Source organism: Amblyomma maculatum, chromosome 1, assembly GCF_055883805.1.
Source record: "Amblyomma maculatum isolate TAMU_Amacu chromosome 1, ASM5588380v1, whole genome shotgun sequence".
Lineage (NCBI taxonomy): Eukaryota > Metazoa > Arthropoda > Arachnida > Ixodida > Ixodidae > Amblyomma > Amblyomma maculatum.
Window position 1 is genome coordinate 177,063,921 of NC_139344.1, and position 278,021 is coordinate 177,341,941.

The 278,021-nt window shown below is 44.7% G+C and overlaps 3 protein-coding genes and 2 pseudogenes across 5 annotated transcripts; 3 read left to right on the forward strand and 2 right to left on the reverse strand.

The window, feature by feature from the left end:
• Nucleotides 1-31,668: 31,668 nt before the first annotated feature.
• LOC146204963 (uncharacterized) lies at nt 31,669-225,374 on the forward strand (annotated as a pseudogene).
• Nucleotides 52,228-84,279, forward strand: INPP5E (Inositol-3-phosphate synthase). Its single transcript, XM_084589644.1, has 12 exons — nt 52,228-52,298; nt 52,688-53,367; nt 57,541-57,661; nt 62,933-63,030; nt 63,183-63,307; nt 63,473-63,592; nt 63,712-63,816; nt 64,712-64,879; nt 65,675-65,787; nt 65,876-66,012; nt 69,234-69,280; nt 77,199-84,279. Exons 2-12 carry the CDS (start codon nt 52,724-52,726, stop codon nt 77,270-77,272), a joined length of 1,752 nt encoding a protein of 583 aa, XP_084445770.1. The 5' UTR covers nt 52,228-52,298; nt 52,688-52,723; the 3' UTR covers nt 77,273-84,279.
• dbo (Kelch-like protein diablo) lies at nt 94,731-129,198 on the reverse strand. Its single transcript, XM_084589645.1, has 9 exons — nt 128,477-129,198; nt 124,721-124,993; nt 122,083-122,241; nt 119,423-119,633; nt 116,648-116,831; nt 114,002-114,145; nt 106,497-106,630; nt 99,964-100,172; nt 94,731-95,652 (listed from the first exon to the last, which is right to left on the reverse strand). Exons 1-9 carry the CDS (start codon nt 128,753-128,755, stop codon nt 95,461-95,463), a joined length of 1,785 nt encoding a protein of 594 aa, XP_084445771.1. The 5' UTR covers nt 128,756-129,198; the 3' UTR covers nt 94,731-95,460.
• On the forward strand, nt 129,387-221,291 carry alpha-Spec (alpha spectrin). Of its 3 annotated transcripts, none has more exons than XM_084589646.1 (48): nt 129,387-129,496; nt 136,994-137,277; nt 138,391-138,516; nt 141,432-141,572; nt 142,315-142,398; nt 142,511-142,615; nt 143,465-143,556; nt 143,646-143,790; nt 143,952-144,068; nt 144,760-144,933; nt 145,022-145,123; nt 145,441-145,689; nt 146,506-146,583; nt 146,710-146,865; nt 147,832-147,974; nt 149,097-149,271; nt 150,928-150,996; nt 152,790-153,033; nt 155,407-155,597; nt 157,597-157,746; nt 159,765-159,857; nt 161,276-161,410; nt 162,157-162,417; nt 164,681-164,872; nt 170,232-170,468; nt 171,845-172,026; nt 172,861-172,960; nt 173,842-173,883; nt 177,518-177,666; nt 179,010-179,199; nt 179,527-179,630; nt 180,379-180,541; nt 183,671-183,940; nt 184,138-184,451; nt 187,598-187,826; nt 189,392-189,538; nt 191,486-191,744; nt 194,023-194,099; nt 197,032-197,168; nt 198,444-198,516; nt 200,338-200,634; nt 206,547-206,659; nt 206,755-206,772; nt 211,541-211,595; nt 211,656-211,852; nt 212,188-212,241; nt 219,980-220,274; nt 220,711-221,291. In XM_084589646.1, the coding sequence occupies exons 2-48, from the start codon at nt 137,035-137,037 to the stop codon at nt 220,837-220,839; spliced, it is 7,296 nt and encodes a 2,431-aa protein (XP_084445772.1). In that variant the 5' UTR covers nt 129,387-129,496; nt 136,994-137,034; the 3' UTR covers nt 220,840-221,291. The 3 variants fall into 3 exon arrangements, with proteins under 3 accessions (XP_084445772.1, XP_084445774.1, XP_084445773.1); XM_084589647.1 differs by lacking the exon at nt 129,387-129,496 and adding an exon at nt 130,735-130,866; XM_084589648.1 differs by lacking the exon at nt 173,842-173,883.
• A 41,422-nt stretch (nt 225,375-266,796) lies between the features above and the next one.
• Nucleotides 266,797-267,775, reverse strand: LOC146204967 (uncharacterized; annotated as a pseudogene).
• Nucleotides 267,776-278,021: the final 10,246 nt, after the last annotated feature.

Below are 278,021 nucleotides of genomic sequence, written 5' to 3' on the forward strand. Positions count from 1 at the left end.
TTTATGCCTCGATAATATGGAAACTCGCTGTCTGGACAATGGACAGGGGAAGAATGCACGCGCCCCGCTTGGGCCCATGTATTTTTGTCTCGTTAATATGGGCAGTGCTTGAAAAAAAAAAAAAAAAAAGCAGATGAGTCCGAACGCAAGTTAAAGAAGGGCGCGCCGCCCGCGAACCTACGCGACAGCCGATACGGCGGGACGCCTGAACGAGTCCTGTGGGGTTGCAAAGAACCAAAGCGGGCGTGTCGCCGTTCTAAGGGAGGGGGAGCGCAAGAGCGGAGAAGAACGTACACAGCAAACGGAGGGTCAGCGTAAGAAAGAACCCGAAAGCGGGAAACCAGGAGATTTCTGGGTGCAGCGGAAGTGCCGCCGCAGTCGGGAAAACAGCAACATGTGGTTGCAATAAATTCTGCTGAACGTGAACAGAGAGGCCGGTAAAAGCGCAAGAAAGAAATGACAAGAAGAAAGACAAGTGCCTACAGTGGCGGTGGGAACTGAAGTTTTCTTTCCCAAAGCGCAATGAAGCCGTTAACGCTTTTCAGTGAGACTTAAGACACACTCACAAAGTAGAGCGACAAAAGAAAGGCGACGTACGAACACGCAACCGGGACCGAGCGTCCCGTCCCGGACGCGCTTCCCTCTCATGCTCCTGGTTTTCGTCCCTGTTGCGCTGCCGAACTGCCAAACTACGCACACTGGGCGGTCCGTATGTCGGCTTCGCTTTGAGTGAACATGCGGCCTTGACAAGGTCTGAGCTCTTCGTAGTCGGCTAGCCGTCGTTCTAAACTATACTTCAGCTTGCAGGTTTGTTTTATGGGAACACATAAAAACGGCGCCAAGAAGATGGGATGTTCGATAACCCTCTGCATAGCAGCTTGCCAACTTGACTCCCTTGCTTCCTTACAGAAACAGTACAAGGCAAAAAAAAAAAAAAAGAAAGAATCAGAAGAACGGAAAGTCAGAAAGGTTAACTAGGCAAAAAGTGAACAGCATCAGGAGCCTGTAACCCTCAACTTGAGTCTGGCTTCTGGCATGGCGGGAGTTAAACGCAAAAGAATAGAGCTGAACGCAGGCGCGAAGAAATCTGTGAATATAAGCGGCAAAAGCCATCTCAGTTAACCCAAGCTGCGAGGTTCTAGCATCGACAGCACAGCTGTTTCCTCGCCTCAGGAGAATCTCAAGCAGCTACTTAGCGCCTACTTTGCTCAGTGAAGAGGCCATTTTGGAAGTGGCGGTGAGTAGAGAATCAGACGCTGATTCATCGGCCAGTGAGGAGTTCGTGCTCGAAAGTTCGACCAACACAAAGCCCAACATCGCGGGTGTCATGGTAAGCGAGTCGCTCCAGACTGTACTACAATTTTTCGAAGACAACAATGGCAAGGATAATGCACTCAAAATTGCCGGTGTTCTGTGAAATTTTGAGTCCAGTGCGCACCGTTATGTATAAAAGCAGTCGTTAATTACAATTCTCTTTTCTCAATAAAACCCTTTTTGTATTTATTCATGACTCGTTATTATGGATGACTCGCTTTATGGACAATTTTGGTCGGAAACCAAAGTGTACATATTAACGAGGCACGACTGTAGTCGGCACCGCGGTGTCCACTAATGCATTGATGGTAGTACAAACGTCTAAAATACAAGGAATGTCCAAAGAAACGTTTTTGACTTCCCCACGCGATGGTACCAGCAGCTTTCGGTCCGGTCGAAGCCGCGACGATGGGATGTCTTCAACGCAGCGACTATACCAGCGGCCTCATCCCCGAAGGTCGCTGGTTTCAGTTTTTCCGACGAGGGCTAGGTGAGCGGCCCTGCTCCTCTCGCATGGAACCGTGAGTGGACGGGGAAGAGCGTCTGGGTAACGGGGAGCGGTACTTACGCTGCGAACGGGATGAAGAACGCTGCTCTGCCAGGTACTCTTCATTAAATCGGGGTCGTTGGCCAAACCGGGGAGGAGGCGAGTCGATGCGCAAGCCGTGAAGCCCAAGTCGTCGATACGAACAATCACGATATAGATTATCTGGTTCTCCGCAGTGGAAGCGGAGCGGATGGCGGTCAGGCGAGCGCCAAATATTGGTTTTGCGTCAGGCAGAGAATGATCGTCGAAATACTGCACTGGTTGCGCCGAGGGCAGCGGAACTGTTGGTGGGGCGAGAATAGGCGGCGGCGAAGGGGGAGCCTGAAGGCTGCAGAGATTATGCATATGTGGGACGGGTACGTGTCGGTCCCGGCAGCGATGGTGGCCGCGTATCGACAGGCGAAAAAGGGCTATTGAACGCCTGTCGCGCCTCCTCAAGCACGATAGCAAAAACGGAAGCTGGCAATGGCTGCAAGAGGTTGCAGACCCTGCTCAGTTCTTCGCGCACGACGCTACGAATCAGTTCGCGCCAGAAGTCAGGATGCCGCTCAGAAGATGCTAAACGATTCCGTGATTGTGCCAGTATACAAAGGTCAGCCATGAGTAACGGCAAGTTGTCGTAGGACCCTTTCTACTGTTGTAGCCTGAGCGAGAAATCCATTGACAGTCGACGGCTGATCGTGCACAAGGCCTGCGAACAGCTGCTCTTTCACGCCACGCATTAAGTGCCTAACCTTTTTGTCTTCAGCCATGGCAGGATCGGCTCGCTTGGAGCGGAGCGTCATGCCTTCCAAGTATGCCTAAAACCTCTCATTCGACATCATCTGAAAGCGAGAGTGCAAGACACGTTCTGCATGTTCGCGGCGATCTGCGCTGGTGTAAGCTACAAGCAGTTGACGGAATTCACGCCACAATATGTTAAAACCTACTCTCGGTTCTCGAACCAATAAGAGCGCCATCCTCGAGGCTGAAGTAGACATTCCTTAGTTTGGCAACATCGTCCCGTTGACATGTTCAAACTGAAGGAACCAGCCCACCACATCCTCAAAGAGGTTCCCGTGAAAAGATTTCGGTACCTGAGTGTGGGAGTGCCGTTTAGGCGTATAGTGGGTTGTCGGTGAGGAGCGACAGAGAGAGAGACCACTTACTCGCACGAGTGACGGACAACAAGTACCCTCTAATCACGTCAAGCCAATCACATACTACATACACATAGAGGGCACTGTCATCCAGGCCCGAGGTGGGAGGTTATTTAGCGGCCTCTCAATTTCCTCTCCTCGAGGAACAATTGTCACTGCATCACACTACAAGTTCAAGCGTCTTGGCGCTACCACTGCATGGCCACTACGTGTCCGGTACGCGCCAGTATCTCCACTTGGACGAGGACAGTCTTGATCAGCTTGCTGTGTGAGTGGAGTTGCTGCCGATGTGAAGACCACTAGATCCTTGCGGTTTCGCTGCAGACCAGGGCCTTCATTGTCAGCTTCCACAATGTACAAACGTGGACGTTGACCAGGACTGAGCCCTGTAGCACGACGCCTCTCTGAGGGCACCTATACCCTGTTTTCCGGCAGCAGAAGAGGTATCTCTCAAGCTGCATGTCTTCAATTGAAGGCTCGGGCCTGCTGCCCCTTATAGGCCTTGCTCCTCACTCTCACCCGGTCAGGTGATGGCGGTCTGAAGTCTTCCATACCTTGTGCTCTTGGAAGGCGAGCTCTAAACCGACGTCCAAACAGCTGAGCGGGACTGTATCCCAAGACACCCGGAGTATCCCTTGTAACTCAGGAGTGCGACAAATAGGTCTTTTGACTTCACTAGAAGGTCCTTGAAAGTCCGCACAGCGCACTCCGCTTCCCCATTGGACTGCGGGAACCTAGGGCTACTCGTTTTATGCTCGAAACCATAATCGCGCGCAAACTGAGAGAACTCCCTGGACGCAAATTGAGGTCCATTGTCCGCCCTTACAATAAGCAGAATGACTATACAGTCCATTCTGTTACAGTGAAACAGGTCAGCTCCAACCTCTTCTCGTGGTCTAGCTGGGAGAGAGGAGGAGGTAAGAGGCTCGGCTGATTCTATCCTTATCTTGGCACACTGTTCACAGCGACCAACTACGTTTTGATGTCTGTCGAAATGTCAGCGCACCACACGGAGTCACGCAACTGATTTGCACACTTGTTCACTCCCTGGTGCACGAGGCAGAAAATCATTGGCTTTAATTATGCAGGTATTAGCAATCTTGATCCCGTAAGCAGAGCTCCCTGGCAAATGCACAGTTCTCCCTTTACCACCCAATACTGGGTCATGTGGAGTGGAAGCTAATGCTTTGCCGGCCATCCATTCTCACAGTAACTTTTTAGGAGACTACATTCTCCGTCTGCTTCTTGTGCCGCCTGAATGTCCCTTATCAGGATTGGAAAGCTTTCCGATGCTGCCTCCATTGCCGATATTGTAAATGAACTACGCAGATCCAGGTTCTTCTCACTGGATATAGTGTTGGCTGGACTTCTAGAGAGTGTCAGCAACTGATTTGCACACTTGTTCACTCCCTGGTGCACGAGGCAGAAAATCATTGGCTTTAATTATGCAGGTATTAGCAATCTTGATCCCGTAAGCAGAGCTCCCTGGCAAATGCACAGTTCTCCCTTTACCACCCAATACTGGGTCATGTGGAGTGGAAGCTAATGCTTTGCCGGCCATCCATTCTCACAGTAACTTTTTAGGAGACTACATTCTCCGTCTGCTTCTTGTGCCGCCTGAATGTCCCTTATCAGGATTGGAAAGCTTTCCGATGCTGCCTCCATTGCCGATATTGTAAATGAACTACGCAGATCCAGGTTCTTCTCACTGGATATAGTGTTGGCTGGACCTCTAGAGAGTGTCAGCCGTGGCTAGGAGTTTGCCTGGAACGTACAACATTCGGAATTGGTACTGCATCAGCTTAAGCCGAAGACGCTGGATTCGAGGAGGAAGCGCGTCTATCTCCATATTGCCAAAAAGTGATACTAAAGGCTGATAATCTGTCTCTACGTTGAGTTGCAAGCCACAGGCAAATTCATCGAAGCGGCGAATAGCTCATACGATTGTCAGCGCTTTCTTTTATCAGTTTGGTTGCAGCGCATCTCTGTTGAGGTCATTGCCCTGAACGCGAACGTGATGGCACAACTCTCTCCTGAAAGTTGATCTTGAAGGAGAACGGCACCCAGTTCAAAAGAGCTCGCATCTGCAGAGACCGTAGTAGGGTACGACGGATGGTATTTCGCCAAACAGCAGTATTAAGCAAGTAGGTCCTTCAGCTGCTGGAAAGCTGCTACCCGTTCAGGTTCCCAGACCCAGGCGTTATTCTTGGCTAGAAGTGTTCGAAGAGTGGATGTGACTTCTGAGATATGCGGCACGAAGCGCGCCACATGATTGACCATTCCCAGTAATGTTTGCACTCCCGCTTCATCATCGGGTGGTTTCATCGCCTGAACAGCCTTTATCTAGCTTGGGTCTGGCTTCACTCCGTCAGCTGATACTCTGACGCCCAGAAAGCTGACCTCTGTTACCCCAAACACACACTTGTCCCTGTTCAAGGTGATGCCGGCATTTGACAATCAAGAGAAGACTTGCTTTAACCGCACATAATGCTCCTTACGAGTGCTTCCAAAGAGCAGGATGTCTCTATCATGTTGACACATCCTTCTTGCCCTTTCAGGATGCGAACCATTTGCTTCTGGAAGTATTCAGGCCCAGACGTGATATCAAAGGGCAAGCGACGAAAGCATATCGGCCAAAAGGAGTTATAAATGTGGTCAGTTCCTGACATGACTTAGCCAGCTTCACTTGGTGGAATGTATCCAATCTCGAAAATATTCTTGCGTCTCCTAGGAGTCCCAATACTTGATCCACCGTTGGAAGTATATGACGCTACAGAAGGACGTACTGGTTGAGCTTAGTAAGGTCAACGCACAGGCGGTATCCACCTGTAGCCTTGGGAACGACGACTATTCCCGCACACCATGGCGTTGGATTGTCAACTCGACGGATGATAACTTGTTACTCAAGTTTGTCAATCTCCTTCCACACTCCCTCCCTTAGAGGAACGGGAACGCGACGAGGCACACTCAACGAAAACGAGATCACTACAGGTAGCAGCCTGATAGTGTACCCGTCTGTCAAGATACCGGTACCAGTGAAGACTTCTGCAAAGCCTGGCTTAGCAGCAGAGTCCAAGGACTTGACCACCTGAAGGCTCATGATAGGAAAATCCAACAAAGGAGTGCACAGAGGCTGCACAGGGTACACACGCTGTTTAAAGATTTCCCGTTCCGCAAGAGCTCTGCAAAAATGAACCAAAAACAGTAAGTGGCTGTCTGCCCGGTCCGTGAAGTACATTGTCAACTTTGTCTAAACGATAAGGTAATGTCGGAAAGTTATCTGGGATGGCAGCCACTTCCGCGCCGGAATCAACCTTAAAAGACGCTGTGTAGTTGTTTACAGTATACTTAACGTACTTAGCTCTTTCTTCGGCATAGACTGCACTCAGGCACAATGGTTTAAGAATCGAGTAAAACAGCGCTAGGGGAGACTGGCTTCTTTTTTTCTGCGCAATCTACTCACATCAGGGAAGTGTCCCACTTTGGCAGAAATTGCAATGGGACTTGCGTGCACGCGACCGCAGAAGAAACACGTATCAGTTTGTCTTCAGGTCTGCGAGACGCCCGGCTTCGTTCTCCGGCTTCAGACATAGGTGGAAAGCTAGGCTTGTTCCCATGCTGCTTACGTCTGACGCCGAACTTGGCAGCATCCGAATTCACACCTGTCGATGCCCACTTTATCGAAGCACGTTCCTTGTCCGCGTCTTCTGCTTGCCGTGCTTGCACCGATGCCTCTTTGATCGAGAGCTTCACGTTGCGCGCGAGCTTGTCCGAGAGGTGTGCGTTCGTCAGGCCTACAACGAAGCGATAACTGACAAGACGCTCTTCGACCGTAGTTGTAATGCTTTGCAAGACGCATCGTAAAATGCGTAGACGTTCTCTCCTGGCTGCTTTCTCGCGACGATGAAACTTGGTGGACTAGTATACTTTGTTCACTGGGTGTACGAAATAGCCCGTAAAGTGACCTACGAACGAAATAGCCCGTAAAGTGACCTACGACGTCAGTATAGATGGATCCTAAGTAAGACAGAATGAATACAAGAGATACCGCGCATCGGGGCCCATGTAATAAAGCAGCAGGCGTACTTTGACATATTCAGGCGCCGCTGAAATGGCAGAAGCGAAGACGTAGTCTTCATACTGGGCTAGCCAAGAGTACCAAGATTCCGCGTCGAAGTCGAAGACCTCATGCTGGCGCAGAGCAACGCCGCGTCACTCCTGGTCGCTCGATTCTGTAGATGCCGCGTCCGTGTTGCCGGAGCCTCCCTTGCTGTTCATGGCGGAAGTCGCTGCTAGGGGCTGGAGCTACGCTGCTTCACAACGCTGTTACACCGATCCCACTTCTCACACCATGTGGAATTCCGTTTAGGCCTAGTGGGTTGTCGGGGAGTAGCGACACAGAGGGAAGACTTACTCACACGAGTGACGAACAACAATTACCCTTTAATCACACCAAAACAAGCCCATCCAACATACACATAAAGGACACTGTCGTCCAAGCCTGAGGTGGGAGTTCCTTTAGCGACCTCTACACTGAGGGGCCTGCAAGGTGTAGTTGCAGGCTGGTGCGACGCCGGTGGCTTAATTGTTGAGTAGAAGCCCTGGATGTCATGGCTGCGGCTAATGACTGAAGCTCTGGAGACAGTCCCTGGAGTCGTCAACTGGAGCGATGCACCGGAGTGTCAAATGACACAGGACTGGCGTGACGTCTTCCAGATGAAGACTCTTGCATAGGCGACCGTTTTAACCAGTGCCTCCATCATGAATATTACATACTCGATGACTCGGGACACCAAGGAGAGCTTTTATGACAGGGGGTCAGCCCAGACACAATGAGAGCAACTAGCACAGACGATGATGATGATAATGACCTTAGTCAAAATGGCACATTGCCAAGGAGGGAAATTGGCGAGGGTACAATGTAGACACCAAATATATATTGTCAAGGACTGGTGTATTTAGATAAATATGGGTGTTTTAACTAGGATTTGGAAAAATAAAAAGGAAAAGAAAAAATATGAAGTCTCACCTAGCATATACGCTAGGTGAGACTTCATTGTTTTGTTTTCCTCTGCCTGAAGAAATTATGTAACCATGAATAGAATCGTACATTGGTTTCAAGGCATATCCCGTGACGCTTGCCCCGAAGGAGAAAACTAGAATGGTGAGAAGAAGGCCTAATCTAGAAAAGGAGTCGCTAAGTAAATTTTATGGATAGATGCGAACCGCCGGCAGAAGAGGAAAAAATCATCTATGGATTCAATTTCTTTACAAGACTCACAAAGGTTAGTGACGGATAGACCCGAACGACATATACAGATTTAATTTCTGTAATCTGCAGCGCAAGATAGTCATATATAGACACTGCACATTGCCTTGAACTACACACGCGTCCACGCCAAGGCCATTTCAGGTGTTGGTAATCCGGTGCAGAAAAAACATGCTCGTGACTCAGATAATGGAGACGTTGGAAACGTGCTGAAGTTAAGGAAACGGTATTAGGTATGGTACGGAAAAGAGGCTCACCAAGGGCGGACTTTGGTAAAAAAATTAGCTGGGGTTTATTTTTAGTTAAACTCGGTAGGTTTCGTAAGCAAAGCTGACGTAGCTTCTCTTTCCGTTCTTTCTTCTTCTTTTTCTTCTTCTGCGGCTCGGCTTGGCTACCGACCGGGTTTGCACGATGGCTTGAAGAGGGGCCCCATCTGCAGTCGCTCTTGTTGCTATGGCAACGACGCGCCATCTGCGGTGCGGCGTGGCTACCGGCCGGGTTTACGCGATGGGCTGAAACCTCGCGTAGTATCAATGCCACAGTGGCCACGAATCCAGTGAAAACGCGCAACTGTAGTGTGAGGAGGAATAAAAAAGAATAAAGGGAACGGCAAAGCAGAGTGTCCCTCGAATTTTCGAGCGCTGCCAATACGAATAGGTTGTCAGAAAGGAAAATAACCTTAGAGGTATTGCTAGGAATCTTTGGCAAGGACAACTCAATGGCCAGAAACTCAGCAGCAAAAAAAGACGTATATAGTCAGGGACTCGAAGTGAATAACTCCAGTCGAGAGCCCGGGAGTATATGCCAATAGCTGCTTTTTCTTTCTGTTGGAAGACATCTTTAAATATGGCAACATGGCTAGGAATATTCTCTAGACACTCCTCTGTAAGGCCATTTAATACATTGGCAGACAAATTCTTAGCATTCGCTGCGAGGGTGCCATCAATAAAGATTATAGTATCAGGCCGCCGGTGATTAACTTGTATTAAATAATTTATTGATACGGAAAGTTTCGACCGCAGGGAATTAGCAAACACAACCTTAGGGAGCTTATGCCTAGGCCAAATATTGTCAAAGAAGTATGACGGGATCGAAGTAAATATGAGGTTAGCCAATCCAGGGACAGGCTCCAATTAAGACCTTAAAAATCTTCGCCCAGTGAGAAGCTGAAACCGCAAATGTAGATTAGGTATCCGAGCTTCCAAGTACATCACAGCATTGGCCACTGATTTGGGCAGACTGTCCTTGTTTGCGCGCTGTTTTTATCCCCATTCTTCATGCACCAACTATCCTGCCAAAATGCTCTCTCGGACATCTTTGTCATTCCAGGAAGCTGTGCACCACTTTTAAGCTTCACAGCAGCATCGAACCTGAGGCTTGTCCAAATCACATACCAAGTTGAGGACCATGCAGCTGACAAGTTGATCGTGGAAACATTCCCCAACTTGTTCAGTGGAGTTGGACAACTCCGACAAAGCAAATTCACCTATTTGTAGACAGCACTATCCCACCTGTTGCGCAACCACACAGGCATATCCCGTTTGCCTTACGTGACGCCACAGAAAAACAACTTGAACGCCTCCTGCTAGAATACATCATTGAGCCAGCCATGGGATCTACACCGTGCGTGTACCCTGTGGTTATCGTGCCTAAACCACATCAGCCTGATGAAATCCGAAATTGCATTGACATGCTAGTTGTGAACACCGCCATTCAACGGGAACGATATTTGTGCCCAGCAGTAGATGACATCATTGTTGCTTAAATAGAGCAACGGTATTCTCCACTTTTGACCTGAAGAATGGATATCATCAGTTGAAACTTGATACTGCTTCGAGATAGCTCACAACGTTCTCTACACATGTTGGCTTCTTTCGCTACAAACGCCTAAACTTTGGCATCAGCATTGCAGCCTAAATCTTTCAGCACACTATCCGTCAAGTGCTTAATGGCATTCCCAATTCCTGAATGTTACTGATAACATTCTTGTCTTTGGTCAAGCAAATCAGAAGCATGACGTACCCATGGAAGCAGTTCTGCAGCGACTCCAAGAAGCTGGATTGACACTCAATGAAAAGAAGTGCCACTTTCATCAACGAGAGCTGAACTTCGGACTCAATTTTTCAGCTGATGGCTTCGACCTGATCCTAATAAAATTACAACCTTCCTACCAATCAAAACACCAGTCTCCGCAAAAAGTGGAGAGCTTGCCAGGAATGATCAGCTCCTCGGGCATATTTCTAAAAACACCTACTTACCTCACGCAACCTTACGTGAACTGACATTGAAGGATGTCGCATGGGAATGGACCGGACGACAGCAGAATGATTTTGAGAGCTTAGAGCAAGTCATATGTCCGACACCTCCACCCTTGCTTACTTTGACCAACCCAAACAGACAGAAATGGTTGTAGATGCAAGTCCACATGGACTGTGATATCCTCACAAAAGTGTCAGGGAACACATTGTAGTGATAGCTTATGCAAGTAAATCACTTACACCAGTGTAAACGCTACTCCCAAACAGAGCGAGAGATGCCCTCAGCTGTGTGGGCTATGATGATGATGATGAAAATGTTTATTGAAAGCCACATTGACTTAGATTAGGGGAAGGGCTATGGAACATTTTCGTCTTTATCTTTGTGGAGTTCACTTCCTTTTGCTGACTGATCACAAGCCATTACCTAGTGAACATACTGGGAAATCCGAGATTATCCCCATCCGCCTATATTGAGCGCCTAGATCTACGCATTCAGCAGTACAAGTTTGACGTACAGCACCATCGCAGGAAAGTAACAACCCTTCCGATTACCTTTCCATACATCCAGTTTCTGAGAGGAAACTATATGCCCGCATCGACAAATTTCCAAATGAGTATGTTAGCTTTCTTGAGCGCCACAGCATTTCAAAGACCTTCTCGGTTCAAGAAGTCGCTGATTAAATTAAAGCAGACCCAACAGCTACAGCTACTTATAAGAACTATTCAGCCCCCCCCCCCCCCCCCCCCCCACTCAATAGCTGGACATCAGCTAAACTGAAGCCATTTGCGTCGATAAAGGCGCAACTGACAACACCTGAAGGCATCGTCCTTCGAGGAACACGTCTAGTCCTTCCCACAAGCCTGCAAAAGCAAGCAGTGCTGCTCGCTCACAAAGATAATCAAGGAATCGTCAAAACAAAACAAATAATGAGAGAGAAGGTATGGTTTCTAGGCATGGACAACCTTTTAAATACTTTGATCAAAAGCTGCCTACCATGCCAAACAGCTGTTCCCTAAGCTAAGCAAGAACCACTTGCCATCACTGAACCACCCAATGGTACCTGGGAAGAGGTGTCAGTTGACGTTTATTGTCCTTTCCCAGTTGGAAATATGCTAGAGATTTCGGCACATGGGATCAACCAAGATACTTTGTTGGGCGAGTTGGTACTTATTCGTTATTAATATAAACAGCGCGAACACGAAGACAAAGGACAAGATACAAAAAAGCCACAGTACAAGCGCTGACTCACAACTAAGCCTAAGCCCTTTACTCCAAGGCCCAGAAAAAAACAAACATGAAGAAAACGAAACAGTCACGTGAAACAACCCCTGGGTTCACCTGCTGCAAAAAAAAAATTACTTAAAAAAAATCACTTAAAAAAGACACCTCTTTGCTTGAAAGAGCAAGAGAAGTCTTGCTGACACACTTATTGTCCGTTGAAATAAAATATAATTCCACTATCTCTCTCGTTATCTTCTCTTTGTGGCGATATAAAATCCTAACACTGTCAAACTTAGCAGTGCACTTCTTCTCTTTCTTCATTAGTTCACATGACTGGCAATGTGATACCAGAAACGTTTTGTCCTTTCCACTTTCCAAGTTGTTCCGGTGTTCCTGTAGTCTCTTATTAATACACCGTCCTGTTTGTCCTATATAACTGGCTCCACAAGAGAGTGGAAGCCTATACACAACACCTGTCTTGCATCCAACATATGGGTTTCTATGTTTCACCCCACATTCTTGCTTCTTCGCTTCTCTTTCCCTTTGAATAGCTGGGCAGATCCTCTTCATCTTGAGCGGGGCGGTCAACGCGACGTCAACATTATACCTCTTGCCTACATTTTTGAGGCCATGCGAAATTCTGTGCACATACGGTACCACTGCAACCTTCCTCTTCCTCTCACCCATGCTGGGCAGGGATTTCAGTCTGTGCGTTCTTTTAAGGCTCTTCAGTACCCGGCAACTGGCCTCAATAATAACTGACTCCCGATAACCGGCCTTTGCAATTCTTGTCACTTGTCTTTCAAAACTCTTTCCCATGCCGTGGTAACAAGATTTCTTCAACGCATTTAATAAGCATGTGTTGATCATCCCATTCTTCACTAATTTGGAATGTCCCGAATTGGAGCTCAGCAAAGGCTTCATCGATCTCGGGTTGTATTCCCAACAAACATGATCATCACCGAATTGAATCAATAGATCTAAATACTGTAACCGATCGTCCACTGGTTCATCAACAGTAAATTCCAGCCCGGATCCACACTCAGTAAAAACATCCATAATGTCCTTCATTCGTTGATTGAATCCTTCACGGTCTGTGAATACTAAAAAGTCGTCCACATATCTGAAGGTGGAATAATGTAAGCCCTCCAAGTTATCCTTCAGGTGTCTGTCCACGTACATTAAGAAGATGTCACTCAAGACCGGTGCAACACTCGACCCAATGCATACTCCAGCCTTCTGCGTATACAGCTTGTTCTTCCAGCCTATGAAGGTGGACTCCAGGTAGAACCTCAAAAGTTCAAGGAAACTTTCAACACTTACACCTGAGGCGTCAATGAAGTCACATTCATTATTGCCTTCTGTAATGCACATTTGTACATGCTTAAGGAGGCAGTCATGGGGGAGGCTATAATACAAATCCTTGACATCCATGCTGAAGCCGACACATTTTCTTGGGTTGTGTTCTTTGAGGAATACAACAAGGGCTTCAGAGGTAGATAGCCTTAGGGGGTCTGATAAAGTCAACGAGGAAAGGTGTTTCTGCAAATATTTGGACACCAGGTGCTGCCACGTGCTCTTCTCAGGTACGATGGCTCTGAATGGAACATCTCGTTTATGGGTTTTTGCCGAAAAGAATACTTCCAAATGTAATTGCTTGCATTGTTTCACCTGTTCACGTATCCGTTCAAGCCCAAGATCATCTAGTAGAGCCATAGCCCTCTCTTTTATCATGGTCGCTTTCATAGGAAACCTTTTGAAATTCTTCTCAACAGCAGCCTCGGCTTTTTCTTGAAACTGATTCTCAGAAAAAATTGTAAAATACCCTTCTTTATCTGATAGTATAATTCTGAGGTCTTTCAAGCAAAGAGGTGTCTTTTTTAAGTGATTTTTTTTAAGTAATTTTTTTATGCAGCAGGTGAACCCAGGGGTTGTTTCACGTGACTATTTCGTTTTCTTCATGTTTGTTTTTTCTGGGCCTTGGAGTAAAGGGCTTAGGCTTAGTTGTGAGTCAGTGCTTGTACTGTGGCTTTTTTGTATCTTGTCCTTTGTCTTCGTGTTCGCGCTGTTTATATCAATAATGAACATGGGATCAAGCCTTTATGGCCTCAAGCTAATGGTGAAGCTGGACGGTTCATGAGAGCATTGAAGAAGCAAACAGTAAAAATATTGGGTTTAACAATTCATGAATCAGGAACTGGAACGTAATGGCTGTCTCAGGCTAAAAACAGGCGTTACAGACTCTTGGTCTAATCAGACGCATTGCTCCAAAAACGGGTGGCGCTCGCAAAGATGTTGCAAGACAGTTGGTGCGGGCAGTTGTGCAACCGCACCTTGTTTCTCAAGCCCAATTCTGGCATTTAACAAGGGCGCAATGAGATCGCATTGAAGCTATAAACCGAGAGGCAATGAGGATCTTCACCTGCCTCCCCCGCATCACACCAATGGTGGCACTCCAAGAAAACGCTCAGCTAAACACAATAGATGAACGGGTGAGGCCCACCCTCTCTCACGCAACGTGCGTTCTGAGAGCTTATGCTTCCTCGCATTCACTTCTACCACCGCTACTGCCAGTTCTTCCTCCTTAGCGTTTTGTACAGTTGAGCGATAACAAGCGAACTGATTTACGACGGCCTAAAACACAGGAAACGGCGTCGTCACTTCGCGAGCGAATTATGGAACAAGACGCCCGCTTACCACAATTTTCGTCGACGCGAGCATCGAAGCCTGTGAAGTGACAACTGCAGTTCACTGTCCCAGCAAGACTTCACTGAACAGGACATCAAAGTTCAAATTACCGGAACCTCCATCTTCTTTTTGTGCGGAACTGCTTGCAGTGCAAGAGGCGATTCGCTCTGTGACCGTAATTCCCAAGCCTGCCACGGCCCGTATTGTCATACGCACTGATGCTCTCCAAGTGACTAAGCTACTTATACGCGTTAGTGGTAGCACAGAAATCTGCCAAAACATACACAGTCTAGCGGCATGCATACCACAGCCAATTCGTATCGAATGGACTCCGCTCGACCTTTTAAGCGCTCAAAGCCAGGCGGATTCTGCGACCCGCCTTTCACCTTCAACCTCGACATCGCCGAACCTTATAAAATTTGACAATGCTGCCCTACTTTTGACAAGAAAGGAACACCTCCGACGCCGTACACGTGCTCTGATACCTCCGTGTACGGTAAGCCTCCCCCGCGGTCTAACCCGTGCAGAGGAGATGACGCTTCGGAGGATTAGAGTTGGGGTGGCCCTATTACAGGCAGTGATAAGAAAGTGGCCTCAATTTCAACATTGTTATCCACACCCTGGGTGCCCCATCTGCAAATCCAGAAATCCAGAAATACAGAAGCTGGCGTCCATCCCTTGCTTTGCCCAGCACTCAAGCCAACGCGGATCCGGCATCTGGTGGCAGCTGGCCTCTCCCCCCATAATCAGTAGTCATATGCAGCTTGGACGCAGGGACCACATCATCATACACTCCTCGACTTCATTGCATCAGCCAACCTTTATTCATTAATCTGACCACACCTTTCATCCTTCATAGCATTTTTATACCCTAAGGTAATAAACATCGCAAAAACAAAAAGCCTGTTCACACGAGTCAGCTACAGAAAACTGATCGGAAATTAGAACTCGACACTTTTCCGATGCCCTGCAGGTCTGCAAAACACATGACAACAGGAAGATCCCCCATGAGCGACTGTTCAGTAGACCAATGAGAAATCTTCTGCCCCGCTACACAGGAGCTCCTTCAGAAACAAAAGACGTAACAGGGTTGGAAGCAACCGGGCTCAGGAAAAAGGGTGCAGTAAATGTCACGCAGATGCACACAGATATACTCAACCTCATCGCTTCTTTATAGGTCAGAGAGTATTGTGCAAGCAAGAAAAGCATGACAAGTTCACTACGTACTATGATCCAAACAATTACACTATTGTCAGTGCTCATAGATCACAAATCAAGGCACGCAACTCAACTCACCTTAACTCAAACCAGCCAGAACCCCACAACCACTTGACTATGATGACATACATCCACCACTTAGGCTGGATAGCCGTACCTCAGTGCCACATCCTGCACCACCTGCTTTGCACCAGAGTTCAGTGGATCGACACGACCCAGAGAGAAACAGGAAGCCTCAGAGTCACCTTTCTGACTTCTTGACCTGACTCTGTGACTGTCGAGCTGCTTTCTGTTTAGTTTTTCTAATTGTGTGTTCATCCAACTTTCCCCAAGGGGGTAATGTATAGTGTCCATATGTAGGCAAATATAAATGTCCTGTTGGCAACTATGGACAGAAAAAAAAAACATTGCGCCCTAACCGAAAAGTCCGTATCACTGAAATTTCGCCCAATCAATCAATCCAACCCTATCCGAACCCACAGCAATACCACAGAGGTGACCCAAGGAGCAAGTCCATGCAACGTCCCTTTCGACGAAGACAGACTCTGGGACGGGCGCATTGCTTCCACTGTTTTCATCAGCCGGCCCCACCTCTTCTTATAGCGAGGTGTTTCTATCTACGTAGTTAGTCACCGCATCGCTAATCTGGGCCTGGCGTCCGGATTCATCATCCGCCAAGAGCTCTTGCCGACGCTTGCGTTCTGGACTCGCATGATCCGGCTGTGCAGCGGCATGTGCCGGAACGAGTTCTTCCAGCCGGCGAAGCTGTTGCTGCCGCCCTTGTCTTTGAAACAGGGCACGTTCTGCACTATTTACTCGCAGATCTGTGACGGCGGGAGGCGTTTCTCGGTGCGCTTTTGATGGCATGCGTAATCAGGTTCGCGTAGTACATGTTTCCCCAGGAGCTGCGACGCGATGAATTCTTTTTCAGGCTCTCCTGTGGACCCGCCTTCTCATCGCCATAATTGCTGGGCCGGGGGAGCGACAAAGTGTTGGAGCAGGCACGCGTATGCGACTCGAAGCCTGACCCGCCATCAGCCAGCCGGTCCATGGCGTGTGTCAGCGATCACGTCTGCCGTAAGCCGAGATGATCCGCGCCATAATCGATTGAGCACAGCGGCTACCCGTAGGCAGCCAACAAAACGTGCACTATTCCTTTTCCCAAGCATTTCACTCAAAAGCCGAGCCCCAGGCAGGGGAAATTTTGTCACCATTCGAAAACCGGTGAGTACCCGGCGGTGTCCTTGCGGTTTCTCTACCACAAGGATGTCGCTTTAAAACGTCGGACAGAAGAACTTTAGTATCAGTTAAATGAACGGGATTCATCATCAGATGGTGGACCTAAATTGACGCGCTCCGTATGGGCTCCCACCACGAAGCTGATCAGATGCAATCCGTCGAGTTTGCTATCAACAGAAACATCTCCGCGGTAACGTTTGGTTTGTTTAGTTTGTTAGGTTTAACATCACAAAGCGACTCAGGCTATGAGAGACGCAGTAGTGGAGGGCTCCAAAAATTTTGACCCCTGGGGTTCTTTAGCGTGCACTGATATCGCACAGCACATGGGCGCCTCCATCGAAAAGCGGCAGCCGAGTCCGGTATTTCATCCCGCATCCTTGGGCACAGTATAGTCTAACGCCGCACTACTGCACCACACCGGCGGGGTATCTCCGGCAAGACGCACGACAACCGCAGCCATCATAGGCCCTCAATACCAGTTTCCCTCTCCAAATCCCAGTTTACACGCAAACATTTACGGCTGAATTGCTTGCAATCAGATGAGTCTGGGGGGTCTGAGACCCCTCACCAGCATTTAAGAGAAATCTGAGACCCTTCCGCGCTCGAATATTGTATAAGGAATGCATGAATACAAAGCAGGCTGCCATCTTTTTTCTTGTCAGAGGTTATCAGAACATTTGTTTTCTGAACCGGAAATTTCTATTTTAATAAGGAGCCATTAATATATTTGCTAAAACTCGAGAAAGAGAAAAATCACTTCTTCCCTAAATTTGTATAAAACGATGTGCGAGGCAGGCCACCATGTCGCTTTCTCTCTCCCTCTTTATTTTTCTTTCCAGCTGTGCTCGAACGTCCCTGGAAGGAAAGTTCCTATTTGCGAAGTAGAAAAAAAAGTCCCCATGCGAGGACTGTGTTGCCAGTGGTGAGCTGCAATGATGTATGCTACAACGCTTCCACCTGTCTGTTTGGAAGTGACCGAACATCCAACAGATGCGGGACGTTCATAACAAGAACAAAAAAAAAATAATGGCAGTGGTAACCCAGTGAAAGCGCACCATCCTCACCTTATTTCCAGCGAAAATGCGAGCTCACTATCGGCTTTATTAAACTGGAAGCTTGGACAGATGCACTAAGGCCCGTTCACATTTGCGACTCGCCGAGGTCGGGCGACTGTTCTGGTCGAAAAGCGACTGTCACAAATGGTCGCATTGGTCGAAAAGCGACAGTCGCAGGCCGTTTGACCGATTTTCGCTCGATTTTCCAGCTTTGTGACTGCTGGTCGAAAACCGTTAAATCAATCAGCGGCTCAGTTGACGAAAACGTAAGTTAGCTTTACTCTATCTGGTGATGAGTCAAGGTAGACAAGACGTAGAAAGCGACCCGCAAGTCGCATTTGCAAGTGTGATCATCGGTCGCGCTGCGCGGCCATCTGGTCGTATGCGACAACCGGTCGCGCGCCTTTCGCGAATCGCAAGTGTGAATAGGGTGACAATGGTCAGCGACCGGTTAAGCCCTGCCTTCCCCAATACAGCATCTCCATCACCACCAGAAGTGCAGCAAAGACTGTGCACCATCATCAGAAAAAGGGTCGAACCTCGTCACCGAAATGTCTTCTAGGTAGTTCTAGAAGCCTTCTGTTTTGGGCGGTTTTCCAAGGCTATCACGTTTCGAGACGCTTGTACCTTTCTCAGCGGGTAATATTACCGAGCTGATTAGACCTCTCTCCATGACTGCTGAACGAGCTGCAGGGATCGGATCCACGCAACGTAAAGAGCCAAATGGCTTTTTCACCATGCTTTTTCGCAGTGCATGTAAAAATTTCAGGCGCCCAGAGGACCTAGGCTCCAAATGAGGATTACATTTGTGTCAAAGCCAAGAAAAAATGGAACAAAAAGTGCATTTGTTGCGATCTGAATTCCGGAAGAATTCACTTTTAGGTCAAATTATTGGAGGTTGTTTTTTTCCTAGTGGTTGCTTTTTCAGGGGCCTTTTCTTCCGGTGACGCTTTTGCCGGAGCCGTAACTTCTGGGGACGTTTTTACCTACACCCGGGATTCTCGGATTTGGCTTTTTGTTGTTGTTTTTTTGCAAGATACTGCGAATAAGACTCACGAAACGCCATAACTTGACGTTTGATTGGATGTAAAAGATAAAAAACAATGGACCTTTTTTATTATGTCTTGACCTAAATTCATAAAACTAGTACACGGGCTTCAAGCTGAAAAAAAAAAAATGTCATTCAAATGCTTGCAGAACTCTATACATTGAAAGTAATTTAAAGGGGAAAAAAAGCCCACATTCGATAATTTTTCGATGAAGGTCCACGATACGCTCAATAATTATACTTGCCGAAAACGTTTCTTGTACAAAGTGTTTAAAGATTCGTCCAATGTAGCCATTTGATTTTCGGCAAAGGTACGGCGGACTTCGATACAGGACCATGGCTAAAGTCACGTTAAAGTCCTCATTCCAGTTGCTACGCGTCATGAAGCCAGCCTTCGCGGCCCTCGATCAGAGGCGCTAAGTAGGGTTCACCCATTCTAACATAGTTGCATTCCCACAATAGAGCAGGAATATATCTGTAAAGGAACATTAGAATCCCTTAAATAAATTCCCTCTGCGCCATAACTAGTCGGGAAAACAATCCCATAGAGCATTAATGTACAGTTTGTTCACAGCACGTGTATATTCTACCAAGTCGTCCGTGACCACTGTCAAGGCCAAGGTCACGTGATCTGTTGGTCGCCATGTGACTTTAGGGCGTAGTCATGTAGGCCCCAAGTTGGCCGTGACCACTGCCAAGGTCACGTGAGGTGACGCCAGTGTCACGTGTGGGCAAAAAGTGCATAAGCATGCAGGCGTGGCGCGCGCTCCTCCTCGAGCTGTGCTCGCTGCCCGATTCCTGTCACTGCTCTCCGCACGTGGTACTTTGTACAAGCCTTGCGCTTGAGTTTTGAATAAGGTGGCGCCGCCTCGTGACGGGCAAGAAAAACCAGGCTGGGTAGTACAACGGCGGCTTTGCATATGCTGTAGCGCGTATCTTGCAGGATTTCTACGTCGATTCGCGCTTCTTTCTGCCTCTTCGTGAGCGAGGAAAGACTCGTCATATATCATGGACATCATTGTGAGCCGACAGTAGCCTAACATTAACAGAAGGAGCGCTTCGCTGCCTTCTGGCGAAGTGTTCAAAGCATATGCGGCATCCATCTTGCCGTGTACCCCTCCGTCTCGAACCCCTCTATATTGCCGCTTGCTGCGTAGGGTGCCACGGACAGATTTGCTCTCTTTCATAGCCGCACGAAACGGCGATATGGTGTGATCGGTACGGGCGATCAGGTGCATGCATACTCTGGTTCAAAAGAATACGCCTTTCGCCCTACGGTGGCCGCTTCGCCGGCTCAAAGCAGAAATATAATGAGAGTACAGTCAGCTATATTTATTTGTGATCGCGAAAGAAACCGTCCGTTATGCTACTGTTTTCGGCAGCAGCACAAGTATAAAAACTGCACGTACGTCAAGCAACGAAAGGGGAAGACAGCCATTCACTTTCAAGATCCAAACACAATAGACGGCACTTGGCGCAGATTTATAGTTACTAAGCACCTGACAATAGCATTTTGATCATTATGCGCTGCGTGTTCTTGAGCTGACAATGCGCTGACAATGCGCTTAGTTGACGCTGCGCCAACTGGCAAAAGCTCTGGCTCGAGAGCTGCCAGCACATAAGTTAAAGGCGATTGGCAGCTGAGCAGTGGAACGAAGTCAGCGTGCTTTAACTGATATCTGTGCCTTACGACGAACACCGAAACTCCTGCCGTGGCATAATTCGAACGTTTCTGCAGTCCCAGCTTCAGCTTTCTGTGTGACTTTCCGGTACGTGTACTCTATTTCCAAGCCTTACGAGCGCGACTTATCATTTAAACGGGGCATAAAAAGCAGAACCAGTGCAGGATCAACTTACAAGTTCAGGCACAAGCTTGCATTGGTACGTAGGTACCTATCCGAAAGACTGTGGCTCAGAAGGGTTATTTACGCTGCATATCCATGTGGCTTAAAGGCCCACTGTCCACCCTCCGGTCGAAAATATTTTCTTCCCCGGTGACTGTGAGAATTCGCCCCCAGAACGCAAGGCCGAAAAATGGTTTTGAAAAGAGTAACTAATAGCGCAGTTACAGCCACCGCAATCACCCGATTCTGTCGTGCTTCTCTCTTTCCGTTCCCTCGCAAAGGTTTTTCACTCTCCTGCCCGAGATCGTCTAGCCTCCGCAAAACAAATTCCCCTTCCTCCTCCGCGTGTCACTCCGCGTGCGCGAAAAAAAAAAAAAAAAAGAAGAAAGAAACGAGCGAGGGAGCGCGGGCCGCTGGATTCAGTCTGGCCGTGGCGAGCGAAAAGCGCGCAGCGAGCGGTAGACACCCATCCTTCACCCTCAGACAGCGAGACGGACCAATGACGTCGTTGTCGACAAATACGTCATAGCTGCGGCTCGAAGGGCCAGCGCAGGGAACGGGAAAGCTGGCTTCCCGAAGGAAAGCAGGAGAGAGCTTTGGTTTGTATTTTCGTTGCTTTGCGGCGCGTGTGTCACTGCAGCATTTTGCACAGACTATCTCCGGTACCTGATCGAAACACTGGGCTCCTTCGCTTAAAAGGTCCTTCCCTGGACAGTGGCCCTTTAAGCTAGTTGCATGTAAAGCTGCTCCACAAATTCGAGCGACAAACGATCGCCTGGCTATATCAACTGGCAACGCGCCGAGGCTTCGTCTCCAATTACTGCACGTCGTATAATGCCTGACGTTGGTTTATTTATTGCCTTTTTCACATCGTGACAACCCTGGAAACATATTCAGCGCCTTCGATTTTTTGTAATTCGTATATAACACAATTTAAAGCCGTGGATCCATACCGACTGCATGCATTCGGATGCAGACGCCAGGGATTTGTACAACCCAGCATACGTCTAGACGGCGCTTTTTAGCACAGTTTTCTAGGGTGCCTCGATGTTTCCCTCGCGCCGCCGTTCAGTGTGATGACAGCACCGCGGCGGCGCCGCCATTTTGGTTTTAAGGGCTGCAGGGACGAGCGTAGCAGGGACGGCCGCACGAAGAGCCGCTTAAAACAAAATGAAGCCGCGTCAGGGTAGCGGCGGCGCGATAAGCTACAAAGCGTGTCATCACTGTCGTGACGCTGGGGCTACGTCGACCCGGCCTTCACTTGGTAGCGTGCAGAGACTCGGGGTTGAAGAAGGACTGAATCTTCGAAGTTGGTAAAATATGTACAAGCAGGTTTACTGGCACTTTGAGAAAACGTATTTACAAGAATATTTACATGAAAAAGAAGGGTACATCAGCAAAATGACAAGCGTTAAGAGTTCATAGCGAGAAGCGACTGGATGAGCCGTTTACCCAGGGCCCAGAGCGACATTTCGTGCTCTGCAGCGTCCTTAAAACCCCCTATGTCCAGCCCCTCTCTGAAGATGCTGACCAACCAAATCCAGGGCACGCCCCTCAGGTATCGGCATCCAATCGAACACATCACTGCACTGATGGTCTGAAGCACTGACTGGTCCGGCATTCATTCGTTGGGCGTGATCACTTGTTGGCGGGAAAAGCTTGGGAACGGCGAGGAGAGGAGGTACATTTCTATTCTTCAGCAAAGAAACCACAGGCTGGTTCTGACAAGTGGTTTTACTTCTCAGAAACCCGAGTGCACGTGGCGCCGCATCCGCTCCCAGCATTGTCCGTTTTCGACAATTGCAAATCTTTCCTGCATTCCTGGGAAATCACTTAATGGCTGTATGCGTCATGCTCCTTTCTTGTCCTGCACGTCAGCGGACATGTCACTCTGTCGTCTCCTTTGGAAAGTAGGCATTCCTCACTGGACGATAGGGCTTATCGACTGGAAGGGTGAACAAAAGAAAGAAAGCACTTCCTGCATTTCCCGCAGGGGGACGTTTCTTGGTGTTTTTCCAGACGTTCTCTTGGCAGGGTCAATTTGGCATTTGCAGAGTGTCCACAAAGCAAAACAGGCTTACAAAACAGGATTCCTGGAAACAGGCTCACTTAGAGCCATTGGACCATCACCACATATTCACAGCACTTTTCCATGCCCACAGGCGAACAATAGAGCGCGCAAATGCGGATGCTTGGTCGTAACAGCCTCCTCCCCCGCCAGAAGAGTCTCGGAGGGCAGCAGTCCCAGCTGCTGCATGAAGAGACGACTTAATGGCCTGCACGTGAACGCTTGAAGCTCGCTGTTGCTTGTCGCGTTGTCTTGATTGTTGTAGGCCAAATTGCTCGAGCTGTCTGAAACTCAACCACATGTCGAAGCAAGCACTCGGCTCCCGTCTGAAGAGACCAGGTTAAAAGAAAACTGCCATTGTTGTTCGAGAAAAGCCCACTCTCAAGACGTTCAGGACCCACGTATTCCTAGAAAACCAAACGTGCTGCTTTACATAGCCACACATATACAAGCGCACGAAAAAAAAAAAAAACCTGATTATCAATTTGGATACATGGTGAGGAACATCTCGGACCGCTTAGAAAGAGCGGCTAAGCGCGTCCGCATTCCCATTTAACTTCCCCTTTTTGTATCTTATTTCAAAATTGTACTGCTGTAAAATCAAGCTCCACCTAAGAAGGCGACTGTTCTTCGATGTCGCAGTTTGCAGCCAAGCCAGGGGACAATGGTCCGTCTCTACGGTGAATTTGGCCCCTCCAAGATAGCACTGCAATTTTTGAATGGCCCATACAATGCAAGCGCACTCTTTCTCTGACGCGCAATAAGCCCTCTCTCTAGAACTCAGTTTTCTGCTCAGGTAGAGCACGGGGTGCTCATTACCGTCGTCATCTCTCTGGGAGAGAACAGCACCTAGCCCTCGATCACTGGCATCACACTGGACCGTGAATTCTCGGTCATAGTCTGGAGCTCGCAATACCGGACGGCTAATCAGCACAGCCTTCAGGTTTACGAAGGAGGCTTCCTTTTGTTCGTCCCAGACTACATTTGTCGGTTCTGTCTTGCGGAGAGCGTCGGTCAGAGGGCTAGCCAAAGATGAATAGTGAGGGATGTAGTGGTTGTAGTATCCCGTCAGCCCTAAGAATGCCCGAATTTCCGTCTTCGTGCTCGGCCGCGGGTAGTCTGCTACCGCAGAAATCTTAATCTCGCTGGGTTTCCTGAAACCTTGACCTACATTGTGACCCAAGTAGTCCACGGTCGCCCTTGCCAGGCAATATTTCTCGGCCTTTACGGTTAGTCCAGCTTGACGCAAAAGGCTCAGTACAGCTCTTAGATGTACCATATGGTCCGCCCATGAGTCGGAAAAAACCGCAATGTCGTCTAAATAAGGCACCGCGAATGTTTCACACCCCTTTAAAACCCTATCCATGAGTCGGGAAAAACAAAATGGAGCATTTTTGAGCCCGAAACTCATCATTGTTGGCTGGTAGCTGCCCGTCGGAGTGACGAAAGCCGCGTATCTGCTGGCGCGTTCAGTGAGCGGTACTTGCCAGTATCCTCGAGTAAGGTCCAGCGTAGTCACATATGCCGCTCTACTGACCTGTTCTACTCTCTCCTCAATATTCGGAATAGGATACACTTGATCCCTGGTGAGAGAATTTAGCTTTCGGTAGTCTACCACAGGCCTAGGGTCTTTACCTGGAGCTTCTACTAAGATCATAGGCGAAGCATAATCGCTTTCCGAGGGTTTTATTACTCCCAATTCCAGCATGCGAGTTACTTCCCTATCCAGAATTTCTCTTTGCCTTGGAGAAAATCGGTAGCACCTTGATCGCACTGGCACGTCTGAAGTCAGCTCAATATCGTGCTCAGTCAAATCAGTTCTGCCTGGCCTGTCCACGAAGCAGGCCTCAAACTCTGTTATTATCTCGCCCAGATCGGACAGCTGGGATTTCTTTAGTTCTCCTCTCTGCTCCGTCTTTTTGAGAAGCTCCTGAGCGTTGCTTCCTTTTCCGCTGAGGCAAATCAAGTTGTCCCCCATCTCCTCGGGAAGGTTTAACGTTAGATTTACCACGGCTTCCCTCTGCACATAAGGCTTCATAAGATTGCAATGATAAATGCGCACTTCTTTACGCCTACCGGGAATTTTCACTGCGTAGTTAGTGTTAGAAAGCTTTGCAACGACTTCAGCCGGTCCTTCCCACTGTACTTCGAGCTTATTCTGCCTTGAACTTCTCAGCAACATCACCTGGTCCCCGATACAAAACGTCCTTTGACGGGCTGTCTTATCATAGTACACCTTGGAACGAGCCTGGGCTGACTTCATGCTGGCCTCAACGAGTTCCTTAGTGTTATGTAAGCGATTCAAGAGGTTCAGAATGAATTCTACTACTGTTGGGTCTTCTCCGCGCCCCTCCCAGGCTTCGCGCACCATTCGCAAAGGTGAGCGCAGTGAGCTTCCGTGCACCAACTCGGCTGGGCTAAATCCAGTGGATTCGTGCGGCACTGACCGCAAAGCGAAAAGCGCTGCAGGCAGGCAGGTATCCCATTCGCGCTTGTTTTCATAGCACAGTCCCCTCAGGACTCGTTTGAGAACAGAGTGCCATCTTTCTACGCTGTTGCTCTGCGGATGATGGATCGAGCTATGCACTACCTTAATGCCGCATCGCTCAAGAAATGAGGTGGTGAGGACACTCGTGAAAACGCTACCCTGATCACTTTGGACCTCAAAAGGGAATCCAACTCGTGCAAACACTGACAGCAGCGAATCCACTACACTCTCGGACGTCACCTCGCGCAGCGGAACAGCCTCTGGAAACTTTGTGGCTGGGCATAACATAGTGAGGATATAACGGTACCCTGACTCTGTCACAGGAAGTGGCCCAACTACATCTATTACTAACCGGTGAAACGGCTCGGTAATGATTGGTACTAACACCATCGGAGCTTTCCACTTATCTTGCGCCTTTCCAACCCGCTGGCACGTGTCGCATGATCGTACAAAATTTTCCGTGTCCTTAAAACATCCAGGCCAATAGTATTCTTGCAACAGCCTCTGCTTTGTTTTCCTTATTCCAAGGTGACATGACCACGAGCTGCCATGGGAAAGTCGCAGTAAGTCTCCGCGGTACTTTTGGGGAACGACTAATTGGTCCCGCTCTACTCCGCGCTTATCCTTGAATAAGCGATACAGCACTCCCTTTCTCATCTCAAAAGAAATGTTCTTTGCTGTCTTAGTGGCGCGGTGGCGCTCTCTTATCTCCTGTATCTTGGGATCATTGGCTTGCTCCATAGCTAAGTCCTCTCGAGTTCCACTTAAAAGTCTCGTGAGATTACTAGACCCTGGCGGCAAGAGGTTACTCTCAAGAACGTCCTCATTCCGCGTCTCATCAAGCTCACTTTCAAGACTTATCTGAGATGCCTCGCTCTCAAAGTTTTCTGACCTGCTATCTTCCGCATCTACCACTGTTTTAGCTGCCGTTTCCTCCGCTGTGGATTCTTCTGGAATGAGCAGTGTAGCTAGTTCTCGCGCCTTTGAACGTGTTAAGGCTTGCACAACTCTGTATCCGAAAAGGATGCCCCTCTTTCGCAGTAGCATGTCCGATTTGTTGGAGAACAAATACGGATAGCACTTGGGAAGCTTTCCTGAAACGGCAGCCTCGATTGTCAACTTGCCGAAAGGGCCCTCGATGATCACGTTCGCGATTGGCAAGCACACACTCTGTTCCTCCACTACCTGGCGGATCCACGCACACTGTCCTGTATAGTCGGAGGGCGACACATACGCCGGATGGACAACATCCATCGTTGCGGCCGAATCGCGCAGTACCTTGCAAGGCTTCCCGTTGACTACTAGGTCATGCAGGTAGGGTTCTAAAAGCTGCATATTTTCATCGCAGTCACTGACATACGAGAAAGCAATCTTTTCTTTCCGGCAGTTGACGGCAATGTGACCCTGCTCATTACACCTAAAGCATGTGAGCGGCTTCCTAGCCTCAAGCTTATTCTTTGTGTTCTGCGCGTTGGTCACTTCCCCCCTTTTCTCACTGCCGTCCTTTCTAGGGAGTTTGCCTGAAGAAACCTTCATTTCTTCGTTTCCAACTCTAGCAAAGTGCTTTTCCTGACGGTTATTCACACTGAACTTGGGATTGCGGGGCCTATCCACTGCTGGGTTACTGAATTGTCGGCGCGAAGCATACTCCTCAATAAGTTCGGCAGCTTCAGTTGCCGACTTAATTTCGCCTCGGTCCTGTAACCAATTTCTTTCTTTTTCTGGGAGGCAGTTATAAAACTGCTCCAAAAGAATTCGCTCGACTACAGCGTCCCTATCACTGTAGGAATCAGTGCTCTTTAGCCACTCGCCCAAATTAACTCTTAAATTGTACAGGAATTCAGGGTAACTCTCGTCCCTGGACTTAGTAGCGTTCCGAAAACGTTGTCTGAACGCCTCGGCGCTAAGCCTATACTTTCTCAGAAGGCAAGCTTTGACCTTCTCGTAGTTGTCCGCGTCCTCCTTGCTTAGCCGCGCGACAACCTCCGCTGCCTCGCAGGGCAGAACCGTCAATAATCTCTGAGACCAAGTGTCTCGCTGGAAGGACAGTTTTTCGCAAGTTCGCTCAAAGTTAGCCAAATACAGACCGATATCCCCTAATATCACATATGGCTGCATGTACTTTGACATCTTGAAATCTGCCTCCTTGTTGAGAAGAGGTACCGCTAGCTGGGGAGAATTGCCCGACCTCTTGCTCAACTCTAGTTCTAATTTCCGGAGCTCAATTTCTTGGTCCAGCTTTTTTTCTTCTCTTTCACGCTTCTTTTCCTCTTTTTCCCACTCACGTTCGCGCTCCTTTTCCTCTTTTTCCCGCTCCTTTTCCTCTTTTTCCCGCTCTTTCTGCTGTCTGAGCTGCTCCTTTTTTTGACCGATGAGGTTCCATGCTTCACTGAGCTCCTCATCATCGGTTCCCAGATCAGTGATTGCCTTTATAATCAAGGGTTTTCGTGCCAAACCACTTGTATCAATTCCCAATTCCTCACACAACAGCAACAGGTCCGGTTTCTGCAGCTTTTGTAGGTCCATGATCGCTCCGAGTGTCGGCTACTTCCAAAACAACTGTGCAAACTACCAAACCTAAAGGCGTTTCCACACTCTCTTTACCAGTTCTAAAATCTAACCCTGTTCTAGAACCTGGTCCACATCAGAAGAAAAGCCAAGCACTCACCCACACATGCGATCGATGTTCCGAGCTGCTTTCTTGTTGGCCGATTGTTGCTCCTGCTTGTTGCTTGAGATGCCACCTCCGATCACAAGATGTTGTGGCTTGTAGATTCTGATCCACCTCGAATCACCAGATGTTGTAGCTTGTAGATCCAGATCCCAACGCTGGTCACCAGTGTTGGGGCTTTACCCCACCGCTGCCACCAGTTGTCGTGACGCTGGGGCTACGTCGACCCGGCCTTCACTTGGTAGCGTGCAGAGACTCGGGGTTGAAGAAGGACTGAATCTTCGAAGTTGGTAAAATATGTACAAGCAGGTTTACTGGCACTTTGAGAAAACGTATTTACAAGAATATTTACATGAAAAAGAAGGGTACATCAGCAAAATGACAAGCGTTAAGAGTTCATAGCGAGAAGCGACTGGATGAGCCGTTTACCCAGGGCCCAGAGCGACATTTCGTGCTCTGCAGCGTCCTTAAAACCCCCTATGTCCAGCCCCTCTCTGAAGATGCTGACCAACCAAATCCAGGGCACGCCCCTCAGGTATCGGCATCCAATCGAACACATCACTGCACTGATGGTCTGAAGCACTGACTGGTCCGGCATTCATTCGTTGGGCGTGATCACTTGTTGGCGGGAAAAGCTTGGGAACGGCGAGGAGAGGAGGTACATTTCTATTCTTCAGCAAAGAAACCACAGGCTGGTTCTGACAAGTGGTTTTACTTCTCAGAAACCCGAGTGCACGTGGCGCCGCATCCGCTCCCAGCATTGTCCGTTTTCGACAATTGCAAATCTTTCCTGCATTCCTGGGAAATCACTTAATGGCTGTATGCGTCATGCTCCTTTCTTGTCCTGCACGTCAGCGGACATGTCACTCTGTCGTCTCCTTTGGAAAGTAGGCATTCCTCACTGGACGATAGGGCTTATCGACTGGAAGGGTGAACAAAAGAAAGAAAGCACTTCCTGCATTTCCCGCAGGGGGACGTTTCTTGGTGTTTTTCCAGACGTTCTCTTGGCAGGGTCAATTTGGCATTTGCAGAGTGTCCACAAAGCAAAACAGGCTTACAAAACAGGATTCCTGGAAACAGGCTCACTTAGAGCCATTGGACCATCACCACATATTCACAGCACTTTTCCATGCCCACAGGCGAACAATAGAGCGCGCAAATGCGGATGCTTGGTCGTAACATCACCCTGAACGGTTGCGTGCGGGCAACATCGAGGCACACTAGTTTTCATGGCGCCCTATGGGCAGCGCCAGACGTCTATGAAAGACGATTAGTGAGCGCAAAAAGACACTTTTTTTTTTCTCTCTCTAATAAAGTCGAAAATGACTTTTGGGCATTACATATGCCAAGAGTAATTCTAGTAAGTAAAACAAAAACTAATTAGACCAAGACCAAGGCTTTCGACTGCTGTCAAGCCAAGCAGTTTTATCAGTGAAAAGAAAATTGCTCTTTCATTCTCGTCCTCAAAGCCCCCCCCCCCCCCCCCCCATGCGCGCTTCTCCTCGCTAACAGCTCGCGGAAAGAACGCAGGTCTTATCAGTATAGATCTGATAAGGGCTCTTTTAAAGCACATTTCAATGTGGGCTCCAATGAAATTGAAAGGGGACCAGCGAGAAGAGAGAACGTTGAAATAAAATATTTTTAAACGCTTTGTTCCGCATTTTAGTGCGAAAAGTCTGGACCCAGGCCCAGGTAGTGGAGAGGAGGTGCGGGATATACGGTGGCTGTCACGGAAAGAACGTAAAAATAAAAATAACGCGACTCAGTGAAGAGCAAGTCAAAGTTCCTCAACGGTTTTTCAGCAAATTTGACTGAATAAACTTAAATGATAAATGAAATGCAAGGATTCCTACAAGAAAATAATAATAGAAGATAAGTACCGTAATGGTAACGCATTCATCTCTCCCGTATTTTGTTTTAACTCTTCGCCACCAAGCTTCCCATCTCGAGCAAGCGGAATAAGCTTTTGCCTAGTAAAGCCTCCTGCTCGTTGAACTCTTTGCGCCATATTTTTATCATGTGTCGTATGAATCAGTTCTCCAGTGCAATTATACTTGGCAAAACCTATCCAACGACTTGTAGCTATTGCATGTGTTTTAATATTTATTCGCAATTATCTAATTAGCAGTAATTAATTAGGACCTAAATTAGCCCAGTGCAATAATACTCGGCATATGCTATCTAAATACATATGACTCGATAATGCCGCATAAAATCCAAAGTTCATAAGCAGTTAATTAATTTACTAGGTTTTATTAAGACCTGCAATTAATGCAGTGCTATTATACTCGACATAATCGACGCAAATATGGAATACTAGCGTTGCTACGGCTTCACTCAAAGGTTTGACACTGATATTGAGATGCGACTTTTGCACTGAGTAGAGTGAAAAACTCCGCTTACTCGGATATCGTCGAAATCTTTAAAAATCCGGGTGGTTCAAATCTATTCTAAGACGTCCGGTATGGCCCACCTGATAGCCCACGGCATTACAACAGAACTTAAAAATCCTTTAGGAACTTGAAACACACTGGCAACGCCCGCGAACAGCGCTTCCAAGCGCTTGGCAGGCCACTTCCTGCCCCCCTCAAGATGGCCGCCGCAGGCTTTACCCCAGCCCATTGGTCGGTATAGGGGACTCCGCTCCAGCAGTTTTTTTTATAACCTCTTTGGACACGATACTGACGATACACGGATATAATGAACTAGATTAGGGGTTAGTGGTTCGGGGTGCAGTGTTCGAGGGAAGGCGGCGCGCTGAGGCCGTTCGCGCCAACTCCGAATAATGGCGCTTACACAGCCTTCGCCTGCCTTCAGATGCCAACCACGAAAATCGCTGGGCTCTCAAAGAAGCGGAATTTGAGGCTTGCACGGTGGCATGGCAGCAATGCCGCGCTCTAAAACACGAGGTGCAGAGACTAGTACAGGCCAGGCTTGTTGCCCACAACCTCCGACTCATACAGTCCGTAAGAGCTTAAGGGCAGACTGCCGCGCAAAAATTCTGTATGTTGGCTGGTTGAACAGACGTCAACCACCACCAGTCCAGCTCACGGATATACAAACAGGCCAGCCGGACACCGAAGTGAAGGCATACCTCACTCAGTTCTTCGCCCGTATGTACGCCTCCGCGGACACGAATGCTAGTGAGGCCTCCACAAGCCTCCCATCCACGAGTAATCCGGTGGAGCAGAGCACACCTAGCGAGACACGGCCACACTGGGCCTTCTCTTCGCGCACTGTCGATCATGTCATGCCTCGTCTCAGCAACAAGGCGGAGCTACCTAGCTCAGAACGCGTGCGAACGTACCTCGCATGGGTTCCGTATTTTTCAGCGCCTGACTTTCATATTTCGCCTCGGATACTCACCCATTTTTGCGAGCAAACCCGTGAAGGTGTAAGGATTTACCTGACACCTTATTTGCCTTCATCCGACCGACCGCCGGTTGACAAGGACCTCATCTTTGACCCGCCACGAAGCAACCGAGCTAAGCCTAACGCTTGGCGTGGCACCGCTTCGTCCGCAGCGCAGAGCTACGTCTCACGCCGCCTCTGCGGCCGCTGAGCCATCGCCGCAGCTGCTGTAGCCTCGAAGACGTCGACATGGAGAACCAAGTCGACGGTACGCCCATCACTCCAGAAAAATTTGACGACGACCCCCGCTGGACCCGAATTGTTAAGGCCCAGTGTTCGGCCTACCCTAGAGGAGACGCCACTCCTCAAAGCGGCCCCCTCAAGTCCGCCATAGCGCCCCCGCTATCACTGAAGACTCCCAGGTTGCGTCACCATGTCCCCCTGCCTCGATATCCACAGGAAGACTACAAGATCGTGTTCCGCCCCGGCGGCGGCCTCGACCTCCGCACCACTACCAATGGGACCCTCCTGACCTCACTTTGTGCCATCGCCAAAGTTGACTATGCCACCACCCGTGCCAAGGATCGCGTACGTATCAACCCATACAACAACTCATTTACTGTCAGTTCACCCTCAGACCAACGCACCCGGTTATATGTCCGAACCTCTGAGTTGCGTCTCGCAACCAATTCGTACCCCCTGCGCCCTTATGCTGCCGCTCCTGACAACGCTCTCCGCGGCGTAATCTACATCGCCGTGGACAAATAGAGCCAAGAGGAGATCATAGCAGACCTTCAAGCTATGAACCCAGCAACACTTACGCCACTGTCGATGCAAGACAGATGGGACGTACGCGGTCCATCCTTATCACCTTCGTCGGCACAAAAGAACTACCCCGCACCGTGGTATTCAACTGCAGCCTTTTTATCTGCCACCCTTTCCGCCGCAAGGCCGAAGCCTGCACCAATCGTTGGAGCTATGGCCATCGCTCCGACGTATGCACCCAGCCCAGGTCCGGACGCTGCACTCGCTGCGGAGCCGTGCACGAGATTCGGGAGCCCCCAGACTGCACACCTAAATGCATCTTGTGCCAAGGCACACATGTCACGGGGTCCCGCCCGTGTAGACTTCGCTACACGCGGACCGGTCCCTCTCCAACCAACTCCAACCTTAAGCCAACGTCATCCACCCCACCGCTATCAAAACTCTTCACCGAAGACTCCCGCCCATCTAGACTCCGCCAGCGGTCCAACTCCCGGACCCGCCAAGAACGCAGCCCCCGCCGCCGCTCCGTCCCTTTCCGCCACTGCCGAGCCAAGACACCCCATCGACTTCTTTCCAGGTGAGTCGGCCTTTCAGCCTTCCACCCCCGACCCCGAAAAAGAAGAGCTCAAAACTCAAGTCGCTGTCCAAAACAGGGAGATTACCCTGCTAAAACAACAGCTGCAGGCGTTGTTGGGGCACCCTCAACTTCCCACCCCTTCTCCACAATGCCCCCCACCACCTGTCACTCCAAAGCCCCCGCCGCTCCTTTCCGCCCCCATGACCATCTCCTCCAATTCTTCTTCCCGCGCCACCTCCCCTTCCCGCAGCCCTCCACAAAAGAGACGATCCACCAACAAGTCCACATCCACCCCGGAGGTGGAGGCCGTCATCCGCCACACAGCCTCGTTTCTTGACGCCCATGAGCAACGCCTCATGGCCGCAATTTCTGCCCTGCGTACCGACACGAAGAAATGGATGGAGCAAATTAACGAACGCATAGCCAGAATTGAGGCCCGCCAGAGTGCCCACGAAGCCGAACTTGCCCAGACGACCCTAATGGTGTCATCCCTCCTCCCCTCCTCCTCATATCCCAATCCCCCTGCACCAGCAGGGGCACCCAGGCCTCGTGATGGCCAGACACCCCTCACGCCTTAATTTCTGGCAGTGGAACTGCCGTGGTTTCCGCGGAAAGCGGAACGCGCTGCAGCTCCACCTCCAGAACATCCCTCCATCCGACCTTCCCGCTTTAATCGCCCTCCAAGAAAATTTCTCCCCAGTTAAGCTGCGCGACTTCACTGCTTTCCATCCTCCTTCCGCATCCCCCCCGAACATCGCCACTCTGGTTCACCGCAACTACACGGCGATAGAGCATCCTCTCGACGTTCCAGAGTGCACGCACCTTTTCCTAGAACTCCTCCCCCGGCGGCGACAGGATGCCAGTCTCAATGTTCTTAATGCCTACAGCCCTCCTCGCACACCTTCAGCTTCTCTCCTCCTCCTTCTACGCAAAGCCCTTTCTCGCGCACATCGCAACGCGCTCCCCATTCTTGGGGATTTCAATGCACATCACATCAGCTGGGGTTACCCCAGGAACTGTAGGAAAGGTCTCGCGCTGTGGACATTCGTCCAGAACGAACAGTTATCCGTCCTTAATGATTTTTCTGACCCATCCCGCATCGGCTCCAGCGTCCAACGCAACACTAATCCGGACCTTTCCATCTGCAAAAACGTCTTAGACGCAGCGTGGGCAAACACCTGGGTCTTTCTTGGCAGCGACCACTATATCCTGTCCATCTCTTTCTCTCTTCCTACCCTATCCTCCCGCCAGCGTCTGAGCCAGGTAGTCGACTGGGATCGGTTCCGCCAGTCACGGCAACATGCCCCCACCTCCATCTCAGACCTTTCTCAATGGACTGCCACCTTGCTCAAAGATGTTTCATCCGCCACCTCTACCGTCCCTACCCCTCCTCACTCCTCCACGGCTAACAGCCGCCTCCTTCACCTATGGGAGGCGCATCATTCCCTGCACCGCCGCTGTCTTTCACAAAAACACAACCGTTCACTACGCCTCCGCCTTGCCCGCCTGGGTATAGAAATTGAGGAGCACTGCTCATTCCTCACCAGGCAGCAGTGGGGCCAGACCTGCGACCGCATGGCCGGTAACCTCGGGCTGAGGGATACGTCGGCGCTCCTACGTGTCCTCCTTGACCCGTCGCATGCCAAGGCCACGCAACGCAGGGGTGTGACGCGCCTCCTACAATCTTCACTGCTATCCGATTCCGATTTCATTCTTCCACTCCGAGATCGCTATCTCTGCACTTCCCCTCCGTCCTCCCTCCCTTCCTACATCGGCACCATTAATTCTGCGCTCGATGCAGATATCACTTTGGGGGAGGTTTGTGCGGCGCTACATAAGCTCTGCACCAGTTCTGCACCAGGAGCAGACCGAATTTCTAACAAGGCCCTCCGTAACCTGGACACATCATCCCTAGAGGCCATTATGGACCTCTTTAACAAACATTGGCACGAAGGCACTCTGTCTTCTGAGTAGACCCACGCTAAGGTAACCTTCGTCCCTAAGCCTGGCAAACCCATAGACAGAGGTGGGCAACCTCATAAGGTCGACCTCAACCTCAAAATGACCTCAACCTCACGGAGTGAGGTGAGGTCGGTGACAGCTTGAAATTTTTTGAGTGAGGTCACGAAATTGGACCTCAACCTCACGCGTGAGGTTGAGGTTGAGTGAGGTCGTCATTGCGTGAGGTCAAAATTGTGAGGTCCAGGCTTTTTGCTGTTGCCGCGGCTTACTTCGAATAGCGCCCCTTTTGACGCGGAGTTCGAGCGTACTGCCGCGGTGTGCCTGCCGACTCATGGTGTTCGGTTACCCCCCATTTGGACGACCGGATGCAGCAGCCCCTGCTCAGCTTTCGGTATTCCACCGTAATGTCCGCAGCCCGAGGACGCTTCCTTCTGGTCTTCTTGGAAGGAGATATTTTTTTTTTACTTCACGAACTCCTCGTGCCCCCCGCCCGCCACCCCCGTTTCCTCTGACTTGTTTGTGCCGATGCTTGCCGCCGGCTCGAACACCCAAGAGCCAAGAGCGCGCAAAGCACATAACTCACAGTGATCCGTGGTGCCACTGCCTTTGGTGTGTATTGGCGACAGTTCGCCATTCCCCGCATGCTCAAAACCAGGTGCCTGCATGGAGACGGACCGCGAAGGGAGGAGCGCGTGCACAGGAGGGAGCGCGGTCCTTCCGGGCTGCTTGCTCGCCTCCTTTCTGTTGTTCTTGTCTTTATTTTACGTTTATGTGCTGTAACTATACGACACTAACAGGGAAACGGTTTCTCTAGATTCACCTACGGTGCACGCGGCGAAGCAGCTTCGGAGACACCACCATGCGATTTATTAGTTCAGTCTTCAAAGGAAAACAAGTGAATACCACAAAGAAGCTCGTCTCAGACTTGTCGGCGAAATGGTAACCAGTATTCTGTTCGGACGTACAAATGTTTGTTTGTTTATTTATTTATTTTAGGCAAGTGGGAGTTGGACATTTTGCTCGGCCGAAATTTGACGGGTGAGCCGATGTTCGCGGCAGCAAAGTGGCTCACGTTTAACCCTCTTTCCTAGTAGTTCCGACCTCTGTAATCTTTTAATGTAAGCGTGATGCTCGAAGAAGCAATTTCGCCAATTCTTGCAATACGCCACGGGATCACAGAATTATAGACGAACACCTAGGAGTGGCCGGTTGGGACCTCATAGCATAAACAGCATTCCTCTTCGAAATTTTCTGAACTTACATTTGTTTACTCGGCGTTGGCCGAGTTTTATGACTATTTGGTGTGTTGCTGTCTTTTCCTCTTTTGTTTGTTTTGTTGGGGATTAAGTCTTTAGGACAAGTCGTTTCATGAGGGGCTGTCATGGAAAATTCGTGTCCCATTAATATGACATCCGTTAATACGGACGACCAGAATTATGGACAGCTTTTCTGGGGGCGGAACTTTTTCAATGTATTTATGCCTCGTTAATATAGAAACTCGCTGTCTGAACAATGGACAGGGAAAGAATGCACACGGCCCACTCGGCCCATTTATTTTTGTCTCGTTAATATGGACATCGTTTGAAAAAAGCCGGGGAGTCCGAACGCAAGTTAAAGAAGGGTGCGCAGGCCGGGAACCTATGCGACAGCCGATACGGTCAGATGCCTGAACGAGTCCTGTGGAGTTGGAAAGAACCAAAGCGGGCTTGTCGTCATTTTAAAGGGGGAAGGGGGGGGGGGGGGGGGGGGGCGCCAGAGCGGAAAGGAAGGGAGGAGGAGGAGAAAAGGAGGGCGGAAGGCAGGGATCGAACACAGCAAACCGAGGGTCAGCTAACTAAGAAAGACCCCGAAAGGAGGCAACCGGGAGATTTCTGGGTGCAGCGGCAGCGCCGCAGTGAGAGGCCGCAGTCGGAAAACAGCAACGTGTTTGCAATAAATTCTGCTGAACGTGAACAGAGAAGCCGGTAAAAACGTAAGAAAGAAATAATAGGAAGAAAGACAAGCGCCAAAAGGGGGGGGGGGGGGGGGGGGACAAGTTTTTCTATCCCAGAACACAAAGTGTGTTCCATGAAGCCGTTAACGCTTTTCGGTCAGGGTTAAGGCACACTCACGAAGTAGACAGACAAAAGAAAGGCCGGCGAGCACGCAACCAGGACCGGGCGTCCCGTCCTGGACGCCCTTCCTTCTCATGCTCCTGGTTTTCGTCATTGTTGCGCTGCCGAACTGCCACATCTTGCACCCCGGGCGGTCCGCATGTCGGCTTCGCCTTGAGTCAACGATGCGGCCTTGACAAGGTCCGAGCTCTTCGTAGTCGGCTGGCAGTCGTTCTAAACTGTACTTCAGCTTGCAGTGTTTGTTTCATAGGAACACATACAAACGACACAGGAAAGGGCTGTTCGATAGCCCTCTGTATAGTAGCCTGCCAACTTGACTCCCTCGCTTCCTTACAGAAACAGGACAAGGCAAAAAAGAGAGAATCAGAAGAACGGAATGTCAGGGAAGTTAACTAGGCAAAAAGAGTAAAAAATCAGGAGCCTGTAACCCTCAACTTTATTCTGACTTTTGGCATGGCGGGAGTTAAACGCAACAAAAGAACGGAGCTGAACTTAGGCGCGAAGCGGGAAATCTGTGAATACAAGCGGCAAAAGCCATCTCAGTCAATCCAAGCCGCGAGGGACTGGACCCAAGTTCAACTAGAGCGCAGCCTCGCCAGGTCCACGGTAGCATCTATACTACAGGACTCCGATAAATGGCTCAACGTCGGCATCACAGCGTAAGCCACAATAGACAGCGCCCAGCACAGTTCGAAGAAATGGAGTCAGCCTTGTTAATGTTATTCGGCAATGCGCGCGAATGGTGCTGTCGTGAGCGATGAAATGATTCAAGAGAAGACGCGCTGCCTCGGCAACAGGTTTTACCTGTGATGACTTACGGAATCTTTGTTCAGTAAAACAAGGTGATGTTTACTGAGAAATATTATTCTATGTTCTGTCTAGGGATTACTGACTTCAGCTACTCAAGAGGATGGTTGACAAGGTTTAAGAACAGACATGACGTTTCGGGTCGACGGATTCGTGGAGAAGGGGGTAGCATCAACAGCTCGGCTGATTTTAATTACAAATTTAATTAATACAGCAGCCATTAATTATAAATGTTATCTCAATTGCATACTTTTTGTTTTTATTCATGACTTGTTATTATGGATGACTCGCTGTATGGACAGTTTTGGTCGGAAACCAAAGCGTCCATACTAACGAGGCACGACTGCATTCCTATTTTTTTTCCTAATTTAATGTATTCGGTCACAAGACAATGTATAGTGTATTTAAAAAAAGCTTGGCAATCATCAATTTTGTTTTAGAATTAAGAAAAAGAGCATATCGTCATTGTTGTCATCGTCACTAGGGTTAACAGCATTTGTCTTTTCAGTATATAGGAAGAACTGGCTTGTTTTATTTCTAAGACTAATCTTATTCACGCGGGTCGGATGGGATAAACTCTTTGTATCACCTTATGGGCCTATGCGTAGTAACGTGGTACCCATGTAGGCCTTAGAATGAAACCGACCACAAAAGGGTAGGCGAGGAGGGGGAGAGGATTGCCACTTTAGTGCAGAGTTGGACATGTAGTCCCTGAAGTTTTTCTGCTTTTATCCGGGATATTAATTGTTGTATAAAATTAAGAGCAAAATACAGTCTTCATACGACGAAATTCTGGCTAGCCTATATATCTCAGGATTACCAAGAAATGTATATTTGCCTTAAGTTACGGTTTAATTTAATCATTCTTTTTTTTTTTTTGAGGTCGAGCGCCCGACCTCAACCTCACATTTTGAATTTGAGGTGAGGTTGAGCGAGGTCACCAGTGGTCACCTGAAAAGTGAGGTGAGGTCGCCTGGGGGACCTCAACCTCAATTTATGAGGTTGAGGTTGAGTGAGGTGGCCAAATATTTTTTGAGTTTGAGGAGAGGTCGAGGTTTTTGAGGTCAAATGCCCACCTCTGCCCATAGACATTCAAAATCTCCATCCTATTCCCTCACCTCTTGTCTCGGTAAGCTCTTTGAGCACGTCGTTCTAGACCGCTTGCAGAGCTTCCTCGAGGACAACCATCTTTTCCCCGATTTGATGTTCGGCTTTCGCCATCCCTCTCTACACAGGATGTCATGCTCCAGCTCTCCGAAGAGGTCCTTCACCCTCTTCACGCCAAGCGCACTCGCGCGATCATGGCACTGGACTTGAAGAAAGCATTTGACAATGTCTTCCATACCGCCATCCTAGACGCCCTTTCTACCCTTAACGTGGGTTCCCGGATCCATGGTTACATCAAGGCTTTCCTTGCCCATCGCACGGCTGAGATCTCATTCGGCACCCTCTCCTCTCCCGCTTTCCCTCTTGGAAATTGAGGTACCCCCCGGGGATCTGTTTTCTCTCCCCTTCTCTTCAACATCACCCTTTTCCCTATGGCACGTGCTCTAGCTACCATTCCTAACCTTTCCCATGCTTTCTACGCTAATGATATCACCCTCTGGGTGACTACTGGCAATCTTGGAGAGATGGAAGCCGCACTCCAGGCGGGCGCTAAAACGGTCGCCGATTATGCTCGCACGGTCGGGCTAGCTTGTTCCCCGTCCAAGTCGGAGCTCCTGCTCCTCCTGGCTCGAGGCATAGTTCCAACCTCATCTCCTAACCTTAACGTCACTATCGACGGACATTCCATCCCTTCTGTCTCTTGCATCCGTATTCTCGGTCTCTTTCTCCAATCCAATGGCAAACACACTACTGACCTTTCCCGCCTTACTACCACCGTCCAGCAGACGGTACGGCTGATCCGACGGGTCGCTAACCGACACTATGGCATGCGCGAGCACGACCTCCGCCGTCTTGTTCAGGCCTTTCTGCTAAGGCGCCTTGTCTACTCCCTTCCCTACCTCTTTCTGTCTCGTGCCGAGGAAGACAAGGTCAACTGTCTCATCCGCCAAACCTATAAGTCGGCTCTCGGGCTTCCCACTTCCACCCCCACTTCTCGTCTACTGGCGATGGGCGTCCACAATACTCTTTCAGAACTTGTGGAGGCCCATCGCGTGGCACAACTCGATCGTTTATCTCGCACCACCCCTGGCAGAGCTCTTCATACTTCCCTTCGCTTGATCCCTGTCTGTGTCAGCCATCCCTTGCCCAGCTCCCTCTTCTCCATGCTCACTGTCAAGCCCCTTCCCAAGAACATGCACCCTGAGCATCATGCCGCTCGCCGATCTGCCCGCGCCTCCAACCTCTGGTGCCAGTACGGTACACGGTCTGACGCCGTGTATGTTGATGCGGCACCCTACCTCTCGCATCCCGCCTATGCCCTGGCCACTGTTTCTAATACACAAACCCCCCTCTCCGTCGCCACTATCCATGCTCTCATTTCCACTGCCGCAGAGGAAGCAGCCATCGCCGTCGCCATTGCCTGCACACCAGCCCTTTTCATATTTAGCGACTCTAGGACCGCAGTCCACAACTTTGCAAAGGGTAGAATCTCTTCCCCTGCGCTCAATATCCTTAAGCACTCCTCCCCCCCTTCCCGATCTATCCAACTCTTTTGGGTTCCGGCTCACGCGGGGCACCCTGGAAATGAGGCGGCAAATTCTATCGCTCGCGAGATGACCGACCGAGCTGGCCCCCTCCACCCCGGGATGGACACGCGTGACTCCCTCCTCACCTTCCATGACATCACCCTCCACTACCGCAACTCCCGATTATCCCTCCCTCCCCCTCACAAGTCCCTATCTAAAATTGAACAGAATACGTGGCACCATTTACAGGCCCACACTTTCCTCTCCCCTGCGCGCCTTGCCCTTATTTACCCCGGTGCCTTCTCGCCCCAATGCACGCTTTGCAGCTCTCCCCGAGCAGACTATGCTCACATTCTTTGCTCTTGTCCAGCGCACTTTCCCCCCGTCTCCTGGCAAATAAATAGCCCGCAGCTGTGGGAGGCTGCTTTGGCCAGCTCGGAGCCGCATATTCAACAGCGGCTTACGACCTGGGCAGCGGAAGTCGCCACTAGGCTTGACCTGGAGGCCACGACCAGCAGCCGGAAGGCCACCCACGGAACGGCAGCAACATAATTTAGTTATTTTTTTTTTGGTCTTCATTGAATAAAGTTTGTACCACCACCACCTCAGCAACAAAACAGCCACCAGACCGGACGGCGTGCCAGCTCGCTTAGTGATGTCTCAGCGCGGACTCAAGGGTGCAGCTTGCTGTCTTGCTGGCTGACATCATCAACGGGGCCCCCATTCCAGAAGACTGCTGTCGGGACCGAGTTGCGCTTATTCGAAAGCGAGGAGGTGCCGCTCACAATCTTCAGGAATACCGACCCCTCGCTGTCACGAGCATGCCCCGTATGTTCGAACGGGTAGTGAAGGAGTGGCTAAGGGGATGGGCGGAAACGAACAGTTTTCTAACAGAGCCCCAGGGCGGGGTTCGCTCCGGACACAGGCTGGATCAACGACAGTTTGCGCTGACACAGTGAGCGGAGAAAGTGGCGCTCCCTGCTCTGTTGCTTCTTGTATGTGGAGAAAGCGTATGACAGTATGCTACATATGCCCTCTTTGAGCGTCTTGAGGCCGTGGGAATGCCTGGTACAGTGCTGGATGCTCTTCAGAGATTGTATGCACGGAACTTGGTGACAGCACAATTCGGATCCGCGGAGCCAGACGATTGCATCAGTGTAACCAAAGGACTTCGACAGGGTTGTCCACTCTCGCCACTCCTGTATATACTGTATGTGGCCGGTCTCGAGCGAGCGCTCATCGAGTCAGCTATTGGCATCAGTCTGAAGTACACCACTGATGGGCTGGACGAAAGCCGCCGCTTACCAGGTCTAGCATTTACCGATATTTCGTGCTGAGGGCGAAGTGTCGAAGCGACCGACAAACCTTGCTGAACAGGACATCTGCTACAAACAGATTACCAGTCTCGGTCTTTGGTTCAGCGCCAAAAAAGTCGGCCGTTGTCCAACTAGCAGGCACAAGTGAGGGCGAAGCTGACCTGACTCTTGGCGGAGTGATTCTGTGAGTGTGCACCGAATATAGGTATCTCGGTGTGCTGCTCTGCACATGCATCTAGGCATCTACAGCCTGCATGAACGCAACCTCCGACAGACCGCCATCCGGGCCCAGTGCATCCTCCGACGCTGAAGCCTTTGTGGCTGCAATCGTTTCCACATGGTGCGGGAATAAGTTGATGCATGTGCCTGCATTGACATTCGCGAATGCTGTGATCTGTATCTCGTCTGGCACGTGCGACTGGTTGGAGCGTCGACAGCGCGATGTTGGCCATGTTGCGATTGAATGTCATGGCCGAGTCGCAAACGAGGCGGTGCAAGGAGATGGGCTGGGCGTGCTTCGAGGCCCGAAAGGCCGCTACCAAATTGGCATATCCCGCCCACCTCCGTTTTATTCATTGCGACAGGTGGGCGCGTCGTAAATTCGAATATATGGCTGCAAGGTACATTCGCACTCCCTGGACACACCGGATCTACCACCTGGACAGGAAATAGGTTTTTTTCCGAGAGCCTGTTGTAGCAGAATCTGCCTCAATCTGAACAGCTGAGGTGCGGTGTCGAGTGGCTTCAGCTGAAGAAGCCATCTGGCTCGCAGCCGCCAAGGACGAACCCACCCTGACATATTACGTGCAGCACAAAGAAGGCATCAACCCCATCGTGTGGCACGACAACACCGTCGGCAGCAGCCTCCTCTTTGAGGCACGGGCAGGTGTCCTCCGGACCCTGGAATACTGCAGCAGGTGTGACTCGGCAGTGCAGTACGTGATGTGTAGGGTGAGAGGCTAAGATCGGGAAATGATGGAACACATTGTAAAACAGAGAACTAGCCTCTCTACGCCGCTACTGGAGGACGCTACGCATACCGCAGTTGCTGGGCTTTTGCCCTTGCACGGCGGCGACCCGGCCGCGCTACCGCAGGAGGCAGGGGATGTTTTTTGCAACTGCCTACCTGAATAAGAAAAGAAAAAGATGAGGCTCGCGAACGGCGGTGCATCACAACAAATGCTTTTTATTAACTTTTTTCTTGTTAGTCAGGCGATAGTCACGATAAAACATGCTAAATATTACGGTCTAGCGCACATAGCCGCCTGTCATACCTGCGCCATCCGGCCCCTTCGCACATAAAGAAAACAAACGACAAAATACATCACGATCAGCTAGGCCCCGTCGCACATAAACCAAACACGCACCGAACAAATCCTCATTGCGGCTATCACTGGTGAGTTACAGGCTTTGTGCAAACTCCAGTAGGTACTCTTCTTCATGCACATATCCTTTAGATGCATACATACCTGTAACGAAATGTTTTTTTGCACAGTCGAGTGTACGCAGCCGGTTGCTAAGGTCGCCCATTCCCATCTTGACGCTTGGTGCCCCTAATTCAAGTTTTCACGTTGTTAGTCGCGGCTCGCCGAAGGGAACCTGAAAAACCGCGTCTTGCATCCCAGTATGCCTCGAAAGTGGCAACCGTATGCGACAGATGTGGTTGGCATCACTTTCCCAAGCCTGTGACGATCACCTCGCCGCCGGCCCCCGTGCACTGGCGGCGGCGAGAAACGCCGTCGACGCCGTTCAATGTGTTTTCAGCAGTCGCCGCATGGGACTTCGCGCATGCGCAGAAAACTCGCGCAAAAGGCGGATTCAACTAAGGTTAGCCAGAGTTAAACCACATCTAACTTTTGTTTATGATTTCCTTACTGTGTTTTTGTTTCTTTTTTTTTTTTTTTTCATTTTCCCCTTTGGCCTGTGCACCAGCTCTGGTGCTGACTCGCTTCAAAGGGTATGGTCGGTCCCGAGCAGCAGCAGCATCACCATCATCCACGCGCTCGCTCACTCGCTCATAGCAGCTCAACGAATATAGTTGGATCAGGCAGGTATATTCTTAAAGTTATTTGGGCTGCCTGATGTATATCCTTATACTAAATATTTATGGAAGAAAGGCAAACAGTTACTGTCCTCTTGTCAAGCCCAAGATGTTGCATATGGTGTTTAGGTAGCTGGCATTTGAATACGTTCGCTGCACATCAAATAGGCACGTGAAGTCTTGTTTGGACGGACTCTCGTGGGCTTTACACAGTCCTACTAAGCAAAAGAAGTTTTGCCCACTTTAGTTTTGCACTATTTTCGCTGCTTCATCATTTGACAAGAAAGGGCATGCGCGTAAGCATGTAAACACGGACCACCTTCTTGCTGATCGCTTATCTGTGTACACTACACTTAACAACTTTCGAATGAATTAATATTTGCTTCACAAGCGTTATCACGCCGCAGATGCTGGTGGCATATAGTTCTCCAACACTGAAACATCCTGTAAATAATTTTTCTAGCCCAGCGATGATGCAGTATACATATCTTTTGAGAAATTCAAAAGCCTATCCGGCCGCAGTTTTTTGTTGTTGTTTTTGTGTATGTGCGTGTGCGTCTTTCTGGTCTTTTTTTAATCATCGGAAACACTAATATAGGGGAAAACAACAAATACAAAGAAGAGCACGTGTGGATACGTGTTGTCAAAATACGCCACTTCACTATCGCGCAGTAACAGCGAAGGTTTGCTGACGCACAACCTGGTTCTTTTCCTCATCTCAAAGGCTTCAATGATTTCACGTGTCAGCTGCACCGGGTGTTTGCACAAAATGTCGCTAAAATGGAATAAAGGTGAACATGATTGGCATTCATGGCAATGGTCTGTTAAGTTCGAGGAACGGGCAGATACCAGGGAGCGGTTATGTTCACAGAGACGTATGTTAATGCAACGTCCCGTTTGGCCAACATACACTTGACCACAGGCAAAGGGAATTTTATAAACCACCCCCTGACAACAAGGAACATACTCCCGGTCATGTTTTATCCTGCACACCTGTTTTGGATTTAAAGCGTTACTGGTCTTGTTATCAACGATAGAACAAATCTTTCTAAGCTTATTTGGGGCCGAAAAAACAACTCGAACGCCGAACCTGTGGGCCACATTCTTAAGGTTATGCGACAATCGGTGTATATAGGGAATAACCGCTATCTTCTGCCTTTCACAATCTTTCTGAGTAGACGGCAAGCTCTTGAGCCTTTTGATTAATTTATTGCATCCAAGAGTGATCACCTCATCCGGATAACCTGCCTCTTTTAGCCTCCGTACTTGATCATGGAAGCTCCGATCCACCCTGCGTGTGCAGGATCTAGATAACGCCGATGACAAAGATACAACAATCCCGCCTTTAACGGTTTTTGAATGCTTAGATACATAGTTAAGTAAAGGTTTGTCAGTCCGCGGCGAATATTTCCAGCATAAATGATCTTTCTCTATATACAGACATAAATCTAAAAATTTTATTTGATCATCAACCGGGACTTCATTGGTGAACTGTAAACCACAACCGTTCGCTTTGAACACATCCATCACTTCTACCATACGCCTCGGAAAATGCATTTTATCAACAAATACTAAAAAATCATTCACGTATCTGAAAATGCGTGATGTTGTCTCACCTAAGTCATTTTGAATGGCTCTATCGATAAAGGAAAGGAAAATATCGCTAAGTACAGGACACGTATACTTTCTGGTCACGTATACTGCCATGTAATGAAAAATTTTTTAATCGGTGTGTTTCGACCACTAAACAGTGCTCGGCTCTTGATGGTTCTGCTTTAACGAGAGAAGTTTCAGCTTCATCTAATTTATAATACCTTGAACAATTGAAGCTAATGCTTCGAAGTCATAGACCCTTGTCACTCAGGTTTAGGAGAGCATTTATTGCTCCTTAAGGGGTGTTTACGTCGGCAATATAATTAATGCTCCGAGCAAGGTTAACAAAATGATAGGCAGTTGCATGTGTAAAGTGATTCTGGAGAAGGATGTGAATAATCATTGGACTGCCAAATGATCCCATGCAAGTGCTCCGCAGGGATTGCGTTCAAACGCCAAGTATTTCCAATTGTCTCAGTGGGAGTGCAACATATATATGGAAGGAGTGCACATTGAAGGCGCAAATTGCACCGTAAGTCGCCGAAAATTGCAGATATGCCGTTTGTGATTGAGCTACATTTTTAGAAGAGATAAATATTAAAAGACTACGTATGCGTGCATATCATCAACGGCCAGCAAGTGCTCATACAACGTGGTGCGAGCCCTCTCTTTCGCAGAAAGTGTACAGTACCAATTCCTTTAGGAATGCCAAATATAACGACATAACTCCAGAGCATCCCAATCTAGGATCTCCCAATGACGCTGCAGTGGCCGGTACTATAGCCAGGAGCAAATCAATAGTCCCTCCGCCGAGGTTTGCTCATTTTGTAATTTGTGGGTTGCAGAGCTCAACAGCAATATGAAATCGAAATACATGGCCCGAGAAGTCGACGAGAAGACGCGAAGGCGATCTTGCGGGAAGAGGTCGTAGGTGCGTCGACGTGCTAGGTGCAAACATTTGCATACAATCAGTATCACACTCTTAGCGACGGCATTCTTTGTTTGTCTCCATAGTCGCAACTCTGTCGCACTCCCTAGCTCTGTCCAGACAGCTCTGCTACGCTTGTGTATCGAATGGCTCGCTCTCTGTGTTATAAAAGGTTCTTCGAACCTATGCGTTCTGGACAATTCTCACTTGCTCTCTTTTCCTGGCGCCGTCTGAGCCCCGTTTTTGTGTGTGCCGTTTAAAAGACTACGAGTGCGGCGGCGGCGTGAGAACTCCGTGTGTGTGTACATATATGACTGGTCCCGCGAGCTGTGCCGCCACCCTAACCACGCGGCTACACCAAAGAAGTGATGGGGACGTGATGGGTCATCATTCCCTCACATAATCCGCCCTTTACTGAACAGCTACCTTACCTTGTTAATTAGAAAACGTCCTCGACAGCGCATTTACACCAGGTCAGAGCGTGGTCGAGCCGTAGCGGCGCGGTCGAGGAGGAGCCAGCGGTGCCAACACAAAGTGAATGATGATCATAAATGTCATGATGAGTCATAATTGTTATTATTTGTATTTATTGCCTCTAGAACGTCGATTAGAACCTCAATTAATTATTAACTACCACCATCGATCACCATAACAATTAAAAACCACAATGGGGCAAGGCATCAAGCGCGGCGTGCGAGATGCGGCTCCATTTTCTTGCCCATGGCAACATGGCCACGCGGCTTCACCTCCGCCTATTGGTAAGTATAGGCGATCTTCGCTCCAGAAGTTTTTTCCTCCTTGGCCCCGACCACCCACTGCCGCCATAATTTATTGCTGTCCATAATTGCCAACAGAACATTTACATTTGTCTTCATGAGGACACAACAGCCTCCAGCTGATTGAATCGATCTGCAGCACTGCAACCTGTTGCAGCCGCTGTAACTGACTGGCCGCCCCTGATGCTACTAGTGGATCGGTACGGCGCCTGCCCGCTGGCTGACAAGCTCACTAGCAGGTGATGGGTCGTCTGCAAAAAGGTCAACGGCCACCTTCCTCACAGCTTGGGCCTCGACCTGGAACCCCTGACAATCTAGTCCCTGTGCCAAGAACCTTGTGTATATAGCTCCCCCAATTGCTGCATATACCTATATTTACGTCGCCGCAGTGCCTCTTCAGCGGCAGGTACAGTATTTGTCAAAAGTGCAGAGCCCAGGGGATCTGCTTCTGAGCCGCTTCGTGACTTGTAATGCATGTCCAGTGTTCCGAATCTCTCGATGGTTAGAAAAATTTTTGTCCTACCCTCTCCAATGGGAAGCACCTCCCCTAACGCTAGATTAGCGCCGCTATTTGGCTCAAAAGCAGACCCCGCGGGCTCTACACTTTTGACAAAGGCTGTACGTCCACGCGTGTAAGCGCATAAACGTATAAACGTGCCTGCGTGGCCTAGAGGTACGTGAATACGAGGGTATCTGGCAGGCTGATTCTGAAATACTTGCGTCTCCTTAGCCTGAGTGGCTTTAATTGGTACGTAAAACCCCACAAACTATCTGTTATCACCCTTTCACAGGAAAGACCCAAATTGGTAGCTCCTGCCAAGCGTAATGTCAGGCAACAGTATATTTCTTGTCAGTGCGTGGCCATGTCAGCTTCAAGAAGCCTCCTACCAGTGCCGGAATTGTGATTTTTCGCTCATGGATTTGCGGTGAATAGATCTTTATGGTATCGCGTTAAACCTAAATATAAATGTAAGACACCCATAAGGTGCAGTCAGTTATGCTCGCAATCTGCGGCATACGCTGCCGGAGAATGCAGTTTGTCTCTGGAACAAGCATTCATATGCCGCCGGCTTTCATATCAGTGGGAGTATTCGTGGCTTCTAATCTGACATCTAAGCTCAGCAATCAGCTTTAGTCCTGTTTTCATGAGATTTTCGGACCGTTGCACCATCTGTGTAGCTTACAGGTTGTTCTGCTGCTGCACGGAGGGCAGTCGTCAATTTGATAGTACCTTTTTATTCCGGTTTTCCCCAAGGCTGCGTTCAGGTGGGATGCCCACTCTGCCTGACTCCAGTGGATGTAGCCCCTTGGTCATCCCCTTTACACGGGCTTCCACTAGAGGAGCTGTCGCGGTTGCACTCATTCATGGTCAGGGGAAGAACGCGGCCTACATTGAAGTTTGGAGCTAGGCTGCTGCCTTTTCAGCTCATTCAGTCGGGTCCTGATCAACTCGCGAAGGTTGGCCGGAGTGTTGCACAAAAGTGGGTCCACTATCCCGCTTGGGTTTTGCTTGCTTATATGGTGAAGCAACTGCACGTTCTCGTCAAAATTGTCCTCTGTATTCAGCTTATGCACAATGTTCTTGAACTGTTGCTGGATTGCCTTCTGCTCGTGCTCGTCGTTGCCCTTATTTAGAGTCACCAGAGGCGCCCTTGATGGCAGATATGTCAGCAGTGTTTTGGGCGTGCATATTTAGCATCTCGGTTGTCGTATTCATAAGGGATGACTCCTCTTGTCCAGGCACCATTTCAGCGTACGTCAACAGTTCGTGACCCTTGAGGACAGCCAGCTTGTAGATGATGGTGCGCCCTGCCCGCAGGGGTGTGTTCGAGGCCCGCCCCTCCCAGAAGGAACCAGGGTATGCCTTCAGGAACAAATGCAGATCGAGGAGGACCACGTCCAGGCTCAGCTTATCTACGCATTCCTCAAGCAAGAACAGCATCTTCTGCAGGCACTTAACGATTTTCTCGATGTGCCTTTCGGACGTCTGGGTGCTCATGCTGCCTAGGCAGTTGTGTAGGTGCCTTATCAATGCGTCGAGTACGCTGGTAGGGTTTCCTTTGCGGATGATGAGCTGAAGGATTTCTCTGATGGAGCGCCCCATCCGACGTTGCTGGCGGAGCTCGATGAAGTGCTTGTCTAGCGGCACCATCAGCAACTGGAACAGCAGTTCCTGCAGGATGCCGCTGCTCACCTCTTGCCCCAAGGGACGGCCATCAAACACCTTGAGAAGCAAATCGGCCATTTGCCGGTAAACCTTGATCACGTCTGCTTTGGCAACATGGTCGTGGGTGACGTGCTTGTTGCGCAGTAGCTGGTACTGCACTGCCAGCACGCTCACCAGCTGGTCGGCAGAGTCCAGGAGCGCCGAGCCCCCATGAATGTCCAACAGGCCGTCCACCCGAGCTAGGCCTTCGAGCACGAAGGGTATCCCCTGTGATGTCAGCTGAAAAATGAGGATGCCCAGGGAATGTTCATCAGGCTAAAGCGGGTGAACTTGATGGCTTGTCAGGCTGGTACTGTTTACCAGTCTCTCAAAAAATAAATCGGCGTCTTCAATCGGGTTGGCGCACTCTGATGAAGCCGAGGTAGCCTGCTCCATCGTGTTCTTTAACTCCGAGCATGGAGTCACATCCAAAGACAGCGGGGGGATCAGACTTCCTTCTTTTTCTTCTTCCTCGCCTCTGTACACATGACACATACCCACAGTGGGGGATTGGCCAGGTAGAGTAATGTATTACATGATCCCTACTTAAACTGTATAATATGCATCACGAATTATGAATTAGTGTTGTTAAAAAACAAAAATTGGGGAAAAATGTTGAGGCGGGAGACGGTATTATATTGACCAAAGGAAATAAAAAAAGCAAATAAAAGTTTTAAGTAAAATCAAGACTGAGAAGCACTAACAAACGAATCTTCCTGTCGCAATATTACAGCTAAGGAGTAACTCACACACCGGTGTTAGAGCATACTCTTGGACAGTTGCACCAAAGAAGAGGAGAACAGCAAATGGTGAACAGCTGTCCTAAGCGAGCAAGAAGAATCTCCAAATAATTTCTTCTCTGATGGCCACACCTTCGACGAGAAGAAGCATTGCATCTTCGAGGGGAGAAGATGCAATGCTCTGTAGTTTCCACGTCATCGCATGACGCACCAGGATTCAACGGCGTAAGTTCACAATGACATAAATAAAGGCATGAGGCATCGAATTCTGCAACATAAGAGCGTCACAAAAACTTCACATATCCGTAAACTGCAATACCGCACATTACAATGAAAATTTAAATGATCAAAGTTCGCAGTTGCAAGGAGCAACTGCAGAATATGGAACCTTTCAAAACGGGACATAGCAAAATTATGTTCGGTACATCGTTGGCAACAGGCCTATTGATAATTGAATTCGCTGAGAAATCAGCCATTGTGTATGAACTAATGCCGTATAATGCCCCCACTGTAAACGTGCTTCTTGTAGATGCAAAGGAAGGTAAAAAAACATAAGGTATTGCCTCGAAAGACGCGTGTTCTAGGTTTGCAGCGCTCATAAGAATATCAGGCAGTAAGAATATGTGACTGTATAATAGGGAACTTTCTCAAGAGTCAAAAATATTGCAAGCAGTGCTTAGAGCACTTAAAGTCTGGCTCCATCGGAGTGGGGTCTCTAGTGGTTCGAGCACAGGTGGAAAGGGAAATAAAGAGGGAGAGACAAAGCAGCTGGTGCCCTGCCTCTCATGTCGTTTTAGAAAAATTCAAGGGGAGAAATCATTTTTCTCCTCGTCAAATTTTAGAAAATATGTTACTTCTGAGAAATTGCCGGAACAACAGAAAAGGAATGTTCTGACAACCACTGACAAGAAAGAAGATGGATGCATGCTTTGTATTCATGCAATCCTTATGCAATATTCGAGCGCAGAGGGGTCTCAGACCCCTCTTAAATGCTGGCGCTCAGTCCCCCCAGACTCCCCTGACTTTAAGCCCTAGTTTCGTGCCCCGTTGTTCCTTGCTGTTTTGTCACAAACTGATGATTCTGCAGCTCAGTGCGAAGCGATGCAGCAATTATTCCTCCAGTTGTAGAGGCAACCGCTTACTTACATATCTTATAGGTAGTTGATTTGTTTCTGCAAAGAATAAAGAAATGATTCAAAGCGTCAAGCGGGGAGACATATTGGTTTGTTTCCGCGTGTAATGGAGGAGGAAGAGAAAACTTTATTGAGGAGAAGGAGGAGGAGGTAAACTTTATTTAAAGAAGAGGTCGTAGGCGCGTGGGTGGGTTGACGTTCCCGTCCCCGCGGTGGGCTCCTCTTCTAGGCCGGACGCCAGGTGACCGACCGACGATGTCGTTCGGCGACCTCTTCAGCCCGCTTCGTGACTCGGAGTTGAACCTCCGGGTCGGAGCTGAGCAGCGCGGCCTCCCACTGAGATTGGGTAGAGAGCTGCAGACTCTGTGATGGCTTGTCTTGATTACATGAGTATAGGACGTGTGGTGTGTCTGCCTTTTGATGTCCACAGAGAGAACAGACAGGGCTGAACTGCTCTGGGAACCATATGGAGTACATGTACGGATTAAAGAAAGTGTCTGTTTGAAGCTGCCGCCAGGTGACTTGTTGTGTTTTACTTAGAGATCGATGTGATTCTGGGAAGATTTGTCTTTCTTTCTTGAAGTGGGTAGTACTTTCTTTGTAGGTTGTCATCCGCTCCCTGGCCGACCTGAGCTCAGGGCAGCGCACCTCCCGGTTAACTACGAATCCTCGGGCAAATTGGTGCGCTGCCTCGTTCCCAGGATGGTCCGAATGGGCAGGGACCCAGATCAATGTGATAAGGCGGGTATGGGAGATTTTTTGTAAGATTTTGATGGCTGCGGAGTGGGCCCTTCCTTTTGTAAAATTTCGAATTGCGGTTTTAGAGTCCCTAAGGATTTATTTGGCAGTGGTGGAGGTAATGGCTAAAGCTATGGCAGCCTCTTCGGCCTCCTCCGGAAATTTTGTATCTTGTATCGAAAAACCACGCATGCAACAAAATTCAATTTTCCCGCTGCGGCACTAAACGCTAATGGAAGTTTGCAGCAAGAGAAAGAACAAACAATATTAACCTGACATATTACCTTATGTTTAAATATTTTGTAGTATAATACATTTTGTGGGCGTACTTGTGGTGCTGTATACGTTAAATACTACATTGTTCCTTCTTGTGAATGAAGACCTTGTGAAGACCGTCAGCAGTCAGTTGTAAGAGGCCGTAGCCCCGTAGTTCTATCGCAAGCTGCATCGCGTTTGTTTTGCTATTCGCGTGAATGAACTGTTTTGTCTCATATTTTCGGCGTTCCGTGTCGCTATTTTACTGCACGGATAAGCTGTGGCTGCTTAAAGGGTAAGTTTAATGCCTCCTACTACGTTAGCGTTCACGCACATTCTGGTACCGGATCGTTTCGTTCGGCACAGTGCACTTGGTGCTGGGTTGTGTTTCGTGACTGGTCTGCGCACGAATTTTACTGGGCTGTTTTGCCATCGCATTAAATTGGGACCGAAGGTTTAGTAAGGTGAATCTGTAAACTGTACGTTCCACCCCGTAAAGAAGGGACTGTATTGCGCTAATTTACGTGCTTTGTTTTTTCGTGGTTTTGTGTGCCTTGACTGTAGTTGCGGTTTCCAAATGTAATTCACCTTAATCGTTGCATGGAAAGAACATTTCGCTTCACTTCTCCGACTGTATTATCTTATCTGTTACTGGTATTCACAACATGGGTTCATTTTCTACAGATATGTAAATACAGCTGGAAGCCCCCGGACACCATTATGGATCGATCCCAACCAGTCAGCAAAGAAGATGGCCCTTCCAAACGTCCGTCCCGTCTGACGTACCGAAAGGAACGGATTAAAGGGGGCACGAAAAAGAGTCAGAGCCTTCCTGTTATAAAAACACCACTTGAGGACCTTCGTCTAGTACATAACAACTCTGTAACAACTTCTCTGATGCATGGCAGTGCCACTTCGTCATCAGATGACGAGGCCTTCGAACTTGCTCCGAGCTCCTTTGTACAAAAGGAGAACCTTTCCGAAGGACCTTCGCAGGCACCAAATTTAAGGCCCAGGGTGGAACTGGTTCGACTTTCTAGTCTTGTAAAGTGTCCATCATCCACCAGCTTGAACCGACCTCTCAGTTTTGCAACTGAACAACTTTTGCGGCAGACGAGCTGTGTAAGCACAGGGAGTCTCAAGTCCCTTAGTGATGGAACTAATGGTAGTTACGGAAATAAACCTCATCAGCTACCTGCCGCAGAAAAACCGGAATCGCCCGGAACACGTTGTGTTACTGAGGTGAAGAAACTGCATCATTCATGGACTGTCTCAGGTGTGGCCGACTTTCAGGACAGTGTTGACTTTACTCCGGACCAAACGAGCATTCTTCCTAAGATCTCAACTAAGGATGCTCGACTCAGGTCTGTGGGTTTTGTGCTGTTTTGTGCAGCTAACTTCTGCTTGTATATTCAGTGCAGCATGGTTTGTTTTGTTCAAAATGTGAATGCAGCATTATTATTTTTGCCTTAAGTTCTGCACATTTCAGGATAATGCATAATGTATCATTTTAGTTCTGGTCCGCAGCTTCATTACAGTAATGGTGATACTGCTGCAAGCATGTGAGTATATGTGCTGTCTCATGTGCCTTTGTGAGCACAGGCAGTGTGCAGGTTTTTCATTCAAGACGGCAGAAAGTAGGTATTTCATTTTGGAGGAAGCAGGGTTCAGAGGGTCAAATGAGTTTTAGTGCAGCCATTTATTGTGTATCTATGAAACTACTGTTTTTGCCTCTTTTTTTATCCATAGTTTTCACTGTTAATTTTTTTTAGGGTGACTATCTCTCATTCTTCCAATATTTATACCGGAATAATGAAAAGCCATGACACTTTGTGTTAGAGGCTTAGCCAGGGGGAAGGCTTATAGGACTTCAGCCCACTATGAAATTGTTTCGTACTGTCATGCACTGCAGAGCAAAACAACCGTGGTTCTGAAAATCAATCTGGACTTTGTCTACAATCTTGTTCACGTTCAAAAAGACATTTCGACGGGAATAAAAACACGAAAGGTGCATTGAGCTTTATAAAGTCGTACATCGCACCATACAAACGAGACAAGCCGCACAATCACACAAACTGACAAAGCACACAGCAAGGTCTGATGCGTGAAGGAAGAAAAAAAAATGGGAGCGTGATGCCACATGCGCAACCTCCGCAGGCCAGCCTCCTCTGATGCCGCTGCCTTCTCTCTCTCGTGGCCTTTGTTCGCACTGAATCTCGGTGTTTTTAGTGACTATGCATGCTCCGGTGGCAAGCCTGTCGAAGTGGTCTGCTGAAAGTCCACGACTGTTTGTAACACTTCATTCAGTTCCTTAGTGTGCAAATGCTGCATTGTAATCAGTGTTATAGATACACTGGATAGAACTGCAGGTAGCTGTTTTATGTACAGGTCCCTAACATGAATTGGATGCTTAGGAAACTAGCTGTGATGCATTTTCAGTTCTGAATTTGCTAATTAAACGATTTTTACCTGAAACAATGCATACACAGGATATTCGATGCAACGAAAACTCTGGTTGTTGTTATTATTCTATGAAGTCCTTGCATCCCAGCATGCAGTATTTATGGTGCAGTTGAGAGGTGACAGATTCGTCACAGCTCTATACGGAGGAGACCGCGCAGCAACGTCAGCCCCCTCCCCCCCTCCCTTGGAGAAATTTCTGGCTTCACTGTTGCTTTGCGTTTCACCAGTTTTTGCTGTTAAAATGTTGCACAAGCTGGTTACATATTTCTTTAATACTCCATTATGTATTTACCATTAGCCGCTGTCGACAGTAGCATGTCTGACGTTGCATTAAAGTCGTCTCGATTCCAAATAGTATGTTTCTGATGGAGTAAATTGCATATAACTTAGTTCATTAGCTTGAAACTGAAAGTTTCAAAGTGAGACATCAAAAATGTTGAGACAGGCTCTGGTCTACTACTGCAGTTTAAGCCTTTCTGCTTTCCTGCTTGTGATACAAAACACTCATTAAAAGATAACATGCTAGATATCGTTGTGTCAGCACACTTTTGATTCAAGGCTGATTTGATTAATAGCTGCATTTCAGAAGCATATTGACTACATAAGCTCATACTTCATGGCTTTGACAATGTGACCAAGCACACAATTGTATTTATATCATGTTACTTGTATTCTGAGGCTTGAAAGCCTCTGTACACAATTATTAATATATTATTCGTTAGAATCATTCAGAAATTCATAGGGACATAAAAATGGTGTGAAGAAATGAATGAATGAATGAATGAATGAATGAATGAATGAATGAATGAATGAATGAATGAATGAAGAGTTCTTGGTACATGATATTTGCAGCATTGCAGAGAGATAATTGCTTGGGTTTCAGTAATAGTACGGGCTATTCTATTTCTCTTCTATTTTCTCGTATTTACCTTACAGCTCTGTTACTTTTGTATGAAACTTTTTTTTATATATGAGTCTTTCTGATGTTTCTTTTCTGTTGTATATTGCGAGTTTTCATTATGTTTGTATTATTTCATTGTTACATTTTTGTTGACACGCTTGCTGTGTACGCCATGCCTTGCAACGGTTTCCTGGACTTAGTCAAGCTGCTCTAGCAGCTTTTATCCAGGAAACCTTCCAGCGAAACTGGAAAATAAACAAACTGAACTGAACTGAATTCTGTGCTAACTGATCCAGACTGTCTGCTCAACCGTCATAAATTTCCTTTTAAAACATTGGGGCCTATTGTGTTATCCTGAAGGACATTATCCTAACTAGTCTTTATCAAAAAAGTTTTTGGCCCGTAGCCGCCATCTTAATCTCAATGTTAGCAAAACCTACTTACACTCACACAAGAAAAAAAGCAAAAAAAAAACAAAAACATTTTGACATTAGATGCCAAACTTTTTTTATACTTATAAAAGGCACTGCACTTTCATAGGTATCAATTTAAACTAATCTCTCCTATTTTTGTTTAAATATCAACCATTGAAGAGAGACAAAAAGATAAATTTTTGAAAACTTTACCAAACTATGTTTTCATGGACATTCAGCTATTTCTCTTAAGTTTTTCAGAGGGCAAACAAGCCTATAAATATATTCCAGAAATAACCACCCTGAGATAATTTGCAAAAAATTTCTAAATTTGAAAAAATTAGCTTTTTAAGGCATAATCCACGGTCAGTTTTGTGTTGAAGTGGTCGTAGTGAAAATATGAAGGATGCTAATTTGCACTAACATTCAGTGCCATTTATTTCTGGAAGTTTAATTAGGGTATTTCTTGTTTTAATTGCTGAAATAATTTTGCAAGTTGAGTCTGCATGCAACTGCAGTGTTGCTCAATGCTTGCTCTTAACTGCAGCACACTTCTCGCTGGCTGCAAATGTACACAGTACCATAACTCCACTGCTTTAATAGTGATGTGCTAGGCCTGGGCGCTGCCAACTTTGACAGCACAGGAATCTGCTAAAGGGCATGGACACATACAAAAAAAAGAAGCGGCCACATGGCAGGAGGATCAGGATACCACTTAATATAACTAGACGTGCAAAGCAAGACTGCTGCAGGGACTGTTCTCAGCCGACAGCTGTGAGAATGGCGGTGAAATGCTGGTGGCGCTTTTGGTCTGAACTGGAGCAGGAAGGCTAGTGCAACGAAAACAGTATGAAGTTGCCCACTGGCCGGAAAGCGCATTATGCAGTCTGAGAAGTTGGAATAAAAACTGCTCTAAGATAGCTGCCATGTTGCATCTCAGGGAAACTGAGTCAGACCTTTCAGCAACAAATTATAAGGAGCATCCAACTAGAGCACAGTACAGCGGTGCTTATGTGTCTCCTTCATGTCGGCTCCAGCGTCCATTGTAGTCAAGAGCAAGCATGGAGCAATGCCATGGTTGCATGCATGGAGTCAATTTAAAATATTATTTTCTCGCTCAAAACAAAAAGTGCTCTGATTAAACTTTCAAAAGTAAATGGCACTTAATAGTACTGTGCAAATTAGCATATTTCATATTTTTGCTATGACTGCTTCATTATACAGCTGACCATGAATTGCGCCTCAAAAAGCTAATTTTCTCAAATTTCGAATTTTTTGTGGACGCACCATACGTTTGTTAGTCTCCAGAATATTTTTATAGGCTTTCTTGCCTTCTGAAAGACTTACAGACATAGATGAATTGACTACTATGAGAATATAAAGTTTGATAAAAAGTTTCAAATTCATCATTTTGTACTTTCCTCTATGGTTTACAGTTGAACAAAAATAAGACAGTTAGTTTAAATTGCTGCATATAAAAGTATAGTGCATTTTATATGTCTGAAAAAGGTTTGGTAGTTATACGTAAAAAAATGTTTGTGTGACTAGGTTTTGCTACTATTGCAAACTTAAGATTGCAACCATGGGCATAAATTTCTTTTGACAAAAACAAGTCGGAATAATGTTCGCCGTTGTGACATAGTAAACCGTAATTTTTTAGAAAGAAATGGAACATAGTTGAGCGTACAGCCTGGATCAGTTGAATGACCCTGTATCAAGCATTGAAGGGCCTGAACTCTTTTGTGTTGATGCGTTTTCAGGAGCTACTTGGTTGGGAATGTGAGTGGAAAAGGTTCTCTTCTTGGGGAAGAGGAACTGAACCGTTACTTTCCAAACAGAAAGGTCAACATATTTGTGGCAACATGGAACATGAATGGATTGGTAAGCAAGATATTTATGTGTAATCTGTTATGTTTCGACAACTGTACTTGTGTTGAACACTTCAGTTCAGTAGTGCGCATAATGTCAAGAGAAGTAATTCAGCTGAGTGATTCATTAGTTTGCATAGATAAAATCAAGTGTAATACTATGGATTAAAGAAAGAGACGTAAAATTGAAAGAAAAAAAAGCTGGAATGACAATCAGCTAAGTGTGCATCTCAAGCGTTTTTTTTTTTTTTTCTTTTTAACCGCTGGCTTTATTTTCGGTGTTCAGTCCATGCCTATGCACATCAGGCATAGGTGTGATTTGTACAACTGTACCATACCTACTGCAGCCAGGCAGCTTGCAGTTGCCGTGTTTGTGTATCAGTTTGGTGTTCATGGTATGGATACAGCATGCAGACATGAAAGACATAGATAGTTCCTGCATTGTAAATAGCTACAAGACGAATCAGATATCTATCATCAGTAGGCACTGTTTTTCTAGAGGTGGGCTGCAACTGCCTGATTTTGTGGCCTTACACTAGTATTATTTCCATCATTGTTCATCATCTCAGAAAGCACTCTCAGCACAGACGGCTCTTGAATGGATAATCTGAGTGAAAATAAAAATGGACTCCCCCAAGCTTGCTTCTTGGAAATGTACTTGCAAAAACCTTCACTAATTTAAAGATATTTAAGCATAAACATTTAAAATATTTGCAGCATTTCAGCTGCAGAAATGAAGACCCTTTCTTAAGTAACCCAGTGTTTGTCTTGTGATAGCCTCAAATGCTTTTGTGCCGTTACACCTTGCCAGCAGTGCTTTCAGAGCTAGCAGTCTGAATGCAGGAAGTGAAAATAGGTTTCTATACTTTCAAATGTACTGTGCTTTTGTGCACAGCTAGTCCTTTGTTGCTGTGCTGTCCAAGTTGCATTTGTGAACGGTGTTTCTTAGTGGCACATGTTGTGCGGTGTTCTTTGTACAAGCTTGCTTTGTGAAGCATGGGCATTGGTAGGTAAGCATGGCCAATTGCTGTTGCTTCCAGTCCCTCTTAGTCATACATTGGGAACCTCTTTTTTTGTTGTTGTTAATTTAATCTTGTTTAGAAATCTCAGTAGCTGGTGCTTTCGCTTTAGTTGGTGCATTGCATGTTCATAGAAAAAGGAAAGAAAGAAGAATTAAAAAGAAGCCCGTCATCTTTTGCAGCAAAGTGACTTCATTTTTCTCTCCTCGCGAACGTGGCTGCTTGCTTGCTTTGCTAGTTTGATAGCTGTGTGTTAGGCACTGACAAGGAAATTGGAGGTTTGAAGGGTAATGAAAAAGGGATCTGACCTGCGTATCTTCTTCATTGTGTGTGGTGACAGCACAGGCATGCAACTGGTTGTGTTCTGTGGCTGGTTGGGGAACTGTTTGGAGTCGTGCCACAGAAGAGCAGTCATTTCAGGTGTTGTCGCCATGTGCACTAGTTGAACAAAAAAATGACTAAAAAATGTTTTCCAGACTTTTTGCCTTCCAGTAGAGGTCATCTGATGAGAAGAGAGGAGTCGCTGGAGAAAGATTTGATGTTGGGAAAGGTTGAGGTTCACCGGAGAAGGAGTAGGCAGCGAACGCGATGGTTAGTTGGCATCCTTGAGGCGCTGCAGATGAAGTTATGTGATGTTAGGAAGATAGTGAGAGACCGGAAGGCGTGGCGTAATATGGTCCATAGGGTCACGAAGAGTCGGACACGACTGAACGAATGAACTGAACTGAGAGCAAATACGTGGCAGTGATAATGATGTTACGCAGCACCCTCTTTTCACATTGGCCTTCATGACCAGGCCTCTGTTTATCACATGGCCACAGATGGCACACTGTCCAGAGTGGCAATTCCATGCCTACTTGGGTAATATTTTCAGTGGCTGTCAAGCAGACGCTGGAATTTCGGTTTCAGCATATTACACAGTTGTAGCCTTGAGTGGTGCTATGTATCTGTGTAGTTATCATTTTATAAGTGTATCTGTATGACAGCTGTACATCATTATCGACAATGTTTCAAATCTGTTTGAGTGCTAGCTTTCAATGGAATGAATACTTGAAACGCCAGTGCACTCTGGTGTAGAGGGTGAAGTCAGCGAGAAAACACTCGAGCTTGAGAGGAGGTATAGATGCGGTGTAGCAACAAGCAGCTAACCTTATTCTTGGAGACATCTTTGCAAGAGACGTGGACATATGTGCATTAAAACCAAAGGCTCTGGCATATTGCATTTCACATTTCACAAGCACATGCTGAGCCTAATTCTTAATCTCGAAGAAAAACAGTCTGACACAACTCAGGATTGTTTTGTTTTTCAATTTTACAGGCTTCAAATCAAATTCAAGCTTCATTTAGTCTTATTTTTATTTTTTGGGGAGCAACAACAGTTGTGTCAAAGAATTGAGATGTGCAATAGCAATCTTTAAAATGATGCAACAGGTGCCTAGACCCTTTTGACAAATTTGGATGTGCAGTATTCGTGAATTCTATCATCAATGCATAGGCTAGTTAGAGCTATCTAAATGCTGGTCTTCATTCTGTCTGTTGTCTAATGCTTTCTGTCAAACAATTGTATTTGTATTTGCACTCATCTCTGTTCATACTTTGATGTAAATGAAGCTCATGAAGAAAAGTAGTACTGTCATCAACATGAACAGATGCAACAAGTGGAGCAGTGGCGAGCCTCATTTTTGTTTGGTTTTCTTTTTACGTAGGCCATAGGTGGGATGGAGAACTGTTGATAGTAGGTACGAGTATCATAATACCATGGATATATTTCTGCACTTAGCTGCATTTTGATTACATTTACTAAATGGAGATTACCTTATAAGCAAAATAAATTTCTGGCTGATATTGCATTCATCTTCCAATGTCTCGCTATTTCAGTGTGGACAACTTCACGGAAAGTGTTGCTTAAAGGCACGTTCAACCGTTCAACATGTTCTACCCATTTGCTTAGGAAATCGGTACATTGCAGGCAGTACCTTTTTATAATACTGCAAAACAAATTTGCTACTTTTAAATACAAGCCATTGATTTCTTTACAGGCTGACTTGAATGGAATTTTGTATGTTGTGAAATAATTAGCCCCTACAAATGTAATTTGAGGAAATGCCTAGCTCAGAATAGGCAGAAGGTTAAGTGGGTGGATGGGATTGGGAAGTTTGAGAGGCTCAAGTGGATGCAGCTAGCACAGGAATTGTTATTTGGAGGGTATATGGGAGAGGCCTTTGCTCTGCAGTGGATATAGTCCAGCTGATGATGATGATGATGAATTGCCAATTATAACCGTAACAGAGTTCAGGTTTTTCCTCAATGCATCGGAGAAGTGCAGAGAAATGTTTGGTGACGTCATTATTGCTGGATTTTCAAATTTTCACTAGCATCGCCCACATGCGACCATGCATTGTCGAATGCTGTCAGACAACGCTTCACGAGACATTCCTTCGGTGGCATTGGTTTTCTTCCTTCAAGCAACCGTTTCTTCACTGAAAGCTTAGCACTGCTATACATGATGTCATCACTGTGGCCCCTGCTCGGTGCTATGCTCTTTGGAGAAGTCTGAACATCTTTGCTACTTTGTTCGGCAATTACATTGCCAGTTTAAATGCTAGCATAAAGATACTTCACGCTCTTAACCAGCACGTTTCATGCATTCATCCCCTTTAAGCTCTTTGAATTCTAAAAGCTCTTCAGCTGCCCTTTTAATGGTTTCTTTTTTTTTTTTTTTTTTTTTTTTTTTGTAGGTAGTACAGCAGGTATGAGGTGTAGTTAGCAGCAAGCAGATCAATTAAGGTGAAATGAGGGTGCTCGTTATAATACATGAAGGAAAGAAGCCAACAGTCGGCGAGGCCAAGGAAAGCGTTGTGGATGGTACTTTGTCTTTTTTTTTTTAATGTTTACCTGGATAATCACAGAAATTAGTAATGTAATCTGTTTAGGGGAAAGATATATAAACACAAAGTAGAAGAAAAAACAACGTGCCGATAGTGGGAACCAAACCCACAACCTCCGAATATCGCGTCCGGTGCTCTTCCAACTGAGCTACATCGGCCGCTGTCCCCCCTGCTACTTGCTTGGGTATTTATGTTGTCTATATACGAACCTTGAGAGTGTTCACCAGCGCCACCCTCAGCCATAGCGGCGGACGTGGAACGTCCTTTGTTACAGCAGCTTTTATATAGACCAACAAACAAAGGGGGCGCTCGCGGCGCCGCAGATGACTGGGGGTGAAAAGTAGGGTTAGCGCCCATAGGAATACATGGAACCAAAGATTTCAAAGCAGTTTTCTCATTTCAGAGGGCACATATGATGTCATTATTTAGCACAGAGCAACCATGAACATCCTAGAACAGATTGTGAAAGTTTGAAATCTCATTACTGAGTCGAAGTATTTTTAAAACATCGCGAAACATACGGGGGTGCGAGTTGGGATGGCGACCCATAAAACACAAGTAAACACAACTTACCGCAACATTTTTCTCGTTTCGCAGGGCAACAAGGCACAAGAAAAAAAGTTCCTTGTTACTCATAAGACGTCACTTGGTAGGAAAGCAGTGTTGTACTACAGTTTGATTCTGTCATTGCTGGCAAGATTCACTTGGCTTGTTGTCAGGACATCAGTCGTCCTTAATAAAAGATTTGTTATTTAAGTGTCTAACTACTGCCATTATGCTGTTCCTTTTGGCTACTGTGGTTCATGTGTTGCCTTTGTGAGCATGTGTCTCAAACTGCAATTCTTTAAAAGGTTTAAAAATCTCTCAGCCCTTTATCATTTTGCTCATATATGTATGTCTGAATCAAAACATGATGAGTGGCAAATTTTCGCTTTTTGCATTGACTGTTGTGAACGGTCAAGTTGGCACATGTGCATGGCAATAGCACGAGTGCATTCCATAGGGCATGAACTTAGTTTATTGTTGGTCTTTCTTTGCTTCCATCATTTTGTATTAATCGAGCATGGTGTATTATGTCACTCATGCTGTGTTTCATCTCCTCCTGGATCACATGTTCTGCATTCATGACTTAGTCTTTGTCATGGCTTTCAGTTCAAATGCTGGAACACAGGGATATGCATGCAATTTCAAAGGGTAGTCATGATTGGTACCCAGTTGTGTTGTTATACAATCAGATTCATACATGTCCATTTAATCACTTGCAGCATTAGATGCATTGTTGGCCAGTGATGTCTTGGTTTGCCTTGAAGCGTGTGCTTCTTAATTGCCTCATTTGTGCTTCGTATTGGTATTCACCAGTGTTGTTCTTACCTTTAGGCATCCCCTGCCAGCCTAGATGACTTGCTGCTCCCTAAAACAATAGACTACGTTCCAGACGTTTATGCTATTGGCGTGCAAGAAGCCATGAGTGACAAGTAGGTTTCTTTAGCGCTCTCAAAATTGTGCTTGTGTATTTTTTTTTTTTTTGCTTGTGTCTACTTGGGAGCATCTCCCTCTGTACAGTGGTGGTTCTTCTTCCTGCAGTTTCAGGGTGTCTGTGGTGGCTCTTCTTTTCTCTCTTTCTTAGAAAGGAGTGGGAAACTAGACTTCAGTTCACTCTGGGCCCTTCGCATGTTCTCTTCTACTCTGTCTCTTTGGGTGTCTTGAACCTCTCCATCTTTTTGCGTCGAGATCTGATATGGTTTTGCTCAGGTAATCTCTGGTTGCATGTGGCATCTGTGTTGTGGCTTGGATGTGATGCTTTTGTGTGCACGTAAATAAGCCTTGTTCACTCTGCATTTGTTTTGCTTAACTGTATTTGATGCAAGCTTTCATCTCTTTCCTGCATTTATATGTCATGGCAATCGTTTCTTTCAGCTGCTGAAGAAGCCACATATGCTACTCGCCCTGTTTCTTCTGTGAAGACAAAGGGAGCTGTAGCCATTGCGTTCCAGTTTTTTGGATCATCAATGTTGTTTATAAACTCCCATCTTGCAGGTGTCGTTTCTTTCGTTGTTTGAACGCCTAATTTACATAAGCAAAATTTTATGCAAATTGGTGGTACTGTTGCCAAAATTTTGACATTGTCTTCTTTTCAATGATCTCTTTCCTTTTAGCTCATGAAAAAAAGGTCAAGGAGCGTATTCAGGACTATGAGAAGATCTGCCATCAGATTGACTTGCCAAAGCAAGCGCAAGTGAAGTTGCAGTACCAGAGCAAAGGTGAGACTTTTTTATTTGAAACTTTACTGCAGCATATTTATGCATGATGAATATAGCTTTAGGTGCTCTGTGGTGATGCTTGCAAAGTAACTTTATGCAAAGACTGAGACACAGGGAAGCAATGTTATTTTATTACCTCAGGCTTACGGTCAATTAGGCTATGTTGTGTGTAAATGCTGTGTCAAGTGGAAGTATTTTTTTCTATACATAATAAAACCTCGTAGTTTTTCAAAGCAGGAAGTTACTTCAAAGCTGAAGTTCCTTGTGGCCTGGAAGGACATTGTAACATTTAATGTTCAAAAGTATAGTAATTTGAATGCTCAAATGCAGTCTGCATCCATTTATTGGATGCAGACTTGGAAAAAAGTTAGTTTTTTCTTGGCTTCTATGCTGCAGAAACTTCTGTGGGAAGGTGTATTCTTCATTATGCAAGCCATTGTACCAGAAAATGGAAGCATTAATTGTAGGCATCAAATTGGGTGCATTGGTGCCCCTGATTTTGTTGCAATTACTGGATGCTCTTTATTCTGCCGGCCATAAGAAAAGTATTGTATTTGCAAAAATGTTTTCTATGGTCAGTGTATGAGTTATATGAACACATTTTCATTCTGGTAACATTCAAGTGCCGATGTGTTTCATAAGTAAGTAAAATATGTTCTAGTACCGTTTTTGTAGTGAATGTATGGCTGTTTGTTAAGAGCAGAGTTTATTTTCTTTTAGTAGTAATAATAATAATAATACTTTACTTTGAGTACTTTTGGTATAAGTATATGCTGTGTTAGTGCACTTGCAGCCTAGTGTTTTCATTTTTTTTTTTAGCTAATTGGTTGGTCTCCTCACACCTTGAAGGTAGCATCTAAGTGGAAACAAATACCATTCTTCTTATTTATTTCAGATGTGACTGCAAGATTTGACCATGTGTTTTGGTGTGGTGACCTTAACTTTCGCCTCATGAATGAACGTTCCACTGTTGTTAATTTGCTAAAGGATCATGTTGGAGACAAAGAAACCACTTATGATAATCTCCTGAAGTATGATCAGCTAAGAAGTGCCATGCTGGATGGTCTGTATGCTTAGTTCTTAATTATCTTTTTCAATTGTTATGTCCTTGTTTACCTTATATCCTCTCTAAATGCAATCAAAAGTTTGGACTGTTGGAATTAAAGTAAATCCCTCTTGCCTAGGTGATCCCATGAATGCACGCGCGCGCACGCACGCACGCACGCGCACACACACGCACACGCGTGCACACACACACACACAAAACTTTTGTAGCTGTAGGTCCAACAGTTTTTCCCGTACTGTAGGTCCAACAGTTTTTCCCATATGAGTTTTCTACAGTTCATTATCAAAAACAGTGCACACTTAGATGCTAATACAAAGAACAAGATGGAAGCTCCACCAGCAGTTGTCGTGTCTCCCTTTAAGTGTGTCTTTGACTATGAACCTACACCGATTTGCTCAAACCTCTGCTCCCTTCTATGGACCTCTATGTCTTCAGAACATGCAAAGTGCTTTTCTTTTTTTACTCATGTTTAGCTGGCAGGCTGTGCAGATATAATCAAAATTACAATTTCATTGTTAAGAACAAGAAATTTGGGCACTACGGAACTGCTGGGAGTAGAAATCTCACTAAATAAAGCAGCCAGATTGCACAGCTACTTAAAGCACACTTTTTCTACCACAGTTCATGAAAAACGGACTGTATAGGAGCACAGTGCGTACTCTGACTTCCAGCCGCACATAGGCCATGGAAGCAATGCGTTATTTAAAAATCTTGAAATTTAGAAATGTGTATTATGATATATGTGGGGTTTGACAAGGGTGTAGACCTTTCATGTTTCTTCCTTATTTTCAGGTCAGGCATTTTTTGGCTTCCAAGAAGGAAAAATCAAATTTGGCCCTACCTACAAGTTTGAAGTAGGCACAAGTCAATTTGATGGTGTAAAGCTCAGGGTGCCGTCATATACGGTAATAATATGTTTTGCTACTAATGGTGCAGTGTCACCATAAAAGCTTACCCAACACACTTTCTAAGGAGCCTATCCCTTTCATGCAGGATCGCATTCTATTTAGGAGCAAAAGAAAAGGCCACATACAGTGCATCCACTATGACTCAATTTCCATGATGCAAACTTCTGACCACCGGCCAGTTTACGGATTGTATGAAACAGTGATTCGGCCTGGAAGAGATAAGTGAGTCCTGTTTCCTTGTCACAGTGCCAAAGTGATGCAGACTTACCTGATTGTTGTTTTGCTTTTGTGCCCTGTCAAGTGTAATTTTTGAAGTTAGTGTTACACAATTTCTTGTCATATGTGGACAGGCACAGTGTGTGTTTTTTCTTTAATCTGAAGCTGTTAATCCTTCGAGTGTCGAACATTTTTGAAAAATTTTACCCTCAGTGTCAAGTTTTTGTTGCTTATTTTAAACAAACAAAATTGTGAAAGTCTGGAATAATAGCCGAAAAATGTATAGGGAGAGTAATTACACCCCATGAGTGTCATTAAGTCGAGAGAGCAGCAACAAAGATAAAAATCGGCTTTCATGGTCCTTTGTTAGCATACCAACAAAGATAGAGATCAACTTTCGCGTTTTCGTTGCGTTTGCGCGGAGAAAATGAAACCGCGAGAGCGAGTCGCCGCAGACCACGCATAGCACCGAAGGCCACAATCAGTTTCTTCTTTTTATTTTTTTGCTGCCAGATCGTACTGTAAACAAATTTGCTTTGCATGCAAGTCCTAGAAGGTCGGGCCTCCACTAGTATCCCAGCAAACTCCGTGCGTCTGTTGCAATGCGCATTCATATGAAGTTTCTGTGCCATCTTCTACGAGCACATTGTCCCCAGCAATAGTGGGCATGCGGCACCTTGCTGCCGGGTGCCAGCACACTGGCAGCCACCCAAACCAGAAGGCCCGACAGGGTGTCTAGCAACTGGAAAAACCGGGAATTGTCAGAGAAATTTCATGCACCGGGAAAAATGAGGGAAATGTCAGGGAAACCATAAAAAATTTCGCCAAGTCAGGGAAAATGGCACAATATATTCTGCAATGCATTTTCATTTTAAACTGGCGCACAGGAAGTATGCTATTCATGCCGTTTTTTTTTTTTTTTCTGTTTCTCCTGAGTGCGCATCGTGACCGCGCCGCATGGCGACGCACGATATATTTCTTTGACACCAGCACATGGCTGAGCTGCCACAGTAAAAGAATCAATATGCATGTGAGTTGGGTACTCAATAAAATATGCGGAGCGCTGCATGGGAGTAGTACGCAACAAAAAGTAGGAATAATCGCGCCGGCAGCAGCCAGCGCGAAAGCGATCAGCGAGCTGAGCTACAGCTGAGGTACCTTGTGACACTTCAGCGGTTGACCGCTCACGTCTTCGCGATCTCACCGCAGGTTCTGCTCTTCGTGCGAGCGGCGGCCACGGCAGCGAACGCAAAACAGCAAAAATGACGCTCCGATCACGCCAGCTAATGGGAGACGCGGAACGGCGCACTTGAAAAGTGCCGCATGGGAGCTAATCAGAGATCATAAACGGCATTCGGAAAACTGGCGCGCACAGCCAGTCCGCTTGAGCGAAGCCATTTTGAGATAGCGCAAATTGCGCACAAAGAAAACAGTTTTAAACCAAGTGTGGGAATTTCGAACACAATTCCTCTTTTCGGAAGGCATTTCATGGCTGCCGTGACGTTTTCAAAGCCGATTTTATCGCATTCCCTGACTGAATTTAGCGTTAATAATTTTAGTGCGGATGCTTGAAAGAATAAACGTTCCGAAAATGAGTTTTTCTCAAATCGAGTTTTGACCATTTTAGACTGTTCCAAAACTCGCGTCTTCCTTTAATTAATGCTACGGCTGTTATCTTCAAGAATTTGCTCTCCCTCGAAACCGGGCGTGACCTAGGCTGCCTTGCATCGAGGCACCCTATATACCCGAATTTTGACCGATCAAAATCGCCGTTTTTTGATACAGGGCCTATAGAAAATTTCACAATTGGTGGTATCAAAGACCTTTGCTGAGGCTGGCATCACTGCGCTTTTAATTTTCAGTAAACTTGTGACGACGTTTTTATTTGTCATTAACACTAATAACAGCCTTTCACCATTGTAAACTGCAGAATATGATTAATAAATAGCTTTTTGTTGGGAATTATTTGTCTATGCTCATTATCAGCAGCAGCTACATTTTTGAGCCTCTTCACTTGTCAGAGAATTTGACCTGAAATAATCAGGAAAAACCTGGAAAAGTCAGGGATTTTGAAAATTGTGGTTTTCTAGACACCCTGCCCGAAGGCCGGCGATGGCGGAAGGGTCACATGACCAAATATGGCAGCACTCATGCTCTCGCGTTGCAAAGTGTTTATTGTTCAAGTACATCAACAGGTGCACTAACATTTCACATTATGAAGTACATAATCGTGGGACAATTTTTCACGTTAATTACAAATATCTCGGCTTATCCTTTGAAGCCATCGCACCAAGCATCACAAAATCTCTGAGGTTCCTGTCTACAGTAGAGCCATATGGAATCACAATGCTGGAAAACACTTTTACCACTCTATTAATTTTGAAGCATATGTAGAGCCAGCATTAATTTTTTTAGCCTCCGGTGGCTGAGTGGTTAGAGTGCTCGACTGCTAACCCCTGGGACACAGTTTCGGTCCTTGCTGCAGCTGCTACATTTTGATAGAGGTGAAACACTAACATGTACTGCATTATGTTAGATAGATAGATAGATAGATAATGTTTAAAAAATGTTAAAAATTTCCAGGTGGTCGAAATTTCTGGAGCTCTCCGTTGCTCTGTCCCTTCATAGCTAATGTCATTTCGGGATATTAAACCCTATAGAACTAAACCAACTCTAACGTTCAGGCCCTTTTGATTCAAATATGAGCTTTAGGTCATCTAGTTCTAATGTTCTCAAAGTTGTTTCTTTTGGAAGTTGTGCCACAAAGTAGCGGGCTCTTATAATTGAATAGAGTAAAAGACACACCATTATGGACAGATAGAGAGAGAGATGAAAGCAAGCAGGATCCCCCCCCCCCCCCCCCCCAAAAAAAAAAAAAGAATGGCAGCGAGTGCGTCAAGGTTTGTGTATAAGTAGCTGTGTCCATGGGGCAGCTGTGGCAGCTAAGTGGTTATTTAAGGCATATTTGAGTGCCGCTCATGATTGCAAGGTGGTGGCAAGCTAGTAACGCAATAAATTCATGGGCTGCAAATTCTGCTTCGCAAGCAATGTGGGTTACAGGTTTTTGTTATAGTCTTGCACCAGACAAATGTTGCTGATGTGCCCATAATGCCATATCTTAGCTTCCACTCTGTCTAGAAAGGTGTACTGAGTATGAATTCTATGTTTGTGGCAAGATGCTTGAGCTGTGGCTCCAGATTCTGATTGTCTTCATTTTTTTATTGCAGCACACGGCTGTCAGCCGGCTTATTCAACAGAGACGTTTATCTAGAAGGTATGAGGACTTCACCTCTTTTTCTTTTTGCTTTAGAGGAAGCACTTTCTGTAGTGTAATTGGTTTACTATGTAATGACAGTTCTAAGCATATGAGTTATTAATGCGACAGTGTTAAAGGGACGGACAGTCTACTGCCAGAGACGAGTGTAAGGATGTTTGCATATTCTGGTAGATCTCACCACCTGGTAGCAGTAACGAAGGCAGAACTCGTGGTTTAGAAAGGAATTTATATCTTGAATTGGTCAAGGCAGTCGGGTTTTAGTAAAGCCCCTCTACCTTCGGAAAGTAGCGAAAATGTGAGATCTTTGCCACCTTCTCTCTTGCCTGGCGTCTTCCACCTCGCTCTCCTACGCTTCCCCCCTCAAAAAGAAAGGGGAGCCGGGTTTTCTGCTCTCTCGTTGGCTGCCAGGCACCAGGTGGCCCATTCACGTGGCCGCCGCGTCACAATACGTCACTAAGAGGGGCAAAAACTTGTTTTGCTTGCTTATTATTTTTGTGTGGTCGCCATTATACTGCCTCATGCGGTTTCCTGTGGCTAGCGCCCGTATAGTCTTGTGTACGTGATGCCGTGCTGCAGCGCTTTTCAGTACTCATGGAAGCCAGAAAAATGATTCACTTTATTTTGCATTCCTTGAGGGAAAAGCGATGAGCTGTGTACTAAACAATGGCTGCAAAAGGTAGGCAGGAAAGATTGCCGCAACGAAAAAGACTATTTTGTGTGAGGCACTATGTGTCTTCATGTTTTCTGCACCTACACGGAGCGTTCGCCAAATTTAAGGGAGCAAGTTGTTTCTGTCTTGTTGCACTTCTTTTCGTTTCTTATGTGACGAAAATAACTGCGTAGCCATTTTCAGAAAATTTGGTCTCCACAGTAGATCAGGAGGGGTGTTGAGAACAAACTCAGATGAACTAGCTTGCAATCAGCTCTAGCAAAGCTACACATTTTTGTCGTTCGTAACACTAATGCCAATCTTAATTTTCTTTTTTTCCGGCCTCCACTATTTTTTATGGAAGTGACCTTTCCGCGGAAAATCTTTGTACATGGCATGCAGTAGTACCAAAAGCTTTCATAGTTACATTTGAAAGCTATCTTGAGCGACGTGCATAAGTTTCAGTATTTGGCCTGTTGCTTTAATGTTTAGACAATCGCCATGGGGATATACAAACAGGTGCTTCAAATTTTTTTTTTTCTTTTTACTTTGACGCCGCCAACATTTGCTTCACTGATAATTTCCAGTGTGGTGTACTTGCCGCCTCAATCGCAAGCAGAATTATAAAATTTGTTACTTTCATTGGTTGGGAATTCGGATTGAAGTAAAAGTCATGTCACCCGTGATGATTTCTTTAAGTGGCACACTAAAGCTCTATTTTACTGCCAACCAATTTGAACCAATAATACTCCGAAAATGTGGAAGAAAGAAGCTGAAACCGAACGCAATCCCAATCTTATTGCCATATGGGCCATTGACAGCCTCCTATGAAAGGATGCGAAGCTCGCACACATTTGTCGCTAACTTAGAAATGATCCATGCAAATAATAATATAGTGGCTGCAGCCTAAATTGGATAAAAGCATGGATGCATCATATCATGCAGAATTTGTAAACATATTTGTGAAAGTTGAGTTTTGTAAATCTGTATGAAGTTATATTATTTTGCCTCTAGTGTGCATCACCTGTAAATACCTGCAAGTTTCTTGTAGCTACCTATACGTTTGTTAGTATCTGTACTGGTATCACTATGCTTCTGTAAAAACCATTACATATGTCTATATCCACATACATAGTTAAATGTTCTAGTGCACTCCCATGTTTTTTATGATCGAAGGCAAAATTTGTGGTTTCTACGTGGACGCCACAGAAAGCCTGAATCCCACAAATTAGACTGAAATGTATTGAAAATGTTCATGTAATAAGTATTCTCTTACGCTTTGTTTTCAGATCTCTTTATTCCTTTATGGGTTCTCGGCATTGTCCTCCAAATGTGCAACAGTGTTTATCGGCACTTTCTTTTCTATTTGGAATTGGGTGTTTTCTATATTTTCGCATGCGCCACATCTTACGACCTTCAAGGAAAACCACTATTGTGCCATGGAAATAAGGCGCTGTTTCGCCCGAGTCACATTGCTGACCAACTATCTTTAAGAAGAAACAAAAGTTACTTTTTTAGGCATACATTACTTCTGATTAGCCGTCGTAGGAGCTTTGGTCCATCCTTTTCTTACAGATCGCGAGCTGGAAATGAAACCACGCGATACTCAACGCTTTTGCTTCGTAGATTAGCCAGATAGTTTGTCAGAATCAGCCTGTTACCGTTCGCACATAGATTCATAACATTTCTGAAATAGCCGTCGGCAATCATTCATTGCCCTCTGTCTGATGTCCAGGGCTGATGTCAGCATAATTTCTTGCTAAATTTTTTTGTCCCTTCAGAAGGCTTTAGAGTACCTGAGCAGGATGCTGAAGTGCAAACTTTGCTTGCCATTTTGAGCTTGTCTTCTTTTTTGGTTCCTTGTTGTTACGAGAAATGCGTGCCACTACAACGCAAACGTGACATTTACAAGTTCATTATAATACAGTCGAACCCGGATATATCGAACTCGAAGGGGGTCGCGAAATAGTTTGATAAATCGATAATTCTATATACAGAAATCTGCTTGTGACGGCACTAACGAGGTGAAAAAACGATACCGTTTTTGTTGCGTAATCAACCCCCTCGCATAATGAACGCACCCTCCACTTTTGCACCCGAGAATTTCAAAGAAAAAAAAAAGCATTAAGGCCATCTCGCTTACATGCAAGCGATTGAGCGATCTCAGCGATGAGAGGGGCAGCAACAGAGCAAAAAATTTCCAACTTGCTAGAACTGCGTTCCTCTCGCCGCTCGAGCCAGCCACCGCGGTAGCTCAAAACAAGGTTTCTGTGTCACCGCGGCAGAAATTGCCAGCGTTTTCGCTTGCGCGTTGATGGCGCGCGCCACTCTGTTTTGGTCGTCTCATCCGCAGCTCATTTCGTGGCAGCGTGTCAAGATGCTGCGCAGCGATAACGTCATGGCGTGTTTATCTTTTGATAGCTCCTGCGGTGGCGGGGAGCGAACTTGGCAGACTGCCCGTGAAGGCTTGATTTCACAAGCCTGGTTCGATTTATCACACCGCGCTTGAGGCGCATAGTCCACTGCCACAAAATCATTGGAAAGCGTGATAGCAGCAAATGCTGTTTGAAGCGGAAAATGCTAAAAGCTAGTGTCATGATCGCAGCTGACCGCGCACTTTCGTTGATTCATACATGCAAGGGTAAACAACTCCCGCAAAAAAAAAAAAAAGCCGCTTCTTAACATTCGCAGTCGCCATATCTTACGCCACGCTGCGCGTACAGCACGATTAAGAATGGACGACTCGCAGAAAAAAAAGAGAGGGAGAGAGAGACATCTGCCGCTTCTTAACGTCCGCAGGCACCATAACCATGTCAGCCGCCGTGCGCAGCAAGTCCGACGTTCTGTCTGAAGACTGCCTGAGTTGGCTTGGTGCATGCATAGTGCGTGCTACTGTGAACGAAGGCCCTGAGAAGGGAAGGAGAGAGATAGCTCGGCAAAAGAATGGGCACACCCTTGTGCTTCGCTCTATCGTGTTTTTCCCTTCTCGTTCCCACCGATTCTATCTGGTTCATTCGCGCACATGGCTTGCAAACGTCACGTGTTGGCGCGCAAGAAACGATAACCGCAGATGCACGCGCCTTTGGGGAATGGGCTCGGCACTGCCCTAGACCAGCCGTCGCCTAACTGTCCCCTCTCATTCCTTCCGCGCGTGGCTTGAAAACGTCACGCGGCAAACGGCCAAGGGTGATGCGATCCTCTTTGGGGAAGGCACACTTTCCAGTGCGTGGTGCGGAGCTCAATATATGACGCGGCTTTCCTATACTTTTACATAGGATTTTCAAGGGGATATTCCGTGAGTTTGATATAACCAAAATTCGATATATCCGGGTTCGACTGTACTTGTGCATAGCAGTTTTTAAAACATATTCAAACATCATTGCGCTTAAAAAAAAAACGACGTAGAAAACGTTACGAGAGACAGGAGCGTTAACTATTGACTGAACTTAAGCGCAACAATGTTTGAACATGTCAGTCACCAACTAGTCCAACTAGAAACCCTCTTGATTTTTAAAACAACTCTTTAAAAAGCCAGCCCAAAAAGTCCCCACCATTGACCCTCCCGTGGCGCCACTCGCGCACAAGCAGGTTCAGCGTGTCGTGTGCAGCGCGTCTGGCGAGGGGAGAGTGAAATCTGAGGAGAACTGAGGAGGAAAGCAGCCGAAGAGAGGAGAGTGTCGCTACTTTCAGGATCAAGGCGCTTTAGGCTTTAGTGGATGGTGGCGCCATGCTGTGTTCTTCCGCTGCGGTGAACATGGCAGCCGTCTGAAGTGGACATACTACAGTTCATGACTGTGTATTAGCATCATGCAGTCAGTTATTTATGTTTATGTCAACTTTAGACAGCCTACTTTTCTCTTTGAATAAATTACAGCTACTTTTATTCACTAATCTAGCTTGATTAACGTTTAAAATGCTTTAATAGAAAAATTGGACAACGCTACTGTACCAGACAAAACACAGAACAGTTGTAGGCATCTGTGGTAGGTATTGCCGGGTTCAGTCAGTTTATATATATTTTTTTGCTATATTTAAAACTGTCTTAGTACTCGCAGTTATATATTTAGCAAAATTTATGCGTCTTAGTTAACTTCAAGCTTCGTAAACGACGCGGTAGTGGTGTCCATAGAGTTTCATAGATTTACTGTGATAACAGTAGATTGTGTGCACAATGTCGCGGCTTGCAGACGCCGTATACCATTGAGAAAACAAGGCTACCATATGGAAAAATTTAGTCTCAAAACTAACTGTGTTTCTGAGATCTTAGCTGGGTATTCGTTAATTTGGGAATTTGTTTAAAGGCCCCATTTGTCAGAACGTTTGGTCATTTTGGCGCTGTCGGCGTTATGAGCGAAAAATGATGCACATGCCTGTGGCAGATGGTAGTTTTCAGGTGGCCTGGCCAAACACTGATTGGTTGGCGGGTTGTGAGGTGGGAGGGTTAGGTCGGAATCAAACCCACCTGTACCCTTGTATCTTGAGTCATACATGCTGCCCCAGTGCTGTGCAGGCGCATTCGTAGAGCTTGATGAAAGCACTAACCTTTTTGTCATTTACAACACTCATTCTATGTTTTCTATGTTGTACTACAATATTTCACCCAAAAATAAATTCTAAGTGCTCCAAATAAATATACAGACAGTGTAATATTCATAGGCAGAGTATGCTAGTCTAGAACTTTCGGGCTTGCTATCCAGAAATTTTGTTTTGGGCTTATCATCTTGCTCGTAGAAAGGCACCACAGGAATGGGTTTGTTTTGGTGTAATTTTGAAATTTGCTTTAACCAGGACTGTCTCAGATTTACTGTATAAGCTCGCATTTATTTTATTAACCAGTAATTAGACCATGACGCATCCTAAACATTAGGAGAAGGTGCCTAGTATGTCATTAAAAAAAAAAAGAGCAGCAAATTTATTAGGCATTAAGATTGTCTTGATTTTGGGCCATGCTTCTTCATAAATATTAGAAGCATTTACAGACTCATAGCTCATTTTGTTGTCTTGCTAGGCTTTCCACAAGCAAGTGACGTGAAGAACATATAAACAGTTATAAAACAACAACCTGTGAAGATATCACTGTGAAACTTTTTAGCTTACTGTTTGGTGCTGTTTCAAGCCACTGTGCCTAATTTCATTACTCGAAGTCGAAAAATAGAAAGTTGCCCTTTAATTCTTCATTGCCCCATTAATCATTTGCCACAAGTGAAAATAAGGTTGTTTTTGATTTCTCTGGGAGAAATGTTGTCGAGTGCCATTAGTTTGACTATGGTAGGGCCTTGAAAATAATTTTCGCTGGGAACTTGAGCATGTCACATTGGATGGTACCTTGTGCTGTGATTGACTGGTAATGTTGGTAATGAAAGATTAAGATGTTTGTGTATGTCAAGGGCATTTACACACCAACGGTAGGTGGAAGTATGCAAAGAATTTTGTTGGTTATGAAAGCTTCTTACTGTATATATACTCATGTAGGGGCCACACTTTTTTTTACCATGGTTTTGACAAGGTGGGGCTCTTACATGAGTAAGGCATATGGCTATCACAGAAACATTGTAATATTGCTGCAACTGTCCTAAAGAATGATGCAGACGTTGCTAAATGACTGTACTCAATTTGTTGGACCCGTTGCCGCTTTCACTCTTTCCACGACTAGACCATTTTCAACTATCGAATTTCAACTATCTGGTTAGATATTCCCATCAATTTAAGGCTTCTAATAGTGGTGTCACACAACAACCATGCACCCAAAACCTGCAAACTTTTTGCAGTAATGCCCTCTTTAAGCTGTCCAGTTGGTGCCCTGTCTTGAACATCGCTGCCATCTACTCTGAGTATCAATGCCAGAATTCTGCTTTTAGATGGTCAATTAATGCCAGCATCAAGTGGCTGCAGCAGCAACTGTGGCTAAGTGCATGCAAGTTTTGGCGAGTTGGGCCTTTATGCAGTGTGTAATACAGCCTCGAAAACAGTTGAGAACAAACATAGCTTTCCATTGCAGCAGGCCACCCGGTCAGTTCACCATATCGTTTTGAATCAGTCTAAAATAAGTCCGTTGCATATGCAACCTTTATTGTTGACAGGAACAATTATTTCTTCAGTGAACCGGTCCTGGGGCAGAGTCTTGGGGCCTTTGGACGACCATGTACGGTGATAGGCCTCACTCTCTGCCATCAGCAGTGATGCACAGCATCACAATGCATCTCTACCTCTCTGTACCTACCATACGTTCAGAAACGGTTTTTCGTTTTTGAAATCAACTGTGGTATTCTCTTGTGAATCGAATAGGACAGGCATCCGGTTCTCATTCCCTGTTTGGGACAGGTCGTAGCCTTGCTCCCTTCCAAGCCTGTTCACAAAACGGTGAAACTTTGGCAGTTTAGTCTCATGCTCACTGGGCAGTTTTAGCACAACATTGTTATGCGCTGAACAGAGACCTTGTTTTGGTTCATAAATCTGTGATAGATAGATGGGTTTATTGAGAGGAAAGGCAGAGTGGTTGGCCGGAATGATTAAAATCTGGCCTGCTGCTCTGCACTGGGGAAGGGGAGAAGAAAGAGGATCATAATGGGGACGATGTGGGACAAGGCATATGAAAATATATACAGGCACATCAACTTGCGTTACAAGCATGAGTCAAGTCAAATCTGTGGGGCCAGCACCTGCTCTATAGCATGCACATAAAGCTGTGATGGAAGACATTTCAAAAGGGTTCAAAGTATGATATATGATTCTGTATTTAGTCACACTGACGAGTAGCCCTGCTCGTAAGTTTATTGAAACCACTCTCTCATTTAGTCACAGTTTTTCTGTTGTGTAGTCTTTGGAAGCTGAAAGTAAAGCCATCCAGCTTTTTCACTCTTGTTCACTGGAAAAATTATTCAGGGTAGCTGCAGTGCTGCTCATTCATGAGAAGGCGTGCCTTTGTCTGCAGCCTGCAAACTTGGTTCACATGACCACAGATAGCATTTTTTGACCCACTGACCAGCAGGTAAAGCACTCCGATGCTCCATTCTTTAAAGCACAAAGTAATTTCTTTTTATTGTTTTGTTTTCTGTTTTTAGTTTTTTTGTTATGGCAGCATAAATTCCAGACTACTTGATTGATACAACCCTCACTACGAAAAATGATCTGTGTTCATGTCAAATTAGTGTACATCTGCCGCATTAAAAAATATTTATGTGCAAAGCTGTAAACCACTTTTCTGTGTTTTTGTGTCATAGAATGCTGAAGTGCCTTATGAGTCTTTTTTCTTTCCCTGCCTTGCAGCTGTACGGAGGCGGGCTGCTGCACTAGAAATTCGTCAGAGCCTTAAGGCCAGTCAAGTGTGTGCTGTAATGTGAATGCTTCCATGGCCACACAAGGGATGCATTTTGTTCTTTTGTACACCACTATGTGCAATGTGTAATTTTGCCCCACAAATAGAAACTGTTGTTTCGCACTGACATCAAAGAATGCAAAGGTCTGCTAGGAGCTAGTTAGCACACTTCTAGGTATATAAATGGAGCTATACTCCGTTTCATACATCAGGTGCAACGCAGCAAAAGCTACGCAAGTAGTGTGCAAGAAACAAAAAAGGCGTATCACTACGCACTCGTTTTGTGGCCGAGTGGTTTCTGCGGAAACGGGCTCTATTCCGAGCATACACGTTTGCAATAACTTGCTTCGCTTGCCTGGAGATCTTCACAGTGCGGATCGTATAGAAAAAATCCACTTCGAAGAGGCAGTCGAGGTGACTGCGTTACGCAGCGTGGAGGACACAGCTGGCAGGGTTGCAGGGCAGCGGAAACGCGACACGAAAGAAAATGACAAACAAAACATACAAATTCACCGAATCCTATCCTTTCTTCTTAAAAAAGGTGCTTTTTATGAAGTTGATGGCAAATGTAAGATGTATTAAGCTTGCAGAGAAAGCAACTATTACTTCCTCTCGTAACGAGCAGGCACTATTTTTCATCGTGGAAGCGGGGAGTGCAAACAAGAGCTCTAGCTTTGGCAGTGTTGCACTTTATGTGTGAAACGGAGTATAGGTGGTCATCTAAGCTTTTACTACTGAGTCAGACCTCTCTGTTTCTCTCTCTCTTTTGCAGTTGCATACATATGCACATCATTGCCTGTATTTTATGTGATTTGTCATATGTACTTGCTCTTACTGATGACATATTTGCACAAGGCTGCTGTGTATACATTTGTTTTGGAACTGTATGTCTGCTTGTGCATTCAAGATGAGGCTGTAGCTATACAAGCAGTAAGAAAGTAAACAAAGCATGCCACACTGGTCTAACTCTACTCACGTGCACTCTAGTAGTTATTAGGAACTGTTGTGTACTCATGTGCTACCTTAGCTTTAATTTGGTTGCATGTAAATTCACTACATTCCTGAATTCCACTGGACAACGCACAATTGCAACTGGAGTATAGTAGTACTTTGCTTTGTTTGTTTTGTTTAGGTTGTGTTATTTTAGTGAAGCTTTCCTTGCTGTCTTACCAACTCGAAAAGAAGAAAAGAAGATTGGAAGATGGTTTCAGCTGGTTTGGTAATGTTTTAAACTGCTAGCTGCTGCTGCTTTGTGTGGTCACATAATTCCTGCATTGTTGGAATGTAGGCATTTGAAGTAAAGGCGCTGCTTAAAACTTGTGTGTGATCATATTTGCACAAGTCATAAAAATTCCCGATTAAGCAAATGTGCAGTTTGCTGCAAGGCTGCAGTGATAACACAATGTTTTCATTGACATGAGAAGGGAGTGATGGGCAAGGCATTATCACGTAATAATTACTTTTGACGAAGTATTAAGCAACTGACTGCTTTCTTTTTGGGTATGATGTTTGAAGCAACATGATTTGTACCTAAATCAGTTAAAGTACACATAAGGGTCATGTTGTTAATGGCATATTGTATTATTTGTCAAATCATTATTATTTATTATATGGCGTATTTTATTATTTATCAAATATGCCAAAACTTGTGTATCACATTGTTTGTCAAAGCAGACTGTTGGAATTGCTGCTGTTCAAATGGCATATGTATATCAAACTATGATACCTTTGCTTTTAAGTCTTTAATCCAGCCTGTATGTGATGAAGTTGGTGTGAATAAGAAATCAGTCTGCCATTCTGATCCTGATTTTGCATCACAGTTGCTCAATAATGCTGTCCAGTTATTAGCTGGTAACAATTTATTATTCCTAGTTCCTTGTTAATTGTTAGTGCTAGCTAAAGTATGCTGCGTTTCACACATCAAGTGACAATTACCTCACTGTCATGCGCCTTTCTATGGAGTATGTACAAGTTTTAAAATTGCTATTAATTACTGCCTTAAATGCGTTTGCAATAACCTAAACTAATTTGTCATTTCAGGAGGGAATTACAGACACCTGGTAGTTCTAGTGCTTTCATAAGTGAGAAGCATTTTTCAGTATCACTTGCTTCAATAAAAAGTCAGGCTGCATTCAAGAGGAGCAGAATTATTGCAGTACAGAGATAGTCATTAAAATTGCCACGCAGGCTTGGCTGTAGGGTTGTGGTCATGTCAGCGCAAAAGAGACAAAAATCTGAGGAAAGAGAAGATGACACGTGCGCTGTCTCAACAACTGAATGTTTATTAGAAAATACAGGAACTACATATACAGTGAAAACACGTGAAACCAAAAACAAAACATCAAGGATTACGCTGCAATGAAAGGCACTTATCAATGAGGGCTATCTCGTTTCCCTGTAACGCAATGGACGGTTTCGCCACACACGTCTGGGTTCTTAGCAATGCAGTAAGCTTCAATAATTTCGCTGCCTCTCTATGCAAGTCAGGCAGGCAAGAGCCATCTTTAAGATCTTTGCATTCACGGCAGTGCTGCACGAGGTTAGAAGAAGTGAAGAAGTGGATTATTTTCATATCAAAGGAATTTTCGTGCTCTTTCAGTCTGATGTTTATGCACCCCTACCCATTTGACCATAATATATCTTTCCGCATGCCAAAGGAACCCTGTACTTGACGCCTTTTTTGCAGTCTGTGAACTTGTCTGCATTTGACACAGAACACTGACTGTCTCTTCTGGACGAGGCTGGCTTCAGCTTCTTATGCACTGCATGCAGCACACACTTTTCCAACTTTATGGTCGGCAGAGAACACTACCAGCACGTTGTGCCGTGCTGCAAACTTCTTCAGATGATGCGAGACACCGTAGATACGTTATGCCTGCGACCTTCTTTCGAACCTCATCCTGATGTCCTTGTCCTTTGTCTATTTTTTTTTACACTATTCCACAATATGAACTACTGTCAAATTATGGTCATGAGTAGATGACACCTTCAAGCTTGAGAACTCGGGAAAATGAATGGTTTCAGAGGGACTGACAAAAATGTGTTGAAATAGTGAATGGCTCCGGAAAAAAGATTGCCAACAACAGTTTTCATCAAAGCGTACTTATTTAGGAAAGACTTGTCAATGTTTTCTTTGGAGATTAACACTGTGCAGCAACAACCATTTTTCACAGTTCCATCAAATGCTTTGATGCATTAACACTGTCCTGAATGTTGAAGCAGAACTAGTACAGATTGCTATGGTCTTCTGCAGCCACCTTCAGAATATAGTAGAAGTGGTGCTTCATCGCATGTGAGGAGGCTCCCTCATACCATCAGTGAACAGCACATGGCAAGCATGCATTTTTGTTGCACTGGGAGAGAAAGAACTATGCGGGCAGATGTGACAAAAGCGTGCAGTGATGCCAAAATAACGAGAAATGTTTCTGGGTCAGTGCAGTGCAGCCAAGTTGGACTGGGTGTCAGATGCATGGTGAATAGTTACTGTCGCCATGGGCTTGCAATGAAGCTAAAGACTGAAACAGTGCAGTTGGACTGTTTTTCATCTAGCACTGCGGCTCTCCGATTGTAATCACATGAGCCCGTAACATGAAATTTAGGCATGCATAGGACAGTTTTCGACAGTTTCTTATGTGTGTGGCATACTTCAGCACTGCCCCTCATTGGTTGGATATCCGAATTATTCGGTGCGAGTCCAGCAGTGTTCATATTGATGAAAATCCAACATCATAGACATAAGTGGATATTGGCAGAGGCAGCTCGAGTTGTTCAGATTATTTGGATTTCCAAATTAACGGAGTTCTATTGTCAGTGCTTTGCTATTCAAATTCGCCAGTTTGCAGCTGGTGCATTGCTCAATGCGTTCTGTGCGAGTAAGGGTATTTCTTGCAACCAAGGCTTAATGCAGGAAATGCTGAACTCGACTTGCAGAAAATTTTAAGTGGAATTCATCAACTGCCATGACTAGCTAAGCTAGTGGTAATGTCAGATGAGCCTAATGTTATACTTTGGGGTATTTTGATGCAAGAGAACATGTAAAATGATGACTGGTGCAGTTACTGGCAATACATGCTTTCTATGATATATGCTCAGTGTGGAATGCACAGATTAACATTGTATTGTCAATAGAGCAAGCATAGCGAGTGCACTGGTTGGCTGTGCTTTAATTTGTTGTTTGGCATCAAAAATAACAATTTTCATTTGGTAACCATGCAGATATGCCTCATGAGCACTAGAATATCCATACTGCCTGCTAAACACGAGGTAAAAATGCTTGGCATATTCAGAAAATTTCTGATGCATTCAGGATGATGTGAATTCCTTTCTGCTCTGTTTTTATGTAACTCACCAATGCACATAACAGTGGCCTCCCATTTAATTCAATTCCACATAATTTTATAAAGTTTTGTTTCCCTTAAAGTTCCTATGCACTGAAAGTCTATCTCAGTGAATACCAATTTTCAAAGCACACTTTCATCTCATTCTGCCATTTTAGTGCAAAATATGTCCAACCTGCATGCATGCTGTGAATTTCTGAAATATTTGACTTTTTGTCAGCTGCAGCTAACTTTAGGCTGCATTTATATTTAGGGGGATGTTCACTTCCAGTAGCTTGAAAAAAGTGATCATGCTTTATTTGTCACTTGAAGATCATTACTGTATTTACTCCAATCTAAGCTGACGTCACTTGCAAGTAAAAAAAAAAAACTAAACTGCAATTGCAGTTCAGCAGAAAAGACCAACCAAAAATGGGATCAGTGTATTTACAGGGTCATGTTAATACTCATCATGAGCCCTGCTGAATGTTCACTGTTGCCGCTGGATATTTCTCTCCCACATTCCGCATCCCTCAGCACATCAGCTTCAGTGCCATCCAGCTCTGCTACCTTGGCTTTTGCAGCATGATTATAGCTCTTTTGAAGCCTAGAATGCTGCTTTATTGCAGCACAGCAGAACAGGTGCTCTCTTCAACAACTGCAGGCTCTCATTGCTTGCAGCCATCACTTAGCTGAGCAAAGCACGCTACTTATTGTATCAACGGTGCACTGAAAGATAGTGTAGCAGTGACATCGGCAGAGTCGCATCCTCAAAATAAGCAGACAGATTTGGTTTTTGCAAAAGGCATTGTCTTAAAATTTGAGCACTTTATAACTGCACTTTTATGCAGAACAGAAGTGTGTCCAATGGCTTCATTGCAACAGGTGGCATAATGACATTCTGCTACCACACATGAATCAAAAAGGACATATTGCCTTTTTTTTTTTTTTCTAGTAATTGGTAGCACAGCTAGTGAAACTGATTGAAAGTAAACAGCTATGCTACCAGTAAGAATAGCAGATGTATCTTTTTTTTTTTATTGGAACTAAGTAATTGGTGAAAGGCTTGTCAAAGCACTTGTACTGTCATCTGTGTGTCTTCTTTTGTGTACCCATTTCTTTGTGCTGCCCCTTTTTATGATGAATAAACGACTATCCTGCACTAATTAGTGAAAAGCTGTCCTTGCACATCCATCATGAAAAAAAAAATAGCAGGCAATGATTTCTTTGTGAGCACCACCACCAAGCTGTGAAATGTATTGCTAGCCTCACGTACAGTTGATCAAGACTAGAGCAAACTGTAGAAAAATTGCTTTGTAAAATGTTCAAAAACAAGAATGTTGCGAGTTTTCAAATGCGAAATCATTGTTAGGCTTACAAAGTAAATATTCATAGGAGGTGCTCAGGCCTTTCAGGAAAGTCTCAGTTCTTGCTGCCTTAGTGAGTGCTGGTGTTTCATATTCATGCACAGGATGCTTAACAACATATTACAGTCAAAACTCGATTTAACGAAAGTCCCGATTTAACGAAGATATCGTAATTCCCCCTCGGATGCCCATAGGATCCAATGCTTTGAAATACTGTGAACTTGAAATAACGAAATCAGTTCCGTGATCTGTCCTGATTTAATTATCTTTTTTCGAAAAATGAAGGTGGAAAGCGGCTATTTTTGGTCTACTTTATAGGAAGCTCCCCCAAAATTTATTGATTGCAAGCCCACGGTAACAGTGCGGGGCACCTTCTTCCCGCTTTTTTTCAAATTGCGCAGCGCAAAACAAGAGTTGTACTGTACAGCTGAATTCACCAGATGGTGAGCAGTAAAACTAAAGTCTCGTATCACATTCCAAGGGACGATGTTGCTGTTGGGCACTTTTTTGTGGCATGCTTCGTGTGGTTCGTTCGCCATTGTGCTTCTGTGGACATTTTCCCGTGCCTTTGAGTGCATGCTTCTCTCAAGCTCAGCTTGTTAGGCCTACAGTGCTATACGTAGCACTTCAGACCTACGAGAAAATGGTGCGGTCATTGCTCACAAAGCGTGCACAGGCAAAGATTACCGACTTCTTTGCTGGAAAATAAATTTGTAGTCCTCTCGGGCTCTTCTCGATGAGTAACAATTTTCGTTTCTTGTGCGCTAGTGCCGCCGCTCATTTTTGCTGGCCACATTTCATTTTGGGAGCATTAAGGCTTCACAAGTATGACGCCATGGTAGCTTTATGGGTGGCGCCGCACCTTATAATCAAATATACCAAATTATAGGACTGAGAAGTACCTCACTCAATTTAACGAAACTCCCAATTTAACGAAATAATTCATGGCTCCCCTCAACTTCGTTAAATTGAGTTTCAATGTACTTGAAATGAGAGGAATTAGCATCCATTTGCAAAGAGACAGTTCAGAAGGTGAAATGCCCTCTGCCTAATTCATTTACTTCAATTTTTTTAATTTCTCTGATAAAATTGCTTGTGTTGTGTGGTTGCCTGCACCTGTGCTGATGTCACTAAAACTCTCTGATCAAGATTTAGATTTGCTGACTCAAAACTGGTTTGCTTATGCATGGCATTTGTGCTGCGATTCCCATTAATAGTGTAAAACTGCTCTAAATGGATGTGTAAGCAGCCACATAAACAAATGTGTCATTCTACTAAGCATATGTTGCCCATTACTCTGTGCAGCATGTATTCCTGTAATGCAGTCATTAAAAGAAAAGTTGGTGTGATGTCTTGTTCTGTACTGCAGCTGAACAAACACTTATTGTTCAGTCGTTGAAGTACCCCTCACCAAACAAAGAGTAAAGGCAAGGACAAACCATGCTGACCAGTTTAGTTCCATTAACCAATAAGAAAATTGGCACAGTGTAACAGTTTTGTGTAGTCGAAAAAAGTGCAACTTCATGTTGAGCAGTGTAGATGGAAGAGTTGTCTGTGCATAGTGGGGAATGCTAAAAATGTTCAGCAGATTACACCTCCTGCAAAGTTATTGTGCCAAGGTGGTTTGAGTTGCATCAGTGAAAGTGAAGGAGCAAACATTAGCAGGTTTATTTGTATGAGGGGCCACCAGAGCATGCTAATGTGAAAGTGCACAACTAGGCTGTGGTCAGCAGAAGCAAACACTCTGAACTTGCAAGCGGAACAGTACCTAGCTAGTGTTTATGAAACTCTAATAATTAGTGCAAAATGAAACCTTATTTGCATGGCATCATCGGTATTGCATGTGGTCCCATGACTAGATGATCCCACGAAGTGATCCCACACATGATCACATACACACCCACTTAACAGTCTCTGTGTGCACTAAATATAAGCCATCACTGGACATGGAATCGCTTCCTCTTGCCAGTAGCTTGCAGGTGAGCTGCTGGCATAGTGACTTAGAAAGTCACTTTCTCTGACTCTTTCAAACGGGCACGTTGCAGCTGTACTAACCAGTGAACTATTGTCTTTTGATGAAAATATTTTGACTTTTAAACATATTGATCACTGTAGTCTGTGCTTCTGCAGGCATGAACCATTGAACTGCCACTTTCATCTGGGAAAGTGCTGTGTAATATGGGGGGGGGGGAGGCGTGGCCATTAAAAGGTGCACATTGGAAGATCATCAGCTGACATTTGCCCTTATTTCCAATGCAGAGCTGAACCTAGTTGTCACTGTAGCTTTCATCATGCGAGCTGTACCAAGAAGAAAAACATTGGAGATAATGAAACTGCTTTCTGTGAAGTGTGTTTTAGGGCCTATTACACAATTAAGATTTCCAATGCAAGAGAATCCTCAGTGCAACAGCAAAATGCTAATTGTACGAATGGATAGCACTATTCAGATGGAAAAAAAATTAGTTTACAAGCCTCCTGTGTTTTCATGCTGCTGTGAATGCAAACTTTGTTGCCAGCTCAGGTTTTCACCATTGGCTGTGCAACACTAGCTGTGTCAATACAACTACATGTATTGCAGTCAAAGTGCATTTTATATGTAGAGGTCAGAGTTTTAGGCATTAAAAATACATGCTTTAGGTGCCAAAAGTAGGCAGTTTAATGTACATTTTATGCACTGAACAGAGAAAAATGGGCACCATAGACATTATCACAAGTGCACATGACGTCAAATCTGAACATCGGCGAGGAATATCTGCCGCAAAGTAAAAAATAATGCAACGAGGACGATTTGGTTTGATTTCGTTTTGTAGAATTTAAAATTGCTAAGCGACTCGATCAGGATATAAGGGACACCGTAGTGGAGGGCTGCAGAATTTAGACCACTTAGCGTTCTTTAACATTCACATCGCACAACACAAGGGTACCTCTCTTTTTCCCTCCATCAAAAAGCGGCTGCCGCAGCCTGTCCTAGTGTTCAACACGCAAGCACCCTAACCACTGAGCCATCACACCAGTTAGCATGATTTGGGGTCTCAAGAAAGGCGCGCAAATGTAACCTTAGAAGCAGTTTTTTTAATGCTGTCTGCCTATGTATAATACAATTCACACAGCACATCAAGGAAAGGTCACTTTCTGTCGCAAGAAAACTGGAAGTAGTGTTACCAACAATTTTAAAACACTTTTGGCGCACCTGGAAAGAAAGAATAAAATGTTAATACAGCTGTCAAAAACCCTTAGGGTGCTTAATTAAAGGTGAGAGATTCTATGTTTAGCTCCAGATCGAATTGCACTGTTTGGCTACAAAAGTAAAAACAAACAATGAATGCTTAAATAGAAGGCTATGTATTTTAAAATTATTACAGATGTGGTCAATTTAAAGTATTTTAGGTGAAGCTTAACGTCTTCACTCATTCATATAGGCACTAAATTTATTGTAGACATGCACGATGCTTCAACATAGTAAATCGTTTAAATATGCCAACAGTACTTTGTAGTTAGTAGCTGCAAGTGTCTGGAGCTACACCTCTTCTAATGGTGCTTGATATTAGAAGGGTTGGGAAGCCAGAAATACCAGTCACGAAGAAAAAAAAGAACGAGAGAGGTTCAACACTGCTGAACCGAATTTCGAGCAAAAGCTTTGGATTTGAACCACCGAGTGCGTTACATCGAACACAACCAATGTACGATTGAACGCATCAACATGCACCGGGGTTCTGTGCAGAACCCACTGTCATTGCTTCCATGCCCTGCACGTGCGATGCCGGCACGCTTTCCCGCTCCACTCAGTCAGCTCTCCGCGGCGGTACGCAGTGCAGCAGGAACTACCCTCCTCCTCTCCGTGCCGGTGCGCGCATCTGCTGGGATGCTGCTTCTTGCCTCCTCCTCTCTGTCGGGAGCACCATATGTACCTGATGAATCACAGAGTGAACCACATGACACAACTGGCGTGAGTAATGGTCGGTGCTGCGGCGTAGGTGACTGCAAAGCGCGCGCGCAGCTGTGGCGGCGGTGCGCCTCCCATTAGAAGTCATTTCCAAGCATCATCTGACCTTCAGCTCTACATGCAAGAAGTGGAGCTTCACTCCAATATATTTTCTCGGAGCCGCAGTGCTGCTTTACGCTGAATGTGCCAGTGAAAACTAAATAGTTCTGCATGGGCCTACGTACATCATCTGAGGGTTCATGATATATAAACACCATCCATCCAGAAATCACCACATATTCCTGTCTTTTTATAATGCTCCCAAGAAAACTGAAATTGGCTCAGAAGTTTGCAAGGTTTTCTTGGAGGTTGTCTGAGAGGGCAGCTTGAGCCCTGTTGAGTAAAGCTCGTGTCACCTGGGATACTGTTCGTGACAGTCAAGGCCCGAAAGGTGGCAGATGCATTCATCGGCTTCCAGCCACGTTCCCCATTGTGTGGTAACAGGCTCCAGTGGGAAAGGCCTTACAACTGTTCATTAAATGAGCACACATGAGAAGGCACTTTCAGAAACACACCTTTGACTGAATTGCAGTAAGTTGAAATCCTCAAAGGGCCGGCCCATAAAAAGCGATTTAATAAAATTATAAAACAATTATAAAACCAAGATCCGTATAACTCGTGCTATGGTCTTTCCAGTTGTGATGTATGGATGCGAGAGTTGGACTGTGAAAAAGGCTGACCGCCGAAGAATTGACGCGTTTGAATTATGGTGCTGGCGAAGACTCTTGAGAGTTCCTTGGACTGCCAGAAGATCAAATCAGTCGATATTGTCGACCATAAACCCTGACTGCTCATTGAAGGGTCAAATTTTAAAGTTAAAGCTCAGCTACTTTGGTCATCTGATGAGAAGAGAGGAGTCTCTGGAGAAAGATTTGATGTTGGGAAAGGTTGAGGGTCGCCGGAGAAGGGGTAGGCAGCGAACGCGTTGGCTAGATGGCATCCTCGAGGCACTGCAGATGAAGTTATGTGATGTTAGGAAGATAGTGAGAGACCGGAAAGCGTGGCGTGACATGGTCCATAGGGTCACGAAGAGTCGGACACGACTGAACGACTAAACTGAACTGATAGCAATAGGTATCCCACCAATCTTCTCTGCAACACCAAAGTTTTTAAGCTAGCTTTATTAGCACTAAACATTTGGGCGATTGAAACTGATGCCTTTTTTTGTAAGGAATTAAAAAAAAAAGCATGCATGTTTGTTACACAATATAAAAGAAAATTAAGGGTGAGTTAATAGTGAAATTTTTGAATATGAATTGAATGCAAATATGGAGAAAATCATTTTAAGAAAATTAAAGGTGGTGAACATTATTTGTTCATTTCATAATTCACATGGGGAATCCTGAAATAGTAAATTCACAGAATTCACCATTTTCTTAACATGAACATACATATACTATGGTGAGGTAGCTCAAAAGTAAAGAAAAATATGCCTCTGCCCGTACCAAACATGAACATACAGGCCAACACCCTTTTCGTGCAACCCTTAAAAGTTTTATTTGCTCCACATAATGCAGCACAACTTTTGCACACCACTCCATGGCTGGTCACATGTTTCGCAGGGAAAATAAAGTGGAGCATGATGGGGTTCTTGACGGACAGCATTAGCTGAGAATACTACTAAAATTCAAGCAGAATTTGAGAATTTCAAGGATACACGGGAAACAATCAAGGAGGGCAAGAAATCTCTTTTGGATCACTGATTATGAATCAATTGGCTCTTGCTCGGCTCCGATTTCTCTTTCTAAAGCACCCAAGTCAGACACGCTACTCCTAAGCCATGCATGCACATTCATACACCTTTGTTAAATCAAGGCTTCATATCTGTGTCGTGTGGTCTTTTACATCATGTGGTAGGATTGTATATGACTGTATGCTAATGCATATCTATGACTTGAAACCAAAGTGAAGTGCAAGTGCACCTAATACACCTTTAGCCTCACCATGCTAGTTGGCCATCATTTATTTTCAGAGGTAAACCAGTTCGACCCAGTCTTTTCAAAGAGTTTTAGGAGTGCATCAAAATTTAAGGAGGTTGAAGGGCACTTGAAACACTTTTTTGAAAAATGAGAGTATTCAAAGATTTCAAGGGCCTCTGTGGAACCCCTGTTAATGAATTGGGCAGAAATTAAGCTTCTGTATGGTTGTATTTTCACTCCCAGGTCTAGGGTGAGCTACGCCTCATAAGAATGAATGCTTCATTCTCATGACGGTATTGGCGTATTAATTGAAGTGCAAGGTAAAGACAACTGTGTACAGTTTGAACCAACTTATAATTTGTGGTAGAAATGAAAACAGATGTAACATACTATACAGTACATGTGGATGCTGACAATGAATCGCACACAAAAATTATGGGGGACACTTAAACTCTGGCTTTAATGGTATGATGCAATAGCATATGCTACTACCCCACATATAAAGCCCCGCTTTAACCAAGCTGTATGAATGCGCCTACATGGCCTAGGGGTGATGTGAATTCAAATGTCCTGGCAGCCTGCTTCTAACGTCACTCTATCATACGAAAAGAAAGGCCACAGTTGGCAGCTCCCACCAAACGTTACGTCAGGCAACCCTATGGCCAGTCACTGCTTGGCCATGTCAGCTGCCAGCTACCGCCTGCCAGCGCCATGCTCGTGATTTTTCGCTCACAGTGCCGACGTCGGATTTTCGGTGAGGGAGGCCTTTAACGCTATCGAATTAAAATGGACATCTACAAAACTCTGGTAACAGCAAGCGCACAGGTGCCAGAAACTTGCATGCAGATCCAAGGGTGTTTGCTGCAGGTACGAAATGCCAAAACCTTACCAGCTGTCGCCTTCCAGGCAAAGGACTAGAATGCACACACACATGTAACCCCCCCGAAACACACCCAAAAAAAACAAAACATAATGCAATTTGGCATTAGCAAGACCATAGCTGCTTGTAGCAGGCAAGAAAAAAAAGATTAGGCCACCGGTGAATGGTCAAACCCAATCCCTAGCCTTGGCCTGTGAGCAGGAAATTTGTGCCATAGAAGTAACGAAGTAGTTTCCGCATTCGAGACATTAAAGTAATATTAGGAGCAAATGAAGGATGCTATGGCAAGCTTGCATTATCTGGAGTGCGGTCTTGGCTCATGCTTGCAACACGCAAGGGCTGAAAACAATTACGTATCAACCACCACCTCTTCTTCAAAGTGGGGCAAATACAGTCAGACCAAGTGGCATGGCCTGCCTCCCCTTCAAACCAAAGCCTGTGTTTCTTGTTATGGTAGGCTGAGGAGGACCATAAATATTAATTGAACCAAAGCACATAATGCAGTTTTTCTGTTTGTGCAAAAGGTCATCTGTTTCACTGATTCTGCACTGTTACCCGCACTGCAGAGACACCATCAGTTTCCTCACAAGCACAAGTAAAATTTTGGAGCTAAAGTAGCTATGCTAGCTTGAGGTGCTTCACCAAATCTATACCACTAGGATGCTCCTGGCCAAGAGATGGTTGGCCTCTGTGCCGCATGGCCCCTTTCACACTGCATTAACGTGGGCATTTCCAGATCATATGATTTAGATTGGCTTTGGCATCACAATTTTTCCATTTGTCTGAACAGAGTCCTTCCAAATATGAGCAACATAATTGGGAATTTGGATAGTTATTAGTTTATGCCGTGCTTTGGCCTGGCGTTTGGAGAGCGTTTTCTCTGCAGGGGGGAATCTGCGTCTGGCAAACCTGTAATGCTGTAGGATTACACTGTGTTTCCATGGTCATCACTATAATAGAACAAGACAAAACTGCCAACATTATATGCGTACATATATCCTGAGCATTTTTACAGGACCTCCTTTGCACCTGTACAAATCTTCTGGAGGTAGAACCACACCGCACACCCCGGAGCAACAGTTATGGTACCATCAGCATACTACCTCTGACAAGAAAAGGCAGTGCCCTGATAAGAAAGCAATATTGCAGGGACCCTGTCATGGTGCTTCAGTAGTTTCAGTGCTTGACTACTGAGCTGGGGGGCTCCGGTTTAATCCCGGCTGTGGTGACCATGCTTCAGTGGAGGCGGAACTCTAGGCACCAGTGCACATTAAAGAACTCCATGTGGTTGGAAATATCCGGAGCCTGCCACTATCTGTAATAGCCGGAGTTGCTTTGTGACATTAAACTCCATAATCTAAGCTAAACCAAAATGTCGTAGGAATAAAATTGGTAAATTCTGTACGTAAAAACTTCACAATTGAAAGTGATAGGCTTTGCACTTGAAAGCGTTCTCTGAACATTCTGCATAATGCCAAAAAGCTTTAGCTGCTCAGCCCTAACGCACCCCCACTTAACAGATTCAAAATGTGTATGCACATCAAGATGGCAACTGCCATTAATTCCAATGCATATGCTGTGAGACAAAAACAGACAGCACTGTAGAAGGGCTCTGGCTTGAGAAAAAAAACTTAGCTGAGATGACAGTGATGATGTGCACATATTGTGTAAAAACAGCAAGCAGGCCAACCTTATGTTGTGCCAGTCCACACACTAACTAGTCGAACCCGAATATATCGAACTCGAAGCGGATCGCGAAATAGCTCGATATATCGATAATTCGATATACAGAAATCGGCTTGTGATGGCACTTACGATGCGAAAAAACGATACCGTATTTGTCGCGTAATAAACCCACTTGCATAATGAACCCACCCTCCACTTTTGCACCGAAAATGTGAAAAAAAAAAAAAAATGCGTTAAGGCCAGCTCGCTCACATGCAAGCGATTGAGCGATCTCAGCGATGAGCGGCAGCGACAGAGCGAAAAATTTCAAACTTGTTTGAACTGCGTCCCTCTCGCTGCTCGAGCCACCGCGGCAGCTCAAAACAAGGTTTGTGTCACTGCGGCAGAAATTGCGAGCATTTTCGCTTGCATATCGATGGCGCGTGTCACTCCGTTTCGGTCGTCTCATCCACAGCTCATTTCTTGGCAGCGTGCCAAGATGCTGCGCAGCGATAACTCCGGGGCGCGTATATCTTTTGATAGCTCCTGCGGTGGCGGGGAGCGAACTTGGCAGCGTGCCCGTGATGACTTGATTGCACAAGCCTGGTTCGATTTATCACGCCGCGCTTGAGGCAGGCGTCATGATCGCAGCAGCTGACCGCGTGCTTTCGTTGATTCGTATATGCGAGGATAAACGACTCCCGCCAAAAAAAAAAAAAAAATCCTGCCGCTTCTTAACGTCTGAACAGCACAACGATAAGAAAGGATGACTCGCAAAAAAAAAAAAAAAAGAGAGAGAGAGAGAGAGCTGCCTCTTTTTAACGTCTGCAAGCGCCATAGCCACGTCAGCCGCCGCCCATGCGCAGAGGGTTCGCAACACACGCTGGAGAAAGCGTCCTACGTCTGTCTGAAAACTGGCTGAGCTGGCTTCGCATGCGTAGTGCGTGCTGAAGGAGAGAGATAGCTCGGCAAAAAGATGAGCACACCCACGCACATGGCTTGCAAACGTCATGTGTTGGCGCGCGGGAAACGATAACTGCAGATGCGCGGGGGGGAATGGGTGCGGCGCTGCCCAGACCAACCGTCGCCGAACTGTCCCCTCTCATTCCTTCCCCGCGTGGCTTGAAAACGTCACGAGGCAAACGGCCAAGGGTGATGCGATCGTCTTTGGGGAAGGCACACTTTCCAGTGCGTGGTGCGGAGTTCGATATATTGAACGACCGGTGAAATTAAGTTCGATATATGACGCGGCTTTCCTATACTTTTACATGGGATTTTCAAGGGGATATTCCGTGAGTTCGATATATCCAAAATTCGATATATCCGTGTTCGATATAACCAGGTTCGACTGCTTCTGAATACAATGAATGAATGCCATGCAGGAGGTTATAACTGATGATATTGATGGCATAAAAGTACTTCAAACGACAGCTTTTGTTGAAAAAATACTTCTGTTTCAAGGAGTTCTGTTCCTGCCGAGTCTCCATGGCAGGACTATGCTTGCAGAAAATAGATATGCTGTGCTCTGGCAAAAATCTCGGCACACAAAGGGACAGGGAAAGGCAATGCCCTGATAAAAAGTAATATTGCAGGGACCCTGTCATGGTGCTTCAGTAGTTTCAGTGCTTGACTACTGAGCTGGGAGGCTCTGGTTTAATCCCGGCTGTGGTGACCATGCTTCAGTGGAGGCGGAACTCTAGGCACCAGTGCACATTAAAGAACTCCATGTGGTTGGAAATCTCCGGAGCCTGCCACTATCTGTAATAGCCGGAGTTGCTTTACAACATTAAACTCCATAATCTAAGCTAAACCAGAATGTCGTAAGAATAAAATTGGTAAATTCTGTACGTAAAAACTACAGTTGAAAGTGATAGGCTTTGCACTTGAAAGCGTTCTCTGAACATTCTGCATAATGCACTGCAGAAGGGCTCTGGCTTGAGAAAAAAAACTTAGCTGAGATGACAGTGATGATGTGCACATATTGTGTAAAAACAGCAAGCAGGCCAACTTTATGTTGTGCCAGTCCACACACTAAATACTTCTGAATACAATGGATGAATGCCATGCAGGAGATTATAAGGAGGCTTGATGGCATAAAGTACTTCAAACGGCAGTTTTTGTTGGAAAAGTACTTCTGCTTTAAGGAGTTCTTTTCCTGCTGAGTCTCCATGGCAGGACTATGCTTGCAGAAAATAGATATGCTGTGCTCTGGTAAAAATCTCGGCACACAAAATGACCAAGGTTTTCTGCCAAAATGAACACACAACCCTATAAAATGTTATTACATAGCCACAAGTGTTTGAAACAATAGTTCTTTTTATGAGAAGCACTTTCAACTGAATGACTATATTCATTACTTGTTAAAAATGTGAGCAGCTACAAAGCCCTCGCATTACTCATGGCACAGGCAAACACGATAGGTCTAATGTTTTTACACAGTTAGCCATAAAACCATTATCCTGTGCTTGTTTATGAAAACAAAATGTTCTGCACATTACAGCACTCTACACAAGGATCTTCTTAAATTTGTCTTTCTTTTGTATAATGCACAAAGTTAAGCTCATTCTCTGTTCCATTTTTATTCTGATTGAGCAAGATGTTTTTGGGCTAGATTTCCTGTTGAAGGCCACTGGATTACACAGAGCGTTAATGCAGAAAGCACAGTCACATTTAAGAATTTTGGATCCACACTCCATCAGTACCAACAGCATTGCTGTAGTGAGTGCTTAAGACGGCTTGTCATGTGACGGCACAAAACTGTGCAAATCTAGTTGCAAATATCACCAAAGCTGGTGCAACCCTCACGGTAAAGCACAATTACAAAATACTGGTTCCTTGTGAACCGCAACTGGATATTGGTGTCCAAGTGGGTTGTAGTCTTCATAGAACCTTGGGCAGTTTACGTAGAAACCTTGAGTTGTTTACGTGCAATAAGACCACTTTCAAGCAACTCATGAATTCGTAATTAACAAGTAGTTCGCCCAAGATAAGATCAATATAGTTACTCATAAAACTGCCAACACTACTGACCTTGACATTATATCATTACCACCATCAGCTCAGCCAAGTCAACCAAGATGTGACCCAGATATACTTCCAACTTCGCGCACTTCACAGCTTACTATTTTCAACCATACCAGCTTGATGTAAATGTACAAATGTTCCACTAATACCGGGACACAGAGAGAAAGAAAACTGGTTAAATAATCAAGCCATCATACAGCAGAGCTTGTGAAGGTTCTCTACCCTGCACATCTTTACCGAAAAAGATGTTCAGCTTTTAAGCTTCTCTAGAGAATCATACACACAACACCAAGTCATATTGCACGCACACATTCCTTATACTATACTTCCCCTGCATCTCTTTCATGATTATGCACCAATGCATATCCCCAGCTATTTAAAATAAAGGGCACGACCCCACAGTTTTAAGCACGCAGAATATTACCAGTCATCAGTCTGGTTACAAGTGAACCAAATGGTTAATCTCAGGCTATTTTTAAAATGCATGTGGATAATATGTGTCGCACAACAGACAACATTTTAATATATTACAGCAGTGAGAAAAAGAAGCATGGGGCATTGCTTTCCTGGATTGATTAGACAGCAATATGTAGTTATGAAACAATTACGAACATTAGGGTTTTGAAAAATTCAGTCACTTGAAAGTGGCAACACAAGGGTGGTTTCCATGTCTGACCAACAATGCAGAGGTGGTACCACTGCATATACAATGCACTTCATGAAGATAAAATCAGAAAGTTTTGCAGTGTTGTAAATCTTTATTTGCGTCGTGTCCTTTTTTTCTTTAAATAAGGGATTAAGATTGCATTCTGACCTCCTCACAAAGTGGCAATGCCTGTCAATACCTAAGAATCTGGGCTCCAGGTAAAGGCAAATATGCAGCAGTAGAGTACACACCAGGCCTTCAAAGTTTTCTCACTTGAGCTAATGTCAACTGCTGATGCACAATTCTTCATCATTGAGGTGCTTGGGTTGGAAAAAGAAAATCCTTCCAAGATCTTCGAGTCCATGAATGCACAAGTTACAAATGGGTTTTAGCCCATAAAAAAATGTCCATGTTTCACCAGTAGTGTGCTTCATGCTGGGGAAGTCTTACAACACCGACTCCACCTCCCAGACGCCTGTAGTTCATGCTTCCACAGAGTTTCCACTGGTTCTGTTCTGGATCATAGACCTCAATGGTCTTCAGGTAAGTGGTGCCATCAAATCCTCCAACGGCGTAAAGAAGTCCGTTCACTACTGCCAGCCCCACCTGCAAAGGCAATGCTTTTTTCAATCATGCTGCAGATTTTCAATGACAAACAGAGGCCTGTGCATTCACTTTAGTGCATGTATATCATGCATATATGGTTGCACATAAATACATGCAATGTCACAATAAACAAAATGTTAGGCATAGCTGCCAACCATTCTTTTTTTTTTTTTAGATTTGGAAGGACCTGAAAAGTGATATGAATAACATAACATTCCAATAAATCTGTGAACTTCAAAAAATTCTATTTTCTGTGAAAAATTAGCATGAATAACTGCACATTCCACTAGATCCCACTATACTCACTCGCAAAAGATGTTAGCTTATAATTGCACTCATGCTTCTGTGATGTCTGTACACACTTGTCTGCACCTCATCTCAGGTAACCAACAACAGAAGTATGACTCTGCCACGTGACATGCTGTGAACCACACTATGAGCCAGTTCTGCACAGGCATACTGCAATGCATGTATCTCACCACCTGATGTGTGCTGCATATGGTGGGGGATATGAAAACAGTGTCCATTGCACTGGGCAATGACAGTGGCAAACAGCAAGGTAGGGAACCCATCAGAGGGCAGGCTTCTTTACAGCCCCCCACAGCCCCCTTTGTTCGCCTTTCCCACCCCACCCCTCACCATATGTAATGGCATCATATCATCGTGACTGTGCGCACCAGGTTCGTGTGTTTTTTAATATGAGCTTGCAGGCTACCTCGATGGGAGAGGAAGGCGTGCCGTTAACTCGAGTGGCAACTAGTACAAAAACTTCCAAGACTAGCCTAGCCAAGCCAATCCATCCAGCTGAGCCAGTTTGAATTCAAGATGCCACTTTTCATGGCAGCAAAGAGTCAGCTATGGCGGTGATCCTCGCCCATGTCTACTTAACTTTTGGACTTTGTGTCGAGTCCACAATACTGACTGCAATAATGCACACCATCTTATGAGGCACGTAACAGTCCTCATTGAGTCTGAAATTTTGTAAAAGTTCGAATTAGTGGAGTCCAAAAAATTGGTTGGCTCCATATTTCGAAATCACATCCAAGTGACATATTTTAAAACGTGTGAACAGATTATGCACGGCTAAAGGTCTTGTTAAACCACAATAGACTACAAAATGTGGTACATTGTACCCCATGTTTCACTAAACTAAGCTCGCCATGTGTTGCTTCACACTATGAATGACTGGGAAATGTGCTTCCCCGCTGCAAATACTGCTTCTGAATCACAACTGCTTGAAGAGCTCTGTACACCTGCAGTCAAACTTTCGAGAAGGACAACAACAGCAAAAAATTTAGACTGCATAGCTGTCTTTACATACAGCTTGAAGTGGATATATGCATCATGACACTGAGAGAATTAAACTGTGCACCATTAATTCTCAAATGAACCATCCTAGATGCAAAGAAATTGAATTTCAGTACCAAAGTCACATCCATAGACTAACGATAGTGGTTGCACTATCAGCAACAAATGAAAAGTGAACAAGACAACAAACAGTAAAACAAGGTCTTAGTCAGGGCAATACTAGTGTAGGTTAGTTTAATTTGGCAGGTACAAAGGCTCACCTTTAGTAATGCTAATCAATCTCGTTTGTATTTCCTTTCCAGGAGCTATTATATCTGTGTTTGTGCATTCGAATTTAAGTTTTCTTGTTAACATTTCGTTTATTGAGGACATATATATATACAGACAGTCGAACCCGGATGTATCGAACTTGAAAAGAATTGCAAAATAGTTCGATATATTGATAATTCGATATACAGAAATTGGCTTGAGACGCCACTTGCGATCGTGAAAAATGATACCACATTTGTCCTGTAATCAACCCACTCGCACAATGAACCCACCCTCCACTTTTGCTGCTGAGAATTTGACACACACAGAAAAAATTACAAGGGTTCAACGCTGCTGAACCAAATAGCGAAAGCATTAGCTGCGGGTGAACGAGTGTTCTTCTCTTTTTCTTCTTCCTCAGCCCACATATAAAGCCCCGCTGATATGACTTGCCTTAGTGGCCTATAGGGGTAACGTGAATGCCAGGGTCCTAGCAGGCTGATTCTGACATAACCGTCTCATGTGAAACAAGAGACTCAAGCTGGCAGCTCCTGCCAGCTTGGGGTCGTTTACGGGGGTCGTCTAAAGGTAAAAAATCAATGGTGGTCACCGCCGTTCCACGCTGAAGGCTCAAACTGCGAGCAGTATTGCTTTCGCAATAAAAAGCGTTAGTCAGCGGCGCATCCCTCCATTTTGGCTGTCGCATTCATAGCTCATTTATCAGCAGCGCACTAAGGTGCTGCGCAGCGATAATGTTACGGCGTGTTTATCTTTTGACTATACTTTTGATGTTAGCTCTTGCAGTGGCGGGAAGCGAACTTGGCAGAGTGCCCGTGATGGCTTGAGTGCACAAGCCTTGTTCCATTTATCACGCCGCGCTTGGGGCGGGCAGAGTCCACTACCACAAAATCATTGGAAAGTGTGATAGCTGCAAATGCCGTTTGAAGTGAACACTGCTAAAAGCCGGTGTCATGATCACAGCTGACTGCGTGCTTTCGTTGATTTATAGAAGCAAGAATGGACGACTCGGAAAAAAAAAAAAAAAAAAAAAAAAAAAAAAAAAAAAAAAAATCTGCCGCTTTTTAATGTCTGCAGCCATAGCTTACACTACGCCACACATTCAGCACGACGACAAGGATGGACAACTCTCGCAAAAGAAAAAAATACAAATTTGCCGCCTCTTAACGTTTGCAGCCGCCACAACTTACGCTATGCCGCACATTCAGCATGACAAGGATGGTCAACTCGCAAAAAAAAAAAATCTGCTGCTTCGTAATGTCTGCAGCCGCCATAGCTTACGCTACACTGCATGTTCAGCACGACGACACAAGACTCGTATTGCACCGTCACCTGCCGTGCACAAAGGGTTCACAACACACCGAAGCGATGGCCTTGTGGTAGACCATCCGCCTCGCATTCAGGAGGTACCAGGTTAAATCCCTGGTGCCGCCGGGCACCCACTGGTTTTCAATAGGTACAAGCGTTCCTCTGTCCTGGCGTTCGGCTCTTCTGGGGTGAAATGCTTGGGAAAGGGGTCACAGCCTGAATAGTTGCGCCGATGGGACAGTGATTCATTCCGCCATCGGACAACCATAAGTCGGCCTCGCGCGGCTGAAACCCATATGTGGCCCTTTTTTTCTTTACATCATGAGGGTCATCATCTTATCGACATCACTTGATCATCAACATCTCATCATCAATCTCAACTGAATCTTGAACCACCTTTGCAGGCTGACGTGTTCGAAACTGATTGTGCCCCGGAGGGCGTAGCGGTGTTAGCGGAGCTTCTTCCAAGCTCACCCCCTGAAGAAGCTGGGCGCCAGGCCCGGGGTCTGCTTGTACCCATGTTTACCGATGGGCGTCCGGCGGTGGGTTTCGAACCAACCACCTCCCGCAGCCGAGACGAACCATAGAGACCATGCTGGAGGAAGCATTCGACGTCTGCCACAGGCCAAGCTGGCTTGTCGGCGCATGCGTAGTGCGTGCTGCTGCGAAAGAAGACCAGGAAAGAGAAAGGAAGGGGAGAGAGAAAGTTTGGCAGAAGAATGGACACACCCTTGCGCTTCGCTCTATCGCGTTGTTCCCCCTCTCTCGAACACCACAGCTGCATTGGCTGTGTCTGCTCCGTACTGGCCATTGACAAACCGGTTCCCTCTCGTTCCTTCAAGCACATGGCTTGCAAACATCACGTACTGGAGTGCGGCAAATGATCACCGCAGATGTGCGCCTTTGGGGAAAGGGTGCTGCACTGCACTAGGCCAGCCGTCGCCGAATTGCTCTCTCTCATTCCTTCTGCACGTGGCCACGTGGCTAGAAAACGGCCGAGGGTGATTCGAGCGTCTCTGGGGAAGGCGCACCTTCCAGTGCGTGGTGAAGAGCTCAATATATCGAACAACCAGTGAAATTGGAGTTTTCCTGTACTTTTACTTTCCTATATACTTTTATACTTTTCCTATACTTTTACATGGGATTTTCAAGGGGATATTCCGTGAGTGCAATATAACCGAAATTCGAGTTATCCGGGTTCGACTGCATATGTATATGTGTATATATAAGTACCACAGTGAAGGCAGCTACAAATTCCTAATCAGTCATTATTTATTATCACTATGCAATGGAGCCATGTTGTGGAAACCATGAAACACAGCCAAGGTAGTGCAGCAACCCTCACAGCGAGGTAATAGCACATAACCAATGGTATGCGAAATAAGTGAACAAGAAGAGTCTTTCCAGCGTGTCAGAAAACCAACTAACCCCAGAGCGCCGCGAGGTCATGGCGACTATTGGCTGCCACTGGTTCAGCTGTGGGTTGTAGCGTTCTGCACTGCTGAGCTCTGTAGTGTCATCCCGGCCTCCAACAGCATAGATCATGTTGCTATATACAGCAGAGCCCAGGTGCTTGCGCCTAGTGCCCATAGATGCCACAGAACCCCAGCGGTTGGTCCGTGGGTCATACCGCTCCACTGAAACAAAGGCAAAGATCAAATTGAGACGACTGCAGTAGACATACAAGCAATGGTACATCATCACGGTGCTTGCACTCTGGCCCTAAAAACAGCCAGGTAAGAAATGTGGGTACAACAACGCATTTATTACCACGATCCTCCATGTCTTGAATTTGTGAAATGCAGTAAAATGATAGGTTACTAAGAAGAGTGCAAATATACAAAGTGCTTGTCAAAAATGAACAAGTTTTCACTTTAAATGCAGCCACTATATTACATTACATCACGGTAAAACAAATGTGCCTATAAAACCACACCAGTACCCGCTAAAATGAATGAGGCCAAATAATAGCAATACCAAGGAATGCACAAACGTTCCAAGTGAAGTAAGAAATTCGCATTTTAAAATGCTAAGCACTATGCAAGAAAACCTGCCAAAAATGGCACATCATCTTTTCTTGTTCACTCTAATACTATAGTAGTAGTGGCAGATGTAATACATACAGTCCAGCCCACTTATAATGAACTTGATCGTCAAGCGGCATTTGTTCATTGTATCCAAAGTTCGTAGTAAGTGGACCACCTATAATACGGGCAAAAAGAGCGAGCAAGACGAAAGTTAACTTTATTTTTGCAAAAAGTCCGTGATGCATGTCTGCTTCTTCAAAGCTAATCGCATCACTGCCATTTCTAATTTTTCCAGCGCGGTAATATGTTCATTGCTAAGGCCTCTGCTGCACATGAGTTCCTTAAGCGACGCGATGTAACCGATCGCGGTTGAAGCGTTCACAGCAACCGGCGGTAGAGCAGCATCCTCGTCATCGTCCTCGTCGGTCTCTGGCCAGTCAGGAAGGGCTCGCACTTCACGCACAATAGCTTTGTCAGTGCATGGCTCCGCAATGTCGGCGTCGTCATCAGCAGAAACGAAATCATCCTAGGCAACGTCAGGTCCGGCCAGCTGCGTGTCAACAACGCGTTGCCACAAGTCCTCGTGCGACCGGCCTTCCGCTGGGTGATCTATGGCGTCCTCGGTGCCTGGGCCCATAAAACCCGCCTTGCGGAAGCAATTTGCTATGCACTCCGCAGTGAGTTCCATTCACGCCGCTTTCAACATCTCCACGGCGGCAAGCAAGCTGATGCGAATTGGCATGGCAGCATCAATGGCGATCAACAAGCGTTGGATGACGCGCCGCCGGTAGCACACCTTGAACGCATGAATGATGCCCATGTCCAGCGGCTGAATTTTGCAGGTTGCATTGGGAAGCAAGAAGAGCACTGCCACCGCACTCAAGGAAGGCTGCACAAGGTGCACCGCACAGTTATCCAGCACGAGCAGGACCTGCCTGTTTTTTCGTGCCATGTCGCGGTCGAACTCGACAAGCCACTCGGCAAATAAGTCACGACTCATCCAGGATTTTGTATTGTTCCTGTAGCGTACGGGCACGTAGCTTCCAAAGCATCGCGGCTTACGTGCCTTGCCAATGACAAAAGGCAGCCGCCGGTCACTGCCGTCCATATTGACCCACAGAAGAACGGTTATGCGCAACTTGCTGTTCTTCCCTCCTGCACACTTGTCGCCTTTCAAGGCATGCGTTTTAGATGGCAACATCTGATAAAACAACGCAGTCTCGTCGGCATTGTAAACGTCCCGTGGAGCATAGCTCGTGATTGTTGGGAGCTTGTCGGAAAGCCACGCATCGACGTCCTCGTTGTTCACAGACGCGGCCTCGCCGACGACCGCTTTGAAAACAATTCCGTGGCGAGCCTTAAATCGGTGGAGCCATCCATTGCCTGGGCTGAAATCGGGAAAGTCCAAAAGGAAGGCGAAGTCTTTAGCCTTGGAGAGCATCAGCGGTCCACTGATCGGAACGTTGCGAGACTGGGCGTCGGCGAACCACTTTAGCAGTGCGTCCTCAACGTCCGCGTAAGTCACCTTCCGAAGGCGCTTTCTAGTCGTCGGATCGGCATTCACGGTAGCACCAAGAATCTTTTCCTTGCCCTTAGCAATGGTTGAAATGGTCGATTTTGACAGTCCGTACTTCTTGACCAGTTCGCAGTTTTTTGCACTTTGAGCAAGTTCATTAACAATGGCCATCTTCGTTGCGATGTCGACAGCTTTCCTTTTAGCACCTGAAAAGGTCGGCGTACAGTCCTCCATTGCACCAGGCACAAGTCAAGCCCTTGGGCTCGCGCGTTGAGGCAGCCTTCAACTCCCCGATCTGGGAAAGGCACGGATGTGGCAACGATGTCAACGCACCGCCATCGCACAGAAAGAATCGATGGCGCAATGCCCTCAGCGCGGGGTGGCAATGGAGCAACAAATGGAGAACCGGTTTGAGCCGGTAGAGAGGCGCCTGACTTTCCGGATTGGCTGACGCAGATTACGTGGATGCATCACAGCGATGCGGGCGGCGCCACTTTCTCTTTCGTCACCACGTGTGCGCGCTTTTTCGTTTTAATTTTTCAATGCGAATGTGCGCAAAATTCGCCTGCCGCGGGTTCGCAGTCGAGCGAAACCACGCCAAACACCGCCGGCTCGGTCAACTACGGGGGCCCGACAGCTTTGCGTTCGCTCTAACCGAGTGTTGAGGCCACAACAGCTTGTTCTATGTGAGACACTGTGCCATTGCCCCAATATATATTTTGACGGTAGCACCGCCCTCGTTCATACTAAGCAAGCGTTCATTATATCTGCGGCTGTTATATGTGGGCTGGACTGTACCGGTGTTTTTTTTAAAACTGTTTTAAGATCGTTGTTTTAAATCCTGTGAGAGATGCGTCAGTACGGTATGTGAATGTAGATATATAGCAAGACAGACATTATGTATGTGAAAGAGCTCAGTGATTAAGCAATCAACTAAAATTAATGAATCAACTTTTTTACTTCTGATTTTAGAGGCCTCCCTTAAATTAAGAAATTGAACGCCATTAACATAAAAGCTGAGTCCAAAAAAACACTTTTTAGTTTTCAAAGTTGGCTCCCCACAATGCACATTTTTAAAATGGCTTGGCTTATGGGCATAACATTCCAAAACGACTCAGGCTATGAGAGACTGCGCACTGGAGGACTTCGCAAATTTCAACCGGAGTTCCTCGACGTGCACTGACATCATACACCACAAAAGGGCCTTTCTTTTCACCTCCATCGAAAAGCTGCCACGTGGCTTGGATCTGATCCCCCATCTTTGGTTCAGCAGTCAGCACCCAAACCACTGAGCCACTGCAGCGGGGCATATTTAAAATGGCATTGCTCACATTTCCAACACAGCAAATACAGAAGCCATTTGTCTATTTTATGCCCAGCGACGAATTTCGAAATAGCGTATATTTCAGAATACCGAACATATTTTATTTCTTCTTCAATAATTTTGGAACATCAGTATTACGAATTTGGCTAAAATTAACAGCGCCGCAGCTTGCAACTCTCGCGTGAAACAGAAATCGCCGTTTCTGTGTGTAGGGTCCTTGGGCTATAGCTATCATCATCAGCACATCTAGTACCAGCTTCTAGCGCCACCACGAAGCTATGGTTTATTACGCAGTAGCCAGCAAGCCTAGCCGCCTGCGTTTTTTTCTTGTGCGTCATACGCGGGTCGGTTGTTTGTGCGTTAGAGCGTGCTGGAAGTTGCTTTTTTTTTTATGCCGCGGATTATCTTATTGCGAAGTTTGTGCATATTAACCAGCGAAGTGCCAAGAAGATATGAATGCAGCCGCTTTCACTGCAAGAAATCGACACAGGGAAAAAGGGATTCGGCCTCTACAGATAGGTAGCATTGCCCCATCGACCGCCGCAAACATTTTGAAAGACCGGACAAGATTTTCAAACTTCAGGGAGCATTGAAGATGAGGTCATATCGAACTCTTGTTTTTTTTTTGCACATGAAGAAAGTCTGTACTTTCATCGCTTGGTGCAACACGCATGCGACGAGGTTTTCCGCAAAGTGGAAGGTGTATGTGCTGTAGTGGTGTAATGTCATGCACGGTCGTGTTTGCTGCACGCGGCAGAAGAAAATAATTGATTTCTTCAAATAAATCAGCTTTGGAGTTAGTACAACATTTTCATCTGAGGTTTTGCTTGTCTACACACGTGCCCACTGCCAAGGTACCGTCGTGCGCAAAAGTCGGGACACCACGGCTTCGGCGGCCGGAGCAGCTGCAGGGACGCATTGCGTCGCTGCTATCTCGCGCGGATCGCTCGTTTCGAGAGTGCCCGGTGTGACGCAGGACTTTCCCTCGCTTTCAGGCGGGCGCTTATCATGCCACACTAGAAGTTTGTCAGTCATGATAAGCGCCATACCGAGAGCGAGGGAAACTCTTGCGTCACAACGGGTACTCTTGCAGCGACGCCCTGCAGCTGCTCCGGCCGTTGAAGCAGTGGTCTCCCCACCACTTTTGCGCACGATAGTACGTCATTTGCATACCTAGGTTTGACCACTGGCTTATAATCGCAGATTTTTCATTACAACAATATTTCAAAATAACGAATGATTTTTTGCGGTCCCGCGGGATTCATTATATCGAGATTTGACTGTATTTGGTTCGTATTTGAATTTGATACAAAACTTTCTGACCATTTGAAAGTTTCCAAATATTCCGCAGCGATCAATACTGACCGTGCCAACTTTCATAAATTCTACCATGCTGAAATCACAATATAAGGGCAACTGTACAAAAGTGTCCTCTTTGACTTCTTATTGTCCATTTGTCGTGTGGACCGATGATATTTGAATGCTGTTAGACTTAGTCAGGTAGGCTTTCCCACATATGATGTAATGAGAACAAGATGGGACGACCATCCGCTTCATAGATTCATACCATCATAATGTAGAAGTGCAAGGTAATCCTTTCATAATGTATTAAGAATACATTCTTTAAGTCCACACCTATGGCACTCCTCGTCCACAACTTTTCTAGTGCAAGCTCCGTCATCTCGTTTTGGTTGACTTTTTGGGTCAGTAGCCCACTTGCAGAATTTTGCATGGAGCTAACAAAGAGGAGAGCCGAGTTACGGCGTCGCCAGCATGAAGAGAAAGCAACTGTGTAAAAATCCCGCCTGGAGCATTGTGCACTGTAAACTGTACACCTTGCACGTGTGCTGAACTGCAAGCATGAGCATGACAACAGCAGGCAGGCCAAGCCTGGTCACATAGTTTCAGTTTCTGAGCTTTGACGCGAGTCCGCAACAGCGGAGGCTATCAGCAGTGCATTTGCCAGCTTCTGAAATCAGCTAAGTGTCACTTTCCGAAGCTGACCGGCTATTGCATGGCTGGCCATTTCTTTTCCTTTTTAGAAGCAGTATACCCATCGAAAGGCAGTGTGCGTTCCCTTGCTTACATTGGCACTGTTTAAGCATGCTAGAACTGCCCTATCTATCATTTACTGTTTGCAGTTTGTGTGATAGAACCTCCTCACAAGGCTTCACTGCAGTTGTGGCAGTTTTATACCTCTTTTTGGAGGCAGGATATTACAAAGATGGGTTCCCAACATGTTCGATGCTAATAGTACCACAATTTCCAAATGCAGCTGAATATGCAAGGCAAATAACGAACCCAGTGTCATTCTAAAACTGCGGATTGTGTCACCTATTTGACAGAATCACACGCATTAAATTTGGCTCAGGATGCAAAACAGCCAAGTTTTGCCACACACTACAACCATCACACTAACATCTTCATTAGCTGAATACTGCAAGCCACAAATCAATAACTGCACACATCAAAAATTCTGCCGCTGTTAGTTTTCATGCACGCTTCACATGCAGCAAACCTGCAACAATGGCTCTCACAAGTCTGCTATGTATTGATCATCCTGTGCAGTGAATGCTGCCATTACAATAAACAACACTACAGTTCCTTGAGCAACTAAACTGTCACAATGTACTACAGTAAAAGCTCATTATTTATTAATTCGAACTCAAGGAACCAGGTGCAAAAATATGACTCATCGAATGACCCCTAAATTAGCTGACAAAAACAATTAGCATCACACCAAATTTATTTAGTGAAAGACTGGGCAATTGTCATCTAGTTTTTAGTTTAAATTTTTATCAATGCTTTATTGCCTGCCCACTTTCTGCTGTTCGGAGCATTGAAGCGGAACTGGTTGAAAAAGGCAAGGGCCCATGTTGGCCTAATTCTCGAAGATAAGGTCTGCTGCATTTCAATTATTGTGATTTTAATGCAGCAATCCAAAGAAATGCACAAAACATGTGCATATGCCACACACAGCACACTGATCAAAGTGAAGTAGAACACTGTGATCATGCATAAGAACATAAACCTCAGAATGTTCACTTCACATGCTAGAGTTTCCAGATATACATTATTATAACGTAAATCTTACCTGTGTTAAGTGGAGAGGTGCCATCGGAGCCTCCCATAGCATAAAGGTAACTTCCCAACACAGCTACAGCTACCCCAAGCCTTTTTGTGCTCATAGGTGCAACTTTAGCCCATCGATTTGTCTGTGGGTCATACCTGCAACCATTTCACAGCACATTTGTAAAATCACTCACTACTGTGCACAACATAAACCAAAAGTAAGATGGTGAAGCAAAAAAGACAAAAAGAGCACAGAAACAAATGCATGGAACCTCAAACCGTGTCAAGCTAATGAGTGTGTGATGCATTTCAGTGTATTTGATACTCAATTATTGTGAGCAATGCCACAGGTGACAATGGATAAGAGCTATATGGAAAGCCTAAAGGTTTCGATGACTGGTGCAGTGACAATGTGAAAGTGGACTTTCGTTAAGGAAACATTTCTGATTTGCAGTGAGTAGTTTTCAATGATTTTGCCATCTTTTGCTTAATTATGCAAAGGGCAACAACCAATCTGCATCTGTAAAATGTGCAGCAAAAAATTCCAGGAGCACCGTGGAATCTACACGGCAGAAATGCAAAAGCCTAAGCACTGCTGGTGCACAAGGTGCATTCTGTTTGCTCTCATTATCAACTAAATGCACCATCATTATCATTGCTAATGCCATCATTGTCATTATCACTAATTGCAGCTTCACTGTCATCACTACTATCATCCACACAGTAGAAAAGGAGAATTATGACATGCGTTTCAGGATCCCGGCTGTGGTGCAGTTGGTTAAAACGCTCGGCTGGGAATCCAAGGTATGGAGATTCAATTTCCGGTGGAGACAATTTATTTATTTTTAACTATCTTCCTCACTATAGACAAAGAGAATTATTATGTACGTTTCGGTTGATGACGTTATTTGATTGACAGCTACAGTGGAACAGGACGCTGGATGCCATGAGCATGAGGCATTAAAGGCTTTCGCCTTAATACGTGACAATAATCCACTGACATGGCGAGTGGTCAAGGCTCACAGACAGTGTTTGTCTCTCTACAGATATATATCTAACCCCACCAATTAAAAAAAATTCTATTAAGCCATGGGACAAAGAGAAATTAGACAATTTTAGACTTTCATAATGTATAGATTAGCTGGTGAAAACTGTTGTACCAGCAATAGCCAGCACCAGCCAAAACGCTGACATAATCAGCATGTTTCAGATTAAAAAAAAGTGCTATTAGTCAAAGCTTGTTTCTTCAGTGCATACTTTTTCTTATGCAGGAATGCATATCACACAGGCATAGCTACAGCCAGTGTTAATAATTTTGTCTAAAATGAAACTTGCCTGGCACAGAAACACCAGAACAAAAAGCAGTCAGGCTTGTAGCAACAAAAAGCTAGCTAAAACGATAACTGTGTGGGCAAACAATACCTATAAAAGTCATACTGGTGTGAGGAACCAAGTAATAACTGGGCACAAAATATTACTTTTACTTCGCATCAGCTGAGCTTTGTTATGTTCGAGAACATAATCTGTTTTTAAGGTCTTGTGTCAGAGTGTTGTTTTCTTATCATGGCCTCAACTCTGCACCAAACTAGCCCAGCTACATGTTGTTATAGAGTTTTTTCCCATCTTTGCACTTCCACCAATACTCTATGTGCTCCTCGCCTACACATATTACAATGAGAGTACAGTAAAAGCTCATTAATTCAGTATTCAAGAGACCAGGAAGAATCTTTGAATTAACTGAAAGTTCAAATTATCGAACATTTCTAAAAAAAAAAACTGTCGAAAGCTATTTGCATCATAGAAATTTCATCTAACGCCAAGAATATGGCTGTCCACAAATATGAACTCAAAACTAAGCGACAACAACAATTTTTCACTGTTTTGTCAAGTTCTCTGCTTCACGCACACTGTTTGGAATGTTGAAGAACTGATCCAAAATCATAAGTGCCCGCCTTTTTCACAGTGCGACGCAATAGCAGTGGTGCCTCTTCACAAACCGTCCCACCGCGTTTTGAGGAAGCTTCACCACATACAGTCGCATTTTGAGAATACTTCACCACACAGACTGTGCTGTGAGGTGAAGCATCCTCACACTGCAAAGGTTCAGTGCACTCGAAGAGCAATAAAAGCATGTGGATGCAATACGTGTAGGTGTTAAAACAGCAAGATGCCATCTAAAAATAAAACTGAACGATCAGTGGCGCGCAAAGCAATGTTCGAAGCGGCGCGACTAATGGCACCTGCAGGATGGCATGAATTTAAGAGAACGAAACAAACCATGCTGCTGGGCTACATTTCGGCAATGGGGAAATTACGAACGTCACGCTTGCCATTCACACTTAACAGTGATGCTGGCACCACCACGCTGTCTTCTCCAGAAACAGCCCACTGGTGATAAGCGCCGCCGAAGCACTGACTGCTGGACTGTGATACCGGGAGATGCGAACTATGTGGTCGCAAAAAGCGGGAATGAATGCTCATGCCATCCAGTAAAAGAAAAAGGTAAGTGTTATGTTGCCAAAGAACAAGAAACTACAAAGGCTGTCAATTTTCAAGCTACATAATCTAAAAGATGGAGGTGTTTGTGCCCAGCGATCACTTCATGTGACAAGGCTTATTCTGGTTCCATATCATTATGCTCACAACTGAGGCCTGTTCTACAACATTTTGTATGCTATTAAGAAATCCTCTGCGTCACCGTGGAACACACTATACTCCGTTTCATACATCAGGTGCAACGCAGCGAAAGCTACGCAAGTAGTCCGCAAGAAAAAAAAAAGGAGGCGTATCACTACGTGCTCGTTTCGTGGCCGAGTGGTTTTTGCGGAAACGGGCTCTATTCCGAGCATACACGTTTGCAATAACTTGCTTCGCATGCCTAGACATCTTCGCAGTGCGGATCTTATAGAAAAAAATGCGCACCGAAGAACCATTTTTTCAAAAACAGTTGCGCAGCGCGGAGGGCACAGCCAGCGCCATCTAGTGGCACAGCTGGCAAGGTTGCAGGGCAGCGAAAACGCGACACGAAGGAAAACGACATAAAAAACATACAAATTCACCGAATCCGATCTTTTCTCCCTAAAAAAGGTGCTCTTTATGAAGTTGATGGCAAATGTAAGATGTATTAAGCTTGCAGACAAAACAACTATTATTTCCTCTCGTCAAGAGCAGCCACTATTTTTCATCGCGGATGCGGAGAGCACAAAAAAGAGCTGTAGATTTGGCAGTGTTGCACTTGATGTATGAAACGGAGTATAGCATGCACAATTCTGAAACAGAACTGAAGCCCAGCAAAAGACAACGGTTCAGCTAGAGGTGCAACATCTCCTGTGTTTTGTTTCCGATTAAACATTTTATGCTGGTCATAATCATTGTACTGCACAAATCATAGCAGTGCAGAATATTGCACAATTCTGTTGGTTTCCAAGTTACGTAGGCATTAACGGCAACGAGAGAGCAGACATGTGCACTGCTCAAGCTCACAGAAACAAAATTGAGAAATTAAACTTGCCATATAAGGACTGCACAGAGTTAATTCAGCCCAAACGAAAGGACAAATGGCAGTCTATGTGTAGTAACCAAGAAAGCAATAAATTGCACCTTGTAAAGCCCATAATAGCAGAATGGAAAACAAGCCCTCATCAAGAATGCTTCATGGAAGTGACAGTATGCCATCTCCGTATTGGACGCACACATCTCACACACAACTTTTTTACTAATGAAACACGATAAGCTTACTTGTGAAGAATGCAGAGAGGTTCTTACAGTCAACCACATCCTAATTACATGTCCAAAACTCTAGCCACTACTGAGAAAGCGTTTCACTATATTCTATAATCATAGCATCCCATTCCATCCCAGCTTATTTTTAGGAGGAAGAGCAATAGCACGCCTTCTATACAAATTGTAGATTTTTAACACACCCGTTTTCCAATTTTTTTCACAAAACACATTTTAACCTAGCTTTTGGCGCATGATAGCCTTAGTTGTTTATGAGCCACAAAACCTAACACAGCACAGGAGACTGCACTACCTGTGTAATTTTGTTAGGAATTTAGTTATACTGCGTTTAAGCATGGCTATATATAAATGATGGTTAAATTCAAGGAGAACTATGCTGCAGCCAGTCTCCATATTAATTACAACGGCGAACTGTCCACGTGTTGCCGTTTGACTGCACGCTACAGAAATGAGAGGCATCATACCTTATAAACCTTTTGAATGAATGAATAAAGTATTTCTATAAAATATGTAGTGTTAAATTTGAGATAAGGAAGAAAGTTACAAACGGCAACTTGACTGGTTCTTGACCCATCTCGTGTCAGAAGCCCCAATGTGCACTGGCATGACTGATGTGACAAAAGAAAAATAAGAACAGAAAAGGAACAAAATATATATGCTCTGAAACATAGTAGGTAATTGAGCTGACAAGGAAGAAAACATTCTTATACAATGTGTACACAAAAATTTGAAGAGAAAATTAGTTCTAAAGGATGCAGTTTAAGAGGAGCTGGAATATCTAAAATATCTGCATTTAGAACAGTGTTTTGTAACTTGCATATAGCATTTGCACCACGGATATTGACAAGCAAAACATTCTGGAGAAGAGTGAATACTGGCCCCTCCTCAATTTGTTTTTTTCTTCTTTGCATGAAACCTTTATAACACTAAAACATATTTAAGATGCAAATTTCCGGTTTCCATCTTAGTGCCACCTAGAATCTTATTAGGAACACAACACCACCCTTCAAAAGAACTTCCTTTAAAAAAAAGACAGACTTGCTTTACCATGCTTGTCATGTATGAAAAATGCGCAAACATAACTGGGGGCCCCAAGACTCGTGTATGCACTCCACTTCGTTAAAACAGGGCTTAAAAGTGGGAAGGTTAAAATCAAATTTTGTTAACACCAGCCAGAGATCAATACAAGGCCATGTAAACCATGCTTCATTAGGTGTGGTTTGTAGCGTTTAACATCCCAAAGCGACTTAGGCTATGAGACACCTCATTAGGCTATCTCATTGTCAAGTTGCTTTTTTTTTTTTTTAGCTTTTGGAGAATGAATGGTGAAAGTAAAATAGCACCAAAGTGCCCATCTCTAATATGAAGCCGATCATTCTGCATGTTTGGCATTTACAAAGTGCTGCAGGAGGTAACAACAGCAGAAGTCTGAAGGTCTTCCTTCAGACTTCCTGAAGAAGGCACGGCGTGCGGTGTGTGTGTCGCTGCTTCGATGCAACAACACATGATGTGGCCAGCAATCAATGCCACCTACGCTTCAACAACAGAAGTTTGCATTTCTTTAGAGGGGCCAAAAATTGTTTGCAGGAAAAAGACTAAGCTTGGGGACTCCTACTCTTCTGGACATGCATGCAGCACATGGGCATCTTGCTCTCTGCCTCCAACGAAAAGCGGATGCTGCAATGGCACTCATTTTGGAACAAGGTTCTTTTCATAAGGTTCTGCTGGCGAGTGCTGTAATCATGGCACACATGGGAATGTTGGATGCAATGTCACAATTTTGTTTGTACAGCACAAACTTTCTTTTATCAATGAAAAAAAAAAATGAGATATACTATATTAAAGAAATCTAGTTGGACAGATCCGAATGGGACGGTATTAGTAATGGTGCTCAACATTTCTCTTATGGCAAATTTAATATGGCTCAACGCTATAGCCAAACGGGTAGTTGGTGGAACATATTGAATGGAAAACAGTGCAGGAGACAAACACGCTCGTCCTGTGGTTCTTTGCTTTGGTGTTTGTCTCCTGCACTGTTTTCCATTCAATATGGCTATCCACAGCGCTCTCCTAATCTGTGAAGGAGCAAGATTTCTAGGCAGTCTAGGGACTGCACCATCACAGCCCAATCAGAACCAAAGATCTAAACCTAAACAGTCTGAGATACAGCACTTTGTTTTTGTGGAGCAAGAAAACTATTCACACAAGCGGTAAAAGCAACATTTATAAGGTTGGCACAAGCGAATTGATTAAGCAGGCAAAATGCAGGTGCATAGTGACTACTACATATAACATTTAACCATATACCCTAGGTTCCGCATTGGTATACAGTCGAACCCGGTTATATCGAACCCGGATATATCGAATTTTGGTTATATCGAACTCACGAAATATCCCCTTGAAGATCCCATGTAAAAGTATAGGAAAGCCGCGTCATATATCGAACTCAATTTCACCGGTCGTTCGATATATCGAACTCCGCACCCCGCACTGGAAAGTGTGTCTTCCCCAAAGACGATCGCATTACCCTTGGCCGTTTGCCGCGTGACGTTTTCAAGCCACGCACGGAAGGAATGAGAGGCGACGGCTGGTCTTTGCAGCGCCGCACCCATTCCCCAAAGGCGCGCGCATCTGCAGTTGTCGTTTCCCGCGCGCCAACACATGACGTTTGCAAGCCATGTGCGTGGGTGTGCCCATTCTTTTGCTGAGCTATGCAACGCATGCGCCAAGCCAGCTCAGCCCGTTTTCAGCAGACGTCGGACGCTTTCTCCAGCGTGTGTTGCAAACCCTCTGCGTGCGGCAGCGCGGCGGCAGACGTGGCTATGGCGCCTGCGGATGTTAAAAAGTGGCAGCTCTGTTTTTTTTTTTTCTTTTTTTTTTCTTTTTTTTTTTTGCGAGAGTCATCCTTTCTTATCATTGTGCTGTATGTATGTGCGGCGTAGTGTAAGATATGGCGGCTGCGGATGTTAAGAAACAGCAGTTTTTTTTTTTTTTTTTGCGGAGATGTTCATTTTATTATTATTATTTTTTTTTAATCGTTTATCCTTGCATGTATGAATCAGCGAAAGCACGCGGTCAGCTGCTGCGATCAAGACGCCCGCCCCAAGCGCGGCGTGATAAATCGAACCAGGCTTGTGCAATCAAGCCATCACGGGCACTCTGCTAAGTTCGCTCCCCGCCATCGCAGGAGCTATCAAAAGATAAACGCGCCCTGACGTTATCGCTGCGCAGCATCTTGGCACGCTGCCAATGAGCTGTGGATGAGACGACCAAAACGGACCGGACCGACGTGCGCAATCGAGATGCAAGCGAAAATGCTCGCGATTTCTGCCGCCGTGGCGACACAGAAACCTTGTTTTGAGCTGCCGCGGTGGCTCGAGCGGTGAGAGGGACGCAGTTCCAACAAATTTGAAAATTTTCGCTCTGTCGCTGCCACTTGTCGCTGAGATCACCCAGTCGCTTGCATGTGAGCGAGCTGGCCTTAACGCATTTTCTTTTTTTCAAATTCTCGGGCGCAAAAGTGGAGGGTGGGTTCATTATGCGAGTGGGTTGATTACGCGACAAATATGGTATCGTTTTTTCTCATCGTAAGTGCCGTCACAAGCCGATTTTTGTATATCGAATTATCGATATATCAAACTATTTCGCGATCCCCTTCGAGTTCGATATATCCGGGTTCGACTGTAATACACCTTGCATTTTTTTAAGCTCAAAGAAAGGAAAAACTGGGACAGTGATGAAGTTTCACAGGAATATGTATAATCAGCAAATATTTAAGCAGCATACCTTTCAACAAAGTTGAGGCACGACACGCCATCTTGGCCTCCCACTGCATATAGGTAACCATCAAGTACAGCCACTCCAACACTTGTGCGGCAAGAACTTGTTGGGGCAACATCACTTGACCACTGGTTTGTTTGAGGATCATACCTACATGAAGGCCAAAATCAAGGATTTTGCAATTACAGTAGAAAATACTCATAGATATGCATGCCATAATGCAAGACATGAAGAATATGTGAGCGAAAATGTTGTAATTGAATGCATTATTACTCAGACAATTGATGAACATCTACTGCATTTTTCCTCTTCTGCTGGCATAGGCAAGGTTGCAGCCAGTACAAATTTTGTCAAGCAGTACTATTACATCTGGTGATGAGCTTATCTTATCACATGTTCCCTTTGTTTCTATTCACAGTCCTTGATACTAGACGGCAACAAATGTGGCTGCCTGCTTGTTGTGGATAAATGGAAGTGCGCAGAAACAAGGTTTCAACTTCCTTCTTAAAAAAGCACTGTGGAACCCTATTCAGAGACTGAGATTGTTTCAAGTCACAAGTCAGACAGCAGTGACTCTACTGATGGAGTAGCAATCTTCGCTGCTGCCTACAAAGCAATAAATGACATCAATAGCGTTGCAGGTTAAAGCATTTAACATTTCTTTGGCAAGGAGGTAATCGATGCAATTCTCAGCAAGTTGCTTTGTCATTCATTCATGCAGGCCTCAAAGGACAACAACCAATTAATTGTACATGCTTATTGTACTGGTTAATATCACAACATAACACACTAGCTTGTAGCCTCTTGCAGGTTTCAGATTAATAACATGGAAGCAAAGTGCCACAGCCACTGCCCTATTTATGCTCTCCTAACTCATAAGACTAGTACAAAAGTTCAGTCTTCACTAGTTAACTTTTAACAAAACTTTTACCGTAGCTGTGGTAAAAAAAGACATTTCAAACACTATGTTTAAGAGTATAGGCACCAAATTTTGGTGCATTTTTCTTTTTATTAATAATGCATAAGACATTTCTCTACATGGCTCACCATATGATCTTGGCCTACGACCACTAAATAATTATAATTGTATTTTTCTTCATCATCAGTTTCAGTTTTAGCAACCGAGAGATGGCTGTGATGTCGCAACCAAGTCTAGGCCACACGCGGCATGAAAAAACAGCAATATGCAGTAGAACTTCTTTGATATGTTTCCGGTTCATACAATTTCCCGTTTCATGCACTCAAAATCGTGGGCAGTAAAATATCTCCAATAAAAGTACGCTATTTTTCTTCTGGTTAATAAGTTTCCAGGTAACACAATTTCCAGGTTACTATGTTCGAAATTTTGACAAACTGTAGTCGTATATAATACATTTTGCGATCAGCTGGATATGCGCTAATGAGCGCTCGCGAGATGAAAACTTATCAGCGGCACTCGCCTGCCACAGTTGCTTTCCTGCAGTGCCTAGATGCAAAGAAGAAAAGCATGAAAGAAAGCCAATAAGCCAACATACGTGGCGACAGTTTCCGCGGGAACATGGCTCCAAAAGGAGCAACGCAGTGGCTCCTTTGCGGTGCTTTAGGGGCATAGGAATGAGCCATTTGATAATTAAACTATTCGCTTCCATATGAGCGGGCCGGGTCTGGTGGACGCAGCATTAGCAAAAAACACGGCTAAGCCTGCGCAATGGCTTCCCCACATGTCATTGGTGTATGAGGGTGAATCATCCGGACACAACCAAGGAAGCGATCCCAGTTCATCACTACCTTCTAGAACCATACCTGTTACTAAATCTCTTCTGCGCTTATGACAATGCAAATATGGACTGAATTTTGCAAAAGCTAAAGAAAGAGCTTGCATACTGGGTGTCTATAAATGCTAATCTACACTTTTATGCAGCGAAAGCCTTACTTCTAAATGCTATTGTACCAAATTCTGCAGTTAAATTTTTCAAAATCAGGCAGTTCAGATCGTACATTTTCCCGGATACTAATACGCTTTTTATGCCGCATTTTAAAAAAACATATCAACGAGGTTTTACTGTAATAGCTGGCTTATCACTTTTGGCGATTTCTGTTCTTGAGGCAGGCTGGCTTTAGAGTTGCAGTGAATTCAAATTACAGCGGACTGATTATATTGCTTTTTATTTTCATCCCGCACGTGACGTAGACTTGATTTTGACATCACAACCATCACTCGGCTGTTGAAACTGAACCCGAAACAGCTCAGAAAAGAAATTCAATTATAAATTATGCAGCGGTCGTAGTCTAATGTCACATGGTGATCCATGTACAGTAATGTCTAAGGCATCATTACGAAGAATAAATCACGAACCCAAAAATTAGGTGTCTATACTCCTTCAAGAGTGCCAATACTGTATCAAGGTCACTATGAGCACCTTGCTACACTGCATAACACAGACTATAGTTAAAGAAAAACTTTCCTGTTACAACCAAGAAAGAAAAACAGCAAAATTTAGTGTTTATAACTCCTTACACAAGCTCAACAACACAGTCAACAATTGTGCACTATCTGGCATAGACACAAGGCAAAAGAAAGTTTCAGACTTTTCTTTTTTGCATTCTTCCTTTTTTTTGTGACAAAAAAGGAACACAAAAATAAATTCATAGAATCAAAATGCAAACTCTAACCGTTCAATGCTGTTCAGATAAGACTGGCCATCATGACCACCAACAGCATACAGCAAGTCATTTAGCACTGCTACGCCAACACCACATCGACGCTTGCTCATGGGAGCCACCATGCGCCACTCATTGGCTTGAGGATCGTAGCGCTCCACGCTAGCAATAGCGTCCCCACTGCACCATCCACCCACTGAAAGAGGAGAAACATTCCAACTTTAGGTTGAGAGCACGTTTTAGTTTTTGAATGAGGACTTTCAAGTGCCATGCTTCAACAAACTGGGCTGCTTTCAGCTCTGCTCTGTCTAAACTGACACTGAAAACACCCCTTCTGACATTATAGTTGACGATTGAAAATTCAGACACCCCATTTTTCTTACATGCTTGATTATTAGGACTTTTTCATGGTACCATGACATGCTCCATATAACTAACATATATGAGCTACCTAAATTTCAGACGCATCGTGACTGATTACTCATTTTTTGGATTTCATTGGCATTCGCCGCGGCACCATTGCCAATAACCAAGCATCCATATAACATGTATTGTGGAACGCCATTAATCCAGGCTTCAAGGAGGCAAATTTGATTATACAAAGTAAATTTTAAGCTAGAAATACTGAGCCCTGTACACAGTGCGATGCAGTAGCTGCACATAAGGCCCCACCAAGTTTTGAGGACGCTTGACTGCATGGCAGATGAGGACTCTGCAGTGAAGCATCCTCAAAATGCCGCAGTTCAGCGAACCGCAGTGGCAGTTTCTCTTTCACATCTGGACTTCCTGCAAAGTGCTGATGGCAGTGCAGTCATGAAAGGCTGGGCCCGTATTCCGAGTTTGCAACGTTACTGAAGTGACGCTATCTCACGTGACCTTGAGTCATCTGATTGGTCAAAACGCCGGAACCCGGTGCTGCCACTACGGAACCGGAAGAGGTGTCAACATCATGTTTCGGTGTTTCCACCAATAAGCTGACTCGAGGTCGGGGAGATAGTGACACTTTCAATAATGACGCAAACTCGGAGTACGGGCCCTGGTTGCCGCCCGTTAAACATTGCGCGGCGAGACCGTCAAGCATCAGACTGGTCTAGTGACCCTCTCCTCCACCATAGTGGTAAACATTCATTGACTATATGTCCCTGCTAGTTACATCTACAAAAAAGCGGTCATGTGGAAGCACGAGATGAAATGCAGTAACAGCTACAGTATTGCTATACATCTAGTCCAGAGGTGCGAGGGCTGCTTCAGGTTTCCTTGCCACTTGCCCCCCTTCCTCCCCTCTATTGATGCTTAGAATCCCTCGCTGAAACTTCAATATCTTGCTAGTGCTGATGAATTTTCTCAATGTGCTGTCAATTTGCTTCTCGAGAAATGGTTGGACACAATATGGCAGCTGTAGAGTGGTGCATAGTGTACTAATTTGAAATGTCGTCTTACGCTGTAAGCCTCATTTTATCAGTTTTTCCCTCGGAAGGCACTACACATGCTGTGTATAGCCGACATTAAAAGCATCACTGCAAACATAAAAGGCCGAGAAGTCTCCCATTAACAACTACTGCTGTAAAAAAACGATTTGAGAATAATCAACAACTATCATAATAAAAACAAAACTAAACCTTAACGAGTATAAATATTGCAAGCGAAAATCACCACATCTACAGTAAAATCTCGGTGATACCAATCCGGCTGATACAAATTTCGGGATGATATGAATTCGCGAAATTCCCCGGCCAGAGTGCATTGTGTACAATGTGCAAAATTTCAGATGGTCCGAACACTCTCCCGCGCCACAACGGATGATACAAACATGCGAACTGCGACTGCAACCTTGAGCACTACACATCGTTGACTCCGCGATCGCCAGCCGCGCTGTATGTACGTATCACGAGCAGTTTGCGGTGATGCGTGGTCCGCACCTCGCCGACGTTACGATTTTCAGTTGAGCTCACGCCGTGAAAAGCTTTCAGCGGCGTCTGCACGACAAACCGCAGACGTCGCAACCACTGTAGCTGGCGGCGGCGTACGCAGCGGGTTCGCACAGACCGGACATCGCTGGCTCCGCGATCGCGATCCACGAGCAGTTTGCGGCGCCGTGCGGCCCGCATGTCGCCATCTCCAGTCATGCTGTACGCGCCGCGAGAAGTATGTGGAGGCGGGCGGATCGCCGGCATCACGATTGTTTTCTACGCCACGAAAGGTTTGCAGCGGCACGCGGCCGTGAATAGTAGTCAGCAGCACACGCGGCGCCGGGCGCGCACGGGTTGCACATCATAGACTTCGCGACCACCAGTAGCGCTGTACGCATCGTGAGCAGTCTGCGGTACCGCGTGGCTGGCACGTCGCCATCTCTTGTCATGCTGTACGTGCCGCGAGACATCCGCAATCGCCTGTCGCGCTGTGACCACGCGATCGTAATAAACCTTCTCGGACCATGCTTCTGCACACTTATTTTTGTTCGTTTTTATGATACGAATTTTTGAATAATACGAATTTTTTCGAGACCCCGTGAGATTCGTATCACTGAGGTTCTACAGTATCACCTCAATTCACATAATGGTTCTAATGCAAGCATTGATAAAATAAGAAAGCAGGCTTAAAATACAAATTAGTGACCTGAATGCATGTGCCCTATGTTACTGAAACTAGTATAAAACAAAGATGACAGTACACAGAGTTCTTCAAGAGAATGTATTACAGAGAACATCACGTACAATGCAGATGACAAGATAAAGAAGCTGAAGATATGTCACGAAGGCAAAATTAAAAAAAAAGCGTTGCACTCACCTGCAAAGAGGACTTCACCTCTACGTACAGGTTTCCTAGGTCTAGTGCGTGGACCCTGCATAAGTGGCCTTTCCTGGGGCAGCAATAGGTAATTCTTTGCCTCATCCACCAAATCACGACACACTTCATCACTCTTTATCAGAAGGTCTGAGCCCACAGTGCCCACAAGAAACTTTGGGCTCAAGAGTGGGAGCCGAACATGCTGGAGCACCTGCATGAATTCAGAGCTTCTTGAAGAATAGTTTCAAGCAACATTCCGTTGTCAAATGTATTACGTCAAGGCAGAAGGTACCCACAAGGCCATGTCTTGCACTCTGCACTAAAGAGGAAGGCAATCAGCGTTTAACTCACAATGAAAATGATTCAGGATCGAGCGTGTTCCACATTAGTACACAGGCAAAGTGAGTATACATGAAATGTACTTGCTTCTGAGAAGTTATCAACTTATTTATCAATGACCACGAGTGAAAAAGCAGTACAAGGAAGGAAGGGAGGAGGATAAGACAAGCATACATAAATTATGCAGGTAAATAAAACACAAAAAGAAAGCAGATATGATCCGTTTTAAAGGATGTCAGTTGCATAGCAAACTGAGAAAACTAAAAAAAAAATCCAAAAACATAAAATGCACAATTTGATCATTTACGAAAGCTGGGCCCATTGAATTTAAGGCACTTGGCTCTCCCATCCCCCTCAACATTATGGCTCATGAGACGGAGCTTTTCAAGGCGGAAGCTTTACTCGGCTCATGCATGGCGTGTACAGAAAGTGTGACCACTGAGTGGCAGCAAAAATAAACGTGGTTTTGTATTCAAATTGTGACGTAACCATTTGTTATGCAGCATTTTGAGTGGTGTCATACCACTTCACTTCCCTTAGCATCCATATACAAGTCAAGTTGAAGGCTAGTTCGCGACAGGGATTCGAACCGCTGGCATAAGTGCCCCCATTTGTACGTTGTTAAATGTAGATGACCACCAAGAGGAGAGAGAAATAATGCACCTCTCCTTTCCTCAAGAAAACAAAACCAACTAAAGATACTTTATACCTAGCCAAACTTTATGGCAGTCTTTCAAGGCTAAACCGCCAAGCAAAACCATACCAAAACATGCCGAACACTGCTTTTGCACGTTTGCATGTCTCAATTGGTAGAAGTGGAGCTAAATCCCTGCTAAATTTTTTCACGTTGTTGCTATGGAAAGCAAAATAACTTGACATTAGATACTAGATATCTTCATTCTACTAAATAAAACTTAAACCAGCGAAATGTTGAGGGTTGTGAGAAATGTAACAATCTTATGTGTCACTGAACATGGATGACGTTTGGGTTTCAAGCTTTGGTTTTATGGCGTTTAGCACCCCGAAGTAATTCGAGCTATAGGGAATGCCAAAGTGGAAGGCTCCAGATAACCTTGACCACTTGGGGTTCTTTAACGTGCAATGACATTGCACAGTTCACAGGCGCCTTGCATTTTGCCTCCATAGAAACAAAGCTGCTACACAGGCCAGGGGGGGTGTTTTGGTGTTCACCCCTAGAAATTTTCTGAGCACTGCATCCCCCCAACTTTTTGGTCTTTCCCCCTTCACCCCCCCCCCCCCCTTTTTTTTTATCAGCGGCATATAACACCTCATAAACAATATTTTTGGCGATACCACTGCAGCTGTAGGCCAGGTTAAAACTCTGGTTCCCGAGCTCAGTAGTCAAGCACCCTAAACACTGAGCCACCATGGCAGGGCTGGATGACAATTTATACGACCCTCTTGTTATTTGTTATTATAACAAGCACAAATGCCAATGCTGTACATACTTGCGACATGGTTAAAAGTAATAACCTCTCACAATTATTTAGCCTACTAACACAACAGCTAGTATTCCGTTATTTCTACAAAGAAGGGTGAGGTAGAAACCATCACAAAAAGCAAGAATAATGACAAGTTCTAGTTTGCAACTAATCTAAGGTTGTAAACAAACTTAGTAAAGCTAAAGAATATATGTTACCCCTGCTTGCACAAAGGCTGGCCAGTTTAAAGATACCTCATATAAAAGCTCTTCCTGTGAATCAAAAGCGAAAATCAGCTATACTCCCAGAGGTCCATTTTTGTGACAGGTTTTCCCACAAGGAAAGGTCTAGTTGGAGAATGAAGATACATCCAGCCTATTTATTCACTGCACCTTGAAGGAAAACAAGTAAGAATAAAAACTGCATTGCAACCTGATGAGGCTGCCTGCACAAATCATGGCCTCAACTCATCAAGGCAGCATTCATATTAGCCAGTAAGTGAATGGTGGAGTTTCCAGCTATGGCATACAATGATACTGAGGCCATTTATCCTACAAAAAGTCTGCTACACAGCTATCACTTTAATAAACACAGTACTGAAAAGTCTTTTGGTACTTACGAGGCCCTGTTTGATAATTATTGCCACTGTCCACAATATATTATTTCCTTAGAGATGTTAATGAAATGTTGACAAAAACAACAAATGCTTTCGCAGTGTTTGCATCTAATCATCAGTTAAAAGCAGAAACATGTGGCTCCCTGTACCATTACTAAAACGTTAATTCATCAACTTTAAAAAATTGTGCCACAAAAGGAGCGTAAGCTAACTGATCATTTTTGAAAAGTTGAAGATAAACAATGGAACGCTTGTGGCCTCACCTGTCCAAGGTTCTGCCTCCTTTCTGTAACATTGTATTTCACCCAAGACATAACAGCTGAAAAAACTTGTTCTTCACTTCGGACGTTCAGTTCATCGCTAGATATTATGTCCACCAACTGATTGACAGGTAGGAGCAAGAATTCTTCACTTTCCATCACCTGCACAACAAAACAAGGTGCCAATAGCAATGATATATACGAGAGATCAACAGCATATTTTTGTTTTTTAAAAGAGCATGAGTAAAAGTATTTAATGCATGGATGCTTTTCTTCTCTAACATAGTTTAACAAAACACTTAATTGGAATAGTCGATAATACATTTTTTTCTAGAAAAGTAATTCAGCACTATGCTTTCTCTTTATATCAGCACACAGGCAGGCATGAGAGGATGGGCAATGTGTCAGTGGATTCGCCTGAAGAAGGGCAGCACTGAATTGCCATTTCAAAAAACGTATGTTTCTGCAACATGTAAGCAGCTTTAAGCTGGGAGGGCTGGTACCGATTCATGCTGGAAGCAAGTGCTAAAGGACAGGAATACAAATGAAACAAAGATAGCAAGTGGCATGCAGATCACCTCAACTCAAAGAGTAACCTATTTTAGGTACTAGCGCGATTTTATGAATACCTTTTCACAAAAAGTTTGGCAGCTAACGCCACAGCAAACATTCTACTCCTAGAAAAATGACTTTGCAGAACTGAAGAGTTAAAGCTCCTGCTTGCAACTGCCTAAGACCGAAAACAAGTTGCACAATAAGTCATGGAAATGCCAGCAGAAAGGACTTAATCACTAACTGGCCTAAGAGCTAACTTTATTACAGAAAGGACGCACAGGAACAGCCCAGAAATGAGAAAAAAAGAGCCCTCCTCCTTGTGCATGGCTAAACAAAATGATCCCATATCTGACCACCTACTCAAGGCATATTAGCTATATTATCTAATCCACCTTGTGTGGATGAGAGGGTTCACCTTGTTTACAATGATGAACCCCCCCTTTTTTCCCCTCGCCTTTTAATATTATTATTATCGCTGTATGCGACCTTGTGTGATGCTTGCGAGATGCAGCATATCTTGCCCGTTGTTTTGTGTGTGAGTGCGTGCGTGTGTGTTCCTGTCTCTCAGCACTTTTTCTGAATATGAAACCTGAACAACCATGCAGCACACCAAGTTATAGCACTAACTATAGATATAAATCAAAATTGTACCAGATGAAAATTATGGCAACTATACACATCCAGCCTGGAGTTTTTCTTAACACTGAAAGTAAAGTTACAGCAGGCTAAAAAAAAAAACTGCTGCTAGGTTGGCTGGTTTTAATCAAAAGAAAATACATTACAGTGAATTTTTAAGACAAGAATAATTATATAGAGAAGGTAGAATGAGCACTTCTTACCCCTCCCTTCTTTTGTTTATATGAATGAGTTAAAGAAAGGGTATTGTAATGTTTCCATTACTGCAGATTACTGCTACAGGGCTACTGACCAAGTTCGCTGTATGCGAATGCTTGCATAACCCTGGCTTTCTTCAGGCAAATTAAGAGAGGGGTGATGAATTCTATCAAATGGTTCGACAACTCTAGTATAACTGAACAGTGAAATTGATGAATAAGCATTTGATAAGAGCAGAGGTACCAAGACACGGACCTTTACATTTCTCCTTATTTTTCACAGGAAAAAACTTTGAATAGTACTGTTATACAATTCTGATGCAGTTTCATTCTCACTCATGCTGAAGGGATTAAATTCCTTCCCATTTGACACTTTCAGGAGTGAAAGACATTCAATATAGGTAGCATACTAGGGCTGTAACAATGTAGGCTGAATTAGACGCTCTTGCGAGTTTTGCATGTAACACTACAATTCCTGCAACAATGCATAAGCATAGCATAAAAGCAAGCTCCTGTAATCTATAATATGGGAGTCTGTAAAGAAAAACATTATAGTAAAATTTCAAATAGTTTTAACCTGCTTAATATAAACATTGGCATTAGAACCTTTTGAATGCAGTGGTTGTTTCAGGCTTGAAAGTTTCAAAAATAACCTATTAGATTTGAGGCCCAACATCAGTGAACTGTGTTTGGCTGCTTCTTGAGAGTGGAAGTAAACACTGTACAGACAAGACATTACTGAATTAAACAGATACAAATGTCAGCCTCATGCTGGCATACAAATTTGTGAAACCTGGTGTTGCTATACTTGTACTCAGAGCTTTTCCAAAGTAGCCTGCATAAACATTGTGAGTATTGCCAAGAACGAAATATGGGCAGGGAACGATAAGATCAGCATAATACGATGAATGATGCCACTTGAAAAGCAATTTCAAGTGCAATTTCTTGTTTCATTTCTCTGTTGAGAAACTAGCCTACTATTTTTCAATCTTAATTTATGCTTATGCTAGATGACTGTCACATGACGTGCTGAAGTGGTCAAGTACAAAACTCCTGTTAGAACAGTTGACCAAATTTTAATCTCAAGTGAAAAAGTAACTACCCTCTCATAAAAAAGATATTAAGAAGCTTATATTAGGCTTCTCCCATGAAGGCCTTTTACAAAGACTAAGTTCACACACAGACTTCAAAAACTACAAATTCCGCTGACAGAGTGCGCAACAATATCACGAATGGGAAACTACAAGACATGCCTCTTGAAAATTGTGCTGTGTAAACTTGTCAGCTATGCGCAGGAGCTCCCGGCACGAATGAGTATCAGCAAAGGCACGGATGCCAAGGCAGTTGGTTGGATCAAGCTGCCTTTTGAGAAACTCGCAGCAGACATCTTGAATCTCTGCCATTTGCAAGAGGCATGCAGCAGGCAGCAGCATTTGTACATTGCTCTCTTCCACCACAATATGTGATGTATAAGCGAAGTCCATGAGCAGTTCCATCGCATGCTCATCTATGTCTCGTATTGTCACCTAGAAAAAAAAAAGACATAAATCCAGGGGAATAAGTTTATCGCTCAATACTGCAGAAAGAATTAAAGTAATGCATTTTTTCATATGTTACGTTGGTTAAACCATGCATTAACTACTCGTAAGGTTCACTCTAACATCATACGGCTACTCAAGCTTCTTTTGGTAGGCAACTGAAATCTCACTTGCAGAAACAGCACGCCGGTGCCACTGCAGAATGCATAGTAAGCAAAATGAATGGTAAAAGACCAACTATTTTGTTGTAACATAACACAATAGCAATAACAAATAATGTAAAGTGAGATAGCTGAATAAAAGTGAGCAAAGAACAGAGAACAACAACATGAATACAACTGCTACATTCATATCACTTCTCTCCTTCCCTCATTTGTTTGGTTGCCACAGTATCCACACCCAGTTTAGATAAAAGTTAACAGTACTGGCAGCCAAGCTTTTTATTTAAAGAGTATTCACCTATAGCATATATTCTTCAAGAATAACATGAAGAGGCAACACCACAAAACTGCACAGGTCATATAAAAGTTTTAGGTTTTTGCATCTTGCATCAACTTGAGAGCACTTAAAAAAGTCATTTATGCGATAGGCCTGAAAAACTTCGAGGTCGCCTAAGCTTTGCCTTAAGAGTGAAACATGAGAGCGCCTTTTCATTTTCTTTCACTGTACGCCACTGCAGTACTCATACACATGCTACTATGTTGCAAAAACCACAATGCATTTCCTAGGCCCTCCTCTAACACACTTGGACCAGCAAGCCTTTGTGGCCTATGTGTACATTCTGGTCTATGTGTCCATTGTGTATAGTGTATGTGTGCGTTGTGCAGAGCATTGTGTACGCAATGCTGAAATAAAATTCTGATTCTGCTTGTTCAGCACACAGAGGGCCTGGGTTCGATGCCCAACACCGGCAATTTCAGCATTTTATTTTATTGAATAATTTATTTTCGGAAGTATCCAAGCTTGACTTCATTTGACCCTTCTCTAAATTTCATTTTCAAAATCTCGAAGCATGATTTCCAATGGACGCTGGACACTGCCAGATTTTCTGTGGCATGAGCATTTTAACGCTTTGTGAAAAAACACATTCAATACACACACTTCTCTTCTTCAAGTAATGAATGAAGAAATTTGCCAGGATTAATAATTTAAGCTTTGCAAAAAAATGCAGCTCTGCTAGTGTTTGTGGTGTTAACTTTTTAAGAGCTATTAAACCAGTCAGCATCAGTGTTCATCTATGACCCGAGTATTGTCTACGCCGAAAACTGGAAGCATTGTGTGCCTCAAGGAATTACATCAGAATATCAAGACACTTTTATGAATGATAGTGAGATAACTGATGCCTTCATATATTACAGAATGGCTGCAGATTGAACAGGTTGATTCTTATGAATTGATGTTAATGCCATTGTCAAAATAGGTAAAGACAAAAAAGCTTCTGCATTTAGACACTAAGGAATACCCTACAAATGAAGTCTTAAACAAAGGGCAGTTTTTCCTTCACTGAATCTGTAGTATTAGAATACTATTATTCTTTTGCAATACTGGCAGATTTACAATTGGACTTTATCTTTCCTGAAAGCACCAGGAGTCTTTTTGCACAAAAATCAGCATCATGCTGTCACACAAACAATGTGTAGAATACTTCACAAACTATTTGCTAGGCTTATATAATGTCAACAAATGTTACCATCTAGTGTGCCGCATTCTTCTCTGCATTATCACTATTCAGTTTGAGCTAATAGTATAAAAATAATCTTTGAACACATTGCATTGCAAACAAAAAATGCATTAAGTTCAACTGTAGGTCTCCTGTGTAATGCACATGCAGAACAGTTATTCACAAAATTCTACGCTGTAAAAGCAAACCTACTTTACATCATCATGAAGACCACTAGCCGATTTTTCATCCAAAAGGCATATGGATTTAAAACATTATGTCACACTATTGTGCACACCTCAAATAAATTCAACTTACCAATAAAAACATGTCATTTATTTAATACCCTGAAAGAAATGCCATATTAAAGTACCGCTTTTTTGATTGCCTTTCTCGTTTTGTTCCTTTTGCTGTTCGTTCTAAAAGTTCTCATACATCTGTGTATCCTATATTTGTGCTCTCCTAGCAAAACATTCAACAGCAAAACTAATGGCGTATTTGCTCATGGACAACTAATAGGAAATTAGTCCGATAAGATATGAATCAGATAGAAAAGCTTGGGGGCGACTGCTATTTCCTGTGTTTCTTGTTAGACTAGTAACACTGTTGTTGATAAATAGGCTCTTATGATTTCAATCTAATAGGCCATCATATTCCTTGATACTGTGATAGGTCTGCATATGACCTACCACACTGACAAAGGTCTTTAATGGAAGGATGCCTGCATAATGCCCTTTAGGAGCACTAACATTAGACTGACAAGCACAGTACAGCAACGTTATATCCATAGGCAGCCTTCACAGGCTTTTATAGCCCCTCTGAGTGCAGCCATATGCAACTATAGCAATGGTTAATTCATCGATGAAGCTATCTAAATAAATATTATACAAGATGTTCATCATGGACTGTGAACATTTTCCTTTAGCCTTCTGTTCATTGATGACTGCAATATTTGTCGGTGTGTTGAGAAAATGATGATAATAATAATAATAATAATAATAATAATAATAATAATTGGTTCACAGGAAAGGAAAGGCGCAGTAAGTAACTGTCACACTTGTTCCGTGGACACCTGAACCGCGCCGTAAGGGAAGGGAGGAAGGTGGGAGTGAAAACAGAAAGAGAGAAAGGGGTGCGGTAGTGGAGGGCTCGGGAGTAATCTTGACCACCTGGAGGTCTTTAATGTGCACTGACATCGCACAGCACACGGGCACCTCTTCGTTTCGCCTCCATCGAAACGCAGCCGCCCGTTCTGGTTTTAAATTACGTTGCTTCCTATTAGACTGAAACAAACTTGTATCAGACTAATAGACCTATTCAACAAGTACAATGTGCATACTTAGCGCCGTACAGACTTGTGCAGGACATACACAGCATACCGAAAAATGTATTAGACTAATACAAACCCCTGTGAGACTGATATGAAGCAAATATAGCGTTTTATAACAATTTTCGCTAGAGTTTACATTGGCAGCAAGTAATCTGAGATGTTAAGACAATCCAGGGCGTTTTTCTATATGGTTTGGCTAGAATTCTTGACAATGCTGGGGACAATGTAGCTTTGTGGTGGGAAATAGTAAAATAACTATACTACAAGAAGTTACCATCATTTGCCTACAAATGTCCTGCAGAGGTATACATAAAAGCAATTTTTTTCTTAAGCACTGTCTACACCACATGTAATTTTCTTTTCGCACAACAAAATGTTTGTGCTGTCGTTTGCACAATTTACAATACATTTCCAACACCACCGAAATTACTCGACCTCCTAAGCGTCACGGAGAAAGCGCACGGAGCCACACAAGTCTCACCTCGGTTTGACGACTTTCTGCCAACTCTCCTGTAAACATTGCATGAAAATATGGGCTACACGCCGACAGCACGATACGATGCGCGAAGATCTTCCTGGTTCCCACGAGCAAAACGACGTCGCAGAGCTCTCGATGTAGCCGGAGAAGATTGATGGCTTCAAGCGTGTGCCTTGAATGCTTCTCAGAAGTGTACTCCAGTCTTGCGGGCGACGTAGAACTGTCCAAATCCGTATGCAGTATTTCGCCCATGGTGCTTCGAAAGCAACGAATATCGTTCATATTCCTCAGGTCTTACATTGCACAGTGCACCCCTTCGTAGCCCTTTTCGCTCTCATTCGGTATCCTGAGAACAAGGCAGCATGGAAAAGTAAGAAGTATACTTCTTACGCCCAGACCATTCTCACTCAAGTCAAAAAGCACAACGGCAACTCCGCAAAGACGGAGGCCAAACAAGAGCAATAGGTCAACGCCTCGCGATTCCGATGACTCGAACCGTGGCTGGCATCTGCTTGCCTGGCTCTAGGAGCACAGGAACTGATGCTTGCTTAACTGTGGGTGGACTGGTGAGAAAAAATTAAACGAAACTGTACTCGTTTTGCCGCACGAACAGCTGCCGCGACATCACTCACGCAACCTTATCAAGACAAGAGATACCAAATTAACAACATACATTAAATCGCTAGCGATAAAAACCAAAGCCACAAAAACACAGGATTCGAAGTACAAGGTACAAGCAGTACAAGGTTGCCAATTACTCCAGTTCGCAAATTCGTAAAGCTCATAACAAAAGTAATAAAATTATACGTTAAAATAATTAAACCAAAAACAAAAACACGTAATTTGATATATTTTGTTGATTTTGGTACAAAGTTTATCTTGGCGTAACTAGTGTCATCAAGCGGAGCATTCCAAAACAAAAAGCAGAACTAAAAAAGCTCGGCGCCAGAGTCCGCGTCGTTGCACGACCGGTGCTGCGGATTGACCTCGCCGAGTGTCGCCATTTTTCGGTGATCAATACCGGTAGGTATTTGACGCTTGCTCGCGAAAGTAAGTTTGTGCTGTTAGAGAGCATGTGTTGAGGTTAACATGTGAAAAATATTCTTATCTTTCCTTAGTCGCAGCAGAGTGAATATAAGTTTGCTAGTAAGTGCAGCATCCAGGGATGATACCAGGGAGCCTGGCAACGCCCTGGTCTGTGGTGTTCAACGAGACCATCCGCAACAGAACCTGGCATCCTAGTCCTAAAATAATCTCAGTAGCTGCTCGGCTGCTCAGCTAGCTTTGCAGAGGTATTGCTTGATTGCGTTCGGTACATGCCCGGTGCTTTGCTATGTCAAATCCACGAGGACTCTCAGCAGTGACCTTACTTTCATGTAGCGGAGCTGCATCTAGCTGAAGCTCTTGGCGCTCCATTTTGTGCATATTTATTGCTAGCGGGTAAACGGGCTCGTATTGGATACATCCTTGTCCAATATATGTTAAGAGAATTGATATTATTTATATTATATATGATGTGCACATTGATTGGCCAGACCAGAGCAGTGTTTAGCTCTTCAGCCGACTAACGGTTCTTACCGGCCTTCCGGTATTTTAGTAGGGCGTTTACAGCTACTACGAGGCAGAAATGTGGACTTAGCAGCAATTGAGTTAGTGCAGTTTTAATGAAAAAGCTTAACTTTTTTTCTTTCTCGGTAAGCTGTCGATGAAACTCTCGCAGATATCGTACTTAGTAAGCCTTGCGGAATGCAGTAATCGCGTGCCTCATCGCGGTCGGTGCGGTGCCTGGGGTGTGTCTCTAAAATTGCCTCTTCCGCTTGCTGCGATCGTTTGGTACCTTTATTGTAAGCCAGCTCATGTACCGGTTATAGGTGATCACGAAAGCGTTTTCGTAATCGCGTATGACGCAAAATTAGGCGAAAATGAAGCAGATGATCTTCGGCACGGAAGGCCCCGTTATTCTTGCATAAAGATGCTTAGCTCCCTTTTAATTGGTCTTGGCCCGGTTTCCTGAAAGGTGGATCGCAGAGCTTGAAATCCATAGTCGGCATTCTTTTGCGCGATAAAAATGACGATAAATAGATCAGTTGGAATGCCGCAGCAAAACTCTGTCAGCCGCTTGCAGTACCGCCTATGGGAGTATCCTCCCTCGCTTCCTCCTCGTGGGTGTGTCGGTGCGGTCGACGCGTACGCTGAGTGTCGATGTAGGTGCACGCTGCCTCGTCGGAGTGATCGCATGGATCGCCGTCCGCTGCCATGGTTTGTTTTGCTTTTGCAGTGGGGGAGCAAACGAGAGGAAGCATTTTAATGAGGCGATTAGATTTTGCTGACTTCTAATGTATTCCTGATCCTCTCGCTCGAAACGATTGACACATCTTTCGGCACAGCCTTAGGTAAAGTAGAACTTGCAATCATTTTTTTGTTGCCTTTCGCTTATATTTTGCATGCCATTGCCTGGATTTTTACTTTGGCAGTTTTTAAAGTCGCTTTTATGTTTAATTTTTGACATATAGTTTGTGAAAGATTGGCTTAGGTCAGTGGTAATGCTTTGAGCAAGAAGTATTTGTCCTTCTTCCAATATGTTCAAGATACAGGTTTTTGGGCTAGTTGGTGCTATTATGTTTGGGTGAGTCAGCTTGAACATTGAGATGAGGATGTAGTGAGAGGAACAGGACACATTGCTGCAAAGAATGTATTGCAGATTGTCATGTATCTTGGCTAGTTGGTGCAGTTCTGTTTGGGTTGGCCCCAAACATTTGTGTGTTGACATACCAGTAAGGATGCAGTAGTTTCATTTTCCTTTAGATGGGTCGAGTAGCTAAAATAGCACAGTTAAATTATGATCGGTAGAGTGTCAAATGTCATTAAGGTGCTGTTGTAGCAAACCCCACATATATCCAAGGTATACTCTCTAAGCATTTTCATGACCACACTGTTATACCTTTTGTAAGGAGTGTTCCTCGATATAGAAATAGCAGCTTTTAAAATGAGCTTGGATTCTCAAGCATTGTTTGAAAAATGTTTATTTTGTAGGAGAATATTATCGGGAAAGTATTAGTGTTCGTTGCGGTATGTTTTATTGGCTCTGTACCTTAACTTACCTTTTGATACTGCTTTTATCTAGGTGGTTGAAATTTCCAGAGCCCTTAACTGTGGCGTTCCTCGTAGCCTAAGTCGCTTTGGGATGTTAGTCCCATAAGCTAAACCAAACCATGTTTTTATTTTTGAAAAACTACTCTGGTAGCTGTTCTACAGCCTGTCATCTACTGCTCTGCTTATACATGTGGTCCGCATAGTTCCTTGGATATATTAGATGTGCAATGTCTCCTACAGAAATTTAAGAACTAACATTTCCTTGTAGAAACAAACCATTGAAAAAATTTCTTTTGGAGTCAATTGGGTTTTCATCCAGGATTGCAGGGAAACATTCTGCCTTTTTTTTTCTTTCCAAGGAAATTGAGATACAAAATTCTGCTCTGGTGGAAGTGAAGGCAAACAAGCCTGCATCACACAAGGAACACTATTTCCAACCATAAGGCAAACACACTGTGCCTTTGCTCATATACTCCATTTATGGGACCCTCCTAATGGAGCCAGTGACACTTATCCACTCATACAACCTAATTTATTTAATATGCACATTAAGCTGCTAATATCCTTCTACAAGAACTTTATTAGCTCACTGTTACTATATTTTTAGAGAAATGTACGCATCCCATTGAAAACAAGGCTTCCAATTGGAAAATTTCTATTTGGGCAAAATACACCACTGAATATTTTAGACAATTGAATTGGGGTTTCAAATACACAGCTGTGAATATTCCCTTGGAATGTTCAGCTTGTGCTCAGTCTTTATTTTGACAGGGACACCACTTGGAATTCTAAGAAACGTTTGGAATGTATAATTTAAATTTTGATAGGTCCAATTGAGTCCATTTGAATCCGCATGCCTGTGCAGATGGGGCCATTATGGTTCCATTTGAAGTTTGCGTTTGAAGTCAGTGGTTTTTATTTGGACCGAGTAATCAAGTTGTCAGAGCAGTATTATTTCTGGCTGTAGTAGCTCCAAAATTGCGAAGTAACATTAACTTGAGATAGTACTGCTCATGGAAATTTACATTGCAGAATGTTGTTGTATTGCGGAATCATTTACACTTGTAATGAAAGCAGTGTGCTCACTGTTTTGTTTGAAATATCAGTGCGATTTTACCGAGCCTGCATATAAATTTTTGTTGTTAATTGTGTCATGGGAATGTGAATTCATTGTCATTCGAACTGCAAATCAAACTTGGATGTAGTCATAATATGATGCCATAATATGTATACATGTGAAGCCTACTGCGAACTTGTGTGCTTCTGCGTTCAAGAAAGAAGTGGCACCAAACATTGAAGAAGTTCAGAATTCTTTCGCAAGAAAGTGTCCAGAAAGCTACTGTCATTTGAAAAAAAAAAAAAAAAAAAAAAAAAAACCCAAACAAAACAATATTTACACTTGTACTCTGGCAGTTATCAAAATTTTGAGCTATTTAAATGGCAGATTACTTCCTTGAACCTCCAGTGTTAGTCAGATTACAAATTTACCACAGGGGCAATATTGGGGCCAGTCAGAATAATGTCTCAGAGCTGAGGACAATACAGGAATGAAAGTCCTTGATGCTGTTTCTGCATGCTGAGCACAAATTGCAAAGATTTCATTTGTAGGAAGGTGTGAATAAAGAGTTTAATCCACATCAACTCTTATGCAAGTCTGCCTAAAAGTTGTAATCTCAATAAATCAGTGAGCAGTAGTTGTATTACTTTTTATGACTTGCATGACCCCAACTCTCCTTTGAGGTTGGAGCCATCATTCAGTGCTTGAAACTGAAACTACACGAAGAAAAAGATTAAATGCCTTATTTGGCTGGCGTAGTTGAATTTTAGGTCATAACTCGTGTACACCATTGCCAACAATTCCAAGGAAAAAAAAGCTCTTCCAAAAATTATCTCTACTCTTTTATAAAAAAATACTTGTTTGTGGCTGTTGGATACAGAGGGTTGTCTGTGGTAAAGTCTTAACACAAGCTCCGCTGAAAAATTCAACGTTGGGTAGCAGCTTGTTGCACAGGCTGGTACTGATTACCATAGCTACAGAGCAAAAGATATGAATGCTAGCAAATAAGACTCAATTCTGTGCTTTTGCAGCTCAACTTTTTTGGCAGGGAAGTCTGTGTAAAGGCAACCAAGCTTTCAAAAAAAAAAAAAAAAAAGTGGCCTAGTTGAGTGAAACTGTTGGCTGTTGAGTGTCATATGGCCTAGTCAGCAGTATCCGTTTTGTTCCGACTTGAGGACCAAAGTGTCAATTCAGACGACGATATCATCTTGGAAACAGCTCTGCAATGCTTGCATTAAGGTGCTGTTTATGCTGCCTTATTTACAGGCCTTAAAAGAACCTATCACATGACCAGCTGCTGGCACATATCTCTCGTCCAATGCACAAAAAAAAGAAAAAATCCCTAGCCTGAAGAGTGCTCCAGACAAAAGTTTTTTTTTCTTGAAGACTTGTTTTGGGATGCTGTAGTGCCGCTGTCACAAGGAAGCTTTTTACCAGTACTCACTTTTAGCAGCATTAGACTATGCATTCTTCATACAGTCTATTGCTACAGTGCAAATAGTGAATTCTCCATGCTTTAATGTACAGCTACATTATTTATTCCACATAACCATGATTAAAAAAAATGATGTAGTGAAATGTCCATTCATTAACTACAAATGTAGCATTCTAAGGGTGAAGACTCCTTTGATTTCATATGCAGTTAATGTTTTTGTACCTAGAACTTCACTACTTGCTGAAATCAATGTGTAGTGTATTTATAAGCAGTGGAATGATGACATTATATGTTGCTTTTATAATTTTAGCCTTGCCTTCTTAGAACAGGTTTCTGTTAGCTCAAAGTCTTCTTTTGAATACTGCAAGAACAGTGAAATAACAAGAAATGTCAAGTATGATGAGTTTCTTAGGTACAGGTTGACCTTGGCCCTTCTAGTGATCATACATGGGTGATATAAAATGTTCTCTTCTTAGTGCTTACACTGATGCCTTGGTAAATTAATGTTGCATTTGTCATTATAATAGTCATCAGCCCGAATGTGTTTACTCTGGAACAAAGGCTTCGTCTGTTTAATTACAGTTAGTGTATGTTATCCACCGTAATTAATGTATAAATCTGCTTGTTCTGGCTGGCCTTGCTGTTACAGGAGCAGAATATTGGCGGCATTTATAGGGCTGTCCTTTGCATTTCCCAGATGTATGCCTGGTTGTCTCCATAGGGTGGAATTCAGCAAAAACAGCAGGCTCTTGAAAACACTGTTGTGTCTTCTGCTTTAACGTGCACAGCTTTAAAGCAGGTATACTGCATTCGAACTGCTCAAAGTGGCATTGTATTTTGTGCTGTTCCTTAATTTTCAGCATTTTAAAATGCAAGAAGCTGTGATGTCTAATATGTGGGCTTGATTTTGAGCAGTTCGCTGTTGAAGGTAGGTGTTCATTTTAATCTACTGTACCTACGGAAGTTTATGGGATGTGGATGTGACAAAAAGAGCTATTTTGGTATATGTGGGTCACCTAGAAAATCTGAAAGTATGAAGAGCTGCATATTGTCCTTCCAATGGTAATAATACCAGGCCATTAGGCTACAAGGGAGTGTCACAATATAATTTTGGACAGCACACATCCCACAGACCTTTGCTCTGATAGTACATGGTCATTGTACATGGTCGTCCACTGCTAGTGTGCATGCGAATTTGTGATAGATACTTAAGAACTAACAAGCAGGAGCAGGCAGCATGTGGAGTTGATTGCTGCACTTCTTGCACATATACATATGCCTGGCATTTGCTAGTGATGCTCTGCAGAGCTGCGGTCCAATTTGTTCATGCACTTTTTTCACTCTAGCATTGGACAAATCTATGCACATCTTCAAAACACGTCTCATGTTAGGTTGCTAAGACAACCCTAAACTGGGCTGTGTACCGCCTCTTTCTAATGCCAGCTTCACGTTGCACTTACTACTCAGGATTCTTGTTAGCTTATGATCACTTTCGGTAGTGACTGGGGTAATGGTGTTTGTTAAAAAGACAGGAAAGAAGACAGAAAGATGTAGCATATGTCACGGTTTTTGACAGTGAAGTGCAGATCAGGTTTGCTGGATTTGGAGGAGAGTGAACTGCAAGCAAGAACATGTTTTAATGTTTGTGCTGTTGTCCAGAGGTTGTGCGGCATCAGGCCATGCTCTTTTGAATGGTATATTCTCGATGTCATTATGTAGCAAGCACGAAGTAAGCACAGCTCCCAGTGGCAGTTCGATTCACATGCAGTACATGAACTTGTTCTTTTGGGGGTGCTCTTTGCCATTTGTGCTGTGCAGCATGGCGCCTTCTGTATGAAGCCGTTTGTTTAAAGCAGACGTTGTGGTCCAGCTCATGAAAAGTTCAAGAAAACTCTGCACCTCCTCAGTGGTGGGTGCCGAAGTGTGCAGCTACTGCCGTTGCATGGAAGCACACGATGGCTTGCATGTTACGATAAACTCTGAAGAAACTCAAGTTATTCCACTCCTCTGAGTTCGCCATGGAAACATGACACCATGTGTATAAAAAGTAGGCATGCGCGTGCATGCATGCTGTCTTTATTCATGGTCCTGTGCAGTAAAACATGTGAGAGTTTCGCGCCAGCTGTCGCTTGGTGCACATGCACCGAGGGGCTGGTTCAGGGCAGTACCTCTTATTTGCAATGTGCTGTTTGAAAATTCTTCACTTTATTTGCGATGTTGGCGCCGATTGACGTGAGCAGCATATAGCCGACCGTGCATGAATTGTTTGGTCTGTTCGCGCATCACATTCATGAATGAAGGAATGCTGTTTGCGGTGTATGCTGCTCACATCAACTGGCACCAACATCCTTATTCCATGATAACCTTAATTGCAGCAGGTGGCGCGAAACGCACATATGATTATGCATCACACATGTATGTTTTAGTTTTTAGGTGAGTTAATGCGAAGTACGCATAGTCATTTCCTTGATGAACTGTGGCACCATTCTGGTGCCTCTTCGCCATTTATTGATTACAACACGCTCCACATGCACTGATGGGGGTTCATGGCAATGCTTGTTTTCATGTGCTGTTTGAAGATTAGTCTCATTATTCGGGATGTTGGCGCCGATTGATGTGTGCGGCACACAGCCGACTGCAGGTTGTTGGTGACGCCAAGGCTAGCAGATGGCAAGGCCTGCACTCTACCATTCGTTTAGGAAGCAGCTGGGGTCGAGGCTGCACTAGAGCTACCAGAACTGGCGCTGCACGCTTGTGGCACCACCGCAGAGCTTTACGGAACGTACAGCAAGTGCAGCTGAGTTGAACGGACCTCTTGAAATGCATCATGCGATTGCCATAAAGAATGTTGCCAACATTTGCACTGTTCACTTTTGCCAGCATTGCGATTTGAAGTTTTTCATGCTTAGTGTGGGGCAATCTGTCTATTTTTCAGGCGATTCCCTGGCAGGCTGAAGCCACCAGACGCAAGGAGCCATGGATGTCCAGCCAAGGGACATCAAGATTTTGGAGACGGTGGATGACATCCAGGAGCGGCGTGAGCAAGTCCTGGGTCGTTATTCCCAATTCAAGTCTGAGGCCCGCCACAAAAGGGATCGACTCGAGGAGTCTCGCCGCTTCCAGTATTTCAAGCGCGATGCTGACGAGCTCGAGTCTTGGATTCACGAGAAACTGCAGGCAGCCTCGGACGAGAGCTACAAGGATGCTACAAATCTGCAGGTCTGTGTGAAACAATGACAAATTAATTTGAGTGTTATGCATAAACAGAAGGAGACAGCGCGTACAGTCCTGCTTTAATACGTGCTCTCTTGGTCTTGTAATACACAAACCACATAGTCACGCAGTTATCCTAAACGGAAGTTTCCTTTGTTCACTACTCCGAGTGATAGGCTGCCTTCCCTCAGCTAGGAAGTACAAGTGCACAATATGGTCCATGTGAAGATGTTTTCCCTTATGTAGTGCTCTTGGTTTGTGAATCGTGAATGGGTTTGTCATTGCAAAACTATGGCCTACCATATTTGTAGTGCCCAAGTTGCTGTGGTATTTTTATTCCGCTTTGGCTTCAGTCACTCAGCTTTCCTGAGGATCTATTCTTCCACATGACATTTAGGTGCATTAGCTTTACCTGAATAATTTGCTATTTCCACAGCATAGTCTTAAAACTAGTTCACGACTGTTAAAAACCCAAAGCGTAATTCCTTTAATAAAGGGGCTAGGTTAAAACTTGCTCGACTCTTCCTGTATACTATTTTCAAATAAAGTAGAAGCTTGGTGGTACTTACGCGGTTGATGCGCATTTCAGGATGATATGAATTCTTAAAATTCCACAGCCATTGTGTATTGTATACAATGTGTGGTATTTTGGATGTTTCAAACTCTCTCCTGCAACACTACGAACAATATGAATGCATGCGATACAACTTCAATCTCGAGCACTACACGTAGCCCTTGCATCGTTCACTTTGTGAGCACTAGTAGCACTGCATGCACAGGGAGCAGTTTGCACTGGCAAGGCCCTCAAATAATTGACTCCACAGTCACTAGTCTACAACGTGTCAATTTTCCGCATAACGTCATTTAGCATGCTCTTGGCGAAAGGTTGAATTATTGCATGCCAGATAAGAAAACAGGATCGCCACTGATCCTACACATGCTGTCCACTGCCCACTGCTAGCCAATGAATGGCTAAATAATGCATATTACTTCGAGTCATATATATTGTTTATTCGGTCTTTCCCTACAAAATCACGTTTCAATTTGCTGTAAACATAGAACTGGGAGTTCGTTTGAAGATTGTTTTTTTGACAAATAACTTTTCTCTTTTTCTTACAGGCAAAAATTCAGAAGCATCAAGCTTTCGAAGCAGAAGTTGCCGCTCATGGCAACGCCATCGTGGTGCTCGACAATACAGGAATGGAAATGATTGGCTATGGTCATTTCGAATCGGAAAAGATCAAGGTAAGATCTTATCTTCTACAGATCCGATAGTAATGCATTCAAATTAAGTTTTGTTTATTCTCGTAACCTAAAAGGGTGGAGACGGAAAACATTTTTTAGTGTAATACTACTGCTTTACAACTGTGCGTATGGCATTAATAACCATGGATCTCCTCGTAGAATTCACCAGCACTCTAATTTCAAACAATTTTTTACTCTGCAGTTCAGTTTTTGCTTGGCAAACAAAGGCTGCAATGTCACAGATGATTATGCAATCACGTGAACCACACAAAAGCGGTAGTAATACTGTATTCACTCCCGTAGTGAAAAAATACCCCCAATTTCGTTGCTGAGAATTTACCTTTAAAAAAAGAAAGGCACGACGGACGCGTCCCTTTTTTTACGCTGTCATTGTCGCAGTCCACAGACCATTCCTTGGTAACTCGCCAGCATGCTGCGAAGCAATAACATCGTGGCATGTTTATCTTTTGACCATAGCTCTTGCGGTTGGGGAGGAGTGAGGGTGACTTGTGCAGTGTACTTGGCAGAGTGCCAAGATGCCGCACGCCTTTGACAGGACTGCTGGCGCCGACTTGCTCGGCACATTGCCTGAATTGCTATGCGCTTGGTTGCACAAGCCTGGTGTATGCTTGCTTTATCATGCCTGGATTGGGGTGGGCGCCGTCCACTGCCTCAAGATCATTGAAACACGTAATGGGCTGAAAACCAGCGTTATGATCGCGGCTGATTGCTTTCTTTCATTGATGTCTGATAGATGGTTAGAAAACTGCGGACATGAATTTCGACTCTCGCAAAAGAATTTTTTTGGTGTCAGTTTTTCTTGGTGAAAAAAAGTGTGGGCTTATCACGCAAGTAATTATGGTGTTCAATGCTTTGTAGTCTTAATTCAAACTCTGGCACTTAGCTGCTCCAGAAGCCTAAATGGAAGCGGCGAGAAAAAGAGCTATTATATTGCAGTCTCAGCGCACCTCTTGCAATCTCTTACTTACTTTGTGATGTCCCAACCATCGTTCTGCAACCTAAAACCATAACCGTATGGCAGAAGAAATTTAGTTACAAATTATTTTCTGCTTGCAGGCAGGTTTTATATGATCCATGTTTGCTAATGCCTGAGGCATAATTGCAAAACACCTTTTTGAAGTGAAAGGTGCAAAATTTCTATGCAAATTTTCATGTCTCCACCCCTTTAAGTATGCTGGGGCTTGGCAACAACTGAATTCTTCTTATAAACTCGTATTACTTGGTGCAAAAGAGAGTTGTACCTTTTCCTGAAGGTGCCCAAAGAGGCTACTTCTTTTTTCTTGAATGGCTAACAGAAGCATGCATTCGTCTAAGTTGCTAGAGTAGTATTTGAAAAGTTAACTATTGTGAATGTTGTAGTACTGGGTTTTAAACAAATATATTTGAAACGTGAAATTTTTGTTACCTTGTGCGAAGAATGTGATGGGTGGTTGGATAGTGCGAGTGTTCACTAGGAGTACATGTAACATGGTGTCTGACTTTCAAGCATTGCTTTACACTAAGACTGTCACTCCTAGTGTGCTATAAAAGGAGCTTGTGCAGCACTGCTTGTTGCGCATGCAGGCATTCTTGCATATGCTCTAATCCAGTGGTTCTCGAATGGGGGTCCACAAAGCCATTTTTGATGGTCTGCCCAACCCACACCTGCAGGGGCTCTTTTTTTTTTTTTTTGTTTGTTTGTTTGTTCTGGCGGTGAGCCTTGACTCATCTCCTTTAGGGCCTGCTACCAGAACTGTGGCAGCAGTCCCCATGAGGTCGCCCTGGTTGGCCTCGGGGCCACCATTCCCTCTTCCCACATATTCCTGAACTACTGGTTTCCAGTGCCTCGCATCAGCATGCCTATTCAGATTTTTGACTGGCACCTGTGGTTGTGCCATGTAGTTTTGCCCAGCTGCCTTAGGTCGAGAAGCGCGAGCTGTTTGTTCGTCAGAACTGCATCTAAGCTGCTTAGACAGGTAGCTCCCGTTTAAGTTCAAGGTTTTTTATTCTGGTGTCACCGGGCACCATTTCATGATCGCTGCTGCTGCCATGCCGCTGTTATACTCTGACGTTCTCGGCGAGCGGGCGAGTGGTCGAAGATGCCGGGTTGGCTGCATCGCACCTGGCGAACGTTTGGCCCTTCTAATGCTTCAGCTGCCTCGGCGTGGATCAACGCAGTGGGGCTGGTGGCGCATATACTTGGAATGTCATTCTTTCATCACGCTGCCTGTCGCGAAATTCACAAAGCAGTATGTCAGTAGCAGATGTGCACTCCACAGTCGTGCGCTGTGCATCCTGGGTTGAAGGAAGAGCACAAGCTTCTTGGATAATATCAGGACCTAGCACAATTACAGTGAGGCTTATCTGGGGTACAGATATGGTTTGTGTGCATATCCGCACTGCGCTGTACTTTATGCTTACCTTGCTGATTACACCGAATTGGCTCTGGCAGTGGCTGGGCAAGTAAAGCATATGCATCCTAGGTGGTGTGGTGGGCAGTCAACTAGTCTTTAATGTAATTTAGTATTTGTGAAGCTACTTGGGATACTTTTGGTGCAGCTACCTTGACTGTGGCTGCTAGTCATGACCTTGGCTAGCAGGCAAGGTCGAGGATGATAGGGGGGTAGGTAACCATTGCGTTGAACTCTGACATAACATACAAGCCCAGCAGATTTCATGTACTGCAGTTGTCAACTATTAAAGCTTGAGCTGCTCATGTATTGACATTTTTTTAATTTTTGAAGGCAACAGTGAAGACCGGCTAGCCGTAAGCCTACATTGTGTACAAAAGTCTTAGGAGTGGTGGTGAATTTGGACTTTTCCCACGTCAGTACTTGGTAGTACTCCATGTGATGTGCAGACAGTGTGAAGGTGTGGAAGACTAAAGTGCTTGATTTACTTTTCTAATGCACCAGCAATGCCTTGATGAGCTTCACCGGCTCTGGGAGCTTCTCCTGAGAAAATTGGCAGACAAGGGACAGAAGCTGCAGCAAGCGTTGGTGTTGGTCCAGTTTCTGCGCCATTGTGACGAGGTCATGTTCTGGATCAACGACAAGGTAAGTGCTTTTATAAGACTGCTTTGGAAGGGTAACGGTCATCAATGTGGGTGATGTGTACTTTTGCGGCTGTTCTTGCCGCTTATACATTTCGTAAGAGGTCTTACTTCAGTGCTCTGTTTGGGTGCCACTTTTGTACAGCATTACTCACAGTGCTTCATTTTTCATTGAGTCATAAGCTGAAGCTATAAAAAAAAAAGTAACAAGATGCTTCCGTTTGTGGTATCATCTCTTCATGTAGCATTTTTTAATCAAAACCTGTTTTCTTTTTTTTTTTTTTTTTTAACTGCCAGCCAACTCTCTTAGCAAATGCAACATATGGAGATAACTGGGCATGCTTAGCCAGATAAACTCTGTAACCCACTGCAGTTTTTTGGTTTTGCGGGTGCTTTAACTTCTATGGATTTTTTTTTTAATTGCATAAAATTAAATGTGGAGTGTTCTGAAATATGGAGCCATCTTGTTCTGGCATTCTTATGCTTGTATGTAACACATGTATGCATGTAGCTCTTCCAGCTTAGGTGTAAGTGTGGTTGCTGTTATAGCTTAAGAGTACAGCTGTTGCTAATTGGTACTATCATCTGATTTAGTGGAGAAGGATAGCATGTAATAATGGAATCTACTTGCACCTCCTTACTACCAATCTTGCTAGTTTTCTTCTGTGCCTGTGTACGTACAGTGCCTTAGGCAAGGGGATTATGCATTCTTGTTTTTGTTTTTAATATTGGTGGTTCGTTTGCAGGAAACATTTGTGATGGCTGACGAGTTCGGTCAGGACTTGGAGCATGTTGAAGTCCTTCAACGCAAGTTTGACGAATTCCAAAAGGTGTGATGCATTTCTTTTTTTTTTTTTATGAGGACTTTTTCCTTGTTGTGACATTAAGACGTGAATTTCTGAATGCAAATTTGTTTATTATTATTATTTTTTTTTAATGTAGGACATGGCCAGCCAAGAGTTCAGAGTGACCGAAGTGAACGAACAGGCGGAGAAGCTAATCAACGACGACCATCCCGAACGAGAAACTATCAGAAAAAGACGAGAAGTAAGGCCCTCTTTGAAAAAGTTGCTTAGTCTGACCTGCAAATCAGTTATTCTTGCCATTAGACTTCAAAATGGGACTTTGCTTTGTGTGTTGATTGTGAAGTCCATTTATCTTGGCATATTTACCTTTTTGGCTCAGGCAGCATAGTTCAGGCTCTTCCATGATTAGAGTCCAACATTTGATGTTTAGATGTTTGTTGAAGAACTGTCATGCAATTATTGCTGTCTATATTAACAAGGTTGTATTCCCGACTAGTCACATTTCGATTCATTAATAGTCTAGAAATGCTGTTGTAGTGTCTTTTATTTTCTTAGTGCTTTGTAATGTGAATACAAGATGCCATAATAATTTCCCTGACCGAGCAGACTTTTACCTGCACAGACAAACAAAAATTCAATAGTACAGATGCTGCACTTCTTGCAGTATGCTTTCTTATTTGCATAGATCGATAGGGTTTTTGACATATTTGTTCTTGCAGCACATTTGTTTGGGCGTTATACTTTGGCTCATTGCACTTGACATTGACTATTGAGGTATGTGCAGTTATAAATTGTTGCACAAAAAAGCTTAATTTGTTAAATTTAGGTTATATGAATTTGGAAAAGAAAAAAAAAATCAGCGTGCAATATGCTGAGTGAGGTATGGATGAAATTGTAGACTATTTAAAGTGTTGCCTCTCTGTGGTGTTACGATTCCAGTATATGACATAAGGCATCGTAACTGTAATAGCTACTTGAAAGGCATGATTGTTTTGACCTGCAAAGGGTGCATCCGTGCTACAGTGTGCTGAAAGCCAACTGAAATAATGAACAGTGGCTTATTGTCTGAATGTGTTACCATGGATTACAGGAGCTGAACGAGGCTTGGAACAAATTGAAGGCCCTCACTTTGCTGCGGCAGGAGAGGCTGTTTGGCGCGCACGAGATCCAGCGCTTCAACAGGTTTGTTGATAGTCTGTTTAGTACATTTCACTCATATTGTAACTCTTCCTAAGTTAAGCTGCATGTTTATCGATTTTTTTTTTGCGCAGAGATGCCGACGAGACAATTACGTGGATAACCGAAAAAGATGTAGTGCTGTCATCTGATGATTATGGCCGGGACCTGGTGAGCGTGCAGACTCTCCAGCGCAAGCATGAGGGCATCGAGAGAGACCTTGCCGCCTTGGAAGACAAGGTAGGGTCACTGTTTCTTTTCTTTTTTTTTTTTTTTGCATATGTTTGCAAATATAGTATTTGTGAGGAGTTTGAAGCGAATATTGCAGTGCTGGCTTTTTCTTCCTTGACATAGTTTGATGTAACAGAGTAAACCAAAAAGAGTCACTGTTCCTATTTCAGGTGATGACCTTGGGTCAAGAAGCTGACAGGCTCTGCAGCATCCACAGTGACCATGGGAGCCAGATCAGGGGAAAACATGCAGAGATCATGGCCACCTGGGAGATGTTAAAGAGAAAGGTATGTGGGCAGCCTTCTTGTTGCTTGGATAAAGTGCACGTGGCGCTCTTTCGAAACATCATGTTTTCAGAACATGGTGTTTTTACTGCAGCCATACAAATTACTGTATGTATGTGTAGGGAACACACTTCATCGTCAGAAATAAATTATTTGATCTTTGGGAGGTGTTATTGTGATAGATGAAATATGCACTGGTCAAATATTCCCAAATATCAGTGACTGTTGCAGGAGGTCCATTTTCTTTTTTTTTTATAGTCCATTTGTTACAAAGGTGAATGCAGTAGTCCTAAACACACTGTACAAATTGTCACGGACAAACCTTTCATATTTAAACAGCGTCTAGCACACAGCGATTGGCAAGCGGCCAGTACTGCCGGCAGCAGCTGGCATGAGGCTGCAGAATACATGTCCTTGGCACTGGTGCAAAGTATTCTTACTTATAGGTTGCTGGTAATCTTACTCACTGCAGAGTTTAATATAGCGAACTATCAGTATAATTTAACTATAGATATGGTGACCTATTTCGAGATTACCTAAGAGTTTGACATATTCAGAACTGACTGTGCATTTCATGAAGATGAAGTTTCTATTTCTCTGGAAATTGCCTTCTGTGAAACGTGTAAAGATAAAAATTTTGTCATGGCACACTTTTTTTTTTTGCTACTGGCACATGACAATACTCTCTTTCTAGGCCCAAGAAAGGAGACGGCGACTGGACGAATCATACTTGCTGCACCGTTTTCTGGCAGACTTCAGAGACCTTGTGTCATGGATTCACGACATGAATGCCATAATTTCGGCAGACGAACTGGCCAAGGATGTGGCTGGTGCAGAAGCTCTGCTGGAACGTCATCAGGAACACAAGGTGCCCTTTTCATCTTGTCTTATTTCACGTGAAGCAGCCAAGGGCATTGAAGCCATTGTGAACCAGACATTTTCTGCCATTCTTGTAGGGCGAAATTGATGCGAGAGAGGACAGCTTCCGTTCAACTGCTGAAGCTGGACAGATTCTTCTGGACCAGAAGCATTATGCTGTTGATGAAGTCAAAGAAAAGGTAGGAGGTCAAAATGCTGCTCATGTGCATATGCAAAGTTTCACAGCAGCAGCTCATTTTGTACATTTGGTTAATCGCTTCTAAACTTGAAGTGTAGGCACCGGCGCTTCCATATAAGTGTAAAATAATAGCAAATCGGATGTCTTGAAATACCTTAGTGCACTATTTACAGCTGAGGTAGCACCTAAGGGTGCTGTACTTCACCACAGTCAAACTAGGCATAGCTCGTTTGCCTTGTGTCAAATTGGTGAGGTATGCTGAATTTTATTTCTGATGTTTCTCTGAGCTGATTTATATTCTCTCTTGAATATATGCAGCTGGGGATCCTGGAGAACGAAAAGAGTGTCCTCTTGGCTCTGTGGGAGGAGCGGCGCATCTTATATGAGCAGTGTATGGACCTACAGCTGTTTTATCGAGACACGGAGCAAGCAGATACGTGGATGGCCAAGCAGGAGGCATTCCTTGCCAACCAAGACCTAGGGGACTCCCTAGACTCTGTTGAAGCCCTGTTGAAGAAGCATGAGGATTTTGAGAAGTCTCTAAATGCACAGGAGGAGAAGATCAAGGTCTGACATAACCTTCTGTGTTAGAGCTGTGTTTAATGCCTTTTTAGATTATGTTGCTGATATCTTTCAGGGTATTACAGAAGTACCTCTGGTGTTCCCGATTCATATGCCTAAAATTGTGTACAATGAAAAGGTCTCGGAGAGCTGTACTATTTTAGTTGATTAATACGCTCCAGGGTAATGCTATTTTCTGCCTATCAAAATTTCAGGAAATTCTGATTTTAAAATAGGTTTATTGACTTCACCCGGCACAAGACATAGAAAGTGTTCACTGTCCTTGGTGTCTTCTCTGCAGTGCCTTCCTCAAAAAAGAAACAAATGTGCCAATACAAGGGGGCTGTTTGTGCAAGGCCGGGGCTCGTATGAGGAGAAACGGAGAAGTTTTTCAGCAGTGGGCAAGGGGAGGAAGCATATGACAACTATGATGCACTAACGCATGAGCATGTAGGATTTGTGGAGTGCAGCAGTTCTGACGAATTGGGAGAAAAATGCTGCAGCAGTCAGCTTATGCAACAACTTCCTTGCAGCGCACTGGTGCAGAGGGGCAAAGTGTCTGATCTTGGCTGTTTTAGTCATTGCTGTTGCGGACTGGAGGTGTCTCGAAGTTCCTTTTGCGCTAAGGGCAAGGCAAATGCGAATTGAATTCTGCAAGCACTACAAAAAGGGGCTTAGACCTTGCATCAAGAAATGCTGATAGACATCGACTCGTCGATATTTGTTGTAAAGTCATTGAAACTGCAGAGATACAATTACGTTGTCTTGACACGGGGAAAGACTGATGGAGTGGCCTGCTGATTTGTCCTTGTGTTTTTGCAGGCTTTGGACGAGTTTGCAACCAAGCTCATTGAAGGGCAGCATTATGCCGCAGATGATGTTGCTCAGAGGAGAGCTGCTGTAAGTGTACCCTTTGTTGTGTAGATATCTTATATGTTACGTTTAAAGAAAAAAAAAATTGCAGTGATTAATTCCTGTAGGCTTTCAGACATTCAGCTATCTTGGTGCGCATGTTTCTTCTTTTAGCTTTTGGAGCGAAGGAATGCACTGCTCGAGCGCTCTCATACTCGCCACACCATGCTGGAGGAGTCGTATCGTCTGCAGCAGTTTGAGCGGGACTGCGATGAGACTAAGGGTTGGATCAACGAGAAACTCAAGATTGCCATGGATGAAAGCTATCTGGTCAGTCAGTCCTCTTCAGTCAGTATTTGAGCCTCTGGTTTTTATATTTGTGTTTATTTTATGAGTTCCTACGGTCGAAACAAGCCCTTCATAAAGGTGTCTTACTCAGATCATGTGTTGCACGAAACAACATTGTCGGAATTTACCTCCTTTGTGAGAGGTGCTTTGTTGATATCCTCATACCTCCAAAGCCAACAAATTTTCTAATGAGTGCAAGCATTGCCTGGCCTGGGGCTTGGCTTTCTAATAGAGCACATGAAATGTGCCACTTGGTTACCGATCAAACCATTGCACTGCATGGCCTAATCTGCCCCACAAAAGCTATATGCTGCTTAGCTTCTGTGCCCAAATTTCGTGCTGCACTAGAGCAAGATATTCACGTCATAGGGCTTGCAAAGCCAAATCGCCATCATTCTGATGCTTTTGAATTTAAGGAGGGTAAGTGTTAAATGTGCTGTGATTAACTAGTGTTTTTGTAATCACCTGCCCTGCTTTCCTAGAAGCTGTCATGCTTTCTGGCGTGCTTTTAGACGAGAACCCTTAGGCACGTGAAGTGAATGCACCATGAGAGTCCCCAGCAACCAGGTGATGCACCAGTGCATCCAGGGTGGCCTCTATGATTATTCGATAATTTTAAACATTTGGTCGAATAGCATACTCGAAATTCAATTTGATTCAGTTGCTTGTCGCACGAAATCTCTAAGTATTCAATCTCAAGTGAAAACTAACACTTCCGGAACACACCTCTTAGGTGTGCACACTGTATGCTTGTGCACCGTTGGAGCCCGTCTGCACATGTGAGAGGCAGCGGATGCGAGCAGGCTCAAGCGAGGCAGCCAGATCTGCATCTGGTGGGTGCCTACGCTCGTGCTGCCGGCTGCGAGCATGGGCATGTGTATTGCGTTGTGTGTAAGCAGTAGCTGCTCGTTTGTCCATTACCATATTTCTTTGTTCATTTCTTTGCAGGATCCCACCAACCTGAATGGAAAAGTTCAAAAACACCAGAACTTCATTCAGGAGCTCAATGCCAACAGAAGTCGTGTGGAGGACATCACAAGTACTGGCCAAGAGCTGGTTGACGCCAACCACTATGCATCGGACCGCATCAGGTTGTTTGAAGGATTTATGTCTTGACATAATGTTACTGTGTAGCACAGGGTCATACTCCAGTTTGTTGTTATTTGTTTGTGCTGTATGCTGGCCCTCATAATTACAGTAGAATCTCGATAAACGGAACCTCAAGGGACCGGGAAAATATGTTCCGTTTATAAGGAGTTTCGTTTAAAGAGAGAATAGGTTCAGCATTGCGCAATCCGCTTCCGCGTGAACTCTACGCGGCTGGCGCGCGCGCGCGCAGTTGGCAGTCTCAGCGGATCTCAATTTGCGAAATCTAGGTAATAAGGAGAACGGTACACAATGAGAACAAACTTTATTAGAGAAAAATAAGCAGTAAATTTTTGTTCCAGTAGTACTAGTACTGAAATTTAAAAAAAAAATGTCAAAAGAGTGGGAATTACCACTTATTGGCTAGTGAAAAAGGATTCCCGAAGAATTCCTGAAGAATTCTTGTTAGGCTGCTTTTGGGGACGGCGTACCTTGTCGCTAGCGCCGTTTTCGTGAAGCCACCACTCTCGAAGCCGTTGATGATCTCCATCTTCCTTTCCAACGCAAGTGCATTGTGCGGTCGTTTTTGCGCTGCCATCGGACCGAACAAAAGCTCTAGGGCTCTAGGGCTTAGGCCTAACTGAACACAACCGCCGTGAACGCGAGCGAGCGATGCGGAGGGCAGTGTACGAGCAAACCGGAAACCGCCGGAGACTGAAACCGGAGTGGTGACGTGGGGAGGAGAAGGAGGGGAGCATTGATGCGTACCGCGATGGCACTGCGCTTGTCCAATTAGTTGCGGTTTCGAGTTTTTCGGTTTCGTTAACGCGGTGGTCGCAAAATTTGAGTTCCGATTAACGAGATTATTTTTACATTGGCTTAATACAAAACCAACCAATCGCGAGGCGTTTGTTCCGTTTAAGCGGTAGTTCCGTTTAACCGATTTCCGTTTATCGAGATTCTACTGTAGATTGTTGTAATGCTAAGAGCCAGTTCACTAGCAACCTAATTTTGAGATATTAAATTAAACCGCTGTGTGGATGTTGAATATTACGTTGCACTGTTCTGGGCTAAGTAACTGTAAATGTGGACTGAAGTGCATGTTGTCTCTTGTTTTTGTGAAACAGCCAACGCATGGAGGAAATTATCACGCTGTGGCAGTCACTCAGCAAGGCCGCCGACACCAAAGGGACAAAACTGAGTGAGGCTTCCGCTCAGCAGCAGTTCAATAGAGGCGTTGAGGACATTGAGCTTTGGCTGTCTGAAGTAGAGGGCCAACTCATGTCTGAGGACTGTGGCAAGGTACGGGACCAATCGGACTTTGGTTCAGTATTGAGTTTTTGAAACTTTATTATGTCAAAGCTGAAAAATTGAGGCTTTAATTAATGGTTAAAGGCATCTTAATCTGTCAAATCAGTCTGTTCAAGCACCTTTTAAAGGATAACACTAAGAGAATGTGGTTGCTTTGTGCAAACAGTTCATAATTCATCAGTCCAGGTACTGAATATTTGAGCCTTACTGAATTCTACAGTTTGTTGGATTTTAATTTGTAACCTGGATATTTGTGCACTCCAAATTTTTATGCCAATACAGCAGACATTATTTGGAACTTCAAGAGATTGCTGATTTTTGTTCGAGCTATCAGAAGTGCACTTTAATATTAAATGAGACTAAATGTGATTTTCCTTATGGATATCTATGCCTGAAAATAGTATTTTGGATCTATTTCTTTGTGCTAATATAGGTAAGCATTTACACACCATAATATTTATGAGAGGCATTGGTATGCTTACCCAACCAGCAGTCTCCAGCTGGCTGTGGGCTAGAATAAAGAAATTTGTAACCCACTAGGTTTCCAATACAGTAAAATGACTGACACTTCAAGGGGCTGGAAAATCCACATTAATAAGTGGTTGAATCATTGAATGACTGGGAAAAAAACAAACTAAAAAATCCGTTTTTGCAGTGGCCAAAGTTTAAATGATAAAAAATGATAATTACAAAGGTAGTCTGAGTATATGTAAGAACTGCATTGCCTCACAATTTGTTATTTCATCATGCATCCACTCTGTGGCATATCAAAGCATAACTGCTGCAAAATACTAAGAAATTTCACGGCTTCCTTCACAAGTACAATGTGGTAGGAGGGGAGGGAACCTCCTCACAAGCTGTGGTGACGTCCACGTAATGAGGCTTCACCACGCACTGTAAGCGGCTAGCCTGCATTCTCTGCACACAATAAAGCCTATGCGGATGGAAATAAGGGGAACACGCATGGCACATCTGTTAAAAAGGAAAGGCCTGTGACATGCCATACAGCTTTCAAAACGGCATGCGACTAGGCTTCGCTTGCTTTTAACCACTATCGTTGGGCTTGGTAGAAAGCGGCAAGAACAAAAATGGTGTGGCAGCAGGGTACCTCCTTTTGCTACAAGTGCCAATTTGACCTTGGCATGGACCAGCTTGGACCACCTCAAAGTAAACTGGTTGGAGAAGCTATATTTTCAGCTCGTGTATCTTGACATATTCAACCTCGGCCACTGCTGTTTCGTGTGCCGGGAGTGCTGAAGCAAGACAAAATGTTGAAATTGAGTGAAAGGGCGCTGTGAATTGAGAGTGCTTTCAAATGGATTGAAAATACACTCAGCCAACCAAAATTTTTATATTTGTTTGGATTAACGATAGTGTGAATTTGAAAACAAATCTGGGGAAATGAGGGACTTGTTATGGCATGCATATGAAGAGAACCAACAGACCTAGGAAAGCCCTATGCTTTTCTGGATGTCCGGGGCTGTTGGCTGCTCTCATGTGATAGTGTGAATTATCAGTTTGAAACACTGCAAGTGTACTGTAGAGGTTTGCAGTGCATATCGATATGAAATGTGGGCATTGAATGTGCATAGCCATGTTAAAATTTGAATTGCTAAGTCTGAAGAGTTTGTATTTGCTTTTATGTAGGACCTCACCAGTGTCCAAAACCTCTTGAAGAAGCATGCACTTTTGGAGACTGATGTTGCCTCTCATTCTGTAAGTAGCTCTTGAATGATTGATTTTTGAACCTGTCTTTTCTATTCATCTTAAATATTGCCGCAAACTATTGTAGTCTTTATTCGTTTCTTTTAATTGCCACCAGCATGTAGCCTTATCACTTTGCTTCCAGCATACAGAAATCTTTGTTCACGCTCAGTGTCTGTGAGGCAGCCTTGTCACTTTTTTCGTAGTGCAAGATGCGTCAAGCTGTATCTCGAATGATTGCAACCAAGCCTGATAGCTTCCACATGGTTCCAGGCCATTCTAATTTTCTTTGGCCAGTTTATCTAATGTTTTGTCGCTGAGTTTAAATTGAGGGCTGCTGAATGCAGTGAGGATTCGTAGATTGACGACTGCCGAGCACATTTGCTGCTATCGCCGCCACGGAGTAGCAGTTTTTTTGTGGGCAAAAGTTAGCCTAATAAAAATTAATCAAAGTGCAGTTCCAGTCTCTTAGCTTGTTACTTTCAGCACTGTCATGACCATGTGACAACATTCTTCTGCGCTTTGTCCTTGTTAGCATGCAAGTACCTTTGTTATTGACATTCAGTGTTTGAAGCTACTTGACATCTTCATTAGTCTTCTGTTTGAAAGAAATTTGTATTACAAGGGTAATACAAATTGAACTATTTAAGTTATTCAGCACATTTTTTTCATGCTTTTGAAAAACAGATGAAACCAATTCATTTCGTCGGAGTGTTACCTAACGTTATAGACTTCCACTTTATTAGGACTGCTTTTCCATAGTAGTATTAACTTGACAGTTGAAGACTGTTTTATTTTCTTTGTAGGTAAAAAGCTATTTAACAGCGGGTTTAAGAATTTAACTTAAGCTATAATAATTTGCATGTATGCATGTGTTACACCCCATATATTGTATGATATTGAGGTGGCATCGGAGCTTTTGCCTGGTAACCTAACTGCTTTTTAATTGAAAGGTGCTTTTAGTGAGTAAACTTCAGATTTCTCTTTCCAGCTGTACAGCTACAAACAGTTTACCATTTATGATTGATGTTCCGAGTGAATTTGTTTCATTCTTGTTAATGTTGAGACGAAAGTATTGAATACACATGCATTTCATGGACTCTGCAAGTGAAAAATGCAAACATGTTTGCGTGTATGTTTAGTGAGGCTGTTTCCCTCTTCATGTAAGCAAAACTGGCTGGAAAATGATGGTTGTTTCAAGTTTTCATACATCTATGTTGAAAGAAAAAGTTTGGTTTACAGTAACACCAAAGACATTTTCATTGTACCTTTCAACCAAGACTTGATTAGAAATACTTAAACTTGGGATGAGGATTGAGATATGACATTGGTGGGAGATTGTTGCACTGGAGGTTCTTGTAGTATCACTGGCATTTGTGCATACTTCAGATAATCCCTTGAAGAGGTTTGCCTAAGGTAAGTATTTTCGTTCGTTCTTGGGATGATTTCTGATGGGAATTGACAGTGAGGAGGGGGAGACAGTGGGGAAGGGGGAGGGGGGGGGTTATTAAGCACTGGCCATTATTGTAGTGAGGCAGGTACAGTCTTTGTCAAAAGTATACAGCCCAAGAGGTTCACTTCTAAGCAGTGTAACGCAGCTGCTGGCAGCAGTACTGGAATAAGAGTGTAAGCTAGAGGAAAATGAGGGCAGGATTTGTCATCTACAAGGTTTTGGACACTAGAGTTGCTTTGCGAGCCTCGTTACTGGGCTTAGAACAAAAATCCTTGGACCGTATACTTTTGACAAAGACTGTACATAGTCAAAGTGCTCACCACCAAAATGGTGCGCTTGTTCTTATGTGCAGGATCGTGTGGATGGCGTCATGATCCAAGCTCAACAGTTTGCAGACAAAGGTCATTTTGATGCACCGGCCATAATGGCCAAGAAGGCAGCCTTGGTGGAGCGATACAATGCGCTGCAGGCACCCATGGCCACTCGTCGACAGAAGCTGCAGGATTCCTTGCGCGTGCAGCAGCTGTTCCGCGATATTGAGGATGAAGAGGCCTGGATACGGGAGAAAGAACCTATCGCTGCGTCCACCAACCGAGGTGGGCCCTCTTTGATACTGAAATGTGCCATTCTGTGTTGCATGAAACCCTTACTCTCTGTTCTTTTTTTCTTTTTCTGTTTCGAGAGGCATGGCTAGCATGATCCAGTCCGATGAAAAGCACTGTTCCATTTATAGCAAAACCTCGTTGATACATTTTTTTTTAATACAGGGGGAAAGAGGCATATTTTCCGGCAAAATGTATGATCCTAGCTGCCTGACCTTTAAAAATATAACTGTAGAATGAAGTACAAAGTCATTTAAGAGTTGGCATTTTCTTTGCATAAAACCATCGAATATGAACAGCTCCTTTTTTAGTTTTCGCAGAGTTCAGCTCGTATTTGCATTGTCTTAAGCACTTAAGATATTTAATAACAAATCCGATTCGTAGACGGCAGTGACGAGCCGAGGTCGTTTCCTTGGTTGTTCTGGATTCTTCGGCCCCTTACGCCAGGGACACGGAGAGAAACCATTGCAATGGCTTACATTCGCCTTGCTTTTGCTCATGCTGCGTTCCCCTGGCCCCGCCCGCTCGTATGTAAGCACATAGTTGTAGTTATCAAATGGTTCACCCTTATGCCCCTAAGCCACTGCAAAGAAGCCACCTCATTTTTCCTCATGAAATTATGTTTCCGTGGAAATAGGCACCTCGTATGGTGGCTCTTTGGCGGTCTTTAATGCTTCATTCCTTTGCGTGTTGGTGCTGCAAGAAAGCAACCGTAGCGGCCGAGCGCCGCTGTTCAATTTTCACATTGCGAGTCCCCAGGTTCGGCCCTCTTGAACGTTGTCCGGTTGACTGCCAAACGTATTATACGGGCACATTTTCTTATTTTGAATGCAGTTAACGGGAAATCGTGTTATCCGGGAGCATATTAACCGTTGGAAGCACAGTTGATAGTCAGTACCTTGTGACTGTTGATTATGAAGTGTTCTTGCGATTGCTTCTCGTGTTTTTGTGCGCATCCTTGCAGCATATATTCTCGCTCGTGAGTGTATCCCGTTGGTTGTGAAAGCAGCTTGTTGTGCCTTGATTTGTTTTATGCATGTCGCATTGTTTTTCTTATCTCCCACTCTTTCTTACAGCCTCACCTAGAGGCTAGCAGTACTGTGTGTAAATAAATAAAATAAATAAACTGGGAGAAAAACAGTGTAACTCTAATGGATTTATAAGAGTGAGTTAGCAGGCTAGTTGGTTTTACATGTTGAAGGAACAGCGCAAGGGACGGGACACAGTGACACGAGGAAGCACAGTTGATAGTCAGCGCCTTGTGTTGGCGCTTCCTCTTGTCATTGTGTCCCGTCTCTTGCACTTTTCCTTCACCTCTATGGGATGTTTTTACTGCCCGCGATTTTGAGCATATGAGACGGGAAATTGTATGAACTAGGAACATATTAGTGAGGGTCTACTGTAGTTGCAGTGAAAGCTCGTTAATTCAGATTTCAATAATTTAAATTTCTTGATAATTGAAACTGCAATATATACGTGAATGTGCTATGCAAACAAAATACACCACCATTGCTGTTTATGCTGCATAGTGTTGTGAACGAATATAAGTGCAGTATAAATACAAAAAAAGGCACGAAAGAGGTTGTTCCAGTGCCAGAATGATTTGATTACAATGCAGGTCTAAGCAGGAGTGGTTACAATAACATTCACGACATAAATACATTTCGTGGTCACTCGGAAAAACTCCTATGCAGGCAAGGGAATTTGACATTCAGTGTCTTCAGTGAAGGAAGAAAAAGAGTACAACATTGAAAGAAGAAAAATGCATGTCACAGGTTTCCGAACTCAAGGTTTCGCACACAGTTCACAAAATGCTTCAACAGTAGTACAATTTACTGCTACAGCAGGCAAATGATTCCAAAGGGAAATAGCAATTTGGGACAATGAGTGTTTGTGTCAATTATTATGACTAATAGGTGTTATTAATTCGTGCGAAAGTTTAAATGGATCTTGAAGGTATGCGTACTGGGTTACTTTGAAGTGTCCGTGGTACAGTAGGAATTTAAATAGGAATTTAAGTCCGGAAATTATTCTGCGTTGTGACAGTGTTTGCAGACTGGCTCTGTTTTGCAAATCAGTGACACTAAACTGACGTGAATATAATGAATGTATGAACCATAGTGCTAAGTTTTGAATGCGTTCTACCATTTCTATTTAGATGCTTCTGATCGGGGGTCCAGATTGGCATATTGTAACTCGCCTATTCTGAAATGAGCTTCAGAATGCAGTGTCCATTACTGTTAGGGCTTATGGCCACTTGAGAGAATTTTAATGTGGATCACCACACTTAATTTGGATGTTAATTGTGACAATATTTTTAGATGACAATTATTTTGTTTGTTAAAGATTTAAATTTTTTTTTTCCAGGACGTGACTTGATTGGAGTGCAGAACCTGATCAAGAAGCACCAAGCTGTGCTTGCAGAAATCAACAATCATGAGAACAGAGTTCGCAGCGTGTGTGAAGCAGGAGAGACCATGGTGGCTGATGGCCACTTTGCCCATGACGAGATCAACAAGCGGATTCAGAACCTCAGTGAGAGATGGCAACAGCTCAAAGTGAGTTGTTGCACCAACCATGTATCTTGCATATTCTGCATTCAGAGACTGTGTTCTTATCTTCGGATAGCAGGTACAGTAATGGGCAGCTGCTGCATGTTACTGTGTCTTATTGAACATCTTCGAATCATGCAGAGACCAGCAGACTTTGATTCACTCATTGGTTAGAAAGTGAGTAATTGTGGAAACAACTCCAAATGAAGGAGTCTTGTCAGTGAGTGGCATCATCTAAACCACTGTTTGAAGCTGTGACGTTTTCTTTTTTTGATGATGAAAGCCCAAAATATTCATTGCTCAAATATTGCCCCTTCTAAATGTCTCCGATAAGTCTGCTGTTTGCTTATTTCTGCATGTCTATGCACGTTGTTTTTTTTTTTCCTAGCAGTTTCATGCATGTAGACAGGGCAATCAACGTATGTAGTGAACGACTCTATTCCATAATAGTTGGCAGCCAGCTTCTCTTCTTTTTTGTTGTCTTTTTAATCAATTGCTGTCACTTTGTCACATTACTACATTTTTGTCAAGTCATTCGTTTGTGTCTGGCTGCTACAGAGCTAAGGAATGGATGGAGAAACACACAGTTAAGTAAGACTAAAGGGGAGTGCGGCTTAATGCTGCTATTAAACTAATTTGAATCTGATCTTACGGAAAGTTGCGTGAAGAGATATTTAATTGAGTTATAAAACAAAACAATGGGGCAGGCCGTCACTTCAAGATTAACTGAAAGTTAAAGTTGCAGTTGCATCTGAGTTGATTTACTGCAACTAAAGGCCCAAGGTACTGATGGGTTGGTTATCACAGGACATGAGGGATTGTAGAGTAAGAGGGAACTGCGTGGAGAGTCTGAGTAGGAGCATTTGTGTACAACTAAATGGATGAAACTCTCTTGTGACAGGAGTAGGTTGTATTGAATTGGTAGAGGCTCGCTTTGTGCAGTTTGCAAGGTGGGGCTATCATTTAATTGTTGTGGTTTGTTGTCTCCTCATGGTTAATAAAGTTCTTTCACGCTGCCACAATATTGGAAATAGGAAATTTAGTTGTACCTCTGCCACAGCTGCTACTTGTGCAGTAAGTTAGCGCAACTTACCAAAAACTCATTGCATGGTTGGTTATGAGTAGAACTTCGCTGATATCTTTTCAGAATAATGCAGGGAAAAATTGCAATACCCCCCTCCCCCCCCCCCCCCCCTTTGCCCAAGGTGCAAAAAAAAACAAACAAACAAAAAACGCCATGTATAAAGATGTTTATTTGTACGTACGCACTGGTGAAGAAATGAATGGCAGCATAACAAGGACAAAAACAAGAGGCACATGTGGTCTCTTTCTTGTTTGTGTTCTTTTTGCTCTGCCGTTCATTTATCATGCATCAACTCGCCCCTCAGACTGTTATGTATGCACTGGGGTATTGCATCAACTGGGAATATATCAGTGAGGTTCTACTGTATAGAGCTTTCATTTTCGGATTCATGATTATTATCCTAATTGCTGAAGCATAAAATTGCGTTGCTTAGCAATGATTATAAGCATTAAAAAAATTCATTTCGAGTGGATGGTTGCACTGCGCTCAATATTCAAAACTCTGTGCAGGTGGACAGTCGCAGCATGCCGCAGCTGGTTTCTTAGAATAGTAATGCTAAATTTTTGTAGTAAGGTTAATAGCAACAGGGAATAATGCTGGTGCTTTTGTTTTTAGTTGCTAGCCCCCACATCCAGATAAGCTTCTTGTACAAGCTTTGTGTGCCATGGTCGCTTTGTGCTGTCGAGTTTTGATATTGATTGGGAAACATCTTCACAAGCATTGGTGATCATAGTACGGTGGTCAAGGCCATGTTTACTAAACTGTTGGGTGAAGGTACCCCAGCTTCTGTGTGTCCTGCCTGAATGTTATTGTTCAATTCTTTGTTTTTTTTTTCCTTATGGCAAGTTCAGTACTTGTGGCTGTTCTTTATCTTTTAATGTGCCATTAGAACAGCCTAGTTTATTGTCCTATTTCTTTTAGGACAAGGCCTTGCAGCGGAAGCGTGACTTGGAGGACTCACTCCAGGCACACCAGTATTTTGCTGATGCAAATGAAGCAGAGTCGTGGATGAAAGAGAAAGAGCCCATTGTTGGTAGCCAGGACTATGGCAAGGATGAAGATTCTGCTGAGGTCTGCTGTTTTTTGGAAATGTCCATTTTCTAGCTCGGTTCTCTAGCCTAAAGGCAGCAAGTAATCGCTTGAGATGCAGTTCGGTTAGTTGGGAAAGGCTGCAGAATCTAAGTGCTGTTTTAAGTCTTTGATTAGTACAGACTCCTGTGCAGTCGTTATTCAGATTTATAGGCCATCCATGGATACAGACAGCGGTGGTTTATTCAATCTTAGTACTACACCGTGCTTAGTACCTCTGAAAGAAGCTGTGAAGAATAAAATGGCAGAGGTTTTACCCAACTTAAAAGTGGTTTTAATGAGGAAAAGCACCCACCATAGTATCTGCGCATCTTCACCACTGAGCCACTGACTCCGAGCACCCAGGTCCGGTCAGGGTCGTTTTGAATCCACCCCACTCTTTTTTTAGTGCTGAAGCATTACCCACGGACTAGCTAAATCACTGCGAAGGGACTTAGTCCTAGTTAGACCTTGCAAAGCCTAGAAGGTCATTCACTGGCACCCAGAGAACTCTGGAGTTTCAGTCGGAGAATAGAGCTTCTGCTCTAATACTATCCGAATACGGCTAAGTGCTTTTGGTTTGGAGTGATCAGAGTCTACCTAAGGTTTAGTTTGTGCTGCTTTTCTATGCGAGCGGGCCATGCCCACTGGCGATATGTGTATTGGTTACTTAAGTGCTGACTCATTGCAGGCAATATACGGAATAAACCACTTACTCAATGTTGCTGCACTGGCTGATCGGGCCACGCAACACATAGCTTAAGACTGTTTATTGCCACATCTGGTCATTTATAATGGTGAGGGGAATCTACCTGGAGGAGCCTACCTATAACATGAAACCTAATGAAAAATATCCAGAAGCTTGAATCAAAGAGCTTCATGCGTGACGTGAAAAGAAGGTAGGCCATGCAAATGGGTTCTACTACTAATATTTTGAACTACGTAGTTGTAGCTGCTCACTTGATGCACTCACAAAGGGGCCCACTTAACTAGAGGAATGGTAGGTGGCATTAGCTTTAGTTGTATCAATTTCCAGAGTGTGCACAGCATGCATAGCAGAGTTATAGGGGATGCAGCATTGCATATTGATAGTGCCAGTATCTGAAACCACTGAAATCATATTGCAGCTGACAGTGATTGATAGTTTGTCCGTCTGCTTTGCCACTCAGTGCACTAATGAATTGACTGGGGCGGGGAGGCACATGTGAATGTAGAAAGTGCACTACATGTTGTATCATTTTTGAACCTCTCAAGATAAAGGGCCACAAATGGGCTTTACCAAGCATGAGGAGGATTTGAGTTGTCTGATGACAAAACGAATCACGGACCTTCCAGCCAACAAACAATTCAAGAGAATCGAAGTGTAGACTTGCATTTAAAATTGCCTTCCCCCCCCCCCCCCACTTCTTTTTTGTGAGGGAGGGCCGCAAGTTAGAAATAGGTAGACATGCATTTAGAGCTGACTCGTGTACATCATTCATATATGGTAATAATAAATGGCAGCTGCCATCGTTACTCTGCTGTTGTATGTCTCCAAGGTATACCAAGGAATACTTGAAACATCAATCACTGCCATAAGGCCTCCTCTATAGGGTTGTGTTATCTTAATGTAGTAACACCAGCCAAACATGTCAGATTGGTATGTTATCTGAAGATTCGTTGAAATCGGAATTGTGAAGAGATTACTTGCAGCAAACTGGCCCTCATAGAGTTGCCTTTAGTATTCAGCTCTCTGAGTTTTGGTGGCTACTTTTCTTGAAAGATATGCGTTGATATGCATTTCGCTGTCTTGAAGCTCTCAATAGTTTTTCAATTGAATTTGACTTCTTTTTTTTTTTTTTTTCATTTTTTGGTTTTATTAAGCTTTCTTAATGGTGCTGAGTGTTGGAGTACTTGAACACACCAGGAAAGGCAATGTTTACTTCTGTTCAGCAATAGCAGCGATCTTTGGAAAAATTGTGTTCACTGTTTTCAAATTCAGCACATTGTTATAACTTGTCTTTTCCTTCACTGTCCTTCAGGCCCTCCTGAAGAAGCATGAAGCATTGATGGCAGACCTGGAAGCCTTCGGCAACTCCGTGGAGGCCTTGAAAGAACAGGCACAGTTGTGTCGGGTAGGGTGACCAGCACTTTTCACTAACCTTTTTTTGTAATTCCTGGTTTCCAGCTTTTTGTTCAGTATCAGGTCTTAAAGCTAATCATGCCGACGTTTGTGATGTTCCTAATTATATTTATATATAGCATTCCAGATCACAAGCCCCGCTACAGTGGCTCTGCAGTTAGAGTGCTCAACTATTGAGCCAGGGTTCCAGATTTCGATCCCGGTTGTAGCGGCCATGTTTGAAATAGAGCCTAAACGCGGTGTGCCTATGTACTATGTGATGTCAGTGGAAGTTAAAGACCCCCAGGGTGATTGAAATAAGTCTGTGTCGAATATATCGAACTCCCATTCAGTGGAGATTCAATATATCGAACTATGTGTTGGGCTCCTACAAAGGTTTCTTCTCCTAATGGCACTCCTAAGATCACTTTTTGCACATGGAACCTGGTTGGCTGCGCAGCCTTGGGCTTCTGCTGGCAGCGCTAACACTGTATAACTGTGTGGCGAGGTGCATGTGAAATCCACTTGAAATAGCCTTTAGTCTGGCGTGCTCCTTATTTACACGACGCTGATGTCATGCGAGGGAGCCGGCACTCCATGCCCCGGTTGTCGCGTAGTGGAGCTTACTTAGTTGGCCGAAGGCTTTCGGCAGCTTTTTCTTGGTCTGCTTTGCTGCTGGAGGTGATGTAGAAGTCGGCTCTACCCTTACTTTGAGATATTATCGCTATAAGGTAGCAGAAGAATTGGACTTTACAATATGGTGGCTTTTTCTAAAGCATTTTTTATTGAATTTCTGATGCGAGCAAAAACTTCAGCCTCAATAGTGCTGCGCGGTGCAAAGGCGCAAGTAGCGTGAGCTCAGATTAGTCTCTTCCAGATATTTGGCATATACACTCACATCCACAGAGTGGCACATGAAGGTGCGCCTAGTGTGCCCCGATTTTCATTGCCTGGTGTGAGGTGGCACTCGGCACGTCGCCTCGCACACATACGCTTTGCGGGTCGCTGCACTTTTGGCAAGCGATGTGCCAATTATGCCGGCAGGAAGCATGCTGCTAGCATAGATGCACCATATTCATGCTTTGTGTTAGAGAAACTTATTTCTTGATGTATTCTTACATCAAACTATTGATATACTGAACTATTTTGCAATCCCCTTTGGATTCGATGCATCTGGTATCTACTGTAACCAGAGCCCTTCACTATGGCACTCGTAGCCTGAGCTACTTTGGGATATAAAACTAAACTGTTTGGATAAAACTAAACTGTTTTTGACCATAAAGGGGGAACTAGCTTTTGTAACTGAGCTGAACTTGACAAATTTTCATTTGCCTCGCAAAAATTCTTACAGTTTAGCGTTCTATAGCCTGTTCTGTGAAGCTGTATATGGTAAGCCCTTCTTTCTCATTTTTTTACTGGGCGGCTTTGCAGCAGCAAGAGGCCCCTATTGTGGATCAAGCAGGGAAGGAGTTTGTCATGGCCTTGTACGACTACACTGAGAAGAGTCCCCGTGAAGTATCTATGAAGAAGAATGACATCCTTGCATTGCTGAACAGTAACAACAAGGTCAGCAGCAGTTGTAGGCAGTGCTCATTCAGATCTTGTCAAATTGTGCAGTTTGTACTAACCTGCCAACAGCTCAGCACTGACCCGCGCATTTTGAATTAGTTTGTACAGAAGTCATGCATATTGCACTTTTCTTGTTGCCATATGTGTAATCATACCACCGCTTCGGAGCAGTATTTCTGATATCATGTTGCAGTGCTAGTAGTTGCTATGGTTTCCTGTTTCAGGATAAAGCCTTGTCGAGTGTTACTGTAGGAATACATATGAAAGAGCACTGGACAAGGGTTGAGGGGAAGCCTCAGTTCCCAAGCCAAACCATTGTTTCAACAAGGGGACTTGTCCTCGTCTGAGACAAGTCCCCTTGTCGAAACGTTGGTTCGGCTTGCGAACTGAGGCTCCCCCTCTACCCTTGTTCAGTGCTGTTCCATAATGTGAAGCCATCTTCTTTCTCTCCTTCTACCCTGTAGGAATACATGGTAACAATACATGGTACATAATTTATTACAGTACTGTTTTAAATTTGTATGATTTCATTTTTCTTGCATTTAATTTAACAGGTAGGGTTCACTTTTTGAACTGTTACCAATTTGGTAATAAGTGAATGCGTACTGCATCTACAGTTCTGATATAGACATAATGATGGGGCAAGAAACTGCCCACCTACACAGGATGTGAAGAAGGGTAGTAGTGACATTTAGCAAATGGGGAGTGTAAAATGCGTCATGCCTTCTTGCTGTTATGCACAGGACTGGTGGAAGGTGGAAGTAAACGACCGGCAGGGCTTTGTGCCTGCAGCCTACGTGAAGAAGGTCGAGGCTGGCCTGTCTGCCAGCCAGCAGCATCTGGCTGAGGGCAACAGTATCGGGGCACGTCAGGCCCAAATTGAAGGCCAGTATGGTAACTTGATGGCCCTTGGCCGCAGCCGTTGTGACAAATTGGCAGAGTCTCTGCGTGCCTACCAGCTGGTGCGAGAGGCTGCTGAGTTGGCCCAGTGGATCAAGGACAAGGTGGGTTTACATTAGATGTACCATTTTGATCTATTTCATCAGCAAATGGTATGGCTGCACACCATTGGCGCAGTCTTGCCACATGTTTACAACGATAGCATTGTAAGCCACATTGAGAAAAAAGTGCGGCGTCAGTCATAACATTTTCTAATTGACTGAGGTGAAGGGACATCTCCAGGCCAGAAGTGGTAGCTACAAGTTTCGATGTATCTTCACTGCGTCCATGTTGCCACCTCTAGACACTTTCAGGGAAACATGACCACCAGCTAGGTGATCCAAAGAGATGTCTACGGACCCCTACCAGTCTGCACATAAGCAAATAACCACGAAAGAATGCCTCAAAACTTTGTGTAAAGGCATGAACGGCTTTGATGCTGTTGCATTGCAAACATAACGTAGGTGACCTTGTTATTTGTTTCGTACTTTGGATTTGAAAATGTGACTGGAGCAGTTGCACAGCAGCGTGCATGGCACAGGTACACATTTGTTGTCAATGGTCGTGTAGGATAAATGTCATATTCTGCAGCAGATATTGCACTGCTCGTGCAGGATAAGTGTATTCTGCAGCACATATTGCACTGCTAGGCAATGAGTATGTCAATTTTCACACATTTCCACTGGCTTGAGCTGTTAAGGGGTCGTGTAGCTGTTGATGTTGTGTGCAATTATGTGTTTGATTGCATTATTCTGCATATCTCAATGAAGGCATTATGGTTTTGGAAACATATTGCATTAAAATGCCAGAAAATCACCCTTTTCATTAGCTGTCTTTTTATTTACATGTATGCTTAGGAGAGGTTGGCCTTCTAATTCAGATCCAATTACTCATTTTCGTGTATGGCCAAGACATAGCATAATGAGATATGACACCAGAGCTCTGTGTTCACCACACCGAAAGAAAAATAAGGTCCAGCTATTCTGTACCAAATTCATGCGCAGCAAAATGTTCCATAGGACATAAGACTTGATGTCATGAACATTAAAAAAGAAAAACAAAAAGAAAAAAAAAGAAAAGAGTATGTCGAACACTATCTAGGAGCTGTGAAGTAACTGAATTTTCTCATTGCCTAGATGTGTAGCCTGAATTTGGTATCATCCACTTAGGTTTACAGTTACAGTGATGTGCAGTCTGAGCCAAAATCAAGCAGTGGATCTTGTTTCTGTGTTACCCGTGTAGTGGATCACTTAGGGCAACCCTTAGTCTATTTAAGCAGAAAAAAACCCTTGTTCTCAGCCTTTCGAAACCTTTCGAGACCTTTCGCTCTTTAGGGACACTGGGAGAGTGTTTACAGCTATTAAGTAAACTTCATTCTCTGGTTACTCTTGGCAAGGATGGTGCTTTTTGTTTTTAGAATGCATGTCCGGAGCTTGAGGAAATCCTTCAGTTTCTTTACTTTTAATCTTCCATAGTCTGGGTGCTCTGGTTTCTTGGTGCACATCCGAAATGCTTGTTGGTGGTGTTGCACTTGCATGTGAAATATGCAGTTGACGACAGATTTTTTTGGACTCGCTAAGGACCACGAATGAAAAATCGGGCAAGCCAAAAAATCGCTTTGAATAAACTTTTAATTGCCACTGGCAGAGGAAGAGGTCAGCAGTTTTGAGCTCATTCTGATGCTTGACGGTTTCATCGCTCAGTGTTGACACAGGTAACGGGCGCCAACCGGCATTCGATGGCTGCACTGCTTTTGGCTATACCCACTTTCTGCTGCCTATCCTAAATAATGAAGATATATAGAGCATGCTCTATTGATTGTTTATAAGGGTTCTCACAGCTTTTATTAAACTGTTACAAGTAATGCACAAAAGTGTTTGGATATTTTCCCTCCGTGTACAGTTGTCGAGCAAGCAAATGTGGCAGTTGATTGGCATGTTATTACCCAAACAGGGGCAGAGAATTCAGGTAACTTATATATAATAACCAGAAAAAGCAAAGGTTTGCCTTTTGTCATCATGATACCAAGAGGAAAACATTGCAAAACCGAGATTGTATGGTAGTTCCCTAACCACTTGCAAGCTTTGCTTTGGATCTATGGCTTTGTACGCAAGTGGTTATGTGACTGCAGAAAAGGTACATAAAGAAATCTGAAGCTGTAGTTTATTAAGACTGTCATAAGCTACTTAGTTTTCTCATTTGAGAACATCACATTCTGAAGACTCTTACAACATTGTGCTAATTCAACATAGCCCTTATTATGGCGTTTCGATGTAGTTCTGACTTGGAAACGTACATCAAGTGACAATGGTCATTGTTCGAATGCAGGAGCAAGTAGCTCAAGTGCAGGAGGTTGGCGAAGACCTGGAGCAGGTGGAAGTTCTCCAAAAGAAGTTTGATGACTTCATGGCTGACCTGAAGGGCAATGAGGTGCGCCTTGGAGAGATGAACAACATAGCCAATAAGCTAATGACCCTGGGCCAGACAGAAGCTGCTGTCAAGATTCAGACACAGATTGAGGTAAGTATATCACAATTTGCCAGAGCTACATGTAAGAAATAACAGCTGTTGCTTGCTTTGCAAACAGCATGACATGAGGGTGTGCAGAGCTCATTGCACTTTGCAGTATATTGGAAACTCGTTAAATGATGTATATGATGCCTTACAGTAGTTTTCCGCAAATAATGCAGCATCAGATTCAGGTCTCTAAGCAAATAGCAGTATTCGGTGAACAGTATCTCTTGCTGGGCTAGTTGGTGTGACATTGCGTTAAACCAAAGGAAATACAGCGCTAAGTTTTTAGACGAACCACACAGAAAGACGGACGGGACAGGCGCTAACTCCAACTAATGGCGATTTCCACTGGTCGATCGGAGCTGGGCACCCGAGCCGACCTAAAGCGCTACAGAGCGAATCAGCCTTGATCGACCAGCGGAACGTGTAGAGCGCGCGGCGGAAGTAACGCTGAACCGGTTTCGAAAGTTGTAGCCGCATCCCAGCGCCAAAATGTTTGCGGTTGATAAATAGGCAGGAGTGCGGCCCTCAACAACTTGCTTTCTCATTTTTTAACGCTGCAGACGTTTTTCGATAGACGTACTTCGACATATTGCCGCAAAAAAACTGTGATGCCCAGTGTCCTCTGCCGATGTCGCTGAAACGGTCAAAAACAGCCAAAAGAATCCAGCAGCATCCGGAAGTGACCGCGTCAGCGACTAGAACTTCCGGCGAGATCCGACTTCGGTCGGCGGATCGAGCTGGAGCGTCTCGAGCTGCCCCAAACAACCAGCGGAATACGCGCAACCCATCTTGGTCGACCAGTGGAATTCGAAATCGTCGTCCCGGAGCAAGAAAACGTGCTCCGTAGCGACCAGTGGAAATCGCCATAAGTTTATTGAAAGATTCATGTGCACATATATAACCCGAAGACAGTGAACGCTGCGCAGACCCTAAAGTAAGAAGGAAAAAAAACCATTCAGAAAAAACACCCTAAGGTAAAAAGCAGTATTCAAGTGTTGACTATTTTAGAAATGTTTAAAAATTTGAGAACTTGAAAAAAATTGAATATATGTTGCCAGGAAAAGCAGTGTATGCTGTTACGTACACTCACTCTTATTCTCGATAGCACTACTCCGGTTGCTAGCATATGTCATGCGAATGGTGAAGTGACTGCATCCACAAGCTCTACCTTCAGCGTCTGTGGTGTTCGGCGTTTCGCAGAGAAGCACCCAACCTAGCATGCCCTCTGTCTGAAGCAACTAGAGTTGCCAGCCAAACATGCACATCTAACTTAAAATTTCCACATTTTCATTACAGATTTAGGAGAAATTGAGTGTGCAGGTAGAACTAGATGTGAATTGCTCGTTAAATAAAAATTTCACCATGAGTGAGGATGCAGCAAGAGGAACCAGATAGCATCATTGCTTGTTGCCGTCAAATCTCCTCCGCTGAGGGTGTTACGAACAAGACTTACACTTAATGCCCAGAATCTTTGAAAGTAACTTGCAACTTTATATAATGGCAGCAGTTAAAAAGTATAGATATGAGTAACGAAAGAGATGGCCAGGTGTAGGAGGTTGTTAAAGGAAATGGTGCAGCTGCCGTTAAGGTGCTAAAACTGCCTTGAAAATTGCTGTGCACGAAATGCATTGCTGGGCTTGTAAAGCAAGTGGACTTCGTGTTCAATGACACTTGAAACAGCAATACATTTTATAAAGGTCGATTTGGATATCAACAAAAAACAAAACTGCTTTAAAACAGGGATGCTAGCCTTTGTTTGGGATGGTGAAACAACAAACAAGAGTTTTATGTGCTTCTGGGTGTGCAAGCTATGTTTGTGCATCCAAGGGTACATGTAAACACTAGTACGTACTACAGTCGAACCCGGTTATATCGAACCCGGACATATCGAATTTTGGTTATATTGAACTCGCGACATATCCCCTTGAAAATCCCATGTAAAAGTATAGGAAAGCCGCGTCATATATCGAACTCAATTTCACCGGTCGTTCGATATATCGAACTCCGCACCCCGCACTGGAAAGTGTGCCTTCCCCAAAGACGATCACATCACCCTTGGCCGTTTGCCACGTGACATTTTCAAGCCACGCGCGGAAAGAATGAGAGGGGACAATTCGGCGACAGCTGGTCTGGGCAGCGCCGCACCCATTCCCCAAAGGCGCGGGCATCTGCAGTTGTCATTTCCCGCGCGCCAACACATGACGTTTGCAAGCAATGTGCGTGGGTGTGCCCATTCTTTTGCTGAGCTATCTCTCTCCTTCAGCACGCGCAACGCATGCGCCAAGCTAGCTCAGCCCGTTTTCAGACAGACGTCGGACGCTTTCTCCAGCGTGTGTTGCGAACCCTCTACGTGCGGCAGCGCGGCGGCGGACGTGGCTATGGCGCCTGCAGATGTTAAGCAGCGCCAGCTCTGTTTTTTTTCGCGAGAGTCATTCTTTCCTATTGTTAAGGTGTACGCGTGGCGTAGCATAAGATATGGCGGCTGCGGACGTTAAAAAGCGGCAGGGATTTTTTTTTTTTTTTGCGGGGATGTTTATTATTATTTTTTTTTTTATCGTTTATCCTTGCATCTATGAATCAGCGAAAGCACGCGGTCAGCTGCTGTGATCATGACGCCCGCCCCGGCGTGATAAATCGAACCAGGCTTGTGCAATCAAGCCATCATGGGCGCTCTGCCAAGTTCGCTCTGCGCCACCGCAGGAGCTATAAAAAGATAAACACGCCCTGACGTTATCGCTGCATCATCTTGGCACGCTGCCAGTGAGCTGTGGATGAGACACCGAAACGGACTGACGCGCGCCATCGACATGCAAGCGAAAATGGTCGCGATTTCCTGCCGCCGCGGCGACACAGAAACCTTGTTTTGAGCTGCCGCAGTGGCTCGAGCAGCGAGAGGGACGCAGTTCCAACAAGTTTGAAAATTTTCGCTCTGTCGCTGCCGCTCGTCGCTTGCATGTGAGCGAGCTAGCCTTAACGCTTTTTTTTTTTTGTTTTCAAATTCTCGTGTGCAAAAGTGGAGGGTGGGTTCATTATGCGAGTGGGTTGATTACGCGACAAATACGGTATCGTTTTTTCGCATCGTAAGTGCTGTCACAAGCCGATTTCTGTATATCGATATATCGAACTATTTCGCGATCCCCTTCGAGTTCGATATATCCGGGTTCGACTGTATAAAAATCTGTTAATTTTTATTTGGTGTACATGGGTGATCCTGCTGGCATCCAGTAGTTCCCCATTTTATTGGATATGTTCTTTGGCGAGTTGGGTTCATGACGATGGGAAGGTATGTGCGCAAAAAAGACGATCACGAGAGAAGAGAACGGGACGGGAGGGTACGAGCGCAAACTTCAACTGATGTTTATTCGAAAGGGTGGCATGCTTACATAGTTTGCCAGTACAGGCTCAAAACTGTATCAAAGCATATATCGCAAAAAGGTGACAATAATCGCAAGCAGAGGGGAGGCAGGAGCAAGTCATGGTAAGGTGCCTTCGAGAAAACTCTTTTCACTAACATAAAGCTTGATTGACGTGTCATTGATACAGTCTGCACCTCTTTTATTTATGTAATATGCTTCAACAAGTTCACCCTTTCGAATAAACATCAGTTGAAGTTTGCTCTCATACCGTCTTGTCTCTTCCTCTCTCGTGAGTCTTTTCCCATCCCCATTTCATCGCATAGCTTGCAATCGTATAGCTGCTGCACTTTTCTACGCAATTAGTTTATTGTACAGTAAAAGCTCGTTAATTCGACATCAACGGGACCTTGAAAAATTGTCGAATTATCGAATGGAGAGAAAAAAAAAAAACGAAATGAGCCCCTGGATGACATACCTTTATTTGGTAAAGAAGTTAGTTATCACCATCTGTTTTTTCGGGCGAATTTGACTGGCGACAATAGCGCTAATCGCTTCCAGATGCTTCGTGCCATGCGCACCATCGGTAATCTGTTCGCAGAATTCTTCCAGAACGGACAGCGCTTCTGCGGCTTCTTTAACCGTGCGCTTCGACGGCGGGGGCAGCTGTTCACCATCATCTTATGAATCGTCGTTGCCGATACTTTTATCTTCCTGAATTGTGTCGTCCTCAGTCAGTTGTCTGGCGACTGCGACGCCATCATCGATGGTGATGTAATCAGCAAGCCGCCGTCTGCAGTCTTTTCCTTTTAGCATTGAAGCTTTCACTGTCGAACGCCTCCAAGATGCTCTTTTCATTTTTGACATATGTGGCCAAGGTTGTTCTCTTCACTCCATACTTGTTCATCACGTCTTGGCATGAAACGCAGTCCTTGATCGCCTTCAATATTTGCACTTTTGTGACAGGTCCTTCGCTTCATACTTCAGCCGCTTTGCTGGTGTCTCCATCGCAGCAGCACTCAGCGTCAAGAGCACTCTATACACACACGCAGCACAGTAAACACGTAGGCAAAGCGTGACTGTAGATGCAAAAAGCACGCGGCGACGACACACGCCGAGGCGAAGCTCGACGACTCCATTACGCAAAGATAGGGCTAGGAAAGAACGAACTTCCGGCTGACCTCTCTCCCCTCGCGTCATTCTGCTGATGGCGATGACAGTGCGGATGGCGTGCGCTGCCCCCCCCCCCCCTTTTTTTTTTTGCCAGCTTCACACTAGCGCCGCTCTTGGCCTGTCTTTCTTTTTCTTTCTTTTTTCTTTTTTCTTTTTTTTTACCCCTTCCGAAGTGAAATGCGAAATGTCGGGCTACGGGGCTATGGAGCTACGTCGAATTAACCGACACACGGCAAAATTTGGTCGAAGTAACGAGAGTTTTGCCCCATAGACTCCTATGTATAATTGGAGGGACCTCGCGTGCACGTCGAATTAACCGATTTGCCAAATAACGGGGGTCGAATTAACGAGCTTTCACGTACTACACAGCTTGATGGCATCAAGAATTGCAAATCATGAGACCTAATCAACTACACCATTGCTATGTCCAACTGTTTTGTCTACGAAGCCATACCATGCTTGTTTCACATGCACTGATAGTATACGTCATCTGTGAAATAGGCTGGGAGAGGCCTGTTGTTTGTGCCAGATCTCCGTGCGAAAAGTGTTAGTAAATGTCCATTGTGTTCCTTTGCGTGCATTTCTGTGATATTATGAACATTTGTAGTTTTTGGTTGTTGGCTTTTAAACAAGTTTTACCCTCGAAGTGTTTTCATGAATTACACTATCTCGTGGCCTTAGATTGCTAGCCTGCTGATGTTTTTTCTCCATCCCTTTGCCTGAAAAGCATTAAGCTAATAGATACCTTGTAACTGTCAGCCACTTGTCTGCAGTTGACGTAATGTGCTGTTAGTTAATGTTGAGGCCATTTATGCTTGCCATTCATGTGGTTGCAGGACCTGAACCAGAAGTGGCAGCACCTGCAAGAGGTGACCCAGGAGCGTGCTCAGCAGCTGGGCTCAGCACACGAAGTACAACGCTTCCACAGAGATGTGGATGAGACCAAGGACTGGATCCAGGAGAAAGATGAGGGCCTGCTGGCTGATGACTGTGGCAACGACCTCCGCAGTGTCCAAACTCTTCAACGCAAACACGAGGGCCTCGAGCGAGACCTGACTGCTCTGGGAGACAGAGTGAGTCGCCAACTGCCAATTTTTCCAAATTACTGAGGCACACATGTTAACGTTTAAAGCAGTTTTTGTATTGCAAAGGTCTGTGCAATCTCATTACATTGAAACCTCGTTAATTCAAACTTGATCAAGGCTGAAATTATTTCTAGAAAGCGACGTTGGGGTTACACTTAATGGTTTCTCTAAATGGTTTAAATGTGGGGAACTCTCTTTGAAAATACTATACGGCTCCTATGACATGGCTATGAGGGAGGGAATGGGAATGGTAGTGGCAGAGGATTAGGAGGCTGCCGGAAACACCATGACCAGGTTAGAGGAGGGCATGCACTGTTGTACCGCCGCTGGCCATGGAGGCACAGGCACATTTGGTTCTTTGTCCGAGTTCCCTTTATTGGTCTGCCCACCACCATTGCACAGGAAACAGACTCGTCGCCAGTGCTTTCCACTGTCCCTGCTAGCAACCCACATGGCAGCAGTGGGCACATGCCACTTGCCCAGTCTTTTTTTCTTTAGGGCACTGGCTCTAAGACTGCTACTCTTGCATTTCGTCGATTGTTTACTTGCTTTTATGGCCTTCTATGCATGAGAGCGGAGGTGAAACACAGCTGCACCGTGTGCTGTAGTCATCAATGGTGCCTCGCACATGGCATAAGAGGGACAGCTTATACTGTTGAGAAATCTATCTAGTAAGTGTTGCCATGGATGTGTGGGTCCGTCTGATTTAGCTTAGCCTGGAAAAGTAGTGCCAAGTTACCTACTTTGGTTCCAATTAGCCGCTCAAATTGACTGTAAATTTTTTCTTTGTCTTGTTTATTTTTTGCTGCTTTTCAACATGAACTGTATTTGAACTGTTTGTATTTTGAACAGGAAAGACAAGGACTGCGGCATTTGCCACATTGACGTACTGTCGGCTCTAGAGCACAGTGCAATTGTATCAAGTATGGTTGCTCGTTGCGATTGTAGACGTTCCCCCCCCCTCCCCCGTTCATTCTAGACGTTCATGTCAGTTCGAGTTTTATCATCAGGAGAATTTTGCATGGTTCTGCCAAATTTCCGGCAACTTGGCATTAGCTAAAAGATGGTCAACTTAATGAGTCTTCAAATACATGGGCTTCAGTGGAAACAAATGCTCTCAATGCAATAAATGCTTTTTTGCTGATATCCTCCCTATAGAAGACTGTTTTATTGTTTTCATGCAACATATATTTGGACTCGTCTAACATCCTTTGAACCAATTTTCTGCTCCCTTCAAGTTGATTGTGTAAAACACAGCAGTCAGTGGAAAAGCCAGAGGTCTAATGTCGTTTCGAATTTGGAAAGCTTGCATTATGGAACGGTGACCAAGCCATTATGGTGCTGTTGCTTTTCACTGTTTTCAGATTCGCCAGCTGGATGACACTGCAGGACGCTTGGTGAACACGCACCCCGAGTCAACTGAATCCATGATTACCAAGAAGCAGGAGATCATTCAGGAGTGGACACGGCTGACTGCCAAGGCCAAGGCACGCAAGGAGAAGCTGCTAGACTCCTACGACCTCCAGCGGTTCCTCGCTGACTACAGGTGCAGTGTCTAGTGATCCTTGCATAAAACATCACTACTGGGGACAGTAGGGCTCAGAATGGCCAATGCAGGCAAAGCTGCATCATCCAGTGATGGCTCACCTGGTTAGAAACCAAGGAGCTTTGCATGCAAGCACGTACAGGCTGGCGCCTTTACGTGAGTTACTGTTTGCTCAGGTGTTTTCCGTGAGATGCCACTGTGGGAAGCACAGTTCTTATCTGCAGGGTATGAACTTCACTTCCTGGTGGCTGCATAGAGAGTAGTTTTCTGCTATGAGACTGCCAGGTGTCAACCTTGGCGTTGCTTTGCCCGTTGGAACGGTATACATTAGACATCGCATTTCCTCACAACTCTAAACATTTTCTACATAGAAGGTTGGTAGTTGCTGATGCAATGCGCATGTCCGTCGTGAAAAAAAACTTGTTACTTTTTTTATGCTCTAGCTGTGTAAAAAGCATTCATTTTTGCATAAAAAATGCATTTTACTTTGCGATTTAAAACTTGGCACTGTAGACTTTAGTTTCAAGCACGCTCTGTAAATGCAAAAAAAAATAGTTACACCACCCAAAAACTACCACTTTTCCTGTGGGAAGGAAAGTGTTAATTCCTCATGTCTTTGAGAGTTGCTTATGTTGAGATGGGCAGGCAGGGGAGGGGTGGGGTGGGGGGGGGGGGGGGGGGGGTGTTATAAATACACCACAGAACACACCATTAGTGCTCCAGATGAGTGTGTGAATGACTGTGCCCCATTTTTCGAAAATCTGAGCATAATGCCCAATTTCATCATTGCTCGTCTCGCCTTGTCATTCAATGTTTTTTGCTTCTCGTTGACAGAGACCTGACATCATGGATCAACAGCATGATGGCTCTAGTGTCCTCTGATGAGTTGGCAAATGATGTGACTGGTGCTGAGGCTCTCTTGGAACGTCATCTGGTGAGTTTCAGATGTACCATTTTCAGGGCGCACATGCTGTGGAAAATTGTAACAGATACAGATGATGTATCATCAGAATGTGGGGAATGTTTGCTTAGGAAGATGGTAATCTTATTGATTGGTGTTGCCATTAGACCTCATTATTGTGTACTGTGCGTGAGTGACTTGCACATGCATACTCTGTGTGTAAGCATCTAAATTATTTGGATCTGATTGTGTTTGTCTGTTTTTTCTTCCAGTCTGTCCTCTGTGTGCATTTGTGCGTGTGTGACTGCAGTTGATTATTAGCCTACGGTAGGGATTCTTTTTTTTTTTTTTTTTTTTTTTTTGAGATTATGCAAGTGCAAGTAACATGGAGTAAGCCAACAGTAGTATAGATCACAAATTGCAAAGGCCATTGGCTGGCTTTTTAACAATTCGCCAGAAGTTTCTGTCCAAGACACCTGCTCTGGCCACGGGCGTCTTTCCTCGGGAACTTGTGGTATATATTTTGTGCAGAAATTCTCCACACGACAGTTGCTTGGCAAAACATAAAAGAATACTGGTATATTGTTGACATCTTCTTTGTTATGGTTCTGTTAGAACACAAAGAAGACAAAAAAATTAACGAGCTTGCTTATTTAAACATGCTTAGATTTTCCAAGCTATACAATATTGGTCCGCGGTAAGCCGTAATGTTTTGCTTTTAAGGTTGTCAGGAGCATAGCTTAGTTTTGGAAAAATATGCTGCTGTGTTTCTTGGTAGCTCTTGTTTGTAGAGTTTGCAAGGTGTGCTGTGAATTTCTTGGTTTGTCCTTCAGCGCTAACCTTTCCAGTCTTACTGCTCTTTTTTCTCTTTTTTTTTTTTCGTATTCGTCACGTTGTTCTCTCTCTCATGACAGACGTACCGCTCTGAAATAGACGCCCGGTATGGCATTCCTCAGGTACATCCACTGCTCTCTTCGGCATTCTCTCCAGAGGGTGAAATTTTTCACAAGGAGTGCCTTTGATGTGCTTACTTACCCCGTACTTCAGTTCATTGTTGTGCTATCTGCAGGATGAGCTGCTCCTTTGCTTCTCTTTAAGAGGCTGTGCTAAATTTGTTTATTCACTGTGGCTTACATTCCCCAGAGTTTCTTTTCTTTGTTTATTTCTAATATGTGTGTCAGCTTTCCTTCTTCATTACTGTGTGTGGCCGTCGTGTGCTTTACTTACTACTCTCGGCTCAAATTGTGTTCTGCTGACCTCACGGTTGTAAGTGTTGCTGCATGGAAGCTGGCAGGCACATCTGGAAATCTGCTCTGGGAAACCTGCTGGACAGCATTTCATCAGCGGTACCTGTGTGGGTCTTGCCTTGAAGGGCGCACAGTCGTGCCTTACCTTGTTTGCCTTATCGCTAATTTAGTAGCACGAGGTTCTTTCAAGCCTTCGGTGGCTCTGTAAGTCATTCATTAACGCAACGCTTAAAAGTTTCAACTTTTTTCTTTTTTTTTTTCTTTTTGCAAATTAACGTGAGTGTCCTTTGCCACTATGGTTACGACCATAATATTTGTACAGTCAATGCTCTACTTTTGCTTCGGTGCACTTCCTTTCGTCTCTCTCTCTCTCTCTCTACTTTTTTTTTTCTTTTCTTTAGAATTGCCATAGAACGCTAGTACTGGCTGACCTGGCATTTACTGCCTAGATAGAATGCTTCTAATGCTCTACTTGGGCTTGGGGTGGGTTTAAGTTTTATAGTACTGGTTTGAGACTGTTGGAAAGTTTCCTCTTGTTTAGACATATTATGCATCAGAATTGCATGAATTTGTGCAGTTGATCTGGGTGGGGGGTTGCTATCTGTAGTTGTAGATTTCGTAGTTCTGAAGCATCAGTGGTTATTTCCTTTTCTTTTGTCTGGCCGCTTTTATTGTAAGCTAACATTTTTAACCAGAGTGGCATGTTTGTTGTATGGCTTTGTTTGTACCATGTCTGCACCACTTGCAGTGTGCGCCAGCTGTTCATGTCTGCACAGCATGACTGGAGTTGTTGCACTGCACTTGTGCTGGCAAAATGAAGCTGTGAAATATTTGAACTTGCTTGCCTTTCAAATGCACCTTCTGAAGGGCAGTACTATAGTGTATCTTGTTGAAAAAGAAAAGCGGGAATTTATAGGCCTCAGCCATGTGTAAAAATTGTCTTGCAACCAACAGCCTGCCTGTCCACATTGTGTGTGTATATATAATATATATATATTTTTTCACGGGTGTTGAGAAGTTGAAATAAGTTGAAATGTGCGGCTTCATATGCTGGCTGTTTCTTCTTATTTAACAAATGGTTATGTAATGATTGTTAATCAGTAATGTAGAACATCTGCAATATTGCAGAGCACAAGTAGACTCTTCTTGATGAATAATAAATGAGCCAAGTTTCATTTTTCGCTTCTTTATATTTTTAATATGTCGAAGTAAGCAACTAGTTGCATAATATTCCATCACTTGGCTCTAATTTTTATACAGGCTTGTTTATAACATTTATTCTGTGCAAAATTAGTGTTCCTGATATATAAAACCAGTGTGGTGTTTTTGTTTTTAAACATGAGACCATGCATGCATCAACTGAACATGCCGGATTCTTCAGGAGGTGCATTTTTAACATGCTTTTTGTGTTGTATTACATTTTGTATGCAGCAATGACAAAGTTTGAGGTTTTGACCCTGTGTTGTAATCATAGTTTCTTGAAAACTAATCAAGACAGAGGCATTAGTCCAGCTATGTCACTGAGAGATAATTTTGTATTGATTAGTTTTATCAAATTTTTGCACCCTTTGATTCAAAGTATTCATCTTTGTAACATTATATAAAGTGTTTGTTTTCAGTTTTCTTTATTTCATGAAAAAAGGTCTTCGATCTGAAAAATAAGTTGTAGCCTTGCCTTGTTTTTTGTTCCCATAATTTAGAAAGAGCCTGGGGTCATGTTCAGTAAACATCTGTACGTGAGATTTGTTACTATGTGGCCCCTGGTGTTGCCAATACCCTTTTTTTTTTTCTTGAGGAGGGAATGGAAGTTGCCCTGATGCCCCTGTCTTGGGAAGGCAAATGTTGATCTTTTTTTTTGTGTGTGTGTATGTGTGTGTTGATGAAATGAGGCACTGGTATCTGGCTCAACAGGCACTAAAAATGACATTTCAGCCTATAGTCCTAGTTTTCTATTCATAAGGGGTCATATAGATGAAATTCGGTGGCACTTATCACAATGCGATGCACGTTGAGATGAGTTCATTACATTTAATTGGCTCTTGAAATATGCTCTATCATCACATTTACTTGCATAGAGCAGGATATTGGTTTTATTGCAGACACCCTGTCAAATGATAAGTTCACTTCCAAGTTAGACAAGGTGTCCTGACTTAGTTTTACACGTTAGTCTCCATGTGAACTGCTTGGTAAAGCCTGTTTTTAACAGCTAGTGGGCTAGCTGTAGGCTGAAGGTTATTTTTCCCTCTCACTCAAGCAGAAATAGAATTTTAAAAAATTTGATTGTTAATTAATTTGTATGAAATTAGTATTGGCATTTTGAGCTTTTGAATCTTTTTGGGGGATGGTTTTTCAAGTCACTTTAAATACGTTATCATTACAATACAATAAATTAAGCATTGAGCTTAAATGTCATCTCTCGTGCCTGTGTGGTATGGATATTAGAGACCCTGCAACACGAACTGAATAATGCGGTTAGCATCAGTCATAATACCGAAATTTAAGTATTTAATTTGTTACAGAAACTTAAATGCTACCCCTGAACCGTGTTGCCCTGAGCAATGATTTTCAGCAGTGAATATGACCTTTCTTGTAGCAATGTGTGGGTGCCTTAGAACTGGGTAAAATTTTGAGGGTATTGCAAGTTTGTTTTTTAGTTATCCTTACTGTGGTAAATTACGTTTTAATGCACTGCTGGGCTGGGATAAAACTCAAAACACTTAGATACACTATCATTCCAATGCCAGTGAAATGATTCTTTTAATGCACTAGCGTTAAGGGCCTCGTTTTTGCAGAAAATGGTGTCTAAGCGAATATCGCGGTTATGGCTCTGGCAGGTGGTAGCCAGCAGGTTACATGGCCACGGGGCTTTGTAGGTATCGTTGGCTGATCTTTCACATAATTGGGCTGCTTAGTATTGTATGCTGATGAATATGTGCGAGGTAAGAGGCAGAATTTAGATTAAGCGACTAGCAAAGAGGATATATGCAAGCGAGGATTCACAAGAGCCATTAACAGCTTCGCATTGTACCTTTAAAGGCGGAGCTGAAGTGTGGTTCTTTTAGCGTGTGAGCCAGAAGTATACTGCTGGTTAGGCCTCGAGGGAATTCTTTATGACACACAGTGTTGCAGGGACCCTTTGATTGTCCTCTTTTTAGACTTTAACTGGACACCAGGCATGGCATTCAAAAGTTTTTATTCTTGTACCTAATTTATAACTTCTCACTTTGCAGAAAGTAGTAGTTCTTCTAATGTCGCTGTGTGGGGCTTCATTTTTCTGTGCTGTCTTTCACGCGTGTAATTGGAGTAGTAATTACATGTGTTGATCTTATGGTGTTGTCTGCAGGAGCACCGCACAGAGATCGACGCTCGTGCTGGAACCTTCCAGGCCTTCGAGATGTTTGGACAACAGCTGCTTCAGAACGGCCACTATGCAAGTGTTGAGATTCAGCAGAAGCTTGACATGATGACTGAGGCTCGCAAAGAGTTGGAAAAGTGGGTTGCCCTTCTAGATAGGCATAGATTTTTTTGTCTTTTGCAGTTGGAATTACCTTAAAAGAAAAAAGAAATTGTGTGTGTGTGTGTGTGTGTGTGTGCGCGTGCGTGTGTGTGTGCGCGCGTGCGTGCATGTCAGAACAGTTACGTTTTAGTTTTTTTTTTTTTTTTTTTTTCTGTTTATAAAATAGCAAGGAGTGAAAATAGAAATTTTATTTCTGACTTTCTTTTCCACAGCTGCATGCCTCCAATATGAGGTTAGAGTTCAGCTGATAGGATTTGTCTGTGTAAATACAGTCGTGCCTTGTTAACAAATCGTCCATAACAAATTGCAAAGAAAGGATCCCTAAAAAAAAACAAAAAAAAAACACACACTAAGGGCTGCTTTTTTGCATGGCGGTGGCCAGTAAAGTTCAAACTGGAGAAGTTTTGGATCTACCAGCCCATTGCCTCGAGCACCATGAGGCTTGAAATAATGTTGTGACTTGACATGGCTAGTGGCCTATTATAGCTTAATGGTGTATCATGGATACATCAGTTAACTTCAACTGTTCACATACATGACACCAGCATTCAGTCGGCTGAAAGTGACTGAATCTGGCTTCTACTTTGCACCAGCTGGAAAAAGTTTTCTTCCCAGCCATTCATAGAATTGGAAAATGGTAAGGTGCATTGACTCGGCAACTTCACACTGTAAAGCACGAAACCACAAATAAAATAGTCATCACTTAAATCATTTACACTTTTTATAACCGTGTTCAACTGGCCTGCACTCAAATTGTGGGAAATTAAATATCTGGGTGGGTCAGTAGATTTTGCTCTCATCACTTCGTATTAACACAAAAAATGCATTGGCCTCAATAAGTTTTGTGCATTTCCCCTTTGTTCATTGTCTGGGTTGAGAGTTTTCATATGAATAAGGGCATTGGTCCGCAAAAAAATTCACCATAATTTGAGTTGTCCATTTTAACAAGGCACAACTGTACATTGCTCAGCACATGGGTGTTAGTGCTTTCCGAAAACCTGTGCTGAAATGGGAAATGCAATAATGTCCATGTGCTATGTAGAGTTGGTGCACATTGTTAAAGGTTTTAACCCAGAGTCCTCTACTATGACATCCCTCAAACCCCTTCTGCAGCTTCAAGATGTTTAGGGTGATCAGGGTTGATGCTTTCCTTTCTTTTTCCCTCTCATATATGACTAATTTTATTTTGGGGGTATTGGGGGGGGGTTTGCCTTCTCATTATTGAGTTCTGTTGACAGGTAGGTGCTTTTACAGCTGCAGCATTGCCTTTTCCATTCTTTGATTTGTTGATGGAAGTTCTGTACTTTAATTTTGGCAGGGCCTGGATTGCACGACGGGTGAAGGTTGACCAGTGTCTGGACCTGCAGCTCTTTTACCGTGACTGTGAGCAAGCCGAAAACTGGATGGCTAGTCGTGAAGCCTTCCTGGGCTCTGATGATATGGGTGGCGACAATGTGGAAGCCCTGATCAAAAAGCATGAAGACTTTGACAAGGCCATTGGTGCGCAGGTAAGGCATTACTTCTCGTCAGTTGTAGGATTGTTTGGTTAGGGCGAGTACTTGTGATCACTTTTAAGTAAAATGAATGGTGAAGCTGGTTGATTTGCTGGATGTGGCTTTTGCTTCGAATGTTAGCGATAATTCAGTTTGCATTCGAGGCATTTAACTTGGAGCACTTAATGAGCCACAAATTTTGTTTTTACCGCAGATACCCATTTGCGCGGGTGTCTATGCGTGCACTTGGTGACCCGCATTTTGGCCTTGACTGGTATCATGCAAGATAGTCATAGTTAAGCTCGACTGCTTTGCTGAGCATTATTTCTTTAACTTTTCCAGGAGGAAAAGATAGCTGCTCTGGCTGCTCTTGCTGACAAGCTGGTCAGTTCTGACCATTATGCTGGCAATGACATCAAAGACAAGAAAGAGCAAGTGCTCAACAGGTGGGCATTTATGTTCACGACCCAAATACCTCTTGGGCATCATGATTTACTTGAAGAACAGTCAACTAGCAGTGTACTATCTTAATAATACCTGAAATATCTTTGGCATGTGTAAGAAGTATGGCCAGGCCAAAGCATGGCGAGCACATTTGTGCAGTTTTGTTGTTTTGGGGGTATTTAGTAGCTGTAAGTCTGTGTTCATTGTAGTTTTCCAGTCTTAATTTCTACTTTTCGAAAATAAAGCTCATAAATATTCTTTTCATAGGTGCACATCACATTGGGAATAAAGTCTCCATTCAGATTGAGGATGGCTACCCAAACTTCTTTTTTTTCCCCCTCTTCTAATGTTTTGATGTGATTTAACTGTATGTAATTGCACGTGTTCAAATGTTGCAGTTGCAATGTCTTGTTACATACAACTGCTTCTGCATATGAAAGGTCAAATCTCATTTGCACTTAATGCAGCCAGCAACAAATCAAATGCGAAAAATTTGTGTACTCTCTAGCCGTGACTAAATTGTGGAGGGCTAGTAAACAAAGGCTGCGTAATTTTATGCCTGAAGTATTTCGTAGGGTTAGGAACCATTCATTGGGTATGGCTGCACATTTGTTGGTGAATGAGATATGACTGTGCTGGCATACACTCTGGGCTTGGCGCTGTTTGCTGTCTGTAAAATTACTGTTAACTCTTGCTTTTAGAAAACATTACACTAAAAAAATTCATCTGTAATGCTTGCTTTCTTGGCAGATGGAAGCACCTCAAGGAAGCCCTGATTGAGAAGAGATCTAGACTTGGAGAGTCTCAGACCCTGCAGCAGTTCAGCAGAGATGCAGATGAGATTGAAAACTGGATTGCAGAAAAATTGCAAATGGCTATGGATGAATCTTACAAGGACCCAGCTAACATTCAGGTGAATCACAACATATTGTTTAGGAGTCTTGCCCAGGATCCTCTGGCTAAGCATTCCGAATGAGGACAGTGTATTACCATGAGCTGCTTTGTGCACTTATGTGCTATATGTGTGCATTTAGAGCACAGAGAAGGGACAGGAATGAAGTTCATGCAAAGGTTTCGAAAAACGAGGCATCCAATGAATTCTAAATGGTAGCATGGTTCATTCAGCTGTAGGCATTTCTAGGGGCTTGTAAACGCTTTATGACTATGCTGCACTTTCACTGGCATGGTAGGACATTTCATTGAAGCATTTGTTCATGCTTTTTGCATTTAGTTTGGACTTCGTAACAACAGACTGTATCATAATTTCGAATATCCAAGCATTGCCTTTCCCGTTATGCTGTCACAACTTGTCTCTGGTTTTGTGTGTCCTGTATTTATTTGATTAAACTACATGGACTTCTTATGGAACCGGTGTTTGGTGATAGGCCAGTATCGATCTGTATCATAAGCAGTATGCAGTGGGTCTGGCAGGGGTAAGGGAGAGGCGGGTTATGTGCCATAGGAATACATGTAAACAAAAGCTTTCAAAGCAGCTTTCTGAGTTCATTTTTCGCCTGTTGTCACCCTTTCATGTAGAAAAGCAGAGTAAATACTAGAACAAATTGTGAAAATATGAAAGGTCATTTTATTTTAAGGGCACCATTTTATGAACACTGCAATATGTACGAGTGGGAGTGCCCTCAGCTGAAGGCACAGTAGAAACCCTTTAAGTCACTGGCACCGGCAAATATGTTGTTGGTGATGACAGAGTCCTGAAGACTCTGTCTGGTAATGAAATGCTGCTTACTGAACACATCTTGTTGCTTAAGGAGAAAAAAAAAAAACTCTAAAATACCTTCCGTCTCTCTCGTCTCTTCGTGCCATTTTTCAGTAATAAGATATTTTGTTCGCATCTTGTGGAAGGACCTCTTAAGCATAAGGGCAACGTGACTACGAATACAACCAAGTTTATCTCGCATGACAACCAAAGCCTTGCGTGAACATGCCGTCATCTTCCACCGTTTGTCTTTTAAAAGGCAATAGATGAGCAATGCACGTGGCAGTGTCGTGCTGCAAAACCGCACATATCACGCCTCTATTTCTTGCAGCCGCTGCCTCGCACTTCATACTGCACAGTGCTGTGAATGTTTGGTCGCTTTTCCCTTCGCTAATTCTTGTTGATTTTTACTCTCCTTTACTTTCTGAATGGACCGTGCTACCTTCTTTTCATGTTTGTAGACAGCTTTACTTTTTTTTTTCCCGTGCACTGCATGCTTTCCCTCACGACTCCAAGGCCTACATAAAGCTAGCTTCTTCTTAGTGCTGTGCTAAGCCTGGTTGTAAAGCCATTTAAAAAACACATGGTTTTTAAAACAAAAAAAATAATAAATTTTTTTGCGTATACAGGCAGCACGCGTGCAGCAATGTCATTTCATGGGAAGTCATTGCCACGACCAGACACACTTTACTGTCACCGATTTTTACCAAAAATGTATTTGCTATAAAGGTGGGAAAAGCGTACAATGGAAGATGGGGCTTCAGTTTCACTTTAATATATCCGAACTTTTACCATATCTAAGTTTACTATAGTGGTGTTCTACTGTAGCAGGAAGGTGCAACCCATTGAAACATTTGTAAACGACTTTCCAAAACTCAGTCTATCCCAAAAAAAGCAGTTCTTAAATGGCATGATAGGCGAGCAAAAAACAGACCACGCATTGTGGAAGATGGCTGCACCAACACTACCCCCAGCTGCTTCCAGTAGCCTCCAACATCTTTGAATGCACCTTGTATGTTTTTAAACAGTGTTGGTCTATATGTATAAATTGTGAAAATTGCATCCTCATTAATATTACTTGCAATATTTGTTACCATGTACTTACCCTGTGTGCATTAATTAAGCTGCATGATACTATGGGACAGTTTCATAGAAATCGAAAACTTTGCAAAATGCCAGCGCTTGTCCGGTTGTGCAAGCCTCCTTTTGAGTATGTTTGCTTGATCATGCTATGAGCGACTGGGGCGGGCAGCCTACTGCCACTCCAAACACTGGAACGCCGCGCGATAGCAGCAAGCTTTTGAAACGATGCTAAAAGCCGGCGTCATGATCGCGGCTGACTCGTGCTTCTGTTGACGACTGATGGGTGGAAGGATGGATGGCTATCGCAAAAAAAAAATAGTTTAACCCATAGTGCCTGTCCGAGATCATAGCCTTTCATGGGCGTTGGCTGGGGCTGTGCCGACAGTACTTATCCGTGTTTCCAAATTAACAGGGCTGGAATTAATGAGTATCTAGTTGCGAGCGAGCTACGGAGGTTGCGCAGAAGAGAGCAGGCAGCCGCCGCCGCGGCCATGCATTGACCTCGCCACGGCCACCGTCCCTTCCCTCCAGCGCCGCCGGCTGCCGCGCTGGTCATGGCTCCATTCAAGTTTTACCCACTCTTCCATGGTTTTACCTGGTTCCATCGTCTGTCCCCGTTTTGGACGTGTGCGCAGCCTCAAATTATGCTTTCATATCGCGGTGGTGTTTCTTTACTTTTTTTTTTTTTTCTTTTGCTGCGTAATGTGCGCCAAACCGCCCACACTCGACGGCGCATAGTTCGAATTATCCATAGCGAAACAGACTTGCGTGTGAATTAACGGGCTTTTTTTTATACACATATGTCTATGGAGCTTGGCTGGACCAAGTAGTGTAGTTCGAATTATCCGGAAATTCAAATTATCGAGGTTCGAATTAACGAGCTTTCACTGTACTGTATTTGGTGATGGTGCAGCCATGAGGATGCTGTTTGGTGTTAGCTACTTGCTGAAGTTGTGGGAATATATGAGATTTCTGACAGTCTTTGAACGGTCTTTGCTATTTGACTCTAGACTTCCTTTCAGACAAACTTGAACGGACCAGAAAATTTGTTAGTCTTATCAGAAGTTTGGCTTAACAAAAGCTCCCCCCCCCTCCCCCCCTTTGTTAATAAAGAAAAACATATATGTGAGCAAGTTAGGCACATCCAGGCGTATGCTCCAAACATTTGAACTGTTCATGGAACTGTGTGAAATTATTTTTAATTAGGCATTGTATGATGGTTTTATGCTGTTTGTAATGCAGAGCAAGCACAAGAAGCACCAGGCATTTGAAGCAGAGCTGGCTGCCAATGCTGATCGTATCCAGGCAGTGCTTGCTATGGGCCAAAACCTCATTGACAAGCGCAAGTGTGCCGGATCGGAAGATGCAGTACAAGCTCGTCTTGGTTCCATTGCTGACCAGTGGGAGCATCTGACTACAAAGTCGTCGGAGAAGAGCATGAAGCTCAAAGAGGCTAACAAGCAGAGAACATTCAATGCTGCTGTTAAAGACATCGACTTCTGGCTTGGAGAGGTACGTTATTGACACTGTCATAAAGAGGAAGGATTATTCATAGGCATGCCTATTGCATGATGTCTTAAGATAAGAAAGAGTTCTTTGAACAATTCAGTGTTTGTTCCGATTGCTTGTTTGACACTGAACTTCCCCTGCATTGTGGGCAGCGCATAGATAATTATGAGTGCTCAGTGGCATCTGTGGTTTCAACACAGGTTGAATCGTTACTCAAAAGTGAGGACAGTGGCAAGGACCTGGCGTCAGTACAGAACCTTACCAAGAAACACCAGCTGGTTGAAGCTGACATCCTAGCCCACGAAGACAGGGTCAAGGACTTGAATGCGCTTGCGGACTCCTTGGTTGACTCTGGCCAATTCCACTCGGGCCCCATTCAGGAAAAACGATCATCGATCAATGAGCGCTACGAGCGGTTGCGCACTCTGGCTGCCTACCGCCGCTCTCAGCTGCATGAGGCCAACACCCTACATCAATTCTTCCGCGACATCGCAGATGAAGAGTCCTGGATCAAGTATGTCTTTCGTGCCTGCATCCTCCAGTCTGTCAAGAAGTGTCAAATTTTGATTAGAGAAGTATTGATAAATTGGTGAGATTATGTTGGAATAATAAGCCATCAAATCCTTAATGAGTTGATCTTTAGAGCCTTTGTGATGTCCACATTTTCAGCTTGGGAATGTGTACCTTGGTGTGGTGGCAACATTTTGGTGAGGATAACAAAAAAATATTTGACAACTTGGAATTTCTTTGCGCACAAAAACTTCTGTACACAAAGTGGCCAAAAGCTTGTTCATAAATTGTTCAGTCAGCAGTGCACAAAATATCCATTAATAATATATACCATTGGCACATGAGAAATGGAATTTGAAGAGGTTAATCACATGCGCCGCTGCTTTGTGAATTTCAAAGATCTTAAGAAATCCCCATGTGGTCTGAGGGGCCGTTGCCACAGCAAATTACAAGAGGTAAATTCAGCATACATACTTCAAGTGGTGCAGGTAGTAAACAAAGGGGCACAATTTGGAGCACACTTAAACCTCCATGTAGCAAATTCTCGACGTTACATTATTTCTCAGTTCCCAAAGCCGCCCCAATTGGAGCACATTTTTTGAAAACTCTGTACAGTCAAATCTCAATATAACGAATCTTGTGAGACCGCAAAAAAATAATTCGTTATTTTGAAATATCGTTGTAATGAAAAATTTGCAATTATAAGCCAGTGGTCAAACCTAGGTATGAAAATGACGTACCTTGGCAGTAGGCACGTGTGTAGACAAGCAAAACCTTATGTGAATAGGTTGCACTAACTCCAAAGCTGGAAGGAATCATTTTCTTCTGCCGCGTGCAGCAAACATGACCGCGCACTACAGCACATACACCTTCTGCTTTCCGGAACACCTCATTGCGTGCGTGATTGCACCGAGTGATGAAAATACGGACTTTGTCCATGTGAAAAAAAAAAAAAAAACAAAAAACGCAGTTTTCTATGACCCTATCTTCAATGCTCCCTGAGCTTTGAAAATCTTGTCTCGGTCTTTCATAATAATCGCGGCAGTCGATGGGGCAATGCTAGCTGTCTGTAGAGGCCGAATCGCTTTTTTCCTGCGTCGATTTCTTGCAGTGAAAGCAGCTGTGTTCTTATCTTCTTGGCACTTCGCTGGCTAATATCGTCAATCTCGCACAAACTTCGCAATAAGATAATCTGCGGCAAAAAAAAAAATACCGTCCCGCACGTGCGAACGCACGAACGACCGAGCCGCGTACGGCACACAACACAGGCCTGCCAGTAGCAGAAGCCAGCTAGGCCTTCTGGCTACTGCATAATAAACCATAGCTTCATGGCGGCGCTAGGAGCTGGTCCTAGATGTTCTGATGATGATAGCTACAGCCCACGGACCATACACACAGAAACGGCGGTTTCTGTTTCGTTTCACGCGAGAGTTGCAAGCTGTGGCGCTGTTAATTTTAGCCAAATTCGTAATACTGATGTTCCAAAATTATAGAAGAAGAAATAAAATATGTTCGTTATTCTGAAATATACACTATTTTGAAATTCGTAATTCTGAAATAATTTTGCATTAAAAACATAGCAAATCTGCCGGGATTCTTAAAAGATTCGTTAATTTGAAAAGTTCGTTAATGTGGTGTTCGTAGTAACGAGATTTCACTGTATAATGAACATGTGGCAGCAGTTAACCTCGATACAATGAACTCGCTATGCCAACTATCTCAGCTAGTGCCGAATTTATTTTATTTATTTGCCTGATACTACAAATCGCCCGAAGGCATTGTTGTAGGGGGGGTGTTACACAAAGTGAAAAAGCAGACAATGGCTATAGAAACAACGTAACATTATTAGGAGGAGTTAGTGGAAATTTGACAGGAGCATACAAAAGTGTGACAGTAAAGCAGAAACTGACATGGGAAGAACATCTCTAATCACAGCGCGCAACCACAGTTGATAAATGCGCCATACTGCAATGGCGATGGTGTAGCTGGGTGGCAAACGAACTACACTCCTTTTTAGTGTGGCACTTCAGTACAGTTCATGCTCAAAAGCAGCGAAAAATAATGGTACAAAGAAAAAGAAATGGGTTACGGTGCCGATAGCTCCTGTGCATCGGTAATGGGAAAGGCAGAGAATGTCGACGATGGGAGGAGAAAAGTCTGGTTCCCGAGGTGGTGGGCAGACTGAGAGCAGGAACATGCATGAAGACTCAATCGACTTTACATGGGTGGCGGATGCAGTGGGAAGGCGAATTTTAAATGTGGGCTTGGCCCAAAGGCTTCCAAATCGTCTGGGAGGACGAGAGTGAAAAGGAAGACTGGGTTTCGGAAAACTCTGCCCCCGAAAACGACGGTGAATGAGCGTTTTTGATTAGACTGCAATGACCATAATGTCTATCTATTAAAGGTACTTTTTCGAGTGCTTATCTCTCGTTACTTTCGTGGTTTTATTTTTCCCACTGGGCAGTATGGAAGGTCGCCCCTCACGTGACATTCATGGTCGCGTTACATTCGAGTAAATACAATAGCTTTCACAAGTGCAGTTATTGCCTGTGGACGGGAAAAAGATATTTCTAACAGTGCCTGTGGCAAAAAGTTGTTTATAGAGGGCGCTTACGACGACTTGCATTTTGTGAAGGCAAAAGCAATGACTACTTCTAACACACTGCAGTCCACCAGAATCCACCATTAATGCAATGTAATCCTCTCTTCACCTATTGCATTGTAATCCAATGACATTCATCATAATTTGCCCTTAGATTAATGTAGTCAAACATCTTGAGTTTTCTAAACACCACACACATTCTTCTAATGGGCCACTGTGACAACGCAATTGTCCCAATGACGTTGCACCAACCAGTTTTTCGGCACCACTTTTTCTGGACTCTGCCAGGTTCCGTTGCTGATGCGGCATTGAGGTTTCCACCTTAATATTTTTAATCATAACCTGTTAGTTTGAATTGAAACATACAAATGATGGTGTACTAAGATCCAAATGCTGAGTTGTTATTGAAATGTCATTTGTATACTTATTTTTGCCACTGGCTCTAATAACACCCAGCTTATTTTGTTACACTACCATAAGTACTTTCAATATCATTGTCAATATATGTGTGGTAACAAGTTTGACAAATTCCTTTTGCCTACTTTCAGGGAAAAGAAGCTGTTAGTGGGATCGGATGATTACGGACGAGACCTGACTGGTGTGCAGAACTTGCGAAAAAAGCACAAGCGTTTGGAGTCAGAGTTGGGTGCTCATGAGCCTGCTATTCAGGCCGTCCAGGAAGCTGGCCACAAACTCATGGCTGAGTCTAACTTGGGCGTGCCAGAAATCGAGCAGCGATTGCAAACCCTGGAACTCTCTTGGCGAGAATTGAAGCAGGTGTGGCATAGATACTTGTTCTGTTTTTAATTTTGAGGCACCAGATTTACTGTGTTTGTTACTAGTCACAGTGCTTGCAACTTCAGGTGCTGTGAATTGTCAAACTAAATTTCATGGTGAACGAACTGTGTTGAGCAGTGTGGCTATGTTCATGGGCCTTTTATATGTCATTGTTGTGCTCCATTAATGATTGGTATGAGTGTTAGCATTTGACTGTGTTCTGGTAGTGCATCATTGAGTGAGACTGCTGATAATTTTTGCTTCTTGAGCTGCAAACATTTTTAAGCTCAGGTGCAAAAGCAGGTAAAAAATTAAGAGGAGGTGGTGTCCCTTTCTTCTGCTGCCAGACATATGTGAGGGAAGTGATGGTGGAATTGGATGTGGCTAATATCCATTACAGCTCATTTACAGCCCTCTTTGTTCAATTCTGGTAATGAGGAGGATGTTCCTGCTACATGTTTTGCGTATCTTGCACAGTGAAAGCTGATTAATTTGAAATAAGTTACCTTATAATTTTCCTAATCGAAACAGCTCCTTGTGTAAAAAGAACTCATTAATTCTGAAGCACACAGATTCTGTCACTGATAATTGGAACTGTGCACAGGCATATTGACTTGTGTTGATGGTCGCTTTTCTAGCTGAAATGGTGCAAGAGCCAACTTCAGGTTGTGATTCTAATTTTGGCCTATACATTGCACTGGAGTCCAAAGCCTAATTAGACAGTTGGAAGTTTGGTATTGTCTGTTTACCACTCGTTAGGTTGGTTAGTGGGACGGTGGAGCACACAGGTACAGAAGATTCAGGAGTCTCTACTTGGCCGAACTGTTCATCTTTCATTGGGCCTCGGTTGCTTTGAGGTGTCCTATGCTATACACATGCTGTGATGTTATCTCATGGAAAGTATCTCGCCAAAACACTTTAGGAAAAGTTTTATTCTGTGCACAAGGTAATGAAAGTTATGGGAGCAAGAAAGGTAGCAAAGAACCACATTCCAAAGAGCGTGCTGTAGGCTTGCATCTATAATATGAGAACAAGCAATGACTATTCGCAACCTGAAAACATTGACCGTGAGAAACTAAGAACTTTGGCATGGACGCCCAGATTTATAAGCTCTGTCGCTTGCAACAATGCCCTGAGGATGCAGGACATTTCATTGGGTGGCCCTGTCGCCATAGTGGAAGCAGCCGGCCTTGCTCAGCATCTGTGACTGCCCTTTCAGAATGGCGTTATTTAGGTGAAGGTAGCATTACACTATTGGTCAGTAAGAAGCGTGTCGTGATAGACGCTGTCGTTGAGGAGGGGGACCTCGTGGGCCCCGTATTCGTTGGCGGTCCAGATGCTGGCTGTACACTCCTGGCTCGCTGAAACACTCAACTAGAGTAATAAGCTTAAAAGGCACAAAATGTTAACAGATATCCACCAGCTAATGTAACCACTTCTATTGCTATGCTTTACATTTTGTAAGCACTTATAAATTTGAATTTCATTGGGATGTTTATACTTCATCTTTTTGGTTTATAAGTGAAGCTTAATTAAGTCTCTCTCTCGGCCTTCTGTAAACTTAGATGGCAGGTGACCGTGGCCACAAGTTGGATGAGTCTCTGGTGTACCAGCAGTTCCTTGCAAAGGTAGAAGAGGAGGAAGCCTGGATTACTGAGAAACAACAGCTCCTTTCTGTAGAAGACTGTGGTGACACGATGGCTGCTGTACAGGTTGGTGGCAAATTTTATAAATGTATTTCACATTGATCTTGCATGACAATAGAAAAAGGGCTTATTTCATTTGCAAGACATGGAAGGTATAGCTTCTAGGATCAGCGTCACTGCCTGGTTGCTAGGTCAGGGCGACTAGCATTGCAGTGGCAGAGCTAACTCAAGCCTCCTACTGATTGCCTAGACATTTTTCAGGGCTTAAGAGTGCATGCCAATCTAGCAGTTGTCCACTAGGTACAAGCTTTCCCCTAGCCTGGTGTTGAGCTTCTCTAGGGCTTGGAAAATGGGTCATTGACTCCACCTCTGTTAAAGCAGCACATTGTTGCATGATGCTTTTTGGCCGGTGTTGCCTTTGCATCATAAATATCACAGTGAACGCGCCAGCCCACACTGCAGACTGAAGTATCCCGCAGTTCATTTAGTTAAACCTCTATGTAACCAACCGCCGTGTAGCAAATTCCTCGATGCTTTGAAAATCTTTCAATTCCCCAACGCCACTTCCATTGAAGTGCATGGATATAAAAGCTCCATGTAACAGACCTGTCACGGAGGTTGACCTTGACATAATAAACTCGTGGTACTGACCATCTCTTGGCTAGTGCTGAATCATTGGAATTTTGGTAAAGCTCCTCAAGTTTCTTGACGATAAAACACGAACATTAAAGGAATATCTGCGATAGCAACGAGCGACCACAGTTGATACAACGCGCCGTTTTTCAGCGCTGATGGCACATATGCATGGCAAATGCAACAGTTTCGCTGCTTTTGCTTTTGGAACATGGCACTACAATACTTCATGCAGCTGAAAATAGGAGTAAAAAAAAAAAAAGACTGGGCGAGCAGTGTCACTGTGTGTGTCCATCACCATCACTTGGTTGCTGGCGAACTATCGCGCGCCATTAGACGGAACAGCACTCCGATGACACTAAGCAAAGGCTCAACGGTGGTGGGCAAGCAGGAACATGCACGAAGACACAGGTGCCTCCTCACTCAGCGGCACCACGAATGTGCGCGTCCCCAGACTGGCTTCTTTATCGCCCCCCTTTCCCCGCTCCCTCGTAGACGTGTCATACAAGCTAGAGCGGAGATGGAGGCTGCTGCCGCAGTCGCGCCACGCCCTCAGTGTGATGACGAAATGTTTTATTGCATCTGTTAAGTGTTAAATTGGTTTTCGTTACGCATTGCCGCTTTGAACCTTCATGTGAAAACTGCATATAACGAATACCTGGATGTAATTAAAAATTGCAGGCATTTTACAATTTTATTATAACCAGGTTTAACTATGACTGAGTTCACCTGGCCATCATTATGCAGTTTTGATTCTGTAGTTTAGAGCTACTTGTTGCATTGACAGTGTTGCGCAGCTAAGCATAGTTTCTTGAGGTGATCTTAACGAGTGTCATACAAATGTTGGTACATACACGAACTGAGGACAGAGCAGAAGTTGCTTAACATGCCTAAACTGGAAGGTGCTTCACCATGTGTCGTGCTGAAAACAGAGACAGTATCTTGTCACTGCAGTGGTAAGTCTGATCCCCACCTGATAAGTTGGGGGTTTTGCTTTGCATGCAGAAACGTAATAAAATGTCATTGACCTGCTGTCATATGCTACTAACAGTAGATGTCATAAACTCTACATGAAATATCTAACATGCAATTGTTACCACGAAAGGCAGTTACACAATTTTAGATCATTCTATATTTAGATCCTAGATCCATAGACAAATATATCAATGACTATAGATATATTTAGACCATTAGGTTAGATTTTAGAACATTCATGTTAACAGACACTAAGGTGTGTTGCACAGACAGCAGCAATATAATTCTTGCATGACACTTTTTGTGCAACTCAAGAACTGTAAAGAAATCGTGAGAATGTTGCAAGTAGCATGTAGTAAACAGATAAAATCTACAGGATGGTCCTCATTTGAATGCTTTCTGCAGGGCTTGTTGAAGAAGCACGAGGCGTTTGAAGCAGACTTTGCGGTGCATCGCGAACGGTGTGGAGACACAGTGGCGGCTGGCCAAGGCCTGGTGCAAGAGGGAAATCATCACAAGGAGAGCATCCAGCAACGACTGGACCAACTGGTGCAGCGGTTGGATGCTTTGGAAGCAAGTGCTGCTCGTCGCCGGGCCAAGCTCCAAGACAACTCTGCCTACCTCCAGTTCATGTGGAAAGCCGATGTTGTTGAGAGCTGGATTGGTGAGCCCCCTGTTCTTTCGCTGCTGCCTTCTGCGTGAGCGTGAGCTCTGGAACGAAATTCGCAAAGGGTAGCTGACTGAACCTGTGTTGTTTATTGGGTGTGTGATAGACCTTATTGAATAGTGGTTTTTAGTTTGAAGTGAATAATAATTTTCTTTGGGTAATCTTGAGGTTAATATTTCCAGTATTACAAGTTGAACAACACAGTAGGCATTTTTGAAATAATTTTTATTAATGCAAAAGGCAATTACGTGAATAAGAGAGGGCACTGAAGGTTAGTCGGTCATTGAAGCAATAGACTTTCTGCAAAAGTGGTTGTTTGAACTTGGGGTACTCAACCTACTGCAGAATAAATGTGTTTATGTGATGCGATAACTATTTGTGGAATCATGTAATGTCGGTCTTAGTTGCAATTTGCCATCACACAGCTGTTGCTTTTAAGTGGCTACTGCATGGCGTGCCACCTCAGTGTGCCTTATGATTGAATATTGTGATGAATTGAATGGAACATTGACAACTTTTCAACCGGGTAGTCAAAATTATCATCGATTGTTTTACAGGCCTAGTGCCTGGGAAACAGAATATTAGGAAGGTACAGTCAAGCCTAATATCGAGCATCGATGTGAAGAGTTTTTGACTGTATTGCATTCTGCCTGAAGTTGTTTTCTGGTGAACATGTGCAATTTTCACTTATGTCAAATGTAGTTATAGATGTATTCAAACTCCCCAGCACCAAGCCGTGCTCGCTTCAATAGTAAACAGGTTTCGCTGCACTATGCGCTTGCGGTTTGAGTCTTTATCACACACACGGACAGCAGCATGGGTGGGTCTAGTCTAGCCTGTGATGGAATTGTCCAACTGAAGTTTATTGTTTTTGCCAAAGTGGCTCAGTGGTTAGGGCACTTGACTGCTGATTCCAAAGACAAGGGTTTGATCCCGTTTTTTTTTTTTTTTTTTTTTTTTCTTTTCATGGAAGTGAAATGCAGGGCACTCGTGTGTACTGTTTAGTGTCAGTGCTTGCTAAATAATTAGGGCACTAAACCCCTATAATCCAAACCAAGTCTATTGGTCACAAAGGCTGTGGAGCTGCCTGTTACTTTGAATCGGCATATTCATTTTCCTCTCAACTCTGCCGTGATGTAGTGAAACCACTTGGCTGCAGGGAAGCTGACCTAACTGGCATTTTGCACAGCTTCTGGAAGTACTGCCACCGCGATCAGGAGTACAAAACTGGCAAAGGTTTCTCCCTGCATCCTATGTCCCTGTCGTTGTACTAAATACCACCATTCTTGGGCGCTTTCCCTTAACAATGTTTAGCAGTACACCTAGCGACATGGGCAAGGACGTTTTATTTTTCAGTATTTTTGCTGACCCCAACGTACTTGTTACCTTGTTAGCACTGCTTTACTTTTTTAAACTACATTCAAATCTCGTTACAAGAAACACTGTTACAAGAGACGCTCGCTTATAAGAGACACTTGAAAATGGTTTGGTTGGTTTCCCTATGTCTGCCATGTGAACAACATTACATACAAGAGACATGGTTACAAGAGACACTCTGTTACTAAGGACAACTTTTGCAGGTCCCTAGAATAATTTTTCACGATTTATAACAGGCAATTAACCCATGTACGCAAAGAACCCCAGGTGGTCGAAATTTCCGGAGTCCTCCACTACGGCGTCTCTCATAGCCTGAGTTGCTTTGGGACGTTAAACCCCAGAAATGAAACCAAACCATCATGCAACGCAGCTTACTCGTACCAATTCGTATGTGTGGCAGATTAGTGTCTTCTCTTGACTAGGAAGTCAAAATGTCCCTGTTGTTTCAGTCACACAGGAATGTGATGACAGTGGCTGAAACAATGACACTTTGACTTCCCAGTCAGCAAGAGGCACTCCTTCTTGGTTCCAGACATAATGCAACAAAACAGGACACTGATATGGAACAGAATTTTTTTAAGGGAATCTAAACTGCCGCACATACGAGCTGGTACGAATTTTGGTTACAAGAGACATCTTTTTAGGTCCCTTGAGTGTCTCTTGTAACGAGGTTTTATTGTAGCTGGTGAAATTATTTTTTAGGTCTTCCTGGTCTGATCTGCTCATACTACAGCTTGCTTTTGTAACCGTTTTTCGAGAGCATAGCAAAAGTGCTGCATTACAGACCAGATGTCTTTAAAAAAGAAAAAATTGATGTTATACGTCATAATTTTGCTTTTATGCAGATATGAGGCATTATTCAACTCGTTTCTTTTTTTTTTTTTTTTTTTCTTTCCAGCTGACAAAGAAGCTCATGTACGCTCTGAGGATTTTGGCCGAGATCTGTCATCTGTCCAGACTTTGCTGACTAAACAGGTATTTTACTGCAGTGTAGTTCTCTCCTGAGTTGGTATTCAATCCATTGAAAGTCGGCACGCACATAGCAAGTCTACTGCTGTAGACAAGGTATGCTGGCGTTTGTTAGTGCATTCATCTGGGCATTTTTTCTCACAAAAAAGGACCTCAGTTTGAGACCATTTTGGGCACATTTTTAGTGTAGCACAGAGTTAGAGCACAATGTAAAAAAGGTTAGATTTTTTGTTTGATTGTTTATCCTCTAAGGCATTTTTCAAATAGAGGGAGAACTGCTGGTAATGGGGCTTGGTCATCAGTTTTGAAAAAGAATAAAAAAGCAAATCTGGCCAATGTTGGTACTATATTGGTTTGAATTGCTCAGTTGTCGCAAGAAATGGGCTTGAAAGCCAGTAAGGACACTTGTGCTCTTTAGGAAGGATTCTTGCAGTCATGGCAATTATCTGTGGAACGGTAATGCTTAGCCTTCCTGCAGTAGCTCGGTGGTGAACACACTTGACAGGCTGAAGGTGATGAAAAAGTTTGATCCTGACTGCAGCGGCTGAGTTTTGCATGGTTCGCGTGTAGTATGTTGTTAGTGTACAATGAAGAACCTCAAGCAGTTAAGATTACCATAGCACTTCACTGTGGTGTCTCTTTCGGGACATTAAACAACCCACATGATACTGTAAATCGGTAGTCTTTAAAAGAGGGGCCCGTAAAGCCATTTTGTTGGGTCTGCTATACTCATGTTTGCAAAAAAAAGAATGCATTTTTTTTGGAGACCAGTGCTTTCACTCATTCACATTTTTAAAACCTGCTCCCTGAGCAATTATTCCCACTAGATCACCATGGTTGGTCTCAGTCACCACCTTTCTCTCTTCCTTGCACCTTTCAGATTTTTTACTGTGCCGTGTGGTCTCGCCTGGCTGGCCTAGGTCACGAAGGAGGAGCTAAGTGTTTGTTTGAGCCCCATCTGAGCCTTCCTTCATAATGAAGGTCATCAAACTTTGCAATTCTGGATGTTGCAGGATGTCATTTCTCAACCGTCGCTGCCACTGTGCCACTGACTTTGCCAGAAGGCTCAATCTGTTGCACCTGTGAAAGCTGCTTAGTTGTCACTTTTATCACCTGCATCACCACAACTACACTGCTCTCTTACGCAGCAGGAATAGTCTTGTGGAGGTCATGCACGCTTCTTGCCGTCACACAAGGCTCTACCAGCTGCGTCGTTTCAGGTCATCATGGAGGTGGTCGCTGATCAGAAAGGTGGTGCGGTGAGACCGCATCCCCAGCTCGCCTCTTATCTCTTCCTTCTTCACTTTTTAGGCCAGTAATGGCGCACGAACCTAAATATTCCACTTTTCACGCCATGATCAGAATGACTGAATTATGTTGGCCAACAAGGCCTAACCATGCAACATTCTCAAAATGTCGACAGCCGCAAGCAGTGTGTGTTGGCAGTCAATCAAACATCACATCCTGTCATGTCTAATAACCGAAACTGACGTCGCATCTGGTCATGACCGACTTCACAAGTTGCCATTTTGCTGACATGCTTTTAGTGTTTCGCATAATATTCTTCATTGGTTTCATTGGTTTCCTGCTTCAAGGGCTTGCTTGTGGTCGCGAACCAACATATGGGAATAGCTAGAATTCCAGTCCTTCGAACTAGACCAGGGATCGTATTATGCAATGATCACATTTAAAATCTGTCACAAACCGATCAGTTGGCCCTTGCCTCTATTTGTCTATTCTGACTGGTGGACATTTCGACCACTAGGAGCGGAGGCTAATTGACAGGTTTGTGACAGCTTTTTTAATGTGATCATTGCATAATTCAGCACCTGAATGATACCAGTGGAGTGCATATATCTTGAATTGCAGGCAATCAAAGCTTGGTGTGATTTCACTTCAGTGTAAAGGCCCAAGTGCCCAGATTCGAGATTCGACTTTGGAACGCTATAACGTACTGATTGGGCAGTATTTTTGACCAAAATCCAAAAATGTGGAAAACATCTTGAGATTGTATTGTGAAAATGAAAAGATTAAAAATCGAAATTTCCTTCTCTTTTTCGATTCTCGGCCGCAAAGTCTCATCCACCTTAAAGTGTGCCATATCAAGTGGTTCCCAGAATCTTGCCCAGACACATGGCTTGTGCCTCTTTTGACGTTGGCATAGCTTGCTTTGCACATGAACATGGCTGAAAAAGAGTGGATGGAGCTTCAGGAAAGAACTCGAGTGCTTGCAGACAGAGGGCACAGGGCGAGAGCACTCACACAACTGCGCTGAAACATGCCAACAACATAATCTCTTCAGGAAAATGCAGCAATGAAGGCAAAGCTTGCCACACACAGTAAGCCTTGAAGCATTCTTGTTGGAGACTGCAGGTATTTTTTTTTCCCTTTTGCATGAGGTGGCTTTAAACCTTTAATTGCAGTTTTCTATGACATATGCTTGTGGGCATGCTTTTTCCGTGCTTGCATACTTGAAAATCAAATACAGAAATAAGATGAATGTAGCTGCAGGTATGTAACTCTGTTTTAATGTGACTGCAACATATTAGCAAGCTGCCAAAGTGAAGTGATGTGGCACTTCTGTTTGGCCATTCTTTGTCTGGTAGCAATAAAAGGTGCCTGTTTCATGCCACATACTATGTAAATTTGTGTCCCCCCTTCCCCTCAAAACCACTGTTACTTCAAGGGTCCTCCATCTCTTCCACTGGTCCAATGCTGAGAACCATTGTCATATACAGCACCATCGTTGCTTATGTAGTTTTGGTGTGACATTTTTATATGCACCTTGATAAACTTGATTCTGCGAGGTGGTACCTTGATTAGTGGTAAGTTTATTTAAGCTTTAAAAAAGTGACATTGTTGCATTCATTTTAATGAATGCCAGTTGTGTGCACTGTGTTATATACCGACGGATATTGCTTTGTGTTCTTTGCCCTAGGAAACCTTCGATGCTGGCCTGGGAGCTTTTGAGCAAGAAGGCATTCAGAGCATAACCCAACTGAAGGACCAACTTGTTGCTGCCAACCACGATCAGACGGCAGCCATTATGAGGCGTCATGATGACGTTCTCACACGGTAAGACTTGTGCAGAAAGTGTTCTACTAGTTCTCGTAATGATCTTGTGATTTTGCATACTCTCGGCCTGATGGTGTGTGGAGGAAATCCATTTCTATACAGTTAACGCAATCTTATCCCCTCATAGGTTTAGATGTGAAAATATGGAAAAACTTGCAATGGTTTCAAATTTTCCTCTAAGAAGCAATGAACGCAATACATTCGATCCTTGCTATCCTTGATGTGAAAATTGTTTGGTTTGGTTTGGTTTATGGGGTTAACGTCTCAAAGTGACTCAGGCTAGGAGAGGCGCCATAGTGGAGGGCTCCGGAAACTTCGACCACCTTGGGTTCTTTAATGTGCACTAACATCGCACAGCACATGAGTGCCTTTTTTTTTCACCTCCATCGAAAAGCAGCCGCCACGGCTGGGATTTGATCCTGCATCCTTGGGCACAGTAGTCCAGCACCCTAACCACTACACCACCATGGCGGGGCAATTTATTCGTTATATCTGATATTCGTTTTAAAAGTATATGCACAAATTCATGCAAATAAGTCTGCTAATGAAATTAAACAAAATGTACTTATATAGACCACAAAGGTGTGAAAACGCACAGTTTCTAAATTAAGAGCTTTGGCATGCCTAAGATTCCAGAGAGAGATCTCAATATTGTGAATAAATGTAATGACATCAGTGTTTTTCGTTACCACACTGTCTCCCTCTGGATGCCATGGGCTCATAGTATTGTGGAAATTCCGCCACTGTGGCTAATTGGTTAGGGTACTTGACGTTTGAGGCAGGAGACCGGGGTTCAATATGGCACTGATTATTTAGTCATACTGCACGCCAGCACTTTGGCCCATGCAATAGTTGGCATTGGATAAAAATAGATATAACAAGCGAAACACTTGAAAACTGTCTAACAGAACAGTAAAGACAGGCATATGGAAAAAGAAAAACAAAGTGGTTTGATCATATCTGTTGGTGGTTATCACCAAACAATGGAAGTCAACTCTTTAATTTGAAGAAAAGCACACTCGTACCTGGGCTGGCACAGCAGCTTTTGTTCCAGCCACCATCATAGCATGATTTCTGCATGGTTCTCATTCATGAAAATCTCCAATAAAACTTATAATCTTGGCTGCAGCAATTCGTAAGTTGCCTTAATTTATTTATATTTTTCAAATATACACTAAGGAGTGCATCTTCACTAGTACTTAACAGATTTGTGTGTGCACCTAATGTTTTCCTCTTTCGGAAAAAAATTTCTGACCATGTGTCATAAATTTTCAGGTGGAATAATCTTCTTGCAGCTTCTAATGCCCGGAAGCTTCGCCTTCTACATATGTTAGAGCAGTTCAAACAGGTGGGTTTGTTGGCTGTATTTTGGGCTTTCCTGTGCTTTGCAAAGGCATGCATTGCAAGGTGCACCCTCTTTATTAGTTTACCACTAGACACTAATCTCCCGCTAAAATAAGTGTATAATTGCTTGCTGAGGTACTTTGGAAGCGATGCAGCCCAGGAGAAAGCTACCACACACTGACGGCCGTGGGTCTCTTGCGTGGAGCGCCGCTAAAACAGTCAGCCAAGTCATGTGACGTATGCCAGTCGCATGATACAGTCAGATCTCGATATAACTAATCCCGCTGGACAGCAAAAAATCGTTTGTTATTTTGAAATATCGTTGTAATGAATAATCTGCGATTATAAGCCAGTGGTGAAACCTAGGTATGAAAATGACGTATCTTGGCAGTAGGCACGTGTGTAGACAAGCAAAACCTCAAATTGAAATGTTGCACTAACTCCAAAGCTGATTTATTTGAAGAAATTATTTTCTTCTGTCGCGTGCGGCAAACACGACTGCGCACTACATTACACCACTGCAGCACATACACCTTGCATTCACGTCAGCGTAGCCGACGCTTCCTGGGCTCCCTATTGACATGGACATCGCCGCAATGTTGTATCTCTGGCAGTCCGCACGTGGTAATGCTTTCAGGAAAGGTGGAAAATGTTTGGCAGGTATGCATTAAGCGGTTGGCACTTCGTGAGCCACTATGTCTTAAGCGGTCAGCCAATACATGGGTTTCGGTGGTGGCTAAGCCGGGGAATTCTTGCAACTACGTTTTAACTGCAACTACTTGGTATGCGGGTACATATTAACGAGGTTTTACTGTACTGATGTTTCTAGATTATAGAAGAAAAAAATAAAATATGTACAAATATTAAATATTTGATCTGTAAAAGAAAGAGATTTAAAAAAAGATAACATGGTTCACCTTGTTTAATTCAGAATTGGAATGGTATTTGCAAATAAAATTGAATTAGAATTGAACAGAAATGTATACCCTACTGAAAAATCCACGTAAATTTTGTGCAGAATTCCGTATATTATTGTTATTATTATTTCTGTAAAATAAGACCTGCATGAAAGTGGGTGGGTTATCATATCGCTGCTGAATACAGCAAACTCTCATTAATTCGCTCTTCAAGGGACCAGACAAAGTTCAGAGTTAACCGGAACTCATTTTGAATGGGCCTGAAAGAAACTGCTGAAAACAGTTTGCATCACAGTAATTTTATCTGGTGAACACCTGCATGATGGGTGTCTGCATTTGAGTTCAAGTGCTTCGGTTTGTGCACACCATCAGGAAGGCCCTCTTCCCATAGGGACGACCCCTCTCCACTAAACGACCCTGTCGCGTTTTGAGGATGCTTCACTGTATTGTCCACGTAATCAAGCGTTGCAGTGAAGCACGCAGTATGGTGAATCTGGGGTGATTCCAAAAATATTTGCTGTATTTGGTAATTTTCAATTATTCGAAAATTCTGAATATCAGTTTTTCAAATGAGAGTCGAATAACATATTTAATTCCTATTTGAAATTTCGAATATTTACACACCCTTTCCTTTCGATGCATTATGCATTCAAAGAATTCTCCGCACCTGCGCTGATTCGTCGCAATAATGCGTGCTGCTGCATAAAAACCGGACATGTGATCGGGTCTGCGCTGTAGTGGGAAAATTTTAATGGAAAAATCCAGGACCCATGTAAGGGATGCACCTCAAACCACTGAAAAAAAAAAAAGTGCGGCCCTTACTCAATTTATATATTGTGCCTGTTTAGATGTTGTGAAGTCTTTCCAAGTTTGCTCATACATGCCGCATTTTCTTACACTATGCTCAGATCGAAGACCTCTTCCTCACATTTGCCAAGAAGGCATCGGCATTCAATAGCTGGTTTGAGAATGCAGAAGAAGACTTGACTGACCCTGTGCGGTGCAACTCTGTGGAAGAGATCCGTGCCTTGCGGGAGGCCCATGCCCAGTTTCAGAACTCATTGGGTTCAGCACAGGCGGACTTTGAAGCCCTTGCTGCCCTGGATCGGCAAATAAAGAGCTTCAATGTGGGCCCCAACCCGTACACCTGGTTTACCATGGAAGCTTTGGAGGACACATGGCGCAACCTTCAGAAGATCATAAAGGTGCAGTTGTAGCTGTGGTTTCATGTTACCTCTGAGTGAAAGGTAGCATGTTAAATAGTCTCCACTCTGCTTAGGATCACATGCACAATTACCAGTTACGTCTTTTGCAATCTGTTCTGAAAAAGAGGCCAGCCATTAACTGACCAGCACGCTTAAATGCAGTCTTTGCTTTGAAACATAAACTGCAAGTGTTGAAGCAGTGTTTGCAGAAATGTGCAAAGAGATTCCACTCTGGTAATGCCCACAAGTGTGCATACCTATAGCGGTCATATTAAACGTTGAAGAATAATTCTTGTGATTGTAAAATTTGATGATAATGCAGGCCTGTGCTTGCTGCAAGCTTGCTCATCCAACAGGTTGACAGGCTTGTAGTTTATGGCATGATTTAACAACAAAGTGGGACAAGACAAAGATTGAACAGCTCAAGCGCTGACCACGTGGAGCATGTCCATCCTTTGTCTTGCCCCTGCCTTGTGCTTTCTAACTGCACTAGTTGTCCAGCTTGGGCTATCTGTGCTGTTCTAGATGTAATTAAAATGTGCTGCATCTATTGAGATAGACAACCTGGATTGAATGACAGCTGTGGTGGTCACGATTCAGTGGAGGCTAAATACAAAAGGTGTCAAGGTGCTGTGTGATGTCAACCCACATAAAAAAGACCTCAAATCATTTACTTTCACCTGAAGTCCTGCGCTACAGCATATCTCTCATGTCCACTACAGCATATCTCAGTGTGTCACTTCAGGACGAGACGACATAAGTTGTAAACTCTGGGACTTAAAAAGGGACAGAACTCTGGAATCTAGGTCTGAAATTTTTTTTTGCCGCAGTGGGAAGATTGATGTCTAAAATGTTTGTTTCTACCAAAACTGCTAAGGAATCGGTGTAGAAAAATTTATAGCGAGACTTTTTCGATCAGTGCGTGCGTCCGTTTTTATGTAGTGCGATGCTGGAAACCGTAAGCAATGATCGCGATGACGACTGGTGCTCGATGAAAAAGACTTACTGAAAACAAATATGAATTTCACTCCCCGCCCAGTAATTAGACATTTTTTGCTTATAGTAACGTCCTTTTCAGTTTCACACTCAAGGCTGTTACGGCACAATAACGTACGCTTCGTCGACAAAAGTTTTAGTGGGCACAATCATAGCTTCATTCACGAAATTCCAAACACTGTGGCGCCATCTAGTGGCAAAACCTGAAAGCATACCTCTCACGGTGCAAAAGGAGGGGTGGTTTTTATTTAAGGACGCAGTGGAGAGAGCACAAAATGTAATAATGACAAGCACTCCCAGAAGAAAAAAGAACAGTGTACACTCAAGAAAATCAGCATTATTTTGCCTACACGTAGTCACATGGTGTACTGCTGTGAAAGTAAGAGTTCTTCCGCTAGATAGCGCCTCGGTTGTTTCTGTGCGATTTTCAGTGGCAAATTCAAATTGTAAAGCCTCTTTTCTTTCATATTGTAGTGCACGATCTGTACAATATGAGGCAAGACCTTTTCATCTCCACCATAATCTGAGGACATATTTTGGCCAGTGTTCTGTCCCTTTAAGTGTTTTATCTGGTTTGTTTCAGATGCTGTGCAATCTGCTATCAAGTGGGGATCAAATCTTAAAAATCACAAGTTAATTTTAGAAAACTACTTTTCATCATGTACAGCGCTTTTTATGCTCTACTGAACTATTTCACATGGAAACAAACTCTAAGTGCTCCAAATAATTATCTGCTAGTTTGAACTTTTTTTTCAGTTTCTTTTGAGCTTATTGTCTTGCTTGTGGAGAGCGTAGCAGAGCAATGGGCGCACAGATTTGCATGCCAGTTGTTTTGTTGTAACTGCTGTTGATTTCCGGTTGTTTTGTTGTAATTTGTTGTATCGAGGTGTGTCCGAGGTTAACATTTAGGCTCTTGTATTTTTATTACTTCGTAATTAGAGCATGGTACATTCTAAACGTAAAGAAGGTGCATACTATTTCCTTTATAAAGGGAGCAGAGAAATATTAAAAGTTAATTAATTCTTGACTTAGACCGCACTTGGTGCAGTAAAAGCTCTTTAGAACTTCAGGGGGACCAAGAAAATTCAAATTATCTGAAGTTTGAATAGTCGAATGGCCTTGAAAAAACTGTCGAACCTCTTGCGTAAACTTGTTTGGTGAAGAATTGGGCAATGGTCGCCTGTTTATTAGACAAGAATATTGCGACAATTATTATTTTTCGCATCCCCATCGCCGCTTGAGTGTTCACAGGCTGTCCAGAGTGTAAAAGCAGAACTACTCGAAAGTGGTAAGGGCCTCCCAGGCATCCTTCACGGTGCGATGCAGTAGTAGTGATGCCCCCTCACAAGCAACCTGTGTTGTGAGGGAGTCTTCCTGAACGCCCCTAACAAAACTTGATGAGCGCACATTGTTGGAGCAGTTGAAGAACCACGCAGATGGAGCTGCAGGAAACATGGAGTACCACCAATAATAATCTAACACCCCCTCAACTGCTATAGATTAGCTGGCTGATGCACGGCCGATAGCCACCATTGCTGCAGGCTGGTGCAGATGACTCAAAGCTCGTCCAGCCAAAACTAAGTATTCTGCCTATTATTGGAGACAAGATCGTCCTTGTTTTTTCAGAGGTGTCATAGGTGTGCAATAAACTCCAAAGCATGTAGCTTGGGTTTGGACGATCGCTTGCAATGCCAATTGTACCTGGACGCAGCCTAACCATTGCAAGACCCGTAGAACCCGTCCGACGCCATTGCCTTATATGGCCATTGTGTGTAACTGGTTTGGTTTGGTTTATGGTTTAACGTCCCAAAGCGACTCAGGCTATGAGAGATACCATAGTGGAGGGTTCCGGAAATTTGGACCACCTGGGGTTCTTGTTTGGTGAAGAATTGGGCAATGGTCGTCTGTTTATTAGATGAGAATATTGCGACAATGATTATTTTTCGCATCCCCATGCGCACTGACATCGCACAGTACACGGGTGCCTAGGTTTTCGCCTATCGAAAAGCGGCTGCCGAGGCGAGGATTCGATCTCGCATCCTTAATCACAGTCGTCGAGTGCCCTAACCAATGCGCCACCCCTGTAGGGACTTGTCTGTGACTGTATCATCAGTAGGACATCTTTATTTCCGAATTAACAGGGGTCGAATTAATGAACATTTAGTTGCAAGTCTTGGAGGTCACATGGAACAGGGAGCAGGCAACCGCCGCCACTGCCAACCCCCTACCCTTAGGCAGCGCCGGCTGCCGCACTGGCCATGGCATCAGTTTGACTTTACCCATTTGTCCATGGTTTCTCCTTGCTTTATCTCCTCTCCGCTTTTCATAGGCAAGTACCCTATCCGCCTTTTGCGAGAATTTTCTGCGCATGCGCGAAGTCGTAGCTGCGACCGATGGAAACACATTGGACGGCGTCGACGGCGTTTCTTGGCGCCGCCAGTGCACGGGGGCTGGCGGTGCTGGGCGGCACGGTGACCGTCACAGGCTTGCAAAGTGATGCCAACCACACCTGCCGCGTACGGTTGCCACTCTCTAAGCGTGCTGAGATGCAAGATGCGGTTTTTCAGGTTTCTTTCGGCGAACCGCGATCAACAACAACGTGAAGCTTGAATTAGGGCCACCAAGCGTCAAGATGTGAATGGCCGACCTTAGCAACAGACTGTGTACGCTCTACTGTGCGAAAAACACTTCGTTACAGGTATGTATGCATCTAAAGGAAACGTGCATGATGAAAAGTATCTACCGGAGTTTGCACCAAGCCTGTAACCCACCAGTGATAGCCGCAATGAGCATTTGTTCGGCGCGTCTGACCGCGATGCATTTTGTCGTTTGTTTTCTTTATATGCGAAGGGGCCGGGTAGCACAGATACCACAGATGGCTGTGTGCGCCACACCGTAATATTTAGCAAGTTTTATCACGACTGCCGCCTGACTAAAAAGGAAAAAAAAAAAAATTGGGCGTTTGTTGTGATGCACCGCCGTTCGAGAGCCGATTGGTTGAGCTGGTCATGAGGCTCGCGAACGGCAGTACATTAAAATGCCGTATTTTTTTTCTTGTTAGTCAGGTGGCAGTCATGATAAAGCATGATAAATATTACGGCCTAGTGCACACAGCCGTCTATGATATCTAACCTACCTAGCCCTTTCGCACATAAAGAAAAGAAATGACAAAATACATCGCCTTCAGGCCCCGGCGCAACTAAACCAATCACGCACCGAAGAAATCCTCATTGCAGCTATCACTGGTGCGTTACAGGCTGGGTGCAAACTCCAGTAGGTACTTTTCATCATGCATATTTCCTTTAGATGCATACATACCTGTAGTATCTGTGTTTTTGCGGATCGGAGCATATGATGCACTTGACACTCTTGCACGACGCACAGTATTTTTTTTTTTTACCTTAAAGGCTCTCCTTCGTGCACACCAAAGCATTCGGATTTTGTTCCTTTGGTGTGCGCAATCAGATGCACTTCGTTAGGAAGCTATCGTCGTCTTCGTCCAACCGTTTGCAACGGCAAGAAAACCGCCCGGCACAAATGAGTCTCCTGGAGGGTTCATGCTCGTTCACTTGCAGGGTGGATCGCTCTGGACATAGAACAGGGTTGGTTCCTGACCAAGATGCGCATCCGATATGTAGGATATGCACATGTGTCACCAAGTCGTTGATTCCGCAGAAATCGTGGCAGAGGCAGAAAGGTTGTGGATCCTTTCACAACAGAATGACCATTCTCTGTGCACTGAAAACGTTTTCACCACTGCGACCACATCTGTTCTGACTCCTGAGGGCAGAAACCGGCTACAGCGCTGAATCATCCGTTGCCAGAAAAATGCCATGCGTTTCCTGCAGGTGTGCATTCCGGCCGGGACAATGACCTTTTCAGGGGGTGTGTATAAGTGCCTCTCTGCCGAGCTTCGTAGATGAAATCCTATAGCTGCACGATTGTAGATGACGCGAGGAGGAAGCGCCAGCGCCGCGGTGACCGCATTGTGTTCGGTAACTCAAGACACCCCGCGCGCCGCTCGAAGTCACAGGAGACTATTCCACCTAGCTCTGCAGCATCAACAAATCCCTGGCTGCTTTGCCCTTTGAGATCCTTCTCTCTTGTCTCTCTGCCTCCGTGCTCTTCTGTCTGCCGAAAACCTGCAAGCTGAGAGCGTCTCATTCTGTCACGTCGAACACGGCCTGCCCTGCACGCTCTTAAAATACGAAAATAGTATATGCGTGCGTTATGAGTGGATTGTGAAAACGCTGTACATTCTCCTATACTGCGTGAATATGATATACTTCAATCACTGTCACTACTTTCTGCCCGGAGGCCAAAAAGGGGGGGAAGCTTTCGCTTTCTACCTGTGTTGGCGTGGCCTTTTCGTATGGTGCGCTTTCGCGTAGTCTGCTACACTGCCGTCCAATGTGTTTTTCGCCCGCTCCCACATGATGGCGCCACATCCTCCCGCAAAAGGCGGATTGCGGGGGCGCTTCTTTGGTCATATGCGGGACACCAGGCTGCTTAGACGCGGTGATGCATAGTTCAAATTGATTGGCTTTTTTATGCATGGACTTTATGGAGCATGGTGAAACCGCGCAGTGAAGTTCGAATTATCTGAAAATTCTAGTTATTGGGGTTAGAATTAGCGAGCTTTGACTGCAAATAATTAAAGCATTTGTAGATTGACAGCTCATTTTGCTGTCGTGTTAGGCTTTCCATGAGCAAGCAACATGTGAACAACATATAAACAGTGAAATACACACTATTGCTGTGAAGTTTCGTATGCGTCTTTTTGAGGCTATTTGAAGAAAGCCACTGGTCAAATTTCATCGTTGTAGACCGAAAAATAGAATTGTTCACTTTAGATCCCCTTACACTTAAGAGTACATCCCAGATATAGTGTGTCCTTTTTTCTGCGTCCTATGCAGGAGCGAGACCTGGAGCTTGGTAAAGAGGCACAGCGCCAGGAGGACAATGACCACCTCCGCAGAGAATTTGCTAAGCATGCTAATGCATTACACCAGTGGCTGACAGACACACGGTGAGTGCAAGAAAGAGTGGCTTAGTGAGGAGTTGTATTCTAGAGTACAAGTCACTGATTGTGTGGTTTTTCTTCCATGTTTTCTCTTTACTCAGGATGTGGCTGCTGGATGGGTAAGTTTCGTGCAAGCACCATTTTATTTCCATTCTTTATAAACCTGTGCATAGTCAAGGTTAGAGGCTGGCTAACCCCGCAACTAAAAGCCTTCGAGCTCATGGCAATCCACTATGCAATGACTCGCACTAATGCAGTTTAATGCTGCTACTATAATGAATGACACTGAAACAGAATTTTCACAACAAAGTAGTTCACACAAGCACACTCAGATGCTTCTGTTTTTGATGCCTGTTCTGGGGGAGTAGTTGAGAACAAATTCTCATCAGCCGAAACTCGCAACAGCATTTGAGGCCTGTGGCCCTGTGTGGCAAATTTATTGCTTCCACTTTGCCAGTGATCCACTGTCCCCCTTTGTGTGTTGAAGAAGGGCAGCAGTACCGTAAAAGCCCGCGCATAATATGGACCCGCATATAATGCAAATTGTAATTTCAGGGTAGCAAAAGAAAAAAAAAAATCATTCACACTACAGTAAAGCCTCTTTACAAGAGACACTCAAGGGACCCGAAAAAGATGTCTCTTGTAACCAAAAATTCTAAAAGCACTGTATTGATCAATTTAATGCTCATCAGCATATAAATGCATTCACACTCATTAACAAGAAATTGTTCAGGAAAGCTTAAAGAAGTTATTGTATTTTTGTGAGTGCAGAGTGTATTCCCTCCCAAATTCTGGAGGTAAAGCACTTCACTTTGCAAGCCTTCCTGCTGCTCTAATACTTTTGAAGCACTCTTACATGCTCGTCACCCTCAGATGGTGACACTTTTCCTTTGAAGTGTCTTCGTAGTCGTCCTCTGTGGAACATGTGCTATTTGCTTGTGCGAGAGTTGCACAATCTGTAAGCTCTTCGGGAGCACACACAATCCACATCTGCAGACACGAGCTCCTCAAAAGATTCTGGTACCTCAGCAGTCTCTTGGATGCTCGCCCAAGCTTTATCTTCAAGGAAACTTTCCCCAGTATCCATATATGGGCCGTCTCACATCATGTCACTGCATTTAAAGCCTGCATGTCTGAAACAATTTTTCACAGCTTCACTTCTCGGGCCATTCCAGACACCTGAAATCACCTGAACAGCAAACTTCGCATTGATTACTATTGTACAGTCTTACTGCCTGTCGAGCAACAGGCATTCTTCCAACCTTGTTTTGTACAGCAACTTGACAGAGTGCACAATGGCTTTGTCTATTGGTCGAAGGTAGGATGTGGAGTTTGGAGGGGAAAAACTTTGGTGGCTCTGAGCACGAGAACTTTTGTGCTGCAAGAAGCATTGTCCGCAAAGAGAAAGACATCAGGATTCTGAGCTTTCATCATGTGATCAAATTTTAACAGCAAGGAATTAAAAATGCTGGATGTCATTTATGCATTTTGATTTGATTTGTAGGTGACAGTAATGCAATGCCAATGGCTGAAATAATGTTATCATTCTAACTTTCAGATTATGGGGAAGCGCTCCTTCTCAGTTCCTGAGATATTGCAACAAAAAGGATGCTGATAAGGAACAGAATTTAGCTAAGGGAACCTGAAGTGCATCACGTATGAGTTGGTACGCTTCAGCTGCATTGCATGAGCACACCTGGGTTGTGTCTCTTCTAAATAGTGAAGAATTTACTCTAGGGACCTGAAAAAGTGACCCTTAGTAACAGAGTGTTTCTTGTAACCATGTCTCTTGTATGCAGTGTTGTTAACATGGCAGACAGGAAAACCAACCAAACCATTTTCAAATGTCTCTTGTAACGAGATTCAACTGCGAGCAAGGAAAGATTAGCAAAAGTATCTATTTTCATGTCGTTTTGCGGTTGCGTCGCGAATCATACACGCTCTGCACTTTCGCGTCCCAACGTCATCCCACACCAGGCGCCTAGTAGTGTCATGAACCTTCATATGCCAGTGCTGTTTCGCTCTCCTTCTCACGCTGACACACTTGATTGGAGAATTTCACGCATCGTGTGGATAAGAGCAGCTCACATTCACCCTGGCAATCATGGAAGCCACGTGGTCTTCCGGTTGTTCTTAAACCAGCAGGCCACTTCCAGCTAGGACACAGAATGGCAGCGCACGAGCTGCCGGCCATCCTGCGCGGTACTCATGCCTGTTCTCGCCGAGCACTGCACAAAGGTGCACAGCGTATTCACCCAGGAAGGGCTCTCAGACTCAGGGATTTTTGCAATCGATGCCTCTGAATGCGTTAAGTATCCCACATTTCTTGAAAGCGCGACTAACGTGTTGCTTAGGAATACTGGTCAAGCATCTGTAATGCAGCTGTAGGGTGTGGCCAACATGGCTTGAGAGGCCCGTGAGAGACCCGTGCAACGTACAGATCATGCAAGGTGATTGACCTCCTTCCGGTTCTTGGCCCTGTGATTGAGAGGATCGTGGGGTCAGCGTAGTGAAACTGAAACAGTCAACAGACGCCGCTGCTAGGTAGTGCCTCCTCTTGTTGGATGCCTGATGCCGATAGCACTGATTAATAACAAGGCCAGAACTGGGAATTTAGGCTGAATTTATTCTGATCCATATTAATGAGACTGAAAGCTGGTGTGATAAAAAATCCAAGGTCTTTGAACTTGCATCAGCCAGCCTGTGACCCAAGCTGCTTTTTCTGCCATGCTGCACTGTAGGTGTTCACTGCTTCTCACTCTGGATCAGTAAAGGCACCAGCTCAAGTTACATGCGAGTGGGAATGAGATGAGGGGAGCACAACAGTGTGAGAAGTGGAGGGTGCCAGCACCAGGCACAAGACGTGTGCCTGTTTCTGATCCCTAAGAGGAAGGAAGTAATAATTATACTTACACTCATTTACACGCGGCTAGCATTGAAACATGGTGGTAGAACACAGACAAGACAATCGGTATCCTTTCTCTGGAGCTAACGTGCTTCCTAAACATGGCTGTGGCACGGTGTGTCCCCCCCTTGCCTTACTGCGACTCCTCAGGGCAGTGAATTCTTGTAAAGTCTTCTTCGAACCAGGCTGTCAGTGCTGATCGCTAGTTCCTTGCATAAAGCAGCAGAGAAGCTCATGCTGAGTGATACACTAAGCCACTAAGCTTAGCTTTACCTTTCTTTCACTATTTTATTTTATTTTATTTTATTTTTTAATTCATACACACCCACAGAATTCACTAGCTTTGCAGTTTCACTAAAAATGGCCATCAAAGTTGCTTTCTACTTTCCGTGGTACCGCTGCCATCCTCTGCAGGATCCAAGTTTATGCTCATACATATGCATCTCTAGCGATTTGAACTAACCCATGACTACCTGTGATAGTTTTGTCGATGACTCAGTCTCCACGTGTCTGCAGCCCATGGCTGTGGCAGCCACTTTATGTAAGCCAGCTTTCTTCTGGCTCGCATTTGTGATCACTTTTCGTGCTGATGAAAACATGGCAGAAGTTAGTTGTTCAGTAGAACCTCACTATAGTAAACTTGGATATAGTAAATAGAAACTGAAGTCCCAGTACATTTTTTTTTAGTCCGTAATATTTCTGAGGTAACGATTCTTGAGAGGGATCTTAATAAAAATCGAAAATTATTTTTTTAAATGGAATCAAATTTGCCCCTTGTTGCTGTTTTCAAATTTCTGACGACTTTAATGCATTGTGGAGAACACACCTACCAGTCTAGAGCTCCAAATTTTGTTTGACGTTATGAACATAACCCGCATAATAAAGAGAAAAATTTTATTGCAAACAACTTGCATCCTACCAGTATGTAAGGTTGAAAATGAACATTTTTTTGCAGCGCCGCCACTCCTGAAGCGGAGTTAGCGATTGCTCTTTTTTTTTTTAATGGAAAAAAAAATGGTGTTTTCCACCTCTAGTAATATACAGTTTTGTTCTGAGAAAACTACGCCGTATCTTGCAAAAGTAAGGTTCATTCCTCTCTGGCGAGATATTTGCCCGTCACGTATAAAAATTTAATTGAAAACAAAAAAATGGTCGTGAGACCGCTATTACCATTCTTATCTGAACACACCCATATATATATATATATATATATATAATGTGTGTGTGTGTGTGTGTGTGTGTGTGTGTGTGTGTGTGTGTGTGTGTGTGTGTGTGTGTGTGTGTGTTTCATAAAAAATTTGCTTTGCAATAGGGAGCTTGCATATGATGATGCTAAGTTACTATATGCTTATGGTAGCAGGCATGTTGAGAACCTTCTATGATAAGCAGTATCCGGACCTAAAGCACTTCCACTGCAAAATATGTGCAGGGCATGTTGAGCCTAGCCACACCGAGAAAGCTATGCAACCAAATATGCTGCCAGCCAGTGTGCCGTCAATCGGCACATTGTTGCAGGTTAAATGCTCTTTGCTCGGTGTCACTATAGCTCTCAGTGGCCAAGGCCTCTATTTCGATGTGCATATGGTGCAGACGCGTGCGCTTCATAGATGCAGAAATGCCTTGAAGCAGTGCTGTCTCGGCACGAACCGCAGGATGAAAATGTGTAAATTTTCATTTGTGTTGGGAAAAAGCATTTTTGTAGCCAGTGTAGCGGGTGCATTTGTTATGCAATATGTTCGTTCAAGATCAGTCGAGTACCACAAAAGTAGTGCCAAGCACAGATTTCAAAACGCCAATACACAAAGCTGACAAATTTTAGAAGTGTTCTCCTTGTGCTGTTTTGTTCTATCTGTTAACATTGTATAATCAGATTTCACGACGAAATTTCTTCAGCAAAATTTTTCGCCGGTCCCATGAATTTTGTTGTAGCAGGATTCGGCTGTAGTTCTAGAAATGAGAAATCGTTGTGCCTTTCCGTGCAGGTCCTCAATGATGGAGGGGTCTGGATCGCTGGAAGCACAGCTTGAAGCCACAAAGGTAAGTTTTCGGATTAGAGAGTGGGAAAAATGCTGAGTGGTGCTCTATGCTTTCATTCAGCGCAAGGCAGCCGAAGTTCGGGGTAAACGTGGAGACTTGAAGCGCATTGAGGACCTGGGAGCACTTCTAGAAGAGCAGCTGATTCTCGACAACAGATACACAGAGCATGGCACTGTGGGTCTGGCTCAACAGTGGGACCAGCTGGACCAGTTGGGAATGCGCATGCAACACAACCTTGAGCAGCAGATCCAAGCAAGGTGCAGTGCATTTTTAGGGCACTTCTCACTGCATGCTCCTAATCGAAATGAACTTTAAAGGTAGTTAAGTGCTTGCATAGAGTATGGTGCAAGTCTATCTTCAAAAGAAGCAAATAAGGCTGGGTAACCAGGTACTTTGTGTGAGCGTCAGACTGGTACATTTTTTCAAATAATCTAACTAGGTGTACTACCTTGCTTAGTTGATGCTATTATAATGCAAGGGCTGATGTGCTGGCTCATTCCAGTTTATAGGATGGTAGTAAAGCTTTTGTGGCTTGCACAACCGCCTTGCTCACATAAATATTGTTGCTACTCCTTTTTCTTCTTGCATTTAGGAACCAGAGTGGTGTCACAGAAGATGCCCTCAAGGAGTTCAGTATGATGTTCAAGTAAGTGTCTACATATTTTTTTCTTAACTTTTTTATTGTCTGGTGTTTCTAGGCCGGTGACGCACCCCCAGCGTCTGTTTGGTTTCAGGGTACGAGCATAGAGATTTATTTTTGATTATGATTGCATACAAATAACATAGTCAACAGAATATGCAGTATTCTGCAGGTGTTGTTAATTAACATCATCATCATCAGCCTGACTATAATTGAGATAAATGAGGATAATATAAGAAAAAAACACTGCTCGGTAGTTCTTGAGAGTCCAGATCCGAGCTCGGCTCGTATTCATAAGCAGAAGAGCCATCGCTCCGGTACGTTCCTGACAGCGAAAGGGTTAATATCCTGTTCTTTGTGTCTTTCATGCTGAGCTTCACTGACATCACACACTGCTGCATTTCAGGTGCCAGTTGGTACTGTCTTTTAATGTGTCCCACATTCTTGCGTTAATATTCGTTTTGGGATAATACTTGTGTTGGCTATTTTTGCATAGGGCAACCTTGACCCCGGCAAATGACCCCTGAGAGAGTCCTGCTTTGTTTCTCCATTTCACTTGTTCGCCTCTCTTCATGGCTTACCGTACACGCTCATTTGATTGTAGAGAACAGCCCTTGCATGGAAGGTACCCTTTTTCAGTTCAGTTTTCTGTCCACGCTTTTGAAACCAGTTTCATTCATTATGTCTGGGCTTTGGTTGAAGGCATCTTTGTTAGCCCTTCATTTGCCACTCTTAACCCTTTTGCTGTCGGGCGTTTCTGGCCGTGACTCACCCTCAGTGTCGGCTTAGTTTCTGGAACAAGCATATCAGGGAACAAGCATAGCGATTTATTTTTTATTATGATTGCTGTACAAATAACATAGTCAACGGAATATGCACATTTCAGTGTTCTGCAGTTGTTGTTAATTAACATCATCATCCTGATTATAAATTAGGTAAATGAGGATAATACAAGAAAAAAAAAACTGCTCGATACTTATTGAGAAACTGAATCCGAGCTTGACTCGTATTTATAATCAAAAGAGTCATCGCTCCAATGCGCAGTCGAAGGTCCCACGCGGTCAGCCATCCAAAAGTAACCGCGCGCATGGAGGGTGCACTTTCAGTGGCCCGCACAACAGAGATAAATGGCACATTGTGAAATCAAGATGACAGAGGGGGATGGAAAGAGGCTAAAACAACCTCCTTTGTTGCTGCTAGCCGCAAGCAAGGGCGCAGCAAAAGAGAGCGAAAGCAGCGATTGAGTCATGTGTCGACCTATTGGAGAGGCAACGGCGCGAGCCCCTGAACGTGACGCTTCTTAGCAGACACGCTAACAGAATAAAAATAAAAACCTGCAAGCCTTCGGCAGATGACAGAACAACCCGTAACCGTACGCACGCGCCGCATGATCGCTTAGCGCGATAGAGTAGCGCGCACAGAGCGACCGCGCCCCTCCAGCAAAGAAGGTGGCGGGGGTGGGCGCGGTCGCTCCATACTCTTCAGTATATACTTACAAACGCAATGCAGGCCGAAAATACGAACTTGTTGAAAGATTTGACAGATGGTGCAGCCTGTCCAAACACGCCAGCTTCACGCTTAGGCACGAAGTTTTGAATGCATGATAGAGAACGTACCGGTACATCGGTGACACCGTGGGGGGGAAGCGCGAAAACATACCGGTACGTTCGTGACAGCGAAAGGGTTAATTTTAATTAACTTTGCTATTGCCAATGTCACAATCAGTTCTTCCCATTACTGTTGCATGAACTACAAGCAGAGCAGTAAAAGCTTTCAGATGTGATGGAGCACAGTGCACGGGAAGCCATTGAGCAACTAGTGTAAAAAATGGTATTGTGCATGAAAAGAAGTCAGATCATTTTGTTTTCAAGCTGCCAAGTTGGGGCAAAAGAAGAGGGGGAAGGAAGAAAAGGCAGAGACGTTAGCCATGGGGAATTGTCCATTTCTGCCCTGCACTCAGGGAAAGGGATAGGGAATCTTGTTCATTCGAATTAGGAGCGCGGTCCCACTCGACGCCCATGCAAGTCTATACCATTGGACGCTCATGAATTGAGACATCGACGGTTTAATACTGGTTAATTCAGGCAGAGGGTCACATTGAGGAACAACCTGCGAAGCCAGCGATAGATTGGCTAGACCACCCCAAACTTAATAGCGTGGAACAATGGTGCCCACAGCACCTCTGACGTGCGTGCTACGCCAGGCGCGGCGGGGATCAGAAGCTACCTCATGGCTGAGCCATAAGCCCTGTATACATGAACTCCACAGAGTCGGGTAGAGTAAGCCTGTCAAGGAAAAAACCAGTTGCTGGGTTCATGTATACGCAGTCGAGTTGAGTAAAGTAGACAGCAGGGCAAGTCAAGTGAACTCACTTGCAGAGGGTAGGTTAGCTCACTTGACCCGCTTGTCTAAAATGCATGTAGACACTGTTTAGTCAAGGAGTCAAGTTACAGGGAACTGTGATCAAAAAGCTTGCGGCGCGGTTAAGAACATCAGTGAAATCCTAACGCTCATCAACAATTAAAAATAAAGCTTTCAATAGTAAAAGGCAACAGAATCAAACACAAGCAGGAAGCTCGCGCAATAACTTCGAATCTTGACGCTAGGCGCCGCTGCTATACTTACTCGCTAGAAGAGAGTTCATGTAGACACCAAGCAAGTCGAGTAAAGGTAACCTCGCTTACTTGACGCTGACTTGATCTGGTGATGTTGAGTCCATGTATGCAGGGCTATAGCCCAGCAGTTTCGGACACTGCTTTGTGCATCTTTGGTCATATTTTTATTTAGGGATGGCTTCATGCCGTTCACACTTCTGCATATTTCTCTCTCGCATCAACGTGACTCCTCCACTTGTCCGAGTATGTTGAACCACTACGTTTTAAGGATGCGGTGAACTGTCTTCGAAATGCAATGTAGCCACTTTTGAAAAGGAGCCATTTCTACTGTGTTGCAATGCAAAAAGTGCCAGGGAGGCATTTACAGTTTTGAAGCGATTCTTTGACATTCTTGGCAGTCTGCACAAAGCAAAGCACGGGACAAAACCTTAAAGTATCGTTTTTGGCACTTCTTTTTCATCTCAAATGTGTAGACAGCCATATTTCAGGCATTTGTTTGTTAAAATTGTATTTGTGTAGACTGTTACAGCAGTTTTTAGGGTTTAACTTTTAGAGATAATTTGAACTTTGGAGAATTCTTTTTTTTTTTTTTTTTTTTTCTTGAAGGCCAGCTCAACGGAATTTTACTGGAGAAAGGCATACCTACCAACCTTCCCGATTCATCCGAGAGGTTCTCTGTTATTTACTGAACTTTTGGATGACCGCTGTCCTGTATCTCCCAATAAGTTTCCTCTTCCCGCGCAAGAATGGTTTTTATAAAACCGGCATCACAAAATTTTCAGCTGCATCCTAATCACTAGTAGCACCATCGGCATCATGGGCTAAGTAGCCGGCAAGCCAAAGCAAGAGTTGATGTGGCTTTTGCTTTAGCTTTCATATATTTTAGTATAAATTTAGAACTCTCGTATTCTAAAAGTCATGGCGCTATCAAAGTCCAAGAAGAGAGATTTGCATATGTTTTTGCAACTGGAACTGGAACATAATTCTTCTCATCAGTGTGAAATGCAACCTTTCAACATCTACTGCTGAAGGGTCTTCAGTCTGTGCCACTCTTTAAGAAAAACTACAACAGTTTTTTGAAGCTATAAATATCTGCTCCTGCAAGGTCTGTGGTAAAGGACTCATTGGACAAGGCCTTAGAGTTAGGTCAAACCCTCTTCCACCCCCTTTTTGGCACAGGTAAAAATCTCCAGATTCTGGGTGTTGCTGGTTTGGCAGGCATGGAAAAATAGAAAGGGAAAGCCCTGTGTTAATAACCCGAAGTTCTCTAATGAATGCAGTAGAGTTAACGCTCTAAAAATTGGAACTATGTTGTGGCTGGGTGACTTGTGTGGCACTACTGAAAATAAAATGCAACATTGATTGCTTTCTTTGTATGAAAGGTTAAGAAAGACATGGCCTCTTGGGTAAAAGTTCATAAAGGCCAAAAATGATGCATGGTCATCCTATACTTGATGCTGCTTTGTTCCTGCTCCCGTCTCTTTCAGCGGTGGAGTAATGCCGAGCTTTGGAGATTTACTGTGCTGTGTGTAATAGGTTTTGTATAGAAAGCTGCACTGCGGTAGGTTTTCAAGAACTCGGGTGGCCGCAGCTACGTCGTAGCTACGAAAATAAGACTACGAAGAAAAAGGTGAAGACGGAGAGGAAGAACGCTCGGTCACCTGCAGCTAATGCTTTCACTTCACATTTGGTTCAGCAGCGTTGAACCCTTCTCATTTTTCAAGGACCCTGTGGCTCCTCTGAAATCTAGTATGAATAGACAGGTTGGTAGCTCATTCCGCAATATCTCTGGTGTCAAGAGGAGCACTGCTCTCAGCTGAACGGCATGTATCTCTTTGTCAAATGCAGTGCTGCTTCCTTGAAACAAGCAAAGAAAGGATTCTGATTTTAAAATAATTTGGGATAAATAGCATTAAAGGGGTGGAACGTTCTGAATGTTAGGCTTGCCTTAAGCTTCACGTTTCCTGCTTTACATGTAGGGTGTCACGACAGCTATGCCTTGTTCTGTCTGCTGCTGTAGTACTACTGTAACTGCTCCAAGACTGATAAGTGCAGAGTGGTTGAGGATTTGAGCCAGAGCTGTACAGTCGAACCTCGATATAACAAAGTCCTACTTGCAGCCGAAAATTTAGTTAGTGAAGTTCGTTATATCGAGGTTCCAGTGTTCTAGCTGCTCAAATAAAGTAACAGGTTGATGGAACACTGCTAGTAGAATGGAACTTGTAAATTATAAATTCAGGAAGGAAGTGAAAAATTCTAGCAATATATAATAGTGCTTGTTCTTTTGTATATCAGGAACATAATGAGTGATTGCAAACGGACGCAAAAGCATCATTTTTCTCCATGTGCGCAAAAAGCTAGCAGAACGCCTAGTATGAAAGCCGCTGCCAGATGTTGCCACTGGTATCATGATTACCATCAACATCCAATGTTTGCAAACGGAGACAAGAGTTGATCTAGGAAGTTTAATGAGGACAGTGTTGTATTATTGGGAACTAGAAGATTAGTCATATGTTCACACCGCCCACGCTGGCGCAGCAATCTTTTGCTTAGGCCTCGCGTATGCATACCGTATTTGCTTGCATAAGAGCCCACCTCTCACTTTTGCTGCTGAGAAATTGAAAAAAAAAAAACCTCTAGTCCTTAGCGCTCCCCTTTGTTTTGCTCGCAGTCCACAGTGTATTTCTTGGCAGCATGCCAAGATGCTGCACAGCGAAAACATCGCGATCGAAACGCACATGGTCATGACTGATCTGCATGCGTGTGTTTACTTGTGAGTATGCGCAGCCGTTTTCTTGGTGAACTCGATCGTATTCTCCTTGACAAGTGGAATAATTAACTAGTCTTTTCGCCGTTTATTACAATGCACAAGCTAAAAGCATCGCGGCTGGTTAATGACAAAACTTAGTTGCTATGTGCTATTTGAAAATTCACCAAGATAACCGGGATGTTGGCATCGGCTGACGCGAGTTGCACACAGCCGACCACAGCTTGTTGGCGATGCCAAGGCTAGCAGTTGGCCCAGCCTGCACTCTACTATTCGTTTAGGAAGCAGCCTGTGCTGCATCTGAACTGCTGAAACTGGCGCTGCATGCTTGCGGCACCGCTGTAGAACTTTGCGGAACTAGTGCAAAAAGTGCAGCTGAATCGAACAGACCTTTTGTTTCACTCTCAGATTCCAGACTGCCGGCAAAATTTGCGCGTAAAAGGGCAAATGTCATTATCGCCTGAATATTTAGTTCTCAACCGAATGTCAAGGTGGCTGCTGGCACAAGCATGTGCGAGGACTTCGTTTAATAGAAAGTGCGACATAATTTGCTTCGTTAAATCTCAAAAAAAAAAAAATATATATATATATATACAGTTGTGCCCCGTTAATATGACCCCCGTTAATATGGACGACCCGAATTATGGACAGTTTTTCTGGGGACGAAACCTTTTCAATGTATCTATGCCTCGTTAATATGGAAACTCGCTGTCCGGACAATGGACAGGGGAAGAATGCACGTGCCCCACTTGGGCCCATGTATTTTTGTCTCGTTTATATAGACAGTGCTTGAAAAAAAAAACAAACAAAGGAGTCCGAACGTAAGTTAAAGAAGGGCGCGCCGCCCGCGAACCTACGCGACACCCGATACGGCGGGATGCCTGAACGAGTCCTGTGGGGTTGGAAAGAACCAAAGCGGGCGTGTTGCCGTTTTAGGGGTGGGGGGGGGGTAAGGGGGCAGGGGAGTGCAAGAGCGGAGAGGAACGTACTTAGCAAACCGAGGGTCAGCGTAAGAAAGACCCCGAAAGGGGGGAACCAGGAGATTTCTGGGTGCAGCGGAAGTGCCGCCGCAGTCGGAGAAACAGCAACATATGGTTGCAATAAATTCTGCTGAACGTGAACAGAGAGGCCGGTAAAAGCGCAAAAAAGAAGGACTAGTGCCTGCAGTGGCGGTGGGAACTGAAGTTTTCGTTCCCAAACCGCAATGTGTGTTCCATGAAGCCGTTAACACTTTTCGGTGAGAGTTAAGACACACTCACAACGTAGAGCGACTAAAGAACGGCGACGTACAAGCACGCAACCGGGACCGGGCGTCCCGTCCTGGACGCGTTTCCCTCTCATGCTCCTGGTTTTCGTCCCTGTTGCGCTGCCGAATTGCTGAACTTTGCACAGTAGGCGGTCCGCATGTCGCCTTCGCTTTGATCAACGATGTGGCCTTGACAAGGTCTGAGCTCTTCGTAGTCGGCTAGCCATCGTTCTAAATTGTACTTCAGCTTGCAGTGTTTGTTTTATGGGAACACATAAAAACTGCGCCAAGAAGATGGGATGTTCAATAGCCCTCTGCATAGCAGCTTGCCAACTTGACTCCCTTTCTTCCTTACAGAAACAGTACAAGGCAAAAAAAGAAAGAGTCCGAAGAACGGAAAGGCAGAAAGGTTAAGTAGGCAAAAACGTGCACAGCATCAGGAGCCTGTAACCCTCAACTTGAGTCTGGCTTCTGGCATGGCGGGAGTTAAACGCAAAACAATAGAGCTGAACGCAGGCGCGAAGAAATCTGTGAATACAAGCGGCAAAAGCCATCTCAGTCAATCCAAGCTGCAAGGGACTAGTATCGACAGCTGTTTCCTCCCCTCAGGAGAATCTCAAGCAGCTACTTAGTGGCTACTTTGCTCAGTGAAGAGGCCATTTTGGAAGTGGCGGTGATTAGAGAATCAGACGCTGATGCATCGGCCAGTGAGGAGTTTGTGCTCAAAAGTAAGACCAACACAAAGCCCAACATCACGGGTGTCATGGTAAGCGAGTCGCTTCAGACTGCACTACATTTTTTCGAAGACAACAATGACAAGCATAATGCACTCAAAATTGCCGGTGTTCTGTGAAATTTTGAGTCCAGTGCACACCGTTATGTACAAAAGCAGTCGTTAATTACAATTCTCTTTTCTCAATAAAATCCTTTTTGTTTTTATTCATGACTCGTTATTATGGATGACTCGCTTTATGGACAGTTATGGTCGGAAACCAAAGTGTCCATATTAACGAGGCACGACTGTATACGTGGTTTTCATTGGGGCAGAGATTGTGAAATTTAAAAAATTCGTTATATTGAGCTTCGCTATATTGAGGTTCGATTGTATATGTGCAGACACTTTGACAAGGACAAGAGCGGCCGGCTGAACCATGTGGAGTTCAAGTCGTGTCTGAGGGCTTTAGGCTATGACCTGCCTATGGTGGAAGAGGGCCAGCCGGACCCAGAGTTCGAGGCCATCCTGGACCAAGTGGATCCCAACAGGGATGGCCAAGTCTCGCTCCAGGAGTACATGGCATTCATGATCTCGCGAGAGACTGAGAATGTGCGGTCCTCTGAGGAAATTGAGAATGCCTTCCGCGCCATCACCTCCGGCGAGCGGCCCTATGTCACTGCCGATGAGCTCTATGCGGTGAGTTATTCTGGGCAGTTACATTTCTACACTGCTGGGCATACCCCGCTCTTTTCTCGCTTGATAATGTTGAATGTGCCTTTGCTAAATGCAGGCTAACCTGAATGGCCTGCGTGCATGCAGAGTGTCTTGCAGAGTATAATTATATAGTGCTGTCTTATTGCCCTTGTTTATTTTTTAATACTGAACTGTACCTATTAGAATCAAAGCTCATAGAATCTTCAACTATTCCTTACCTGAGATAAAACTGCCGTCATCGTTTTCTCCTTTAATTTTGAACTTCCGTTTTACATTTAGTTTGCTCATCACGTGCTCATGAAGGTAATAAATCCAAACTCTGGAATAGGGACTGAAAGCAGACTTTCTGGTGTTCACTGATTAAGTTGTAGATTATGCAGGTGCTGTAAACTGGGGTTCTCTTTTATATAATTTTCAGAACCTTACCAAGGACATGGCAGACTACTGTGTGTCCCGTATGAAGCCCTATGTGGATCCAAAAAGTGGACGATCCATCTCTGGCGCCTACGACTATATCGAGTTTACCCGCACTTTGTTCCAGAACTAAGCACTGCCTTTCATGTGTTTCCCATGTTTGTCTTTAGATGGAGCTGTGCTTCTGATTATGCTAGCAACAAGCTCTGGCCTAGACAAAATAATACCTGCCTCAACTGCCTTTTTAAAGACTGTTCCACAGAAAGTTCATTCAGATTACTTTTTATTTCTGTTGTGTCATTCTTATTTCTTGACAGGGTTCACCAGGAGTCATTTTTATGTGTATCCTTTTAAAGCAGCTTTTTCATTAGTGTAGCCTCAGGGCATAGGTGAACTGCATATATTTTATTTTAGTTGCATAGGTGGGGACATTGCTTTTATTTTACCTTTTAAAGCTTTTACTTTCATGCCGCATTTCGGAAAGTGGTGACATGCTTGTGGCTCTGGCAGCTATCAGAAGTAGCATTATCTGTTGGTATTTATGTGTAACAGGCCTTTAATAAAGCAAGCTATGTTTTATTGGAAGATGCATTGTCTTGTTACTTTATGTAAAAAATGAAAGCACTGTGGCTATGTCTGGTATCTGGTACAAAGTTGAAGTACAGTAGAATCTCGATAAACGGAAATCGGTTAAACGGAACTACTGCTTAAACGGAACAAACGCCTCGCGATTGGTTGGTTTTGTATTAAGCCAATGTAAAAAAAATCTCGTTAATCGGAACTCAAATTTTGCGACCACCGCGTTAACGGAACCGAAAAACTCGAAACCGCAACTAGTTGGACAAGCGCAGTGCCATCACGGTACGCATCAATGCTCCCCTCCTTCTCCTCCCCGCGTCACCACTCCGGTTTCAGTCTCCGGCGGTTTCTGGTTTGCTCGTACACTGCCCTCCGCATCGCTCGCTCGCGTTCACGGCGGTTGTGTTCAGTTAGGCCTAAGCCCTAGAGCTTTTGTTTGGTCCGATGGCAGCGCAAAAACGACCGCACAATGCGCTTGCGTTGGAAAGGAAGATGGAGATCATCAACGACTTCGAGAGTGGTGGCTTCACGAAAACGGCGCTAGCGACGAAGTACGCCGTCCCCAAAAGCAGCCTAACAAGAATTCTTCAGGAATTCTTCAGGAATCCTTTTTCGCTAGCCAATAAGTGGTAATTCCCACTCTTTTGACATTTTTTTTTTTTTAAATTTCAGTACTAGTACTACTGGAACAAAAATTCACTGCTTATTTTTCTCTAATAAAGTTTGTTCTCATAGTGTACCGTTCTCCTTATTACCTAGATTTCGCAAATTGAGATCCGCTGAGACTGCCAACTGCGCGCGTGCGCGCCAGCCACGTAGGGTTCACGCGGAAGCGGATTGCGCAATGCTGAACCTATTCTCTCTTTAAACGAAACTCCTGATAAACGGAACATATTTTCCCGGTCCCTTGAGGTTCCGTTTATCGAGATTCTACTGTACATGTTCGGGCAGGGCGAAAGCCTCTCCCATATTCCTCCAATTAACCAGGTCCTGTGCTAGCTGCATTCACTTGACCACGCAATTTACTCGCCACAAATTTGCTTTCATTCGAGTGCACATTCTCTATGATATCACCTATACAACCACCACATACTCTTTGGCCACCCTCTTTCTCTGACAGATATTGAACCTGTCCCATGTGCCACAGTCTCCACGCATACCCTATTCTTGGGCCAGCTGGGCTCCTACTGCTACATTCTGTTGATTACTGTGGCCACAGCTCTTTGTCTATGTTGGCCACATGTTGGACGACATAGGCCCCTACTTATTCGGCTTGAGTTGATAACCCAGACCACGGTCAATTTTTTTCTCCCTTCACAGAGTTGTTCTAGCATAAAAACAAGTGGACTGCCGTCTCCACAACTGCACTAGTACTGGACATCATGTCTTCAAAGAACAGCTGTCCTCTCTCCATAAGTTTATTTTGTCACTTTGCTTTAGTCAGGGCAGTGTTGGCTCTGGTGTGCAGGGGCCAGTGATCTGCCGGTGGAGGACATCATTCACTATAAGGCTGCCTCTTGTCCCATCTTACCAGGAGTCATCAGATAGCACTTCTTGTTAACAAGTGGAATTCCATGCATTGTCAGCCCTTTGAAGGTGTTCCATCTGGCAACTCCAGTGTTGACTTCTATCGGGACTCTGGCCTGATGTGGAGAATAATGGGGTCAGAAGTATCTGCTTCTCCATGTATTACTCTTCCCTCACATAGGAATTCATACAGCAAACATCTGCAAACAAGTGCAGGGAAGACGAAGGGTTTGCTATCAGTAGGCAGGGAGCCAACAGCTACTGATGCCAAGGAAAGCATAGGGGATTTTTTTTTTTAAACAATGCAAGTAATCGTAAAGATTAGAAAAAAAAAAACAAGCGGAGTAAGGGGCGCGACTCGGGCACCAATATCAATGCGGTAGAAATTCTGCCTTTCGCGTGAGGTTACGCGTAGGGGCCGAGCCGTTTCGGGCAAGCTTGTTGCCACGGTTATGTGAAAAATGAGAACTTTGTCTCCTACTCCTACATCAAATACTTTGGTATGTGCTTGTCTATTGTATGCTTGAGCATAGCTTCCCTGGCGTGCGTTTGCCGTTAGTCCCGTGCTACCTCCGCGGCTATTTCAAGCTGCTCCCGTATAGCTGCCTAATGGCGATTTTCACTGGTTACTCCGGAGCTCGCTTTTTTGCCCCGAGATGACAATTTCGAATTCCACTGATCGACCAAGATACGTTGCGCGTATTCCGCTAGTCGTCTGGAGCAGCTCGAACCGCTCCAGCTCGATCCGCCAACCAGAGTTATAGTGCTCTAGAAGAGAGAACTATACCAGAGTCTGCTCTCGCCGGAAGTTCTGGTCAGTGATGCCGTCACTTCCGGAATCTTAGGCTGTTTTTAGCGGTTTCATAAATACCGGAAGAGGACACTGGCCATCACCGTATTTTTTTTTTTCGCTATGTCAAACTGAGTCTATTGAAAAATGACAATTCCGCCGCTGGAATGCGGCTTCAACTTCCGGAACCAGCTCAGCATTACTTCCACCGCGCGCTCTGCACGTTCCGCCGGTTGATTGAAGAGACTTTACAGACCGCGATCAAACGGATTGGAGATTATCTAAGTACAGTTGGCCTCACTTGCTCGGCGACAAAGTCCGAGTATATCATCATCCCTTCCCCGGGACAACGCCCTTCAAAGATACTTCCTGACATCAACCTCCAGGTGCAAGGAAACCAGATTCCTCGAACAGACAACATCAGGATCTTGGGCTTGCATCTACAGGCCAACGGCAGCAACAACATCACGATCCAGCGCATCGACCAGTCGGTTGTACAGATCGGACGCCTCCTTAAGCGAATCTCCAACAAGCATCATGGCATGCGAGAGTCCAACTTCCTGCGCCTCGTTCAAGCTTTCATCTGCTCCTGCATCACCCACTCTGGACCCTACTTACGTCTCACTCGTGCCGAAAGCGAACGGCTGGAGGTGTCACTTCGAAAAGCATACCAGACGGCCCTAAGTCTTCCCATGTCCACAGCTACCCATAAGCTCATGGCTCTCGGAATCTCGAATACCGTGAGCGAACTGATCGAGGCAACCCTCACCGCCCAGTATGAGCGGCTCTCTCTCACACACGCTGGCCGAGCGGTACTGCAGCAAGTTGGGATCTCTCCGCCGAGATCGGCCCCAAGTTACGCTGAACTTACACCGGAATATCGCCTAAATCTCCGCATTCCTCCCATTCCCAAACGGATGCACCCGGTACACCAAGCCGAGAGATGGGCCAACCGGGCTCTTCAATTCGAGAAACGCTTCAGCGGACTTCCGGATGTCACCTATACGGACACCTCTTACCATCCATCGAGGCCAGTGATGGTGGCGGTAGTTCTCGCCCCTTACTGCAGCTGGTACACAGCCTGCAGCATTCGCAATGCAGAAACAGTCACCGCAGCGTAGGAGGTTGCCATTGCGCTAGCGCTAGCCGACCCTAATACCAAAGTCGTCATCAGTGACTCTCAACAGGCTATTCGCAATTACGATGCTGGCCGTATCTCTTGCCAGGCGTTACACATTCTACAATCTACAGCACCCTCTTCCACATCTCGCTTACTTTGGGCTCCAGCCCACGAGTCGCTCAGCGGAAACGCCCAGGCACACACTCTCGTTTGAGATCTCAGCTGCCGAGCCGAGAGTATGATCAGCCACCCTGCTTCCGCTGACACTAATCTCACTTCTCTACTCACCACTTACACGGACACACTCCAGCACTATAGACTCCAAAGGTGTGCACATCCTCCCGCACACCGCGATCTAACAAGACGCGAGGCCGTCCAATGGCGCAAACTACAAACTGGCAGCTTCCCACACCCCCTCTTATACAGCAGGATCTTTCCGGATCAGATAGCCCCCATGTGTAAACACTGCTCAACTCCGGCCACACTCATACACATGGTGTGGACTTGTACACATTACAACACAAACAACTCAAACACCCCAGAGACGTGGGAGTCTCTCCTGTGTACTTCCGAGCCAGCAGACCAACGCTGGCTTATCCAGCGCGCGGTGGAGGCCGCGGCATCCCAAAGGATCCCCACCGACCTCCTCTAAGTCAGCGCAACCGGTCCTTTGACTGGTCCCCTGTTTTTGGGCGCAATAAAAGAGTTCACCACCACCACCGGTTGACCAAGGGTGATTCGCTCTGTAGCGGTTTAGGTCGCTCTGTAGCTGTTTAGGTCGCTCTATTCCGGTCCAGACGTGCAGCTCTAATCGACCAGTGAAAATCGCCATAAGATACTTCGCGGGCTCTTCTCTTAGCCTGTTTGGGAGCGGCTGCTCGCCTGTCCAAGCGTGCTGTAAAATGGACTGTGGGCCGGTAGGGTTCCTGCCGTAAAGGAGCTGGAAAGGAGCCGCCCATGTGGTGTCATGGGCTACTTCTCTGTACGCTCATAGGACGAACGGTACGAACTTGTACCAGTTTCTTAGGTCCTTTTCAATCACGTAGAAAAGCATGTTTTTCAGGGCGCGATTTCCGCTGCTTTCCGGATGTTCAGGAGTCGAAAATCTAGCCTCGCTAACGTTTCTTTAGTCAGTTCTGCTGTGAAGTTAGTACCCTGAACTGAACACGCCACTTCTTGGATGCCAGTGCGGCTAAAAATGGTGAGCATGGCGTCGCATGTTGCTCTTGTGGTCAGTGAACTCCGACAGACCACCTCGGGCACCCCGTGCACAAACCAACTAGACAGAGCGTAGCTATAGCCCCGGCCGGAGGTTATGTACATCTATTGAACCGATTATGTCCATGTTCACGACTTGGAAAGGGTAGATCGGGCCTTGTGAGGGGCGTGATAGGTAATTGTCTCAAAGTTGCCTATCTTACCGGACCTGACACGCGTGGCACGTCTTGCAGCATAGTGCTACATCCGGCTCTAAACCAGGTCAAAAAACTACTTAATTCCTGTTCTCGTCTTCTTTGGTCCAAGTGTCCTCCCCATAGAGATTCGTGAGCTAATGCCAGGAATGCTTCTTCACGTGTGCTCAAGGGCAGCATAAGTTGTTTTACTTTTGCGCCTGCAATAGAATCCCAGTGGTATAGAAAACCGTCCGAGATGAACATGCACAGTTTGCTTGTTTTGGCATCTTCCCAAGCCTTCCTGCCGCCGGGGTGGCGCAGTGGTTACGGCGCTCGACTACTGTGCCCAAGGATACGGGATCGAATCCCGGCCTCGGCGGCTGCGTTTCGTTGGAGGCGAAACGCGAAACGGAGTGGCGTCCGTGTGTTGTGCGATGTCAGTGCACGTTAAAGACCCCCAGGTGGTTGAAATTTCCGGAGTCCTCCACTACGGCGTCTCTCATAGCCTGAGTCGCTTTGGGACGTTAAACCCCACAGACCAACCAACCAGCCTTCCTACCGCTGGGCCGATCGGAACTCGTCTCGCGTCAAGCACTCGCCCTGAGATGACTCCCCGTCTGCGCTGGCTTCATGTCTCTCACCTGTTGTCGCAGTCGACTTATCGTTCGTCTGTTCGCCTGTCTGGGGCACTTTCGCGCGAGCCCCGTCGCTCGTTGGAGATGCCTCGAATCTTTGCTCGCCCACCGTGAAATATATGCGCTACCTGGATCGGCTGTAACTTGGGCCCCACTCCGGACAAACAATCTGCTACTGCTGTCGGACTGAGCTAGCAGTTCTCAGTCTTCACGCGAAAGCAGACAATCCCTCCGCGAGCTTGCTCGTAAGCGCGCAGACGACATTTACCGCTTCTGGTACTAGAAGTGACGGTCGTCGCCTCATACTGACCGCGAGGGCTACTAGTTTGGCCTCCACTATTTCACCAAACGCTGAAACGAGATTTATCTTGCCAGAGGGCTCCTTAAACTCGCCGGGCACGATACCGGTGTCTATGATCGCCGTTGCCGGCACTCGGATCCAGCGCATTCTATATCCCCATCTGCTGTAGCAACGCCTAGAGGAGGCGCTGGCTGTAGTTTTGATATACGCACTACTTAAGTAGTGCGTATCCGAAGATCGCGGAGCTCTCATTTCTGCCACAAGGGCTGCCGCTAGCGTTTAAGCTGTTCCCGTTCTGGCAACTGTTACTTTCTGCTTTTTGGTGCGCTTATCTATTCTCTCTGCATTTTGAACGCGTCTTTTAGTTCGGGATTGGGTGCGACCGTGTGTGATCGTCTGCGGCTCCCTTTGCCTGCTCGAATGTCTGCAGTATCTGTGACATATCTCTTCTAGCTGGCTTTGCCCATTTTTCTCCTTCGTGGAGGCGCACATACTCCAAGCCCTGTGCTTAGGCTAGCTTTATTATATCGGCAACAATGAGAGCAACCGCATCTTCCTGAGTGTCTGCGTCCCTTGAGCGAAGATAGTATGAATTAAATTCGGTTTTTACGCGGGAGGTGAATTGTGCACACGTTTCCTCCTTGCGTTTAGCGGTGTACTCGAAACGGTCTAGCTACGGCGGGAATGAGCTTTAATTAATTTAACAAGGCCGTTTTTACTGACTCGTAGTCGCTGCATTCATCGTCGCTAAGATCACGAAACAGGTACCGCACTCGCTTGGTAAGCGCTGAATGATCAAGTGTACTCGGCTGTTTTCCGGTACATCATACTTCGTGAATACTCTCTCTACTTTGTCGAACCGCAGTGGTACGTCCGCATCACGCGGTAACTTGAGTCTCTTTAGGACTTTGGCACACTGGGAGACTTGGTCAAGAACCGCTCACCGCTGCTCACCAGATTCGAACATCAAGGGGGTTTACCTGCTGCCTGTCCCAACTATTCCGAGCTTCTGCAACTCTAAGCGTTCTTGATATTCAATTTTCAGCTTTTCAAGTCGAAATTGTTGAGCAAGTTTCAAGCGTCGGATTGAGATGGCCTCGCTTTTATTCATTGCCGTTAGTTTTCGTAGCGCACCTGCCGCCGGCTCATTAGAGACTTAAGTTCAGCGCTGCCACTTACCGCAGCCGTCTACCGCGTACCGTCAGCCGCACACGCGCTGATTGGTCCCCGCGTGCGGCGTCCACCGAAATAAAACAGGAACGTGGCGCCATCTGTCGCCATTAGGGTGATCTGCGCATGTGTACTGACGCTCGCGTGGTAGCGCTAAGAGGTAGCGCTAAACTAAAAGTCTCTATTAACCGTCGCTTCCGCTGATGCCGCTACCGCATCCTGTGAGGACGCCTCACCTGACTGATCACTGCCCCCTGACCCCTCCTGTTGTAACACTCTCTCCTCTGTCTTTGTGCCAACTGAGCTCGCCATCATGCTCTGCGTCAACACCATACGCCTGTTTTACACGAGCCGTAACCGCCTCTGAATCCCGCTCACCCGTGCTGGTGTCGGTAGCAGCTTGCGTTACTTCCCTGCTGTCGCCTTGACTGGTGGAGCTGTGGAATCAACGATGCCTCAGGGTCAGGGTGCCGCTGTTGCTTGTTCCTTTGGTTGGCACTGAAGATCGGCTCCTTCCACGCCTCCTGGACGACTGCTTCCAACTGGGCGTCTTTGATGCCTGAACACAGCGGGCTTGACGATGGTGCCGGTTGCCGAATCCTGTCGGCTGCGCCTGTAATTTCAAAGATGGCTCTTCTCTCTTCGGAGAGGGGTTCAAACCTCTCCAAACGTGGTGATTCGGCGATGTTGAAGCAGGAGGCGGTGATACAGAAGACGAAGTAATCACAGCATTTATGCCTACAAAAATACAGGGGCGAACTGCAAGTTATCAAAGTAAAGTCGCACGGACAAGATAAACAACTAACTTAAAAACAAAATCTCACACAGAGATACTGTCTACAGGACCTTACTTATCGGCTGAGCCTGTAGACTTACGTGTTAAGCACAGAACCTCAATCTAAACTGACTTCTACTTTTTAATTCATTGGTAGGCAAAGAGACTGGGGCGGTCAGTTTCGGTGACCTCCTCCTTGTGTCAGTTAACCAGTTAAAAAGATCAAACAGGGCGCCGTGGGTTGAGCTCAGCTTCGGACCCTAACAAAAGGGAGAAACTGTACACGCGCAGACAAAAGGGTTGCATTGGGAAGTCGTTTTCGTTTTTCTATTGTACGCATGAAGGGTGGGTGACCTGTCTGCCTCAAACGGCTCAGGCGGCCGCCGCCGTTCACCACTTAGGCATGATTATGCCATTGCTCATTTCTAATTTGTTGGTTGCCACTATGAAAGAAAAAAAAAAAGGTTCAGTTCCGCATCCCACGCAGGGGACACGTGAATGATGTCCAGGAGGAGAAATGATTGCTTCCTCTATCCCTCCTCGCAAAAGCGTCGAGTTGAACGTTCCGCAGCTAGCGCCCGAATTGTCGCTCATGAGTACGCCGCTGCGAAAGAGAAGACTCAACCCCATCTCCAGGGGCTTCTGCTGTTGCCCTTGCCGCTGCTGCGGCTGCCAGGACTATCTCCGCTGGGACTGCTGCTGCTGCTGGGGCTGTTGCCGCTGGAGCTTCCACGGCTGCGGCTGTTTGCTGAGGTTCGCAACATACGCGTAGCTGCGCTTGCTTCTCTTTTGTTGCAGGGCTGGCAAGGCCGTTCCCTCCCGCACAACAGCGCGCAGGGCCCGCCTTGAGAGAGGCACTTCTGACCTAGCCAGTATCGTAGCGACATGTCTCTCTCGCTGCCAGTGAGAGCATGCCGAGTCCGTGGCCGCATGTCGGCCCCCGCAGCTTGAAAAACGCGATTTCCCACTAGTGCACGAGCCGGTGTCATGTGGTCCACCGCACCAGGTACAGCGCGCGGCAGCTCTGCAGGCCTCGGTGGCATGTCCCAGGCTGGAGCAGCGAGAACACTGCAGTGGCCGCGGGCGGCAGGGCCGGACAGGGAGACGTCGCCTGTATATGAATACGTATGATGGCGGCATTCGTGCTTCCCGACAGTGATGCCGATGTCACTGCCACCGTCGACTCCGTTCTGGCAAGCAGCTGATCTTCCGATCGGCGCGCGTTAACGCCAAATACAAGCCCGTGGACTGATTGCGAGGGGCAGACTCCTTGGCGCGCAATGCCAGACCATGGGTCACAGTTCTGGCGAGCAGCGACCCGAAGGTGACTTTACATCCAACGTCCACGGCTACACATTCCGAAGTGTGTTAACGCGAACCGCGAGCAAGCCCGAGCGCGGACTCAACTCTTCGGCAATCTCCCATCCCTGTTCCATGGTGATGGCCACGCCGCGGTCCGCCGGCCGAAACGGCACTGTCCAGTGAACCCCATCGTGAACTGGCACACCAGCTGCAGCTTTCTGGAGAGCAGCCCTGCGTCTCCGATGGGCTCGGGTTGAGGCCTGACGCCATTGAATCAAGCCGGTGGCCTTCAGTGAGTACGCGGATGCCAAGGAAGTGTGGCTCTGCTGTCAAGCGGGTGAACGAACGACTCTGTGCGCTCGTTAGTAGACGACTGGTGGCCGCTCGTCTGGTCCTGCGCCGGGCTCTGGCTGGCTGCAGCACGGTCAGAGTCAGTATCACGATTCACGAGCGGTGTCTGTTGACGCCGACTGCTCCCCTCAGCCCTTGTCGTCGCCATCAGATGATCTTCAGGGGTGGCGCTTCCCCTTCCGTCGAGGGGGGGGGGGAGGCGGCCGAAAGGTGGGGGAGGTAAGGCAGGAGGCGTGATGCATAGTGTTTTGCGCTTAGCAGCAGATTTCTCCCCGCTGCTGCCATTGTCATCTCCTATCTATCCTGCGTGGGTGGAACAAAGCCTCTTGCAATGGGTGCTTTCATCCATGGCATTGTCCGCATTGTTGAGGTCCTCCTGAACCATAGCTGCATGCATTCCTTGTTGCAGGAATGTGGTCCCCGCTGGCTTGTGGCTGCCGGCGCCGCGCCGAGCTGGCAATGGCGGCTTCCTCGTGCTCATCCGCTTGCGCCGCAATCTCGGCAACACGTGGTGGAAGGACCATGGTGGCGTAATAATTTAGGCTTAGCTAAAGATACAACCTTGCGCCTTGAACATGTCCTGGGTCCTTGGTGCGAAGGGTCGTCGGCTGCGCGAGCTACAAAGGCTTTATTAACTTCTCTCAAGGACACAGGGTTGATCGAGACCCTTTAAAACCCATCAGTGTGTGATTATGTGCGTGTGAAAGTATGCGACAGTGATTCTTTTTTTTTCATTTTCCCCTCCCCTCACACTGTCACCCTCACCCCTCATCAGGAGTAGCATGCTAGGCTCACTACCAGGCAGACATCTCCTGTTACCATTAAAATATCAATCTCTCTTATCATCATCATCAGTATGATTATACCCACTGCAGGGCAAAGGCCTCTCCCATATTTCTCCACTTCACCCGGTTCGGTGCTAGCTGCATCCACTTGACCCCTGCGAACTTCTTAATCTCATCCGCCCACCTAACTTTCTGCCGCCCCCTGCTACGCTTTCTTTCCCTTGGAATCCAGTTTGTTACCATCAGCGACCATCGGTTATCCTCTCTTCGAACAACATGTCCTGCCCATGTCCATTTCTTCTTCTTGATTTCCACTAGAATGTCAGTAACTTGAGTTATTTCTCTGACCCACTCTGCACGCTTTCTATCTCTTAATGTTACCCCTACCATTTTTCGTTCCATGGCCCTCTGGGTTGTCCTCAACTTAAGTAGAACTCTCTTGGTTAGCCTCCACGTTTCAGCCCCATAGGTGAGTACAGGCAAGATGCAAATATTGTATACTTTCCTCTTGAGCGAGACCGGTAAGCTGCTAGTCATAATCTGCGAGTGCTTGCCAAATGCGCTCCATCCCAATCTTATTCTTCTTGTTATTTCCTTTTCATGGTCCGGATCTGCGGTTACTACCTGTCCTAAGTAGACATATTCGCCTACTACTTCCAGTATTTCGCTACCTACTGTAAACTGCTGTTCCTTCCCGATGCTGTTGAACATTACCTTAGTCTTCTGCATATTGATTTTCAATATCTCTCTTATAGTGCACAGCATCTCCTTCGCCGTCACCAGATTTAGGGCAGCGCGCTGTCTGCTCGCTGCACGCACTATATCCACCTCCCCAACAAAGGTGACGACTTGAAAGACCTTTCACGGTGTGCGCTGTGCGAGCGAAATCCACCTCGGTTGATTGTTGCCGGCGTTCGCAACCCACGGCGGCTGGTTTCTTGGGTGGGCTTCATGGTTGAATCGCCCCTGGAAGGTGATTATCCCAGGTCCGGGCCAGGGGCATGCAAAACGTCCGGGCGGGAGGTGAGCGCACAACACGAGGTGCCGAAGAGCGCGACTTGGCCTGGCTGAAGTCGAGGAAGCATGAAAGAAACACGTCCTACTCGGTCGGAGGTCGGCGAGGGCCTCCCCAGATCTAGTCAGTCCGAGAATGATTATGGTGCACCGCGTTTTCGCCAATGTTTGAGCTGAATCATTACAACCTGTGTAGAAAGTTTTGGTCAGAATCCAATCATGATTTTTTTTTTTGGGGGGGGGGGGGGGGGGGCACAGCTCTTGCTTCTTCATAAATCTGTTGAGGCAGGTTTGAACTACATGCTCCATGCGATTACACAAGAGGTGAGCGAAATTGGTCTAAGGTTCCCAAGGCTGATGTGTTAATGCCTGGTTTTGGAATGAGCATGACCTCTGACGTTTTCCATGTTGTTTACCGTATCTGGGCCGGAGGCGGATTTGCAGTTTAGTCTGGGAATTCTGTTCCCTTACCTCAGCCAGAGTAATGGGGAAGTCGAATTGCGTGTTTTGCGGACCGGCATAATCTGGGACGGCTTGGCTAGGAGCATTGCCAATATATCCGTCTTTCAGTTCAAGAAAAAGTTTCTCTGATGTGCCTGCGTATGTATGTACAAGCTATTGTAGGATCTGCCTCTCTGTGGTTCTGCCACCTGCAGGGTCAAGTAGATGACGGAGTAAATTCCAAGTTTTAGAGACTCCCATATTGAATCCATGTGGCTGCGTATGTCTTCCCAGTTTTTCTGTGTAAGTTTAGCTGAATGATCCTCAATCTTTTTATTTAGTATAGCCATAGCCTAGCTATTCTACGCAGACTGCTGTTCCATCGCTGTCGTTTGAGTCGTTTCTCGAGTTCTTTCTTTGCCTCCCATGGATGAAGAATGCGGCTGTCCGCAATTTCCAGGCGATCAGCCAGTTCTAATGGGCAAGTGGCCGTCTTGATGCCCTTGCATAGATTCTGTGCGCAGACATGGAGGGTATCTGCTTCCCTAGCGACTCTTTTAGTGCGGCATGTGTCCCAATCTACAAAAGGGGGGGGGGGGGGGCGTGGCCACGATTTACAATATGTAGTGGCCGCTGCCTAAATTTTCTTGTGTGTTTGTCGCCGTTGGAGTGCCCGTATTCTAGGCAAACGTCAAGTCGGGGGACGTGTCCTTGGAAATACCGTTACCGCAGCGGGTGGGCACTACTTGGTCCGCAAGAATAGTCAACCAAGACTGTTGTGCGCTGAGCTACAATTTACGGTCTTTAACGTCCTGATGTGCGCGCCCCCAAGCCGGAAGTTGGGCATTGAAATCTCCCGCAAAAGTTACGGGGAGATTGCCTGTAAGTTTTAGGGTCGCCTGAAAGAGTGGACCCAAGGCTCTCTTTCCGTAACTTTGGGCTGCTATAGACTTAGAGCACAAAGATACTGTGGTCGGTTTTTTTATATGGAATCGATTTGACTAGCACGTGTATGCCGGAATCGAACCCGAATATTCTCCCGGAACCGGAACCGAGCCGAACCCTATTTTTTCTGCCATCTTGGAACTGAACCTGAACAGGAACAAATCGGAGGAACCGGTACGAACCGGTTCGCGGTGAGGTTCTGACCCATTTTTGCTGGCAATTTAGCTTCATTATTTTTCATTTTATCGCTGCTTGTAAAGCCCTCTTCTCGCTTATTTCCGAAGCGTCACTGCAGACCGCAAACATCACAACCACATTGAAAAATCGTCCCTTCCAACACGATGACCAGAACAAAGAAAAATATTTTGCGACATGCATAGCACCAATCTCTGGAGTTGGGTATCTTTTCATCCTCACACGGGTTGGACTGCGCGCGCATTATGGCGCCGCTCATACAGAAAGTTGCCCCATTCGAAAGCCCAGGGAAATAATAACATATAATTCGTAAGCTGAGTTGCGTATTTAGATAAATAAATATATACTCATGTACTCGTAAAACTAAAAAACGAAATGACGAATCTGTTAAAAATGTCACACAAATCTTTTCATTTTCCTATGTTCGACGACGTCGCATGAGTCGCATGGCACGTGCATAGCAGCCGTATGCGATGCGACGCCAGCAGATGCAGTTTGGTTGACCGAGACTTCAGAATGGTAGGCTGACGCTGAAGGTAGGAAGGCTGCCTTAAACAGAAATTACCGGTCTGTTCTTGAATTGTAACTGAACTTTGCACAAAGATGGTTCCATAAGTCGATTTCCCCCTTTACCTTCTTTTCTTTTTGTCCCCAGCGATGTCTGCTTGTGTTACTTCACTTGGCAAGTTAAACTGTGCAGGACTGAGGCTCCGATGTTTAAACCATTTGACTAAACATCAGTCTAGACTCAAAGTGGTTCTAGAAGAAGGCATATAGCGCACCTATGCAGGCAACCATGACGCGCAAGAAGACTGTGGTCGCATCACGTCGCGGCCACAGGAGCAAGACAATTATTTATTCCGGTTCTCTGGCATACACAATAATGACTCCAACCCCAGTACGTGGCGGAGGGGACTTTTGTCAGCGCCCTACGGGCCTCAACACACGAGTGTCTTTGCGTTTCACCTCCGTATAAACGCGAAATGCAAAAGCGTCCGCCTACTAGTGCGATATATAGTCACACATGGTATATATATCGTTATCTTGGGGTGCGTGCTTGGTTTGACCTTGATCTGATTTCAAAGTCATTTAGTGGGAGTCGGACGAAACATAGTTGTACATGTAGGAGAGGTTTCGTTCTAAACTAAAATTCCGGCGAACTATTGTACCTGTAAGCGCAAAAGGAAACATTTCCTTTTTTCTTTCGGCGCGTGACAGCTTTAATGTGTGCCAATGAAAGTAATTATTTCTCCCGTACTGCTTTAGTCATCAGCCACTCATTATAAATATTTTTCTGAGGTCTGTACAACCAAGTGTAGCCCGTCACATTTGACAACAAAAATTACGAGGGGCTTTAGCGACTAAAATAGTGAAAGGCGAAAGCCTGAGTGTCGCATTCTGCTACGCAACTGATACTAATTATTAATTAAATAGTCATTATTAATTAAATAAGTAGTCATTAAGCTGGTAATTAATAGTTAATAAATAAATAAACTACTTATTCAGTCGTCAATTCGTTATTAATTAATTGGTCATCAGTAACTGATTATCGATTGGCATATGGCCATACAAGGCACGCATTCGCGCATACTGTGGTGGGGCTCTGTGATTGGTCGAGACCTCTATGACGTCATCCCGCCTCGGCCAATCAGAGCCGCCGCAAAAGCGGGACACATTTTGTCCACGACAGCATGAGCCATTAAAGGCTTTCGCCTTAAAAACAATAGACGAACTACAATATTAATTTTCAGCTTTTATTATATTTTGGAACAGGAGAATTCCCACCGCGGTGTTGCAATGGTTAAAGTGCCCAATTACTATGCCGGAGTAGCCGGGTTCGATCCCGACCTCCGGCGGCTGCGTTTCGATGAAGGTGAAACGAAGATGCGCGTCCGTGTGCTGTGCGATGTCAGCGCACGTTAGTTCCCCACGTTATCGAAATTTCCGGAGCCCTCCACTACGACGTCTTTCATAGCCTGATTTGTTTTGGGACGTAAAAGCCCACAAACCAAACAAACCAATCGGGAATAGGAAAGAAACCTCAGTATTAAAAAAGTGGAGTAAGAAAATACACCCGATTTTTTTTTCTCTGAAGCCGTTTGAGCTGGTTCGGACAAGGTCGAACCGGTTCAAACCGGAACAGAATATGTCTCCGGAGCCGAAATCGAACCTGAGCTCGAAAGGCGTGAACTTGAACCCGAACCGAACGCGAACAAAATTCCGATTCGACATTTTGTGTGTATGACATTTGTTATTGGGGTGTCGTGCTAGACAACCGTAATGTTTCATTTGACTAAAATCATGAACCCGTGCGTGTCGTGTCTTGATGAAAAGGTCTGATATTTAGCTAGTTTGCTATTTATTTGCGCCTCTTGTAGTGTAATTAAATCAGGTCGCCCTCATTGTTCATGAGTGCAGCTCGTTTGCGACCAAATCCTCGACAATTCCACTGCCAGATGGTCTGATTTGGTTGCGAAGCCTGTTGTGACCGTGCATGGTCCGCGCTTGCGCGCACTATTGTGCGCCTGTGGGCATGGTACTGATATGTGCTGTTGGTGCAAGGGATCTAAGTGAGCCTCTTCCCATGAATCTTTTTGTGTGAGCATGCTTTGCTTTGTCGTGACCCTGCAACTGCCAAGTTGGCCCTGTCAAGGGAACGTCAAGAAAAATACAAAGAAACGTCACCCTGTGAGAAATAGCCGGATGTGCTTTTGTTCAATTGTTCACCCTTCCCGTCGAGAGGCGCTATTGTCAAGTGAGGAATGCCTATTGCCCAAAGGAGACGATCGGAGTGACACGTCCGCTGACGTACAGGGGAAGAAAAGAGCATGAGGATTACGGCCATTAGAGGATTTCCCGTGAATGCAGGAAAGAGTTGAAATTGCCGGAAAGGGACAATGCTGGGAGCAGTATTCGAGGCGCGCGCGTACACTTGGGTTTCTGAGAAGGAAATCCACTTGCGGGAACCACCATATCGGATCTTTGCAGAAGAATCGAAATTTACCTCCTCGCCGTTCCCAAGCTCTACCTGCCAACAAGTGACCACGCCCGACGAAACAATACTGGACCAGTCAGTGCATCAGACCATCAGTGCAGTGATGTGTTCGATTGGTTGCCGATATCTGAGGGGTGTGCCCTGGAACTGATTGGTCAGCATCTTCAGAGAGGGGCTGGATATAGGGGGATTTAAGGACGTTGCAGAGCACGAAATGACGCTCTGAGCCCTGGGTAAACGGCTCATCCAGTCGCTGCTCGCTATGAACTCTTAACGCTTGCCATTTTGCTGATATACCATTTTTTTTTTCATGTAAATAAGTTTTCTCAAAGTGCCATTAAACCTGCTTGTATATATTTTACCAACTTCGAAGATTCAATCCTTCATCAACCCGGAGTCTCTGCACGCTACCAAGTGAAGGCCGGGTCGACTTAGTCCCAGCGTCACGACAAGCCATACTGATTCTATTTTGATGCTGCTTCAGAAGAAGTGGATCTGTTAATTTTTAGTGGAAGGAGCCTCTCTGCTGCCTGCTGCCTATTGTCTAAGCTAAGTAGTTCCTGCCGATGTTTACACAATTCTTCCATGATATAAGACATATTGCACCCTGCATCTAAATGAGGGTGTTGTTAGTCTGCGTTTGCGCTCCTTCAAATTTTTCGAATGCTGTCTGCTAATTTGTGTTCTTCGGAGAGGGTGTCGCCTGCTTTGCGCTTAGGCGAAAAGCGGGTGGGGGGGAGGGGGGGGGGTTGCCGCCAGCGGCCGTAGGCGGTATCCTAATTTGTATTTGTTGCTGTTTTAGGGCAGCATTCTCATTCTTTATGTCATCGACCTCGCGGAGTAATTTTCCTACCATCTCTGCCAGCTCAAAGGGGTTTAAAATATATATATATATATATATATATATATATATATGTGTGTGTGCGTGTGTATATATACATGTATATATATAGAATCCTGGGTGGCCCTATACTTGCCCAGCCCCTTCTGGCTGCCGACGATGCCCTGGTTCAACCCGGTGTCCTGTGGATGAGATGTAGCAGTCCTTAGTTTGGAGGCGGACCTGTCTCATTGTTCCAGTCGTGAAAAGGAGCTGGATCGATGCCTGTAGTCCTTTTGGAGTGGCCGCGCCGGTATTTAGGCGGCGGCGTCCCTTGGTTATGTTGGGTCAAAAGTTGGCGTTCCGTTCCCAGCGGCGTTTGGTAACGATGTATGGAGTGCGGTCATAGAGTTTCTAAATATGTATACATCATAGCCAAATATGTATATTTAGAAACTCTATGGAGTGCAGTAGAGCTCGCGGCAGTTGTTGCTGCCCAGTTCACGGCCCTTACCTCACAGGGCACACATGCGTTCGCAATAATGGTTCTCAGGAGGGTTGTGTAGGCTGCACCCGCGACAGCAAAAGTTTTGCGGGCCCGAACAAACGTCTTTGCGATGTCTATAGTTGTCCGCACCCGGAACTTCGTATTTTTTTTTTTTATAAAGAGGAGGCATCGAGTCATGCCACCGACGAAGCTGATCCAACGAGGAACTCGCTCGTCGTTGAAGAATGAGGACTTTCTGCCACTGGGCACCCATGCGCCGTGCTCCACATATTCGAGGATTTCTGGGATGCCGAAGGCTGGCTAGGATCTCAGCAAAAAAAAAAAAAAAAGATGTTTGGGAATGTCTTGAATCACACCATTACAACTGCCATCCAGCGTGGCGACGTACGAGGTGATTTTAATCTTCTCGTGCCGCAGGCGAGCGTCTTGATGTGTAGGTAGCGTTCCACTTGTGCTGGGGAATGGGTGGCCACCAGTATGGTGTGTTGCTTGAAATTGACTACCATGAAAGATTCCGCCAGGTTGAGACCCGCGGCATCGCGAATAAGCTTAAAGATGCCGAGTTGGCCGCAGCTCTTTAGCGTACGGAGACCACAGTGTCGCATTGGTTACTCCTATGAGTAGGCGAGGTAGGTTCGACGCCACCGAGTTCTGAGCGAGTCGTTGCCCAAGCGCTTTCGTAGAAGAATTGGAGTACCACATGCCGCCCTGTCCCTGGGTTCGATCGGATTTATTGTGTGCCGCTGGGTCGACCCCTCGGCGGCCATGACTTGAGCATTCCGATTCACTGACAGTGAACGGGAAATTTCTTCGGGGGCTCCCCTTCACGGTGACCTCCATGTTCATGTCTGCACCCTGCGTTGGGCAAAAAGCCCACACTGAGGAGTCGGCACAGTTCCGTCAGAGGGCTGGCTTAGCACAGGCAGCTTTGATAACTCAAGAGGCAGTGCCCTACTTTTTGAAGCTAGATCAGGGTGCCTTAGAACACGCAGCTACAAAAAGAAATTTAACAATGGAGATGACGCATGGGCTGTATGTGGAAACTCCAGTGAAACAATTGACCATATTATACTCGAATGTAATGGTATCCATCCGGAAGTTGACGCAGGCGCAATCACTGTTCCTGAAGCTCTGGGGTTTAGATATGCCAGGGGCCGGGTGAATAAACCGGCGGTGGAAGCTAGAAAAAAACGACTGGAAGATTGGCGGCTTAAAAGCAGAGAAGTGACATAATGTTAGTAATGTAGAAACAAAAATTTAAGAAATAGAATGATGGTTCAGTTAACCATTCTAAATCAATAATTAAGATATAGGGAGAAAAATGAGCATGATAGCTACTGCTACCACCCCGTTTCAAAGGGGACGCTCCTATATTCCATCCATCCATCCATCCATCCATCCATCCATCCATCCATCCATCCATCCATCCATCCATCCAGGCCCAGCGGGCCGTCGTACCGGCGAGGACAGAAACGCAGTGAAGTTCCCAAAAGCAGGAAAAGAGGACTTTGCAATGCGTCCGACGGTGGTATCTGAGCTTGTAAGGCAAGTTCCAGGCAAGGGTGAGTGGACCGTCACTCGATTCAGCGATGGGCATATATGTGATGCAAGGAACGCCGCGGAGGCACGTCCGCTCTTCTCGGCCGCCCATAATCGAGTCCTTAGGCTTGTAGTCGAGGAAAGCGTGAAAATAAACCTGCAAGAGCGTTAAGTGCCAGTTGGCTCCGTCCGAGTTACGGCGCGTTTGTATGTACGTATGCTGTGAGAAAGCATGAGCCTTTTTTTTTTTTTTTTTCCTTCTAGCTTCGGCTTGTTTGCTTCAAATCGAACCAAATCGTTTGTATTTGTTTTATACCAAAGAAAGGGCAGTTTCGTAAAGCTGCTGATTTTTTTTTTTTTTTTTTTTTTTGTTGGACGTTTTCTTCGCTCGGTTAAGCTAAGTTTGTTCTTCAACTTGAACTCACTCGTCCAAAAGTTACAATATCCGGTTTCTATTCTTGAAAACTGTACATTTTTTGCTTCCTCACTGTACGGTGCTTCTGCTGCTTCATTTTTGTTACGATACCACATGTGATGCTTTATGTGCACTGTAAATGAGTAAATATGTAATAAAGAACGAATAGAAGTCGCCTTAATATATCTGCTAAATATCAAAGGATACCGCTACACTTCTTCAAGGGCGTATGGAAGCATTAATTTTGTGCGCATGAGAATGCAACGTATGCAGAAATGCACTTTTAACACACTGCATTTTTCCTAGTGTGCACCTGGCACGCTGTATTTGGCATTCCGCTACTGATTCTAATGTCGCTAGTTCGACCCCGGCCGCAGCGGTTATATCAGTTATATTCACCAAAGTCGAAAGCTGAAAAAAAAAGAAAAGAAAAAGAAAAGCTTATGTGCTGTGCGTTATCAGCGCGCGTTGAAGAGTAGACACCAAATTTCTATGCTTTTCTGTCTTTGTAATGACTCAGGGGACATCATAGAACACCAACGTCCGCTTGGATCCCCCGAAAAAGCGCAAAATAATTTTTTACTAAATTTTTCTTTCATTCAGTTCCGGCTTTGGCTCCAATCCCTTAAAACGTCGCTAAGCCTATAGAGCAACGGATATGCGGGCACATACAGTGATCAGCGTCACTATACTTGATCTCAACGTGCCCCAAATGTACCGAGCAGCCGTTATTGTACGTGGTTTTGGTTTTGTATTCAATCCTAACGCACGTAGTGGCAGTTCGATAAGCGCCTAAGAATGAGATAAATATACGTTGTTTCATTAGAAGTGCGCCATAAATCAAGTGCTTTTTTTTTTCTTTGACTTCCTATAACCGCCTTCGCAAGGCGTTGCTTCCAGATTATTTTTAGCTGCCGTTTCAAGTCCTCCATGCCGTCTTTAAACTCCGTTCAAGCCTCATGGCAGATGCCCGCAGCGAAGGGGGTTGCAACCACTGATTTTTTGTACGACTCCTTTCACACACAAAAAAGCCAAAATGGCAGAATGGAGTACAATTGTGGAGTATAAAAAAAACTCTCCATCGAGAACCGAAAAATTTTATACGGAAACTGTGTAGCACTACCCTCACGTATCACAGTTTGCTGACCAAGAAAAGAGTGCAAACTGTCTCACGTTAAACACTGAGAGGGTTAATCCACCAAATTTTGCTGTTTTTTTTCTCTCAGTTCTGGAGCCTTATTTCACTAATGAGGCTTACTATTAACGTAAAATTCAAATGCTTGGAACCAACATGGGTACTCCATTCGCGCCGACTTACGCGAATATATTCATGGGAGTTCTAGAATCCAATATACTTAATTCATTTCCGGAAAAACCACTTATACGTATACCTTCGCTACTTTGACGATATTTTTACCCCAGTCGTTCGTCTCGCACCTTAATAATCATCACAATAGCATTAAATTCACTTGTCGGTCGTCGCAATCCAAAGTCGACTTTCTCGACACCACGCTATCAGTGGAAAATGGAAAACCTAAAACTTCCTTGAACAGAAAGCCAACGATTAAGCAACAATACCTATATTTTACCAGTCACCATTGAGACATTGTTAGCAAGGAATATTTGTAGGACAGGCGACACGGCTTACAAAAATATGTAGCGATAATAATGACTACCTAAACGAATTACATTCATCGAAAGCAACACTAATTCCAAGAACTATCGCAGTAGTTTCCTTAATGTGGCCCTCGAAAAAGCAAAGACTAAACCGCAACGTTGTGCTCACGAAATGACCAAAGGTCAACGCTGACCGCCAGCCTTATTTCGTAACTAAATGCTCCAAGGCCTTTCCAAACATAAACAATATTATGCGGAAATACCACTCCATGCTAACGTGTAATGAACGCCTGAAGAAAATGTTCCAGGAGGCACCAAGGGTAACATGCAAACGTAATACAAACCTCAGAGATATTCTAGCACATTCTAAACTCGACAACAAGCATACAACACAACCGGAATCCGGTAAAAACGTCCCCGGAAAAAACGTCCCTGGAGCAAATGTCCTCGGAAAAAAGGGCCCTGGAAGAAACGTCCCCGGAAAAAAAATGTCCCTATTTGCGAAGTAGGAAAAAATGTCCCCGAACGGGGACTGACGTTTTGTGCTATGAAGTAGACTGCGTTTCCCCGTGGCGAGCTGTAATGATGAATTATACATGAATATACATGCTAACTTTATTATAGCGGTTTCACCTGTCGGCTTGGAATTGATCGCGAGCATCGAACTGATAGGGGCATTCATAACAAAAAAAAAAAAAAAATGATGGCAGCGGTAATGCAATGGCAGCGCCTCGTCTTCGCTTTGCTTACAGGGAAAAGGCGAGCTGACCACCGGATTTACCGGGGAGACTTGGAGCGATATGCTTTAGTATGGCCATGATGCACGACTGGTTAAGCCTTGTCCTGCTTATACCATCATAACCCTTATCACTATTCCACACCATCATCAGAAAAACGGTTGAATCTCGCCCCCAGGAGGTCTGGAAAGTAATTCTAGTGACGTCTTCTGCTTTGGGCGGTTCCCCAAAACAACCATACGCCGATCGGTTTGTAACTATCTGAGTGGGCAGAATTAGCAAGCTTATTAGACCTGCCATATGATTGATTAACGAACTGCGGAGCTCGGAACCTCGCAACGTATAAATAGCCGACGGCTCTTCCACCATGTTTTTACGCAGTTCTTGTAAACATTTCGGGTGCCCAGAGGACGCAGGTTCCAAATGATGATTACTTTTAACTCAAAGCCAAGAAAGAATGGCATAAAATGTGTATTTTTTTTTATCATGTGAGTTCCGGAATAAATAATTTTTAGGGCCGAGTTTTGCCTTGGGGACGTTTTTTTCCTAGTTGCCGTTTCTTCAGGGACTGTTTATTCCAGGGACTTTTTTCCGGGGCCGAATCTTCTGGGAACCTTTTTTACGGGGACGTTTTTACCTACAGCCAACACAACCACATACTGGCTCTCGACCGAGATGTAAGACGTGCAGTCATATGCAAAAAATACACCACGGTTAAAAGCACTGTAAGCGATTTCACTTTTCAAATAAAATCAGGCTTTAATTGCACATCTTCAAACGTTGTCTACCTTCTAGAATGTGCCTTCTGTCATGAACAGTACATCGGAGAAATAGGGCAATCACTGAACATAATGCTTAATGGCCATCGGGCAGACACAGGCAGAAACCTTCTGAAAGCAGTTTCCCAGCATTTCAATCAGAAAGACCATAAGTTCGAAGAAATTAAATTATATATTCTCCAGTCAGACTTCAAATCTTCAAGGGGCAGAAAATATAGAGAAGCATATCTAATTCATAAATTTAGAACATTGGAACCAGCAGGAATAAATATCTCTAAAGGAACGCTAGAATGCCTTAATATATTCTCTCTGCACCATAAATAGCCGGGAAAACAATCTCATATAGCATTAATTGTATAGTTTATTCACAGCACGTGTACACACTATCCCCCCTATGCAATAGAATAAGCTGCAGGTGTTTCTCCAAACACGGTACCTTCTTATCACTTCCCACTTTAGTAGGCTCTCGACCTTTTTTCGTGGCAGATGTGGTTCACTGTCCTGTTCTTATTCTATTTCTTTGTCCTTCTCGCTCCTTTGCGGAAAGCTTTTGAGAATTGTTCCCTTGCAGATATATTCTTTATCAGGACACTTGGAATGCCTGTCCTTTTTCAAGAAAGGTGCACCCAACCTGCTTTAGATGCTTACTAATCATCCACCCCGCATTGCAGTTTTTCCTGGTACTGCCGCTTTTATTATTCTTTTTTTCTTTCACGCCGCAGGATCACCGGTTCCAGGCTGAGAAATGTATACGAAAGAAACATTTTTTTAAATATTGTTTGACCTGCTTAAATTTCTTCTCAACAACCCCCCTACCCCACTCTTTGACCTATTTTCTTCTCACCCACTCTCCCCCTCCCCAGCTTTTCTTCTTCGGAAGCAAAAACGTACTTAAACTCCTACCAGTGATGATCGGTGTGCCCAGACGAAGACAAGTCCACTTGTCGAAACGTTGGCTCGACCTGCGAACTGAGGCTCCCCTCCTCTACCCTTGTTCAGTGCCTCTTTCATACCGTGTAGCCATCTTCTTTCTTTTGTTCTACCTGAATCCTCTCTAGTGACAAGTCATACATACTGTGCTATGGTGAACGTGGCGCATGACCACATGACTTACAGACCGTTTATGACCACAGGGCTAATTGACAGCTTAACAGTGATTAGCTAATTTCGAATAAAATTAAACTTAATGCTACAAAGTCAAATCATAAGTCTTTGGATAGCTTAAATCGAGTACGATTTCTTTACACTAAACAGGCCTTAGTTACTGTTATTAATTTAAATAACTGAACTTTACGTTAAAGCATCAAGGTGTCGTTGGATAGCTTAAGTCGAGTATGATTACCCTGGACGAGTATGATTGCCCTCGGTGAAATATATTTTTTGGGGATTCAACTTGTCAAAACCTTTTCAACGTTGTAGGGCCTGACGCTGTAACTAATGTTCAATTTTAATCACAGGTAATTTTTTTAACGGTAACTATTTGAAACCTGCGATTAGTCCTAGGTCTTAAAATGAAGTCCTAAAATAGGACTTTGCATTACAGAATCAAGTCAAAAATCGTTGGACAGCTTATATCGAGTCTAATTGCGCTACACTAATCGCATGTTTCAATTAGTTGCCATTAATTATTTAACTGTTATTAAAAACTGAACTTTAGTTACAGCCTCAGACCCTACAACGTTGAAAAGGTTTTGACGAGTTCAATCCCAAAAATATATTTCACCGAGCAGCTATCGCTCGATCTTGGGTATAATGAGCGTTAAAACCTTAGGATATTTTTGTGATCTATTTGCCACTGCTTCTGCTTATTACCACGTGTCTGAATTAAATGCACGGACGAATACGTGGAAGGTAGGCAAAATACGAGCACTAGCATTTGACTCGAACGGCTGATTGAGCTTATTCTTGCTAACAGAAGAACACAAATAACCCGACAGCGACAATAGGAGTAATTGCGCTCGGTGGTCGTCGAATGCCCTGTTCGTTCGGCGTGCGCTCTGGTTAGAGAGAAGCTCAAGATGTTCTAGAATTCGACGAGCTTAAAGAGCACAAAAGTATGAAACTTGCAGGTAAAGAATGCGAAGCGTTTTTGTGCTAGCTTTTCATTTACTAATGTAATCGCCGAATAAAGCGACGTAGACGTTCAGACTCCACGGTGCACAGCGCCGGGCTGGGGCAGCAGCGTTGTCGTCATGTACAGTGGCGCTATGCTTCAAGTGAAGAAACGGCAGCTCGAAGGAATAAACCTAACGATACCGAATGTGTAGCTCAAGAAACGTTGTTTGGCAGTATCGGCTAGCGCGCGATAGTATGTTTGCGAAGCCAGAGGAAATCTGGAAATTCGGCAACAGTGACGTCACTATGAGTTTCACTACGCTCCTTTTATGCATTGAGGAGAAGCCTGATCGTTGTAATTGCGTCACCATTATAATATTAATGCTAGCGCGAAGCTAGTTCGCACGCTTTTCCTACAAACGTCTTGCATTATGTTGAATCTAGTCCGACTGTCAAAAGTCCATTTTAGCTTCCTTTTAAATACGATGATGAACTTCGTGATAAAGAGCCCAAATAATCTATAACCGCCCCGAACACAACGCTGGCTGATGAGCAACAGACGAGAGCTTCGAACCAAATCTGGCTGTTGCCATCAAGGTACACATTACTTATGCTTAGTAGCTTCAGAATTGCGAAATTATCCCCCCCCCCCCTCCTTACTTTAATAACAGCTAAGATATCCCATATACTTCGGCGCAGGGGATGGAATGTGAAAATGAAACGCGAATTCCACTAGTTAGAATAAAAAATCACGTCGAAGAATAAAGCAGCGAGACTGGGGAGCAGCGGGCAAGAAGAGCGCTGCCGCGTTGTGGCGCAACAGAAGCCTACTGGCCTTGTACGTTGGCTTCGTCGCGTGTCAGTTGTGTAGGGTGGAGAAAATGCAAGGGCACCGACGACGTTACAATTAGGTCAGGTCATTAATGAAATAATGCATTTAATGGCTGCAACTGAAAATTTTGCGTAACCATATATTTGTCCCTCCGTGCATATCATTACGGTTCTAATTACGATGCTCCTTCCTTTGATCCTCCTGACACGGAAACCTCAATTGGTGATAACACAATTAGCGAAGAGGGTGTGCCTAACTTAATACTGAAGCTGGACACGAAAAAATCAACTGGGCCTGATGGTATTCCCAGCTCATTTCTAGTTCGATACGCATAATGAAGGGCTTGATATCTAACCATCATCTTCCGTGAGTCGCTAACCTGTGGCGTCGTACCAGCGTCCTGGAAGCTAGCGAAGGTGCTTCCATTGCTCAAATCCGGTAACAAGCAGCTTTTATCTAATTACAGACCTATCTCATTAACGTCGTACTCATAAAATGTTGGAGCACATAATCCACAAACACATACCAGAATTTTTGGAATGCAATAACATGTTGTCTCACTTTCAACACGGCTTTGGAGGAGGTTTCAACACCGTAACGCAACTAATTGAATTTTCACACGACCTTTTTTCTACCCTGGATATTGGAGCCCAGGTAGACGCTATATTTGTAGACTTTCTAAAGCTTTTGATACTGTACTACATTCTAATCTTCTATGCAAACGGAACGCCATTTTAAAAAAAAAAATCCTCACTTGGTTAGTTGGACTGCTAATTTTCTTTCGCATCGCTCACAGTTCGTTTCTTGCAATTCGACTAATTCGTGTTCTGTAGATGTATTATCCGGCGTTTCTCAAGGCTCGGTGCTCGGCCCTTCATCATTCCTTATATACATTAATGACTTACCTCGCCATACCATGTCACGAATACGCCTATATGCGGATGACTGTGTTTTATATCAGGTAATTAATACACCTAATGATCATTTGCAACTAAATGCTTCATTTACAAGTTTCTGTGCCTGGTGTAGTACCTGGAAAATGAAAACAAATTTCACTAAAACTGTAGTGTTGTCTTTCACTAACAGCACGTCCCCTTTGCTATTTAATTATGCTTTAAATAACTCACCATTGCTCAGAACTTCCGAATACAAGTATCTCGGTGTTATATTTACTGCTAACATGTTCTTGTCAAATCATATTAATTTAGTTTGCTCTAAAGCGCTAAAAACGCTTGGGTATTTGAGAAGAACCATTGTCTAATGCCCCAAAAGAAACTAAGCTACTAATGTACATATCATTAATTCGCCCGGTACTTGAATACCCATCTCCAGTCTGGAATCCTCATAAACATTGTGAAACTGACACAATCGAGAGCATTGAAAAAAAAAGCAATCAGATTCAAGTGTCGTCGATACGATTGCCATTTCTCACCTACTGGTACCGCGTCCACTTTGAAATTCAGCCTCTTGTCCGAGCACCGTTACATAAATTCATTGAAGTTATTGCATTACATCGTCAATTCAGTTTATCAAGTAGCATTAAATGTGTACCTCACCCCAGATATTCCCCGACCAACCAGGAGTCATCATAGCCTAAATCTAAAGCCATACTTCGCCCGTATTGATAATTTCAAACACAGTTTTTTCCCCTAGACAATTGAACACTGGAACTCAATTCCTGCCACAACGCGATATCTTTCATTGTGCACATTCTTAACAGCCATTGATGCCACATGGTTTTTTTTTTTCAATTGCGTTGTTTATTCTGTGTTGCTTCACTTTTTTTATTTCATAGCGTCTGTACCATATCTTATCCACTGCGTGTGTTAACATGTTAAGTTTGTTTTGTACCGTGCAATTTTAGTATGCATTCTTCTTAACCCCAATCCTGCAATAGCCCCAGCAGGGGCTGCAGTATGTATAAATAAATAAATAAATAAATAAATAAATAAATAAATAAATAAATAAATAAATAAATAAATAAATAAATAAATAAATAAATAAATAAATAAATAAATAAATAAATAAATAAATAAATAAATAAATAAATAAATAAATAAATTCGTGCTGGATACTAGGATAACGAATCTAGACGCTTGCTTATGCCCTCAATAGTTTTCGTTATGGTATTTATTGAAGTGAAATTGTATATGTATGTCTCAGAATTAATTCCAAATAAACTAGAAACACCAACGCACCTGAACAGCAGAAAATCATCACAAAAATAGAAGCGCGGCTTATAAAATAGAGGCGAGCCTGAGCAGGCCACTGGAAGGGGATACCAGTCCGGAGTCTGATCAACTGACTGAACCACAGATATATTTCAGCTGTATATGTAATATTTTAATATTTTTATTTAAATAAGCTTTTGTTCACCCAGCAGAGTCTGAATAGCGATCCATCGTACGAGTTTTCCTGCGGCATTGTAGTTCAGTGTGCACTATCGTGTAAAGGGTTTCATTGAGACATTACTGAACAGTCAGATGCCGCGCGGTATTAAAAATCATATTCTCCAAATTTTCCTGGACAACATCGTGGAATAGTATTATTGCGATAGCTTTAGAAAAAAATCATCACAAAAAAAAATGCTGTGGGTAGTCACAAAAGTCACAATTGCTGGAGGTGGTAATTACTTCAAAGGGGAACGTTATGGTCGACCACTGGTTAGTCGACTGGTTGTGTGGCGGCATAAGACCACTTGACTTGCCAACTTGGCAGGTTACATAGTTGGTTTGGTCTGGTCTATGAGGTTTAACGTCCCAAAGCGACTCAGGCTATGAGAGACGCCGTAGTGGAGGGCTCCGGAAATTTCGACCACCTGGGGTTCTTTAACGTGCACTGACATCGCAAAGCACACGGGCGCCTCGCTTCTCGCTTCCATCGAAAAGCGGCCGCCATAGCCGGGATTCGATCCAGCATCCGTGATCTCAACAGCAGAGAGCCCTAACCACTGCACCATCGCAACTGGGCGCAGGTGACACAGTGGAGCGCTTGCTCGCAATGTGGGTGCGGCGTTAGAAGAACTAATTTGGCCGAGTTCGCAGGTGTGCAGGCAGATGGCAGGTGCACTGTAACGTGACTTGCTTTTTAGCACAGAATGATAAGCACAGGATGGAACGAAGTTGGCAGGAAAGAGCACTAGGGCAATAGCTATCTGTCCTGTCTTGTATGCACTAAAAATCAAGTGCATTGATGCACTAACTAGCCTGTAAAAACGTCCTCGCACTATAAACCTAACATGGCGTGGAGGTGGGCTTGACGACAACATGGTAGCTGGACTTGGTTGCAAGGTTGGAATGTAGCCAGAATCAACGTCACCTGCAAGTCCCCGCAGGAGGTGTGCGACTGCAAATGTTCCGCGTATGCGACAAGCAGCGATGACGACGGGGGCAAGTATTTTGAGCGGACTTCGGACAGAACGTTATCGCATTGCCAACGGGTAATTTAATCAAGTGTGCCCTAAGCTACGTGTAATCACGATCAATAAAGCAATGCTCTGTAGCTTGCAGATAAATACAATGACATCTCACCGACGAAAACAAAATGTTCACTTTAGTGGCTCACCCCGTTAACACCTAAAACGACAAGAAACAACATACAGCGCGAATAAGGGTTCTGTGTTTTTGCGCGCTCTGTGTTGTGTTTCTTGTCGTTCTAGGTGTTAGCGCGGTGAGCCACTATGAATCACCAAATAGGCCCAATTTTCGCCATGTTCACTTTAGGTATAGGCGTATGCGTTACGCGACCAAGAACTCCCTATGTTGCTTATTGAGGCAAGCTTTTGTACATGGTGAGAGCACTTTGCAGGCTTATATAAGTGCGTCGTGTTGAGGCTCGCCTATTCATATCAAACATGAAATGGAATGGGAGAAAAATTGTATAGGAACAACGTTTTCTGCGAGAATAAAGCGAGAAACGAAAACAAATTGATTTGTCGGAGCTTAAATACAAAATACGCCTCATTCGTATATATTCCCTCAAAAACAGGAAGAGTTAGAAAAGAAAAAAAATGATAGTCTGAAAAGAATAAACCGAATTGACCTGCAATAACTCACGTACATAACTGGAAGTGCATTGTCTCGGAAGAGTATCAAACAATCATTAATTTGTCACCATAATATCAGCTAAACTAAGCCGACCATGCAGCACTCCCAGTCCTGAAAAATTCTCTTTGAAGCGCGTGTTATATTTCCTTGTTAAGCGTTCTTGGTATAGCGTTGTAGCGCTTGTTTTCGGTCTCTCTCACACATGCATTTTCCGCGACAGCACGTTCGTCTTGAATCCGCATTTATCGTGTCCGTGAGTGTTACAATTTTGATGGGTTGTTTCGTCGTGTGCATCTAATACTCGCGTTTGTGCTGAGACTGGCGTCCTTGTTGTATCGGCGGTTGCCGCCGATGAATGAGAAGCGGCCGCGCCGGCTGAGCAACAAGCATATCAACTTCCCTTTATTCGAGGATACGCCTGTTTTTATACAAAGACTACACTGGTCCCACTAGCGGCGGTGATCGTCAAGTCAAAACCAAAACCAAGAGGCGGAGAAGAGGAAGAGGAAAGGCAGGGAGGTTAACCGGAAGAAGGAATCGGTTTGCCAACCTGCACTGAGGGAAGGGTGTGAGCGGATATAAAAATGATGGGTAAGAAAGGGATGGGTGAAGTCAGTATAGTCACATCACAGCCATCTGACGTCACATCACATCACGTCACAGTCATATCACGTAACATAAGAAATCATAGCCTTTCGATCAGTCCTGTGCTTTTCATAAAGCGGAGCAGTGCCTGGGAGGCCTTCACCGCAGACGATCGCCGTGGCCAGGGACCTAGGATCTTAATTTCAGTTAGTGGGCGTCCATCTAGACGCTCCAGTGCACGGCAGAAAAACAGTCTTTCCGCACTGTATATGGGGAACTCACAAATAATGTGGCCTATAGTCTCGTCGCACCCGTAGGTTGCACATGCAGGGCTATTAGCCATGTCTATCACAAACGAATAAGAGTTTGTGAACGCTACACCAACCCACAGGTAGCACAGCAAAGTTGGTTCACTTCGTGGTAGACAGGGTGGAAGTTGGAGCTTCAGGTCAGGGTCCAGGGATTTTAAGCGTGAGTTCGCAAACTGCCCAGAATTCCACAAGACGAGCGTGAGCTCCCGCGCAAGTGCTCGCAAGTCTGCCAACTGCGTTTGCTCTGAAAAAGGGGATCAACACACAACCGCCGTCTTGGCGGGCGGTTCGCGCGACCTCGTCCGCCCGGAGATTGCTCGTTATACCGCTGTGTCCTGGAAGCTATGGGTAGATTATTTCGTGTCCTTTATTCATGGCATAGTGATGAAGTTCTCGTATTTCCGCGACGAGTTGCTCATGGGCTCCACAGCGAAGAGCCGCTTTTAGGGCTTGCAGGGCTGCTTTTGAATCTGGGAAAATAGACCACCCCTGAGGGCCCTGCTGACCGATGTGCCTTATTGCGACACGAATAGTGGTTAGCTCTGCGGCTGTCGAAGAGGTCCAGTGAATTGTCTTAACTGTTATTTCTATAGTCCTTGCTGGGATGACCATGGAGCCTGAAGAACTCACGGCATTCACTGAACCGTCGGTGTAGACGTGCAAACGATCTGCATGGTGTTCATGAGAGTATTCAAGAGGGACTTGTTTTAGTTCTGTTGGCGATAGCTCGACCTTCTTCCTGATGCTAGGCATTGAAAGAAGCCCGTGGGGTTGATGCAGGCTCCATAGTGGAGAGGAGGTGATCTAGAGGCGGGTGTAAACTGGGAAGGCAGAATAGCGCGATGTGCATCAACGGTCTCTGTAAATGGTGTTCAGTCGTTCAGTCGTGTCCGACTCTTCGAGACCCTATGGACCATGTCACGCCACGCTTTCCGGTCTCTCACTATCTTCCTAACATCACATAACTTCATCTGCAGTGCCTCGAGGATGCCATCTAACCATCGCGTTCGCTGCCAACCCCTTCTCCGGCGACCCTCAACCTTTCCCAACATCAAATCTTTCTCCAGCGACTCCTCTCTTCTCATCAGATGACCAAAGTAGCTGAGCTTTAACTTTAGAATTTGACCCTCCAATGAGCAGTCAGGGTTTATGGTCGACAATGTCGACTGATTTGATCTTCTGGCAGTCCAAGGAACTCTCAAGAGTCTTCGCCAACATCACAATTCAAACGCGTCAATTCTTCGGCGGTCAGCCTTTTTCACAGTCCAACTCTCGCATCCATACATTACAACTGGAAAGACCATAGCACGAGTTATACGGATCTTGGTTGGCAGACTAATGTATCTGCTCTTTACTAGGCGGTCAAGGCTAACCATTGCTCTCTTTTCCAGAAACAGGCGTCTCCTAATTTCATGGCTGCAGTCTCCTTCCGAGGTAATTTTGGAGCCCAAGAAGAGAAAATCTGTCACAGCTTCCACTTCTTGTCCATTGATGCTCCAAGTTTAAGCCCAAACGTTTCACTCTCTTCTTGCACGCGCATCAGAAGTCTCTTGAGTTCCACTTCACTTTCTGCCATTAAGGTGGTATCATCCGCATATCTAAGGTTGTTGATACGTTTTCCAGCAATCTTCACTCCAGCTGAAGACTCGTCCAGACGGGCCTTCCTCATGATGCACTCTGCATATAGGTTAAATAGGCAGGGCGACAGTATGCAGCCTTGCCTCACTCCTTTCTCAATCGGAAACCAATCAGTAAGACCATGCTCAGTTCTGACTGTGGCCTCTTGTCCTTCATACAGGTTCCTGAGGAGACAGATGAGGTGAATTGGAACTCCCATCTCTTGGAGAGCTTGCCACATTCTGCTGTGATCTACGCAGACAAACGCTTTCGCATAATCAATAAAGCAGGAGTAGATAGGTTTCTGGAACTCTCTTGCTTTTTCCATGATCCAGCGAAGGTTGGCAATTTGGTCTCTAGTTCCTCTGTCCTTGCGAAACCCAGCTTGCACGTCCGGAAGCTCCCGATCCACATACTGCTGCAGCATTCCTTGGAGGATTTTCAACATCACCTTGCTAGCATGCGAAATAAGCGCGATCGTGCGGTAGTTGGAACAATCTTTGGCACTGCCTTTCTGTGGAATGGGGATGTAAACTGACCTCCTCCAATCCTGTGGCCACTGTAGGGTTGTCCAAATCTTCTGACATAATGTATGCAGAATGTTAACAGCATCATGGTTGAGGTTTTGAAGCAACTCAGATGGAATGCCATCAATTCCGCTAGCTTTGTTTAGCAAGGCTGGCTAAGGCCCATTCAACTTCACTCTTCAGGATGCCCGGCTCGAGATCAGTAATCACAACCGTCTTATGTTCTTATGTTGGGTTTGCACATTCGGGTCCTTCTTGTACAGTTCTTCTGTGTATTCCCGCCACCCCTTCTTTATCTCTGAGGCTTCAGTGAGGTCCTTGCCTCGTTTGTCCTTTATCACGCCAAGCTTAGCACAGAAGCTTCCTTTGATATCTTTGATTGTCTTACACAGAACTCTTGTGTTCCTTAATTGGCTGTTGTCCTCAACTGCTTGGCCCTGTATGTTCAGGAAGGCATTCTTATCTCTCCTTGCTATTTTCTGAAACTCCGCATTGAGAGCCTTGTATCTTTCTCTTTCCCCCATAACTTTTGCCATCCTCCTTTCCTTAGCTATTTGCAAAGCCTCTTCAGATAACCAGTTTGCTTTCTTGCATTTGTTTTGCTTTGGAACTACCTTAGTAGCAACTTCTTGTATTATATCACGAACATCAGTTCACATCTCTTCGGGCTCTCTGTCTTCTAGATCTAATTCTTGAAATCAATTCCTCACTTCCACGGCATATTCTAATGTAATTTGATCCTGATTATACCTGAAAGGCCTTCTAGTTTTCTGCGTTTTCCTCAATCGAAGCTTAATTTTGGCAACAAGAAGCTGATGATCGGTGCCACAATCGGCCCCAGGCCTTGTTTTTACTGCTTGTATAGCGCTTCTCCATCTCTGCCGGCAAATAATATAATCGATCTGATTCCTGTACAGACCGTCCGGTGAAGTCCATGTGTACAGGCGCCTCTTGTGCGGTTGAAAATTCGCTATGGTCAGGCTGTTTTCTTGACAAAACTCTACTAGCCTCTGCCCAGCTTCATTTGGCTTGCCAAGACCGAACCTGCCTATAATTCCGGATATTTCTTCACTCCCGATCTTAGCATTCCAGTCTCCTATGAGAAAAACGACGTCTGATGATGGGGTGCGGTCTAAAAGGCATTGTAGGTCCGCATAAAATCTCTCAACGTCAGCAGTAGTGGTCGGTGCATAGACTTGGATAACTGTTATGTTGAAAGGGTGACCTTGGATCCGAAGTGAAATCATTCGGTCGTTTTTGGGGTTGTACCCTAGCACTGCTTTGCCCATTCTTCTGTTTACTATGAGAGCGACCCCATTCCTTCTCTTGGATTCGTGCCCACAATAAAAGACATAATGGTAGCCGGAGTTAAATTCTCCCATTCCGGTCCCAATATATCAATGTTCAATCTGTCCATTTCTCGCTTGACGACATCCAGTTTACCTTGCGTCATAGATCTTACATTCCATGTTGCTATGTGAGATATCTCCTTGCAACATCGGACTTTCCGGTCGCTTCCCGACACATCCACAACTGAGCGTCCTTTTGGCTTTAGCCCAGCCGCTCCCACGTCCTGGAGCTACTAGGAACCGCCCTTTGTTCAACCCCAGTAACATGTGGGACGCCTTCCAACCTGGGGGGCTCATCTTCCGGCGCCATATCATTAATGATATTGTGACTGGCCATAGGTTTTTTTTGGCAGGAAATACTGGAGTGGGTTGCCATTACCTTCTCCAGTGAATCACATGTCAGAACTCTCTGCCATGACCTGTCTATCTTGGGTGGCCCTACACAGCAGAGCTCAGGACTTCATCGAGTTTCGCAAGCCCCTCCGCCACGACAAGGCAGTGATCCATGAAGGGGGTAAATGGTGTACGCGGCCTGGTAATAGGAAGACTGGCCAAATGATGAGAGGGAAGCCGGGAGAGGAAATGTGCCCTCAGGGCGTCAACTATTAGGTAGGTAGTTATGTGATGCCCCTGTGCAATTAAAACGGTAGCAGTTGTAGAGGCACATTTCGGCAATCCTAGGCAGGTTCGCAGAGCTTGAGTTTGAGCGCTCTGTAGAATTCTTATGTTGGTTTTCTGATATTTAGAATTGCAGGTAGGCTGTACCGAAGAAATCTCATGAATAATGAATTGTACAGCTGGAGCATAGGCCGCACTGACCCTCCCCATGACTTTCCCACAATAAAGGCAAGTACATGAGCAATCACTTTCAGCCTTTTTTTCATGAATGAAATATGGGGAGTCCACGGAAGGTTTCGGTCGGTGATTACTCCTAGAAAGCGATGGCTGCTTTCGTAGGGTATTGATTTACCATTAATGCGTATGGTGTATGGTGACATGTTCTTGCGTATAAATGCAGATAGCGAACACTTTTCGATTGATATCTGCAGACCTTGCAGGTGGAGGTAGGACGCAACTATACTTGCCACCCTTTGAAGCCTCGCTCGAACTTGTGGGCGCGTAACTCCTGATAGATTGAAAGTTGTTACTTACATTTGCCTCAACAACAAGATATGGAACGCGCGACACTGCCGGAAGAAAGAAAACGAACAGTAAAAGGCTTATTGTCAGGGGTAGAATTGACAAAGAACTTTACATAAACACGATGTATACTCCATGACACCGTTTGCGCTACGATTGCATACTAATGGAGAAAAAAAAAAATCTTCAGTAAAAATTTGCTCGATGCCAGTTCCTCCTTTTTCTTTTGCCCCGCCATGGTGGTTCAGTGGTTATGGCGCTCGACTGGTATACCCAAGGGCATGGCATTAAAGCCCGGCCGAGGCGGCTGCTTTTCGACGGAAGCGAAAAGCAAGGCGCCCGTGTGCTATGCGACATTAGAACTCGTTTAAGAACTCCAGATGATCGATATTTTCGTAGCCCCCCACTGCAGCGTTTTCATAGCCTAGGTCGTTTTGGTACATAAAATCCTACAAACCGAAGTAAATCTCTACTTTTATAGATGTTATTAAAAGCGTGCAACACCTTCTAGAAACAAGAAAACATTTAACATGTGAGCTAATGAATGATTCCTTTATAAAACTTTGTGTCACAGATTACACATTTTACTAATTAACGCATATTATCTCACAGAACAAAACAAGTGCTAACTGTACACTCTCTCCCCAAAATGACCGGAGAAAAATTAAAAAATCCCGAGCTTTGAAAAAAGTGAAACTCCATCTTGCTTTAGGCAACCACCAACAATACTCTTTTAGTTTAATTCCTGTAACCCGTCCTAGTTTTGTAACTTTTTTCTCATGTTAGCTGGGACACACTGCAGAACACTGACTCTTCAAAAGCGGAGGTTCCGTACCGTCCCTTCGGCGTTTTTTCTTCATTCCTCTCTTTATAACAAGCGCTCAGCGGCAGCGGCAAATCGTTACGCGTACCTTTCGAATATTGCGCCTGCGTCGTGCGGAGCCATGAACGGGAGGGCGCCGATAGCAACCCTTGCTGGCGTCAAACGAAGCGAAGCCGAAGTATTCCCACCGGACGCGCATGTTTGAAGACGGACATGGGCTAGGAGGGCCGAGCGTGCTTCATGCGGAAAAGCGCCGGGCATTGGCAGGCGCTGACTTGTCCTGCTACATCCTAAACTTTCTGCAGCGTCAGCAGACGATGCGAGCACGACAAAAAGACGTGGTCGAGCGCTAATGCTTGAACGACCTTTTTTGCACAGTCGGGGGCGCTCATGCGACGACGAAACTTGTGAAGCAGAGGAATTGCTGGCGTTGAAAAATACAACGACGTTAATTTTGGCTCAGATACAGCATTGTCTTGTTCTTTGGGCGAGTCATTGAAGCAAGTGCCAGAAGCTGCGCAAATAAAATTAATGCGCTGGATGCCCCTTTATTATTGTAGCTTCAGTAGCGTTTTTTTTTTTTTTTTTTTTTCTGTCTTTAACTAGCTACCGCTAACGGTTGTCGTTTTAAGATTCGTTCGGTGCTCTAAAGTCAAAGCATGCCATCGTGCTTGTCTCCTCCATCTCTACAGCTTCGAAAGGTCTCGCTCATCTGTACGTGTGAGCAGAGTCAGCGCTGTGCTGTGCGGAAGACGTCAAGGAAGCACATGCTTGGGCGCCAGAAATATTTGATTTCCTTCTGGAGGGTTCACAACGTAGAGCACGAATTCTAAAGGAGAAACAAAGGACCTTGTTCGCGTAAGTGAAATGCAGAAATTCTATGTGAAGACGCTGGTTGAAATCAAGGGAGCATTGCATAAAAATATTTAAGCCCTCATTGCAGCTGAATGCGTTCGCTTAGATGGTTGTAGAATTTTGGGTTTTACTTTTTTTTTTTGAAACCGAAATTTCTTTTTCGAGCTTAATTGATATGTGCATCTTGAAGGCTTCGGCTAAATCTTGAACGATTTATAAAGAATAACATATCCGGTGTCCCAGCTAACTTTAGCCAGGAGCTATAAAAATTAAATATTTGAGGCAGGAGAGGAAAACCTGCTCCATACAGCTGCCTGTTGTCGTCGCGCGCGCACCAAAAACAATTTTATTTTCCGCAGTTAATTAATTAATGATATTTCTTTAATTTTGAACATTGACTTCAAACAATAAATGGAATTTACAAAATTGGAGAGCCCTTCAGAAACCGTCATTTCGTTATTTGCGATAGGGAACCTGCACTGGCTAGGCGGCGCTGCATTTGTTCCGCAGTGCGCCTAAAAATTGTTCTTGTTAGCCGCTTGGTTTGTGATAAACGACCGAGGATATTCATCACTGTTATAGATACGCATGTGACAGATAACGTCCTTGCCTAGGCGCTCTCGATGTAGCCCAGTTATCCGACACAGGTCAGGCAAATCTTCTATATAACGCGCAATCTGATCCCTGTAATCTCATGCAGGTGGCGTGAAAACACCCTAAGAAAGCGTTTGAAAAGTATCTGCTGCTCTCGCCAGGGTATTATTTATTTATTTTATTTATTTCAAGATACTGTCAACCCCTAGAGGGATTGTAACATGGGTGGGTACAAAAAATGGTACACTGTGGTAAACAGAGCAAAAAGTAAACAAATATACCAGAGGACCTAAGGCGTCAGAATCGATGACTCACATCACTAAAATTCGAAAAAAAAAAAGAGGTACAAAGAACAAAGCTATACAGCACTCAGAATTTTTAATAAATATCAAAGAACGGACTCTCCTACTAACCTCATGACCGCCAACAACATTCCGCTCCTAGAAACTCGCAGGAAAATGACTCGTTTACTCTTTTTGTATAAAATTTTAAACAACCAAATAAACTTCAGTCCTCCACCGTGTGTGAAAGTTCCCAACACTAGGCGGACACGTCATCACCATAGTCACTCACTGCAGCCAATTTATGCAAAATCTAAATCCTTTCTGCATAGTTTTTATCCAAGGACAATTTCTGAATGGAACACTCTCCCAGAAAGCTTAATTCAGTCTCCAGACTTTGACCAGGCTCTACAGCAACATCTGTTTGGTTGACTTCGATTGTATTGTATTGTTACTTTGATGTCGCACAAAGGTTTTTCATGTTTTCCCTTTTTTTTTTGTCTCTCCGGCTGTTGGTCAACACATTTCATGTCATTACATTGCCTCTGTTTGTTAGTTTTGTGGGTGCTTCGTGTGATTTATTGCGTTTCTTGTGCGCTGTATATATGTATGCCACTCCTGCTAGGACCGGAATACTGGTCTGCAGTATCTTGAAATAAATAAATAAAAATTTCAACATAAATGTATATACAAAGAATGGTACACACGCGTTACAGTCAGCAACACTGGAAACCAAAAGGACAGCACAAGGAAATACATTTAGAAGATGATAGATTCATGGTGTGTTCGACGGCAGTAACGACTTTTCCAAAAGCTCGCTAAACTTTTCAGTTGAGTTCTGTTGTGTTATTTCTGGGTCAAGCGCGTTCCACTCGCGCACTGCGAGTGGAAAAAAAGGAATTAAAGAACACGTTGTTGGAACATGAGAATTCCTGAAGCGTGAGAGCGTGTTTATGACGGGTGTTTCTTGAATGATTGACTTAGATGAAGGCTGAGGGATCCATCTTAAAAGTATTTTGGAGTAGTAGGAATAAAAAGTTCAGACGGTGCACCTTTGCTCCATCTGACAATGTGAGGAGGCAAGTGCGACGTAGTAATTCACTAAGCGAGTCAGTGCGGCAATAACTGTTAAATATAAATCGAACAGCCTTGCGCTGGACGCTTTCTAAGATAGCTACATCGTTTTTCACGTACGGGAACCACACTATGTTGGCGTATTCAAGTACAGGACGGATAATAGTGACATATGCGAGTTGCTTTATGGACGGTGTAGAATGACGCAGCACGCGTTTCAAAAAAATAATTTGTAGCGTTTTTAGCGACATTATGAACATGCGATGACCAGCTTAGATCCGACGTGACTGATACGCCTAGGTACCGATATTCCTGAACTTTGCGTAGTGCGACGCCGTTAAGGCAATATTCAAAACTTAAAGGTGTCTTCTTCTTGATAATTGTCAAGCTCACTGTTTTCTTTGTATTGATAACCATTTGCCATTTCAGGCACCACTGCGCGATGCGGTTTAGGGCATTGCTCAGATTTACTTGGTCGTCATAGCTTTTTACTTCGGTGTAAATCACAGTCATCCGCGAATAGGCGAACATTATAATTTATATCCTCTGTGATGTCATTGATAAACAGCAAAAATAAAATCGGAGCAAGCACTGAGCCTTGGGGGACCCTGGAGAGAACGGGAACCGTGTCTGAAGCGCAATTATCTAGTTGTATAAACTGGTAACGATCTGTAAGGTAATCTTTAATCCAACAAATAATCGGTCCATCTCCACATACATTCTTTAGTTTATATAACAACTTAGTATGTGACACGTGATCAAAGGCTTTCCAAAAATCTAAAAATACTATATCAATTTGGGATTGGTCGCCGAGCGTCAAGGTAACTTGTAACCAGGTAACCATGTGTTATCGAGGTTTACCGGAGAGGCGAGAACTAGGAGTAGGTTTCCTTGTCAATAAGTATATAGCGGGTGATATCGATGAATTCTATAGTATTAATGAGAGGGTGGCAGGCATCGTAATTAGGCTTAAAGGTCCACGGAAGCGGCCCCCAAGAAACCACTGATAAACGTGTTCAGTGTGTAGAACACATCCTTTTGAGCATTAACGCAAAGTATAACTCCTTGGAACAAAGCCAGCGATTTATTATTAATTTTTAAAAACAGCGTTTTTTGAAATTCGCGGGCAGAGAGATTGTCGCTTGGCGGTGTCGCATGGAACTATTTCCTAGTCCCGTGACGTCACGGGTCGGTTGACTGGCAAGGCTTGCTAGAAGCTGCCATTCGCTGCGGTCACTGCAACCATGACGTCACGGACACACTTCCGGTAGCTGCGAAAGTCGTCTGCTCGTGCGCTGCTCGAACTCTGTGCGGGCTGTTACACAGCTCGCCGCCCTTATCGGTTAGGTGGCCATTGCCCATTAAGTGCAACAACCGAAGCGACGCAGGGATCGGCAGAACGAAGCTGCATTTACAAATATCTTATTTATATAACTTGGTTTCAGGAGTATCGGAGTGTCGCCCGACGAGGCGTCAACAGCACGGTCAAGCACCGCACGATGGCAGCACCTCCTCGACCGCCGTAAACACCTCCGTTGTGCCCCCTCCTCCGGCGCATACCGTTCGCGAACGACACGGCGGATCGTTAGCACCGATGTCCGAAATAAAGCGTGCTAAAATTTGTTGGCGTCTGGAATACTGAGCCGAATATCAAGTATGAAGCCCTCGTGAGGATCGCTGACCAGCAGCAAATTGCTGGTAAGAGCGATAGCCGTGATACAAGCTAGTTTCTGCTCAAGCCAGCTGCCGCTGGTGCATTTCGGCTGATCCGATCTGCTCGTACTAGCTCTGCGATTAATGCGTCGGCAGAGTTAATCCTATAATTATTTTACTATGGCAGGATAGGAATCACTATAAGGCAGTTTCATAAGTAGACGATTTACAATAGCGTTGATCATGTTCCAAAGCGTCGACCGCCGCGGCTTCGAAGCGAAACAATGTAGGCCTAGCGACGACTAGGGACGGTCACGCACGGCGCCGGCGTTCGCCGCGCTCGCACGTTCCACCCCCGCGGTAATTGTGTAACGTACCTCAGCCTGCTCGCGGCATCCCGTGCTGCAAGCGTTGCAAACTCGTGTACTTTCATAGCTAAGGCCGCGTATTTCTTGACGTTCTACTCAGCAACAAGCCGTTCAAACAATACTGTAGGCAAGACAAGGCTTCAGTACGCAGTCGCTGCGCTGTCGGCCGTAATCGAAGACGTCGGGCGGCGCCATAATCTATACATCGATCTTTAAACGTGATACAGTGGGCAAATGAATAACTTTGTGAAGCAGACCCGCTCGTACGTTTCGCGCACTCGGGCGCCGACGAGTAGCTTCCGTCAACAGACGCCGTCATAACCACCGTTAATAGAACTAATATCAGTTGCAAAACTGAGAGCTGTTTCGCGGCGGCGCCACCGCTGGCTGCTTTGAGTGGCGCTGCAGTTCTACCAGGCTCTCGTCGGCCCGAACGTGGGTTGAACACGTGCAGTGCGGGCAGCATGAGTACAGTGCGTTCCCGACTCGGCTGCTGCAGTGATCGTTTTTTGTGCTACCTGTGCTAGCATGCAAAGTTGAAGAGACTACAGTAACCATGCCGACGTGCTGCGTGCCGGGCTGTGCGAGCGGTTACAAGAGCGACAACACAGAGAGGCGTTTTTTCTCGGCTCCGCGTGACGCGGATCTCCGTGCGGCATGGGACCGCGCGATTCCGCGTGTTGACAGGAAAATTTCTGACAAATCACGTGTGTGCGATCTTCATTTCTACGATGAAGACATACTGAAGACGTACAGTCATATCATTAATGGCAAGGAAGTAAAAATCGATAAGGGCAAATGGAACCTCGCTGAAGGATGTATACCGAAGGTTTTCCCTAACTGACAAGCGCTCATTTGTCCCTTGAGTGCTCAAGCACCCTTCAAGCTCCCCCACTGAACTGGTGACTGGCATCAAGTCAGTGGTCGAGCGACAAACTAAGACAGAAAAAGTTTTTGGAAATCTGTTCTGTACCTGCTTTTGAGCAGGAAGCTACCCCGAATAGGTTGTAGCCTGCACAGTTCACTGTGCAAGTGGTGAAGTTTTATTTGGCAATGCGGATGCATTTTTACACACGATTCCTATCCGAGAGGAGCAATATGTGAGTAGTCAGGTTAAAAATGCAAGGAAGAAGTCTCGCCTGCTGCAATTTGTGCATTCAGTAAAGTGTGAAAAAGTGCTGTGAATAAAATGTAAAATTACATTTACTTGTGTGTCTATCTGTAGCCCACTGCGTGAAAGGTCGCAAAAAAAAAAAAAAAAAAAGTACTTGCGACGCGGGCGCCGTCCAGTAACGATAAACCCACAGTTGGAAATCCCCAAAAGACTAAATTTTATTGTCTCGAGTTGTTGGCGTCTAACCTCCTGTGTAAGCTCTCTTCTCTTGTTGGAAGAAAGAAACCGACAACTCAAGAAGCAGAAGTTCGCTCTTTTCGCGGCACAGATTGCGCGCGGCGCTCGGCTAAAAGTCACATGCATGCTTATTGACGAAATGAATGCAATGCGCAAAATTCGCTTATTCCGTTAAACTGCACCACAGAAAATGCGGCTCTTTGCTGCAAAAGCGCTGGTATTTTTATTTTTATTTTTTTGTTAAACATATGCACATGCATGCGGTTGAGCAGAAACTGCAGAAACATACTTCGAACTGACGATGAACCTTGCAATGATCATATCTCTAACATTATTGCACGTTTCTCATATGCCACTTCGGGGAAGAAACTAGCAAAACAACTTTCCTAAAAAACAAAACAACGGTAGCGTTGCCTGAGCAGCGCTCACCTGTATCGCTCGAGTTGCTGCAGTAAAGTTTTGCAGCATGCTCGCCACACACGGTTCAGATTTGATTGGTGACTGTGAGTAATTAACGATAAGTACGGCATTTACGACACCAAGTAATTTAACATTCCCGAATGCTACATGCTACGCTGAACGGTCGGGCCCGCAGCGTTTGATTGTGCTTCGACAGCGGCCAAGCAGCGGCTAGATAGAGCCAATAGAGCCTGTTTCGACGGCAGCGCCATCGCGCGTTAAAATTGACGCGCCGCTTCAGCAGCATGGAGAACCCGGAAAGTTTGGCAACTGATCTTAGTTCTATTAGCGTTGGTCATAACCTCGGTTAACGCCGCAAACCGAGGTCGTCAAGCTCGGTTTGCGGTAACCGCGGTTAGTGGTGCAACCATGGTTTGGTCCGCCGTGTAACATAGGATAACCACGGGTTCGCGGTTACACTAACCGTCGCTGCGCGAACTGGCGAACTCCTCAGGCGTGTGCGAGCGAGGACGGGTTGGCGTGAGTACGCCAGCGAGCGAGCGCGCGGCAACCGGAAGTTCGTCGAAGTGACGTATGTCTGGGCGGAGCTTTGAACTTGCTTGTATTCTTTGTTTTGTTTTTTTTTATGGCTCCCTTCGGCGTACGAGTTGAGAGGGAAAATTGGAAGGGTCATTTTTAATCGCCGATATCTCTGGTGTCGCAGAAGCTAGATCGAAAATTTTTGCGGGAGAATGATGGGTGGTTCAATAACTATCAGTGTTATGGCGTTGTTTACCCTTCTTTGTGACCCCTTTCTGGGGACCTTTAATAAGCGGTATAAACTGAAGGTTGTACAGGCCTATGCACCTACATGTAGTTATGATGACCAGGCAGTTGAAAGCTTCTACGAAGATGTAGAATCGGCAATACGAAAAGTAAAGACGCAGTATACTGTACTAATGGGCGACTTCAATGCCAAGGTAGGGAAAAAGCAGGCAGGAGACAAGGCAGTAGGTGACAATGGCATTTTTCCTAGGAATAGCAGGGGGGAGTTACTAGTTGAGTTTGCAGAGCGCAATAACTTACGAATCATGAATACCTTCTTCAGCAAACGGAAGAACCGGAAATGGACATGGAAAAGTCCGAACGGGGAGAATAAAAATGAAATCGACTTCATAATGTGTTCAACCCCCGCCATTATGCAAGATGTAGAGGTAATCGGGAAAGTGCGATGCAGTGACCACAGGATGGTGAGGTCCCGAATTAGCCTAAATCTGCAGAAGGAACGCAACAGATTAGTAAGAAAGAAACCCATCAACGAATTAGCGGTGAGGGGGAGGGCAGAAGAGTTCAGGATCTCGCTACAGAATAGGTATTCAGCTCTAACCGAGGATGGCGACATTACCCTAGAAGCAAGGAACAACAATTTCAGAGATATCATTACTGAGTGCGCGGTAGAAGTAGGCGGTAGGATAGTTAGAGAGGATACCGGTAAGCTGTCTAAGGAGACGAAAGATTTGATTAAGAAACGCCAGAGAATGAAAGCTTCCAATTCAACAGACCGGATCGAATTGGCCGAGATATCAAAGCTAATCAATAAGCGCAAGGTGGCCGATATAAGGAAGTATAATATGGAGAAAATTGAGCATGCTGTAAAAAACGGGGGAAGCCTTAAAGCGGTAAAGAAGAAATTGGGCATAGGCAAAAACCAGATGTATGCGATAAGGGACAAGGCGGGCAACGTCATCACGAATATGGATAAGATAGTCAAAGTAGCCGAGGAGTTCTATACAAATCTCTACAGTAGCCAAAGTAGTCACGACCGTAATGAGATTGGCGGTAGGGACAAACATTCAGACGTTCCACCAGTGACGAAGGACGAGGTCAAGAAAGCATTAGAAACTACGAAAAGGGGGAAATCAGCTGGAGAGGATCAGATAACTACAGATTTGCTGAAAGACGGGGGGGGGGGGGGATATCGTGTTAAAAAAACTGGCCATCTTGTATACGCAGTGCCTGGTGTCATCGAAGGTACCGGAACCATGGAAGGATGCAAACATTATCCTCATTCATAAGAAAGGGGACTCTAAGGACCTTAAAAATTACAGACCTAGCCAGCTTACTGTCTGTTACGTATAAGGTATTTACTAAGGTAATCGCTAATAGAATCAGGACAACCTTAGACTTCAATCAAGCAAAGGATCAAGCAGGGTTTCGGAAACGGTACTCTACTATCGATCATATCCATACCATCAATCAGGTGATTGAAAAATGCTCGGAATATAACCAGCCCTTATACATAGCATTCATTGATTACGAAAAAGCATTTGACTCAGTTGAAACCTCGGCGGTGATGCAGGCATTGCGAAATCAGGGGGTAGACGAGCCGTACGTGAAAGTTCTGGAAGATATATACAGTGGCTGCACAGCAACCATAGTTCTGCATAAAGAAAGTAACAAAATTCCCATAAATAAAGGTGTTAGGCAAGGAGACACAATCTCCCCAGTACTATTCACAGCTTGCTTAGAGGAAGTATTCAGAGACTTGGAATGGGAGCAGTTAGGGATAAGGGTAGATGGAGAATACCTCAGTAATCTACGATTTGCTGATGACATTGCCTTGCTAAGCAACTCGGGAGATGAACTACAAATAATGATTGATGACCTAGACAGGAAAAGTAGAAAGGTAGGCTTGAAAATCAATATGCAGAAGACTAAGGTAATGTTCAACAGCCTCGGGAAGGAACAGCAGTTTACATTAGGTAGCGAAGTACTGGAAGTAGTAGGCGAATATGTCTGCTTAGGACAGGTAGTAACCGCAGATCCGGACCATGAGAAGGAAATAACAAGAAGAATAAGATTGGGATGGAGCGCATTTGGCAAGCACTCGCAGATTATGTCTAGCAGCTTACCGGTATCGCTAAAGAGGAAAGTATATAACAGTTGCATCTTACCTGTACTCACCTATGGCGCTGAAACGTGGAGGCTAACCAAGAGAGTTCTACTTAAGTTGAGGACAACCCAGAGGGCTATGGAACGAAAAACGATAGGGGTAACATTAAGAGATAGGAAGCGTGTAGAGTGGGTCAGAGAAATAACTCAAGTTACCGACATTCTAGTGGAAATTAAGAAGAAGAAATGGACATGGGCAGGACATGTAGTGCGAAGAGAGGATAACCGATGGTCGCTTAGGGTAACAAACTGGATTCCAAGGGAAGGAAAGCGTAGCAGGGGGCGGCAGAAAGTTAGATGGGCGGATGAGATTAAGAAGTTCGCAGGGGTCAAGTGGATGCAGCTAGCACAGAATCGGGTTAAGGGGAGAAATATGGGAGAGGCCTTCGCCCTGCAGGGGGTATAGTCAGGCTGATGATGATGATGATGATGATGATGAACCATGTCAAGGTAACTGCAACGATGTCGAGTTTGAAAGCCAGTAGGATTGCTTCGAGTTCATGCGCTTTATTAATAATACTTCACGCGTTCACATTGAGAACAGTCAAGAGCATTGGCTCCTGGTAATTCGTTTTCCAGGCTTATTTTAGTCTTCGTTTTTTGCCTTAATTTCAACAATGCCATTGAGGTCATTGTCCCACGCGAATAGCTTATCTTTAATTTTTACTTTGTCATACACTAGGGAGACTTTTTTCTTTTCGGTCGCGATGTTCTTTAATTCGATCCCATAATTTTTTTCCTGATATTCCTAACAGTAAGTGAGAAATCTTCACCGATTGAGTAGCCAGAGCCCTTTAGCTTGGTGCATTGCTTAAGAATGTTAATTTTGTAACTGTAGTCAAGAAGTTTCAAGATTATCGGCCTAGGTTTAGTGTCATTGTCTTTCCTTGGTCATCAAGAATGTCCTCAAATATAGTTTTCGTGACGGTATCGTGCAAGCTGTCGGTGGATTCGCTCTGCTCTTCCTCAACACCGTAAATGATTAGATTAGAGCGTCGGCTTTGGTTATCAAGATCGTCGACCTTATTCGTCATGATGGCAAGGTTACGCTCTAACTCAGCGACTCTCTTGGTGCATTCTGTCACTTGTTTTTCGAGCCCGCTTATTTTTTCAAGCTTCTTTTCTATTGCGTTCAGTTTTTGACTGGTTAGAACTTTTCCTGTCTTAATTTCCTGAATCTCATCCGCAATTAACTTCAGTTGTTCTGCAATCTGTGTATCATTGGGGCCCGGATTCGCCTCTATGTCACCGCTCAGCGTAAGTAAATACCTAAGCGAGACAATCACAATCGAGAACATTTCACAAACTGGCTGTGGGCACGGCAGCAAAAGTAAGCAGACATTGTTACTTCGAAATGACTTCCCGTAGGGTTTGTTCACCTGTTCGGGAAAAATGAACGGGTTGGTGACGCTCATTTTGGCGTTGCTGTCGCGCCCGCTGCCGAGCAATCTATGGTGGTCCCATTTTATACTGGGCAGCCGTGATGCCTGTGACGATGCGTTGAATGTTTCTGTTGATAGCATCGGGGATCCGTAGGGGACATCGAAGCTGCGTTGGTCAAATACTGCCGGTCGAAGTAGTTGCTTTCCCTCTTTGACGCCAGGATTCCAAAGAATGGCCACCGTCGGATGACATGTCGACGGCGGTGCCTCTGGTATCAGCAGCAATCCAAGCACAATCTTGTACGAGAGAAATGAGCGGGTTGGGGATGCTCATCTTGGGGTTGCTGCCGCGCCCACTGTGTTACGGCGCGGCGATCGACACTGCAAACTTCACTGCAGGCTGCCTATAAGGAAAGCTTCGGGTGTTTCTTTTTCTCCCGAGTTTAAAAGAAGGCCGGCTAAATACAAAATAATTCATGGACACGGGTATTCAAGCGCCACGATTGTGCTGCTTTCAACCAAGATTTGAGTGAACGAGATAAGCTGCGGCCGCGGCCGTGACTAGGCGGGCCCGTTGTAGCGGTAGACCGAATATATGGCGACTGCTCCTTCGCCTACATATCGGCCTGCCACTTCAAAGGAGCCGTTGAGCAAAGGCCGCAGTTGATTCCGTTCTCTCAAACCATGACTGAGAACAGCCTGATCGTGGCGCTTGAATGTGCGTGTCACGTGATTTATTTTATATTTAGCCGGCTTTGTTTTCAACTCTGAAGAAAAAGAAAGACTCGAGGCTTTCCTTAGCACAAATAATGAAATGCGGGTTGCCGAAAGTGCTCTCTAACCTTGTAAATGTTATTTACTCTCTAAATTCAATACTAGTAATTATTAAAAATTAACTGCATTCATTAATTAACAGAACATTGTTTGTACTGCGCGCAAGAAAACTGGAAAATGTAGCCAGCTAATTTCCCTCTCGTGCCTCAGATATTTATTTTTTTTAGCTGTTGTCTCAACTTAAATTAGCTGGGACATCCGGCACGCAGCTATCAAACGAGCGAAAATAAACTTTTCGACTTCGCGAAAGCACTTGATCACATCGAGCCTTTATTTATTTTTAGGCATGTACATCACATGCCCGAAAAGAATTCGTTAATATTAACCATGGAACAAGTCGCTTGTGTTTTTTTTTCTTCTGGTAACTACTGCAACTTGATGCGCAGCCCCTATTACTGTTTAACGTACTTATAGTCAGCGTCATTTATGTTGCTAAGGTAATCGCTTGTGACAGTGATTCAATGCAAAACTAACTTAATAATAGTTTACTATCTAAACTTGCGGCTATCTGAACTTGGAAGTACAGGAGAGTACGTATAGTGTGAATATGTCCCGAAGGTTCTTTATACTAGAGCATAGCTATAAACACAATAATTGCACCGCAGTACACACCTGTTGTAATGGTACAATGTTTTAAGAGCTAGGTATAGCATCATTTATGGTCAACAACTATAATTTTACACGAAAAAGCATTATACATGATGTACATGGAAATGTCGGCATGAGTTTGAACTGACTGCTTAGCGCATTAAACTCGTCTTGTCTTACCGATAAAAACTAATTATGGTGCAGTGCGTGTTAATGAAGAAAAAAGAAAAGGTCGCTCTAACGTACTCCAAATCATGTCTTTATAAGGTTAGTTATAATGGAGGCATCGCCGCGGAAGAACCCAGATAATGTTGGAATTCTCCAAGGGGAATAAATTTGTCGACTTGAATTTTTCAGTTTCGTATCTTCGCTTTATAAGCAGCAGCTTCGTTCAAATAGCCTGAGCTGCATGAGTTTGCAAACTACTTTTTTGATACCTCCGTCTTGGCTCTAAGTGTCGGCGCTCTTTAAATGTGGAAGCACATTTCGACTCTTACTTTCAGTACAGGTTTTTTCATAAAAACTGAAAGCATCCATTCAAATTGTGTTGCAATCAGGCGATAAATATACACTGTCAATTTACTGATAATTAACTGCCGTATTTTAATTACCGGAATGGCTGCCGCTCAAGAGCGTCTGTGCGTTCTTACGCATTCGAAAACTTACAAGGAAAGAACGCTGTAGGAGGTTTATACTCACGCGTTTAGGCAATAAGAGCTCTTATATTAATGAGGCCTCTTTGTTGCCAACGTCATAAGTAGCTTCAAGCAACCGATGACGCCACTAAGGAGCACTAAACGGCTATCGGTTGTAAATGAAAAGACTAACTTCAGCTGCGGCCGCAGCGATGATGACACAGGGAAACTGACCGAATAATCTGTGAACGCTTATACAAGTGGCGGCATAATGAAAGGGAACACATTGTGGACTTTCACCTAAAGAGGAATGAGTGTTATTACGCCCTCTTTTAAATAGTTTTTCCTGACCAAATAGGCAGAAACGATCGCCTTGTTCTTGCGTGGAAACTTAACGTTTAATTTCATATTGCATCTACGTGTAAACTGTGCTCAACTATATATGAACTCGCCGCTGGCCCCTTAAACTGGCCGTGAAGCAATTTCGGGCACCCCCAATCACTTGAAGCTGCTCGCTATCTCACATACAATTTTCTAAGCTTGAGATGCTGCTTCTACGACGAGCGCAGCTCATGCTGGCACATTCTACGACAGTTCTTCGCTAGCTGAGAGCAGTTTTGAATGCTTCACTTCACTTCACTTTATTTCCTTAAAGGCCTCTCTTGGTGGGTTTACAGACATGAGAAAATACAAGCACAGGTCATTGTGTTTGAAAATAAATTTTTAAGGCGCCAATAAATGAAGATTGGCATGAGAGGGCGGCGACTTCGTGGGGAAGGGCATTCCAGCCCACTATTGCTCGGGGAAAAAAAGATCCTGAAAAAGTGTTTGTGCGAGCAACAGGCCGAGTTATCTGAAATGGATGCGAAGCGCGATGAGGTATGTGGGTGCGATGAACAATGTAAGGTGCCTGATTTAGTGAACTGTTTAGAATTTTGTGCAGTAAACAAAGACTGGCAATGCGGCGACGAAGTAAAAGGTTATCAAGACTGGAATTTTTCTTTAGAGATGAAACGCTGATGGAATACGAGTATGCGTGATGCACGAAACGGATGGCGCGGTTTTGAACTGATTCGAGCGCATTTGTTAAGTATATCTGAGATGGGTTCCATATTGGACTGGCGTACTCAGGCTTTGATCTGATCAGTGTTTTATATGCCAAAAGTTTTACTTGTTGGGGCGCATGACGTAGGTGACGTTTTATGAAGCCTAAAGATCTGTCTGCAGATGATATGATGTTAGTTATGTGTGTACATCAAGGAAGGTCGCTGCAAAGTGTGATTTCAAGGTACTTATATGATTCCACGCGTTCTACGGAAGAGTTAGCAACTTCATATGAAAAAATAAGGGGGTTATGCTGACGAGTAAAAGAGATGAGTTTGCACTTCTTGGCGTTTAAAGTCATTAACCAGCGGTTGCACCATTCTTGCACTTGGGTTAGGACATGCTGTAGTGCTACTTGATCAGATACGTTAGCAATATTCCGATTGATTACGCAGTCGTCGGCGAAGATTCTTATCTGACAGTGTACATGAAGAGGTAGGTCATTTATATATATTAAAAACAGGAGAGGGGCGAGTACAGATCTTAGTGGAACGCCAGATGTTACGGGGATTGTATTTGAGCTTTTGTTATTAACAAAGACGAACTGTGAGCGGTTAGCAAGAAACTCTTTAATCCAATTTAGAATGTTGGGATGCAAATTTAGAGCGGCGAGTTTCATTAGTAAGCGTTTGTGAGGCACCTTATCAAAGGCCTTTGCAAAGTCTAAGAAAATTGAATCAGTTTGCTGGTTACGATCAAGGTTAGTGTGCAGATTGAAAGTAAAGATTGCTAGTTGTGTTTCGCACGAGAAACCCTTTCGGAAACCATGTTGCGCAGGATGAAAGAAGTTGTGTGAATCTAGAAAGTTCATGATATGGGTGATATGGGTGATGCGCTTCGCATCACCCATTAAATCAATCAAGCAGTGATGTTTTGGTGCTTTCGTGTCATCTATTGGCCGCTGAACAAAGGATCCGAGCCCACCGGTGGATTCGTGGGCTTGGATCTGTTGTTAACCTGCTTATTTAAACTCCAGTCATATCCTGGTGCGCAACGCAGATCAGGTCTCCAGGCACTTTGCCGCCAGTAAGCACGAACTGTTTCTCTTTCTCACCGCTTCAGGGTTGAAACATGTCAAGAGGAGGCCCTCGTCTAACAGCGGGTGAACATTACCATGACATTAACTCTACTAGACCAATGTAAATGCCACCCTCTCCTGACCAAGACGAGTTTTCTGTACAGCGTGCACTGACCGCATGCAGTTTTTTCGCGGAGCTTAAGCCAAGGCTTAGAAATCAATGTTCGACAGAAGCTAGGTGAAACCATGCAATTGCCTATACCCAGAAACTTTAGCCATTTTATGGGAGAGAGTTCCTGAACGTAATTTTTTCACATATCGTTGAACACGGCAACGATCAATATATCTGCAGATCTTTCCTTAGCAGGCTTCTAGATTTATGCTATTAATTTCCAATAACGAAGCCATTTCGTTTTATATGCCATTTCTCACTACTCGCTGCGCGCGCAGGAAAAAAACTTCAAAGGCAACTTTTTTTCACGCATGGGAAGCTTAGACCATTCCCATCAACATGTGCATAACAGCATCTTATAGTATCAAACACTTGCCTTAGAATTAAAATGTGTCTAGAATCCTGGACCCAAATGCTTTCGTATCAGAAAAAAAAAAGAAAAACATATTTTCCGGTGTATGTGTGTACGCACCACATGCCACAGCTGCAGCTGGCAATCAATGCAGTTCTTGTGACAGGTGCATTCGCCTCAAGGGTGTCACCCCATGACAGCCCCCGTGCCCGGTTAGGGCCCTCTCCTCGAGCACAAAAGCTCCCCCCGCCCCTATAGGCCCAAAGGGGGAGGAGATGATGATGGGTCGATGAGTAATGTGTGGCTCCGGGGCACGGCGCTTTTAGATTTTAAGTCCTCTTCTCATCTGACAACGGTAACTACCAGGTAATTAGTTTTGACTATAATTGCCTGATAGTGCCACAAGTAGACCTTTCATGCTAGCCTCATATATAACTGCTAGCTATGTTATGTGTATAGGATGTTTAACGCCCCGAAGCTACTCAAGCTACTAGGGGTGTCATATATAATGGAGGCCTCTGGCTAGAATTTCGATTCTCGGAGACTTTTTAATGTGCACTGATATTGAGCAACACGGTCTCAGTTTATTGTTTGCAATGATGATGCATAGCACACGGTGAGAATGTCATAGAAGGAGGTCCCTTAGTTTACACAGACAGGAGGCCTTAAAAAAAAATCACATAACAATGTGAGCTGAAAAAATGCAAGATAGCAGTAATAATGGCGAGTCACGACATAAGAAAAATGTGGTGCAGTAACAGGGGTTGTTATAAAACAGTAGTATTATGCAAATGAAGACCTCAAGATAACATGTGCCTCCCCCCCCCCCCCCCCCCAAACTACAAATAATAATATTAAAACAATACATTGAAAAAAAAAAAAAAGTGTGAAGGAATAAAAATGAACTAAGCATCTAAGCATCACAGTGTACAATGTAACAACCAAAAAAAGTAAAATAGTATCTCAGCCTTCGCCCATGTTACAAACTCTTGCTGTAGTTCCTGTGGCCGTTCTCGACTGAAAAATTAGTTCTTGTATTGTGAGCGTCGGCACCAGCCAGCAGGTGTTGTCTAGTAGAGAGCCATGACCACATGTCTGTGATCCTTAATTGATGCAAAGTATAGCACTCCTCTAGATCAGCCTTCGTGAGAACTGGCTTTCTCCCCTTTTCGCTCTTAGGCGCCGTGGCGGAGTGCTCGGTAGACCTGCGTCATTGCAGTTGCTTCTTTTAGCTTTGCGGGGTTGGGACATCTACGCGCGACCATATGGCGGATGAATCGTCATTTCCCTCGAACTGGCCGCACCACAAGACTGGCTAATAAAATAAAGTAGGTAGGTACGTAAACATTGGTTTCTTCCGTCTCGTATATCGGCATCGTCTTGAGGGGGTGAAACATACGACGGCCTGTATAACATTGTTTCCAATAGACGCGAGCTTGGTCGTAACTACACGTTACCTTCGTATACGCCGGTTGTCTCTCAGATGCTCACTGCGTGCAAGTAGAGCGCAAAATGTCAGTATTGTGTTTTATCCGATAAATACGTACACCACAGTGCGCTTGCGCGCGCTATTTGTTCGTTTGTTGGAGACGGGAAATATTCAGCTCTATACTGGGAAAAAAATCTAATGCAAAAGGTATATGCACGGTGAATATGACAAACGTCGCGGGTGTGTTCGATCAGCCGGGAGCAGAAAGTGTGTTAACGCGTGGACCACTTTACTCATGATCCCATGGGATCATGGGTAGAGTGGTCCACGCGTTCCAGTCGGGAGACCAGTGGAGTTGAGTGGAAGACAAGCAGTACAAGTATACTATGCTGCACAGCCGAGGCGCTCTTAAGCAGGACCACAACCGAGCGTGTGTGTTGGCGTATAGACCTATATCAATAAGATACTGCACTGTGATCTCAAAGAGACCACTCTCCACAATAATAGAGCTTTTATCTGCTAGAGAAGATTGATAAATTAAATCCATGTATAGCAACTACAGATGATTTCGCTCGTAAAGTTCGCGCATCGGCATGGAATTTTGACGCAGAAGAACTGCCGCTGCCTGCCGGTAACTCACTGGTTTTCTCAAATGAGTCCAAGCCGTCTCCCGGCCTGCTTCTCGGGTTCCCAGCGCACGTGGCTATGGCTTGAAAAAAGGATTCTGTGTCTTCAAATCCCATCACAGTGGGCTTTTGAATAGACATTCCGAAATGAAACAAAAAAAAAAAAGGAAAAGAGAGGAAGGGAGGAGCTTCACTGAACAAGGCGGATTTAGGTCCCCCATGATAGGCTTTCAATCGGGGGAGAGGTTCAGTCGCAGACCCTTCTCCCCAAGCACACCAGCTCAAAAAATCCCAGCACCAGGCCGGGAGAAACCTTGCACCTATCAGAAAACTGGTGAGTGCCCGGGGCACTGGTTGTCGACCCCGGCACTTCTGGAATGCCTAGCTAATGCTTTACCGCAAGGCTACTGCTTCGTATTGGGTGGAACACGGTAGGACGACGAACAGAGGACCAAGATGCAAACTGACAAGCGCTTGTCCTTGTGCATCTTGGTCCTCTGTCCGTCGTCCCTTTGCGCTGTGTTCCACTCAAGATGAACCACTACCAACTAGCCCAACTGACCAGCCTGCTACTGCTTCGGTAAAAAAAATCACAGGGCTAGCTTTAACCCTGATTACACCCAAGATCGAGCGATAGCTTGTACGATGATATATATTTCCTCGTCGAAACCTTTTCAACGATATAGAATGACTTTGTAGATTAAAGTTCAATTTTTATTCACAGCTTACCGGTAATTATGACCTGTAATTAGTGTACTGCAATCGTGCTCGGTATAAGCTATCCAATTATATGTGACTTGATGCTATAGCGCAAAATTCAATTTTTAATCACAAGTAAGGAACTAACGATAAATAATTAAATGTTAAAATTAGCCCAGGGTAATCATATTTGACATAAGATATCCAACTGTATATGACCAAGTGCTGCAGCGTGAAGTCGAATTTTAATGAAAATACATAATTAACGATAATTAGTTATATATAAAGTTAATCAAATGCAGTTTTACTCGACATAAGCTATCTGTTATATGACTTGATATAACATTAAGCTCGGTTAATTATATAATTGTAATTATTTAAATAATTACTGAATACCTATAATTAGACCAGTGCAGTTATACTTGACATACGCTATCAAACTATATATGTTTTGATAATGTACCGTGAAGTTGCAATTTTGGTCATTTAACTAATTGACTCTAATTGCGACGCACAATTAGTAAAGCGGTCAGCTAGTCATGTGGCCATGTACCAGTTCACCATAACACAGACTTAGCGAGATTTGTCGCTGGAAGGTTAACCAGTTTGACCTTGGCTGACCTTGAAGGTCATTCAATGATACCAAGGCGGTCCCTGCGTTTGCATCTGGGGCTGTATTCCGAGTTTGCGTCGTTTTCAGAAGTGTCGTTACTTCCCTTAGCTTGGATTAGCTGATTGGTGGAAACATCGGAACTGGCAGTGGTAGTGACATCCCGTTCCGGCGTTTCTACCAATCAGATGACTCATGGTTAGAGATATGTGACACTTCTGAAAACGACACAAACGCGGAATGCGGACCCTGGTGTAGTACAGCTGTATCTCTAATACTCCGTTGGAGCGCATTCATGCCAAGGAATTTCTCGTGGGAGGCGAGTACGGAACTTTATTGAGGAACGTTCGTTCAACGCGATAGTTTAGGGCCTTTATGCGACTACGTCCTACTGCATAAAACAAAAATTTCCGCCGCTGCGGATTCAAAACCACAAAATTTCTCGCGGGAAGCGAGTATATAACCTCATAGTCGTGGCTCTGCTGTCAATTTATTAACTTGAAAGCGGTATCAATCACCACTTTCCGGTAAGGCCGCCAGGATCAAGCTTAAATTGGCTGAAGGTAAGATTATATTTACAGCGCAGCTCTTTGGCGCCGTTCCTGGATTGTGTTTCGTAGTAGTCGACGTAGTTGCCGACATCGGTGTAACATGCCACCTGCCAGCCGTGGCAGGTAGCAGCCGAGCGAAGCGCCATTTTCCACGACTAGCAGCTGGAAAGAGAGGTTGAGGCAACGGGTGGCATAGCGACGTAGTGGCTATGTGGCGAGCTCGATGTAATGCGCAACTGGAATGAGTCTGCAACGGGAAGCACCCGCAGCGTTACTGCCGTGAAAGAGGGATAATATGACGAAGACTGATGATTGAGAGAAAAGTATGTGTACGTTACATATTGCTGCATATATTTAGAAGTTTGATACCGCTACAGCCACTTTATAACCGCTGTCGTCACCTCGCGCACTATGACTCTTGTCTGGTCGCAATTAAGTTTCTTTTGCGTGCCTGATCATTGCGTGTCTGTTTCTGTATTCTGAAATTCATGCAGTCGTCCACACACCTGTGTGGAGCGTTCGAATGGCGTAGCAGGGAGTCAATTTTCGCCATTTTTGAGAGGCCTAGGCTCGGAACCTTGCCCCAACACACATGCGCATTCCCATACATCTTTTTAACTCTGGATGACGTCAATAGTTGTATCGGGCCTGCCAGACATCGGCGATTGTCAAAAATGAACAACAAAGAGCGCCTTTCGAGGGCTGTACGCGTTCGAAGCACCGGAGGCTCAAACTAAATTAATATATGAAGAACGCATAAGGGAACTGAATGGAAAAAGGAGAGCAGCAAACGTTTTTGTACAGAAAAAGCGTTGACTCACAGGGGCGGAAAAGGCCTAGAAAGCTAGCTAGTAAATTAGTAGGCAACCAGGACGGATAAATAAAGAGCCATAGCGACAGGTCAACAACGCAGATGGGAAGCACTTACGAAAAATTTGAATACCGAAAAAGCCGATTATAGATCAGACCTGTGCAGAAAATAGGAAACCATAATCAGGGAGCAATCGATAGTTGATTAGAAGCAGCGCCGCACTCTTTGAAGCAAAATCAAGGGGTCTTAGACCGCGAAACTAGAGAAAGAAATTCAGTCAAGGTGATCTATAGAATATCTTCAGAAAAAATAAGACTTATTTTACTACAAGCTCTAGTATTGGTCCAATTAGCCATTGGTGGCTATATGTCTAAGAAAAGCAACATGCAGTTGAAGCATTAACTATTAAACTGTAACAATTCTACTACAGGTAACCGTACTGTCATTCTTGATAGTCAGTTGCTGGCTGAAAGATATTGTTCCTCAACTCTTTGCTTTCAGCACGCTGCAACAAACATGTCCTTAAAAAGTGTTAATAATTTCATCGTGCCTGATTATGCAAAGGCACTAGTAAGAAGACGCAAGGTCATGAACTTTGTCATTTTGAGTACAGCAGATTTTTTTTTTTGTCATCCTAACACTTTTCGTCTTACTCTCCCGTGATTTCTCGCTATTTGCTTCATTAACTTTTCTTAGTGATTAATTTTTTTTTCGTACCGCTGAGTTATTACTGGATTTTGCGTTGAAAAATAAACCCAATGAACATGTTTAAAAAAAAAGTGTCAATAATTTCATTGCGCGTCATCTTGCGAAAGCTTTTAATAGCAGCCTAGAAGTCCTCTTCTATCTCCTTCATTCCCGTCGCCTCATCGGATAAACATGCAATTAACATAGTGATCTTAATTTCAGCGTCGTTTTACGAGTGGGAATTTCTGACGCTTAGTTTCATTTATTCAAG

Coding starts and splice junctions, on each gene's coding strand:
- INPP5E (XM_084589644.1), top strand. CDS start 52,724: ATGGATCGATCCCAACCAGTCAGCAAAGAAGATGGCCCTTCCAAACGT. Junction 57,662..62,932: donor CATGGAACATGAATGGATTG/GTAAGCAAGATA, acceptor TCTTACCTTTAG/GCATCCCCTGCCAGCCTAGA. Junction 63,593..63,711: donor TATAAACTCCCATCTTGCAG/GTGTCGTTTCTT, acceptor CTTTCCTTTTAG/CTCATGAAAAAAAGGTCAAG.
- dbo (XM_084589645.1), bottom strand. CDS start 128,755: ATGAACGATATTCGTTGCTTTCGAAGCACCATGGGCGAAATACTGCAT. Junction 124,994..128,476: donor CAGAAAGTCGTCAAACCGAG/GTGAGACTTGTG, acceptor TTTTTTTTCTAG/GTGACAATACGAGACATAGA. Junction 114,146..116,647: donor TATCTGAACAGCATTGAACG/GTTAGAGTTTGC, acceptor GCCTTCATGTAG/GTATGATCCTCAAACAAACC.
- alpha-Spec (XM_084589646.1), top strand. CDS start 137,035: ATGGATGTCCAGCCAAGGGACATCAAGATTTTGGAGACGGTGGATGAC. Junction 149,272..150,927: donor TGTCTGAGGACTGTGGCAAG/GTACGGGACCAA, acceptor GCTTTTATGTAG/GACCTCACCAGTGTCCAAAA. Junction 170,469..171,844: donor TGACTGCTCTGGGAGACAGA/GTGAGTCGCCAA, acceptor CACTGTTTTCAG/ATTCGCCAGCTGGATGACAC.